Source organism: Chiloscyllium plagiosum, unplaced genomic scaffold (genome assembly GCF_037043375.1).
Source record: "Chiloscyllium plagiosum isolate Xiang-an unplaced genomic scaffold, Cpla_swu_hap1 HiC_scaffold_12, whole genome shotgun sequence".
NCBI lineage: Eukaryota > Metazoa > Chordata > Chondrichthyes > Orectolobiformes > Hemiscylliidae > Chiloscyllium > Chiloscyllium plagiosum.
In genome coordinates, this window is record NW_028270150.1 from 102459582 (window position 1) to 102747939 (window position 288358).

General features: G+C 48.6%; 3 protein-coding genes across 16 annotated transcripts in view; 1 reads left to right on the forward strand and 2 right to left on the reverse strand.

Annotated features, from left to right (window-relative positions):
* LOC122554895 (cullin-4A-like) overlaps nucleotides 1-9728 on the reverse strand; it is a 61021-nt gene extending 51293 nt beyond the window's left edge. For 2 of the 4 annotated variants that reach the window (XM_087993119.1, XM_087993118.1), the window contains exon 1: nucleotides 9121-9728. In XM_087993119.1, coding sequence (XP_087849245.1) covers nucleotides 9121-9589 — 469 coding nt within the window. In that variant the 5' untranslated portion in view covers nucleotides 9590-9728. The remainder of the gene's footprint in view (nucleotides 1-9120) is intronic. The other 2 variants (XM_043700271.2, XM_043700270.2) reach the window with 2 other exon arrangements.
* A 52-nt stretch (nucleotides 9729-9780) lies between these two features.
* On the forward strand, nucleotides 9781-78634 carry pcid2 (PCI domain containing 2). Of its 10 annotated transcripts, XM_087993124.1 has the most exons (17): nucleotides 9781-10042; nucleotides 10137-10258; nucleotides 12948-12982; nucleotides 29190-29291; nucleotides 33653-33742; nucleotides 34818-34891; nucleotides 38579-38644; nucleotides 42955-42996; nucleotides 58730-58784; nucleotides 59982-60085; nucleotides 61037-61112; nucleotides 71330-71471; nucleotides 71717-71859; nucleotides 72703-72776; nucleotides 76837-76962; nucleotides 77085-77208; nucleotides 78259-78634. In XM_087993124.1, exons 4-17 carry the CDS (start codon nucleotides 29256-29258, stop codon nucleotides 78346-78348), a joined length of 1242 nt encoding a protein of 413 aa, XP_087849250.1. In that variant the 5' UTR covers nucleotides 9781-10042; nucleotides 10137-10258; nucleotides 12948-12982; nucleotides 29190-29255; the 3' UTR covers nucleotides 78349-78634. The 10 variants fall into 10 exon arrangements, with proteins under 10 accessions (XP_087849250.1, XP_087849251.1, XP_043556213.1 ...); XM_087993125.1 differs by lacking the exon at nucleotides 29190-29291; XM_043700278.2 differs by lacking the exon at nucleotides 10137-10258.
* A 7909-nt stretch (nucleotides 78635-86543) lies between these two features.
* Nucleotides 86544-222308, reverse strand: LOC122546233 (coagulation factor X-like). Of its 2 annotated transcripts, none has more exons than XM_087993128.1 (9): nucleotides 222158-222308; nucleotides 221884-222047; nucleotides 134542-134566; nucleotides 129313-129429; nucleotides 127477-127590; nucleotides 123324-123452; nucleotides 114046-114155; nucleotides 109974-110088; nucleotides 86544-87211 (listed from the first exon to the last, which is right to left on the reverse strand). In XM_087993128.1, exons 1-9 carry the CDS (start codon nucleotides 222216-222218, stop codon nucleotides 86667-86669), a joined length of 1380 nt encoding a protein of 459 aa, XP_087849254.1. In that variant the 5' UTR covers nucleotides 222219-222308; the 3' UTR covers nucleotides 86544-86666. The 2 variants fall into 2 exon arrangements, with proteins under 2 accessions (XP_087849254.1, XP_087849253.1); XM_087993127.1 differs by having other exon boundaries at nucleotides 127477-127593.
* Nucleotides 222309-288358: the final 66050 nt, after the last annotated feature.

Below are 288358 nucleotides of genomic sequence, written 5' to 3' on the forward strand. Positions count from 1 at the left end.
GTTGGGAGAGCTATGTTTCAGGACACAGTCAGACCCCTTAGACTAACTAACTCCAATTCAGCCAGTGGTCAGGGATGAGAGGGTGTGATTGTGAGTGAGGCAGGGAGAGGAATCCAGGAGGAGGAGTTGCCAGAGCCATAACCCTTATTAAACAGGGTTGCTCCCTGTGTGAACAGGAATGGGGATTGCAGGGAGGATGAGTCGACCGACTGCAACACTATTGTGCAGGGAGGTGGGGAGGGTGGGAGAATGTCATTGTAATTGGGGACAGTACATTTAGAGACATCGACACTGTTCTCTGTGACCAGGATTGCGAGTCCCGAAGGTTGTGTTGCCCGCCTGGTGCTCGTGTTTGGGATATCTCATCTGGGGTGCAGAGGAACTTTGAGTGGGAAGGTAAAAATACAAAGGTCATCGTTCACGTAGGTACTAATGTAGATAAGACTCAGACAGAGGTTCTGCTAAGGAAGTACGAACAGTTAGGAGCTAAATTAAAAAGCAGAACTAAACAAGATAACAATCTATGTATCACTACCTGAGCCATGAGCTAATTGGCACAGGGTCAATATGATTAAGACGGCAAATGTATGGCTGAAAGATTAGTGTGGGAGAAATGGGTTAAAATTCATGGGACACTGGCACCAGTACTGGGAAAGAAGGGAACTGTTCCGACATGCTGGTCTTCATCTGAATCATGCTGGGACCAGAGTCCACGTGAATCACATAACTTGGGTCGTAGACAGGGCTTTAACCTAAACAGGGAGTGGGAGGAGGGGTCAGTTAGAGAGGAAATTAGAAAACTCACATTAAAGGAGGAGGTATGAATGCAGGTTAGTGATGTGGTGGATGGTTACCAGACAATAAAGGTGAGGGACAGAATAGACAAATATCTTTATGCATCATGGAACTTGGGAAAAAAAAGTAGGGAAATTTACCTGTGGAACAAATTTAAAAGTTCTGTATCAAAATAAAATGGATGAACTAATTGCGCAGTTAGATGTACAGGGGTACAATCTAGTTGGGATTAGGGAGAGTTGGCTGCACGCTGACCAAGGATGGGAACTGAATGTCTCAGGGTAGATTGTGTTGGGATATTTGGTTGGTATGGACGGGTTGGACCGAAGGATGTGTTTCCATGCTGTACATCTCTATGACAGGAAAAAAAGAAAAGGTGGTGGAGTAGCATTGCTGGTTAAAGACGAAACTAACACAATTGTGACAAAGAATATTACCGTTGAGCTGAGAAATACCAAGGGGCAAAAAGCATTCGTGGGCGTCACACATAGACGCCGAAACTGCAGTGATGTTGGAAATGGCATTGAACAGGAAATTAGAGAGGTGTCTGATAAGAGATTATTGATGATCACGAGTGTTTTTAATCTGCACATTGATTGGGCAAATCAAATTATCCATGCCATACAGGAGGAATTCCTGGAGTGTATACTGGATGGCTTTCTTGAACTATACATGGAGGAGCCAACTGGAAAGGGAATCATTGCCAATCTAGCTGTGCAAGACCCCGTAGAGCCACCATAATATGATAAGAATTTTTTTTTTAAATCAAGATAGAGTGAGATAGTTGATTCCGAGACTAGGATGCTGCATGTTAATAAAGGAAACTATGAGAATATGAGGTGCAAGTTGGCCTTGGTAGATTGGGGAGAGTTACTTAAAGGGATGACAATGGATAGGTAAAGACAAGCATTCAAGGAATGCATGGGGATACTGCCCGAAACATCGATTTTTCCTGCTCCTCAGATGCTGCCTGATCTGCTGTGCTTTTCCAGCACCGCTCTAATCTGATCGGCAACAAGTGTTTATTCCTGTTCAGCACAAAAGCAAAATGAGTAAGTGGGCCAATCCATGGATTACAAAGGAAGTTAGAGATAGTGCCTGTTCCAAGGAAGAAACATATAGATTGGCCAAGAAAAATAATAGCTGAGGATTTGGAGCCGTTTAGAATTCCAAGAAGGATGAAAGGATTAAGAAGGGAAAAATACAGTATGAAAGTAAGTTTCCAGGGAACTTACATTAAGACATCAAGAGTGTCTACAGGTACACAAAAAGAGAGAGATAAGTGAAGACAAATGTTGGTCCCCTCCAGACAGAAACAGGGAATGTATAATAGGGGACAAAGAAATAGCTGAGCAACTAAAGACATACTTTGATTCTGCCTTCACAAAAGAGAAATCAGATACCAGAAATGTTGGAGAATGCAGGATTTAGAGAGGGGGAAGAACTGAGGGAGATCAATATTAGTAAAGAAATGGTGCTGAGAAAATTGAGGGGATTGAAGGCAAATAAATCCCCAGGCCCTGATAATCTATATCCCATAGTACTTAAGGAAATGGCTCTAGAAACAGTGGATGGACTGATGGTCATCTTCGAGGATTCTGCAGACTCTGGAAGAGGCCCTGCAGATTGGACGGTAGCTTCAATGTCACTTCAATATTCAAAAAGGGAAATCAGGGAATTATAGACCAGTTAGCCTAACATCGGTACTGGGGACAATTCTCAAATCCATTATCAAGGACTTTATAGCAGGACATTGAGAAAGCAGTGGCAGAATCAGACAGAGGCAGTATGGATTTATGAAGGGGAAGTCATGTCTGACAAATCTGTTGGAATTCTATGAAGGTATAACTAGTAGAGTTGACAAGGGGGAGCCAGTTGATGTGATATATTTGGACTTTCAGCAAGCGTTTGACGAAGGCCCACATAAGAGATTGTTGTGCAAGATTAAAGCACATGGGATTGGGAAAGTGTACTCAGATGGATAGAAATCTGAATGGCAGCGAGGAAATAAAGAGTATGAATTAATGGGTCCTTTTCAAACTGGCAGACAGTAGGTGCCAGAGGGATCAGTGCTTGGACCCCAGCTATTTACAATACATATTAATGATTTGGATGAAGGAACATCTGAAAGTTTACAGATGATACCAAGTTGGGTGGGAAGGCGAACTGTGACAGGGATGTAGAGGTCCTTCAGCATGATCTGGACAGGATGGGTGAGTGGGCAAATCAATGGTGGTTGCAGTATAATTTGGATTAATGTAAGGTTATTCACTTCAAGGAGGCAGATTACTACCTGAATGGCTGTACATTGGAAGAGGGGAGTATGCAGTGGGGCCTGGGTGTCCAGCACCATCACTGAAGGTTGGTATGCAGGTGCAGCAGGTGGGAAAGAAGGCAAATGGTATGTTGGCCTTCATTGAGAGAGGTTTTGAGTACAGGAGCAGGGATGTGTTATTGCAGTTATGCACGGCCGTAGTGAGGCTACACCTAGAATATTGCGTGCAGTCTTGATCTCCTTTTCGGAGGAAGGATGCTCTTGCTCTTGAGGCTGATTCCAGATCAGTGGGATGAAGAATGAGAAGAGATTGACTAGGTTAGATTGTTTTCGCTGGAGTTCAGACGAGTGAGGGGGGTGGGATCTCAGAGACTTATAAAATTCTAACTGGTCTAGACAGGGTAGATGCAGGGAGGATGTTCCTGATATTGGATGTGTCCAGAACCAGGGATGACAGTCTGAGGGTTCGGTGGACCATTTAGGACAGAGATGAGGAAACATTTCTTCACCCAAAGAGTGGTGAGCCTGTGAAAGTCATTACCATAGGTAGTAGTTGATGCCAAAACATTGAGTGTATTCAAGAGGTGGATAGATCTAGCATTTGAGGAAAATGGGATCAAAGGTTATGCGGAGAAAACAGGATTAGGCTATTGAGTTGGACGATCAACCATGACTGTGATGAATGGCTTTCTCCTGCTGTTGTAGGCCAAAACAAAGGATATGGTGGAAAAGAGAATGTGGAAATGCAGAGTTTCCTGGGGAAGTGTAGAGGGGCTACTTCTGTAGATAAGTGGCTCAATACTAGCCATATTTAAAAATGCTAGCAAGGCCAAAAGTAAGGTGACCCACAAGGTATGCATCCCAAAGGTACTAAAGGAGGATGAGGTCAGGTCTCCCGTAGAATTTTCCCAAAGTCTTTGCAAACAGAACCTATTCCTAAGAATGGAAGGATTACTAACATTAAATCACTAATTTACAGTAGTAGCTACACTTCAAAGAGCACTTTCAGTGACTAGGAATCACTTTAGGATGTACTGATGTGGTGAAAAGCAAGGTAAATGCAAGTATTTTCATTCTTGGTCTGGATTAACATGGAGAGTATCTACAATAAATGGTGAAATGGGTACTTAGAAAGGAACGGACTAATGGGGAAAAGTCAATATGCATATGCATTCTTGCTTTAGTTAAGTTCATTTTTTAAACATTATTTTGTTATTTCCAGAAACTGTTAGCTCAGGTACAAAAATCTTGTAACACAATTGGGGGAAACAATAAAAAGAATGAAACTACTTGCATTTATTCAGGGCCGTTAAGAGAATAAAACATCTAGCAGTACTTCAGTGAAAGATTATCAAATCAAATTTGACAGCAAGCCGACGAAGAGATGCAGGGTAAATTGATAAAATTCTTGAGGTAGTCATAAACTTTAACAAATATCTTTGAAATGCAGAAGCAAGTAGAAACTGGCTATCCTGTCACATCTCCTTCTACTGATAGTGCAACCTCCCATACAGACACCACTTGACAGAGGTATGTGGGATGCAAGGGAGGAGATTACTGGGGACTCGACATGAATTTTCAAATCGTCTATAGACATAGGGGTGCCAGAAATCAGTGCATGTGGTACTTTCAAGAAGGATGGCAGGAATGAGTCAGGACTGAGGCAAACATCTGTGGTAGCTCCACATTGAGAGGCAAGGATTAATCAAGGACAGTCAACATGGCTTTGTCAAGAAGGCCTCATGTAAAACAGATGAGTGTAGTGTGGTTGATGTTGTTTTCATGGTCCTAATAGCAGCATGGTGGCTGGCACTACTGCCTCACAACACCAGGGATCGATTACAGTTTCCAGTGACTGTCTGTGCGAAGTTTGTGCATTCTCCCTGAGTCTTTGTGGGTTTCCTCTGGGTGTTACGATTTCAGGTTAGGTGAATTAGCCAAGGGATAGGATAGGGGTGGGACACTCCTGTGTCCACACTGCAGAGATTCAATGAAGTCTCACGTGGGCAGGTGAAGAAACTAAAAAGCCCGTGGGATCCAGGGCCAAGCGGATATGATCGGAGAAGCTCACAGGTGACACAAACATTGGTGGTTTGGGAAACAGCGGGGGGGGGGGGGGGGGGGGGGGGGGGAGAGAGAAGGGGTGGGGGGAGAGAAGGGGTGGGGGGAGAGAAGGGGTGGGGGTGGGGGGAGAGAAGGGGTGGGGGGGCGGAGGGGGGAGAGAGGGAGTCTCGGGGGGGGGAAGAGAGGGAGTCTCGGGGGGGGGGAAGAGAGGGAGTCTCGGGGGGGGGGGAAGAGAGGGAGTCTCGGGGGGGGAACAGAGGGAGTCTCGGGGGGGTGAAGAGAGGGAGTCTCGGGGGGGTGAAGAGAGGGAGTCTCGGGGGGGTGAAGAGAGGGAGTCTCGGGGGGGTGAAGAGAGGGAGTCTCGGGGGGGTGAAGAGAGGGAGTCTCGGGGGGGTGAAGAGAGGGAGTCTCGGGGGGGTGAAGAGAGGGAGTCTCGGGGGGGTGAAGAGAGGGAGTCTCGGGGGGTGAAGAGAGGGAGTCTCGGGGGGGTGAAGAGAGGGAGTCTCGGGGGGGTGAAGAGAGGGAGTCTCGGGGGGGTGAAGAGAGGGAGTCTCGGGGGGGTGAAGAGAGGGAGTCTCGGGGGGGTGAAGAGAGGGAGTCTCGGGGGGGTGAAGAGAGGGAGTCTCGGGGGGGTGAAGAGAGGGAGTCTCGGGGGGGTGAAGAGAGGGAGTCTCGGGGGGGTGAAGAGAGGGAGTCTCGGGGGGGTGAAGAGAGGGAGTCTCGGGGGGGTGAAGAGAGGGAGTCTCGGGGGGGTGAAGAGAGGGAGTCTCGGGGGGTGAAGAGAGGGAGTCTCGGGGGGGTGAAGAGAGGGAGTCTCGGGGGGGTGAAGAGAGGGAGTCTCGGGGGGGTGAAGAGAGGGAGTCTCGGGGGGGTGAAGAGAGGGAGTCTCGGGGGGGTGAAGAGAGGGAGTCTCGGGGGGGGGAAGAGAGGGAGTCTCGGGGGGGGGAAGAGAGGGAGTCTCGGGGGGGGGAAGAGAGGGAGTCTCGGGGGGGGGAAGAGAGGGAGTCTCGGGGGGGGGAAGAGAGGGAGTCTCGGGGGGGGGAAGAGAGGGAGTCTCGGGGGGGGGAAGAGAGGGAGTCTCGGGGGGGGAAGAGAGGGAGTCTCGGGGGGGGGAAGAGAGGGAGTCTCGGGGGGGGGAAGAGAGGGAGTCTCGGGGGGGGGAAGAGAGGGAGTCTCGGGGGGGGGAAGAGAGGGAGTCTCGGGGGGGGGAAGAGAGGGAGTCTCGGGGGGGGGGAAGAGAGGGAGTCTCGGGGGGGGGAAGAGAGGGAGTCTCGGGGGGGGGAAGAGAGGGAGTCTCGGGGGGGGAAGAGAGGGAGTCTCGGGGGGGGGAAGAGAGGGAGTCTCGGGGGGGGGAAGAGAGGGAGTCTCGGGGGGGGGAAGAGAGGGAGTCTCGGGGGGGGAAGAGAGGGAGTCTCGGGGGGGGGAAGAGAGGGAGTCTCGGGGGGGGGAAGAGAGGGAGTCTCGGGGGGGGAAGAGAGGGAGTCTCGGGGGGGGGAAGAGAGGGAGTCTCGGGGGGGGAAGAGAGGGAGTCTCGGGGGGGGAAGAGAGGGAGTCTCGGGGGGGAGAAGAGAGGGAGTCTCGGGGGGGGGAAGAGAGGGAGTCTCGGGGGGGGGAAGAGAGGGAGTCTCGGGGGGGGGAAGAGAGGGAGTCTCGGGGGGGGAAGAGAGGGAGTCTCGGGGGGGGAAGAGAGGGAGTCTCGGGGGGGGAAGAGAGGGAGTCTCGGGGGGGGAAGAGAGGGAGTCTCGGGGGGGGAAGAGAGGGAGTCTCGGGGGGGGAAGAGAGGGAGTCTCGGGGGGGGAAGAGAGGGAGTCTCGGGGGGGGAAGAGAGGGAGTCTCGGGGGGGGAAGAGAGGGAGTCTCGGGGGGGGAAGAGAGGGAGTCTCGGGGGGGGAAGAGAGGGAGTCTCGGGGGGGGGGAAGAGAGGGAGTCTCGGGGGGGGGGAAGAGAGGGAGTCTCGGGGGGGGGGGAAGAGAGGGAGTCTCGGGGGGGGGGAGAGAGGGAGTCTCGGGGGGGGGAGAGAGGGAGTCTCGGGGGGGGGGAGAGAGGGAGTCTCGGGGGGGGGAGAGAGGGAGTCTCGGGGGGGGCGGAGAGGGAGTCTCGGGGGGGGGGGAGAGAGGGAGTCTCGGGGGGGGGGGGGGGGAGAGTCTCGGGGGGGGAGAGGGAGTCTCGGGGGGGGGGAGAGAGGGAGTCTCGGGGGGGGCGGAGAGGGAGTCTCGGGGGGGGGGGAAGAGAGGGAGTCTCGGGGGGGGGGGAAGAGAGGGAGTCTCGGGGGGGGGGGAAGAGAGGGAGTCTCGGGGGGGGGGAAGAGAGGGAGTCTCGGGGGGGGGAGAGAGGGAGTCTCGGGGGGGGGAGAGAGGGAGTCTCGGGGGGGGGAGAGAGGGAGTCTCGGGGGGGGGGAGAGAGGGAGTCTCGGGGGGGGCGGAGAGGGAGTCTCGGGGGGGGGGAGAGAGGGAGTCTCGGGGGGGGGGGGGGAAGAGTCTCGGGGGGGGAGAGGGAGTCTCGGGGGGGGGGAGAGAGGGAGTCTCGGGGGGGGCGGAGAGGGAGTCTCGGGGGGGGGGGGGAGAGTCTCGGGGGGGGAGAGGGAGTCTCGGGGGGGGGGGAGAGGGAGTCTCGGGGGGGGGGGGAGAGTCTCGGGGGGGGAGAGGGAGTCTCGGGGGGGGGGGGAGAGGGAGTCTCGGGGGGGGGGGAGGGAGTCTCGGGGGGGGGGGAAGGGAGTCTCGGTGGGGGGAGGGAGTCTCGGGGGGGGGGGGGGGGGAGTGTCTCGGGGGGGGGGGAGAGGGAGTCTCGGGGGGGGGGGGGAGGGAGTCTCGGGGGGGGGAGGGAGTCTCGGGGGGGGGGGGGGAGAGGGAGTCTCGGGGGGGTGGGAGAGAGGGAGTCTCGGGGGGGGGGGAAGAGGGAGTCTCGGGGGGGGGAGAGAGGGAGTCTCGGGGGGGGGAGAGAGGGAGTCTCGGGGGGGGGAGAGAGGGAGTCTCGGGGGGGGGGAGAGAGGGAGTCTCGGGGGGGGGAGAGAGGGAGTCTCGGTGGGGGGGGGAGAGAGGGAGTCTCGGGGGGGGGGAGAGAGGGAGTCTCGGGGGGGGGAGAGAGGGAGTCTCGGGGGGGGGGAGAGAGGGAGTCTCGGGGGGGGGAGAGAGGGAGTCTCGGGGGGGGGGAGAGAGGGAGTCTCGGGGGGGGGGGAGAGAGGGAGTCTCGGGGGGGGGGAGAGAGGGAGTCTCGGGGGGGGGAGAGAGGGAGTCTCGGGGGGGGGGGAGAGAGGGAGTCTCGGGGGGGGGGGAGAGAGGGAGTCTCGGGGGGGGGGAGAGAGGGAGTCTCGGGGGGGGGAGAGAGGGAGTCTCGGGGGGGGGAGTCTCGGGGGGGGGGAGAGAGGGAGTCTCGGGGGGGGGAGAGAGGGAGTCTCGGGGGGGGGAGAGAGGGAGTCTCGGGGGGGGAGAGAGGGAGTCTCGGGGGGGGAGAGAGGGAGTCTCGGGGGGGGGAGAGAGGGAGTCTCGGGGGGGGGGAGAGAGGGAGTCTCGGGGGGGGGGAGAGGGAGTCTCGGGGGGGAGAGAGGGAGTCTCGGGGGGGGGGAGAGAGGGAGTCTCGGGGGGGGGAGAGAGGGAGTCTCGGGGGGGGCGGAGAGGGAGTCTCGGGGGGGGGGGGAGAGAGGGAGTCTCGGGGGGGGGGGGGGAAGAGTCTCGGGGGGGGAGAGGGAGTCTCGGGGGGGGGGAGAGAGGGAGTCTCGGGGGGGGCGGAGAGGGAGTCTCGGGGGGGGGGGGGGGAGAGTCTCGGGGGGGAGAGGGAGTCTCGGGGGGGGGGGAGAGGGAGTCTCGGGGGGGGGGGAGAGTCTCGGGGGGGGAGAGGGAGTCTCGGGGGGGGGGGGAGAGGGAGTCTCGGGGGGGGGGGGAGGGAGTCTCGGGGGGGGGGGGGGGGGGGAGTGTCTCGGGGGGGGGGGGGGGAGTGTCTCGGGGGGGGGGGTATGAGCTGGGGACCGTGTTGCCGGCGGCTCGCACCCACCTCGGAAGTTCTTGATCAGCAGTTTCCTGGAGGCGGCCGGCCTGCCCCCGGGGGTCGCCGCCCTGCTCACACCGTTGGGGTGCCCGAGCAGCGCCGGCGAGGAGTTGGCTTTGCGCGAGTGCGGCGGCCGCTGCTCGGCCATCGCGGGGCCCGCTCCGCCTCCGGCTCCGGCTCCGGCTCCGGCTCCCGGTCCGGGCTCGTCAGCCGCGGCCTCGGCCTCTCCGTCACCCTCTGCCGGGTTGGAGCAGCCCCGATACCGCCGCTTGGCGCCCAGCGGCTGAGGGGGCGAGGAGGAGGAGCGGCTCCCCGCCTGGGCCTGGGCCTGGGCCTGGGGCTGGGGCTGGGCCTCGGCTCTCCGCTGCCGCTTCCTCGCCTGTCCCCCGGGCTCACTCACATCGGCGGCCGGCCTCTCCTCCTCCTCCTCGGGGATGCAGGGAGGAGCCGGAGCCCCCGCCGCCGGCCGCTGCATCAGCCGGGGGAGGGGATCGGGATCGGGATCGGGAGGTGCCCCCTTCTCCGCCTGCAGGACCCGGGCCCGGTTCTGGCCTCGGGGCCTTCACACCGGGACAGTCAAAGGAGGACGGGGGGGGATAGACCGGAAACTGACACCTCTCACCCCCCCGTGACCCCTCACCCTGGAGACGGCCACTTCCGGCCTTCACACCGGGACAGTCAAAGGAGGAGGGGGGGGGATAGACCGGAAACTGACACCTCTCACCCCCCCGTAACCCCTCACCCTGGAGACGGCCACTTCCGGCCTTCACACCGGGACAGTCAAAGGAGGGGGGGGACAACGGGCCGACAGACCGGAAACTGACCCCTCTCACCCTCCCGTGACCCTTCACCCTGGAGACGGCCACTTCCGGTTATGCGCTGGAGAGGAAGGTATCACCTTCCCCTCCCTCCTGTTGCCAGCAGAACGGTAAGGGGCTTTAAATCAGGGCCAATAAAGGGAGGGAGGGAAAGTTTCAGGAGCGAAAAACCATCTGGGTGTTATATGTACATGTGTATTACAGGAGAGTGAAGATTAGAGAGTGGTGCAGGTCAGGCAGCATCCAGGGAACAGGAGAATCGACGTTTCGGGCATAAACCCTTCTTCAGGAATGAGGAAAGTTGGTCCAGCAGGCTAAGATAAAAGGTAGGGAGGAGGGACTTGGGGGAGGGGCGTCGGAAATGTGATAGGTGGAAAGGGGTCAAGGTGAGGGTGATAGGTCAGACTGGGGTGGGGGCGGAGAGGTCAGGAAGAAGATCTCAGGTGAGGAAGGCGGTGCTGAGTTCGATGGATTTGACTGAGACAAGGTGGGGGGAGGGGAAATGAGGAAACTGGTGAAATCAGAGTTCATCCCTTGTGGTTGGAGGGTTCCTAGGCGGAAGATGAGGAGTTCTTCCTCCAACCGTCGTGTTGTTGTGGTCTGGCGATGGAGGAGTCCAAAAACCTGCATATCCTTGGTGGAATGGGAGGGGGAGTTGAAGTGTTGAGCTACAGGGTGGTTGGGTTGGTTGGTCCGGGTGTCCCAGAGGTGTTCTCTGAAACGCTCTGCAAGTAGGCGGCCTGTCTCCCCAATATAGAGGAGGCCACATCGGGTGCAGAGGATGCAATAGATGATATGTGTGGAGGTGCAGGTGAATCTGTGGCGGATATGGAAGTTTCCTTTGGGGCCTTGGAGGGAAGTAAGGGGGGAGGTGTGAGCGCAAGTTTTGCATTTCTTGCGGTTGCAGGGGAAGGTGCCGGGAGTGGATGTTGGGTTGGTGGGGGTTGTGGACCTGACGAGGGAGTCACGGAAGGCGTGGTCTTTTCGGAACGCTGTCAGGGGAGGGGAGGGGGGGTCCGTTTGGAGGTGGAGGAAATGACGGCGGATGATACATTGTACATGGAGGTTGGTGGGGTGGTAGGTGAGGACCAGTGGGGTTCTGTCCTGGTGGCGGTTGGAGGAGCGAGAAGTGGAAGAGATGCGGTGGAGGGCATCGTTGACTACATCTGGCGGGAAATTGCGGTCCTTGAAGAAGGAGGCCATCTGGGTTGTACGGTTTTGGAACTGGTCCTTCTGGAAGCAGATGCGGCGGAGACGAAGGAATTGGGAATATGGGATGGCGTTTTTACAGGGGGCAGGGTAGGAGGAGGTGTAGTCCAGGTAGCTGTGGGAGTCGGTCGGTTTATAGTAAATGTCCGTGTTGATTCGGTCGCCCGAGATAGAAATGGAAAGGTCTAGGAAGGGGAGGGAGGAGTCTGAGACTGTCCAGGTGAATTTGAGGTCGGGGTGGAAGGTGTTGGTAAAGTGGATGAACTGTTCAACCTCATCGTGGGAGCACGAGGCAGCGCCGATACAGTCATCGATGTAGCAGAGGAAAAGGTGGGGGGTGGGGCCAGTGTAGCTGCGCAAGATGGACTGTTCCACATATCCTACGAAGAGGCAGGCATAGCTGGGGCAGTCACTGCAGCTGTTGGAATCTCCTGAAATCAAAAAACGCTGGAAGTCAATTGTGATTTCAGCTGTAAGTCATGAAGGGTTGAAGATGGGCGGAGAGAGCAGTAACTAGAGTATTTCCCGAGGAATAATGTTGAAGCAGTGGGTGAGAGGGAAGGTTGGTGGTTTGGCGGTGGGGAGAGGGGCCGTGCAGTATCAGCACAGACCGGGGCAATACGGTATCGTTTGGGATTATTTGCGAAGATATTGGGTTAGCTGTGTGCCAGTTTGATGTTTTATACCTCCACGGGAGTGCAGTCTGACACATGAAAGAAGGATTAGTGCGGGTGGGTGCCCTCAAATTTATTAATGGGGTTGTGGTTCTGTTCGCCGAGCTGGGAAATGGGAATTTGTGTTGCAGACGTTTCGTCCCCGGTTTAGGTGATATCCTCAGTGCTTATCCTGTGAAGCGCTTCTGTGATGTTTCCTCCTGCATTTATAGTGATCATACAGAACAGAACCACATCAACGAGCACCCAAGCTACAAATCTTCTCACAAACCTTATTAATGGGGTTCATGAAGGTGATGGTGAACTCGGAGAAGATGCTGGTTAGACCTCAGCTAGAGACTTGGGTGCAATTCTCCAGGAACAACATGAAGGCTGCAGAGAGAGTGCAGAATAAAGGCTATGCTGTACTTAATGGACTCGTAACCTGGGACATGTCCTGTCAGGAATGCTGTCTGTCCTTTTCTCTTCTGCCTCGACTGAATGTCTCTGTGCATGCATGCTCTTCATGCTCAGCAGATCACCCCTTTCCCGTCACCATCCTGGTTGCACAGACGTGTAACATGGATAGTTTGGAGAAGTCATGACTGCTCTCCTTGTAGAATGGAAAGTTGGACGGTGGTTTGGCAGAGATGTTCAAAATCATGAATGGTCTGGACATTGGAGATAAGGTGAAACTGCTCCTGTTGCCGGGAGGATGGCGATTCAGCCCCGAGAGGATTATATCATTTTGGAAAACAAAAATGCTTTGGGCTGAATGGCCTCTTTCTGTAATGTGACCTGTTCTATGATTCTTTAACCAGAAGTTCAGGCCAGGCTCAGTCAGGGACTCAGCTGAGTTCCAGCTCCCATTTCCACACAGGACCCCTTTCTCCAGATTGAAGGTAGTAACGCCCACCACTAGGTGTCCAAAACACCAGGAACTGATCTCCCCTGGTCACTGTGGTTTTTTTCTGTCGTTTGTCCTGTCCCACAGTTTACGGTTCCTTGAGGAACAATGTTGAAGCAGTTGATGAGAGGGAAAGATGGGGATGGTGGTGAAGGGTGGGTGCAGTATTGGAACAGCCTGAGGAAATACTGTATCATTTGCAATGGGTAAACTATTGTACCAGTGTGATGTTTTATCCCTCCACAGGAGCTGTCTGACTAATGAACGAAGGATTGGTGCAGGTGGGTAACAGCTTTTTTGGAAAGTTTATTTTTTAAGGGCTGTTTTGAAGAAATAGGCACAATAAAGGAAGGAACTCCAGAGTTTAGCAGATGTCCAGTAATAACTGAAGCACATAGCAGACACTCTTGGAAAAAAAAATATTGTGCACAACTGGTCGGGGTACCCACTGTCATTTTGAAATGCAAAGTTTTTTTTTATTCATCTGTGGGATGTGGGTGTTGTTGGCTGGCCAGTATTGATAGCCCATCCCTACCTGCTCTTGAGAAGGTGATGGTGAGCTGCCTTCTTGAATCACTGCAGTCCACTTGCTTTGGGTTGACCCACAATGCCGGTACAGAGGGAATTCCAGGATCTTGATCCACCGACTATGAAGGAACGGTAGTATATCTCTAAGTCCATGTGGTGTGTGGCTTGGAGGGGAACTTGCAGGTGGTGGTGTTCCCAAGTACCTACTGCCCTTATCCTTCTAGATGGAAGTGGTCGTGAGTTTGGAAGCTACTGTCTGAGGATCTTTGGTGAATTTCTGTAGGGCACCTTGTAGATGGTACACACTTCTGCTACTGAGTGCTGGTGGTGGAGGGATTGAATGTTTGTGGATGTGGTGCCAATCAAGTGGGTTGCTTTGTCCTGGATGGTGTCAAGCTGCTTGTGTTGTTGGAGCTGCATCCATCCAGGCAAGTGGGGAGTATTCCATCATACTCCTCTGCCTTGTGGATTGTGGATAGACTTTGTGGTGTCAGGTGAATTATTTGCTGCAGTCTCCCTCATCTCTGACCTGCTTTTGTAGCCACTGTGTTTATGGTGAGTCCAGTTGAGTTTCTGGTCAATGGTAATCCAAGGATGTTGACAGTGGGGGATTCAGTGATGGTAATATCGTTGAATGTCAAGGGGCAGTGGTTCAAGTGTCTCTTATTGTCTGGCATTTGTGTGGCGTGAATGTTACTTGCCACTTGTCGGCTCTAGCCTGGACATCGTCCAGATCTTGTTGCATTTGAGCTTCAGTATCTGAGGAATTGTGAATGGTGCTGAACATTGTGTAATCATTGGCGAACATCCCCACTTCTGACCTTATGACAGAGGGAAGGTCATTGAGGAAGCAGCTGAAGATGGTTGGGCCTTGGACACTACCCTGAGGGACTCCTGCAGAGATGTCCTGCAGCAGAGATGACTGACCCTCCACAACCACAACCATCTTCCTTTGTGCCTAGTATGACTCTAACCAGCGGAGTGTTTGCCCCCTCATATCCATTGATGCCAGTTTTGGCCGGTCTGCTTGATGTCAAACTCAGTCAAATGCTGCCTTGGTGTCAAGGGCTGTCACTCTCTCCTTCCCTCTAGAATTCAGCTCTTTTGTCCATGTTTGAACCAAGGCTGCAATGAGATCAGGAGCTGAGTGACCCTGGTGGAACCCAATCTGGGAATCACTGAGCAGGTTATTGCTGAGAAGATGCTGCTTGGTAGCACTGTTGATGACTCCTTCCATCACTCTACTGATGATGGAGAGTAGACTGACTGGGCAGTAATTGGCCGCATTGGATTTGTCCTGCATTTTATGTGCATGACATACCTGGGCAATTTTCCACATTGTCGGGTAGATGCCAGTGTTGTAACTGTACTGGAAGAGCTTGGCTAGGGGAGTGGCAAGTTCTGGAGCACAGGTCCTCAGTACTATTGCTGGAATGTTATCAGGGCCCATTGCCTTTGCAGTATCCAGTGCCTCCAGCTGTTTCTTGATATCACATGGAGTGAATCGAATCGGCCGGAGGCTGGTATCTGTGATGCTGGGGACCACTGGAGGAGCCCAAGATGATTATCGACATGGCACTTCTTACTGACGGTTGTTGCGAATGCATCAGCCTTATCTTTTGCCCTGATGTGCTAGGCTCCTCCATCATTGAGGATGGGCATATTTGTGCAGCTTCCTCCAGTGAGTTGTTTCCCCACCATTCATAACTGGATGTGGAAGGACTGCAGAGCTCAGATCTGACCTGTTGGTCGTGGGATCACTTAGCTCTATCACTTGCTGTTTATGCGGTTTGGCACACAAGTAGTCCTGTTTGGTAGATGACCCCTTGCTTCTTTACTCCGTGCCATCTACTTAAGCTCCACTGCCATATTCCCTTCCAACAGTAAATGCGAAGAGCTCATGGATTTCTTATGCACCGAGATTGCTTCACCTGCTTTTGCCTGTCCCTTCATTCCCAGCCGACTGACTGAACTTCATTTAAAGTGCCCATTACCTAATTCTGAACTTGCATCGTTCTCTAGTTTTTTTTGGGATGCCTCAGTGGTTAGCACAGCTGCCTCACAGCACCAGGGACCCAGTCTCAGGTGACTGTCTGTGTGGAGTTTGCACATTCTCCCCGTGTCTGCGTGGGTTTCCTCCAGGTGCTTCAAATTCCTCCCACAGTACAAAGATGTGCAGGTCAGGTGAATTGGCCATGTTAAATTGCCCGTAGTGTTTAGGGATGTGTGTGTTAGGTGTATTAGTCAAGGGTGAATGTGGAGTAATTGGGCAGGGGAATTAGTCTGGGCAGGTTACTCTTTGGAAGGTCCGTGTGGAATTGTTGGGCCAAAGAGCATGTTTCCACACTGTAGGGAGTTCTATGATCTTTGTTATTTCCTCTCATGCCCTCTCTAAGCTCACCTTGTCTATGAGACCCAGCTCCTGTGCTCTCCACTTATTTAATTTCTGAAAAGACTGTTCTCTCCGCAACTCCTTCATCAGGTCCACGCCCCCCCACCAACCCACCCTCCCTTCCGGACACCTTCCCCTGCCACCGCAGAAATTGCAAAACCTGCGCCCACACCTCCCCCCCTCACCTTCGTCCAAGGCCCCAGAGCAGCCTTCCACATCCATCAACGTTTCACCTGCACTTCCACACATGTCATTTACTGGATCCGTTCCTCCCGATGCAGTCTCCTCTACACTGGGGACACAGGGCGCCTACTTGCACAGCGCTTCAGAGAATATCTCCAAGACCCTGCAACAACCAACCCCACCACCCCGTGGTAAACACTTCACCTCACTCTCCCACTCTGCCAAGGACATGCAGGTCCTCAGCCTCCTCCATGGCCACTCCCTAACCTCCCGTCGCCTGGAGGAAGAACGCCTCATCTTCCACCTCGGGACCCTCTAACGCCGTGGCATCAGTGTGGATTTCACCAGTTTCCACATTTCCCCTCCCCCCACCTAATCCAAGTTAGAGTCATAGAGATGTACAGCATGGAAACAGACCCTTCGGTCCAACCCGTCCATGCCGACCAGATATCCCAACCCAATCTAGTCCCACCTGCCAGCACCCGGCCCATATCCCTCCAAATCCTTCCTATTCATATACCCATCCAAATGCATTTTAAATGTTGCAATTGTACCAGCCTCCACCACTTCCTCTGGCAGCTCATTTCATACACGAACCACCCTCTACGTGAAAAAGCTGCCCCTGAGGTCTCTTTTATATCTTTCCCCTCTCACCCTAAACCTATGCCCTCTAGTTCTGGACTCCCCGACCCCAGGGAAAAGACTTTGCCTATCCGTGCCCCTCATAATTTTGTAAATCTCTATAAGGTCACCCCTCAGCCTCCGACGCTCCAGGGAAAACAGCCCCAGCCTGTTCAGCCTCTCCCTTAGCTCAGATCCTCCAACCCTGGCAACATCCTTGTCAATCGATTCAGAACCCTTTCAAGTTTCACAACATCTTCCCAATAGGAAGGAGACCAGAATTGCATGCAATATTCCAACAGTGGCATAACCAATGTCCTGTACAGCCACAACATGACCTCCCAACTCCTGTACTCAATACTCTGATCAATAAAGGAAAGCACACCAAACGTCACCTTCACTAGCCTATCTACCTGCGACTCCACTTTCAAGGAGCTATGAACCTGCACTCCAAGGTCTCTTTGTTCAGCAACACTCCCTAGGACCTTACCATTAAGTGTATAAGTCCTGCTAAGATTTGCTTTCCCAAAATGCAGCACCTCGCATTTATCTGAATTAAACTCCATCTACCACTTCTCAGCCTATTGCCCATCTGGTCCAGATCCTGTTGTAATCTGAGGTAACCCTCTTCGCTGTCCACTACAGTTCCAATTTTGGTGTCATCTGCAAACTTACTAACTGTACCTCCTATACTTGCATCCCAATCATTTATGTATATGACAAAAAGCAGTGGACCCAGCACCGATCCTTGTGGCATTCCGCTGGTCATAGGCCTCCAGTCTGAAAAACAACCCTCCACCACCACCCTCTGTCTTCTACCTTTGAGCCAGTTCTGTATCCAAATGGCTAGTTCTCCTTGTATTCCATGAGATCTAACCTGCTAACCAGTCTCCCATGGGGAACCTTGTCGTAAGCCTTACTGAAATCCATATAGATCACATCTACTGCTCTGCCCTCATCAATCTTCTTTGTTACTTCTTCAAAAAACTCAATCAAGTTTGTGAGACATGATTTCCCACGCACAAAGCCATGTTGACTATCCCGAATCAGTCCTTGCCTTTCCTAATACATGTACATCCTGTCCCTCAGGATTCCCTCCAACAACTTGCCCACCACCGAGGTCAGGCTCACTGGTCTATAGTTTCTGGCTTATCTTTACCGCCCTTCTTAAACAGTGGCACCACGTTGGCCAAACTCCAGTCTTCCGACACCTCACCTGTGACTATCGATGATACAAATATCTCAGCAAGAGGCCCAGCAATCACTTCTCCAGCTTCCCACAGACTTCTCGGGTACACCTGATCAGGTCCTGGGGATTTATCCACTTTTAACCGTTTCAAGACATCCAGCACTTCCTCTTCTGTAATCTGGACATTTTGCAAGATGTCACCATCTATTTCCCTACAGTCTATATCTTCCATATCCTTTTCCACAGTAAATACTGATGTAAAATATTCATTCAGTATCTCCCCCATTTTCTGTGGCTCCACACAAAGTCTGCCTTGCTGATCTTTGAGGGGCCCTATTCTCTCCCTAGTTACCCTTTTGTCCTTAATATATTTGTAAAAACCCTTTGGATTCTCCTTAATTCTATTTGCCAAAGCTATCTCATGTCCCCATTTTGCCCTCCTAATTTCCCTCTTAAGTATACTCCTACTTCCTTTATACCCTTCTAAGGATTCACTCGATCTATCCTGTCTATACCTGACATATGCTGCCTTCTTTTTCTTAACCAAGCCCTCAATTTCTTTAGTCATCCAATATTCCCTATATCTACCAGCCTTCCCTTTCACCCTGACAGGAATATACCTTCTCCGGATTCTCATTTCTGAAGGCTTCCCATTTTCCAGCCGTCCCTTTACCTACGAACATCTGCCTCCAATCTGCTTTCAAAAGTTCTTGCCTAATAACGTCAAAATTGGCCTTTCTCCAATTTAGAACTTCAACTTTTAGATCTGGTCTATCCTTTTCCATCACTCTTTTAAAACCTTACAATTTGGCACGGCCCTCATGACCTGTCCTATCTGTCTGTCTTCCTTCCCACCTATCTGCTCCACACTCCTCTCCGACCCATCGCCATTGCCCCCACCTCCATCTCAACTACCTTCCCTCCAGCCCTATCCCCCCTCCCATTTATCCCACCACCCCCTCAGCTCTCAGCGTAATTCCTGATGCAGGGCTTTTGCCCAAAACATCGACCCTTTATTCCTCGGATGCTGCCTGACCTACTGTGCTTTTCCAGCACCACACTCTCGACTCTGATCTCCAGCAGCTGCAGTCCTCACTTCCGCCCAGCTCCTGTGCTGTAAACCCTATTCTCACTAATTCCCTTTCTCCCCATGTGTTAGCCAATAGAGTTATTAGTTCTTTCTCTCCAGGTATTGTTTCTCTCTCTTTTAAATGTGTCAGCATCACTCTCCTCAAAATTACAATCCTTTACTTGATTATCCTTGGAAATTACCGTATCTCTTCCAACCTCCCTTTCCTCTCCAAAGCTCTTGAACATGTTGACTCCCAAATCTGAGCTCACTAATGTGGCTTTGTGTCATCTTCTTTAGAGTGCATTGGCAATTGTCTTGGGTCATTTTGTTATGGCTCATCACCATTTTGTCAAGGGCAAATAGTGATATCAAAAAAGAATTAAAAAAATAACTTGTTTGCTAATAATAGTCGCTATCTTCATTGTGACTTGGACATGATGTTTGTTGTTTGTGTTGGTTTATGTGGGTACTGGTTTCTTATGATTGTAAGGTGCTTCACTAAACTCTGGTTTATTGTTGGAATACCATGGTAAAATAATTCTCAAAGAACAAAGAAAATTCCAACACAGGAACAGGCCCTTCAGCCCTACAAGCCTGCGCCAATCTAGATTCTCTATCTAAACCTGTCGTCCATGTTCTAATGGTCTGTATCCCTTTGCTCCCTGCCCACTCATATATCTGTCTAGATGCATCTCAAATGATGCTGTCATGCCTGCCTCTGCCACCTCCGCTGGCAATGCTTTCCAGGCACCCACTACTCTCTGTGTAACGAACTTTCCACATATATCTCCCTTAAACATTTCCCTTCTCACCTTGAACTTGTGATCCCTAGTAATTGAGTCCCCCACTCTTGGGGGGGGGGGGGGGGGGGGGGGGTGGGGAAGCTTCTTGCTATCTACGCTGTCTGTACCTCTCATGATTATGTAGACCTCAGTCAGTCCCCCATCAACCTCCGTTTTTCTAATGAAAATAATCCTAATCTACTCAACCTCTCTTCATAACTAGCACCCTCCTTATCAGGCCACATCCTGGTGAACCTCCTCTGCACTCTCTCCAAAGCATCCACATCCTTTTGGTAATGTGGTGACCAGAACTGTACGCAGTATTCCAAATGTGGCCCAACCAAAGTCTTATTCAACTGTCACATGACCTGCCAACTCTTGTACTCAATACTCTGTCTGATGAAGGAAAGCATGCCATGTGCCTCCTTGACCACTTTAATGATCTGCGTTGCCACCTTCAGGCTACAATGGATCTGAGCAACCAGATCTTTCTGCACATCAATTTTCCCCAGGGCTTTTCTATTTACTGCATAGTTCGCTCTTGAATTGGATCTTCCAAAATGCATCACCTCACATTTGCCTGGATTGAACTCCATCTGCCATTTCTCTGCCCAACTCTCCAATCTGTCTGTATTCTGCTGCATTCCTTGATAGTCCCCTTCATTATCTGTTACTCTAGCAAGTTTACAGATGACACTAAGATTGGTGATCAGACCACCTATACCTTTCTCCAAATCATTTATATATACTACAAACAACAAGGGTTCCCAGCATGTTTCCCTGTGGAACACCACTGGGCACAGGTCTCCATTTTGAGAAACTCCCTTTCACTACTCCTCTCTGTCTCCTGTTGCCCAGCCAGTTCTCTTTCCATCTAGCTCGTACACCCCGGACCCCATGTGACTTCACTTTCTCCATTGGCCTACCATGGGGAACCTTATCTAACACCTTACTGAGTCTATGTATATGACATCTACAGCCATTCCTTCATCAATCAACTTTGTCACCTCCTCAAAGAATTCTATTAGGTTTGTAAGACATGACGTTCCCTGCACAAAACAATGTTGCCTATCCCATTTCCTCCAAATGGGAATAGATCCTAGCCCTCAGTATCTTCTCTACCACTGACGTCAGGCTCAGTGGTCTATAATTACCTGGATTATCCCTGCTACCCTTCTTAAACAAGGGGACAACATTAGCCATTCTCCAGCCCTCCGGGACCTCACCCGTGTTCAAGGATGCTGCAAAGATATCTGTTAAAGCCCCAGCTGTTTCCTCTCTCACTTCCCTCGGTAATTTGTATATAGAAACTTTCTCATGCACTTTAACCACATTTGCATGCATTGAGAAATTTTAATCCTTATCTTGACTCTCATAACAGATTGCCAACTAAGTCGATAAGCTGAAAATAATATTGTCTAAGAGTTGGAAATCTATAGTCTTCTATTTTTACGAAAGTACAATGTAGGCCAAATGGTTACTTGTTTATTATCTTAAATTGAATCGAAGGTATTCCGAAGCAAACTGTAGGTTTTTAATCATAGCTGTTAAGCATCGACCCTTGATGCAGTAGCAGGCATGAAGCTCGTGCTCATCTTTGTATTTTCACCGAGTTATTTGAAACCGTTTGATGAAAGAGCTATGCTTACAATGCAGGACAGCACTGAACTCAAAAAGGATTACACACACCGAACATGAAATGTTATCATATTGTGACTGAGAACTTTGATCATTTCCAAAGCAATGTTGAATAAAATCAAATTTTCAGTTTGCCCGGAGTAGTTCCATGTTATGTTTCTGACTATGTTTGATAGTGCATGGTGATGCAGCTACTCAGTACAATTTGAAAAAAGAAAATGGAAATATGTTGAAGTAGTCATTTATTGAATCATCAAAATGTCAGAGAAGTAAAAGTCATATGACCCATTATCGTAGAGTCAGAGAGTCCTACAGCACGGAGACAGGCCTTTTGCCCAGACTGGTCCATACCACTCAAAATGTCCATCCATGTTAACCCCAATTCACTGCACTTGGTCCCATTTCCTTCAAATCCTTTCCTATCCATGTATTTGTCCAAATGCCTTTTAAATGTTGTTAATGTACCTGCCTCAACCACTTCTGCTGGCAGCTCATTCCATATGCATACCACCTTCAGGTTCCCTTTTTTATTTATTCCCCTCTAACTGATGCCCTCTAGTCCTCGAATCCCCAACCCTGGGGAAAAGACTGAGTGCATTCACCTTATCCATGCTTCTCATGATCTTATACACCTCTATACACTCCCCTCACACTTCTAAGACAGGAAAAAAGGTCTTAGCTTGTCCAACCTGTCCCTATAACTCATACCATTGAGTTCTGGCAACATCCTTGTAAATGTCTTCTGCAATCTTTCCAGTTTAATAACATCCAAGGTGACCAAAACTGAGCACAATACTCAGCAAATGCAGCCTCACCAACATTCTGTATGACTGTAACATAACTTCCCAACTTCTATACTCAATTCCCTGACTGATGAAGGCCAGTGTGCCAAAAGCCGCCTTCACTGCCCTGTCTACCTGGTGATGCTATTTTCAGAGAGCATAGAACATTACAGTGCAGTATACACCCGTCGGCCCTTGATGTTGTGCCAACCTTTGGAACCAATCTGAAGCCTATCTAACCTACGCTATTCCATTTTCATCCACATGTTTATCCAATGACCAGTTAAATACCCTTAAAGTTGGTGAGTCTACTACTGTTGCAGGTAGTGTGTTCCATGCCCCGACTACTCTGTGAGTAAAGAAACTACCCTGGTATCTGTCCTATATTTATCATCCCTCAATTTAAAGCTATGTCCCCTCATGCTAGCCATCACAATTCAAGGAAAAAGGCTCTCACTGTCCACCCTATTTTATCCTCTGATTATCTTATACATCTCAACTCACCTCTCAACCTTCTGTCTAATGAAAACAGCCTCAATTCCCTCAGTCTTTCCTCATATGACCTTCCCTCCCTACCAGGCAACATCCTAATAAATTGCCTCTGAGCTCTTTCCAAAGCTTCTACAGTCTTCCTATAATGCGGTGACCAGAACTATACTCAATACTCCCAAGTGCGGCTGCACCAGAGTTTTGTATAGCTGCAACATGACCTCGTGGCTCTGAAACTCGATCCCTCTATCAATAAAAGCTAACACGCCATATTCCTTCTTAACAACCCTATCAACCTGGGTGGCAATTTTCAGGTATCTATGTACATGGACATTGAGATCTCTCTGCTCATCTACACTACCAAATATCTTACCATTCCTGTTGCTCCTTCCAAAGTGAATCATCTCACACTTTTCCACATTAAACTCCATTTGCTACCTCTCAATCTAGCTCTGCAGCTTATCTATGACCCTCTGTAACCTGCAACATCCTTCAGTAATATCCACAATGATACCGACCTTAGTGTCATCTGCAAATTTACTAACCCATTTTTTTACGTCCTCAGCTAGGTCATTTATAAAAATAACAACCAGCAGTGACCCCAAAACAGATCCTTGTAGTACCCCACTAGTAAATTAACTCCAGGATGAATATTTCCTATCAACCACCACCACCCTCTGTCTTCTTTCAGTGAGCCAATTTCTGATCCAAACTGCTAAATCACCCTCAATCCCATGCCTCTGTATTTTGTGCAATAGCCTACCATGGGGAACCTTATCAAACACCTTACTGAAATCCATATACACCACATCAACCACTTTACCCTCATCCACCTGTTTGATCTCCTTCTCAAAGAACTCGATAAGGTTTGTGAAGCACAACCTACCCTTCACAAAACCATGTTGACTATCACCTCCTCCTTGTGAACCTCAGTCCTGTCTCGTCTAGTAGCCTGTTTCTCAGTATTCTCCTTGACCACATTGTATTTTTCCATGTGTGAATACTGACGAAAAATATTCATTTAGGACTTCCCCTACTCCTCTGACTCCACACACACCATCCCACTCCTGTCTTCGATTGGTCCTAACCTTCCTCTTGTCATTCTTTTATTCCTGATATCCGGAGAGCAAGCCATTGGGTTTTCCTTGATCCTATCCACCAATGATTTCTCATGTCCCCTGCTGGCTGTTCTTAGCCCTCTCTTTAGATCTTTCCTGGCTAACTTGTAACTCTCAAGTGCCCTAACTGAGCCTTCACATCTCATCCTAACATAAGCCACCTTCTTCCTCTTGACAAGAGATTCAACTTAGTTAGTAAACCATGGCTCCCTCATTCAGTCACTTCCTCCCTGCCTGACAGGTACATACTTATCAAGGACACGCAGTAGCTGTTCCTCGAATAAGCTCAGCATTTGAATTGTGCCCATCCCCTGCAGTTTCCTTCCCCATCCTATGCATCCTAAATCTTGCCTAATCGCATCATAATTGCCTTTCCCCCAGCTATAATCTTGCCCTGCAGTATATACCTTTCCTTCATTCCTGAAGAAGGGCTTATGCCCGAAACGTCGATTCTCCTGTTCCCTGGATGCTGCCTGACCTGCTGCGCTTTTCCAGCAACACATTTTCAGCTCCACATAGATTATGTCTACCTTCCTGGTCACTTCATCAAAGACCTCTAACGAATTAGTGAGGCATGATCTCCCATGCACAAAGCCATGCTGACTACTAGTCAAACCCTGTCTTTCCAAATGCATGTATATCTTATCCCTCACAATCTTATTAAGTAACTCACCCACCACAGATGTTAAGCTTACTGGTCTACAGTTTCCAGGCTTTTCTTTGCAGCCCTTCTTGAATAAGGGCACAACATTCGCCACCCTCCCAGTCTTCCGGCACCTCATCCATGGCTAAGGGTGATGCATAAATATCAGCCAGGGTCCCTGCAATTTCTTACCTAGCCTCTTGCAGTGTTCTTGGATATGTCTGTTCAGGACTAGGAGATTTATCCACCTTCATACATTCGGATACATCCAACACCACCTCTAATTTGGTATGGACTGTCCCCAAGATATCACCATTAACATCCCCAAGTGCCCAAGTGTTCATATCTTTCTCCATGGTAAACACAGTGGCGAAATATTCATTGAGAACCTTGCCCATCCCCTGTGGTTCTATGCATACATGTTCACTTAGTCCTTGAGGGGCCCTATTCTCTCTCTCTAGTTATTCTTTTTCCTTTAATATACTTAAAGTACCTCTTTGGATTCACGCTAACCTTCTCAGCCAAGGCTATTTCACCCTCCTGATTTCCTCCTTCAGTCAATCCTGTATTCCCTTATACCTCCAGGGATTCCCTTGATCCCAGCTGCCTGTACCTGAGCCATGCCCCCTCCTTTTTTCTGGTCACAGCCTCAATATCTCAATATTCAGGGTTCCCTATTCCTGCCATCCTCACTCTTCACCCTCACAGGAACATATAGACCTTGAACTCTAGCTATCTCACTTTTACAGGCCTCCCACTTGCCAGAGCTCCCTTTGCCTGCAAACCAACTACTCCAACCAACTCGTGCAAGCTCCAGTATAACTCCATCAAAATTGTGCTTTCTTAACTAGAGTCATCTGTCATTAATTTTGTTTTCCTGCTGTTCCTCTGATCTTTCCTCAGTCCTCAGCCAATGCCTTTGACAATGTTCTCAGTCTTGTCTCTGGACCCTTTTTGAGATGAGCATCTCCGCTGACATATGAACCTAGGTTTTATGCTCTAGTCCAAGCAATGGGATCTCGTTGACTCAGACAAAGAGTCATTACGATATACAGAGGAACCTTGATTATCCAAAGGACACTGGTGGGGAGTATTACATTCGGTTAATCGAATTCCGGCTTGCGATCTTGCCAGATAATCCGATTTTTGGATAATCAAATTCCAGATAATCGACGTTCCTCTGTAATTAAAAGACATTTTTATTTTCAGATTACTTAAGTTTTGATATATATTTCTCAACTTCCTTGTCATCTTAAAGTGAAGCAGTTTTTTAGAATTTTCTACCAGCTTCAACCTAAAGCTTTGTTCTCTTGCACAAAATCTTAACATTTCAATGCTTTGGAATTGAACTAGCTGGTTTTCACAGATGTCCCTAATGTTGGATGCTACCAAGCTGCCATTTTGTCAAGAATTCTTGCTCTGCCCTGCTCCCAGTCCTTGATACCTTGCCTGTCATCTAACTCGCTGAGGTGGAGAGGAGAGAGAGAAACGAGGCAGAAAGGGAGATGGGTTAAGGAAGGGGGCTAAGCATGGGCAGTAGTTAGAGTTTGGAATGCAGTGCCCGGAAATGTGCTGGAGGCAGATTCAATTGAGGCATTTAAGAGGGCATTGAATGGGTATTTGGATTGAAACAGTGTGTAATGAAGGGAAAAGACAGCAGTTTAGAACTGGGAAACTGAACAGATACAGGCACGTTGGACTGACTGGCCTGCTTCAGGACAGTAACAATGCTGAGAGAATGGGGCACAGAATAGGATAGTGAAGTGAGATGAGAATGGGAGAGGGAGGGGAGATCAAAATGGGGTGAAGAACTGGCTCAAATGCGGGAGAACAGGGCAGCAAAGGGAGAGGACAGTGGGACAGAGAGGGAATTGGGCTGGGAAGGAGCAGAGAATAGGGGGGGGGTGAGGACATGAAGATGCATGGAAATCTGGACTCAATTCAAAGAGAAACTGCTGATACTGTTGGACCAATTGAAAGTTTCAGCATAGATCTTTGGTTCCACAGTATATAAGTGGAGTCACGATGTTCAGTTCTGGAGCTTCTGCTGTTCACAATTTAAACTAATGATTTGGGCATTAGAATTAAAAGCACAATTTCTAAATATGCAGATGACACCAGAATGCAGAGGATAGATATCTATGCTGAGGAGAGTTACAGCAGGGCATCAATAAATTGGCAAAAAGGCAAATAATTGGCAAATAAAGTTCAATATGAATACTCGTGAGGTATTGCATTTTGGGAGAAAGATAATAAATTATTTGAAGGTTTAAGGAGAAATGTGGTTGAGGAACAGAGATCTGAGTGTCCAAATACATCAATTACTAAAAGTTATGCAGAGGGTTATAATGACAGTAAATTCTTATACCTGGTTTGCCCTTTTTAATATTTTTGAGAGACAGAATTGAAAAGTAGAGAAGTTTCATGTTAAACCTGCATTGAAATACTGTGTGAAGTTCTGGTAATCATAAGGTGTAAAGATCTTGAACAAGATACAGGTAAGATTGACTCAGATGATGCTAGGGCTGTGTGGGTTTACATATCAGGAAAGGATTGAGTTAGGTTTCTTTTACCTTGATTTTTAAAAAAAAGAATGGAGGCGCCTGTGCTGGACAAGTCACTTCATCGGACAAAAGAGCAGGAATGCTTGTGACTTCCTGGTGGACTACAACTTGGTGTTGTGTAATTTCTGACCTAAGCAAAGGACTGAGAGATGGCCTTTTTATCTCAGCATTGTTGCCTCAACTCTTTCTGATAATCTTCTGTCCAATTTTTGGACTTAGCAACAGTACGCCCTTTCTGCTGCTAACCTTCCTTTTTATCGTGGGCTGGGAACCATAGTGTGGCTGACCAAAAAACACTCACTCTTTTATCACCAGCCCATTGGTGTGTTGGAAGAATTTATAAGTGGATAATCAATCTGTTCGGTGATGATATGAAAGCACCTTCTTTGACTGTCAAATCCTAGAGTGGGGGCTTGAATCTGGAGCTCCTACCTCAGAGGCAGGGACACTAAACACTACAACACTGACCTCCTGCTGAGAGGAGACCTAATAGACCACTTCAAAGTTATGGAAGAATGGATACAGAGAGAATGTTTTCTCTTGTGGAAAACTCGAGGCCATCAAATAAAAAGAAGTCCGAGAAGTCAAACTGGGAATTTGGGGAAATTTCTTTACAAAAAGAATGGTGAGGACTTAGAAGTCGTTCCCATAAAGAATGGGTAAAGAGATTGGTATAGGTTCATTTAAGAGGCAAATGAGGGAGAAAGGAATAGAGGATTATGACGGTAGATTTAGGTGAAAGAAGATGGCGGGAGGTCCAACTGAAGTGTAATTGGTTGGCTGAATGGCCTGTTTCTGTGCGGTATGTCTTGACTTATTCAATATACAAAGTGAATTAAACCATGATATAGTTGAAGGCAGAACAGAATGGTAACTGTTGGTAGGATTGAAAGAAACTAAAGAATCAAAAGTGAAAAGATTTTTGTTTCCTGGATGTGGGATGTGTGGTCATTCAAGATCTGTAGCCCTGCAATTGGATTGAAAAGGAAATAGTGCTGGTACTTAGAGCATTCATGTTTGCCAAGGTAGAAATCGTGGAGCGCATGGATTTAATGATTCTATATGATGATTTATGAATATTCTGTATGAATACGATTATAATGGTACAGGCATAATGGAATTGTTGACTGTATGCACTTTCAGACTTGGCTCCGTGCATGTGCTGAGCTTAGAAGAAGAAGCAGATTCTAGGCTGTTTTATAGGGTTACAATTAGTACAATGTCTATACATCCCAATCATTCATTATATTGCCCCTTGGCTTGATAATTGTATCTGATCTACACTGGGCCAACCGAGTAGATTGCAAGTGGAGTGTGTCCTCATCTCTGATGCCCTGAATCTGACCTTCTGTTTGAATTTCTGAAACCATCAGATATTACTGCTGGACAGGGCAAAGCCCACAATGTTATCTCTGTTCTTCAGCCCTCTGCAGAATCAAGACTGGATCAGTGATGGAATGTGCTCAATCAGTGGGAAAACTTGCTGCATTCCCAATTGTACTGTGTTTTTTTGTTTATTTTTGATAGGAAATGAACACTTGAGAGGTATACATTCTGGCATTCGCAGTGTAATTGAAAACCCACCCAGTGAAGTACTGCAACAGGAAAAAGATATCTAACTTATAGCAGCATAATACATGAAGTGAGGAGGAATGGTAGGAGGACAGAATATAATATTAATGCATTTTTTTCTACCACTCTAATGGTACTCTGCTTATTTATATCTTTCCATCTGTGAGAGATGATGGGAATGCAGCCTCAAAGCGTTGAGGGCTGATGTGATCACAGACTGATGGATATACTTCTGATGGATGAACAAAGCGTTGCTGGAAAGTCAAGATCTCAAAAGTGTCACACTTGAGTTATCCCTTGTCGGGTTGTGCAGGTGATCTCCTTTGATGACTTGTCTGCTGAGCTGATGTCTGTGTCGGAGTTTCTGAAACCATTTGTTGTCATGGTGCCCATTTCCTGCCCACAGCTGACATCACCCTTCACATCGATCATTAGCTCGAGTTTCCTCCTTTTGATTGATTGACTGAAGGATTTCATGTCTCTTTTGACAGCATCCATAAACTTTGAGTGCCTTGCTGGTCTATTGGATAAGTTACTTCCCCATATAAGTGTACACCAGAACCTCTCTTGTCAGTGTCCTGATTAATGTTACTCTGAATAAGACAGAGTAAGATATATGCACATTTGTATAAGATAAACATATACAAATATGCTCAATGCTTTCACCCGTGATATCAATGGTCTTCCCATGGTTACACTGAGATTCAAACCGCCACACTCATTATCACATCAGTGGCTTTGAAGTGATCTCTATATGATAAATGGTACAAATATTTTCCATTGTTTATAAAAATATGAAGCATTCCTTAATTCTATAAATTTAACAAATGCTGTATCAGTTAAAGAAATGCAACACTCCCAGAATTGTAACTGCAGTCTGTTTTCATTATGTTCTTGTTCCCTACACCTCCTCAGATAATCTCAGGCTACTTTCCCTTGGAGCTGTCTGAACATTAACCATCGCACTCAGCACTACCAGATATGGCACACATCACGCTGAATCAGTATTTACAGCAGGTAATTCTACCATGGCAAAGAGAGATGCCACTAAATATAAAGATTTGAAATTTGACGTCACTGAGCAATACAGCCTCTTTATATTTTGGAAAATTACGAGTTGATACAAGTACTGTTAGCTAGCATTTGAACTAGTTCCATTAATAGTTTATGCTCCAAAAGACCATAAGATATAGGATCAGAATTAGACTATTCAGCCCATCTAATCTGCTCCACATTTAATCATGACTGGTGTGTTTCTCAAACCCATTCTCCTGCTTTCTCCCCGTAACTTTGATCCCCTTACTAATCAAGGGCCTATCCATCTCTAAAAAAATACAATGCTTTGGCCTCCACAGCCTTCTACAACCATGAGTTCCACAGATTAATCACTCTGCAGCTGAAGTGATTTCGCCTCATCTTAGTTCTAAAGTGTCATCCCTTCGCTCTGAGGATGTGCCCTCCTATCCTACTTTGTTCTGCTAGAGCAAACATCTTCTCCACGTCCACTCTGTCCAGGTTTCTCCCTATTCTATAAGTTTTGATGAGAATCCGCCCCCTCCCCCCCCGCATCCTTCTAAACTCCACTGAGTACGTACCCAGAGTCTTCAACTATTCCTCTTATGACACGGGTTTCATCCCCGGGATCATTCTTGTGAACCTCCTCTGAACCTTCTCATATTACAGAGGGACCTCGATTATCCGAAGGCCACAGGTGGGGAGTATTTTGTTCGGTTAATCAAATTCCAGATAATCGAATGCCAGATAACACAGTTTAGCCAAGCATCGGGACCTTGTGATCTTGCCGGATAATCCAGTATTCAGATAATCGAATGCTGGATAATCAAGGTTCCTCTGTATTTCAAATTCAGTGTGACCAGAGCCTTAAGTAGCTTCAACAGTACATCTCTGTTCTTGTATTCTATCTCTCTTGCAATGAGTGTTAGCATTTTATTTGCCTTCCTAACTTCCAATTGAACCTGCATGTTAACGTTAAGATAATCTTGAACTAGGACCCCTAAGTCCCTTTGAACTTAAGATTTCCAAAGCCTTTCCCATTTAGAATATGATCTACACCTCTAATCTTCCTACCAAAGTGCATAACCTCACACTTTCTCACATTGTATTCCATCTAGCATTTCTTTGCTTACTCTCTTAGCCTGTCCAAGTCCTTATGCAGCCTTTCTGCTTCCCCAACACTACCTGTCCTTCCACTTATCAGCTGCAAGTACATCACAGTCTCGTTCTTACTAATGGACTCTAAAATCTTCCCAATGATTGAGGTCAGGCTCACCAGTCAATAGCTTCCTGTCTTCTGCCTCCCTCCCTTCTTAAACAGGGATGTTACATTAGCCATTTTCCAGTCCTCTGGCACCGTCCCTGTCTTCAGTGATTCCTGAAAGATCACCACCAATACCTCCACAATCTCCTCAGCTATGTCCTTCAGAATTCTGGGGTGTAGTTCATTGGGACTGGGTAATTTATCCACCTTCAGACCTTTCAGCTCGCGCACCTTCAGCAACTTCTCCTTAGTGATGGTCACTGCATTCCTCTGCCCCTGACTGTCTTGAAGTTCTAGTATGCTGTTGGTGTCTTCCACTGTGAAAACTGATGCAGAGACCTTGTATGCACGTACTGATAGTTATAGAGATGTACAGCATGGAAATAGATCTTATGGTCCAACTTGTCCGTGCCAACCAGATATCCTAAATTAATCTAGTCCCATTTACCAGTGCATGGCCCATATCCCTCTAAACCCTTCTTTTTCATTTACCCATCCAGATGCCTGTTAAATGCTGTAATTGTATCAGCCTCCTTCACTTCTACTGGAAGCTCACTCTACTCGGTTGCTGAGGTTAGAGGTAGATCTTTGATTACTCTAGGTCAAGTCGGTATGAGGAACGACGAAGTGTTGGGTATTCTAAAAGGCATTAAGGTAGACAAGTCTCCAGGTCTGGATGGGATCTACCCCAGGTTACTGAGGGAAGCAAGAAAGGAAATAGCTGGGGCCTTAACAGACATCTTTGCAACATCCTTGAACATTGGTGAGGTCTTGGGAGGACTGGAGAATTGCTAATGTTGTCCCCTTGTTTAAGAAGGGTAGCAGGGATAATCCAGGTAATTATAGACTGGTGAGCCTGACGTCAGTGGGAGGGATGCTGTTGGAGAAGATTCTGAGGGATAGGATCTGTTCCCATTTGGAAGAAAACGGGCAGTATAGTTTTGTGCAGGGAAGGTCATGTCTTACAAACCTAATAGAATTCTTTGAGGAGGTGACATAGTTGATTGATGAAGGAGGGCTGTTGATGTCATAAACATGGACTCAGTAAGCTGTTTGATAAGGTTCCCCATGGTTGGCTGATGGAGAAGCTGAAGTCACATGGGGTCCAGGGTATACTAGCTAGATGGATAGAGAACTGTCTGGGCAACAGGAGACAGAGAGGAGTAGTGGAAGGGAGCTTCTCAAAATGGAGACCTGTGACCAGTGATGTTCCACAGGGATCTGTACTGGGACCCCTGTTGTTTGTGATATAAACAAATGATCTGGTGGAAGGTATAGGTGGTCTGATTAGCAAGTTTGCAGATGACACTAAGATTTTGGTGGAGTAGCAGATAGTGAAGGGGACTGTCAGCGAATACAGCAGAATATCGATAGATTGGAGAGTTGGGCGGAGAAATGGCAGATGGAGTTCAATCTGGGCAAATGTGAGGTGATGCATTTTGGAAGATCAAATTCAAGAGCGAACTATACAGTAAATGGAAAAGTCCTGGCGAATGACTCTAGCAGAAACTGACAAACAGAGGTTGAAAACTATATTTACATACCAGAACTGGCAGGTACAAAAAAATTGACAAACAGAGATCTAGGTGTTCAGGTCCATTGTTCCCTGTAGGTGGCAACGCAGGTCAGTAGAGTGATCAAGAAGGCATACGGCATGCTTTCCTTCATCGGACGGGGTATTGAGTACAAGAGTTGGCAGGTCATGTTACAGTTGTATAGGACTTTGGTTCGGTCACGTTTGGAATACTGTGTACAGTCCTACGTTACCAAAAGGATGTGGATGCTTTGGAGAGGATGCAGAGGAGGTTCACCAGGATGTTGCCTGGTATGGAGGGTGCTAGCTATGAAGAGAGGTTGAGTAGATTAGGATTATTTTCATTAGAAAAATGGAAGTTGTGGGGGGACCTGATTGAGGGCTACAAAATCACAAGAGGTCGAAACAGGATCGATAGCAAAAAGCTTTTTCTCCTGAGTGGGGACCCAATTACTACGGGTGGTGAGTTCAAAGTGAGAGGGGAATAGTTTAAGGGAGATATGCGTGGAAAGTTCTTCACACAGAGGGTAGTGGGTGCCTGGATCGTGTTGCCAGCGGAGGTGGCAGAGGCAGGAACAATAGCGTCATTTAAAATGTATCCAGACAGGTACATGAATGGGCAGGGAGCATAAGGATACAGATCTTTAGGAAATAGGCAGCAAGTTTAGGTAGGGGAAATGGATCAATGCAGGCTTGGAGGACCGAAGGGCCTGTTTCTCTGCTGTAATTTTTTTTGTTCTTTGTTCATTCATTCACCATCCTTTGTGTGAAAAAGTTGCCCGTTACATCCCTTTTAATTTTTTTCCCATCTCACCCTAAACCTATGCCCTCTAGTTCTGGACTCCCCCACCCCAGGGAAAAGACCTTGTCTATTTACCCTATCCATGCCCCTCATGATTTTATTAACCTCTAAAAGGCCTCCAATGGTCCAGGGAAAACAGTCCCAGCCTGTTCAGCCTCTCCCTATAGTTCAAAACCTCCAACCCTGGCAAAATTCTTGTAAATCTTTTCTGAACCCTTTCAAGTTTCACAACATCGTTCTTGTAGTAGGGAGACCAGAATTGTACACAATATTCCAAAAGTGGCTTAACCAATGTCCTGTATAGCTGCAACATGACTTCCCAACTTCTATACTCAATGCTCTGACCATTAAAGGAAAGCATACCAAGCACCTTCACTATCCTATCTACGTGCGACTCCACTTTCAAGGAGCTATGAACCTGCACTCCAAGGTCTCTTTGTTCAGCAACACTTCCCAGAGCCTTACCACGAAGTGTATAAATCCTGCCTGATTTGTTTTTCCAAAATGAAAAGCATCTCACATTTATCTAAATGAACTCCATCTGCCACTTCTCGGCACATTGGTCCATCTGGTCAAGATTCCGTTGTACTCTGAGGTAACTTTCGTTGTTCACTATACCTCCAATTTTGGTGTCACCTGCAAATTTACTTACTGTACTTCCTACGTTCACATCCAAATCTATTTACATGTTGGATGAGTTGTGGACAGTTCCTGTACTTAGGCGCCTATGCTAATCTATTAATATTTGCTTGTTGGTTTGTCAGGTCCTCGAGTTCATCGACAGTAGGGATGGTGATTCCTGTGCTGAGTTTTTGTCATTTAAACATCCTCATGTTGCAAACCGTAGATTACAGGTAAGATACTGTACTTCCTCTGTGAACACAGTTGTAGTGGAGCCAAGCTATTTGAGACAATTGTTGCAGCATATGACACATACTAAGCAGTCTGTAATAACATAATTAGTACTTGTGGATGCAATTGTTCACGAATGACATGGAAACCCTCAACCACACCTTTGTTCCTTTGAGACTAAACTATAGCAACACTTTTCCAATTAGACCCACATCACCCACCTTTAAATAATAATGTTTCAGAGACAGTGTTTTAGATCAGTGACTACTTGTGATTCCAACTACACAGCAATGTGGTTGACTCCTAATTACTTGCATGGGAGCAATTTGGGATTGCTAACAAATTCTGACCTTGCAGCAATGCTCACATCCTGTTGCCATATTCAACCAATCGGTGCTGCCTCTCTGCAAAGAACTTTCCCTGTATCCATCTAAAATTTTCTTTTAAATACATACTTTTCTTTCCTGTCTTCAAAGCAATTTTGCTCCCCCTTGTGTTTCAATGGAATACTTGATGGTGGACAGTCTGGCACCAGTTGTGGAGAGTGTAAGAGAGTGTACACTTCACCAACTGAAACATCACCTCCATTATCCAGAAATGCTGCCAGACCTACTGAGCCAATCTGACATCCAGAGTTTTTTGCTCCACAGGTAAACCTTTGTACTAATCTTCTATTTTCATTCTTCTTTTTGGGTAACGCCATTCCTGTCCGGGTACAGTACAGCAATAGGTTTTCTAATTCACCTCTTCAAAGCTCCTCAGTTTCAGATAGTCCCAGTGAATGACTTAACTTCCCCTGCTCTGCTGCACAGAGCCCCAGTTTCCCTGAACTCACTGCCTTCACCAAATCAGTAAAACATTCAATTTATCCTGTAGCAAGTTCTCATTAAGCATCTGTTAATCACATGAACAGTCTCAAAAATTGCGAACATGAACAGTCTACTACAAGGCAAAATTGTGTACAGTGCATTTAAATTGTTAGGTCCGCATAATTTTATCGGAGCATGAAGATCATTGCTTTGGTCCAAGGCTGGAAACATCACATCCAAATGATATGTGTTTTTGCTTTGAAACCAGTTAGCAAGTCCAGAGGAGAGATGCCAGCAGATCCTGGAACCCCCTTATGATGAAATGGTGGCGGCTCATTTACGGTAAAGGGAGTCTCCATATTTATTTGCTTTTATATTCCAGTCATTGAGTTACAACGGCTTGCAGTCAATTGCCATTTTGATTAAATTTTTATCTATGATATTTTAGTCGTCTGTGCACATTGTCCACTGAATCTCTATGGATCGCCATTGTTCCTAGTTTTTCACCATTTAATGAAACTCCGATTTATCTTTTTTTTTCCTGATCCAAATTGGATGACCCAATTTCATCCATTTTCTTGGCATTTTCAATTACTCCATAGTACTGAAAGCACACATAAAGTTATTTGGCCCAGCAGTGTTTTCCACATGAGTCTCCTTCACCTTTCTACATCAGCATATCCTATTCTTTTCCCTTGTCTGTGTTGTTCTAGATTCCACTTAAATGCTGCTTTGCAACTTATTTCAACCACTCTCTGATTGTGATTTCCATATTCCAACCTTCCTGGGGAAAGCAGTTTCTCTTGAATTCCCTATTAGATTTATGGCCCCATTTATGTTCTTTCCTGCATGTAGATCTCATCTCTAAAGTGTACCTGATCAGAAAGATCCACAAAGAACTCTCCTTCTCAACGTCTTCCCTCACCTGACGCATGGTAACTGTCAGAATAAACCAGCACCAGTCATCTCTCTGTCTCTCTCTTTCTCCCTCTCCCATCTCTTTCTCTCTCTGTGTTTTTCTTTCTCTCTCTTTTTTCCTTCTCCCTCTCTTTTCCTCTTTGTCTTTTTCTCTCTTTCTCACTTTCTGTCATTCTTTTGCTTTCTCTCGCTCTCCCTTATCCACTCTCTCTCTCTCTGTCTGTCTCTCTCTCCTCCCCTCTCTCTCTGTTTGTCTCCTCCCCCCTCTCTCTTTCTCCTCCCTCTCTCTCTGTCTGTCTCCTTCCCTCTCTCTCTCTCCCTCTCCCTCTCTCTGTTATGAGAGAACAATACTATGGTCTGGAAAGACTCTGGTGACTTTACTAAGTAAACCTCTATCAAATTACCTCCATATTCAGTTTTCTAGTGGAGTTTATAAATGGTTGTGAATTCATTTCCAGTTATTTAACATTGAGTGCATTTACATGTAGTTGACTCTGCACAATGTTACTTTATGTAATAAATTAATTTTCAAGCATTAATAAATTTGCTTCAATATCATTATTGCCACAATCAAATCACAGATTTTTTAAAATGTAAGAGCATTACGTTCTAGAATACGGCCTAAGTTCATGAGTTAGATGAATTACATGAGTTAGCTATGACCAGGTGAGGAAGAATGGAAAGGCTCTGCTTACCCCCCACTCCTCATCTATTTACATCAGACATTTTGAATTCACTGTGTACTGTCTATATGCCGAGATGTACAAAGAATAGGCCAAATGGGTTTTCCTTTGTTTATTAAGCGAAGGCTGCTTAGTTTTATTCTGCTGAAGTCCATCCAGGTAAAAATATTGCATGTGAAAATATATCCCACCTTCCACAAGCTGAGTACAAATACATATATTTGAATCAAACATGAAGTACGAATCACAGAGTTGAGGAAATTAACTTTTGCCAGGTTAGGGTTCAGTAAGAACTAAAAGACACTGGTTATAGCTTACTGTCTGGTCTGGCTGCAGCTACTGAAAGTCTTCGGTTCTCAGTTGGCAGCTTAAGTTAGTAGCTGATGCCTTCTTTTTCTTGTAATGTTGCTGTGAAGCTGGAGTCTTTTATCAAAGGCTGTCTGTCTCCTTGCAGGAATGTAGTCAAAATCAAACTCTGCAAGCAGGCTGCCATTTAGAAAGAGCGAGAGCAGCTCTCCCTCACTTCTGTGATATGTTCTGCCACTCCAAGAACATGTAAAGCGTGGTTGATGACATGCCTTTCTGCAGCCCCCCGCCCCAAGTGCCATTTGATGTTAATAAAAACCTATTGTATGTGTATCAGGAGGTAGCTTTGAGTACATAACTGCCAGGTCATCTTCAGAAAGTTAAGGTCTTTTGTCCAGTAAATTGTTTTTCCCCATGGTCAAACTCTGTAAATATCTTTGTTTTCAAAGAGGTAATTGTTTGCACCTCTGCTGGAGTTTATTGTTTTTTTGGTGGGATCTTCAAAACCCCATCCCAAACGGAGCGGAACACGAGCCACAGTAATACAAATTGTGCAGCCAGTTTTAGTGTCAATGTAAAAATCGAAAGAACTGCAGATGCTGTAAATTAGGATCACACACAGAAATTTCTGGAAAAGCTCAGCAGGTCTGGCAGCATCCTCCGAATCATTCTGAGGAAGGGTCACATGACCCAAAGTGTTAAATCTGAATTCTCTCCACACATGGTGCTGCACTTCTCCAGCAATTTCTGTTTTTGCTTTAGTCTCAGTGTCCTTGTTTCGGCTAAAACATATTTTTCTTAAAAACTCCAATGGCTGTATCCAGTTGATGAACATAAAAATTAATACTTGACAGGTGCTCACAGGCTTCACCAAAATCTCAATCTGAAAATGAGTGGATTTTTGGGTTGGATTGTGCTGGAGTAGAAACTCTTGCCCATTTCCTCAGCTTTTCAGTTTATGCCTCTAGAAAGGAACTCCCATGCTCTGATTTTATTGTTGCCCTAATAACCTGCTTCATCACTAATGATGAATGGAGTAACTGCACCCACGCCAATCCCTGTATCACATATGCTGACTTGTTTTCTAAGAAATATGTGGATTCAGCATTCCTCTTGCCAAAATATGCAATCTCATTTTTTTTATTGTCATCTATATGCATGTTCCAGATGTTCATTAATGTCTTCCTGTATGTTGTCACCGATCTCCCATCTAGTGGAGTTGGTTCTGCAGTTTTCAGTCTAAAGGGGTAATTGTGGGAGCTTTGTATGACTATGTCAAAGGAACGGCATTTTCGCCACCTGTTTTCCTCTCCTGGAGTGGAAACCAGTATATTGTGGGGATTTCTTTTGGTCTACTGTTTTATTGTTAACTTCAATTTTAGTGAAGTCCATCCCTTCATTAATTATTAGTTTCCTTGCAATGTCAAGTTTATTATTTCTTCTTTTTCTGTGAAGACTGACACAAGATAATTTGTCAATAATGTTTTATGCTATTTTCATTTTCAGTTATACTGCATCACATTGCACTGGCCTACCCTTTTTCTTCTCTTTCACCGTAAATACCTTTTTTTTTGGTAAATTTTGAATCCCTCACAAGTGCCTTTTTTAGTTCCTCACTGAAGTTAATCACATTTTTTTTGCCTTCCTTGCTGCTCCTTAAATTTCTCCCAGTCCCTGGCATCAGCTCTATCCTTTCCACTTTTTCATGCTCTCCTGTTTAGTTTTATAATGTCTCTCATCTCTTTTATTTAGTGAGCAGTACTGTTACCTTTTAAAAGGGTGAAAGGAATAGCTATACTGGGCTGATATCAATGCTAATTAATTTTGGATCTTTTCCACTGACAGCAATTTTGACCAATTTATGTTGTCAGCCTTCTCATCGTATTTCAAAACCTAGATAGTTAGTCACTGCATTATGTTTCTGCATTTTAAATTTAACGTTGAGTTCACTCGTAGGTAAATGAAAAATACTGCGAAATTATAAATGGACGAATACTGATGGTATGTAGAGGACAGAACAAATGAAAATGAAACCTACAAGGCAGAAATCAAACCTACGAGTTTTTGGGTACTACTTTAAAGTGTAATGAGTAATTTTGTTTATTGTTTCTCCATTTTACAGATGTGCCTATGCTGTTGCAAACCATGATTTTGTGGAAGCCTGCAAATATCAAACATTTGTGGTTCAATATCCTTTGTAAAGAACAGTGAGAAATTACAGATGTATTTTATAAATGTTTGAAGTTAGGTGTTTTACGCTTTTTTTTTCTCTACTTGTACTCCCTGTTTGAGCCTTGAGCCTGCATCTGGCTGAGTATCTTCACTATTGGATAAATAGACAAAGACTTTTCCCTGGGGTCGGGGAGTCCAGAACTAGAGGGCATCGGTTTAGGGTGAGAGGGGAAAGATATAAAAGAGACCTCAGGAGCAACTTTTTCAAACAGAGGGTGGTACGTGTATGGAATGAGCTGCCAGAGGAAGTGGTGGAGGCTGGTACAATTGCAACATTTAAGAGGCATTTGGATGGGTATATGAATAGGAAGGGTTTGGAGGGATATGGGCCGGGTGCTGGCAGATGGGACTAGATTGGGTTGGGCTATCTGGTCGGCATGGACAGGTTGGACCGAAGGGTCTGTTTCCATGCTGTACATCTCTATGACTCTATCTCTGATTTCATCCATTCAGACCCACTCCCTGCTCCCTTGAGCTCCATTCCCACAGAATCACCTCCCTGGGCCCCTTGCTAGCTGGCTTTCTGACAACTTTCTTTCTTCAAGTGTTGCCCCTCTTCAAAACCACCTTTGTTGAATCTTTCTCAAATAATAACTGTTGGTTGGATGCAGCCTTGCTAAGTACAACTCATCTCCAACTTCCCTTTCGTCTCAGGTGTTGGATGAACAAAACTTGCCTCCAATTGAAATTTGGAACAACTAAAACCATTGATTTTGATCCGTCCTAAAACCTATTATCTAGCTATCGGCTTTGTCCTTCTCCTTGGCAACTGAGGCCGAACCAAATTGTTTCACCTTGACGCGATATTTAACCCTGCAGTAAGGCTCTGACCGCACATTCTTCCATTTTGAAAGCTATTTATTTCAATTTCCAAAACATTGCTCAACTCGCCTGTGCCTGAGCTCATCTGCTGTTGAAAGCCTCCTCTTTGTGACCTCTAGAGTTGGCTATTCAATTATAGCCTTGGCCAGTTGTTCATTTTGATGTCATCTTTCCCTTTAAACTTGCCTATCCAAAATTCTAGTGCTCCAGCCTTAACTCTCATTTGACTTAACTTGGAAGATCCCTTTCTGTTACCACCCGTGGTATCTAGGCAAAAGTGAGGACTGCAGATGCTGGAAACCAGAGTTTAGATCAGAGTGGTGCTGGAAAAGCACAGCAGGTCAGGCAGCATCCAAGGAGCAGGAAAATCGGCATTTCGGGCAAAAGCCCTTCATCAGGAATACAGGCAGCCAGGGTGGAGAGATAAATGTGAGGGGGGGATCGGGATGGGACTGGACTGGACCCCTCCTCTACATTGGGGAGACTGGATACCTCCTCGCAGAGTGCTTCAGGGAACATCTCCGGGACACCCGCACCAATCAACCCCACCGACCCGTGGCCCAACATTTCAACTCCCCCTCCCACTCTGCCGAGGACATGGAGGTCCTGGGCCTCCTTCACCGCCGCTCCCTCACCACCAGACGCCTGGAGGAAGAACGCCTCATCTTCCGCCTTGGAACACTTTAACCCCAGGGCATCAATGTGGACTTCAACAGTTTCCTCATTCCCCCCCCCAACTCACCCCAGTTCCAACCTTTCAGCTCAGCACTGTCCCCATGACCTGTCCTACCTGCCAATTTTCCTTCCCACCGATCCGCTCCACCCGCCTCTCTGACCCATCACCTCCATCTCCACCCTCATCCACTCTGGAGGCTCCCTGCCTCTTTTCCTGATGAGGGACTTTTGCCTGAAACGTCAATTTTCCTGTTCCTCGGATGCTGCCTGACCTGCTGTGTTTTTCCAGAACCACTCTGATCTAAACCCATGGTTTCTAGTCAAGAAACATCATAATTTAAAATTGTTATCCTTTTTAAATTTTCAATCCATCCATTCCCTCTCAACTTCTTTTCAACTGCCTCAGCACTAAACCCAGAAAATTCCCTCCCTAAACCTTGTTTCCCCGCTATCCTCCTTTTCAGAAAACACTCCTTAAAACCTTCCTCATTGACCAACCTTTGTTCATTTGCTTTAATACAGTGGCTCAGTGGTTAGCACTGCTGCCTCACAGCTCCAGGGTCCCAGGTTCGATTCCAGCCTCGGGCAACTGTCTGTGTGGAGTTTGGACATTCTCCTTGTGTCTGCGTGAGTTTCCTCCGGGTGCTCCGGTTTCCTCCCACAGTCCAAAGATGTACAGGTCAGGTAAATTGCCCATTGTGTTAGGGGCATCAGTCAGAGGGATTGGGTGGATTACTCTTCAGAGGGTTGGTGTGGACTTGTTGGGCCGAAGGGCCTGTTTCTACACTGTAGTGAATCTAATCTAATCTCTCATTTGGCTTGGTGTCATACTTAATAATGTTCTCATGAAGAGTCTTTTATTATCCAAAATTTCTATATAATAATTATAAGTTTTAATTAGAATGTGGAAAGTTTATGTAGATTATTTCCACTATAAATTTGAACAAATAAATTTATAACTGAATTATGGTTGTGCAAAATGATCCATTATCTCTTACCATGTTGCTTACCTGGAGGTTGTGGTTAGTCTTGCCCACATAATGCTACTTCAGACGATTAGTATATAAAGCAAAAATCTGTATGTGGTGAATACTTAATTCCTGACTTCAGTCTGAAGTTTCCATTCCCTTTCACATCACAAATTTCTATTAATTTTTAAGAGTGCTTGATATTGAACCTGCACATTCGTATTTATAATACAATCTATAGTTGCTTGACCTGATGTGCCACAAGTTCCACTGGTAGCTATGAGTTTGCTGATTCTAAAATACATTTCTCCTATTTTGTTTGGCTGATTTAGCAGATCGAAGCGTTTAAACCCTGTTCACATGGTTTTTCACTTTGTAACAGGACTCAAGGAACCCCTCTGCCCCCTTGATTTTTGCTCCTACCACAATCCCAGTCCCCAGTTGCAGACTCTGCTTGCCTGAATCCCACTGCCAGGTAATTGTTGCTGACTGCCCAGTTTTGGGTCAGCCTGTGACAATTATCCACTTCGGTAGAATAGAGAAGAAAGATTGGAAATTTTGGTGTCCAAAAGAGCTTGGCTGTTCTTGTTTATAAGTCACTGAAAGCTGGCATGTAGGTACAGCAAGCAATTAGAAAGGCAAACAGGGGATTATGTTAAGGGGATTTAGATTAGATTAGATTCCCTACAGTATGGAAATAGGTCCTTCGGCCCAACAAGTCCACACCGACCCTCTGAAGAGTAACCCACCCAGACCCATTTCCCTCTGACTAATGCATCGAACACTTTGGGCAATTCAGTCTGGCCAATTCACCTGACCTGCACATCTTTGGATTGTGGGAGGAAAGCCACGTAGACACGGGGAGAATGTGCAGCCTTCACACAGGCAGAAGCCTGAGGTTGAATTCGAACGTGTGTCTCTGGCGCTATGAGGCAACAGTGCTAACCACTGAGCCACTGTGCTGTCCCTTAGCCACATACTGAATTTTTCAAAGTGGAAAAATGTTTACAAGCATGTATCCATGGGTGCTTTCAGATGCCACACTGAATAAAGAAGCCTCTTAGTTAAAAGAGGTGGAGACTTTTTCAATCAACTGTTGGTAAGTAAATAATGAAAAGTAAACAGCTGGTGAAACTGGAAAAGCCCAGCAGGTCAGACAGAATCCGAGGAGCAGGAAAGTCAATGCTTCAGGCCGAAACGCTCATCCTGCTGTGCGTTTCCAGCTTCACATCTATTGCCTCTGCCTTCCAGCATCTGTAGTCCTTACTGTCTCCATCGATTCCTTTGTTGGTATGCCTGCTGCTGCTAATTTATTTATTAAATCCCTGAGGTTTTCTCTCTTGCATTAGCTTATTTATCTTTTGTTGTACTTGCCGCACCCTGATTTTATTAGCTCACTGCTGCCTCCTTCATTTCATTTACAACTAGCCATCGATCTGTTGACTTTATTTAATTCATTTATGAATCGGGTACAATATTGATGTATTTGCTGCTGTCTGAATTGGTTGATTGCTGCTCATTAATTAATTTACTGATACATGGTTAGCTTTGTTGTAAACAGCTGATGAACAACAGGTTTTTTGGTACTTGGTCAGGCGACATATTGCTTGCATTTGTCAACTTCACTTGTCAGGCAACACTTCCTTGGCTGGTCACTGCTTTTCTAAAACTTCACTTCATCCAAGAATCTAATGCAATATCAGAGAAGGTGGATGCAAATTTAAGATAGGAATTAAAGTTTAATTATTTAATATTGAAGATAAGGAACAAAATGTAGATATTTTTTCCTTCACTGGTAAACATCATTCTTGAGGGCATTCCAAGCTCACAAGGAGGAGAATTGGTAAGTTCTAACTGCTCAATTAAGTACCAGTTCAAAATTTCTCCTTTAAGTCATGGTTTTAAATTGCTGTTTTCTGTGTCAGAATGTTTTAGACTCCGGTTTACAAGGGCACACTGTATTTTCTCCTCGGCCCACTGGGGTGCAAGGCGTTATCCTTGGTTCAGTGCTGTTATTTTCACTTTGGGTTAAGAGGTTGTGAGTTCAAGCCCCACTTCAGGGTTATATAGTCTGTTAACTCTGGGAGCGTGTACCTTTGGCACTGCTGAAAATGCTGCCTTTACTGGCATTTTAACTCTTACACCTGCCCCCTCCCCCCCACCCACCCTAGCCACAAAAATAAAAAAAAAATACATTTTCTGGTCATCTATCAGATTGCCATTCATGTGGACTTGTATACTAAATGACTGTCACACTTGCAAACAACTGTAGTGATTACACATTGACAGGATATGAATGTGAGGTGCTTTCAGATTTCTCAAGCATGTGAAATGCTCTATGTAAATGTAAGTTCATTTAGTTGTTTAGTTCTGAGTGACTTCAGATGAAACTGCTCTTTTGCTCTGTAAAATATGCATGCATTTCTGAACTTTGCACCAATGTTTTAAACTCATAATTTGGAAGAAAAGGAACTGATTTTGTAGTGATTGTATTTTCTTCTGACTGTTTATTAGAAATAGTGACATTAGACCTGCACAGGCAATTAAACCTAATTTCAGAAAGTTGCACAAATAAATTCTATGTGCTTTAATCGGTTGGCTAAATATGTCTGCCGTGATCAGGTTGCTCTTTTTTTCCCTGTTTTTGTTCTTTAATGAGATGTGGGCATTGCTGGCAAAGCCAATGTTTGTTGCCCATCCCTAACTGCCCTTGAATCGTTGGCATGCCAGGCTATTTCAGAGGGCATTTAAAAGTAAGTCCGTTTTCTAGAAAGTGGAGTTACTTGTAAGCCAGACGTAAAGAACATTAATGAACGCAATGGGTTTTTATGAGTTTTGCGGTGACCATTACTGTGACTGACTTTTTAATTTCGAATTTTATAATTGAATTTAAATTTCACTTGCTGTTGTGGTGCAATTTGACCATATGTCCTTAGAGTGTTAGCTTGAACCTCTGGATTACTAGTCCAGTGACTTTAGAGATTTCCAGATGAATGAATGTCCAAAATACAACTGCATACTTAGAAATGTGATCCCATATAAGGGTTTAATTTTAAAAACCTGACATATGACCATTTCCTGGTCTTATGAACCGTTGCTTTCCATTGTTCTGCATTGTATTCTGATTAACTCATAAATCAGCTTGTGAATGAACTCCAGAATGAAACCCAGGTATTGCCTGTACCATTGCACCACCATCTCCCATCGCCTAGTATGGCTATAAATGACAGCAGCCTTCAGTATGAACACAGGATTGGGAATAATTGGATAGCCCTTTCAAAAACCTGGAAAATGCAAAAATGGCGCCCTTCTGTGCTTCTATGCAGGATACATAGAACATAGAAGAATACAGCGCAGTACAGGCCCTTTGGCCCTCGATGTTGCGCCGATCCAAGCCCACCTAACCTACACTAGCCCACTATCCTCCATATGCCTATCCAATGCCTGTTTAAATGCCCATAAAGAGGGAGAGTCCACCACTGCTACTGGCAGGGCATTCCATGAACTCACGACTCGCTGAGTAAAGAATCTACCCCTAACATCTGTCCTATACCTACCCCCCCTTAATTTAAAGCTATGCCCCCTCGTAATAGCTGACTCCATACGTGGAAAAAGGTTCTCACGATCAACCCTATCTAAACCCCTAATCATCTTGTACACCTCTATCAAGTCACCCCTAAACCTTCTTTTCTCCAATGCAAACAGCCCCAAGTGCCTCAGCCTTTCCTCATACGATCTTCCTACCATACCAGGCAACATCCTGGTAAACCTCCTCTGCACCCGTTCCAGTGCCTCCACATCCTTCCTATAGTATGGCGACCAAAACTGCACACAATATCAAAGAATCACTTTGGGATTTCGTGGACAACACCCTCTCGGACTTAGGAGCAAGAGAAGTCCCTTTGACCCTTCAAACCCAATGCATCATTCGACAAGGTTCATGTGGTTATAATTTCAGCTCCACTTTCCTGTCTGCCCTAATAACTCCTGGGTCTATCAAAATCCTGTCGAAGTAAGCCCTCAAATAAATTCAATGAACAATTCTCCACTGGGGAAGAGAGTGCCACAATTTAATCATCTTCTCTTTCCCAATTTCCATCTTAAAAGGCACACTTCTGTGTCCATAGTATTAGTGTCCACCACACGGTGAAATATTGAATCCCCTTAGGATATTATATGTTTCAATAAGATCATCACCCATTCTTCTCAAGTTCATTGAATGTAGGCCTGACCTGTTTAATCTTTCTCCAAAAGATGGCCTTGTTCAAAAAGGGGAGTAGGGATAACCCTAGTAACTATAGGCCGGTGAGTCTCACTTCTGTTGTGGGCAAAGTCTTAGAGAGAATTGTAAGGGATAGGATTTATGCACATCTGGATAGGAATAATGTGATCAAGGATAGTCAGCATGGTTTTGTGAAGGGCAGGTCGTGCCTCACAAACCTTATTGAATTCTTTGAAAAGGTGACGAAGGAGGTTGATGAGGGGAAAGCGGTAGATGTGGTATATATGGATTTTAGTAAGGCGTTTGATAAGGTTCCCCATGGTAGGCTACTGCAGAAAATACGGAGATATGGCATTGAGGGTGAGTTGGAGGTTTGGATTAGGAATTGGCTGGATGGAAGAAGACAGAGGGTAGTAGTTGATGGCAAAGTTTCTTCATGGAGTGCCGTCACTAGCGGTGTTCCGCAAGGATCTGTTTTGGGACCATTGCTGTTTGTCATTTTTATAAATGACCTGGAAGAGGGGTTAGAAGGTTGGGTGAGCAAGTTTGCGGATGATACGAAAGTCGGTGGAGTTGTTGACAGTGAGGAAGGATGTGGCAGGTTACAGCAGGATATAGAGAAGCTGCAGAGCTGGGCAGAAAGGTGGCAAATGGAATTCAATGTAGCTAAGTGTGAGGTGATTCACTTTGGGAAGAATAACAAAAAGATGGGGTACTGGGCTAATGGTCGGATACTTGGTAGTGTGGATGAGCAGAGGGATCTTGGTGTCCATGTACACAGATCTCTGAAAGTTGCCACCCAGGTAAATAGTGCAGTGAGGAAGGCATATGGCGTACTGGCTTTTATTGGTAGAGGAATTGAGTTCCGGAGTCCTGAGGTCATGATGCAGTTGTATAAGACTCTGGTGCGGCCGCATCTGGAATATTGTGTGCAGTTTTGGTCGCCATACTATAGGAAGGATGTGGAGGCACTGGAACGGGTGCAGAGGAGGTTTACCAGGATGTTGCCTGGTATGGAAGGAAGATCGTATGAGGAAAGACTGAGACACTTGGGGCTGTTTTCATTAGAGAAAAGAAGGTTTAGGGGTGACTTGATTGAGGTGTACAAGATGATTAGGGGGTTAGATAGGGTTGACAGTGTGAACCTTTTCCCGCGTATGGAGTCGGGTATTACAAGGGGGCATAGCTTTAAATTAAGGGGGGGTAGATATAGGACTGAAGTTAGGGGTAGGTTCTTCACTCAGCGAGTCGTAAGTTCATGGAATGCCCTGCCAGTAGCAGTGGTGGACTCTCCCTCTTTATGGGCATTTAAGCGGGCATTGGATAGCTATATGGAGGATAGTGGGTTAGTATAGGTTAGGTGGGCTTGGATCGGCGCAACATCGAGGGCCAAAGGGCCTGTACTGCGCTGTATTCTTCTATGTTCTATGTTCTATGGCCCTCTCAAGCCAGGAGTGAGTAAAGCCAAGCTTCTCTGAACCGCTTCTAATGCGGTTATATCTATTTTTTTAATAAGGAGATAAAAACAGTACACCAGATTGTTAGTGTATTATAGATGTGGTCTCACCAAGGCCCTGTACAGCCACTGTAAAATTTCCCTGCTTTTATACTCCCTTCCCCATGTAATAAAGGCCTTCCTAATAATTTGCAGACACAGCAAATGTTTAATGATCCATGTGCTGAGACATCCAAAGCCCCCTGCATCCCATTGTTCTGCAGTCTCTTTCTATTTAATTTATATGCTGTTTTTCTATTCTTTCTGCCAGTGCGGACAAGTTCACATTTTCTCACATTATTCTGCAGCTGCCACATTTTTGCCCATTTACTTAACCTGTCTGTATCCGTTTTGTAGTCTCTTTACCCTACCTTGGTATCACTGACAGACTTAGCTACCGTACGTTTGTCCCTCTGAATTCAGTCATTGATATAGGTTGTAATTCATTGAAGCCCCAAGCACTGATCCCTATGACATTCCTCTACCACAGCTTGCCAACGTGAAGGAGATCCATATATCCAACTCATTGCTTCCTATTAGCTGACCAGTCATGTACAGTCACTGTACCACATGTTGTAATCTTTGTCAGGTACCTTCTGGAAATTCAAAGGCAGCATTTTCACATGTTCCCCTTTGATCCAGCTAGTCCCTCAAAAATCTTTAATAAATTGGTTAAATACCGTTCCCTTGCACAAAACTCTACCTTCTCCCCCTTTTCTTGGAGATGTTAATTGCTTCAGGTTCCTCCTCCCATTCACTGCATGATTTTCAAATACCTTTGGGAAGTTTTCAAAGTCTGCAGCAGTGAAGATTGAACAAATATTTTGTGACAATGCCTCTGTTTTCAATTATTAAATCCAGAGATTTGATGTTTAGTATTTATAGAGATGTATAGCAGAGAAACAGACCCTTCAGTCCATGCCAACCAGATATCCTAAATTAATCTTGTCCCATATGCCAGTATTTGGCCCAGATCCCTCGAAACCTTTCCTATTCATATACCCATCCAGATGTCTTTTAAATATTGTAATTGTACCATCCTCCACCACTTCCTCTGGCAGCTCATTCCATGCACACACCACCCTCTGCATGAGAAAGTTGCCCCTTAGGTCCTTTGAAATTTTTCCCCTCTCACCTTAAACCTATACCCTCTAGTTCTGGACTCTCTCACGCAGGGAAAAGATCTTGTCTATTTACTATATCCATGTCCCTCATGATTTTATAAACCTCTATAAGGTCACCCCTCAGCCTCCGATGCTCCAGGGAAAACAGCCCCAGCCTGTTCAGCCTCTCCCTATAGCTCAAATCCTCCAACCTTGGCAACATCCTTGTCAATCTTTTCTGAACCCTTTCAAGTTTCATAACATCTTTCTGATAGGAGGGAGACCAGAATTGCACCCAGTATTCCAAATGTGACCTGTACAGCTGCAACATAACATCCCAACTCCTATACGCAATGCTGTGACCAGTAAAGGAAAGCATATCAAGTGCCTCCTTCACTATTCTAGCTATGCACGATTCCACTTTCAAGTTCATATGGACCTGCACTGCAAAGTCTCTTTGTTCAGCAACATTCCCCAGGACCTTACCATTAAGTGCATAAGTCCTGCTACCTTTCCAAAATGCAGCACCTCACATTTATCTATATTAAACTTCATCTGCCACTCAGCCCATTGGCCCATCTGATCAAGATCCCATTGTTCTCTGAGGTAAAAGTCTTTGCTTTCCACTACACCTCCAACCTTGGTGTCATCTGCAAACTTAAGAACTACACCTTCTATGTTCACATCCGAATCAGTTATATAAATTACATAAAGAAGTGGACTCAGCACCGATCCTTGGTCACAGGCCTCCAGACTGAAAGGCAACCGTCCACCACCACCCTCTGTCTTCTACTTTTGAGCCAGTTCTCTATCCAAATGGCTCTATTCCATGAGACCTAACCTTGATAACCAGTCTACCATGAGGCACTTTGTTTGAACGCCTTACTGAAATCCATATAGATCACATCTACTGCTCTGCCCTCATCAGTCCTCTTCGTTACTACTTCAAAAAACTCAATCAAGTTTGTGAGACATGAGTTCCCATGCACAAAGCCATGCTGACTATCCTTAATCAGTCCTTACCTTGCCAAATACATGTAAGTCCTCAGATTGCCCTTTCAATAACTTGCCCACCGCTGATGTCAGGCTACAGTTCCCTGGCTTTTCCTTACCACCTTTTTAAAACAGTGGCACCACATTAGCCAACCTCCAGTCTTCCGGCACCTCACCTGTGGCTATTGATGATACAAATATCTCAGCAAGGGACCAAGCAATCACTTCCCTAGCTTCCCACCGAATTCTAGGGTACGCCCGATCAGGTCCTGAGAATTTATCCACCTTTATCTGTTTTAAGACATTCAGCTCCACCTCCTCTGCAATATGGCCATTTTTCAAGATTCTATATTTTCCATATCCTTCTCCACAGTGAACACTGATGCAAAATACTCATTTAGTGTCTTCCCCATCTCCTGCGGTTTCACACATACTGCTCATCTTTGAGGGGCGCAATTCTCTCCCTAGTTGCTCTTTTGTCCTTAATGTATTTATAGAATCCCTTTGGATTCTTCTGGACCCTATTTGGCAAAGGTATCTCATGTCCTCTTTTTCTTCTCTCCTGATTTTCCTCATAAGTATACTCCCAATGCCTTTATACTCTTTTAAGGATTCTAGATTAGAATTAGAATTCCTACAGAATTAGAATCAGAATCCCTACGGTGTGGAAACAGGCCATTTGGCCCATCAAGTCCACACCAACCCTCCAAAGGGTATCCCACCCAGACCCACTCCCCTACTCTATTACTATACATTTCCCCTGACTAATGCACCTAGCCTACACATCCCTGAACACTATGGCAAATTTACCATGGCCAATCCACCCGACCCTGCACACCTTTGGCCTTGGAAGGAAACTCATGAAGACATGGGGAGAATGTGCAAACGTCACACAGACGGTCGCCCGAGGCTAGAATCGAACCCGGGTCCCTACCACTGTGAGGCAGCAGTGCTGACCACTGAGCCACTGTGCCGCCCCTCACTTGATGTCTGCTGTCTATACTTGACATATGCTTCCTTCTTTTTCTTGACCAAAACCTCAATTTCTCTAGTCATCCAGCATTTCCTACACCTATCACCCTAACAGACTCCAGACTTGTGTTATCTCATTTTGAAGGCTTCCCATTTTCCAGTCATCCCTTTACCTGTAGACATCCACTCCCAATTAACCTTTGAAAGTTCCTGCCTAGTATTGTCAAAATTGGCCTTCCTCCAATTCAGAACTTTAACTTTTCGAACTTCTATTTTAAAACTAATAGAATATAGTCGCTAGCCCAAAGTGCACCCCCACTGACATCTCAGTCACTTTGCCCTACCTAATTTCCTAAGAGTAGCCCTATCACAACCACCCTATTATTCTGTCATATAACTGAGATCTTCTTATAAATTTGTTTCTCAGTTTCCCACTGACTATTGGGGGAGGGGGGGAGAGGTCTTTATACTGTCTAAATATAGCTGGTAATGTTTTATGCCTTATCAGAAATACCACTCCCTGTCTTCTCTTGCCCCCACCTTCCTATTCTTCCTTGGACATTTGTATCTTGGAACATTAAGCTGCCTGTCCATCCCTGAGCCCTGTTTCTGTAATTGCGATGATATCTCAGTCCCATGTTTTCAATCATGCCCTGAGTTAATCTGCCTTCCCTGTTAGTGCAGTTTAATTATCAGTCCTACCTTGTTCTCTGCTTTGTTCCTGCCTGCCCTGACTGTTTGACTTGCTCCTTTTACCAACTGTACCAGTCTCAGATTGATCTCTTTCCTCACTATTTCCTTCGGTCCCACGCCCTCACCTTACTAATTTAAATCTTCTCGAACAGTTCTAGCAAATCTCCCTGCCAATGCATTAGTCCCCTTCCAATTCAGGTACAATCCATCCTTCTTATACAAGTTCTTTCTACCCAAGAAGAGATTCCAATGATCCAAAAGTGTGAACCCTTCTGCCCTGCACCAGCTTCTCAGCCACATATTCATCTGGGGTCTAGATTAGAGTGGTGCTAGAAAAGCACAGCAAGTCAGGCAGCATCTGAGGAGCAGGAAAATCAACGTTTTGGGAAAATGCCCTTCATCAGGAACATATTCATCTGCTCTATCCGTCTATTCCTACCCTTACTAGCTTGTAGCACCAGGAGTAATCCAGCTATTACTCCCCACAGGACCTGCTTTTAAATTCCTGCCTAATTTTCTATTTTCTCCCTTCAGAATCTCATCTTTTTCTCGTCCTATATTGTTAGTTCCAATGTGCACAACAACCTCCTGCTCATCCCTCTCCCCTTTGAGAATGTTCTGCACTGTGTCTGAGATACTTTTCTGGTTTCTCGCTGCTAGCCACAGAAATGTCTGTGTCTCTGACTAGAGAATCCCCAATCACAATCGATCGCTTGGAACCTGATTACATTAGAGCCAGTCTCAGTACCGGAATCTTGGCTGTTCATGCTACATTTCCCTGAGAGTCCATTACCCCGTACATTCTCTAAAACAGCATACTTGTTTAAGATGAGGATAACCACAGGAGACTCCTGCACTACCCGTCTCCTTCTACCTTTACTGTAGTTAACTCATCTGTCTGATTATATCTGTGTGGTTTTTCTCCTTTCTGATAACTGCCATCCATCACACTCCCTAGCTCCTGTAAATTCCTTATTGCCTGTAACTGCCGCTCCAACTGATCCATGCGATCTGATAGGATTTGCAATCACTCTCACTCTCACACTCTCACACTCTCACACTCTCTCACTCTCTCACTCTCTCACTCTCTCACTCTCTCACTCTCTCACTCTCTCACTCACTCTCTCACTCTCTCACTCTCTCACTCTCTCACACTCTCACACTCTCACTCTCTCACTCTCTCACTCTCTCACTCTCTCACTCTCTCACACTCTCACACTCTCTCACTCTCTCACTCTCTCACTCTCTCACTCTCCCACTCTCCCACTCTCCCACTCTCCCACTCTCCCACTCTCCCACTCTCCCACTCTCCCACTCTCCCACTCTCCCACTCTCCCACTCTCCCACTCTCCCACCCTCCCACCCTCCCACCCTCACACCCTCACACCCTCACACCCTCACACCCTCACACCCTCACACCCTCACACCCTCACACCCTCACACCCTCACACCCTCACACCCTCACACCCTCACACCCTCACACCCTCACACCCTCACACCCTCACACCCTCACACCCTCTCACTCTCTCACTCTCTCACTCTCTCACTCTCTCACTCTCCCCCTCCCCCTAGGAGGTATAGTTAGTAAGTTTGCAGATGACACCAAAATTGGAGGTGTAGTGGACAATGAAGAAGGTTACCTCAGATTACAACAGGATCTTGATCAGATGGGCCAGTGGGCTGAGAAGTGGCAGATAGAGTTTAATTTAGATAAATATTGAGGTGCTGCATTTTGGAAAGGCAAATCAGAGTAGGATTTATACACTTAATGGTAAGGTCCTGGGGAGTATTGCTGAACAGATTAGATTCCCTACAGTATGGAAACAGGCCCTTCAGTCCAGCAAGTCCACAACGACCCTCCGAAGAGTAATCCACCCAGACCCATTCCCCTACCCTATATTTACCCCTGACTAATGCACCTTCTTTGAAAGTAGATTTGCAGGTAGATAGGATAGTGATGAAGGCATTTGGTATGCTTTCCTTTATTGGTCAGTGCATTGAGTATAGGAGTTGGGAAGTCATGTTGAGGCTGTACAGGACATTGGTTAGGCCACTTTTGGAATAGTGCATGTAATTCTGGTCTCCCTATTGGAAGGACGTTGTGAATCTTGAAAGGGTTCAGAAAAGATTTCCAAGGATATTGCCAGATTGGAGGATTTGAGCTATAGGGAGAGGCTGAACAGGCTGGGGCTGTTTTCCCTGGAGCATCAGAAGCTGAGGGTGATCTTATAGAGGTTTATAAAATCATGAGGGGCATGGATAGGATAAATAGACAAAGTCTTTTCCCTGGGGTAGGGGAGTCCAGAACTAGAGGGCATAGGTTTAGGATGAGAAGGGAAAGATATAAGAGACCTAAGGGGCAACTTTTTCACATAGACAGTGTTCATGTATGGAATGCGCTGCCAGAGGAAGTGGTGGAGGCTGGTACAATTTAAAAGGCATCTGGATGGGTATATGAATAGGAAGGGTTTGGAGGGGCATGGGCCAAGTGCTGGCAAATGGGGATAGATTAGGTTAGGATATCTGGTCAGCATGGACAAGTTGGACTGGATGGTCTGTTTCTCTGCTGTACTTCTCTATGACTCTTCTCCCTCCATCACATGTATGCACACAAACATGTAAGTCTTGGGGTGAATTTGCATTTGCAGAATTGTAACTGCAGACACATTGTACTTTGACTGCCTGCAGATTGTGTGCTTTTTGAACAATGTAGGCAATCAATCCATAAAACATTTTATAAATCCACTTTGGAAATAGAACTAGTCTGGCTCAAGATTGGAATACAGACAGACTCAAACCTCATACCTTTAATGCATTGTCTGAGCTGAGATGTCACGTTTTTTTTAATAAAACCTTAAGTTGTCTCGAATGTGACTGGAAAGAAGTTCTGGGGTTTACATATTAATGAACCGAATCTTGTAACCGATTCTAGAAGATGAAAGACTTAACAGCAATGTAGGATTTGTTCAATATATCATAGCAGTTGCATGACTCTGTGATCTTGTGTTATAAATTCTGTGTCTTTCGATCCTGCCCCACAGCTACCTGATGAAGAAGCAGCGCTGTGAAAGCTAGTGCTTCCAAATAAATCTGTTAGACTATAATCTGGTGTTATGTGTTTTTTTAAGTTGTCCACCCAGTCCAACACCAGCACCGCCACATCATAATCATTAATAACATGGAAATTCTCCCTAATCTCCCACATCCGACAGGCAGAGCGCATCATTCTACTAAAGGTTATCTTTGCTCCTTAACAATCTGCAGACCCAGAAAATAGCACTCACTGCATTAAAAACCATCGCTCCAGGCTTACTTAGTACCTACATTTTCTATTTTTTAAAATTTAATCAAGAGACAGATTTCAACAAAACAAATCAAAAAAGAACTTCTTACTCGCTAATGTAGAGTTACTGCAAGTTTACACTTAAAAGCTATGCACTTAGCTTCTCTCATGCTGTGGGCTGTCCCACACAGGTTCATCCGAGGTCAGCTGTGAATTTCACTGTTTGTTCATTTTTCTTAGACGCACTCCCATGTGCAGATTTACTTGAACTCATACACAAAGGCCAGTCGCTGTGCAGATTCACTGCTGTGTCAGACAGCAGTGTAGGTTTCTTTCTCTGATCATGTGGTCTTTCTTCCTCCTTTTTAAAGTGCCATTGCTTTGATCTTTTTTACCCAAAGTTTCAAAACAACGCAACAGCTTATAAAGCATAATTACAGTTCTTGAATTTGAGGAAATCACTTCCAACACCTACAGTACCTCAAACAAGGAGTGGCTCTTACAATCACAACTTTTTCCCATCCTCCAATCTGGCTCATAAATGTTTTCCACTATGACCCCATTTCAAGGCTTGACCCCCTGTGTATGGGTGAGGGGGGGCAAGTCCTATAAGGATTGGAGGTGGAGGGTCAGCTATTACTGTCTCCAACTGCCTCAAAATTCCAGCTCGTGACCCCACTTGGGATCCCAATCCTCACATTGGGAAATCCTGTTGTAGGGGATTCTCACTTGCTTTACTTTTCTTTCCCCATTTAAACACTTCTAGAAACTCTTCACTTCGCATTTGTGTGATGATACAGTGGCTTTAAGAGGTGCATTTTGTCCAGGTTTTATTTTGATGAAGATGGGTTGAGACAGAGGTGACGAGCAGACTGCTCAAAGTCAATAAACAGTTTGTGAGGCCTTGAGTTTTGTTTTCATGTTGGAGCAATAGGAATGGTCTGCGTGGGTGTGGTCAAGCTCCCACAGAACCAGGAATTTTTGTTTCAGCTTTCTGCAGTTGCTGGCTTCTGGAAGCTGGATGTGGAAGCACGTTCTCTTCTCTCTGTTACAGCTAAAATCTGGAGTTCTCCTCTTGCTGCTAGAATTGCCAGTGAGACAATCTATTTTACTGAATTTGCCTTTGCCAAAGGTGTGCTTATGGGGTGTTACTATATTGGAACAATTAATCAGTAGTTTATAGTTATATTATTTTGATAAACATTTCGGTAGAGTTACATTTAAACCAATTATTTTATTTTTATTTTTGTCTATATTTTAATGGTAGTGTAAAACTGGAGTGTATTTTGCTTAATGTCAGGTAGTTTGACCAATTGAATTGCATTTGGAACCCAAAGTCTTACACTTACTTTTAAAATAAGAAAAAGTTAAGGTCTTACATTCATTTGAGGGGGTTTGATCAGGCCCATAATACTTGGATAAATCTTTGCTGAGAGCTATTAAAAGTTTCCTTAAAAGTCTGCCGCTGAATCTCCATTTTCCTACCTTTTAACCTAATCATTTTTTTCTACTCAGTTCATATCCTATATTACCTCTATTCAGATTTAAAGCACTAATCTTAGATGCACATGTCTCCTTTTCAAACTGAACCTGAAATTCTGTTCTCTTATGATCATTGTCATTTATGGGCTTCTTGTCCCTCTGATCATTGCTAGGTCCTGAGTTGCCTGCTTCCTAGTATGTTCCAAGAACACACGCCTCAAAGAATTTACCCCAATACACTTTGCAAACACATTTTTCCAGACTTTGTTTTTTTGCAAATGTGATTCATCCAACCTACGTGTCAATTAACGTTACCCATGATTATTGTGGCACCTTCCTTACATCCGCCATTTTAATAGTTACAGTATAGTTGTTGGAAGTAAACTTATAGATTCTTCTCATGTATGATGCTCTACTCTTCCTCTTTCTTAGTCTACGTAAGTTGATTCTCCAGCTAAGGCTGTCTCTTGCTTCTGTTCTAATGAGATAATTGCTTAACAGAGCTACTCCACCACATTTCCCTAATTTCATATCTTTTCAAAATGTCAATGTCCCCCTTCAATATTCAGATCCCAAGCTTGGTCGACCTGCAACCATGTCTCAGCATTGGCTATCAGTTCGTAAATGTTTTCTCTGTCCTCATAGTTCATCTAGTTTATGAATGCTGTGCACTCACAGATGCAGAGACTCTAACTATAACTTTTTACCATTTTTGCTGTCTGTAGCCTTACCTACTAGTGCACTTTTAGATTTGTATTCTCTCTCCCTTCCTGTGCACTCTGCATATCATCACCCAGATTGGTTCCCAGATGTATTAGCTTGTTATCTAAGTTTATTTTACCACATTTCCTCTCACATGATACCTCACGCCACTAAAATTTAAGCATGTCTTAATCATCATGTTTAATGGGCTCAGCATGCTTTCACTGGAACTTGTTCCAATGATACAGCTTTCACTTTCTCTGGTATTGATATCAGTACTCAGGAACCAAAACGTCTGTCTCTGTTAGCAATCTTTGAGCCTCACTTTCATCTCTATGGTCTTATTTACTCTACACCTTATTTATGTTACTGTTTCCCTCATGGACCACAGGAACTGGATTGTGGATCTGGAATAAGAGTCATTAATCTTTGGAATTCTCTACCTGTCAGAGCAGTGGAGAATGGGTCAGTGAATTAACTCAAGGCTACAAATTAAACAAATTTTTGGTTGACAGAGGAGTCAAAGGTTATGAGAGACAGAAAGAAAAGTATAGTTTTAGGCACAGTTGGACCACAGAGTCATAGAGATGTGCAGCATGGAAACAGACCCTTTGGTCCAACTCGTCCATGCTGACCAGATATCTTAAATAAACTTAGTCCCATTTGCCAGCATTTGGCCATGTCCCTCTAAACCTGTCCTATTCATATACCCACCCAGATGCATTTTAAATGTTGTAATTGTACCAGCCTCCACCACGTCCTCTGGCAGCTCATTCCATGCAGGTACCACCCTCTATGTGAAAAAAGTTGCCCCTTAGGTCCCTTTTATATCTTTCCCCTCTCACCCTAAACCTATGCCCTCTATTTTGGACTCCCACCACCCCAGGGAAGAAACTTTGCCTATTTATCCTATCCATGCCCCTCATAATTTTGTAAATCTCTATAAGGTCACCACTCAGTCTCCAATGCTCCAGGGAAAACAGCCCCAGCCTATTCAACCTCTCCCTGTAGCTCAAATCCTTCAACCCTGGCAATATCCTTGTAAATCTTTTCTGAACCCTTTCAAGTTTCACAAGCTTTTCCTATAGCAGGGCAACCAGAATTACACACGGCATGATGTCCCAACTCCTGTACTCGATACATTGACCAATAAAGGCAAGCACACCAAACAACTTCTTTACTGCTTTTCTACCTGTGACTGCACTTTCAAGGAATTATGAACCTTCACTCCAAGGTCTCTTTGTTCAGTGACTCTCCCAGGCCCTTAGCATTAAGTGTATAAGTACTGCCCTGATTTGCCTTTCCAAAATGCAAAACCTCACATTTATCTAAATTAAACTCCATCTGCCACTCCTCAGCCCATTGGTCCATCTGATCAAAATCCCGTTGTCCTCTGAAGTAAACTTCTTTGTTGTCTACTTCAATTTTGGTGTCATCTGCAAACTTACTAACTAAACCTCTGATATTCATATCAAAATCATTGATATAAATTTCATAAAGAAGTTGCCCCAACACTAATCCTTGTGGCACACACTAGTCACAGGCCTCCAGTCTGAAAAGCAACCCTCCACCACCACCCTCTGTCTTCTACCTATGAACCAGTTCTGTCTCCCAAGTAGCTATAGATAGTTCTGTAATCTAACCTTACTAACCCCAGACTACCATGAGGAACCTTGCCGAATGCTTTACTGAAGATCAAATCCACCGCTCTGCCCTTATCAATCCTCTTTGTTACTTCTTCAAATAGCTCAATTAAGTTCGTGAGACACGATCTTCCACACACAAAGCCATGTTGACTATCCCTAATCACACCTTGCCTTTCCAAATACATGTAAATCCTGTCTCAGGATTCTCTGTAACAATTTGTCCACCATCGATGTCACTCTCACTGGTCTTTCATTCCCTGGCTTTTCCTTACTGCCTTTCTTAAGTAGTGGCACCATGTTAGCCAACCGCCACCTCGCCTGTGGCTATCGATGATACAAATATCTCAGCCCTGATGTTATTAAATGGTGGAGCTGGCCTTTTGTTCTTATTTCTGAATACTGAAAAATAAGCTAACCTTTCAGAAGAATAGGCAATTTTGCAGACAAATGGTCTGAGTAAGTGTGGGTAGACAAAATAAAAGTGCAAATTGTATCCAAGAAAAAGGATGATAAAATGGAAGAAATCAGAGAAAACCCAAGAGAAAGTCTGCAGATGTGGGTCTGTAACGTGATAGGCATGATGTTTGACAATGTGTTATGGGTTCATATGCCACTTGAACAGACTGACATGCCAGTGCAGTACTGAGAGAGTGCTGTCTGTCAGATGAAATGTTAAACTATGTTGAAGCACTTGGGGTCAGTGACTTGGTCTGCTATCTCAGGTGGACGTAAGAGATTCTGTAGCATTCTTTGGAAGAAGAGCCGTGGAGTTAACCTTGAAGTCCTGCCCTAACTATTTGTCACTCAATCAGATTTGCCAAAATAGATTTATCTGCTCTTTATTTCATTGCAGGTTGTGGGCATTGGCTGCTGTATTTCCCTACATTCCAATGTGATTACACCTCGAAAATATTTGATTGGCTGAGTACTGCCTTGGGTTGTGAATTATTTACCTTTTGATATACCTGTGGTTTGTCACTTCTAGGGCTCTACCGATAATGTATGCAGTAGCTCTGGACCTACGGATCTTTGCAAATAATGTGAGTACGAAATTGCATTAGTTGTGGGAATTTATTAAATTCATATTCCTTTGGAAGTTTTTATTACAGTCTTGCATTCTGCATCCTTCATGTGGTGCAGAGGTATGACAGGCTCTTGGGAAGGCACTTGATTAACGTGTGTGAAAATTTCATTGTGGTCTTAAGTGGGTACCCTTTAGTCGGATCATCAGCTTCTACCTCATATAAAGACTCAGAGTACTGTAAAAGCGCTCAGATCCTTGCATTGAGCACATTTTTAATTTAGTTTTTGATGGAAGTCTCCAGCCTCTCATAGAAGAAGGGCTTGTGCCCCGAAACGTCGATTCTCCTGTTCCCTGGATGCTGCCTGACCTGCGTTTTTCCAGCAACACATTTTCAGCTCTGATCTCCAGCATCTGCAGTCCTCACTTTCTCCTCCAGCCTCTCATAGGCATATGTTGAGTTAAGCAGTTGACCCAGTAACATTGAAGAGGTGGTAGTATAGCTCCAAGTCAGAATGGTGAGCACCTTGGGGAGGAAGTTTGAGGTCATAGTGTTCCCATCTATCTGCTGCCCTTCAAGGTAGCACAGGCCATGGGTTTGAGAGGTTGAGATGAAATTTGATAGTATTTAAAATAGGAGCACTCTGTCGCATAGACAAATTGTTCCCTTTGGTGGAAGCGACGAGACCAGAGGGCACAGATTTATGATAATTGACCAAAAGGAGCCACGTGACATGAGCAAAGACCTTTCCATTTAGTGATCAGAATACACTGCCTGAAAGTGTATTCCTAACCCCTAATCCTAGCCCTATCGCCTGAGAGTCTGGTGGAGGCAGGATCAGTTGGGGCTTTATAAAGGAAATTGGCCATTGCCTGAAAAGGAAACATTTTGTAACGCTATGGCAAAAAGGCAGTGGGGTGGCAGTAGGTGAATTGCTTTCTCAGAGGGCTCGAGTGTTAAAGCCTGTCATGCATTTGGAAAGTCATCGATGTTCACCCTGAATACAGTCATCCATCCTGGCTTATAAAGGCCTCTGTTGTGTAAACCAGGTTATGTGTACAAGAATTACTTAACAACACCTATCCAATAAGAAAGTATAACACTGCATTTGAGGCTACAGGTTTAGTGTGATGATGACCAGAAATATTTGATTGGAAGCTATCAAAATTTTATTTTTATCTGTGTTTTCCTCTGACAAATCTCGCTTCTGACCAGGCTGACCAACAACTAGGAAAGAAAGGAAAGGGCAAAGTGGGAGATATGCTGGAGAAAGCTGCAGAACTACTGATGAGTTGTTTCCGAGTCTGTGCCAGTGACAAGTAGGTATTTTAATCGCTCATTTTTGATTGATTATATTGATACTAAGTACTGACAAGGGTGCATGTGGAAAGGATGTTTTCAGTTGTGGGAGAATCTAGAATTAGCAGTAACTTTGCAAAAATAAAGGGTCGCTCATTAAAAAGATCAGTCATAGAGTCATAGAGATGTACAGCACAAAAACAGACCCGTCGGTCCAACCCGTCCATGCCGACCAGATATCCCAACCTAATCTAGTCCCACTTACCAGCACCCGGCCCATATCCCTCCAAACCCTTCCTATTCATATACCCATCCAAATGCCTCTTAAATGTTGCAATTGTACCAGCCTCCACCACTTCCTCTGGCAGCTCATTCCATACATGTACCACCCTCTGTGTGAAAAAGTTGTCCCTTAGGTCTCTTTTATATCTTTCCCCCCTCACCCTAAACCTATGCCCTCTAGTTCCGGACTGCCCGACCCCAGAGAAAAGACTTTGTCTATTTATCCTATCCTTGCCCCTCATAAATTTTGTAAACCTCTATGAGGTCACCCCTCAGCCTCCAACGCTCCAGGGAAAACAGCCCCAGCCTGTTTAGCTTCTCCCTATAGCTCAAATCAAATATTCTGTCGGATTGTGAATTTTTGGAACTCTCTTCATCAAATGAGAATGGAATCAGAGACTATAAGTAATTTTTTTATGGCAGAGGTGGATATACTGTTGGTAAACTAGTGGGTGAAAAGTTTTGGTGTTGAGGTCATAATAATACCAGCCATAATCAGACCAGCCATGATCTTATTAAATGGTATAATAGGGTCGAGATACTCCTAACTCATGTGTTCGTAGGTATGTAGTCATGTAACTCTTGTAATCCATTGCATTTTTTAGAAATTAAAGTAATTCAGTAAAGCTATAAAATTACCAATGATTTGAAGCAATTTTGCTGAATTTTATTATTGCTTCTGAAAATAGCCGCGCTGGAATCGATGACTCAAAGAAGTGGGGAATGCTATTTCTCATCAATCAGCTGTTCAAAATATATTTTAAGGTAAGAAAAGGACCTGGTATTTACAGCTGTATAAATGTGTAATCTGTACTCATTGGTATCTGCCCCGATACCAGTGCGGACTCTCAAAAGCTGAACAACCTAGCAAGGTGGAGGTCCTGCCTACCTAATGACAGGGCTGCTTCACTATTCCCTTGTTAACATTGATACTTTGGCAACTGGATGAGAAAGCCAGCAGTCAGGAGACTGCTAGGTTTGTGGGGAGTGGTCAGCCATTGGGGCTACAAGGAACGGTCCTACCAGTGGGAGGCTGAGATCTTTCTTGTGGGACCAGGACTGTGTTCTGCTCCTCTTGGCCCACAGGGAATGCTGGAAAATGTTCTCAGCGCATGAAGCCTCTAATTCTAAACTGCTAAGTTTCCAGACCTATGGGAAACCCATTTAACAGCAGTGAATTTTAAATCATGATGTTAATTACCCATTAGGAGCCTTATTTCAATATGGAGGGAGTGAGGACTGCAGAGGTGATAGAGATTCGAGGAATAGGGAAAGAGAACACTTAAATGCGTGGCTACAGGGATGGTGCAGGAGGGAGGGATTCCGGTTTTTGGATAACTGGGGTTCTTTCTGGGGACGGTGGGACCTCTATAAACAGGATGGTCTACACCTGAACCTGAGGGGCACCAGTATCCTTGGGGGGAGGTTTGCTAGTGCTCTTGGGGGGGGGTTTAAACTAACTCTGCAGGGGCATGGGAACCCAGATTGTAGCTTCAGGGTGCAGGGCCAGGAGTGTAGGGAGGTTAGGAACATGGCATCAATTTCCAAGGAGGGTGTCTGTAAACAGGAAAGTGGCTTGAAGTGTGTATACTTCAATGCAAGAAGTATACGAAATAAGGTAGGTGAACTTGCAGCGTGGGTTGGTACCTGGGACTTCGATGTTGTGGCTATTACGGAGACATGGCTAGAACAGGGACAGGATTGGCTGTTGCAGGTTCCAGGATTTAAATGTTTTAGTAGGGTCAGAGGTGGGGGTAAAAGAGGGGGAGGTGTGGCATTGCTTGTCAAAGATAGTATTACAGTGGTGGAAAGGACGATGGATGAAGACTTGCCATCTGAGGTAGTTTGGGCTGAGGTTCGGAACAGGAAAGGTGAGGTCACCCTGTTAGGAGTCTTTTACAGGCCTCCCAATAGTCCTAGAAACGTAGAAGAAAGGATAGGGAAGGTGATTCAGGAGATGAGTGACAGTAATAGGGTGGTGGTTATGGGGGACTTTAACTTTCCTGATATTGATTGGGAAAGCTATAGCTCAAGTTCGTTAGATGGGTCAGTGTTTGTTCAATGTGTGCAGGAGAGTTTCCTGACACAATATGTAGACAGGCCAACAAGAGGTGAGGCCATACTGGATTTGGTTCTGGGTAACGAACCAGGCCAGGTGTTAGAATTAGAGGTAGGTGAGCACTTTGGGGATAGTGACCATAATTCGGTGATTTTTACTCTCGTGGATGGAGAGGGATAAGTGTGTACTACAGGGCAAGAGTTATAGCTGGGGTCAGGGAAATTATGATGCGGTGAGGAATGACTTAGGATGTGTGGCCTGGAAAAGTAGACTCCAAGGCAAGAGTGTAAATGATATGTGGAGCTTGTTCAAGGAGCAACTATTGAGTGTCCTTGATAATTATGTACCTGTCAGGCAGGGAGGAAAGGGTCGTGCGAGGGAGCCGTGGTTTAATAAGGAATTGGAATCCCTTGTTAAATGGAAGAGGGCGGCCTATCTCAAGATGAGACGTGAAGGTTCAATTGGGGCGATTGAGAGTTATAGGGTAGCCAGGAAGGACCTGAAGAGAGAGTTAAGAGCAGCAAGGAGGGGACATGAAAGGTCCTTAGTCGGTAGGATTAGGGAAAACCCTAAGGCTTTCTATAGGTATGTTAGGAATAAAAGAATGACTAGGGTAGGAATAGGTCCAGTCAAGGATAGTAGTGGGAAGTTGCGTGTGGAGGCGGAAGAGATTGGGGAGACACTGAATGAATACTTTTCTTCAGTATTTACTCAGGAACAGGGCATTGTCGTCGATGTGAGTACTGAGTCACAAATAAGTAGAATGGATGGCTTTGAGGTATGTAGAGAAGAGGTGTTGGAAATCCTGGAAAAGGTGAAAATAGATAAGTCCCCTGGGCCTGATGGCATTTATCCTAGGATTCTCTGGGAAGCAAGGGAGGAGATTGCAGAGCCATTGGCCTTGATTTTTATGTCCTCTTTGTCTACTGGAGTAGTGCCAGAAGACTGGAGGATAGCAAATGTGGTTCCCTTGTTCAAAAAGGGGAGTACGGATAACCCTAGTAACTATAGGCCGGTGAGTCTCACTTCTGTTGTGGGCAAAGTCTTAGAGAGAATTGTAAGGGATAGGATTTATGCACATCTGGATAGGAATAATGTGATCAAGGATAGTCAGCATGGTTTTGTGAAGGGCAGGTCGTGCCTCACAAACCTTATTGAATTCTTTGAAAAGGTGACGAAGGAGGTTGATGAGGGGAAAGCGGTAGATGTGGTATATATGGATTTTAGTAAGGCGTTTGATAAGGTTCCCCATGGTAGGCTACTGCAGAAAATACGGAGATATGGCATTGAGGGTGAGTTGGAGGTTTGGATTAGGAATTGGCTGGATGGAAGAAGACAGAGGGTAGTAGTTGATGGCAAAGTTTCTTCATGGAGTGCCGTCACTAGCGGTGTTCCGCAAGGATCTGTTTTGGGACCATTGCTGTTTGTCATTTTTATAAATGACCTGGAAGAGGGGTTAGAAGGTTGGGTGAGCAAGTTTGCGGATGATACGAAAGTCGGAGGAGTTGTTGACAGTGAGGAAGGATGTGGCAGGTTACAGCAGGATATAGAGAAGCTGCAGAGCTGGGCAGAAAGGTGGCAAATGGAATTCAATGTAGCTAAATGTGAGGTGATTCACTTTGGGAAGAATAACAAAAAGATGGGGTACTGGGCTAATGGTCGGATACTTGGTAGTGTCCATGTACACAGATCTCTGAAAGTTGCCACCCAGGTAAATAGTGCGGTGAGGAAGGCATATGGCGTACTGGCTTTTATTGGTAGAGGAATTGAGTTCCGGAGTCCTGAGGTCATGATGCAGTTGTATAAAACTCTGGTGCGGCCGCATCTGGAATATTGTGTGCAGTTTTGGTCGCCATACTATAGGAAGGATGTGGAGGCACTGGAACGGGTGCAGAGGAGGTTTACCAGGATGTTGCCTGGTATGGAAGGAAGATCGTATGAGGATAGACTGAGACACTTGGGGCTGTTTTCATTAGAGAAAAGAAGGTTTAGGGGTGACTTGATTGAGGTGTACAAGATGATTAGGGGGTTAGATAGGGTTGACAGTGTGAACCTTTTCCCGCGTATGGAGTTGGGTATTACAAGGGGGCATAGCTTTAAATTAAGGGGGGGTAGATATAGGACTGAAGTTAGGGGTAGGTTCTTCACTCAGCGAGTCGTAAGTTCATGGAATGCCCTGCCAGCAGCAGTGGTGGACTCTCCCTCTTTATGGGCATTTAAGCGGGCATTGGATAGGTATATGGAGGATAGTGGGTTAGTATAGGTTAGATGGGCTTGGATCGGCGCAACATCGAGGGCCAAAGGGCCTGTACTGCGCTGTATTCTTCTATGTTCTATGTTCTATGCTGGAGATCAGGGTCCCTGTTAAAGGACTTATGCCCGAAATACCAATTCTCCTGCTCCAGGGATGCTGTCTGACCTGCTGTGCTTTTCCAGCACCATCCTCTCGACCCTCATTTCAATATGTTTGTCACAAATTAACTGTGAATAGTGCACTGATAATCATGCCCCACTACTTTACAAGTCATCACAAAATAGATAAATGCATAAAAATCATAATGAGGAAACCAAAATGATCAATGTGCCTGACTGGCTGCTATTCAAGACATAAGCATTTCATACCAGCTTTCTTCAGTAACAGCAGAAATAATTCTGTTTATTGTAACACACATAGGTTTAATAAGAGCAATGAAGAGAAAGGATTTCAAATTTATGCAACTTAAACTATATCCCTTCAAAATCCCAAATGCTTACACAGTCATAAGACAGACAAAAAAAAAAGTTTATACAGATGTTATGCATGGAAAAAACAATATTGACAGAGAAAACAAAATTCTGAAGCTCAAAAGTCCAGGCCATAAGGTGGAAAGTCCTTTTTGTCTGAGTAAATATGATGTTTGCAATGCTGACGTGTTATTTAAGGTATAGCGATGATTGTCATTAATTCAATAGTTTGAGGAGGCATTTAGGTCTCCCTTGAATGTAGTCTTTCTTTTTAAATTTTCTGGGGCTTTCTGACTTTCCTGGCATGAAGAGAAAGGGAGCGAATATACGAACTGGATATTTACACTGCCTCCTGCTCTTTGCACTTACTGTTTTTAAACCCTTTACAACTCAACCAATCAATGAGCCGTAGCCAAGCATAATTTTCTTAGTCAAAAGGTTCTACATTCAGTCTTGACTTGCCCCTTTTTTTGCTTCCAAATTGTGGCAGTTTATAGCGCAGCTCAATCATGTGTTGTTTTCATGTTACAAAACCTTCCTTTTTTAATTAAAGCAGACCAATTTGCAATTCGGTTTATATTCCAAAACAGTGAAAATGTGTGGTTTTTCACATCTTCGCTAAGCATTATCAGAGAAGACACTGGCCTAGTGGTATTATTGCTCGACTGATAATCCAGAGACCCAGGTTAATGCTGTGAATGTGGGTTTGAAGGCCACCGTGGTAGATGATGAAATTTCAATTCAATGAAAAGCTACAATAAAAACTGGCCTCGTGAAGATCATGTCACCACTGTCGATTGTCATAAAAACCCATCTGGTTCACTAATGTCCTTCAGTGAATGACCTCGAGGGCAGAACATGATCTATATGGACTTCAGTAAGGCATTCAACAAGGTTCCCCATGGGAGACTGATTAGCAAAGTTAGATCTCATGGAATACAGGGAGATCAGGGAGAACATTTGGATACAGAACTGGCTCAAAGGTAGAAGACAGAGGGTGGTGGTGGAGGGTTGTTTTTCAGACTGGAGGCCTGTGACCAATGGAGTGCCACAAGGGTCGGTGCTGGGTCCACTACTTTTCGTCATTTATATAAATGATTTGGATGTGAGCATAAGAGGTATAGTTAGTAAGTTTGCAGATGACACCAAAATTGGACATGTAGTGGACAGCGAAGAGGGTTACCTCAGATTACAACAGGATCTGGACCAGATGGGCCAATGGGCTGAGAGGTGGCAGATGGAGTTTAATTCAGATAAATGAGAGATGCTGCATTTTGGGAAAGCAAATCTTAGCAGGACTTATACACTTAATGGTAAGGTCCTAGGGAGTGTTGCTGAACAAAGAGACCTTGGAGTGCAGGTTCATAGCTCCTTGAAAGTGGAGTCGCAGGTAGATAGGATAGTGAAGAAGGCGTTTGGTGTGCTTCCCTTTATTGGTCAGAGTATTGAGTACAGGAGTTGGGAGGTCATGTTGTGGTTGTACAGCTCATTGGTTAGGCAACTGCTGGAATATTGCATGCAATTCTGGTCTCCTTCCTATTGGGAAGATGTTGTGAAACTTGAAAGGGTTCAGAAAAGATTTACAAGGATGTTGCCAGGGTTGGAGGATTTGAGCTATAGGGAGAGGCTGAACAGGCTGGGGCTGTTTTCCCTGGAGCGTCGGAGGCTGAGGGGTGACCTTATAGAGCTTTATAAAATCCTGAGGGGCATGGATAGGGTAAATAGACAAGTCTTTTCCCTGGGGTGGGGGAGTCCAGAACTAGAGGGCATAGGTTTAGGGTGAGAGGGGAAGGATATAAAAGGGATATAAGGGGCAACATTTTCATGTAGAGGGTGGTGCGTGCATGGAATGAGCTGCCAGAGGAAGTGGTGGAGGCTGGTACAATTGCAACGTTTAAGAGGCATTTGGATGGGAATGTGAATAGGAAGGGTTTGGAGGGATATGGGCCGGGTGCAGGCAGGTGGGACTAGATTGGGTTGGGATATCTGGTCGGCATGAACGAGTTGGACCGAAGGGTCTGTTTCCATGCTGTACATCTCTATGACTCTGCCATCCTTACTCAGTCTTGCCTATTTATCTGTAGCAATGAAGCAATGTAGTTATAACATAGAACATAGAACAATACAGCACAGAACAGCCCCTTCAGCCCACGATGTTGTTGGCTCTTAAGATAGGCAATAATTGTTCATCCTATGAATGAATATTTTTTTAAAAGATCCATCTCTTCAACAAGATGCTCTTAACACAGATGGGATTTATCCAAGGATTCTCTGGGAAGCAGGGAAGGGCATTGCAGAGCCTTTGACTTCGATCTTTTTGATGTAATTGTCTACAGGAGTAGTGCCAGAAGACTGCAGGATAGCAAATGTTGTTCCCTGTTCAAGAAGGGGAGTAGAGACAACTCCGGTAATTATAGACCAGTGTGCCTTACTTCGGTAGTGGGCAAAGAGTCGGAAAGAATTATAAGAGATAGGATTTATAATCATCTAGAAAGGAATAATTTAATTAGGGATTGTCAGCACCGTTTTGTGAAGGGTAGATTGTGCCTCACAAACCTTATTGAGTTCTTTGAGATGGGGACCAAACAGGTGGATGAAGGTAAAGCACTTGATGTGGTGTATGTGGACTTCAGTAAGGCGTTTGATAAAGTTTCCCACCGTAGGCAATTGCAGAAAATACGGAGGCATGGGGTTGAAGGTGATTTAGTGATTTGGATCAGAAATTGGCTAGCTGAAAGAAAACAGAGGGTGGTGGTTGATGGGAAATGTTCACCCTGGAGGTCAGTTACTAGTGGTGTACCGGAAGGATCTGTTTTGGGTCCACTGCTGTTTGTCATTTTTATAAATGACCTGGATGAGGGCATAGAAAGATGGGTTAGTAAATTTGTGGATGACACTATGGTCAGTGGAGACATGGATAGTGCTGAAAGATGTTGCACGTTATAAAGGGACATAGATAAGCTGAGAGGTGGCAAATGAAGTTTAATGTGGAAACGTGTAAGGTGATTCACTTTGGAAGGAGTTAAAAATCACACAACACCAGGTTGTAATCCAAGAGGTTTATTCGGCAGCACTAGCTTTTGGAGCGCTGCTCCTTCATCAGGTGGCTGTGGAGTATAAGATTGTAAGACACAGACTGACATGATATATTGAGAAAAACTGGATTGTTTATTCAGTCATTCATCTTTTAGAATGACCATGTTAATTTTTGTTCTTTCATAATCCCAGAATTTATTAAAGTTACATTCTCAATTTAGCTTTAACAATGGGTGCCATCTCAGCTCAGATACTGCATTGAAGATGTGAGGTTAAAGTCTGTCTGTGTCCGTGTCTCTGTCTGTCTGCTTCATTGGGACATACGCCTTCTTACAAACTCTATCTATTTTTTAAACACTGCAAAAATAAATGTGATGAATTAGATGTGCATTGCACAAATTTAAATTGTTGGTCCTCTCCCACCCTATGAGCGTGTCGGTTGAGTGTACCATCAAGGTTAGGGCTTCAGTCGGATCTGAATTATTTTCAGACCACACACACACACTAACTTCACATATTGTTTTCTGTTTTGTTTATCCCATATTGTTGGATAGTACATATTTAGCTAGCCTGCCTCCCAGATGCAGAGAGGTCCCGGTATGCTGTCACAATACTGGTTCTGTTACAAGGTTACTATGCCCTTGAGTTTTTTTCAGGGGGGGGAGTAATTGGCCAGGCTCCATTTAATTAGGGCCTTACTGTTGACCCTAACAGATGATACCTCCAGTTTAAGATTTTAATGTCATATAAAAAAAGACACAAGCTAGCTTTGTTTATGTTAAAGGTTTTTTCAGTTCCGATCTTTAGTTAGTTTAATTACAGCAGGGGATGTGTGAAAAGTTGCTGGATTTTTCTCTCGCCTTGCAAACTGCAAGCTTTTGTTTGATTTTACCTTTTGCGCTAAGGGATCTGTGTATTGGGATTGTTGCAAGAAGTTTTGGAACAGCATCATTAAGTTGTGTTTTGATAGGATAAGTTATCTGTTATTCTGTTTTCTGTTCTTTGTGTTTCATTCCGTAAGTTCGTAAATACATCTTGTTTGTTTAAAACTTGGCAGTCGACCCAGCTAATTTACTCCGTGAATATCCACTATACATCTAGCTAAACAAATAGCAAAGTTATTTGGGCTACCTGCTTAAAAAATGTTTTGAGGGGGTCTAGCTTAGTCCATAACAATATGATTTACAAAAGTTTGGAATGCAGGTATACCAAGTAATTAGAATCATAGAATCCCAGCAGTGTGGAAGCAGGCTATTCAGCCTATCGAGTCTGCACTGACCCTTCGAAGAACATCCAACCTACCCTATCCTATTCCTGTAACCCTGCATTTCCTATGGCTAACCCACTTGGCCTACAATCCTTGAACGCTGTGGCTAATTTAGTATGGCCAATCCACCTCACCTGCACATCTTTGGACTATGGGAGGAAACTGGAGCAAACCCACGCAGACACGGGGAGAATGTGCAAACTCCACACAGTTGCTCAAAGGTGGAATCAAAGCCGGGTCCCTAGAGCTTGAGACAACAGCGAGAACCACTGTGCCACTTTAGAAGATAGGAAAGCTAATAGAATGCTATCATTTATTGCCAGGGGAATTAAGTACATAAAGAGAGATGTTGTATTTCCGTTATACAGGGATGAGAGTATACATGGAGTACTGCACAGTATTACCCCCCTTATTAGTAAACTAAGGATGTACATGTCTTGGAAGCAGTTCAGCGAATGTTTACCAGACTAATAACTGGTATGGGCAGGTTGTCTTCTGAGGAATGTTTGAATAGGCTAAGTTTATGTCTGCTGAAGTTTTGAGTATCAGATGACATGGTTGAAAATTTATGAGATCATTAGTGATCTTGAGAGGGTAGAGGTTCAAAATAAATGTTTCCCCTTGGGGAGAATATACAAGTTACTGTTTAAAACTAAGGGGTTACACATTTAAGACGAAGGTGAGTATATTTTATCTCACAAGGGATCAGGAATCTTTGGAACTCTCTTCCTCAAAGCAGAGTATTTGAATCTTTTTTTAAGGAAGTCAGGGAGGTAAAACCAGGGATTTTATTGGGGTTAAGTGAGAAATGAAATAATCAGATCAGCCATGAGCTTATTGCTAAATGGCTGATTGAGGGGCTACGTGGTCGACTCCTCCTAGTCCTTCATTAGTTCACTCAGTCAAGTACTGTGCGGATGCATCTCATGGGTTAATCCACAACAAAAATCCATTCAATACCTCTTTTCTCTTCTCATTACTTGTACACATTGAACAGCATTTGTCACCGTCAGTCCTAGTTATCCAATGGATGAGTGACACAGTAAAAATGGTAACAGCCGCAAATGCACTATCTTCCCGTGATATTTTGTACCATTCATTTTGTAACCAGTATTTCATTGGTGATGAGACTGAGGCCATTGCTCTCAAGTGCCTGATCTGTGTTGATAGGAATGGGTTATGACGGTGTAGGTGTGTACTATACCTTTAAGAGAGAGTAGAAGCTGGCACAGACCTAGAGAGGCACAGGGTGTGCTGAAAGATTTAAAAATATAACGTTGGGTTGATACAAATAGCTGGCGCTATGCTGCCATGTTACAAAAACAAATTCAAATTCAGCCATTCAGTTTAAATTATGCCCAAGATATCAAAATCCAATCGAATTTGAATTTTACTGTTTTGGATGACATCAAACCAATGAAATGATTCAACGTAAGGCTGGCTGGATAACTCTCTGAAAGGTACCTGTCCATAAGAAATTTGTGTAGCAGAAGACTGAAGCCAACCTAGAGAGATCTACAGAGAAAGTTCAGCATCTGAAGACGATAGCTGCATTTGAAATTGCCGTAAATTTAAGAGGGAATTGTAGAGTGGTGGGGGAGGAAGTGGGGCGTTGATATAGCTTTAAGAGAAACGAGTTATAAATAGCTGCTGTTTGATGTTCTCTTTTGGGCTTAAAGAATAAAATTGTTAATTATTTCTTTAAATAGTGAGATCTGGGATAGTTCTTTGCCTGTCGAAATGTAACAGATTATGGCACGAGGTGAGCTTCTCTGTGTATTGGGTTTAAATTAGCAGAGGGGTTTATCCCGTGTTGTAACAAATGGTACTGGATTGTTTGATGTCCACTAGAAATTGATATTTAATAATATTTGGTATGCTGCCCATTTCCAACAGATCAATAAACTCCATCTATGTAAACCTTTAATCAGAGCCATTGACAGCTCCAGTTTAAAGGATGAATACAGCATGGCACAAAGGGTGACATACAAATACTACGTTGGGAGGAAAGCCATGTTTGACAGTGATTTTAAACAAGGTGAGGCACTCATTACCAGGTATGCTGCAGGCTTCTTATTATTGTACAGTGTCTGTTTTGTCCTGTTGCTGGCCTGTTCTAAGCAAAGTTACATTTAACTTACTCTGTACCAACTATCTAATTATCTATGTAATGTATGTGGAAAGGAAGGAGGTATAAAATATACAGCGGAAACTTTGTTTTTTAGTGGCTAAATAGGAGCAGAGATCAATTTTAAAATACAACATTTTTGATTTGTTTTGCAGCTGAAGAATACTTATCGTTTGCATTTCAGCATTGCCATAAGTCCAGCCAGAAGAACAAGCGGATGATTTTGATCTACCTGCTGCCTGTCAAGATGCTCCTTGTCAGTAACTCATGGAGTGGAATAATACTGACTGTAGTAACAGTAGGCATTCACATCTTGAGGGACAACTGCTGGAAAAAGCATTGATACTGAATGCTGAGATAAACGCAGCTTTTAACATTGAGATGCACTTTAGAGGCTTCAGCGTATAATGGACTGGCACCGAAGCAGTTGTGGGCGTGTTGGTGAAGCATGAGGAAAGTTTGGGCAGACTGGCGTTGTTTGACTTGATGGAAATTTATAAGATTCTCAGTTATTTAGTCAAGATGGATAGGGAAGTATGTTGCCTCTTGTGAGTGAACTGGGAGCACTGTTTTACAATTAGAGATTGCCCTATTAGAACAGTGATGAGGGGGAGAATATTATTTTTCTTCATGTCTTGCACAGCTTTGGAACTCTTCACCTCAGAAGGCAGTTGGAAGTAAGGCCACTGAATGTTTTTAAGGTGGGTTTTTAATGCATAGATTCGTGTTAGGTAAGGGAATCAAAGGTTTATTAGGAATAGCTGGGGACCTGGAATACAAAACACTAACAGATCATCCACGATCTCATTGAATGGCAGAGCGGATGCTGACTGGCCTCCTACTGACTTATATGTTTGTATAAGGTATTAAGCCAAGGCCCTGTCTGTCCTCTGAAATGCCAAGTTGAAAGAACTCAACAATATTTGACGGCAGTGATATAGGTCCAGTATGCTAGCTGATATTTATTCACCAATCTTTAGTTAACTCACATTATTTTACCATGCTGCTGTTTGTGGTAGTTTGCAATGCCTTTTGACTTCCGTGAATCCTAAGGTGACTTAACATGCCAATGTACTGAGTCAATCCTTCTTTCCTTCCCTTTTTTGATTTAATTTCTTTTAACAATCTGTTTGCTTTACAGGGCCACATGCCAACAATCCAGTTGTTACGAAAGTATGACCTTTTGCAGTTTTCTGATGTCACCAAGGCTGTTGGGTATGAACTTTATGGAGACAAAGGATTTTTTTCTTTTGTTTTACATACTTTTTAAATAACTTGAAATAAAACCTTGTAAATTACAAGGCCCTTAATATAATACCACCTGTTGCTGGAGGACAATGCCTTGAGTTGTGTAGTAATTCATCGGCAAATGGTGATTCTGCTCAGAATCTGCTGCCCTGAAGGTTGCCTGTCTCATCATTATTGAGTATTTGAATTATCCAGCCAAGGTGGGGTATGAATGCTATTATGAACATCAATGTTATTCAAATTTTGTGAGAAGATTTGTAGCTCGGGTGCTCGTTGTTGTGGTTCTGTTCGCCGAGCTGGAAGTTTTTGTTGCAAATGTTTCGTCCCCTGTCTAGGTGACATCCTCAGTGCTTGGGAGCCTCCTATGAAGTGCTTCTGTGGTGTTTCCTCCGGCATTTATAGTGGCCTGTCCCTGCCGCTTCCGGTTGTCAGTTTCAGCTGTCCGCTGTAGTGGCCGGTATATTGGGTCTAGGTCAATGTGTTTGTTGATGGAGTTTGTGGATGAGTGCCATTCTTCTAGGAATTCCCTGGCTGTTCTTTGTTTCGCTTGCCCTATAATGGTAGTGTTGTCCCAGTCAAAGTCATGTTGCTTGTCGTCTGCGTGTGTGGCTACTAGGGATAGCTGGTCGTGTCGTTTCGTGGCTAGTTGATGTTCGTGGATGCGGATCGTTAGCTGTCTTCCTGTTTGTCCTATATAGTGTATAGTTGTCCTATACATCTCTGAAATGACAGCCAGACTACTGCGACCACTAGGACTTATAACAGCACACAAACCAACAGCCACTCTCAGACAACAACTCACCAAAACGAAGGACCCGATACCCAGCATGAGCAAAATTAACGTAGTGTACAAAATCCCATGCAAGGACTGCACAAAACACTATATAGGACAAACAGGAAGACAGCTAACGATCCGCATCCACGAACATCAACTAGCCACGAAACGACACGACCAGCTATCCCTAGTAGCCACACACGCAGACGACAAGCAACATGACTTTGACTGGGACAACACTACCATTATAGGGCAAGCCAAACAAAGAACAGCCAGGGAATTCCTAGAAGCATGGCACTCATCCACAAACTCCATCAACAAACACATCGACCTGGACCCAATATACCGGCCACTACAGCGGACAGCTGAAACTGACAACCGGAAGCGGCAGGGACAGGCCACTATAAATGCCGGAGGAAACACCACAGAAGCGCTTCACAGGAGGCTCCCAAGCACTGAGGATGTCACCTAGACAGGGGACGAAACGTTTGCAACAAAAACTTCCAGCTCGGCGAACAGAACCACAGCATCAATGTTATTCTCACGACAGCTATAATCCAGTAATGGGAAGGAACTTCAAAGCTGGTGTAAAGGAGAGTAGTTTCGATCCTCTCCCCAATAGGTTGAACAACACAAGTACAAAGGCACAGAGATTATGTTACACTTATATGAATCTCCAGCCAGATTGCATTTAGAGTACTACATTCAGTTCTGAGCACTGTGTCTCAGGAAAGTTATGTTGGCCTTGGACAATGTACAGTGCAGATTGACCAGAATGGTACCTGGTTGAAAGTGTTAAATTATGAGGCCATATTGCATAGGTTATGTTTATGTTCTGTTGGTTAAAGGAGATTTAAAAAGTGAATCAATTGAGGTTGTTATGATAGAGGTTGGAGGGGTGCACCAAGTCCTTTCCCAATTCCGCTCCTCCACTGGTCATTACAAAGTTTTAATTTAGGGTCTGTTTCCGTGCTGTATATTTCTATGACTCTATAACCAGGATGTGATAGTTTGAGCACTTTGTCAGTCTTGGACTCTGTTAAGTTCAGTATTAGAAACAAGTCAACTAGGTTTCATATTTAACTCTTTAACTGAATCTGATAGTTTGGATTTTGGCAATATATATTGATATAATTAACCTTGTTAAAAAACACACACACACAACCATGAGGAAAAAGAAAGAAAAAGGAACACTGCAGAACGTTAACTTAAATGTCATTTGGCGAAAGTGTCTTTAAGTCCTGAATTATCTTGTATGGTGAGCTGTATCCAAAGCGATTCTGCACACCTAACCTTGTGGCACAGGGGTGTCACCATGGAACAGTTGTAACTGGTGAAATTCCCTTTGACTGAGATGGTAAGGTAGGTTCTAATTTCCACTTCAGGAACGCGGTCAGACTGGGGTTGCAAAGAAAGAGGGAGCGAGCGAAAACCTGTTGCTTTTGAGACAAGATTCCTAACAATCCTCTGCAGCTGGTTTCAAGATTAACCCTCTCCCACCACCAAGCTCTGTCATGTAACCTCTCTCCTCTGAAGGTCTTGTAGACTGGATGTCTGCATTTGAACCTCTGCTCCTTGCAGATATAGTATTGTTGCTGTTGTCCCTAGTGCATTTTCCTTTTGCTAAGTGTCATTCATTAGAAATTCAAGATATGTATGTTTTGCTATCTGCTGATCCAAATAGCTATGAAGTTGGTCCTAGACCTAATCTTTTCTTCCTTCATCTGGCCTGATTGTGTGGCCTTTCGCAGTAGATAGGTACATTGTAGTGGAACTGCCTTTTTTGTTGTCATCAGGATGCACCTTGCAGATAATGAGGATTTGTTGTGTTTGTTACAAATTAATATTTGGAGCACGCATTTTCCTAACAAGGTGTTTGAAATGGTTAAACAGTACAATAGGGAGAGAAAAAGAAACGATTTCCTCTGATGGCGAGCCCAGATCAAGGGTAGTGGTTGTGATGGTGTTGGGGGGGGTGGGGGGTGGGGGGGGAGCCATGCAGTTTTAAATTAGAATTAAGCAATTCAGAGTGATGTCAGGAAGCACTTCATTACACAAAAAGGGGGTGTGAATTTGGAGCTTGCCCCTCAAATGTTAGTCAAACAGAATGCTGTACAGGGAACAATGTAGCTGCAGTTACCAGGCAGCGGATTTTAGGCAATCTTCCCAACATTTATTCAGAATCAACTTTATACTTATTTAATATGCATGTCAGATTAGTAATCTGAAAAATCAGAGGCATAAAGGACTCGAGATATTGGTATAGCTTGAGATCATTTGCTGACAATGGAATCTTGATGTTATGAGGGGCGGCATGTAGATAAAAAGTAGGAGGTGTCGGGGCAGGGGGGCTTCCAGAGGGAATGCTGCAGGATTGGGAAGAGAAGCAATTTCTGTAGACTGTCTGGCTACAAATGAACAGACAGGACTGGAATCAGTTGAGAACAATTCCACCCAGCCGGCAAGGCAGGAGAGTCACTGAAAAAAATGTGGTGTGGTCAGGAGTATAAATATGGTGACTTGTAGTTGTTTTTTCCCAAGGCGGTGGATTTCAAGACTAGGGGCATATTTTAAAGTGAGAGGGGAAAAGTTTAAAAAAAATTGAGGACGATTGTTCTTACAAAATTGTGGAATGAACTTCCAAAGGATGTGGTGGATGGGGTACAGTTACTACATTTAAAGACATTTAGGTAAGTACATGAATAAGAAGTGTTTGGAGGAATATGTGCCAAGCAGGTGGGACTAGTTTAGTTTGGGATTATGGTCGGCGTTGACTGGTTGGACAGAAGGGTCTGTTTCCATGCTGCAAATCTCTTTGACTCTGTGTCAAAGCCTCCTCTGAGACAGATAAGGAAAGCTAATTTGCAATGGTCAGCTAACAAGGCTGTTGTTTGTGACTCTGAGAACTGTTTTCTCCCACCCTTCCTTTACAGTTAGAATGTTTTTAAATTGTTCATTAGCTCTCTGAAACACTGTCCATGACTTGCCATCCACAGCATTGCCTATTTATCTTTGCTGTTTCTCTCTTGTCCTCCCTCTGAAGTTCCTTGGGTGATTCTAGTGTCAGCGGTGCTATAAAACTATCAATTGATCAATTATCAAATTACCAACTGCATGTCTGAATTATGATTGCAGACATGCAGTGACCCAGCAATCAATTTAAGGCAGTAGTGGACTGGATTACTGACACGGGTGGATAAATGGGTCGGGTAAGGTCTTTTCAGCTCAGTTCTTGTCTTTTTTTTAAATTAGTGAAGGGAACCTTCTACTACTGAATGATGCTTTAGCAAAACATGAAGCCTTCTTCATTCGCTGTGGAATCTTCCTCATACTTGAGAAACTGAAAATCATCACGTATAGAAATCTTTTCAAGAAAGTGTAAGTCTCTTCCTTGTACAGCACTAGCACTTCATTTGCTGTCTGTGTATATGTTACGCAGATCTACAATGCAAATGCTGTTAATGTGCAGTTTTACTTTTTACCACACTGTATTTCTCTAGGTATTTGCTGCTCAGGACACACCAGCTGCCACTTGATGCTTTTCTGGTTGCTCTTAATTTCATGCAAGTTGAGGGTGTTGACATTGATGAAGTCCAGTGTATTTTGGCAAACCTCATCTACATGGTATGTTTTAAGTCATCTTGATACTTTGTTTGATCCCAATTTTCAATTTATGAGGGAAACATATGTTACAAAATGTCCAAACTATTATTGTTAGATTTGATAAAATGTACAAGAATGGTAGAACTATTTGGAAACCTCAGCAGAGGTATGATGGGTTAAATGGCCTCCTGGATTGCTGCAAGATTCTGTGATTCATAGATTCTTCATTGTAGCATATTTCATCCAAGCAATTTCAATATGCATATAGCTACCAGTTAATAAAAGAAAAAGAAGTTCATTCTTACACCCACCAGCTGCTTCATCATGGTTTTGGGGTCCATTGTTCAGTGACATGAGTTAACACACTGACCTGTTAATCACCACAGATTTCCTTCCCTAAAGATATTATATTTCCCTCCAAATCACACAGCACCCTGACTTGGTACTATAGTTCAAGTTCAACTGATAGTCCTCAGGGGAAGTCACTGCTTGGGTTTGTAATAGTAACACCAATCTGCTGACTCTCAACTGAGCATACAAGCCTTTCAGGCAACGCTGACACCAATTGTTAACGGCTTCAGATGAACATTGGTGTAGATGGTATAATGTCTGTGTCACTGGCTAATGCTTTGGAGACACAGGTTCTAATCTAACCAGAGTAGTTGTAATTAAAATTGTAAAAAAACTTGGAATTGAAAATTAGTCTAAGGGATGGTAGTCATGAAGCTATGATCGATTATTGTAAAAACACATCTGGTTCACTGATGTGCTCCTATTTCAACTACCTGACTTGTGAAGTATGCATAACTGATCGTGAGACCAATTGGATATTTGACCAAGATTTGTTGCTCGTCAACATTACAAAAACAGATTCTTTGGCTGCAGACATTGCTGTTTTGTGGGATCTTGCTGAGCACAAATTTGCTGCAGCATTTGTTTATGTTACATTTATATGTAAGGTTCAGCAAATATTTCATTAGTCAAGCATCTTGAAATTGCAAAAGGTGCAAACTAAATGCATGTTTTTTTTGCTAAATATTGCATATTTATGTGTGGTCTTTTTTAATATAGGGACACATCAAGGGTTATATCTCTCACCAGCATCAGAAGCTTGTTGTCAGTAAACAGAACCCTTTCCCACCGCTATCCTCTGTGGCTTAACAAATCAAGGTCGGAAGTTCATGTATTGCTCCCCACACTTATCCCGGGACATGCATGTAGTGTTGGTTGACGGCTTCATAACCAAGGATCATTCATCTAAAGCTAAGGATGATGTGACGTGCATCCCAGTGACTATTTCCTGTGATCGGTTTGAGGCACTTCCTCTGCCACTGTCCCATTTTGTATTTCCCATTAAAGATGTACATGTAATGCAAGGTATATTTTGTTTACTTAAACTTGTTAAATGACAGTGATGGAATAAACACAAACTATTCTTTTTATTGAAGTACACTGTTTATATCTCTTTTAGATTATACTGGCACCATATTGATCATTTGTACCACAACTGTACTCAAATACTTCAAAATGGCATGCACACACAACCAATGATTGAAATTTTGCTAAGTCACCTTTCCCTCAAATATCCCACCCCTCTCTGCACCAGAAGTAACATTCAAGATGCTTGAGAGTATCCAGGACCAAAGCAATCTGCTTCATCAGCACCTATTCCATCACCTGAAGCAATCACTCCCTTTACCACGAGCACACAGCGGCAAAAATCTGTACTTACTACCTGATGGATTCACCCAAATTGCCAAGCAGCCTTCAACAGCAGGAGGAGCAGGACCTCTACAATCTAGAAGAATAAAAGCAGCGAATACATGGGTACACCACTACCTAGAAGTTCCCCTCCAAATCACACAGCATGCTGACTTGGGAACTGTTCCTTCTATGTTACTGGGTCAGAAATCCCTAACACATCATGGAGTCCACTCATTCAAGAAAGCCGGACTGCCAGTTTCTTAAGGGCAGTAAGTATCGAGAGTTTTGCCAACTATCTACGAATGAATGAAAAAAATTTGTTCTGATGCAAGCTCGGCGGCCTGAAATTGGAACTTTGTACCCCTCTCCACAAAGAAGGGTCAGAAAAATGGGGTGAAAGGGTAGACCCACTTAAAGTAGTCTTTGGAAAAAAGGAGGTGGTGACAGGTGCAAATTGGAGGGAAAAAAAATGAAGCTTGCATGTTTAAAGCTGAAGCCACAGTGTTGCTATCAGGAAAAAAAAGAGGATGCTTTGGTTTGAAAGTGTCAGGAAGAAACCATCACCATCAGAGCATAGGCATATGATAGGGTCAGAAGTCACACAACACAGGTTATAGTCCAACAGGTTTATTTAAGATCATAAGCTTTCACCTGAGGAGGGGGCTGTGCTCCAAAAGCTTATAACCTGGTGTTGTGTGACTTCTGACCTTGTCCATTCCAGTCCCAACACTGGCACCTCTACATCATATGATAGGAGTTGGCTCTGAAAGGAATCTCTATAACCTCGGTGATCAGCCTACAATGCCATAAGTACATTGCCATTTAACAAGTCTAAGTAAACAGTTCACTTAAACGCCTGAAGTGAAGTTTAATGACCTCACTAGGACAGTGAAGGTAGCTTCACTGTTCTCTGGTGAGTGACAGCAAATATTACAGTAACACAAGCAACGAGCTAAACCCTACTCAAATATTCAAACAATCCCCTCTGGGGTCGTACCTGGTACACTGTAGCCTCATGTTTGTTCTCTCATCCTGTGATGCATTGAACTCTCACCACTTCATTCTTTGCTTCCTTGTGCCTATCAGTCTGTGACTCCTGACAAGGTTTTAGATTAGATTTGATTCTCTACAGTGTGGGGAGAGGCCCTTCGGCCCAACAAGTCCACACCGACTCTCCGAAGAGTAACCTACCCAGACCCATTTCCTTATGACTAATGCAGCTAATGCCATGGGGCAATTAGCATGGCCAATTCACCTCTTTGGACTGTGGGAGGAAACCCACGCAGATATAGGGAGAATGTGCAAACTCCACACTGACAGTCGCCCAAGGGTGGAATTGAGCCCGGGCCCCTGCCGTTGTGAGGCAGCAGTGCTAACCACTGAGCCTCCGTGCCACCTCAGTTGCAGTTGTGTCTGCAAAGTCTGGAGACTTACAGCCATAATGCTATGGATTCCTCCTGCACAGAAATTCAGCACATAATGCCAAATATTCACTCATTAAAGTTATTAAAAAGAGAAGTGACATCAGAAAGGAATTATGAGGAAAGGCTGAACAGTTTGGGCTTGTATCCTCTTTCGAAGAATGAATTGGTCTTATTGAAACATAAGACCCTGAGGGGACTTGACATAGATGATGCTGAGAGCATGTTTCCCCTTGTGGGAGGTAATAGAGAAAGGGGCTGCCCCATCTTTGCTGGGGTTGAGAAGAACGCTTTGCTGTAAGGGTTGTTGGTCTTTGAAACACTTCTCCCCTGAGAGTGGTGAAAGCTGGGCCATTGAATATGTTTAACGCAGAGGTCAATAGGTTCTTGACATAAGGGAGTCGAAGTGAATCAGGGATGGGCAGAACAGCGGTTTGAGACTGCGATCTTATTGGATAGCAGAGCAAGCTCGCTGGCCAAAGACCTATTCCGAGTTCCAATGCCTGCTGTACTATCAATTATTAAATTGCAGTAAGCAGTAGAAATCAATAGGGATCATTGAGTTGCCCTTGAATTCATGACAATATACTCTAATGTTTCCTCTAAGCTGGGGTCTATGCACGGCTTTCAGTGTGGCAGTTCGTGGGCATGCTGATATACACCAACTTCCAATGTTAATGTATAATTCTTCAAAATCTCCGTCAGCTGCCTCATGAGACATCTACAAACTAACCCTTACATATAACTTCGGATGTGATCGGTATTGTGCTGGCTACAGATAGTGCTGAGTTAGGGTCCACAGCTGGTGAGACATATACTTGTTGCAAAGACAGCAGCATTTCAGTGGGACCAGTTGAATCTGTTTGTCAATCACAGATTCCTCATGAAATAGGGAATCCAGCATCTTTCTGCATCAATTGAATCAGTTGTATTGATCACTGATAAGCAGAACTCCATTCACAGAACCTTGTGGTTTGTTGATGTTCATAAGGCTTATCCTTCTCCTCAGAACAACCTCCTCACCACATCCTGGAACTGCAACGCACTCTTGGCTCATTGCTGAAGTCTCGAACGAGAGAGTACTGGAACCACCTCTTGTCCTGCCTTCCGTTGATCCCAGGACTGAGCAAAGGGAGCCATCTCCAACCGAAGAGGCTCTAGTAGTTTTGAGCCACCGTGACATAGAAATGGTTGGATGGGATGGAGAAATGCTCACATTGTCACCAAAGGTGTTCACGGTGAAGAAACCATTAAGGCCTTTTGTAAACAATATAAAATTGCTGGATTTATTTGATGCAATCTCCATTGTTAACTATAGGATAGTGGGGAATGACACCATTAGCCTAATGCTTTTACATAGATCAGGACAGTTAGCTGCGTCCCTGGGTTATGATTTGAGGAAACATTTGCGTGTGTGAATGAGCACTCTCAGCTGTCTGATAGCCCTGCTCTTCTTGGTAGTGACAGGTCTGCATCTCTGGCAGTGTCAGGCCTTTTGCTCACACATGCCTTGCCACAGGCCATCAGCCAGTATAGGCTTAAACATTCAATGTTTTTTTCATTTGTTAATCTCTGCCAGCATTTGTTATGAAGCTCCAGAAACAAAGGTCAGGAAAGACAAAAATGTACTTGTAGAACTAGATGTAGGTTTGCTCGCTGAGCTGGAAGGTTCATTTCCAGACTTTTCATCACCCTTCTAGGTAACATCTTCAGTGGGCCTCAGGTGAAGCACTGCTCATAATTCCTGCTTTCTATTTATATATTTGGGTTTCTTTGGGTTGGTGACATCATTTCCTATTGTGATGTCATTTCCTATTGTGATGTCACTTCCTGTTCTTTTTTTCAGGGGGTGGTAGATGGGGTCTAACTCGATGTGTTTGTTGATAGAGTTCTTGAAGAATGGGTACCCTATGAACACAGTCCACTGATTTCTCACTAACAAACCCAAACAAGCAGACAAAACATGTCCAGAAACCCATCAAAGACATCTCGGAAATGACTGCCAGACTCTTCAGACCCCTTGGCATCATGGTAGCCCACAAACCCACCAACACACTAAAACAGCAGCTAATGAACTTGAAAGACCCTATACAGACATCATGCAAAACTAATGTTATTTACAAAGTACCGTGCAAGGACTGTAACAAACACTACACTGGACAAACAGGCAGAAAACTAGCCACCAGGATACATGAACATCAACTAGCCACAAAACGACATGACTCTCTCTCACTAGTATCCTTACATACAGATAAGGAAGGTCACCACTTCAATTGGGACAACACATCCATCTTAGGACAAGCCAAACAAAGACACACACGAGAATTCCTAGAAGCATGGCATTCCAACAAACACATTGAGTTAGACCCCATTTACCACCCACTGAGAGAAAGAACAGGAAGCAACATCACCATAGGAAATGATATCACAACAGGAAATGATGTCACCAACCCAAAGAAACCCAAACATATAAATAGAAAGTAGGAATTATGAGCAATGCTTCGCCTGAGGCCCACTGAAGATGTTACTCAGTAGGGTGACGAAATGTCTGGAAATGAACCTTCCAGCTCAGCGAGCAAACCACATCCAGAACCTCAACCTGAGCTACAAATCTTCTCAAAACTCGCTGTAATTGTAGAAATTCTGCTGGAAATCTGTCATCTTGCATGCAATTGTTTAAACACAACCATGTAGAACATAGAACAGTACAGGCCCTTCAGCCCTCAATGTTGTGCCACCCTGTCAAACCAATCTGAAGCCCATCTAACCTACACTATTCCATTCTCGTCCACATACCTATCCAATGGCCATTTAAATGTCTGTAAGGTTGATGAATGTACAACTGTTACAGGCAGTGCATTCCATGTCCCTACTACTCTCTGAGTAAAGAAACTATCTCTGACATCTGTCCTATATCTATCACCCTTCAATTTAAAGCTATGCATCCTTATGCAAGCCATCATGATCCTTGGAAAAAGGCTATCACTGTCCACTTGATTTAACCCTCTGATTGTCTTACATGTCTCAATTAAGTCACCTCTCAACCTTCTCTCTAACGAAAACAGCCTCAAGTCCCTCAGTCTTTCCTCGTAAGACCTTCCCTCCATTCCAGACAACATCCTGGTAAATCTCCTCTGAACCCTTTCCAAAGCTTCCACATCCTTCCTATAATGCGGTGACCTGAACACGCAATACTCCAAGTGTGGTCGCACTAGAGTTTTATACAGCTGCAGCATGACATCATGGTTCCGAAATGCAGTCCCTCCACTAATAAAAGCTAACACACCGTGTGCCTTCTTAACAGCCTGGGTGGCAACTTTGAGGATCTATGTACATGGACACCGAGATCCCAAGATCTCTCTGTTAACCCACACTACCAAGAATCATACCATTAGCACAGTACTCTGCATTCCTGTTGCTCCTTCCAAAGTGAATCACCTCACACTTTCCGCATTAAACTCTATTTGCCACCTCTCAGCCCAGCTCTGCAGCTTACCTATGTCCCTGTATAACCTACAACATCCTTCTGCACTATCCACAACTGTGCCGACCTTGGTGTCATCCGCAAATTTACTAACCCATCCTTCTACACCTTCATCCAGGTTGTTTATAAAAATGACAAATAGCAGTGGCCCCAAGACAGATCCTTGTGGTACACCATGAGTAACTGAACTTGGGGTGGCATGGTGGCTCAATGGTTAGCATTGCTGCCTCACAGCACCAGGGATCTAGGTTAGATTCCAACCTTGGGAGACTTTCTCCCTGTGTCTGCGTGGGTTTCCTCCGGGTGCTCCGGTTTCCTCCCACAGTCCAAAGATGTGCAGGTCAGGTGAATTGGCCATGCTAAATTGCCCATAGTGTTAGGTGGATGAGTCAGGGGTAAATGTAGGGAAATGAGTTTGGTTGGGTTACTTTTCAGAGGGTCGGTGTGGACTTGTTGGGTCAAAGAGCCAGTTTCCACACTGTAAGGAATCTAATCTAACTCCAGGATGAACATTTCCCATCAGCCACCACCCTCTGTCTTCTTTCAGTTCATCAATTTCTGATCGAAATCGCTCTCAATCCCATGCCTCTGTATTTTGTGCAGTGGCCTACCATGGGGAACCTTATCAAATGCCTTACTGAAATTCAAATACACCACATCAACCGCTTTACCCTCAACCACCTGTTTGGTCACCATCTCAAAGAACTCAATAAGGTTCTTGAGGGACGACCTACCCTTCACAAAACCGTGTTGACTATCCCTAATCATCTTATTCCTATCGAGATGATTATAAATCCTATCTCTTATAACCTTTTCCAACACTTTACCCACAACCGAAGTAAGGCTCACTGGTCTGTAATTACCAGGGTTGTCTCTACTCCCCTCCTTGAACAAGGGAACAACATTTGCTATCCTCCAGTCTTCTGGTACTATTCCTGTAGACAATGACGACATAAAGATCAAAGCCAAAGGCTCTGCAATCTCCTCCCTGGCTTCCCAGAGAATCCTAGGATAAACCCCATCTGGCCCAGGTTTAAATAGATATTTTCACACTTTCCTGAATTGCTAACACCTCCTTGTGAACCTCAATCCCTTGTATCTCTGTATTCTCCTCGACAACATTGTCTTTTTCCAGTGTGAATACTGACAAAAGGTATTCACTTAGCACGTTCCCCTATCTCCTCTGACTCCACGCACAACTTCCCACTACTGTCCTTGATAGGCCCTAACCTTACTCTAGTCATTCTTTTAATTCTTATATACCTGTATAAAGCTTTACTGTTTTCCATGATCCTATCCGCCAACAACTTCTCATGTACCCTGCTGGCTGTTCTTAGCTCTCTCTTTAGGTCTTTCCTGGCTAACTTGTAACCCTCAAGCCTTCATGTCTCATCCTAACATAAGCCTCCTTCTTCCTCTTGACAAGAGATTTAATTCTTTAGTAAACCACGGTTCCGTGTTCGATAACTTCCTCCCTGCCTGACAGGTACATACTTATCAAGGACATACAGTAGCTGTTCCTTGAATACGCTCCACATTTCAATTGTGCCCATCCCCTGGAGTTTCCTTCCTCATTCTATGCCTCTTAAATCTTGCCTGATCACATTATAATTGCCTTTCGCCCAGCTATAACTATTGCCCTGTGGTATATACCTAACCCTTTCCATCACTAAAGTAAACATAACCGAATTGTGGTCACTATCACCAAAGTTCTCACCTACCTCCAAATCTAACACCTGGCTGGGTTCATTCCCCAGTACCAAATCCAATATGGCGTCTCCCCTTGTTGACCTGTCTACATACTGTGTCAGAAACCCTCCTGCACATATTGGACAAAAACTGACCCATCTAAAGTACTTGAACTATAGTATTCTCAGGCAATATTTGGGAAGTTGAAGTTCCGCCATAACAACTACCCTGTCACTCTCGTTCCCATCGAGAATCATCTTTGCTTTCCTATCCACTATATCTCTGGAGCTATTCAGAGATCAATAGAAAACTCTTAACAGAGTGACCTCTCCCTTCCTGTTTCTAACCTCAGCCCAAACTATCTCAGTAGACAAGTCCTCAAATGTCCTTTCTGCCACTGTAATACTGTCCTTGACTAACAATGCCACACCTCCCCCTCTTTTACCATCTTCTCTGTTCTTACTGAAAGATCTGAACCCTGGAACCTGCAACAACCATTCCTGTCCCTGCTCTATCCATGTCTCCGAAATGGCCACAACATCGAAATCCCATGCTGCAAGTTCACCCACCTTATTCCAGATACTCCAGGCATTGAAACAGATACACTTCAAACCAACGTTTTGCTTGCCAGTGCCCACTTGTGACCCTGAAACCTTATTTCGGACCTCCCTACTCTCAACCTCCACTCGAACTACGAATTAGGATTCCATTCCCCTGCTGAATTAATTTAAACCCACCCAAAGAGCATTAGCAAATCCCCCCCACTCCTCCAAGGATGTGTGTGTGGGAGATTCAAATATTTTATCCATTATCATCACAATCACAATAGTCACTGTCCTAATTAATATTGTAATCGATATTCAACAGAATTACAAGCTTTACCACCAACATCATCCCCATCCCCTGCATCCGAGTGCTTCTATGCTACCAGCTCAGTATAGCAGTTTTCAATTACATCATCCCATATAGTTTCTGCCACGGTTAAGACCAGTTTCTGTCTACAGGGTAAGCAACCATTTTTTATTCTTGGAGTTTGAATTAGGGAACAGGAGTAGGACTTGAGTCAGTAATCGGTTTTTAATCATGACTATGCTTTCGGAATATCAACTCCATCGATAGGAGCATTAGTAACAAAAATACATCCTGAAGTTGCATTAACATCAGGTGCACAGCTAGAGTCCTCAGGACGATTGGGTCATTTTTGTTTTAATCCAGTTGATGTATCTTGATACCTTTGTATAAACAGGTATCAGATTGCAGTCATGGTCTCCCACTCCTAAACTCATGCCTGTCATATACCAGACGTCCCTATACTTTGTGACAAAGGGGCTTCCTCTGGTTAAGTAACACAGTGGGTCTGCCAGTTCTTCTAGACCTGCGCAAAACATTCGGTGTACAACAGGGAAGTGCTGCAAGCCCACGCATTTGGAATGTTTGATAAAAGGAACATACGGGACGCTGAAAAGAACAGGGTGGTCGATACGGCCCTGCCTCAGTTTCCATCCACTAATGGCCCCATATTCGGCGTTCATTAAAAAGAATTCAGCAAAGTCTGTTTCAGGAAGACAGATGGGAATGCTGAAGTTGTTAAACTCAATTGGTGTCTCTAACTTCAAGAGCGCAATGTCATTCTCAAAGGTAGCCTGGGAGTACCTTGAATGAATGTGTATTTGACTGACGTTATGGATTCGCTCATTGCCTTCATTCACCTCCAGGTTGTGCTCTCCTGCAAGAGAGAAAAAAAACTCCAAAGTAAATTTTCATCCTGCAGAAAAGTTCTCATAAAGTGGTATCTTCCTGAGACGTGATAAAACAAAAGTCATTCTGTTTACATAGAACCTTTCTCAACTGCCAGGTTTCCCAAAATATTTTACTCACCAATTTGTACATAACCAACTCCCACAAATGAAGTTAAACACCGCACAACACCAGGTTAAACATCACACAACACCAGGTTAAACATCACACAACACCAGGTTAAAAACCACACAACACCAGGTTAAACATCACACAACACCAGGTTAAACATCACACAACACCAGGTTAAACACCGCACAACACCAGGTTAAACATCACACAACACCAGGTTAAACATCACACAACACCAGGTTAAACATCACACAACACCAGGTTAAAAACCACACAACACCAGGTTAAACACCGCACAACACCAGGTTAAACATCACACAACACCAGGTTAAACACCGCACTACACCAGGTTAAACATCACACAACACCAGGTTAAACACCGCACAACACCAGGTTAAAAACCACACACCAGGTTAAACATCACACAACACCAGGTTAAACATCACACAACACCAGGTTAAACACCACACAACACCAGGTTAAACATCACACAACACCAGGTTAAACACCGCACAACACCAGGTTAAACATCACACAACACCAGGTTAAACACCGCACAACACCAGGTTAAAAACCACACACCAGGTTAAACACCACACAACACCAGGTTAAACATCACACAACACCAGGTTAAACATCACACAACACCAGGTTAAACACCGCACAACACCAGGTTAAACATCACACAACACCAGGTTAAACACCGCACAACACCAGGTTAAAAACCACACACCAGGTTAAACATCACACAACACCAGGTTCAACACCGCACAACACCAGGTTAAAAACCACACACCAGGTTAAACATCACACAACACCAGGTTAAACATCACACAACACCAGGTTAAACATCACACAACACCAGGTTCAACACCGCACAACACCAGGTTAAAAACCACACACCAGGTTAAACATCACACAACACCAGGTTAAAAACCACACAACACCAGGTTAAACACCGCACAACACCAGGTTAAACATCACACAACACCAGGTTAAACATCACACAACACCAGGTTAAACACCGCACTACACCAGGTTAAACATCACACAACACCAGGTTAAACACCGCACAACACCAGGTTAAAAACCACACACCAGGTTAAACATCACACAACACCAGGTTAAACATCACACAACACCAGGTTAAACACCACACAACACCAGGTTAAACATCACACAACACCAGGTTAAACACCGCACAACACTAGGTTAAACATCACACAACACCAGGTTAAACACCGCACAACACCAGGTTAAAAACCACACACCAGGTTAAACATCACACAACACCAGGTTAAACATCACACAACACCAGGTTCAACATCACACAACACCAGGTTAAACACCGCACAACACCAGGTTAAACATCACACAACACCAGGTTAAACACCGCACAACACCAGGTTAAAAACCACACACCAGGTTAAACATCACACAACACCAGGTTCAACATCACACAACACCAGGTTAAACATCACACAACACCAGGTTAAACATCACACAACACCAGGTTAAACATCACACAACACCAGGTTCAACATCACACAACACCAGGTTAAACACCGCACAACACCAGGTTCAACATCACACAACACCAGGTTCAACACCGCACAACACCAGGTTAAAAACCACACAACACCAGGTTAAAAACCACACAACACCAGGTTCAACATCACACAACACCAGGTTAAAAACCACACAACACCAGGTTAAACATCACACAACACCAGGTTAAACATCACACAACACCAGGTTCAACATCACACAACACCAGGTTAAACATCGCACAACACCAGGTTAAACATCACACAACACCAGGTTAAACACCACACAACACCAGGTTAAACACCGCACAACACCAGGTTAAACACCACACAACACCAGGTTAAACACCACACAACACCAGGTTAAACATCACACAACACCAGGTTAAACACCACACAACACCAGGTTAAACATCACACAACACCAGGTTCAACATCACACAACACCAGGTTAAACATCACACAACAGCAGGTTAAACATCGCACAACACCAGGTTAAACACCACACAACACCAGGTTCAACATCACACAACACCAGGTTAAACACCGCACAACACCAGGTTAAACATCACACAACACCAGGTTAAACATCGCACAACACCAGGTTAAACACCACACAACACCAGGTTCAACATCACACAACACCAGGTTAAACATCGCACAACACCAGGTTAAACACCACACAACACCAGGTTCAACACCACACAACACCAGGTTAAACACCACACAACACCAGGTTAAACACCACACAACACCAGGTTCAACACCACACAACACCAGGTTCAACATCACACAACACCAGGTTAAACATCACACAACAGCAGGTTAAACATCGCACAACACCAGGTTAAACACCACACAACACCAGGTTCAACATCACACAACACCAGGTTAAACACCGCACAACACCAGGTTAAACATCACACAACACCAGGTTAAACATCGCACAACACCAGGTTAAACACCACACAACACCAGGTTCAACATCACACAACACCAGGTTAAACATCACACAACACCAGGTTAAACATCACACAACACCAGGTTAAAAACCACACAACACCAGGTTAAACACCACACAACACCAGGTTCAACATCACACAACACCAGGTTAAAAACCACACAACACCAGGTTAAAAACCACACAACACCAGGTTAAAAACCACACAACACCAGGTTAAACATCACACAACACCAGGTTAAACATCACACAACACCGGGTTAAACATCACACAACACCAGGTTAAACATCACACAACACCAGGTTAAACATCACACAACACCGGGTTAAACATCACACAACACCAGGTTCAACACCGCACAACACCAGGTTAAACATCACACAACACCAGGTTAAAAACCACACAACACCAGGTTAAACATCACACAACACCAGGTTAAACACCGCACAACACCAGGTTAAACACCACACAACACCAGGTTCAACATCACACAACACCAGGTTAAAAACCACACAACACCAGGTTAAAAACCACACAACACCAGGTTAAACATCACACAACACCAGGTTAAACATCACACAACACCGGGTTAAACATCACACAACACCAGGTTAAACATCACACAACACCAGGTTAAACATCACACAACACCGGGTTAAACATCACACAACACCAGGTTCAACACCGCACAACACCAGGTTAAACATCACACAACACCAGGTTAAAAACCACACAACACCAGGTTAAACATCACACAACACCAGGTTCAACACCGCACAACACCAGGTTAAACACCGCACAACACCAGGTTAAACATCACACAACACCAGGTTCAACACCGCACAACACCAGGTTAAACACCGCACAACACCAGGTTAAACACCACACAACACCAGGTTAAACATCACACAACACCAGGTTAAACACCACACAACACCAGGTTAAACATCACACAACACCAGGTTAAACACCACACAACACCAGGTTAAACATCACACAACACCAGGTTAAACACCACACAACAGCAGGTTAAACATCACACAACACCAGGTTCAACATCACACAACACCAGGTTAAACATCGCACAACACCAGGTTAAACCCCACACAACAGCAGGTTAAACATCACACAACACCAGGTTAAACACCGCACAACACCAGGTTAAACACCACACAACACCAGGTTAAACATCACACAACACCAGGTTAAACATCACACAACACCAGGTTCAACACCGCACAACACCAGGTTAAACACCGCACAACACCAGGTTAAACACCACACAACACCAGGTTAAACACCACACAACACCAGGTTCAACACCGCACAACACCAGGTTAAACACCGCACAACACCAGGTTAAACATCACACAACACCAGGTAAAAAACCACACAACACCAGGTTAAACATCACACAACACCAGGTTCAACACCGCACAACACCAGGTTAAACATCGCACAACACCAGGTTAAACACCGCACAACACCAGGTTAAACACCGCACAACACCAGGTTAAACATCACACAACACCAGGTTAAACATCGCACAACACCAGGTTAAACACCACACAACACCAGGTTAAACATCACACAACACCAGGTTCAACACCGCACAACACCAGGTTAAACATCACACAACACCAGGTTAAACACCGCACAACACCAGGTTAAACACCGCACAACACCAGGTTAAACATCACACAACACCAGGTTAAAAACCACACAACACCAGGTTAAACATCACACAACACCAGGTTCAACACCGCACAACACCAGGTTAAACACCGCACAACACCAGGTTAAACATCACACAACACCAGGTTAAAAACCACACAACACCAGGTTAAACATCACACAACACCAGGTTAAACATCGCACAACACCAGGTTAAACACCACACAACACCAGGTTAAACATCGCACAACACCAGGTTAAACACCACACAACACCAGGTTAAAAACCACACAACACCAGGTTAAACATCACACAACACCAGGTTCAACACCGCACAACACCAGGTTAAACATCACACAACACCAGGTTAAACACCGCACAACACCAGGTTAAACACCGCACAACACCAGGTTAAACATCACACAACACCAGGTTAAAAACCACACAACACCAGGTTAAACATCACACAACACCAGGTTCAACACCACACAACACCAGGTTAAACATCACACAACACCAGGTTAAAAACCACACAACACCAGGTTAAACATCACACAACACCAGGTTCAACACCGCACAACACCAGGTTAAACATCACACAACACCAGGTTAAAAACCACACAACACCAGGTTAAACATCACACAACACCAGGTTCAACACCGCACAACACCAGGTTAAACATCACACAACACCAGGTTAAACACCGCACAACACCAGGTTAAACACCGCACAACACCAGGTTAAACATCACACAACACCAGGTTAAAAACCACACAACACCAGGTTAAACATCACACAACACCAGGTTAAACATCGCACAACACCAGGTTAAACACCACACAACACCAGGTTAAACATCACACAACACCAGGTTAAAAACCACACAACACCAGGTTAAACACCGCACAACACCAGGTTAAACACCACACAACACCAGGTTAAACATCACACAACACCGGGTTAAACATCACACAACACCAGGTTAAACATCGCACAACACCAGGTTAAACACCACACAACACCAGGTTAAACATCACACAACACCAGGTTAAACATCACACAACACCAGGTTAAACACCACACAACACCAGGTTCAACATCACACAACACCAGGTTAAACACCACACAACACCAGGTTAAACATCACACAACACCAGGTTAAACATCACACAACACCAGGTTAAACATCACACAACACCAGGTTCAACATCACACAACACCAGGTTAAACACCGCACAACACCAGGTTAAACATCACACAACACCGGGTTAAACATCACACAACACCAGGTTAAACATCACACAACACCAGGTTAAAAACCACACAACACCAGGTTCAACACCGCACAACACCAGGTTAAAAACCACACAACACCAGGTTAAACATCACACAACACCAGGTTAAACATCGCACAACACCAGGTTAAACACCACACAACACCAGGTTAAACATCACACAACACCAGGTTAAACACAACACAACACCAGGTTAAACATCACACAACACCAGGTTAAACATCACACAACACCAGGTTAAACACCACACAACACCAGGTTCAACACCACACAACACCAGGTTAAACATCACACAACACCAGGTTAAAAACCACACAACACCAGGTTAAACATCACACAACACCAGGTTAAAAACCACACAACACCAGGTTAAACATCACACAACACCAGGTTAAACATCACACAACACCAGGTTAAAAACCACACAACACCAGGTTAAACATCACACAACACCAGGTTAAACATCACACAACACCAGGTTAAACACCGCACAACACCAGGTTAAACATCACACAACACCAGGTTCAACATCACACAACACCAGGTTCAACACCACACAACACAAGGTTAAACATCACACAACACCAGGTTAAACATCACACAACACCAGGTTAAAAACCACACAACACCAGGTTAAACATCACACAACACCAGGTTCAACACCACACAACACCAGGTTAAACACCACACAACACCTGGTTAAAAACCACACAACACCAGGTTAAACATCACACAACACCAGGTTAAAAACCACACAACACCAGGTTAAACATCACACAACACCAGGTTAAACAACACACAACACCAGGTTCAACACCACACAACACCAGGTTAAACATCACACAACACCAGGTTAAACACCACACAACACCAGGTTAAACACCGCACAACACCAGGTTAAACATCACACAACACCAGGTTAAACATCGCACAACACCAGGTTAAAAACCACACAACACCAGGTTCAACACCACACAACACCAGGTTAAACATCGCACAACACCAGGTTCAACACCACACAACACCAGGTTAAACATCACACAACACCAGGTTAAACATCACACAACACCAGGTTAAGCACCACACAACACCAGGTTAAACATCACACAACACCAGGTTAAACACCACACAACAACAGGTTAAACATCACACAACACCAGGTTAAACACCACACAACAGCAGGTTAAACATCACACAACACCAGGTTCAACATCACACAACACCAGGTTAAACATCACACAACACCAGGTTAAACATCGCACAACACCAGGTTAAACATCACACAACACCAGGTTAAACACCACACAACAGCAGGTTAAACATCACACAACACCAGGTTAAACACCGCACAACACCAGGTTAAACACCACACAACACCAGGTTAAACATCACACAACACCAGGTTAAACATCACACAACACCAGGTTCAACACCGCACAACACCAGGTTAAACACCGCACAACACCAGGTTAAACATCACACAACACCAGGTTCAACACCGCACAACACCAGGTTAAACACCGCACAACACCAGGTTAAACACCGCACAACACCAGGTTAAACATCACACAACACCAGGTAAAAAACCACACAACACCAGGTTAAACATCACACAACACCAGGTTCAACACCGCACAACACCAGGTTAAACATCGCACAACACCAGGTTAAACACCGCACAACACCAGGTTAAACACCGCACAACACCAGGTTAAACATCACACAACACCAGGTTAAACATCGCACAACACCAGGTTAAACACCACACAACACCAGGTTAAACATCACACAACACCAGGTTCAACACCGCACAACACCAGGTTAAACATCACACAACACCAGGTTAAACACCGCACAACACCAGGTTAAACACCGCACAACACCAGGTTAAACATCACACAACACCAGGTTAAAAACCACACAACACCAGGTTAAACATCACACAACACCAGGTTAAACATCGCACAACACCAGGTTAAACACCACACAACACCAGGTTAAAAACCACACAACACCAGGTTAAACATCACACAACACCAGGTTCAACACCGCACAACACCAGGTTAAACACCGCACAACACCAGGTTAAACATCACACAACACCAGGTTAAACACCGCACAACACCAGGTTAAAAACCACACACCAGGTTAAACATCACACAACACCAGGTTCAACACCGCACAACACCAGGTTAAAAACCACACACCAGGTTAAACATCACACAACACCAGGTTAAACATCACACAACACCAGGTTAAACATCACACAACACCAGGTTCAACACCGCACAACACCAGGTTAAAAACCACACACCAGGTTAAACATCACACAACACCAGGTTAAAAACCACACAACACCAGGTTAAACACCGCACAACACCAGGTTAAACATCACACAACACCAGGTTAAACATCACACAACACCAGGTTAAACACCGCACTACACCAGGTTAAACATCACACAACACCAGGTTAAACACCGCACAACACCAGGTTAAAAACCACACACCAGGTTAAACATCACACAACACCAGGTTAAACATCACACAACACCAGGTTAAACACCACACAACACCAGGTTAAACATCACACAACACCAGGTTAAACACCGCACAACACCAGGTTAAAAACCACACACCAGGTTAAACATCACACAACACCAGGTTAAACATCACACAACACCAGGTTCAACATCACACAACACCAGGTTAAACACCGCACAACACCAGGTTAAACATCACACAACACCAGGTTAAACACCGCACAACACCAGGTTAAAAACCACACACCAGGTTCAACATCACACAACACCAGGTTCAACACCGCACAACACCAGGTTAAAAACCACACAACACCAGGTTAAAAACCACACAACACCAGGTTCAACATCACACAACACCAGGTTAAAAACCACACAACACCAGGTTCAACATCACACAACACCAGGTTAAACACCGCACAACACCAGGTTAAACATCACACAACACCAGGTTAAACACCGCACAACACCAGGTTAAAAACCACACACCAGGTTCAACATCACACAACACCAGGTTCAACACCGCACAACACCAGGTTAAAAACCACACAACACCAGGTTAAAAACCACACAACACCAGGTTCAACATCACACAACACCAGGTTAAAAACCACACAACACCAGGTTAAACATCACACAACACCAGGTTAAACATCACACAACACCAGGTTCAACATCACACAACACCAGGTTAAACATCGCACAACACCAGGTTAAACATCACACAACACCAGGTTAAACACCACACAACACCAGGTTAAACACCGCACAACACCAGGTTAAACACCACACAACACCAGGTTAAACACCACACACCAGGTTAAACATCGCACAACACCAGGTTAAAAACCACACAACACCAGGTTAAACATCACACAACACCAGGTTCAACATCACACAACACCAGGTTCAACATCACACAACACCAGGTTAAACATCACACAACACCAGGTTAAACACCACACAACACCAGGTTCAACACCACACAACACCAGGTTAAAAACCACACAACACCAGGTTAAACATCACACAACACCAGGTTCAACATCACACAACACCAGGTTAAACATCACACAACAGCAGGTTAAACATCGCACAACACCAGGTTAAACACCACACAACACCAGGTTCAACATCACACAACACCAGGTTAAACACCGCACAACACCAGGTTAAACATCACACAACACCAGGTTAAACATCGCACAACACCAGGTTAAACACCACACAACACCAGGTTCAACATCACACAACACCAGGTTAAACATCGCACAACACCAGGTTAAACACCACACAACACCAGGTTCAACACCACACAACACCAGGTTAAACACCACACAACACCAGGTTAAACACCACACAACACCAGGTTAAACACCACACAACACCAGGTTCAACACCACACAACACCAGGTTAAACATCGCACAACACCAGGTTCAACATCACACAACACCAGGTTAAACATCACACAACAGCAGGTTAAACATCGCACAACACCAGGTTAAACACCACTCAACACCAGGTTCAACATCACACAACACCAGGTTAAACACCGCACAACACCAGGTTAAACATCACACAACACCAGGTTAAACATCACACAACACCAGGTTAAACATCGCACAACACCAGGTTAAACACCACACAACACCAGGTTCAACATCACACAACACCAGGTTAAACATCACACAACACCAGGTTAAACATCACACAACACCAGGTTAAAAACCACACAACACCAGGTTAAACACCACACAACACCAGGTTCAACATCACACAACACCAGGTTAAAAACCACACAACACCAGGTTAAAAACCACACAACACCAGGTTCAACACCACACAACACCAGGTTAAAAACCACACAACACCAGGTTAAACATCACACAACACCAGGTTAAACATCACACAACACCGGGTTAAACATCACACAACACCAGGTTAAACATCACACAACACCAGGTTAAACATCACACAACACCGGGTTAAACATCACACAACACCAGGTTCAACACCGCACAACACCAGGTTAAACATCACACAACACCAGGTTAAAAACCACACAACACCAGGTTAAACATCACACAACACCAGGTTCAACGCCGCACAACACCAGGTTAAACACCGCACAACACCAGGTTAAACATCACACAACACCAGGTTCAACACCGCACAACACCAGGTTAAACACCGCACAACACCAGGTTAAACACCACACAACACCAGGTTAAACACCACACAACACCAGGTTAAACATCACACAACACCAGGTTAAACATCACACAACACCAGGTTAAACACCACACAACACCAGGTTAAACATCACACAACACCAGGTTAAACACCACACAACAGCAGGTTAAACATCACACAACACCAGGTTCAACATCACACAACACCAGGTTAAACATCACACAACACCAGGTTAAACATCGCACAACACCAGGTTAAACATCACACAACACCAGGTTAAACACCACACAACAGCAGGTTAAACATCACACAACACCAGGTTAAACACCGCACAACACCAGGTTAAACACCACACAACACCAGGTTAAACATCACACAACACCAGGTTAAACATCACACAACACCAGGTTCAACACCGCACAACACCAGGTTAAACACCGCACAACACCAGGTTAAACATCACACAACACCAGGTTCAACACCGCACAACACCAGGTTCAACACCGCACAACACCAGGTTAAACATCGCACAACACCAGGTTAAACACCGCACAACACCAGGTTAAACACCGCACAACACCAGGTTAAACATCACACAACACCAGGTTAAACATCGCACAACACCAGGTTAAACACCACACAACACCAGGTTAAACATCACACAACACCAGGTTCAACACCGCACAACACCAGGTTAAACATCACACAACACCAGGTTAAACACCGCACAACACCAGGTTAAACACCGCACAACACCAGGTTAAACATCACACAACACCAGGTTAAAAACCACACAACACCAGGTTAAACATCACACAACACCAGGTTCAACACCGCACAACACCAGGTTAAACACCGCACAACACCAGGTTAAACATCACACAACACCAGGTTAAAAACCACACAACACCAGGTTAAACATCACACAACACCAGGTTAAACATCGCACAACACCAGGTTAAACACCACACAACACCAGGTTAAACATCGCACAACACCAGGTTAAACACCACACAACACCAGGTTAAAAACCACACAACACCAGGTTAAACATCACACAACACCAGGTTCAACACCGCACAACACCAGGTTAAACATCACACAACACCAGGTTAAACACCGCACAACACCAGGTTAAACACCGCACAACACCAGGTTAAACATCACACAACACCAGGTTAAAAACCACACAACACCAGGTTAAACATCACACAACACCAGGTTCAACACCGCACAACACCAGGTTAAACACCGCACAACACCAGGTTAAACATCACACAACACCAGGTTAAAAACCACACAACACCAGGTTAAACATCACACAACACCAGGTTAAACATCGCACAACACCAGGTTAAACACCACACAACACCAGGTTAAACATCACACAACACCAGGTTAAAAACCACACAACACCAGGTTAAACACCGCACAACACCAGGTTAAACACCACACAACACCAGGTTAAACATCACACAACACCGGGTTAAACATCACACAACACCAGGTTAAACATCGCACAACACCAGGTTAAACACCACACAACACCAGGTTAAACATCACACAACACCAGGTTAAACACCACACAACACCAGGTTCAACATCACACAACACCAGGTTAAACACCACACAACACCAGGTTAAACATCACACAACACCAGGTTAAACATCACACAACACCAGGTTAAACATCACACAACACCAGGTTAAACACCGCACAACACCAGGTTAAACATCACACAACACCGGGTTAAACATCACACAACACCAGGTTAAAAACCACACAACACCAGGTTCAACACCGCACAACACCAGGTTAAAAACCACACAACACCAGGTTAAACATCACACAACACCAGGTTAAACATCACACAACACCAGGTTAAACATCGCACAACACCAGGTTAAACACCACACAACACCAGGTTCAACATCACACAACACCAGGTTCAACACCACACAACACCAGGTTAAAAACCACACAACACCAGGTTAAAAACCACACAACACCAGGTTCAACACCACACAACACCAGGTTAAAAACCACACAACACCAGGTTCAACACCACACAACACCAGGTTAAAAACCACACAACACCAGGTTCAACACCACACAACACCAGGTTAAACATCACACAACACCAGGTTAAACACAACACAACACCAGGTTAAACATCACACAACACCAGGTTAAACATCACACAACACCAGGTTAAACACCACACAACACCAGGTTCAACACCACACAACACCAGGTTAAACATCACACAACACCAGGTTAAAAACCACACAACACCAGGTTAAACATCACACAACACCAGGTTAAAAACCACACAACACCAGGTTAAACATCACACAACACCAGGTTAAACATCACACAACACCAGGTTAAAAACCACACAACACCAGGTTAAACATCACACAACACCAGGTTAAACATCACACAACACCAGGTTAAACACCGCACAACACCAGGTTAAACATCACACAACACCAGGTTCAACATCACACAACACCAGGTTCAACACCACACAACACAAGGTTAAACATCACACAACACCAGGTTAAACATCACACAACACCAGGTTAAAAACCACACAACACCAGGTTAAACATCACACAACACCAGGTTCAACACCACACAACACCAGGTTAAACACCACACAACACCTGGTTAAAAACCACACAACACCAGGTTAAACATCACACAACACCAGGTTAAAAACCACACAACACCAGGTTAAACATCACACAACACCAGGTTAAACAACACACAACACCAGGTTCAACACCACACAACACCAGGTTAAACATCACACAACACCAGGTTAAACACCACACAACACCAGGTTAAACACCGCACAACACCAGGTTAAACATCACACAACACCAGGTTAAACATCGCACAACACCAGGTTAAACACCACACAACACCAGGTTCAACACCACACAACACCAGGTTAAACATCGCACAACACCAGGTTCAACACCACACAACACCAGGTTAAACATCACACAACACCAGGTTAAACATCACACAACACCAGGTTAAGCACCACACAACACCAGGTTAAACATCACACAACACCAGGTTAAACACCACACAACAACAGGTTAAACATCACACAACACCAGGTTAAACACCACACAACAGCAGGTTAAACATCACACAACACCAGGTTCAACATCACACAACACCAGGTTAAACATCACACAACACCAGGTTAAACATCGCACAACACCAGGTTAAACATCACACAACACCAGGTTAAACACCACACAACAGCAGGTTAAACATCACACAACACCAGGTTAAACACCGCACAACACCAGGTTAAACACCACACAACACCAGGTTAAACATCACACAACACCAGGTTAAACATCACACAACACCAGGTTCAACACCGCACAACACCAGGTTAAACACCGCACAACACCAGGTTAAACATCACACAACACCAGGTAAAAAACCACACAACACCAGGTTAAACATCACACAACACCAGGTTCAACACCGCACAACACCAGGTTAAACATCGCACAACACCAGGTTAAACACCGCACAACACCAGGTTAAACACCGCACAACACCAGGTTAAACATCACACAACACCAGGTTAAACATCGCACAACACCAGGTTAAACACCACACAACACCAGGTTAAACATCACACAACACCAGGTTCAACACCGCACAACACCAGGTTAAACATCACACAACACCAGGTTAAACACCGCACAACACCAGGTTAAACACCGCACAACACCAGGTTAAACATCACACAACACCAGGTTAAAAACCACACAACACCAGGTTAAACATCGCACAACACCAGGTTAAACATCGCACAACACCAGGTTAAACACCACACAACACCAGGTTAAAAACCACACAACACCAGGTTAAACATCACACAACACCAGGTTCAACACCGCACAACACCAGGTTAAACACCGCACAACACCAGGTTAAACACCACACAACACCAGGTTAAACATCACACAACACCGGGTTAAACATCACACAACACCAGGTTAAACATCGCACAACACCAGGTTAAACACCACACAACACCAGGTTAAACATCACACAACACCAGGTTAAACACCACACAACACCAGGTTCAACACCGCACAACACCAGGTTAAACATCACACAACACCGGGTTAAACACCACACAACACCAGGTTAAACATCACACAACACCAGGTTAAAAACCACACAACACCAGGTTCAACACCGCACAACACCAGGTTAAAAACCACACAACACCAGGTTAAACATCACACAACACCAGGTTAAAAACCACACAACACCAGGTTAAAAACCACACAACACCAGGTTCAACACCACACAACACCAGGTTAAAAACCACACAACACCAGGTTCAACACCACACAACACCAGGTTAAAAACCACACAACACCAGGTTCAACACCACACAACACCAGGTTAAACATCACACAACACCAGGTTAAACACAACACAACACCAGGTTAAACATCACACAACACCAGGTTAAACATCACACAACACCAGGTTAAACACCACACAACACCAGGTTCAACACCACACAACACCAGGTTAAACATCACACAACACCAGGTTAAAAACCACACAACACCAGGTTAAACATCACACAACACCAGGTTAAAAACCACACAACACCAGGTTAAACATCACACAACACCAGGTTAAACATCACACAACACCAGGTTAAAAACCACACAACACCAGGTTAAACATCACACAACACCAGGTTAAACATCACACAACACCAGGTTAAACACCGCACAACACCAGGTTAAACACCACACAACACCAGGTTAAACATCACACAACACCAGGTTCAACATCACACAACACCAGGTTCAACACCACACAACACCAGGTTAAAAACCACACAACACCAGGTTAAACATCACACAACACCAGGTTCAACACCACACAACACCAGGTTAAACACCACACAACACCTGGTTAAAAACCACACAACACCAGGTTAAACATCACACAACACCAGGTTCAACACCACACAACACCAGGTTAAAAACCACACAACACCAGGTTAAACATCACACAACACCAGGTTAAAAACCACACAACACCAGGTTAAACATCACACAACACCAGGTTAAACAACACACAACACCAGGTTCAACACCACACAACACCAGGTTAAACATCACACAACACCAGGTTAAACACCACACAACACCAGGTTAAACACCGCACAACACCAGGTTAAACATCACACAACACCAGGTTAAACATCGCACAACACCAGGTTCAACACCACACAACACCAGGTTAAAAACCACACAACACCAGGTTAAACATCGCACAACACCAGGTTCAACACCACACAACACCAGGTTAAACATCGCACAACACCAGGTTCAACACCACACAACACCAGGTTAAACACCACACAACACCAGGTTAAAAACCACACAACACCAGGTTAAACATCACACAACACCAGGTTCAACATCACACAACACCAGGTTAAACATCACACAACACCAGGTTCAACACCACACAACACCAGGTTAAACATCACACAACACCAGGTTAAACATCGCACAACACCAGGTTCAACACCACACAACACCAGGTTAAACACCACACAACACCAGGTTAAAAACCACACAACACCAGGTTAAACATCACACAACACCAGGTTAAACATCACACAACACCAGGTTCAACACCACACAACACCAGGTTAAACATCACACAACACCAGGTTAAACATCGCACAACACCAGGTTAAACATCACACAACACCAGGTTAAACATCACACTACACCGGGTTAAACATCACACAACACCAGGTTAAAAACCACACAACACCAGGTTAAACACCGCACAACACCAGGTTAAACACCGCACAACACCAGGTTAAACACCACACAACAGCAGGTTAAACACCGCACAACACCAGGTTAAACACCGCACAACACCAGGTTAAACATCACACAACACCAGGTTAAACATCGCACAACACCAGGTTAAACATCACACTACACCGGGTTAAACATCACACTACACCGGGTTAAACATCACACAACACCAGGTTAAACATCGCACAACACCAGGTTAAACATCACACAACACCAGGTTAAACATCACACTACACCGGGTTAAACATCACACAACACCAGGTTAAAAACCACACAACACCAGGTTAAACATCACACAACACCAGGTTAAACACCGCACAACACCAGGTTAAACACCACACAACACCAGGTTAAACATCACACAACACCAGGTTAAACATCGCACAACACCAGGTTAAACACCGCACAACACCAGGTTAAACATCCCACAACACCAGGTTAAACACCGCACAACACCAGGTTAAACATCGCACAACACCAGGTTAAACACCGCACAACACCAGGTTAAACATCACACAACACCAGGTTAAACATCGCACAACAGCAGGTTAAACATCACACAACACCAGGTTAAACACCGCACAACACCAGGTTAAAAACCACACAACACCAGGTTAAACATCACACAACACCAGGTTAAACACCACACAACACCAGGTTAAACGTCGCACAACACCAGGTTAAACACCGCACAACACCAGGTTAAACATCACACAACACCAGGTTAAACATCGCACAACAGCAGGTTAAACATCACACAACACCAGGTTAAACACCGCACAACACCAGGTTAAAAACCACACAACACCAGGTTAAACATCACACAACACCAGGTTAAACACCACACAACACCAGGTTAAACATCGCACAACACCAGGTTAAACATCACACAACACCAGGTTAAACACCACACAACACCAGGTTAAACATCACACAACACCAGGTTAAAAACCACACAACACCAGGTTAAACATCACACAACACCAGGTTAAACATCACACAACACCAGGTTAAACATCGCACAACACCAGGTTAAACATCACACAACACCAGGTTAAACATCACACAACACCAGGTTAAACATCGCACAACACCAGGTTAAACATCACACAACACCAGGTTAAACATCACACTACACCGGGTTAAACATCACACAACACCAGGTTAAACATCGCACAACACCAGGTTAAACATCGCACAACAGCAGGTTAAACATCACACAACACCAGGTTAAACATCGCACAACACCAGGTTAAAAACCACACAACACCAGGTTAAACATCACACAACACCAGGTTAAACATCGCACAACACCAGGTTAAACACCGCAGAACACCAGGTTAAACATCACACAACACCAGGTTAAACATCGCACAACACCAGGTTAAACATCACACTACACAGGGTTAAACATCACACAACACCAGGTTAAACATCGCACAACACCAGGTTAAACATCACACAACACCAGGTTAAACATCGCACAACAGCAGGTTAAACATCACACAACACCAGGTTAAACATCGCACAACACCAGGTTAAAAACCACACAACACCAGGTTAAACATCACACAACACCAGGTTAAACATCGCACAACACCAGGTTAAACACCGCACAACACCAGGTTAAACATCACACAACACCAGGTTAAACATCGCACAACAGCAGGTTAAACATCACACAACACCAGGTTAAACATCGCACAACACCAGGTTAAAAACCACACAACACCAGGTTAAACATCACACAACACCAGGTTAAACATCACACAACACCAGGTTAAAAACCACACAACACCAGGTTAAACATCGCACAACACCAGGTTAAAAACCACACAACACCAGGTTAAACATCACACAACACCAGGTTAAACATCGCACAACACCAGGTTAAACACCGCACAACAGCAGGTTAAACATCGCACAACACCAGGTTAAACACCACACAACACCAGGTTAAACATCACACAACACCAGGTTAAACACCGCACAACACCAGGTTAAACATCGCACAACAGCAGGTTAAACATCGCACAACACCAGGTTAAACACCACACAACACCAGGTTAAACATCACACAACACCAGGTTAAACATCACACAACACCAGGTTAAAAACCACACAACACCAGGTTAAACATCACACAACACCAGGTTAAACATCGCACAACACCAGGTTAAACACCGCACAACACCAGGTTAAACATCACACAACACCAGGTTAAACATCGCACAACACCAGGTTAAACATCACACTACACCGGGTTAAACATCACACAACACCAGGTTAAACATCGCACAACACCAGGTTAAACATCACACAACACCAGGTTAAACATCGCACAACAGCAGGTTAAACATCACACAACACCAGGTTAAACATCGCACAACACCAGGTTAAAAACCACACAACACCAGGTTAAACATCACACAACACCAGGTTAAACATCGCACAACACCAGGTTAAACACCGCACAACACCAGGTTAAACATCACACAACACCAGGTTAAACATCGCACAACAGCAGGTTAAACATCACACAACACCAGGTTAAACATCGCACAACACCAGGTTAAAAACCACACAACACCAGGTTAAACATCACACAACACCAGGTTAAAAACCACACAACACCAGGTTAAACATCGCACAACACCAGGTTAAAAACCACACAACACCAGGTTAAACATCACACAACACCAGGTTAAACATCGCACAACACCAGGTTAAACACCACACAACACCAGGTTAAACATCACACAACACCAGGTTAAACATCACACAACACCAGGTTAAACACCGCACAACACCAGGTTAAACATCGCACAACAGCAGGTTAAACATCGCACAACACCAGGTTAAACACCACACAACACCAGGTTAAACATCACACAACACCAGGTTAAACATCACACAACACCAGGTTAAAAACCACACAACACCAGGTTAAACATCACACAACACCAGGTTAAACATCGCACAACAGCAGGTTAAACATCACACAACACCAGGTTAAACATCGCACAACACCAGGTTAAAAACCACACAACACCAGGTTAAACATCACACAACACCAGGTTAAACATCGCACAACACCAGGTTAAACATCGCACAACAGCAGGTTAAACATCGCACAACACCAGGTTAAACACCACACAACACCAGGTTAAACATCACACAACACCAGGTTAAACATCGCACAACACCAGGTTAAACATCACACAACACCAGGTTAAACATCACACAACACCGGGTTAAACATCACACAACACCAGGTTAAACACCACACAACACCAGGTTAAACATCGCACAACACCAGGTTAAAAACCACACAACACCAGGTTAAACACCACACAACACCAGGTTAAACATCACACAACACCGGGTTAAACATCACACAACACCAGGTTAAACACCACACAACACCAGGTTAAACATCACACAACACCGGGTTAAACATCACACAACACCAGGTTAAACACCACACAACACCGGGTTAAACACCACACAACACCAGGTTAAACATCACACAACACCGGGTTAAACATCACACAACACCGGGTTAAACATCACACAACACCTGGTTAAACACCACACAACACCAGGTTAAACACCACACAACACCGGGTTAAACATCACACAACACCAGGTTAAACACCACACAACACCAGGTTAAACACCACACAACACCAGGTTAAACATCACACAACACCGGGTTAAACATCACACAACACCAGGTTAAAAACCACACAACACCAGGTTAAACACCACACAACACCAGGTTAAACATCACACAACACCAGGTTAAACATCACACAACACCGGGTTAAACATCACACAACACCAGGTTAAACATCACACAACACCAGGTTAAAAACCACACAACACCAGGTTAAACATCACACAACACCAGGTTAAAAACCACACAACACCAGGTTAAACACCGCACAACACCAGGTTAAACATCACACAACACCGGGTTAAACATCACACTACACCAGGTTAAACATCACACTACACCAGGTTAAACACCGCACAACACCAGGTTAAACATCACACAACACCAGGTTAAAAACCACAAAACACCAGGTTAAACATCACACAACACCAGGTTAAAAACCACACAACACCAGGTTAAACATCACACAACACCAGGTTAAAAACCACACAACACCAGGTTAAACATCACACAACACCGGGTTAAACATCACACAACACCAGGTTAAACATCACACAACACCGGGTTAAACATCACACAACACCAGGTTAAACACCACACAACACCAGGTTAAACATCACACAACACCAGGTTAAACATCACACAACACCGGGTTAAACATCACACAACACCAGGTTAAACACCACACAACACCAGGTTAAACATCACACAACACCAGGTTAAAAACCACACAACACCAGGTTAAACATCACACAACACCGGGTTAAACATCACACAACACCAGGTTAAACATCACACAACACCAGGTTAAAAACCACACAACACCAGGTTAAACATCACACAACACCAGGTTAAACACCACACAACACCAGGTTAAACATCACACAACACCAGGTTAAACATCACACAACACCAGGTTAAACACCGCACAACACCAGGTTAAACATCACACAACACCGGGTTAAACATCACACAACACCAGGTTAAACACCACACAACACCAGGTTAAACATCACACAACACCAGGTTAAAAACCACACAACACCAGGTTAAACATCACACAACACCAGGTTAAACATCACACAACACCAGGTTAAACACCACACAACAGCAGGTTAAACATCACACAACACCAGGTTAAACATCACACAACACCAGGTTAAACACCACACAACACCAGGTTAAACATCACACAACACCAGGTTAAAAACCACACAACACCAGGTGATAGTCCAACAGGTTTAATTGGAAGCACTAGCTTTCGGAGCGTCGCTCCTTCATCAGGTGGTTGTGGAGGACACAATTGTAAGACACAGAATTTATAGCAAAAGTTTACAGAATTTGCTATCAATTCTGTGTCTTACAGTCATGTACTCCATACCTGGTGTTGTGTGATTTTTAACTTTGTATACCCCAGTCCAACACTGGCATGTTCAAATCATGCCCACAAATGGGGTGGCACAGTGGCTCAGTGGTTGGCACTGCTGCCTCACAGCACCAGGGTCCCAGGTTCAATTCGGGCAACTATCTGGGTGGAGTTTCCTCCGGGTGCTCCGGTTTCCTCCCACAGTCCAAAAATGTGCAGGTTAGGTGAATCGGCCACGCTAAATTGCCCGTAGTGTTAGGTGAAGGGCTAAATGTAGGGGAATGGGCCTGGGTGGGTTGCTCTTCGGAGGGTCGGTGTGGACTTGTTGGGCCGAAGGGCCTGTTTCCACACTGTCAGTAAGCTAATCTAAATGAAAGGATGACACCTGACTGGATAAACTGCTTGAAGTGGCGGTGTTTGAGAGAGTAATACAGTTTTGGACAGGACACTGGGAGAGTACTCCCTCCTGGAGAGGGAGACTAAACCAGGGTTGGGGAGCAGGAAATAGCTATCATTTTAAAACCTGCAGCAGAATGTTTGAATGTGTACTATATTGATAAATATTACAACAGTAAAATCAAAATAGAATTTACTGCATGATCTGTCACCATGTGACCAAAGGGCTGCAGTCTCATTAGAGAGAAACAACTGGCAGTGATTTAACCTGAGGGTCACCACGCCTCTAGCAAGGGGAGAAGTTGAGAAGGCAAGACCCTCATGGTAAGCTCAGTCAGTGATGGGAATTGAACACACAGTCAGCATCATAGTGCAGCACCAGCCAACCATCCAAGCTAAACTGATTCCAATTTACAGCATTCAAACAGGCTATTTGAGCCAGTTGGTGTACACAGATAATTATTTTCTGTAGAGGTGTCCCCCCCCCTCCCACCACACAAACCTTGACCTAATCTAATTCAGCTGGCACCATACAAAGTAATTTGCCTCACTTTGTAATCTATGGTATTTGGACACAAACTACCAGTTCTGGCTGACTTTCACTAACTCTACTGCTTAAGACATGTGCTGAAAAATGTGTTGCTGGAAAAGCGCAGCAGATCAGGCAGCATCCAAGGAACAGGAGAATTGACGTGTTGGGCATAAGCCCTTCTTCAGGACCGTCTTATGCCCGAAACGTCGATTCTCCTGCTCCTTGAATGCTGCCTGACCTGCTGCGCTTTTCCAGCAACACATTTTTCAGCTCTGATCTCCAGCATCCGCAGTCCTCACTTTCTCCTACTTAAGACATGCGTTGTTAATGGTTCAGTAGCTGACCAAGTCACACCAATTAGGCTCACAAACAACCAACAGTCAAAGGCAAAAGAGACATGATGCCAAATCTCAGGCAGTCCTCGACGGAGGAAAGGCGGAGAAAATAAAACAAAGCCTCGGTAACACATCATCAAATTCAATTTGGTATCGAAAAGGCAGAAACTAAAAATTGACAGAACTCACCCACCACAGCTGTGAAGGAATGCAACTGCTTTACACAGTCAGCTGAGGTTAGCACAAAATCCTCATTCAGAATGGCACCTGCACAGAATGTTTTGTTGTTATGGTTTAACAGCACCTAGGGCAGAAACATATAAGCCATCTTATCCCAGAAATACTGCAAGCTCAAATTTGTGAAGACTTGAGTTTCTGGTTGCAGTCTGGAATGTCAACCAGCATTAAGACAACTTAGCCATCCACCTTATCCACCACTGCATTGGAATATCGTTGCCTAGGCTATCCTAGGGAATGGGGAGCGGGCGAATGCATGGGAATGATGGCCAATACAATTCATCTGAGCTTCTGTTCTAGGCATTTTTCTATTTTCTTAATAAGATTGGCATGGTGGCTCAGTGGTTGGCACTGCTGCCTCACAGCACCAGGGACCCAGGTTCAATTCCTGCCTCGGGCAACTGTCAGTGTGGAGTTTGCGCATTTTCCCTGTATCTGCATGGGTTTCCTCCAGGTTCTCCGGTTTCCTCCCACAGTCCAAAGATGGGCAGGTCAGGTGAATTGGCCATGCTAAATTGCCTGTAGTACTAGGTGCATTAGTCAGGGGTAAATGTAGGGTAGGGGAATGGGTGGGTTGCTCTTCGGAGGGTCAGGTGTGGACTTGTCGGACCGAAGGGCCTGTTGCCGCGCTGTACTCATTCTAATCTAATCTGTATAAAGCAGGTGACAGTCCTTGGAGCAAGTCCTGTTTGAAGCCTTGGTTAATGTCGCTGCATTTTTAATACTGTTATATTCAAGTTGGCAAGGGGAGCTCAGACAAGCTGCCTTCAAACCGTGTCTTCACATCAATACCCCAAATATTCCTTGATCTGCCATGAGACAGAACAGGATGACAAGAGGATCCCACCAGCCAGACTGCACTGAAGTAAGAAAGTTACTCTCCCATCAGAACTTGTAATCACCACCCCACCTTGGAACAGGTAACTGAACAGTATGTCAGGTTTGCTCCAGTGAAACAGGATTTTCTGGTTTGATTCAGTCTCAGAATTTTCGATATACATGTGGATGAATGTTTGAAGCTCCCTGTAAGGCTCACCTGATATTTAGGTCAGGTGCTGAGAACAGGTAGCTCAGAAAGCCCACAGTGTTTGCTGAGTATGATGGGTTTGATCAGACCATTAGTCTATCCTTACTTCCATAATGTACTGTTCGATAGTTCACACAGCTAAAGACCATTTGTGTTTTCACAGGGTCATGGAGGTTTGAGCTATAAGGAAAGGCTGGGTGGACTGGGGAGTTTTTCACTGGAGTGTAGGAGGTTGAAAGGTGACCATAGAGGTTTATAAAATCATTGAGGCGGCGGGGGGGGGGGGGGGGGCATGGATAGGATTAGTTGCAGGTGTCTTCTCCCTCGGTTGGGGGATTTCTACATGAGGAGACACATTTTTAAGGTGAGAGGAGGGAGCTTTAAAACAAAAGTGAGGGACAAATGTTTACACAGGGGGTGGTTTGCATGTTGAATGAACTGCTGAAGTGGGTGAATGAGGCACAATTACAATGTTTAAAAGACACATATCAGTAGGTGAATAGGAAAGGTTTGGAGGGATATGGGCAAGGAGCAGGTTTAGTTTGGGAACAAGGGCGGCATAGACTGTTTGGAATGAAGGGTCTGTGTCTGTGCTACTTGACTATCTCTGGTACAGATAAAGCCCCTTCAGCTGGTAGTGCCTGTGCAATCTAGCACAGGCTGTTTTCTAGCACTTGGCCATAGCTGTGTATGCCTTCACCTCCCCCCCCCCACAACTGATAGCCTGAGGGGAGTGGTGAACCAAAGGGGTGTCCAGTAGAGCGCTTCAAATTATAAAGGAAGTGGACTCCACTGGGACAGTGCACTTACTGAGATGAGGCTAATTTCAACTTTGTCATTTGGGAACTAGATAATAAATTGGGTTAGGAATAGGTCATTTGAGCCTTCACTTCCACTGTGCCAGCTGCCTTGAGGCTGATGACCCCATCCGTAAGACACTGGGAGACAGTGAGGGCTGCAGATGGTGGAGGTCAGGGTCGAGAGTGTGGCGCTGGGAAAGCACGGCAGGTCAGGCAGCATCCGAGGAGCAGGAGAATCGACGTTTCGGGCATAAGCCCCTTATCAGGAATGAAGGGCTTAGATCCATAAGGTACTCCACTAATTAATTTGCCAAGTTGAAAATGGCCCATTACTTTCTAACATTATTAACATTAGTTCATGTTAGTCAGTCTGTCAATGCTATTATAACATCCATGTTCTCAACCTTTATGTAGCACTTTTGTCAAACACTGCTTCTATTTCAGCCAGCCAGATGATTTTGTAGACCCTCAGTTTTCCCGTGAGAGATGCTTTGTTAACTAGCTTCCAGTCCCCTTCCTTTCTTAAATAGAAGTGTAACATTTGCAGTTTTCCAGTTTGCTGGGACCATCTAGAAGCTGGGGAATTTAGGAAGCTGATGTTCTCCCTGTGCCAACGTCTGTTTCTTCCAGATGCTCTTGTCTCCTCCTACAGTGGTTAGCACCTGCTGCCTCACAGCACCAAGGCCTTGCGTGACTGTCTCCACCCTCAGGTGACTGTCTGTGTGGTGTTTGTACGTTCTCCCTGTGTCTGCGTGGGTTTCCTCTGGGTGCTCTGGTTTCCTCCCACAATCCAAAGATGTGCAGGGTTGGTGAATTGGCCATGCTAAATTGCCCACAGCGTTCAGGGATGTGTAGGTTAGGTGAATTATTCAGGGGTAAATGTAGAGTAATAGGGGAATGGATCTGGATGGTTTACTCTTAGGAGGGTCGGTGTGGACTTGTTGGACGGAGGGCCTGTTTCCATACTGTCGGGATTCTATGAGCCCAAGCAGGTTAGGTGGATTGGCCATGTTAAGTTGCCCATTGTGTCTGGGGGTGTGCAGGCTAGATGTATTAGCCATGGGAAATGCAGGGTTACAGCGATAGGTAGGTGGCTGGATCTGTTTGGGTGACAGTTCAGAGGGTCGATGTGGAGTCAGGCTGAATACCCTGCTTCCATACTGTCAGGATTCTATAATTCTATAACCAGTACATCCACTATCTTTGCAGCCACTTCTAAGAGTCATTTGCAGGCCACTGGAATCTGGGGACTTGTAAGTCTTTAGACCCTTTGTCTTTCTTAGTATCCTTCCTGTAAGGAGTTTAAGTTGATACCTTTTACTTCTTCATTTTCTTGTTTTTTTTTACTATTCCTGGGCTGCCTTCTGTGCTTTCTGATGTAAAGGCATAAACAAAATCCAAAGTTTGATGAACAACTCTGAATGTCCATATTTTTCATGATTACTCTTGTAGCCTCATCTGCTAAAGACCAGATGTCTATTTTAATCACGCCCTCATAAATATCTGTAGAAGCTTTTACCATCTGCTTTTATATTTATTGTTAACTTACACTCAATCTAATTTCTCCATTTTTTAAAAGCCATTCTTTGTCGGGTTTCTAAAATTCCTAAGCTACTATTAATCTTTGCAGCATTCTTTAAGTTTAATGCCACCCTAACTTTCTTAGTTAACTATGAATGTTGTAACCTTCTGTGTAATATATCTTTGTCAAAAGTTAATAAATACCTCCTTAAATGTCTGTATTGTTTACTAATTGTCATAATCTTTTAACCTATTTTCAAGTTCACTATAATCAATTCTACCTTGAAGTTGCATGTAGCTAAATTTAATATTTCCAACTATAGAGAGGCATTGGAGAAGGAAAATAGCAAGAGGAGCAACTCTGTAAGTGTGATGATAAGTTGGAAAATATGCCTGGATTCCAACAATGACTTGGTTCTGTTGATTTTTCAGCTTTGTCGTGTGGGGTTCAGTCACTGAAGAAAACAGTTGGGGCAAGGGGAGGGTTGGAATGGATCCACTGTCTACACACCCCACTGCACCAAGTGCAAGAAGACCAGGCGCTATCCCAAGGCAAAATGTAGATGGTTCAGGAACAGGTGTCTGCCCTGCCGCAAGGAGGATAAAAGGGTGCAGGAGCGAGAACACAGCTTGGACTGACAGTACCACAGTGTCTTATTGTGCCTTACGTACTCACCTGCCAAGGGTATTCGCCTCTCCTACTCTGGCCATCATCAATCACCCTGAGGCTCCAATCTGTGGCTTCAGTCGATGAAGTGACCATCACTTTTCCGCACGGATAAGGCACTGTGAAATGCAAAAGAGTCAGTGCTCTGGTTAGAATTGTGGCAATGGCTCTAATGTCCCATTTCACCTCCGCCAGAAGCAGCATGACTTTGTAGAGGAGTTTGACCCTTCTCTGTTTCCCTTCTCCCTTACAACCTTCATGTCTCCCCCATCTCCCTTGCCACTTCCTTTGCAGCCTAAGTCGCCACCTCTCCCACCTGCCTTGATAGCTCTCTGCCCCTCCAATATCCCTTGAAACCTCCAATCTCCCATGACCCTTGGATCAGATAGATGGATGGTTGTCTTGTCGAAAAGGCAACTCCCACCGCCCCCTCCTTAGCGAGAAAGCTGGTATCAACCGTGGCCAATTGGCATTGGCTCCCAGACCTCAGTCCCCTTCCACCCTAGGGCCCCCCTGCAATCAATGGACTAATCAGCAGGCACTGAAGGGGCAAACACCGTGCAATTAGAGGAACATGGTCACCCTTTGTGAGTACATTTTCCCAGGTATTTTGGGGACTTCTGGGAGCCATGGGGATAGACAAGGAGAATGAGACTGACTGGATGGCCTTACGGGGAGCTGTAACAGTCTCGGTGGGCTAATTGATCTCCATTTGCATTGTTATGACTGAACTAAGGATCTGTCTCCTGCAGGGAGCACACGATGGTGTATGGGCCCTTTTAAATGTGGTCTTTTTTAATTTTAATTTAAGATTTGTGAATTCACTGAGGATGAGAAATGATGGGTTGTCTGCAGGCCAGACCCTGGTATTGTACACCTATAATAGGTACAGAGAATCTGAACTAAATTGAATTGAATTTATTGACACATGTAAAGCTTTGTCTTGCGAGCAATACAGGCAGATCACAGAGTTAAGTCGCATAGATAATAAATAATAGGTAAACAGCGGCAAAAACCAAAACACAGGTACAGGCGAATGCTAAGAGTTTGTGTGTCCATTCAGTGTATCGGAGGAGCTTCAAACCTGTGAGTTTAGATAAAACATCGTTATTAGCACTTTTTAAAAGTATGCTATTAAGTTTAAAGAGTATAGAATGATTGCAAGAAATAGGAAACTTAGATCTGCATGCAGGAGCTCGCAATGAGTTGACCTGATCTGGCGCCATCTTGAAAATTCAATCTGGTACCCTGCTGCTTCTACATGAGCTGGATTTGCTGCAGTTTAGGTCTATATGGAATTGGCTGATGGTTTTAAGTGGGATGGAAACTTTGGAGTGGGATATGTCCTTTGCATAATTTGATGGTCACAGTTTGTCCTCACAGAAGCCATCCAGAGAGGAAAGCAAGGTTAGATGTTAGACTGGACACATGAAATGGTGTGGAGGAGCCAGTGTTGGACAAAGTTAGAAATCACACAACACCAGGTTATAGTCCAACAGGTTTATTTGGAAGCACCAGCTTTTGGAGTTTTTCCCTTCATCAGGTAGCTATGGAGCAGGACCATAAGATACGGAATTTATAACAACAGATTATAGTGTCATGCAACTGAAATGATATATTGAACACACCTAAATGGCTGTTAAGTCTTTCATCTTTTAGAATGGGTTGCACGGTTCAGTTCATTAATATGTAAAACACAGAGCTTCTTTTAAGTCACATTCTTGAGAATAACTTAAGGTTTTTTAAAGGAAGGTGACATCTCAACTCAGACAATACATTAAAGGTGTAAGGTTAGAGTCTGTATGTATCCCAATCTTGAGTCAGACTGGTTCTATTTCCAAAGTGGATATATAAAATGTTACATGGATTGCCAGCCTGCAATGACTGCCTGCAGGTTGTGCATTTTTTGAGTAAAATAGAATGCATCTGCAAATGTATTTCTGCAAATACAAGTTCACCCCCATTGACTTATGTGTTTGTGCATGTGCAGCAGAGACAGAGTGTGTGTATACGTTTGAGTGTGTGAGTGTGAGCGCATGTGAGAGTGTGTTTGCACATGTACATGCTTGGTAAAGTGTGTGTGACAGTGTGATGAAGTATAAGCTTGTGAGAGGGTGTGTGTGTGTGTGTCTGTCTGTCTCTGTGTGTGTGTCTGTGTGTGTGTCTGTCTGTCTGTCTCTGTGTGTGTGTGTGTCTGTCTGTGTGTGTGTGTGTATGTAGAATGCAATGGTGATCACCTGTAATGTGACATGAACCCAAGGTCCCGGTTGAGGCCATCCTCATGGGTACTGAACTTGACTATCAGCCTCTGCTCGGCTATTTTGCATTATTACCTGTCCCTAAGTCCGTCTTGGAGGATGGTCACTCAAAGATCCGAGGCCGAATGTTCCAGACCGCTGAAGTGTTCCCTGAATGGGAGGGAGCACCCCTGGCTGGTGATTGTTGTGCGGTGTCCATTCATCCGTAGCTTTTGCCTCTGCTCAGCCTCGCCAATGTACCATACCTCGGGGCATCCTTGCCCCTAGCGTATGAGATAGACAACATTGGCCAAGTCACATGTGTACCTGCTGCGTACATGATGGATGTGTCCCCATGAGTAATGGCAGTATCCATGATGACACTCTGACACAACTTGCAGCGTCTGCCGTGACAGGGTTGTACAGTGTTGTGGTCAATGTTGCCCTGGAGGCTGGGCAGTCTGCTGTGAACAATAGTCTGTTTAGAAGCAAGAAGTGGAGGCATAGGGAAGGTCTTGGTGAGGTGCTCATCCTCATCGCTAATGTGTTGCAGGCTGCAAAGAACGTGGCGTAGTTTTTCAGCTGCCGGGGAGTACTGGACAACGAAGGGTACCCTATCGGTTGCTTCCTGTGCCTGTTTCCTGAGGACGTCATTACGGTTTCTCACTGTGGCATGTCAGAACTGGCAGTTGATTAGTTGAGCATCGTACCCCGTTCTTGTGAGGGCATCCTTGAGCATCTTCAGGTGTCCATCACATTCCTCCTCATCTGAACAGATCCTGTGTAACATTGTGAGGTTACCCATGGGTTTGCAGTAGAGTGAGGTATTGAGGTGCTCGTTCTTGATGGAGATGCATGGTGGGATGAAGCTTGGTGACATCACTGTGTAGCTGTTTCAGTGACTCCTCACCACGGGTCCAGAGGAGTCAATGGGGTCCAAAATGGACCCTGCTGGTCTTGCGGCAGACAATCAGGAATTCATCAGATGAATGAGACTCCGGGAATTCTTCCAAGACGTCAGCAGTGATCCCAATGAGGCAACCGAGGAACCGGAACAATCATCAGAGAGATTCATAGAGGAGCGACCAAAGAAGGAGTCGATTTGGACCCCTCCAGATGGCCACTGCCCTGGGCTTGTCATGTGTACTCAAACCCTCAGGAAATGTGGGAATGCCAGGTTCATCAGCCGTACCCACAAGGTAGAGCGAAACATCAAGGAGAAAGTAAGGTCTGCAGATGCTGGAGATCAAAGTTGAAACTTTATTGCTGGAACAGCACAGCAGGTCAGGCAGCATCCAGGGAACAGGAGATTCGACGCTTCGGGCACAGGCCCTTCTTCAGGAAGAAGGGCCTGTGCCCGAAGCGTCGAATCTCCTGTTCCCTGGATGCTGCCTGACCTGCTGTGCTGTTCCAGCAATAAAGTTTCAAGAGCGAAACATCACCCGATCACAACGCAACACCATCCAGGCTCTCAAAACCAATCGCAACATTGTCATCAAACCAGCAGATAAAGGAGGCGCCATCGTCATTCAGAATAGAACAGATTACTGTAAGGAGGTGTATCGACAACTGAACAACCAGGAACACTACAGGCAACTACCGGCCGATCTGGCCAAAGAGCACACCGATTAACTAAACAGCTTGATCAAGACCTTTGATCCAGTCAGGCAGAGGTAACTACACACTCTCATCCAGCATAATGTCCCATGTAGGGAACTTCTACTGCCTTCCAAAGATACACAAAGCCAATACACCTGGACGTACCATCGTATCAGGCAATGGGACCTTGTGTGAAAACCTCTCTGGCTATGTCGAAGGCATCTTGAAACCCATTGTACAGGGGATCACCAGCTTCTGTTGCAACACTACGGATTTTTTACAGAAACTCAGCACCCACAGATCAATCAAACCAGAAACATTCCTCATCACAATGGACCTTTCCGCACTCTACACCAGCATCCCCCACAAGGATGGCATCGCGGCAACAGCCTCAGTACTCAACACCAACAACTGCCAGTCTCCAAACACCATCCTACAACTCTCCACTTTATCCTCAATCACCTTTGACAACCAGTTCTTCATCCAGATACATGGGTCAGCCATGGGGACCACATTTGCACCCCAATATGCCAACATCTTCGTGCACAAGTTCGAACAAGACTTCTTTGCTGCATAGGACCTCCAACCAGCACTACACCAGATATATTGACCACATTTTCTTCCTCTGGACCCATGGTGAGGAGTCACTGAAATAACTTCACAGTGATATCAGGAAAAGCACAGCAGGTCAGGCAGCATCCGAGGAGCAGGAGAATCAACGTTTCGGGCATAAGCCCTTCATCAGGAAACCCTTCATCTTCAGAAGGGCTTATGCCTGAAACATCGATTCTCCTGCTCCTCGGATGCTGCCTGACCTGCTGCGCTTTTCCAGCACCACACTCTCGACTCTGATCTCCAGCATCTGCAGTCCTCACTTTCTCCACAGTGATATCAACAAGTTTCATCCCAGCATTAGACTTACCATTAACTACTGTTTAGTATCTGTCTCATTCTTGGACACACGCATCTCCATCAAGGATGGGCACCTCAGTACCTCACTCTACCACAAGCCCCTGGATAACCTCACGATGCTACACTTCTCTAGCTTCCACCTGAAACATATTAAAACAGCCACCCCCTAAGAAACAATCCCTACACACACACAGGATCTGTTCAGATGGGGAGGAACGTGTCAGACACCTGAAGGTGCTCAAGGATACCCTCATAAGAATGATGCTCAACTCATCGATCACCAGTTCCGATGTGCCACAGTGTGTGAGAAACTGTAATGATCACCCACACCCATGCACACACCCTCTCACAGGCTTATACCCCATCATACTCACAAATTTTACCAAGTTTGTACACACACAAACACACATTCTGTCATGTGCACTCACACACTCTGTCTCTGCTGCACACACACATAAGTCAATGGGGGTGAACTTGTATTTGCAGAAATACATTTGCAGATGCATTCTATTTTACTCAAAAAATGCACAATCTGCAGGCAGTCATTGCAGGCTGGCAATCCATGTAACATTTTATATATCCACTTTGGAAATAGAACCAGCCTGACTCAAGATTGGGATACAGACAGACTCTAACCCTCCACCTTTAATGCAATGTCTGAGCTGAGATGTCACTTTTTTATATAAAACCTTAAGTTATCTCACGAAAGTGACTTAAAAGAGATTTACACATGAATGAAGTGAAAGCTGCCACCCGTTCTAAAAGACTTAACAATAATTAAGGTTTGTTCAATATATGATTTCAGTTGCATGACACTGTAATCTTTTGCTATAAAGTCTTTACAGTGACCTGATGAACGAGCAATGCTCTGAAAGCTAGTGCTTCCAAATAAAGCTGTTGGACTATAACCTGGTGTTGTGTGATGAAGTGGAGCAGGATCAGTCTTTTCAGCTGGCCTTTCATTGACACAAAATCAAAATGGCACGAGGACCGCACCGTTTGGCTTTTGAATTAGTCGCAATTCAGCTGTGATCAGGTGCCCCAGGGTTTATTATATCAGGACTGTTATGAGTTGCTTCAGGAGAGAGGAAAGAAAAAGGAGGATGTAATTGTACCAAGTTCTGAGTGAGATAGGATAGATAGGGAGGAATGTTTCCCCTTCATGAAGAGATCAGTACCAGGGTGCACTGCTTTTATGCTTTTGATTCCTGAAGAAGGGCTCTTGCCCGAAACGTCGATTCTCCTGCTCCTTGGATGCTGCCTGACCTGCTGCGCTTTTCCAGCAACACATTTTCAGCTCTGATCCTCCAGCATCTGCAGTCCTCACTTTCTCCTGCACTGCTTTTGTGTCAGGATCGGGAGGTGTGGGGTGGGTGAGGGGGTTGGTGGGGGGGGATTAGTGGTGGTGGTGGTGGTGGTGACTATCTGGAACATATTGCCTAAAATGGAGGGAGAGGCAGAAGCCTGAAAAAGTATTTCAATGAAAACTTGAAACAGAATAGCATGCAAGGCTATGGACCGAGTGTTGGGAAATGGGATTACTATAGTCAGCTGCTTGATGACCAAAGCCCATGAATCTGGATTAGTGGTGCTGGAAGAGCACAGCAATTCAGGCAGCATCTGAGGAGCAGTAAAATCGACGTTTCGGGCAAAAGCCCTTCATTAGGAATAAAGGCAGAGAGCCTGAAGCGTGGAGAGATAAGCTAGAGGAGGGTGGGGGTGGGGAGAAAGTAGCATACAGTACAATAGGTGAGTGGGGGAGGGGATGAAGGTGATAGGTCAGGGAGGAGAGGGTGGAGTGGATAGGTGGAAAAGGAGATAGGCAGGTAGGACAAGTCCGGACAAGTCATGGGGACAGTGCTGAGCTGGAAGTTTGGAACTAGGGTGAGGTGGGGGAAGGGGAAATGAGGAAACTGTTGAAGTCCACATTGATGCCCTGGGGTTGAAGTGTTTTTTTTTATTAGATTACATTACAATATGGAAACAGGCCCTTCGGCCCAACAAGTCCACACCGACCCACCGAAGCGCAACCCACCCATACCCCTACATTTACCCCTTATCTAACACTACGGACAATTTAGCATGGCCAATTCACCTGACCTGCACATCTTTGGACTGTGGGAGGAAACCGGAGCACCCGGAGGAAACCCACACAGACACGGGGAGAATGTGCAAACTCCACACAGTCAGTCACCTGAGTCGGGAATTGAACCTGGGTCTCTGGCGCTGTGAGGCAGCAGTGCTAACCACTGTGCCACCGTGCCGCCCTGTTCCGAGGCGGAAGATGAGGCGTTCTTCCTCCAGGCGTCTGGTGGTGAGGGAGCGGCGGTGAAGGAGGCCCAGGACCTCCATATCCTCGGCAGAGTGGGAGGGGGAGTTGAAATGTTGGGCCACGGGGCGGTGTGGTTGATTGTTGCGGGTGTCCCGGAGATGTTCCCTAAAGCGCTCTGCTAGGAGGCGCCCAGTCTCCCCAATGTAGAGACGACCGCATCTGGAGCAACGGATACAATAAATGATATTGGTGGATGTGCAGGTAAAACTTTGATGGATGTAGAAGGCTTCTTTAGGGCTTGGATAGAGGTGAGGGAGGAGGTGTGGGCACAGGTTTTACAGTTCCTGCGGTGGCAGGGGAAAGTGCCAGGATGGGAGGGTGAGTTGTAGGGGCCGTGGACCTGACCAGGTAGTCACGGAGGGAACGGTCTTTGTGGAAGGTATCATTTATTGTATCCATTGCTCCCGATGCGGTCTCCTCTACATTGGGGAGACTGGACGCCTCCTAGCAGAGCGCTTTAGGGAACATCTCCGGGACACCCGCACCAATCAACCACACCGCCCCGTGGCCCAACATTTCAACTCCCCCTCCCACTCTGCCGAGGACATGGAGGTCCTGGGCCTCCTTCACCGCCGCTCCCTCACCACCAGACGCCTGGAGGAAGAACGCCTCATCTTCCGCCTTGGAACACTTCAACCCCAGGGCATCAATGTGGACTTCAACAGTTTCCTCATTTCCCCTTCCCCCACCTCACCCTAGTTCCAAACTTCCAGCTCCACACTGTCCCCTTGACCTGTCCGGACTTGTCCGACCAGCCTATCTCCTTTTCCACCTATCCACTCCACCCTCTCCTCCCTGACCTATCACCTTCATCCCCTCCCCCACTCACCTGTTGTACTCTATGCTACTTTCTCCCCACCCCCACCCTCCTCTCGCTTATCTCTCCACGCTCCAGGCTCACGGCCTTTATTCCTGATGAAGGGCTTTTGCCCGAAACATCGATTTTACTGCTCCTCAGATGCTGCCTGAACTGCTGTGCTCTTCCAGTAATTCAGAATCTGGTTTCCAGCATCTGCAGTCATTGTTTTTACCTCAAAGCCTATGAATGCCTATGTACCACAGAAGGACATAGAGTTATAGAGGTCTCCAGCACACAAACATCCTGACTGTGCCATCCAGTTTTCACACTTACATTAGTCCCATTTGCCTGAGTTTGGTCAATAATCCCTCTATACCTATCCTTCAACATCTTATCTGGGCTGACACCAATTGTTAAAGTTAACATGAGAGTGTAACTTTTAAAAAAAAAGTTTTGTGACTTACATATGAAAGAAGTGAAACTATCATGGTCATTCTAACAGATGAGAGACTTAACAAACAATCAAGGTTTTTTTCAATGTATAATTTCAGTTACATCACACTGTAAACTTTTGCTATAAACTCTGTGTCTTACAATCGTATACTCCACAACCACCTGATGAAGGAGCAATGCTCTGAAAGCTAGTGCTTCCAATTAAACCTGTTGGACTATAACCTCCGGGTGCTCCGGTTTCCTCCCACAGTCCAAAAGATGTGCAGGTCAGGTGAATTGGCCATGCTAAATTGCCCGTAGTGTTAGGTAAGGGGTAAATGTAGGGGTATGGGTGGGTTGCGCTTCGGCGGGGCGGTGTGGACTTGTTGGGCCGAAGGGCCTGTTTCCACACTGTAAGTAATCTAATCTAATAACCTGGTGTTGTGTGATTTTTAACTTTGTACACCCCAGTCCAACACCAGCATCTCCAAATCATACCCCATCCATGTACTTGTCCAGATGTTTCTTAAATGTTGAAACTGTACTTACATCCACCACTCCCTCCAGCAGCCTGTGTGAAAGGGTTGTGCCCCTGGACCTTTTCGTATCTCTCCCTTCTCGCCTTAAACCTATGCTGTCTAGTTGTAGACTCCCCGACCCTGGGGATAAGTTGTTGGCTAGCTCCCTAATCTGTGCCTCTCATGAGTTTATAAACCTCTATAAGGTCAGGTTCCCACGCTCCAGAGGAAAAACAAAGCCCTGGCATATCGAACCTCTCCTTGTAACTCGGCTGTATTGCTGTGTGATGTGTTGTTACACTGAGTCTGAGATGGGTAGCAGATTATCTCATTACAGCTACAAAGTAGAGCTAAACCCCAACCCCCTTCCAGTTCTGCAAGTCCGCACCCGGGGACAGGTCTAAGGTCATTTATGGAATCAAATGAAATGCAGGACATGACTAATCTTGAATCCGTACCTTCAGGAATACAGCTCTTTTCATCATCTCCAAGTTTATATCCTTGAGCACAGTGACAGACAATAATGCCATCATGTAGCTTGCAGAAGTGATCACAGGTTTGTCCATGTGATGAACAGTCAATGGGGCCTGAAATTCAGAGAGTTATTCAGATCCATTAATTTACAATGCAGCTGGTTCGATTTCTGAATTGAAAGCTATGTATAATTATTTGAAATAGAGTCATAGAGATGTGCAGCATGGAAACAGACCCTTCTGTCCAACCCATCCATGCTGACCAGATATCCCAACCCAATCTAGTCCCACCTGCCAGCAACCAGCCCATATCCCTCCAAACCCTTCCTATTCATATACCCATCCAAATGCCTCTTAAATGTTGCAATTGTACCAGTCTCCACCACTTCCTCTGGCAGCTCGTTCCATACACGCACCACCCTTTGTGTGAAAAAGTTGTCCCTTAGGTCTCTTTTATATCTTTCCCCTCTCACCCTAAACCTATGCCCTCTAGTTCTGGACTCCCCCACCCCAGGGAAATTTACCTATTTACCTTATCCATGCCCCTCATAATTTTGTAAACGTCTATAAGGTCACCCCTCAGCCTCCGACGCTCCAGGGAAAACAGCCCCAGCCTGTTCAGCCTCTCCCTATAGCTCAAATCCTCCAACCCTGGCAACATCCTTGTAAATCTTTTCTGAACCTTTTCAAGTTTCACAACATCTTACCAATAGGAAGGAGACCAGAATTACACGCAATATTCCAACAGTGGCCTAACCAATGACCTGTACAGCTGCAACATGACCTGCCAACTCCTGTACTCAATACTCTGACCAATAAAGGAAAGCATACCAAACGCCTTCTTCACTATCCTATCTACCTGTGACTCCCACTTTCAAGGAGCTATGAACCTGCACTCCAAGGTCTCTTTGTTCAGCAACACTCCCCAGGACCTTACCATTAAGTGTATAAGTCCTGCAAAGATTTGCTTTCCCAAAATGCAGCACCTCACATTTATCTGAATTAAACTCCATCTGCCACTTCTCAGCCCATTGGCCCATCTGGTCCAGATCCTGTTGTAATCTGAGGTAACCCTCTTCGCTACAAAGATCAAAGTTGTGGGAAGTCCCTAACTGTGCCCTCAGATTCTTCATGACCTGCCACTGCCTCAAATACAGGGCTGCCTTGTAATACCCATCTACAGGAAGCTCCAAGGTACAACTCTCTCCCCTGATCTATCTTATCAAAAAATCTACCAGTGCCACAGCACCAAGTAAAGCAAAGAGTTGACCATCAAAGATATAATCGGTAGGAGAAATGTGTATCATCTCTTTAGTTACTGGTTTCTCCATGCTGCTTTGTCAAGTGTTTGATCACTTTTAGATGAACCTAATTTCTAGCTTGACGGGAGGTGATTGCCTTGTGGTATCATTGCTGGACTTTAATCCAGATGGTGGAATTTGAATTCAATAAAAATCTGGAATTAAGAGTCTAATGATGACCATGAAGCCATCAGAAAAACCGAAATGGTTCACTAATGCCCCTTTTAGGGAAGGACATGGCTGTCTTTTACAGGGTCAGGCTGACATGTCACTCCAAACCCACAGCAATGTGATTGACCCCTAACTGCCCTCTGGGCAATTAGGGATGGACAATAAATACAGGCCCAGCCAGTGACATCCGCATCCTGTGAATGAGTTTTAAAAAAGATAATTACTCCATTCTGGACAATAAGCCGGGAAGCTACAAGCCAGTCAGCTCAGGGAAGTTATGAGAATCCATTAGCAGGGATAAACAAAACTTCCACTTGGAAATCCATGGATTAATGGAGCGCCAACATGGATTTAAATGCAAATCATATCCAACTGACTCACTTGAATTCTCTGAGCCCACAGAAATTGTAGATCTAGATGGTGTATATACTGTCTGGACTTTGAGAAGGACCTTATTTAGAATATGAAAGCCCAGTAGTGGTATGGAATCAAAATTGGCTCAGTGACAGGAAGCAGGGAGGTTTTTTTCACTCTGAGAGATGTTCCCAGAAATCAAATATGGATCCATTATTAATTTCAATAATTATAGATGAACGAGACCCAGGTACAGAAAGCAGAAAATCCTTAGTTTTTCATAAACCTTGTGCTAGTTTTGGGATGAAGCTTTGACTGAATCTTTCGCACAATTAATCGAATTTAAATATCAGAAATGCTAATAGATAGTCTGGGACAGGCATTCTCTGCTGAATTCATCACCACAGCCAGCAATGGCTATCAGTGTCGTTAATCGTGATCCCTCAGATTAGATTCCCTACAGTGTGGAAATAGGCCATTTGGCCCAACAAGTCCAACTGACCCCGTGAAGAGTAACCCAGCCAGACCCATTCCCCAACTCTATCTTTACACCTGACTAATGCACCATGGGTAATTTAGAATGGCCAATTCACCTGACCTGCACATCCTCAGACTGTGGGAAGAAACCGGAGCATCCGGAGGAAACCCACGCAGACCCGGGGAGAATGGTGGATGTGGATGTAGGTTTGCTTGCTGAGCTTGAAGGTTCATGTTCAGGCGTTTTGTCATCATCATCTTCAGTGAGCCGAACATATAAATACAAAGCAGGAATCGTCAGCAGTGCTTTGTCCGGAGGCTCACTGAAGATGTCACCGAGTAGGGTGACGAAACGTCTGAAGATGAACCTCCCAGCTCAGCGAGCAAACCTACATCCAGAATCTCAACCTGAGCTACAAATCTTCTCAAAACTCGCTAACGCGGAGAATGTGCAAACTCCACACAGACAGTCGCCCCAGGCTGGAATCGAACTCAAGTCTCTGGCACTGTGAGGCAGCAGTGCTAACCACTGAGCCATTGAACCACCATGCCACCCATAAAGCAGCTCAGGGATTTCAACCCCTTGACAGTATCACTTGTATCAAAATTAACCCCTTAATTTTTATTTCATATTTAATCTCAAAAACAAGTATAGGTGATGCTTTGTTATTGCGAGTGTGTTTTATGACCCGAGCCACACACACAGGATTCGGTCTCTCTGTGTGATATTATGGAAGTGTTGGAGATGAAGGTTTCAAACATGTAAGTCCTTAACAGTGACATGCATGTCAGTGACCTGCATTTTGGACCAGCCTGTGAACCAGCTGGAGGAGACTCATGGTCCACCAAGGGTCCACAGTCCGCATGTTAAGAACCAGTTAGGGTGGCACAGTGGCTCATTGGGATGGCATGGTGGTTAGCACTGCCATCACACAGCACCAGGGACCCGGGTTCAATTCTAGCCTTGGGTGTCTGTCTGTGTGGAATTTGCACATCCTCCCCATGTCTGCGTGCGTTTCTTCTGGTTTCTTCCCACAGGCCAAAGGATATGCAGGTTAGGTGGATTAGCCATGTTAAATTGCCCATAACGTCCATGGGATGTGCAGGCTAGGTGGGTTAGCCATGAGAAATGCAGAGATGGGGTGGGTCTGGGAGGGATGCTCTTTGAAGGGTTGGCGCGGACTTGATGGGTCGAATGGCCTGCTTCCATGCTGTGGTGATTCTACGATTTTCATTGATTTAGAGGGGAGATATAGAGAAATTTTACCTGGATTGTTCAGATCTACCTGAAAAGGTGCTGGAAGTTGATTCCATCAATGAATTTCAAAGATATCAGGATGAGTGATTGAGAATAAGGAGGTTATGGCAGGGCCCCCCAGAACCAGTGATCAGCAGCTAACAGAGCAAAGAGGCAGGTTCTGAAGTTAAATTGCACCTCACGCTGTTGGCATCAATCTGATCCACGTGATGGTAGAGACTCCAATTTTTTCCATCACACAGCTCACCAACATTACTGATCGGTTTTTACGGTGAATGCCCATCATTTTTACCATCAACACCCCCTTCCCATTATCACTACCAAAGCTCAACAGTGTTTGTTGCTCCCTATGACTATGGGTAGACACTTTTGTCATATTTCTTATAATTCCAGAATTTCATCTTCATTTGCCTTCGATTCCTCAATCTTCTATCTGTTCGCGATCACTGCTGTAAGAAGAAGTTAGTCATTGCCTTGTGTATTTCAGAACTTCTCTGTCTCCACACTTGGATATGAGATGGTCAAGCCCATTAGATAGTTAAATCTGGCAAGGCTTCGAGAATTGGAGGTACTTTACCAGATTCACAATTGAGACCATGATAACCGGTTTCACAGAAGCACTTGTAATGTGTGGCACTGTTCTGGCACCATCCTCCATTCTGGCATGGTTTTGATGCACAGTTGTCGTTTTCTGCTAAGATAAAGTTATTTTGTAATTGATCGAGGAAATTGCAACTCAAAATAGCGACACAAGAACTTGCAATGTGTAATGGAATTAGACTTTTTCACAAATACTAAGTTTTCTTTCTCAGTATTTCAGTGTGATGTTCCCCCTCCAACACCCATACCAGCCTGGCTTGGAAATATATCGTTGCTCCCACTCTGTTGTCTCGACATTATCTGGGAACTCACTCTTTAATGGCATTGTGTGTGTGTGTGTCCAGACACCCACAGTTCAATAAGGCAGCTTACACCTTTTCAAAGGTGATTGGTAATGGGCAATAAATGCTGGCCTCACCAGTGATGCCGTATCCCATGAAAGAAAAATTTAAAAAGGCAATGATGCTTGCAATAATAAGTAGCCAGTGGAAATTGAATCCACAATCTACAACACTAGTTGCAAGACTGTTCATGTTGAGTCAGAGACATAGTTGCTTTATCATGCACCATGATCCAAACACAGTAAAATGTTGCTGCTTTCACTTTCCTCAATTTGCTTATCCACATACGTGATCTCCCATGTTTGGTCAACCCATGTTTAACAAGTAAAACCAGCAAAACTAAAAATGCACTGTGCCAGACACAGCGACATCTGGTGGCGTGGGAGTACACTGCAACTCTACATCTTTTTGAAAAGGAAGGTAGTCTCTCCAGACACATGATGTGGAGGAGCTGGTGTTGGGCTGGGGTGGACAAAGTTAGAAATCACACAACACCGGGTTATCGTCCAACAGTTTAATTGGAAGTGCAAGCTTTCTGAATGCTGCTCCTTCGTCATGTGTCCTATGATCCTGCCCCCCCTGATGAAAGAGCAGCACTCTAAAACTTTGTACTTCCAAATAAACCTGTTTCGGACTAGAACCTGGTGTTGTGTGATTTTTAACTTTCTCCCGACACAGACATATGTAGTAGTCTGAGAACACACTTCAGTGTTGCTTCTTTTGTATCCTGCAGGCACAGCAAAATCTAATTGTGTGAGACAACACTGCATCATCTCTGCTTGCTTCATGATGGGGAGATAGTCCTCCAGCCAGACATATTGAGTGGTGTGGGAATGCACTGTAGACCTGCATCCATTATAACTGGGAGATAGTCTTTCAGATGCACAGTTATCTAGTGGTATGAGAACACTGCACCTCTGCATCTTTTTGAAGATGGAGATATCTCGTACTGTGGGAATATGCTGCATCCTTTATGCATTGGAGATAGTCCTCCAGATACAGACTGGCTTAACCTGATGGAATCAAATGAAATATTCAGTGATGCGGGCTTCACACGCATGTTTGACAGCATTTACAATGGACTGCAGTCAATTGGATTCATGACCTGATCTGGTTCGTCCTTGGACCTGGATAAGCTTGACATTGTTGCTGTAAGGGTCAGTGCGACAACATGGTTGTCTGGGAGTCAGTGTACGCAAGCGGCGAGAAGAGGCCTAGTTACTGCCAGCTAGGGAAAATGGACAGGGAAACAAATAGGGAAAGCGCATGACAGGTGATCAGCCACCATATTTTCAAAAGAAACTGGATTGACAACTAATTCAGAGGAGCACCTCACCACCCCCTCCCCCAAAGATTTGGTGGCCGACCTATTTCAATGACTCTTTCAAAAACTCCGTTAAATTAACCTTCCTCAACAGTTAGTGTAAACATCAGTCATTCCACTCCAGTAATTACAGACTGATAGCCTTTACCAATCTCGCAGCTCCTGCCTTCATAGCCTGTCCGACAGGTACAGTTGTAATCACTGATGTTCCTGTGACAGGTCCCACCGTTCAGGCAAGGGGTCGAAGCACATGCATCTTTCAGAGCTGAAACAAGATAGACCATTTAGACAAAAAGGATGATAAAAAAATTGCTAGTGTCGTCAAATTAACAAACGATCAAAAATTGCCGTCCATCCAATCGCAATAAATAAAACACGGCAATTGGCCATTCAGCCCACCCAATCCCTGTCACCATTCAGTTCCACAAGAGGAAAGAGTTTTCATGATATTTACCCATCCCTCTCCTTCTACTATTCTTTCCAAGAAAACATTTAAAATAAGCCAGCCTAATCAGGTATATGTCCAGGGTCGGTTGGACTTGAAACGCGACCTAGTGGCTCAGAGGTAGGGACACTACTCTGCGTCATATGAGTCCTAGCCTAGTCTTTAATGTTGACAGTTTCTGGCTCAGTTGTTAACCCGAGAGGACCACAGTCTCTCAGCTTTCTGTACGATGCAAATACTAAAAGGGCAAGGCAAGTTGACATGTCAGTGAAGTATGCAGGAAGTGAGGGCTGCAGATGCTGAGTCGAACAGTGTGGTGCTGGAAAAGCACAGCAGGTCAGGCAGCATCCGAGGAGCAGGAGAATCGATGTTTTGAGCATAAGCCCTTCATCAGGAATGCTGGGATGTCTCTGGGAGCCAGTGTGGTTGACTGGCTGATGCACTTTGGGAAATCAGCGTAGAACATTGAGCAGCAATGGCCTGGTGGTATTATCGCTGGATTGCTAATCTTGACACCGAGGTAAATTCTGGGGACCGAGGTTTGAAACCTACCTTGGCAGGTAGTGGAATTTTAATTCAATAAATATCTGGAATTGAGAGTCTAATGACTGAAACCATTATTGGAAAAACCCATCTGCTTCACTAATGTCTTTGAGGAAAGGAACCTGCCATCCTTTCCTGGTCTGGCCTACATGTGGCTCCAGACCCACAGCAATATGGCAGACTCTTAACTGCCTTCTGGGAAATTAAGAATGGTCAATAAATGCTGGCCAATCCAGCAACACCCTCATTCCATGAATGAAGAAAAAGGAAAGTGTTGAAGTTTCTGAGGTGGAATTTTTCTAATCACCAGCACTTGCAGCAACAGAGATTTGGAGACAGAAGGACTGTAGTGGCAGCTGTCAAACCATAACTGGACACAGTCTTCTCAACCTTTTCCCAAATTGCTGCTGTAATGCTGCTAGACTATCTCACTGGGCACGTGCCCCCTGTAAGCTGATGAGTCGTGTAGGGGTCCTGCTCACCTCTGGGAAAACAGGAATAATGTGGAAAAGTGGGACCTGGTTTTGCAGGGTGTGGACCATCAACACAGAAATTACCCCTGGTCAAAACATGTGGAGGAAGGAACACTTCCGAGAGATGGCCTAGTGCTTTAGATCCTGCCAGCTTTCCAAATCCTTCATGGTGACAAAGTGCTGGGAGGATCGAAACCTCTGGGCCTGTGCCCCAGCAATTATCCATGCAGGATTATTGAATGCACTGACCCAACATTTCTCCATTCCATCTTTTAAATAATGCCTCATTGTACTGGTGTCAGAGCGATTTTAATCCTATGTACATAGCAGCTGTGTCGACTGAGAATGTAAAAAGTGCACAGATCTTTGTGACAGGGAACTGGCAGATTCAACACCAAAACAAATCCCACAATGTGGCACCAGAGCTCTTCCTCCTAATAAAGGGCGGCACGGTGGTTAGCACTGCTGCCTCACAGCGCCAGAGACCCGGGTTCAATTCCCGACTCAGGCGACTGACTGTGTGGAGTTTACACATTCTCCCCGTGTCTGTGTGGGTTCCCTCCGGGTGCTCCGGTTTCCTACCACAGTCCAAAAATGTGCAGGTCATGTGAATTGGCCATGCTAAATTGCCCGGAGTGTTAGGTGAAGGGGTGAAATGTAGGGGAATGGGTCTGGGTGGGTTGCTCTTCAAAGGGTCGGTGTGGACTTGTTGGGCCGAAGGGCCTGTTTCCACTCTCTAAGTAATCTAATCTAAATAGTTGGCCCAAGTGAGCAGCCAGATGGTCAGAGAACTTGGTGGTATTTGGAGTTCATTTTTGGACTCTCGATAGCCCAAAGAAATGGCAGAACTCTTGGCGAGTGTACAGTATGCTATTTGGGCGATATCTTGTGTGGGGGAATCACACTTACAGAACATGAATCGCTAAAGTAGAGGGACACAGAGCAGCTGGTCCAATGTTACAGAACCAATGGATGCCTAGTTGCCTCTGAGTTGCGAGGGTGAAGGACAACATTGAACAAGTGGCAAAACCTCTGGAAAGGGAGAGAACACAGCCGAAGCTCATGGTCCACCTTTGAATTCATAACCGAGGTAGAGGTACGTTTAAGGATTTGTAGGGCAGGAATTCCCAGACTGAGGGTTGGGATCCCAAACGGGGACATGAGCTGAAATAGTGTGGTCAGAGGCAGCAATGGCCTACCCTCCTCCCTTTTCTGTCATGTATGATTCCCACAACAGCCTGTTCTCACTCCAACAGGACAGAGTTATCGATTGATTAATTGTTGTCTGTTATTTGCCACTTTATAAATCAAAGAGAGTAGCTGGGAAACAGCAATTACAACGTCGTTGTTGGAGGGCTAGACATAGATAATGGAGTTAAAGGCTAGTAAGGCATTGGGGGATTAGTTTGGGATTGATACAGGATTGTGGGAAGCGACTGAGGCATGGGAATTAGTTTGGGATTGATACAGGGCTATGGGTTGTGAGTGAGGCAGTGGGATTAATTTGGGATTGATACAGGGCTATGGGTTGTGAGTGAGGCAGTGGGATTAGTTTGGGATTGATACAGGACTCTTATGAGACAGTGGTACAGTCTGATTCTTTTGGGATTGATACAGGGCTATGGGAAGAGAGTGAGACAGTGGGATTAGTTTGAAATTGATACAAGGCCATGGTGAGGGGGTGGGGCAGTGGGATTAGTTTGAGGCTTGAGACAATGATTGAGGATTGGACAGGTAATGAGGCATTGGGATAAGTTTGGTATTGATACAGGATTACGGGGAGCGAGGATGGTACTGGGATTAGTTTGGGATTGGTGCAATAGTATGGGGAAAGAGTGGGGCAGTGGGATTACTTTGGGATTGTTGTAAGGCTATGAGTAGAAAGTGAGGGAATGGAGGTGTGCTTTGAGTTCCCCACAAGAGAGTTAGAACCAACATGATGAGCCATTAACCTCTTTCTGTGCTGCAAATGCCTCGAAATCTTGAGTTGCTCAAATTGTAGGCAGTTGCCTTAACCCAATCACCATTTGACTTTAAAAGGTAATTAAGCGAGATTGGGGATAGCAATTTTCTGTTTTAAGGTTCTGTCAAAAGTGATCAGTCTGTTTTGAAAGCACATGTTTTTGCAGCTGCTGGAGGGTGTTACAGTTTGGATTGGGATTATAGGTGGGTTAGGGCAGCCCTCCCCAAACCATTTCCATTGTGAACAGATTGTTGTGACTTCCGAACTGAGTGGGTACAGGTGGGGAGCGTGGTGGGGAGGTGGGAGACCAGAATGTCGAGATACAAATGTCGAATGTTTACAGCATGAGACAGGCCCATCAGCCCAATGTGTCCATGCCAGTCATCAAGCGTCTTGCTGACCGAATCACGTTTTCCAGCATGTGTGACCTGGCGTGGAGGAGCAGGAAGAGGAAGAGGGGTCAACGTGGGAATGGCGAGGGGGCTTTGGAGAGCTGTGAGAGTAGTAGTGACCAGGGTGAGGGGGTTGGGGATGCAGAGAGGGAGCTGTTCAAGACAGGTCATTTTAAATAAAATGCACCCAGTTTTCCACTAAGAATTGGCCCTCACAGATTGGCCAGTTGGGTCATGGTCAGTATAAGATAAACACAGGAATCTAAAGGAAACTTGTTTGGAACTCTACGCCAGTCATTGTCTGAGACCTTGCTCCATGAAAGTTCGCAACCGCAGGGGAGAGTGTCACAACGCAGAGTATGGAGCTCTCAACGAAGGATTGGAGGTGGGACTAGGTGTTGCTGTGGAGTTATGGGTGTCTTGGTCAGTGTCAGAAACTGCTATGGCTAACTCTACATTTGGTCGCATTGTCTTTTTGCATAGTGGCCTGGTTTATATTGGCTGCATTTGCATTAGTAACCTCAATTGCAGTCAGTGTGAACAGAGGACCCAGCCTTGGATTTGAGGCAAACAAGTGGCTAACACTGGAGAGGAGTTCTGTTGGAGCTGTAACCTCACCAGCGGTGTGTCAGAAATCCTGAGAGAGTAGGCACCTCGTGAATCTGTGCCCCCACAGCATTAATCTGGTTTATAGTCCAGCAATAATGCCACTATACTGCCATATGTTTCCACCATCAACTTCAGGCAGTGCACTTCAGCTCTTAACAATATATTCTTCTCATTTCAACTCTGGTACATTTTCCAATAGGGCAGCACAGAAGCTCAGTGGTCAGCACTGCTGCCTCACAGCACCAGCGACCTGGGCTTGATTCCACCCTCAGGCGACTGTCTGTGCAGAGTTTGCACATTCTCCCCGTGTCTGTGTGGGTTCCCTCCAGGTGCGCCGGTTTCCTCCCCCAGTTCAAAGGTGTGTAGTTTACCTGGACTGGCCATGCTAAATTCCTGATGAAGGGCTCCTGCCTGAAACGTCGATTCTCCTGCTCCTCGGATGCTGCCTGACCTGCTGTGCTTTTCCAGCACCACTCTAATCTTAACTCTGATCTCCAACATCTGCAGTCCTCACTTTCGCCTGGCCATGCTTAATTGCCCATAGTGTCCAGGGATATGCAGGGCTGGGTGGATTTGCCAAGGGAAATACAAGGTGTCAAGGATAGGGTATGGGAATGGATCTGGGTGGATGGGTGTGATTTGATGGGCTGATACTGTCGGGATTGGATGATGGTCCAATCCCTGTGCCCTCTGGTTAGCAAACCTGCTGCCTGCGGAACCGGGGTGTCTCTACGTAAATGCGATCAAGGTCCTTGATCATTTTTAACATCTTCATCGAATCTCCTTTTAACCTTCTCAGTTTTATGGAGATCATGACCTGTTCACTCATCACTCCTCAAAGCTAAGACCCTTTCATTTCCAGGTACCATTCCGGTTAAATTCTTCTGCAGTCTGTCCACCTACGATTGTCAATACTTCAGGGGAAATCTCACCAAGTACTAAAGTGACTCACCAGCATAAGTCCTCACGAATTCCCACTAGAGAAAGAAAACAAAACGTTACAATATGTAAAGAAACAATGTCTTAGTGACTCGTTTTGCGACAAGCATCAAACATTCTATGATCTGGATTTTTTTAATATATAGGGACCAGACAGGGTCGACTGTATTCAGCAGTAAAGACAAAAATAAAACTATCGTGGATGCTGGAAATCTGAAATGAAAATAGAAACTGGAGAAAATATTCAGCAGGTCAGTTCACATCAGTGGAGAGAGAGAAACACAGTTAACAACTTCAGGTCTGTGCTCTGTCACCTGAGGTTCTGAAGGTTGGTCATTTCACTGAAATATTTACGTTGCTTGACCAACAAAAGGTCCATCGTCGCTTGGAGGTTCCAGACATGCCTCAGAATCAGAGGGCTGTGTGAGGCTCACTTCTATCTTGAGAGAAGGCTGTGTGGGGTTCACTTCTATCTTTATAGAGGGCTGTGTGGGGCTCACTTCTATCTTTATAGAGGGCTGTGTGGGGTTCACTTCTATCTTTATAGAGGGCTATGTGGGGTTCACTTCTATCTTTATAGAGGGCTGTGTGGGGTTCACTTCTATCTTTATAGAGGGCTGTGTGGGGTTCACTTCTGTCTTTATAGGGGGCTTTGTGGGGTTCACTTCTATCTTTAGAGAGGGCTGTGTGGGGTTCACTTCTGTCTTTATAGGGGGCTGTGTGGGATTCACTTCTATCTTTATAGAGGGCTGTGTGGGGTTCACTTCTGTCTTTACAGAGGGCTGTGAGGGATTCACTTCTGTCTTTATAGAGGGCTGTGTGGGGTTCACTTCTGTCTTTATAGAGGGCTGTGTGGGGATCACTTCTGTCTTTATAGAAGGCTTTGTGGGGTTCACTTCTATCTTTATAGGGGGCTGTGTGGGGATCACTTCTACCTTTATAGAGGGCTTTGTGAGGATCACTTCAGTCTTTATAGAGGGCTGTGTGGGGTTCACTTCAGTATTTATAGGAGGCTGTGTGGGATTCACTTCTATCTTTATAGGGGGCTGTGTGGGGATCACTTCTATCTTTATAGAGGGCTTTGTGAGGATCACTTCAGTCTTTATAGAGGGCTGTGTGGGGTTCACTTCAGTATTTATAGGGGGCTGTGTGGCATTCACTTCTATCTTTAGAGAGGGCTGTGTGGGGTTCACTTCTATCTTTATAGAGGGCTGTGTGGGGTTCACTTCTATCTTTATAGGGGGCTGTGTGGGGTTCACTTCTATCTTTATAGAGGGCTGTGTGGGGTTCACTTCTGTCTTTATAGAGGGCTGTGTGGGGTTCACTTCTATCTTTATAGAGGGCTTTGTGGGGTTCACTTCTATATTTATAGAGGGCTGCGTGGGGTTCACTTCTGACTTTATAGAGGGCTGTGTGGGGTTCACTTCTATCTTTATAGAGGGCTGTGTGGGGTTCACTTCTATCTTTATAGGGGGCTGTGTGGGGTTCACTTCTATCTTTTTGGAGGGCTGTGTGGGGTTCACTTCTGTCTTTATAGAGGGCTGTGTGGGGTTCACTTCTATCTTTATGGAGGGCTTTGTGGGGTTCACTTCGATCTTTATAGAGGGCTGTGTGGGGTTCACTTCTGACTTTATAGAGGGCTGTGTGGGGTTCACTTCTATCTTTATAGGGGGCTGTGTGGGGTTCACTTCAGTCTTTATAGGGGGCTTTGTGGGGATCACTTCTGTCTTTATAGGGGGCTATGTGGGAACCACTTCTATCTTTATAGAGGGCTGTGTGGGGACCACTTCTATCTTTATAGGGGGCTGTGTGGGGTTCACTTCTGTCTTAAAAGAGGGCTGTGTGGGGTTCACTTCTGACTTTATAGAGGGCTGTGTGGGGTTCACTTCTATCTTTATAGAAGGCTGTGTGGGGACCACTTCTATCTTTATAGAGGGCTGTGTGGGGAACACTTCTGTCTTTATAGAGGGCTGTGTGGGGTTCACTTCAGTCTTTATAGGGGGCTGTGTGGGATTCACTTCTGTCTTTATAGAGGGCTGTGTGGGGATCACTTCTATCTTTATAGAGGGCAGTGTGGGTTCACTTCAGTCTTTATAGAGGGCTGTGTGGGGTTCACTTCTGTCTTTATAGAGGGCTGTGTGGGATTCACTTCTGTCTTTATAGAGGGCTGTGTGGGGTTCACTTCTGTCTTTATAGAGGGCAGTGTGGGGTTCACTTCTATCTTTATAGAGGGCTTTGTGGGGTTCACTTCTGTCTTTATAGAGGGATTTGTGGGGTTCACTTCTATCGTTATAGAGGGCTGTGTGGGAATCACTTCTGTCTTTATAGAGGGCTGTGTGGGGTTCACTTCTATCTTTATAGAGGGCTGTGTGGGGATCACTTCTGTCTTTATAGGGGGTTGTGTGGGGTTCGCTTCTGTCTTTATAGAGGGCTGTGTGGGGTTCACTTCTATCTTTATAGAGGGCTGTGTGGGGTTCGCTTCGATCTTTATAGGGGGCTGTGTGGGAATCACTTCTATCTTTATAGAGGGCTTTGTGGGGATCACTTCAGTCTTTATAGAGGGCTGTGTGGGGTTCACTTCAGTCTTTATAGGGGGCTGTGTGGGATTCACTTCTATCTTTAGAGAGGGCTGTGTGGGGTTCACTTCTATCTTTATAGGGGGCTGTGTAGGGACGACTTCTATCTTTATAGGTGGCTGTGTGGGGACCACTTCTATCTTTACAGAGGGCTATGTGGGGAACACTTCTGTCTTTATAGGGGGCTGTGTGGGGTTCACTTCAGTCTTTATACAGGGCTGTGTGGGGTTCACTTCTATCTTTATAGAGGGCTTTGTGGGGATCACTTCAGTCTTTATAGAGGGCAGTGTGGGGTTCACTTCTGTCTTTATAGAGGGCTGTGTGGGGTTCACTTCTATCTTTATAGAGGGCAGTGTGGGGTTCACTTCTGTCTTTATAGAGGGCTGTGTGGGGTTCACTTCCATCTTTATAGAGGGCTGTGTGGGGTTCACTTCTATCTTTATAGAGGGTTGCGTGGGGTTCACTTCTGACTTCATAGAGGGCTGTGTGGGGTTCACTTCTATCTTTATAGAGGGCTGTGTGGGGTTCACTTGTATCTTTATAGGGGGCTGTGTGGGGACCACTTCTATCTTTATAGGGGGCTGTGTGGGAACCACTTCTATCTTTATAGAGGGCTGTGTGGGGTTCACTTGTATCTTTATAGGGGGCTGTGTGGGGACCACTTCTATCTTTATAGGGGGCTGTGTGGGGACCACTTCTATCTTTACAGAGGGCTATGTGGGGAACACTTCTGTCTTTATAGGGGGCTGTGTGGGGTTCACTTCAGTCTTTATACAGGGCTGTGTGGGGTTCACTTCTATCTTTATAGAGGGCTTTGTGGGGATCACTTCAGTCTTTATACAGGGCTGTGTGGGGTTCACTTCTGTCTTTATAGAGGGCTGTGTGGGGACCACTTCTATCTTTATAGAGGGCAGTGTGAGGTTCACTTCTATCTTTATAGAGGGCTGAGTGGGGTACACTTCAGTCTTTATAGAGGGCTTTGTGGGGATCACTTCTATCTTTATAGGGGTCTGTGTTGGGTTCACTTCTATCTTTATAGAGGGCTGTGTGGGATTCACTTCAGTCTTTATAGGGGGCAGTGTGGGGTTCACTTCTGTCTTTATAGAGGGCTGTGTGGGGTTCACTTCAGTCTTTATAGAGGGCTGTGTGGGGTTCACTTCTGACTTTATAGGGAGCTGTGTGGGGACCACTTCTATCTTTATAGGGGGCTGTGTGGGGTTCACTTCTGTCTTTATAGAGGGCTTTGTGGGGATCACTTCTATCTTTATAGAGGGCTGTGTGGGGTTCACTTCAGTCTTTATAGAGGGCTGTGTGGGGTTCACTTCTGACTTTATAGAGGGCTGTGTGGGGACCACTTCTATCTTTATAGACGGCTGTGTGGGGTTCACTTCTGTCTTTACAGAGGGCTTTGTGGGGTTCACTTCAGTCTTTATAGAGGGCTGTGTGGGGTTCACTTCAGTCTTTATAGAGGGCTTTGTGGGGTTCACTTCTGTCTTTATAGAGGGCTTTGTGGGGATCACTTCTATCTTAATCGAGGGCAGTGTGGAGTTAACTTCTATCTTTATAGAGAGCTGTGTGGGGTTCAATTCTATCTTTATAGAGGGCTGTGTGGGGTTCACTTCTGTCTTTATAGAGGGCAGTGTGGGGTTCACTTCTATTTTAATAGAGGGCTGTGTGGGGTTCACTTCTATCTTTATAGAGGGCTATGTGGGGTTCACTTCTGTCTTTATAGAAGGCTGTGTGGGGTTCACTTCTATCTTTATAGGTGGCTGTGTGGGGTTCACTTCTGACTTTATAGGGAGCTGTGTGGGTTCACTTCTGACTTTATAGAGGGCTTTGTGGGGTTCACTTCTATCTTTATAGAGGGCTGTGTGGGGTTCACTTCTCTCTTTATAGAGGGCTGTGTGGGGATCATTTCTATCTTTATAGAGGGCTGTGTGGGGCTCACTTCTATCTTTATAGAGGGCTGTGTGGGGATCACTTATATCTTTATAGAGGGCTGTGTGGGGTGACTTTTATCTTTATAGAGGGCTGTGTGGGGTTCACTTCTATCTTTATAGGGGGCTGTGTGGTGTTCACTTCTATCTTTATAGAGGGCTGTGTGGGGTTCACTTCTATCTTTATGGAGGGCTGTGTGGGGTTCACTTCTATCTTTATAGAGGGCTTTGTGGGGATCACTTCTATCTTTAGAGAGGGCTGTGTGGGGTTCACTTCTATCTTTATAGAGGGCTGTGTGGGGATCACTTCTATCTTTATAGAGGGCTGTGTGGGGTTCACTTCTATCTTTATAGGGGGCTTTTTGGGGATCACATCTATCTTTATAGAGGGCGGTGTGGGGTTCACTTTTATCTTTATAGAGGGCTGTGTGGGGACCACTTCTATCTTTATAGAGGGCTGTGTGGGGATCACTTATATCTTTATAGAGGGCTGTGTGGGGTTCACTTTTATCTTTATAGAGGGCTGTGTGGGGTTCACTTGTATCTTTATAGGGGGCTGTGTGGGGTTCACTTCTATCTTTATAGAGGGCTGTGTGGGGTTCACTTCTGTCTTTATCGGGGGCTGTGTGGGATTCACTTCTGTCTTGATAGAGGGCTGTGTGGGGTTCACTTCAGTCTTTATAGATGGCTGTGTGGGGATCACTTCTGTCTTTATAGAGGGCAGTGTGGGGTTCACTTCTGTCTTTATAGAGGGCTGTGTGGGGTTCACTTCTGTCTTTATAGAGGGCTGTGTGGGGTTCACTTCTATCTTTATAGAGGGCTTTGTGGGGTTCACTTCTGTCTTTATAGAGGGCTGTGTGGGGTTCACTTCTATCTTTATAGAGGGCTGTGTAGGGACGACTTCTATCTTTATAGGTGGCTGTGTGGGGACCACTTCTATCTTTACAGAGGGCTATGTGGGGAACACTTCTGTCTTTATAGGGGGCTGTGTGGGGTTCACTTCAGTCTTTATACAGGGCTGTGTGGGGTTCACTTCTATCTTTATAGAGGGCTCTGTGGGGATCACTTCAGTCTTTATAGAGGGCAGTGTGGGGTTCACTTCTGTCTTTATAGAGGGCTGTGTGGGGTTCACTTCTATCTTTATAGAGGGCAGTGTGGGGTTCACTTCTGTCTTTATAGAGGGCTGTGTGGGGTTCACTTCCATCTTTATAGAGGGCTGTGTGGTGTTCACTTCTATCTTTATAGAGGTTTGCGTGGGGTTCACTTCTGACTTCATAGAGGGCTGTGTGGGGTTCACTTCTATCTTTATAGAGGGCTGTGTGGGGTTCACTTGTATCTTTATAGGGGGCTGTGTGGGGACCACTTCTATCTTTATAGGGGGCTGTGTGGGAACCACTTCTATCTTTATAGAGGGCTGTGTGTGGTTCACTTGTATCTTTATAGGGGGCTGTGTGGGGACCACTTCTATCTTTATAGGGGGCTGTGTGGGGACCACTTCTATCTTTACAGAGGGCTATGTGGGGAACACTTCTGTCTTTATAGGGGGCTGTGTGGGGTTCACTTCAGTCTTTATACAGGGCTGTGTGGGGTTCACTTCTATCTTTATAGAGGGCTTTGTGGGGATCACTTCAGTCTTTATACAGGGCTGTGTGGGGTTCACTTCTGTCTTTATAGAGGGCTGTGTGGGGACCACTTCTATCTTTATAGAGGGCAGTGTGAGGTTCACTTCTATCTTTATAGAGGGCTGAGTGGGGTACACTTCAGTCTTTATAGAGGGCTTTGTGGGGATCACTTCTATCTTTATAGGGGTCTGTGTTGGGTTCACTTCTATCTTTATAGAGGGCTGTGTGGGATTCACTTCAGTCTTTATAGGGGCAGTGTGGGGTTCACTTCTGTCTTTATAGAGGGCTGTGTGGGGTTCACTTCAGTCTTTATAGAGGGCTGTGTGGGGTTCACTTCTGACTTTATAGGGAGCTGTGTGGGGTTCACTTCTATCTTTATAGAGGGCTGTGTGGGGATCACTTATATCTTTATAGAGGGCTGTGTGGGGTGACTTTTATCTTTATAGAGGGCTGTGTGGGGTTCACTTCTATCTTTATAGGGGGCTGTGTGGTGTTCACTTCTATCTTTATAGAGGGCTGTGTGGGGTTCACTTCTATCTTTATGGAGGGCTGTGTGGGGTTCACTTCTATCTTTATAGAGGGCTTTGTGGGGATCACTTCTATCTTTAGAGAGGGCTGTGTGGGGTTCACTTCTATCTTTATAGAGGGCTGTGTGGGGATCACTTCTATCTTTAGAGAGGGCTGTGTGGGGTTCACTTCTATCTTTATAGAGGGCTTTGTGAGGATCACTTCAGTCTTTATAGAGGGCTGTGTGGGGTTCACTACTGTCTTTATAGAGGGCTTTGTGAGGATCACTTCAGTCTTTATACAGGGCTGTGTGGGGTTCACTTCAGTCTTTATAGAGGGCTTTGTGGGGTTCACTTATGTCTTTATAGAGGGCTTTGTGGGGATCACTTCTATCTTTATAGAGGGCAGTGTGGGGTTCACTTCTATCTTTATAGAGGGCTGTGTGGGGTTCACTTCTGTCTTTATAGAGGGCAGTGTGGGGTTCAGTTCTATTTTTATAGAGGGCTGTGTGGGGTTCACTTCTATCTTTAGAGAGGGCTATGTGGGGTTCACTTCTGTCTTTATAGAAGGCTGTGTGGGGTTCACTTCTATCTTTATAGGGGGCTGTGTGGGGTTCACTTCTGACTTTATAGAGGGCTGTGTGGGGTTCACTTCTATCTTTATAGGGTGCTGTGTGGGTTCACTTCTGACTTTATAGAGGGCTATGTGGGGTTCACTGCTGTCTTTATAGAAGGCTGTGTGGGGTTCACTTCTATCTTTATAGAGGGCTCTGTGGGCTTCATTTCTATTTTATCGAGGGCTGTGTGGGGTTCACTTCTATCTTTATAGAGGGCTGTGTGGGATTCACTTCAGTCTTTATAGAGGGCAGTTGGGGTTCACTTCTATCTTTATAGAGGGCAGTGTGGGATTCACTTCTGTCTTTATAGAGGGCTGTGTGGGGATCACTTCTATCTTTATAGGGGGCTGTGTGTGGTTCACTTCTGACTTTATAGAGGGCTGTGTGGGGTTCACTTGTATCTTTATAGAGGGCTGTGTGGGATTCACTTCTGTCTTTATAGAGGGCTGTGTGGGGTTCACTTCTATCTTTATAGAGCGCTGTGTGGGGATCACTTCTATCTTTATAGAGGTCTTTGTGGGGATCACTTCTATCTTTATAGGGGGCTGTGTGGGGATCACTTCTATCTTTATAGAGGGCAGTGTGGGGTTCACTTCTATCTTTATAGGGGGCTGTGTGGGGATCACTTCTATTTTTATAGAGTGCTGTGTGGGGATCACTTCTATCTTTTTGGGGGCTGTGTGGGGTTCACTTCTATCTTTATAGAGGGCTGTGTGGGGATCACTTCTATCTTTATAGAGGGCTTTGTGGGGATCACTTCTATCTTTATAGAGGGCTGTGTGGGAATCACTTCTATCTTTATAGGGGGCTGTGTGGGGTTCACTTCTATCTTTATAGAGTGCTGTGTGGGGTTCACTTCTATCTTTATAGAGGGCTTTGTGGGGTTCACTTCTATCTTTATAGAGGGCTTTGTGGGGATCACTTCTATCTTTATAGAGGGCTGTGTGGGAATCACTTCTATCTTTATAGAGGGCTGTGTGGGGATCACTTCTGTCTTTATAGAGGGCTGTGTGGGGTTCACTTCTATCTTTATAGAGGGCTGTGTGGGGTTCACTTCTATCTTTATAGGGGGCTTTGTGGGGATCACTTCTGTCTTTATAGAGGGCTGTGTGGGGTTCACTTCTATCTTTATAGAGGGCTGTGTGGGGTTCACTTCTATCTTTATAGAGGGCTTTGTGGGGTTCACTTCGATCTTTATAGAGTGCTTTGTGGGGATCACTTCTATCTTTATAGAGGGCTGTGTGGGAATCACTTCTATCTTTATAGAGGGCTTTGTGGGGATCACTTCTGTCTTTATAGAGGGCTGTGTGGGGTTCACTTCTATCTTTATAGAGGGCTGTGTGGGGTTCACTTCTATCTTTATAGGGGGCTTTGTGGGGATCACTTCTGTCTTTATAGAGGGCTGTGTGGGGTTCACTTCTATCTTTATAGAGGGCTGTGTGGGGTTCACTTCTATCTTTATAGAGGGCTTTGTGGGGTTCACTTCTATCTTTATGGAGGGCTTTGTGGGGATCACTTCTATCTTTATAGGGGGCTGTGTGGGGTTCACTTCTGTCTTTATAGAGGGCTGTGTGGGATTCACTTCAGTCTTTATAGAGGGCAGTTGGGGTTCACTTCTATCTTTATAGAGGGTAGTGTGGGATTCACTTCTGTCTTTATAGAGGGCTGTGTGGGGATCACTTCTATCTTTATAGGGGGCTGTGTGTGTTCACTTCTGTCTTTATAGAGGGCTGTGTGGGGTTCACTTGTATCTTTATAGAGGGCTGTGTGGGATTCACTTCTGTCTTTATAGAGGGCTGTGTGGGGTTCACTTCTATCTTTATAGAGCGCTGTGTGGGGATCACTTCTATCTTTATAGAGGTGTTTGTGGGGATCACTTCTATCTTTATAGGGGGCTGTGTGGGGATCACTTCTATCTTTATAGAGGGCAGTGTGGGGTTCACTTCTATCTTTATAGGGGGCTGTGTGGGGATCACTTCTATTTTTATAGAGGGCTGTGTGGGGTTCACTTCTATCTTTATAGAGGGCTGTGTGGGGATCACTTCTATCTTTATAGAGGGCTGTGTGGGGATCACTTCTATCTTTATAGAGGGCTGTGTGGGAATCACTTCTATCTTTATAGAGGGCTGTGTGGGGATCACTTCTGTCTTTATAGAGGGCTGTGTGGGGTTCACTTCTATCTTTATAGAGGGCTTTGTGGGGATCACTTCTATCTTTATAGAGGGCTGTGTGGGGATCACTTCTATCTTTATAGAGGGCTGTGTGGGAATCACTTCTATCTTTATAGAGGGCTGTGTGGGGATCACTTCTGTCTTTATAGAGGGCTGTGTGGGGTTCACTTCTATCTTTATAGAGGGCTGTGTGGGGTTCACTTCTATCTTTATAGGGGGCTTTGTCGGGATCACTTCTGTCTTTATAGAGGGCTGTGTGTGGTTCACTTCTATCTTTATAGAGGGCTGTGTGGGGTTCACTTCTATCTTTATAGAGGGCTTTGTGGGGTTCACTTCTATCTTTATAGAGTGCTTTGTGGGGATCACTTCTATCTTTATAGGGGGCTGTGTGGGGATCACTTCTACCTTTATAGAGGGCTTTGTGAGGATCACTTCAGTCTTTATAGAGGGCTGTGTGGGGTTCACTTCAGTATTTATAGGAGGCTGTGTGGGATTCACTTCTATCTTTATAGGGGGCTGTGTGGGGATCACTTCTATCTTTATAGAGGGCTTTGTGAGGATCACTTCAGTCTTTATAGAGGGCTGTGTGGGGTTCACTTCAGTATTTATAGGGGGCTGTGTGGCATTCACTTCTATCTTTAGAGAGGGCTGTGTGGGGTTCACTTCTATCTTTATAGAGGGCTGTGTGGGGTTCACTTCTATCTTTATAGGGGGCTGTGTGGGGTTCACTTCAGTCTTTATAGAGGGCTGTGTGGGGCTCACTTCTGACTTTATAGGGAGCTGTGTGGGGACCACTTCTATCTTTATAGGGGGCTGTGTGGGGTTCACTTCTGTCTTTATAGAGGGCTTTGTGGGGATCACTTCTATCTTTATAGAGGGCTGTGTGGGGTTCACTTCAGTCTTTATAGAGGGCTGTGTGGGGTTCACTTCTGACTTTATAGAGGGCTGTGTGGGGACCACTTCTATCTTTATAGACGGCTGTGTGGGGTTCACTTCTGTCTTTACAGAGGGCTTTGTGGGGTTCACTTCAGTCTTTATAGAGGGCTGTGTGGGGTTCACTTCAGTCTTTATAGAGGGCTTTGTGGGGTTCACTTCTGTCTTTATAGAGGGCTTTGTGGGGATCACTTCTATCTTAATCGAGGGCAGTGTGGAGTTAACTTCTATCTTTATAGAGAGCTGTGTGGGGTTCAATTCTATCTTTATAGAGGGCTGTGTGGGGTTCACTTCTGTCTTTATAGAGGGCAGTGTGGGGTTCACTTCTATTTTAATAGAGGGCTGTGTGGGGTTCACTTCTATCTTTATAGAGGGCTATGTGGGGTTCACTTCTGTCTTTATAGAAGGCTGTGTGGGGTTCACTTCTATCTTTATAGGTGGCTGTGTGGGGTTCACTTCTGACTTTATAGGGAGCTGTGTGGGTTCACTTCTGACTTTATAGAGGGCTTTGTGGAGTTCACTTCTATCTTTATAGAGGGCTGTGTGGGGTTCACTTCTCTCTTTATAGAGGGCTGTGTGGGGATCATTTCTATCTTTATAGAGGGCTGTGTGGGGCTCACTTCTATCTTTATAGAGGGCTGTGTGGGGATCACTTATATCTTTATAGAGGGCTGTGTGGGGTGACTTTTATCTTTATAGAGGGCTGTGTGGGGTTCACTTCTATCTTTATAGGGGGCTGTGTGGTGTTCACTTCTATCTTTATAGAGGGCTGTGTGGGGTTCACTTCTATCTTTATGGAGGGCTGTGTGGGGTTCACTTCTATCTTTATAGAGGGCTTTGTGGGGATCACTTCTATCTTTAGAGAGGGCTGTGTGGGGTTCACTTCTATCTTTATAGAGGGCTGTGTGGGGTTCACTTCTATCTTTATAGGGGGCTTTTTGGGGATCACTTCTATCTTTATAGAGGGCGGTGTGGGGTTCACTTCTATCTTTATAGAGGGCTGTGTGGGGATCACTTCTATCTTTATAGAGGGCTGTGTGGGGATCACTTATATCTTTATAGAGGGCTGTGTGGGGTTCACTTTTATCTTTATAGGGGGCTGTGTGGTGTTCACTTCTATCTTTATAGAGGGCTGTGTGGGGTTCACTTCTATCTTTATGGAGGGCTGTGTGGGGTTCACTTCTATCTTTATAGAGGGCTTTGTGGGGATCACTTCTATCTTTAGAGAGGGCTGTGTGGGGTTCACTTCTATCTTTATAGAGGGCTGTGTGGGGTTCACTTCTATCTTTATAGGGGGCTTTTTGGGGATCACTTCTATCTTTATAGAGGGCGGTGTGGGGTTCACTTCTATCTTTATAGAGGGCTGTGTGGGGATCACTTCTATCTTTATAGAGGGCTGTGTGGGGATCACTTATATCTTTATAGAGGGCTGTGTGGGGTTCACTTTTATCTTTATAGAGGGCTGTGTGGGGTTCACTTGTATCTTTATAGGGGGCTGTGTGGGGTTCACTTCTATCTTTATAGAGGGCTGTGTGGGGTTCACTTCTGTCTTTATCGGGGGCTGTGTGGGATTCACTTCTGTCTTGATAGAGGGCTGTGTGGGGTTCACTTCAGTCTTTATAGATGGCTGTGTGGGGATCACTTCAGTCTTTATAGAGGGGTGTGTGGGGTTCACTTCTGTCTTTATAGAGGGCTGTGTGGGGTTCACTTCTATCTTTATAGAGGGCTTTGTGGGGTTCACTTCTGTCTTTATAGAGGGCTGTGTGGGGTTCACTTCTATCTTTATAGAGGGCTGTGTAGGGACGACTTCTATCTTTATAGGTGGCTGTGTGGGGACCACTTCTATCTTTACAGAGGGCTATGTGGGGAACACTTCTGTCTTTATAGGGGGCTGTGTGGGGTTCACTTCAGTCTTTATACAGGGCTGTGTGGGGTTCACTTCTATCTTTATAGAGGGCTCTGTGGGGATCACTTCAGTCTTTATAGAGGGCAGTGTGGGGTTCACTTCTGTCTTTATAGAGGGCTGTGTGGGGTTCACTTCTATCTTTATAGAGGGCAGTGTGGGGTTCACTTCTGTCTTTATAGAGGGCTGTGTGGGGTTCACTTCCATCTTTATAGAGGGCTGTGTGGTGTTCACTTCTATCTTTATAGAGGGTTGCGTGGGGTTCACTTCTGACTTCATAGAGGGCTGTGTGGGGTTCACTTCTATCTTTATAGAGGGCTGTGTGGGGTTCACTTGTATCTTTATAGGGGGCTGTGTGGGGACCACTTCTATCTTTATAGGGGGCTGTGTGGGAACCACTTCTATCTTTATAGAGGGCTGTGTGTGGTTCACTTGTATCTTTATAGGGGGCTGTGTGGGGACCACTTCTATCTTTATAGGGGGCTGTGTGGGGACCACTTCTATCTTTACAGAGGGCTATGTGGGGAACACTTCTGTCTTTATAGGGGGCTGTGTGGGTTTCACTTCAGTCTTTATACAGGGCTGTGTGGGGATCACTTCTATCTTTATAGAGGGCTTTGTGGGGATCACTTCAGTCTTTATACAGGGCTGTGTGGGGTTCACTTCTGTCTTTATAGAGGGCTGTGTGGGGACCACTTCTATCTTTATAGAGGGCAGTGTGAGGTTCACTTCTATCTTTATAGAGGGCTGAGTGGGGTACACTTCAGTCTTTATAGAGGGCTTTGTGGGGATCACTTCTATCTTTATAGGGGTCTGTGTTGGGTTCACTTCTATCTTTATAGAGGGCTGTGTGGGATTCACTTCAGTCTTTATAGGGGCAGTGTGGGGTTCACTTCTGTCTTTATAGAGGGCTGTGTGGGGTTCACTTCAGTCTTTATAGAGGGCTGTGTGGGGTTCACTTCTGACTTTATAGGGAGCTGTGTGGGGTTCACTTCTATCTTTATAGAGGGCTGTGTGGGGATCACTTATATCTTTATAGAGGGCTGTGTGGGGTGACTTTTATCTTTATAGAGGGCTGTGTGGGGTTCACTTCTATCTTTATAGGGGGCTGTGTGGTGTTCACTTCTATCTTTATAGAGGGCTGTGTGGGGTTCACTTCTATCTTTATGGAGGGCTGTGTGGGGTTCACTTCTATCTTTATAGAGGGCTTTGTGGGGATCACTTCTATCTTTAGAGAGGGCTGTGTGGGGTTCACTTCTATCTTTATAGAGGGCTGTGTGGGGATCACTTCTATCTTTAGAGAGGGCTGTGTGGGGTTCACTTCTATCTTTATAGAGGGCTTTGTGAGGATCACTTCAGTCTTTATAGAGGGCTGTGTGGGGTTCACTACTGTCTTTATAGAGGGCTTTGTGAGGATCACTTCAGTCTTTATACAGGGCTGTGTGGGGTTCACTTCAGTCTTTATAGAGGGCTTTGTGGGGTTCACTTCTGTCTTTATAGAGGGCTTTGTGGGGATCACTTCTATCTTTATAGAGGGCAGTGTGGGGTTCACTTCTATCTTTATAGAGGGCTGTGTGGGGTTCACTTCTGTCTTTATAGAGGGCAGTGTGGGGTTCAGTTCTATTTTTATAGAGGGCTGTGTGGGGTTCACTTCTATCTTTAGAGAGGGCTATGTGGGGTTCACTTCTGTCTTTATAGAAGGCTGTGTGGGGTTCACTTCTATCTTTATAGGGGGCTGTGTGGGGTTCACTTCTGACTTTATAGAGGGCTGTGTGGGGTTCACTTCTATCTTTATAGGGTGCTGTGTGGGTTCACTTCTGACTTTATAGAGGGCTATGTGGGGTTCACTGCTGTCTTTATAGAAGGCTGTGTGGGGTTCACTTCTATCTTTATAGAGGGCTCTGTGGGCTTCATTTCTATTTTATCGAGGGCTGTGTGGGGTTCACTTCTATCTTTATAGAGGGCTGTGTGGGATTCACTTCAGTCTTTATAGAGGGCAGTTGGGGTTCACTTCTATCTTTATAGAGGGCAGTGTGGGATTCACTTCTGTCTTTATAGAGGGCTGTGTGGGGATCACTTCTATCTTTATATGGGGCTGTGTGTGGTTCACTTCTGACTTTATAGAGGGCTGTGTGGGGTTCACTTGTATCTTTATAGAGGGCTGTGTGGGATTCACTTCTGTCTTTATAGAGGGCTGTGTGGGGTTCACTTCTATCTTTATAGAGCGCTGTGTGGGGATCACTTCTATCTTTATAGAGGTCTTTGTGGGGATCACTTCTATCTTTATAGGGGGCTGTGTGGGGATCACTTCTATCTTTATAGAGGGCAGTGTGGGGTTCACTTCTATCTTTATAGGGGGCTGTGTGGGGATCACTTCTATTTTTATAGAGTGCTGTGTGGGGATCACTTCTATCTTTTTGGGGGCTGTGTGGGGTTCACTTCTATCTTTATAGAGGGCTGTGTGGGGTTCACTTCTATCTTTATAGAGGGCTTTGTGGGGATCACTTCTATCTTTATAGAGGGCTGTGTGGGAATCACTTCTATCTTTATAGGGGGCTGTGTGGGGTTCACTTCTATCTTTATAGAGTGCTGTGTGGGGTTCACTTCTATCTTTATAGAGGGCTTTGTGGGGTTCACTTCTATCTTTATAGAGGGCTTTGTGGGGATCACTTCTATCTTTATAGAGGGCTGTGTGGGAATCACTTCTATCTTTATAGAGGGCTGTGTGGGGATCACTTCTGTCTTTATAGAGGGCTGTGTGGGGTTCACTTCTATCTTTATAGAGGGCTGTGTGGGGTTCACTTCTATCTTTATAGGGGGCTTTGTGGGGATCACTTCTGTCTTTATAGAGGGCTGTGTGGGGTTCACTTCTATCTTTATAGAGGGCTGTGTGGGGTTCACTTCTATCTTTATAGAGGGCTTTGTGGGGTTCACTTCGATCTTTATAGAGTGCTTTGTGGGGATCACTTCTATCTTTATAGAGGGCTGTGTGGGAATCACTTCTATCTTTATAGAGGGCTTTGTGGGGATCACTTCTGTCTTTATAGAGGGCTGTGTGGGGTTCACTTCTATCTTTATAGAGGGCTGTGTGGGGTTCACTTCTATCTTTATAGGGGGCTTTGTGGGGATCACTTCTGTCTTTATAGAGGGCTGTGTGGGGTTCACTTCTATCTTTATAGAGGGCTGTGTGGGGTTCACTTCTATCTTTATAGAGGGCTTTGTGGGGTTCACTTCTATCTTTATGGAGGGCTTTGTGGGGATCACTTCTATCTTTATAGGGGGCTGTGTGGGGTTCACTTCTGTCTTTATAGAGGGCTGTGTGGGATTCACTTCAGTCTTTATAGAGGGCAGTTGGGGTTCACTTCTATCTTTATAGAGGGTAGTGTGGGATTCACTTCTGTCTTTATAGAGGGCTGTGTGGGGATCACTTCTATCTTTATAGGGGGCTGTGTGTGTTCACTTCTGTCTTTATAGAGGGCTGTGTGGGGTTCACTTGTATCTTTATAGAGGGCTGTGTGGGATTCACTTCTGTCTTTATAGAGGGCTGTGTGGGGTTCACTTCTATCTTTATAGAGCGCTGTGTGGGGATCACTTCTATCTTTATAGAGGTGTTTGTGGGGATCACTTCTATCTTTATAGGGGGCTGTGTGGGGATCACTTCTATCTTTATAGAGGGCAGTGTGGGGTTCACTTCTATCTTTATAGGGGGCTGTGTGGGGATCACTTCTATTTTTATAGAGGGCTGTGTGGGGTTCACTTCTATCTTTATAGAGGGCTGTGTGGGGATCACTTCTATCTTTATAGAGGGCTGTGTGGGGATCACTTCTATCTTTATAGAGGGCTGTGTGGGAATCACTTCTATCTTTATAGAGGGCTGTGTGGGGATCACTTCTGTCTTTATAGAGGGCTGTGTGGGGTTCACTTCTATCTTTATAGAGGGCTTTGTGGGGATCACTTCTATCTTTATAGAGGGCTGTGTGGGGATCACTTCTATCTTTATAGAGGGCTGTGTGGGAATCACTTCTATCTTTATAGAGGGCTGTGTGGGGATCACTTCTGTCTTTATAGAGGGCTGTGTGGGGTTCACTTCTATCTTTATAGAGGGCTGTGTGGGGTTCACTTCTATCTTTATAGGGGGCTTTGTCGGGATCACTTCTGTCTTTATAGAGGGCTGTGTGTGGTTCACTTCTATCTTTATAGAGGGCTGTGTGGGGTTCACTTCTATCTTTATAGAGGGCTTTGTGGGGTTCACTTCTATCTTTATAGAGTGCTTTGTGGGGATCACTTCTATCTTTATAGAGGGCTGTGTGGGAATCACTTCTATCTTTATAGAGGGCTTTGTGGGGATCACTTCTGTCTTTATAGAGGGCTGTGTGGGGTTCACTTCTATCTTTATAGAGGGCTGTGTGGGGTTCACTTCTATCTTTATAGGGGGCTTTGTGGGGATCACTTCTGTCTTTATAGAGGGCTGCGTGGGGTTCACTTCTATCTTTATAGAGGGCTGTGTGGGGTTCACTTCTATCTTTATAGAGGGCTTTGTGGGGTTCACTTCTATCTTTATGGAGGGCTTTGTGGGGATCACTTCTATCTTTATAGGGGGCTGTGTGGGGTACACTTCAGTCTTTATAGAGGGCTTTGTGGGGATCACTTCTATCTTTATAGGGGTCTGTGTTGGGTTCACTTCTATCTTTATAGAGGGCTGTGTGGGATTCACTTCAGTCTTTATAGGGGCAGTGTGGGGTTCACTTCTGTCTTTATAGAGGGCTGTGTGGGGTTCACTTCAGTCTTTATAGAGGGCTGTGTGGGGTTCACTTCTGACTTTATAGGGAGCTGTGTGGGGTTCACTTCTATCTTTATAGAGGGCTGTGTGGGGATCACTTATATCTTTATAGAGGGCTGTGTGGGGTGACTTTTATCTTTATAGAGGGCTGTGTGGGGTTCACTTCTATCTTTATAGGGGGCTGTGTGGTGTTCACTTCTATCTTTATAGAGGGCTGTGTGGGGTTCACTTCTATCTTTATGGAGGGCTGTGTGGGGTTCACTTCTATCTTTATAGAGGGCTTTGTGGGGATCACTTCTATCTTTAGAGAGGGCTGTGTGGGGTTCACTTCTATCTTTATAGAGGGCTGTGTGGGGATCACTTCTATCTTTAGAGAGGGCTGTGTGGGGTTCACTTCTATCTTTATAGAGGGCTTTGTGAGGATCACTTCAGTCTTTATAGAGGGCTGTGTGGGGTTCACTACTGTCTTTATAGAGGGCTTTGTGAGGATCACTTCAGTCTTTATACAGGGCTGTGTGGGGTTCACTTCAGTCTTTATAGAGGGCTTTGTGGGGTTCACTTCTGTCTTTATAGAGGGCTTTGTGGGGATCACTTCTATCTTTATAGAGGGCAGTGTGGGGTTCACTTCTATCTTTATAGAGGGCTGTGTGGGGTTCACTTCTGTCTTTATAGAGGGCAGTGTGGGGTTCAGTTCTATTTTTATAGAGGGCTGTGTGGGGTTCACTTCTATCTTTAGAGAGGGCTATGTGGGGTTCACTTCTGTCTTTATAGAAGGCTGTGTGGGGTTCACTTCTATCTTTATAGGGGGCTGTGTGGGGTTCACTTCTGACTTTATAGAGGGCTGTGTGGGGTTCACTTCTATCTTTATAGGGTGCTGTGTGGGTTCACTTCTGACTTTATAGAGGGCTATGTGGGGTTCACTGCTGTCTTTATAGAAGGCTGTGTGGGGTTCACTTCTATCTTTATAGAGGGCTCTGTGGGCTTCATTTCTATTTTATCGAGGGCTGTGTGGGGTTCACTTCTATCTTTATAGAGGGCTGTGTGGGATTCACTTCAGTCTTTATAGAGGGCAGTTGGGGTTCACTTCTATCTTTATCGAGGGCAGTGTGGGATTCACTTCTGTCTTTATAGAGGGCTGTGTGGGGATCACTTCTATCTTTATAGGGGGCTGTGTGTGGTTCACTTCTGACTTTATAGAGGGCTGTGTGGGGTTCACTTGTATCTTTATAGAGGGCTGTGTGGGATTCACTTCTGTCTTTATAGAGGGCTGTGTGGGGTTCACTTCTATCTTTATAGAGCGCTGTGTGGGGATCACTTCTATCTTTATAGAGGTCTTTGTGGGGATCACTTCTATCTTTATAGGGGGCTGTGTGGGGATCACTTCTATCTTTATAGAGGGCAGTGTGGGGTTCACTTCTATCTTTATAGGGGGCTGTGTGGGGATCACTTCTATTTTTATAGAGTGCTGTGTGGGGATCACTTCTATCTTTTTGGGGGCTGTGTGGGGTTCACTTCTATCTTTATAGAGGGCTGTGTGGGGTTCACTTCTATCTTTATAGAGGGCTTTGTGGGGATCACTTCTATCTTTATAGAGGGCTGTGTGGGAATCACTTCTATCTTTATAGGGGGCTGTGTGGGGTTCACTTCTATCTTTATAGAGTGCTGTGTGGGGTTCACTTCTATCTTTATAGAGGGCTTTGTGGGGTTCACTTCTATCTTTATAGAGGGCTTTGTGGGGATCACTTCTATCTTTATAGAGGGCTGTGTGGGAATCACTTCTATCTTTATAGAGGGCTGTGTGGGGATCACTTCTGTCTTTATAGAGGGCTGTGTGGGGTTCACTTCTATCTTTATAGAGGGCTGTGTGGGGTTCACTTCTATCTTTATAGGGGGCTTTGTGGGGATCACTTCTGTCTTTATAGAGGGCTGTGTGGGGTTCACTTCTATCTTTATAGAGGGCTGTGTGGGGTTCACTTCTATCTTTATAGAGGGCTTTGTGGGGTTCACTTCGATCTTTATAGAGTGCTTTGTGGGGATCACTTCTATCTTTATAGAGGGCTGTGTGGGAATCACTTCTATCTTTATAGAGGGCTTTGTGGGGATCACTTCTGTCTTTATAGAGGGCTGTGTGGGGTTCACTTCTATCTTTATAGAGGGCTGTGTGGGGTTCACTTCTATCTTTATAGGGGGCTTTGTGGGGATCACTTCTGTCTTTATAGAGGGCTGTGTGGGGTTCACTTCTATCTTTATAGAGGGCTGTGTGGGGTTCACTTCTATCTTTATAGAGGGCTTTGTGGGGTTCACTTCTATCTTTATGGAGGGCTTTGTGGGGATCACTTCTATCTTTATAGGGGGCTGTGTGGGGTTCACTTCTGTCTTTATAGAGGGCTGTGTGGGATTCACTTCAGTCTTTATAGAGGGCAGTTGGGGTTCACTTCTATCTTTATAGAGGGTAGTGTGGGATTCACTTCTGTCTTTATAGAGGGCTGTGTGGGGATCACTTCTATCTTTATAGGGGGCTGTGTGTGTTCACTTCTGTCTTTATAGAGGGCTGTGTGGGGTTCACTTGTATCTTTATAGAGGGCTGTGTGGGATTCACTTCTGTCTTTATAGAGGGCTGTGTGGGGTTCACTTCTATCTTTATAGAGGTGTTTGTGGGGATCACTTCTATCTTTATAGGGGGCTGTGTGGGGATCACTTCTATCTTTATAGAGGGCAGTGTGGGGTTCACTTCTATCTTTATAGGGGGCTGTGTGGGGATCACTTCTATTTTTATAGAGGGCTGTGTGGGGTTCACTTCTATCTTTATAGAGGGCTGTGTGGGGATCACTTCTATCTTTATAGAGGGCTGTGTGGGGATCACTTCTATCTTTATAGAGGGCTGTGTGGGAATCACTTCTATCTTTATAGAGGGCTGTGTGGGGATCACTTCTGTCTTTATAGAGGGCTGTGTGGGGTTCACTTCTATCTTTATAGAGGGCTTTGTGGGGATCACTTCTATCTTTATAGAGGGCTGTGTGGGGATCACTTCTATCTTTATAGAGGGCTGTGTGGGAATCACTTCTATCTTTATAGAGGGCTGTGTGGGGATCACTTCTGTCTTTATAGAGGGCTGTGTGGGGTTCACTTCTATCTTTATAGAGGGCTGTGTGGGGTTCACTTCTATCTTTATAGGGGGCTTTGTCGGGATCACTTCTGTCTTTATAGAGGGCTGTGTGTGGTTCACTTCTATCTTTATAGAGGGCTGTGTGGGGTTCACTTCTATCTTTATAGAGGGCTTTGTGGGGTTCACTTCTATCTTTATAGAGTGCTTTGTGGGGATCACTTCTATCTTTATAGAGGGCTGTGTGGGAATCACTTCTATCTTTATAGAGGGCTTTGTGGGGATCACTTCTGTCTTTATAGAGGGCTGTGTGGGGTTCACTTCTATCTTTATAGAGGGCTGTGTGGGGTTCACTTCTATCTTTATAGGGGGCTTTGTGGGGATCACTTCTGTCTTTATAGAGGGCTGCGTGGGGTTCACTTCTATCTTTATAGAGGGCTGTGTGGGGTTCACTTCTATCTTTATAGAGGGCTTTGTGGGGTTCACTTCTATCTTTATGGAGGGCTTTGTTGGGATCACTTCTATCTTTATAGGGGGCTGTGTGGTGATCACTTCCATCTTTATAGGGGGCTTTGTGGGGATCACTTCTATCTTTATAGAGGGCTTTGTGGGGATCACTTCTATCTTTATAGGAGGCTGTGTGGGGTTCACTTCTGTCTTTATCGAGGGCTGTGTGGGGTTCACTTCTATCTTTATAGAGGGCTTTGTGGGGATCACTTCTATCTTTATAGAGGGCAGTGTGGGGTTCACTTCAGTCTTTATAGAGGGCAGTGTGGGGTTCTCTTCAGTCTTTATAGAGGGCTGTGTGGGGTTCACTTCAGTCTTCATAGAGGGCTGTGTGGGGATCACTTCTATCTTTATAGGGGGCTTTGTGGGGATCACTTCTATCTTTATAGAGGGCTTTGTGGGGGTCACTTCTATCTTTATAGGGGGCTGTGTGGGGATCACTTCTATCTTTATAGAGGGCTGTGTGGGGTTCACTTCTATCTTTATAGGGGGCTGTGTGGGGATCACTTCTATTTTTATAGAGGGCAGTGTGGGGTTCACTTCTATCTTTATAGGGGGCTGTATGGGGATCACTTCTATTTTTATAGAGGGCTGTGTGGGGATCACTTCTATCTTTATAGGGGGCTGTGTGGGGTTCACTTCTATCTTTATAGAGGGCTGTGTGGGGTTCACTTCTATCTTTATAGAGGGCTTTGTGGGGATCACTTCTATCTTTATAGAGGGCTGTGTGGGAATCACTTCTATCTTTATAGGGGGCTGTGTGGGGTTCACTTCTATCTTTATAGAGGGCTGTGTGGGGTTCACTTCTATCTTTATAGAGGGCTTTGTGGGGTTCACTTCTATCTTTATAGAGGGCTGTGTGGGGATCACTTCTGTCTTTATAGAGGGCTGTGTGGGGTTCACTTCTATCTTTATAGAGGGCTGTGTGGGGTTCACTTCTATCTTTATAGGGGGCTTTGTGGGGATCACTTCTGTCTTTATAGAGGGCTGTGTGGGGTTCACTTCTATCTTTATAGAGGGCTGTGTGGGGTTCACTTCTATCTTTATAGAGGGCTTTGTGGGGTTCACTTCGATCTTTATAGAGTGCTTTGTGGGGATCACTTCTATCTTTATAGAGGGCTGTGTGGGAATCACTTCTATCTTTATAGAGGGCTTTGTGGGGATCACTTCTGTCTTTATAGAGGGCTGTGTGGGGTTCACTTCTATCTTTATAGAGGGCTGTGTGGGGTTCACTTCTATCTTTATAGGGGGCTTTGTGGGGATCACTTCTGTCTTTATAGAGGGCTGTGTGGGGTTCACTTCTATCTTTATAGAGGGCTGTGTGGGGTTCACTTCTATCTTTATAGAGGGCTTTGTGGGGTTCACTTCTATCTTTATGGAGGGCTTTGTGGGGATCACTTCTATCTTTATAGGGGGCTGTGTGGGGTTCACTTCTGTCTTTATAGAGGGCTGTGTGGGATTCACTTCAGTCTTTATAGAGGGCAGTTGGGGTTCACTTCTATCTTTATAGAGGGTAGTGTGGGATTCACTTCTGTCTTTATAGAGGGCTGTGTGGGGATCACTTCTATCTTTATAGGGGGCTGTGTGTGTTCACTTCTGTCTTTATAGAGGGCTGTGTGGGGTTCACTTGTATCTTTATAGAGGGCTGTGTGGGATTCACTTCTGTCTTTATAGAGGGCTGTGTGGGGTTCACTTCTATCTTTATAGAGCGCTGTGTGGGGATCACTTCTATCTTTATAGAGGTGTTTGTGGGGATCACTTCTATCTTTATAGGGGGCTGTGTGGGGATCACTTCTATCTTTATAGAGGGCAGTGTGGGGTTCACTTCTATCTTTATAGGGGGCTGTGTGGGGATCACTTCTATTTTTATAGAGGGCTGTGTGGGGTTCACTTCTATCTTTATAGAGGGCTGTGTGGGGATCACTTCTATCTTTATAGAGGGCTGTGTGGGGATCACTTCTATCTTTATAGAGGGCTGTGTGGGAATCACTTCTATCTTTATAGAGGGCTGTGTGGGGATCACTTCTGTCTTTATAGAGGGCTGTGTGGGGTTCACTTCTATCTTTATAGAGGGCTTTGTGGGGATCACTTCTATCTTTATAGAGGGCTGTGTGGGGATCACTTCTATCTTTATAGAGGGCTGTGTGGGAATCACTTCTATCTTTATAGAGGGCTGTGTGGGGATCACTTCTGTCTTTATAGAGGGCTGTGTGGGGTTCACTTCTATCTTTATAGAGGGCTGTGTGGGGTTCACTTCTATCTTTATAGGGGGCTTTGTCGGGATCACTTCTGTCTTTATAGAGGGCTGTGTGTGGTTCACTTCTATCTTTATAGAGGGCTGTGTGGGGTTCACTTCTATCTTTATAGAGGGCTTTGTGGGGTTCACTTCTATCTTTATAGAGTGCTTTGTGGGGATCACTTCTATCTTTATAGAGGGCTGTGTGGGAATCACTTCTATCTTTATAGAGGGCTTTGTGGGGATCACTTCTGTCTTTATAGAGGGCTGTGTGGGGTTCACTTCTATCTTTATAGAGGGCTGTGTGGGGTTCACTTCTATCTTTATAGGGGGCTTTGTGGGGATCACTTCTGTCTTTATAGAGGGCTGCGTGGGGTTCACTTCTATCTTTATAGAGGGCTGTGTGGGGTTCACTTCTATCTTTATAGAGGGCTTTGTGGGGTTCACTTCTATCTTTATGGAGGGCTTTGTGGGGATCACTTCTATCTTTATAGGGGGCTGTGTGGTGATCACTTCCATCTTTATAGGGGGCTTTGTGGGGATCACTTCTATCTTTATAGAGGGCTTTGTGGGGATCACTTCTATCTTTATAGGAGGCTGTGTGGGGTTCACTTCTGTCTTTATCGAGGGCTGTGTGGGGTTCACTTCTATCTTTATAGAGGGCTTTGTGGGGATCACTTCTATCTTTATAGAGGGCAGTGTGGGGTTCACTTCAGTCTTTATAGAGGGCAGTGTGGGGTTCTCTTCAGTCTTTATAGAGGGCTGTGTGGGGTTCACTTCAGTCTTCATAGAGGGCTGTGTGGGGATCACTTCTATCTTTATAGGGGGCTTTGTGGGGATCACTTCTATCTTTATAGAGGGCTTTGTGGGGGTCACTTCTATCTTTATAGGGGGCTGTGTGGGGATCACTTCTATCTTTATAGAGGGCTGTGTGGGGTTCACTTCTATCTTTATAGGGGGCTGTGTGGGGATCACTTCTATTTTTATAGAGGGCAGTGTGGGGTTCACTTCTATCTTTATAGGGGGCTGTATGGGGATCACTTCTATATTTATAGAGGGCTGTGTGGGGATCACTTCTATCTTTATAGGGGGCTGTGTGGGGTTCACTTCTATCTTTATAGAGGGCTGTGTGGGGTTCACTTCTATCTTTATAGAGGGCTTTGTGGGGATCACTTCTATCTTTATAGAGGGCTGTGTGGGAATCACTTCTATCTTTATAGGGGGCTGTGTGGGGTTCACTTCTATCTTTATAGAGGGCTGTGTGGGGTTCACTTCTATCTTTATAGAGGGCTTTGTGGGGTTCACTTCTATCTTTATAGAGGGCTTTGTGGGGATCACTTCTATCTTTATAGAGGGCTGTGTGGGAATCACTTCTATCTTTATAGGGGGCTGTGTGGGGTTCACTTCTATCTTTATAGAGGGCTGTGTGGGGTTCACTTCTATCTTTATAGAGGGCTGTGTGGGGTTCACTTCAGTCTTTATAGGGGGCTGTGTTGGGTTCACTTTTAACTTTATAGGGGGCTTTGTGGGGATCACTTCTATCTTTATAGAGGGCTGTGTGGGGTTCACTTCAGTCATTAAAGCGGGCTGTGTGGGATTCACTTCCATCTTTATAGAGGGCTTTGTGGGGATCACTTCTATCTTTATAGAGGGCTGTGTGGGGTTCACTTCAGTCTTTGTAGAGGGCTGTGTGGGATTCACTTCTATCTTTATAGAGGGCTGTGTGGGGTTCACTTCTATCTTTATAGGGGGCTGTGTGGGGTTCACTTCTATCTTTATGGAGGGCTTTGTGGGGATCACTTCTATCTTTATAGAGGGCTGTGTGGGGATCACTTCTATCTTTATAGAGGGCTGTGTGGGGTTCACTTCAGTCTTTATAGAGGGCTGTGTGGGGTTCACTTCTATCTTTATAGGGGGCTGTGTGGGATTCACTTCAGTCTTTATAGAGGGCTGTGTGGGGTTCACTTCAGTCTTCATAGAGGGCTGTGTGGGGTTCACTTCTATCTTTATAGGGGGCTGTGTGGGGTTCACTTCAGTCTTTATAGAGGGCTTTGTGGGGATCACTTCTGTCTTTATAGAGGGCTGTGTGGGGTGCACTTCTATCTTTATAGAGGGCTGTGTGGGATTCACTTCTGTCTTTATAGAGAGATGTGTGGGGTTCACTTCTATCTTTAGAGAGGGCTGTGTGGGGATCACTTCTATCTTTATAGGGGGCTGTGGGGGTTCACTTCTATCTTTATAGGGGGCTGTGTGGGGTTCACTTCTGTCTTTATAGAGGGCTATGTGGGGTTCACTTCTGTCTTTATAGAGGGCTGTGTGGGGTTCACTTCTATCTTTATAGAGGGCTCTGTGGGCTTCATTTCTATTTTATCGAGGGCTGTGTGGGGTTCACTTCTATCTTTATAGAGGGCTGTGTGGGATTCACTTCAGTCTTTATAGAGGGCAGTTGGGGTTCACTTCTATCTTTATAGAGGGCTGTGTGGGATTCACTTCTGTCTTTATAGAGGGCTGTGTGGGGATCACTTCTATCTTTATAGGGGGCTGTGTGTGGTTCACTTCTGACTTTATAGAGGGCTGTGTGGGGTTCACTTGTATCTTTATAGAGGGCTGTGTGGGATTCACGTCTGTCTTTATAGAGGGCTGTGTGGGGTTCACTTCTATCTTTATAGAGCGCTGTGTGGGCATCACTTCTATCTTTATAGAGGTCTTTGTGGGGATCACTTCTATCTTTATAGGGGGCTGTGTGGGGATCACTTCTATCTTTATAGAGGGCAGTGTGGGGTTCACTTCTATCTTTATAGGGGGCTGTGTGGGGATCACTTCTATTTTTATAGAGGGCGGTGTGGGGTTCACTTCTATCTTTATAGAGGGCTGTGTGGGGTTCACTTCTATCTTTATAGAGGGCTTTGTGGGGATCACTTCTATCTTTATAGAGGGCTGTGTGGGAATCACTTCTATCTTTATAGGGGGCTGTGTGGGGTTCACTTCTATCTTTATAGAGGGCTGTGTGGGGTTCACTTCTATCTTTATAGAGGGCTTTGTGGGGTTCACTTCTATCTTTATCGAGGGCTTTGTGGGGATCACTTCTATCTTTATAGAGGGCTGTGTGGGAATCACTTCTATCTTTATAGAGGGCTGTGTGGGGAACACTTCTGTCTTTATAGAGGGCTGTGTGGGGTTCACTTCTATCTTTATAGAGGGCAGTGTGGGGTTCACTTCTATCTTTATAGGGGGCTGTGTGGGGATCACTTCTATTTTTATAGAGGGCGGTGTGGGGTTCACTTCTATCTTTATAGAGGGCTGTGTGGGGTTCACTTCTATCTTTATAGAGGGCTTTGTGGGGATCACTTCTATCTTTATAGAGGGCTTTTTGGGGATCACTTCTATCTTTATAGAGGGCTGTGTGGGGTTCACTTCTAACTTTATAGGGGGCTTTGTGGGGATCACTTCTATCTTTATAGAGGGCTGTGTGGAGATCACTTCTATCTTTATAGAGGGCTTTGTGGGGATCACTTCTATCTTTTTCGGGGGCTTTGTGGGGATCACGTCTATCTTGAAAGTGGGCTGTGTGGGGATCACTTCTATCTTTATAGAGGGTTGTGTGGGGATCACTTCAGTCTTTATAGAGGGCTGTGTGGGGTTCACTTCAGTCTTTATAGAGGGCTTTGTGGGGATCACTTCTGTCTTTATAGAGGGCTGTGTGGGGTTCACTTCTATCTTTATAGAGGGCTGTGTGGGGTTCACTTCTATCTTTATAGGGGGCTGTGTGGGGTTCACTTCTATCTTTATAGAGGGCTGTGTGGGGTTCACTTCTATCTTTATAGAGGGCTTTGTGGGGTTCACTTCTATCTTTATAGAGGGCTTTGTGGGGATCACTTCTATCTTTATAGAGGGCTGTGTGGGAATCACTTCTATCTTTATAGAGGGCTGTGTGGGGTTCACATCTGTCTTTATAGAGGGCAGTGTGGGGTTCACTTCTATCTTTATAGAGGGCTGTGTGGGGTTCACTTCTATCTTATAGAGGGCTGTGTGGGGTTCACTTCTATCTTTATGGAGGGCTGTGCTAGGTTCACTTCTGTCTTTATAGAGGGCAGTGTGGGGTTCACTTCTATTTTTAGAGAGGGCTGTGTGGGGTTCACTTCTGACTTGATAGAGGGCTGTGTGGGGTTCACTTCTGTCTTTATAGAGGGCAGTGTGGGGTTCACTTCTATTTTTAGAGAGGGCTGTGTGGGGTTCACTTCTGACTTGATAGGGGGCTGTGTGGGGTTCACTTCTGTCTTTATAGAGGGCAGTGTGGGGTTCACTTCTGTCTTTATAGAGGGCAGTGTGGGGTTCACTTCTATTTTTAGAGAGGGCTGTGTGGGGTTCACTTCTGACTTGATAGGGGGCTGTGTGGGGTTCACTTCTGTCTTTATAGTGGGCTGAGTGGGATTCACTTCTGTCTTTATAGAGGGCTTTGTGGGGATCACTTCTGTCTTTATAGAGGGCTGTGTGGGGTTCACTTCTATCTTTATAGGGGGCTGTGTGGGGTTCACTTCTATCTTTATAGAGGGCTGTGTGGGGTTCACTTCTATCATGAAAGGGGGCTGTGTGGGGATCACTTCTATCTTTATAGAGGGCTGTGTGGGGTTCACTTCTATCTTTATAGAGGGCTGTGTGGGCTTCACTTCAGTCTTTATAGGGGGCTGTGTTGGGTTCACTTTTAACTTTATAGGGGGCTTTGTGGGGATCACTTCTATCTTTATAGAGGGCTGTGTGGGGTTCACTTCAGTCATTAAAGCGGGCTGTGTGGGATTCACTTCCATCTTTATAGAGGGCTTTGTGGGGATCACTTCTATCTTTATAGAGGGCTGTGTGGGGTTCACTTCAGTCTTTGTAGAGGGCTGTGTGGGATTCACTTCTATCTTTATAGAGGGCTGTGTGGGGTTCACTTCTACCTTTATAGGGGGCTGTGTGGGGTTCACTTCTATCTTTATGGAGGGCTTTGTGGGGATCACTTCTATCTTTATAGAGGGCTGTGTGGGGATCACTTCTATCTTTATAGAGGGCTGTGTGGGGTTCACTTCAGTCTTTATAGAGGGCTGTGTGGGGTTCACTTCTATCTTTATAGGGGGCTGTGTGGAGTTCACTTCTATCTTTATAGGGGGCTGTGTTGGGTTCACTTTTAACTTTATAGGGGGCTTTGTGGGGATCACTTCTATCTTAAAAGAGGGCTGTGTGGGGTTCACTTCAGTCATTAAAGCGGGCTGTGTGGGATTCACTTCCATCTTTATAGAGGGCTTTGTGGGGATCACTTCTATCTTTATAGAGGGCTGTGTGGGGTTCACTTCAGTCTTTGTAGAGGGCTGTGTGGGATTCACTTCTATCTTTATAGAGGGCTGTGTGGGGTTCACTTCTACCTTTATAGGGGGCTGTGTGGGGTTCACTTCTATCTTTATGGAGGGCTTTGTGGGGATCACTTCTATCTTTATAGAGGGCTGTGTGGGGATCACTTCTATCTTTATAGAGGGCTGTGTGGGGTTCACTTCAGTCTTTATAGAGGGCTGTGTGGGGTTCACTTCTATCTTTATAGGGGGCTGTGTGGGATTCACTTCAGTCTTCATAGAGGGCTGTGTGGGGTTCACTTCTATCTTTATAGGGGGCTGTGTGGGGTTCACTTCAGTCTTTATAGAGGGCTTTGTGGGGATCACTTCTGTCTTTATAGAGGGCTGTGTGGGGTGCACTTCTATCTTTATAGAGGGCTGTGTGGGATTCACTTCTGTCTTTATAGAGAGATGTGTGGGCTTCACTTCTATCTTTAGAGAGGGCTGTGTGGGGATCACTTCTATCTTTATAGGGGGCTGTGGGGGTTCACTTCTATCTTTATAGGGGGCTGTGTGGGGTTCACTTCTGTCTTTATAGAGGGCTATGTGGGGTTCACTTCTGTCTTTATAGAAGGCTGTGTGGGGTTCACTTCTATCTTTATAGAGGGCTCTGTGGGCTTCATTTCTATTTTATCGAGGGCTGTGTGGGGTTCACTTCTATCTTTATAGAGGGCTGTGTGGGATTCACTTCAGTCTTTATAGAGGGCAGTTGGGGTTCACTTCTATCTTTATAGAGGGCAGTGTGGGATTCACTTCTGTCTTTATAGAGGGCTGTGTGGGGTTCACTTCTATCTTTATATGGGGCTGTGTGTGGTTCACTTCTGACTTTATAGAGGGCTGTGTGGGGTTCACTTGTATCTTTATAGAGGGCTGTGTGGGATTCACTTCTGTCTTTATAGAGGGCTGTGTGGGGTTCACTTCTATCTTTATAGAGGTCTTTGTGGGGATCACTTCTATCTTTATAGGGGGCTGTGTGGGGATCACTTCTATCTTTATAGAGGGCAGTGTGGGGTTCACTTCTATCTTTATAGGGGGCTGTGTGGGGATCACTTCTATTTTTATAGAGGGCGGTGTGGGGTTCACTTCTATCTTTATAGAGGGCTGTGTGGGGTTCACTTCTATCTTTATAGAGGGCTTTGTGGGGATCACTTCTATCTTTATAGAGGGCTGTGTGGGAATCACTTCTATCTTTATAGGGGGCTGTGTGGGGTTCACTTCTATCTTTATAGAGGGCTGTGTGGGGTTCACTTCTATCTTTATAGAGGGCTTTGTGGGGTTCACTTCTATCTTTATAGAGGGCTTTGTGGGGATCACTTCTATCTTTATAGAGGGCTGTGTGGGAATCACTTCTATCTTTATAGAGGGCTGTGTGGGGATCACTTCTGTCTTTATAGAGGGCTGTGTGGGGTTCACTTCTATCTTTATAGAGGGCTGTGTGGGGTTCACTTCTATCTTTATAGGGGGCTTTGTGGGGATCACTTCTGTCTTTATAGAGGGCTGTGTGGGGTTCACTTCTATCTTTATAGAGGGCTGTGTGGGGTTCACTTCTATCTTTATAGGGGGCTGTGTGGGGTTCACTTCTATCTTTATAGAGGGCTGTGTGGGGTTCACTTCTATCTTTATAGAGGGCTTTGTGGGGTTCACTTCTATCTTTATAGAGGGCTTTGTGGGGATCACTTCTATCTTTATAGAGGGCTGTGTGGGAATCACTTCTATCTTTATAGAGGGCTGTGTGGGGTTCACATCTGTCTTTATAGAGGGCAGTGTGGGGTTCACTTCTATCTTTATAGAGGGCTGTGTGGGGTTCACTTCTATCTTATAGAGGGCTGTGTGGGGTTCACTTCTATCTTTATGGAGGGCTGTGTGGGGTTCACTTCTGTCTTTATAGAGGGCAGTGTGGGGTTCACTTCTATTTTTAGAGAGGGCTGTGTGGGGTTCACTTCTGACTTGATAGAGGGCTGTGTGGGGTTCACTTCTGTCTTTATAGAGGGCAGTGTGGGGTTCACTTCTATTTTTAGAGAGGGCTGTGTGGGGTTCACTTCTGACTTGATAGGTGGCTGTGTGGGGTTCACTTCTGTCTTTATAGAGGGCAGTGTGGGGTTCACTTCTGTCTTTATAGAGGGCAGTGTGGGGTTCACTTCTATTTTTAGAGAGGGCTGTGTGGGGTTCACTTCTGACTTGATAGGGGGCTGTGTGGGGTTCACTTCTGTCTTTATAGTGGGCTGAGTGGGATTCACTTCTGTCTTTATAGAGGGCTTTGTGGGGATCACTTCTGTCTTTATAGAGGGCTGTGTGGGGTTCACTTCTATCTTTATAGGGGGCTGTGTGGGGTTCACTTCTATCTTTATAGAGGGCTGTGTGGGGTTCACTTCTATCATGAAAGGGGGCTGTGTGGGGATCACTTCTATCTTTATAGAGGGCTGTGTGGGGTTCACTTCTATCTTTATAGAGGGCTGTGTGGGGTTCACTTCAGTCTTTATAGGGGGCTGTGTTGGGTTCACTTTTAACTTTATAGGGGGCTTTGTGGGGATCACTTCTATCTTTATAGAGGGCTGTGTGGGGTTCACTTCAGTCATTAAAGCGGGCTGTGTGGGATTCACTTCTATCTTTATAGAGGGCTTTGTGGGGATCACTTCTATCTTTATAGAGGGCTGTGTGGGGTTCACTTCTATCTTTATAGGGGGCTGTGTGGGGTTCACTTCTATCTTTATGGAGGGCTTTGTGGGGATCACTTCTATCTTTATAGAGGGCTGTGTGGGGATCACTTCTATCTTTATAGAGGGCTGTGTGGGGTTCACTTCAGTCTTTATAGAGGGCTGTGTGGGGTTCACTTCTATCTTTATAGGGGGCTGTGTGGGATTCACTTCAGTCTTTATAGAGGGCTGTGTGGGGTTCACTTCAGTCTTCATAGAGGGCTGTGTGGGGTTCACTTCTATCTTTATAGGGGGCTGTGTGGGGTTCACTTCAGTCTTTATAGATGGCTTTGTGGGGATCACTTCTGTCTTTATAGAGGGCTGTGTGGGGTGCACTTCTATCTTTATAGAGGGCTGTGTGGGATTCACTTCTGTCTTTATAGAGAGATGTGTGGGGTTCACTTCTATCTTTAGAGAGGGCTGTGTGGGGATCACTTCTATCTTTATAGGGGGCTGTGGGGGTTCACTTCTATCTTTATAGGGGGCTGTGTGGGGTTCACTTCTGTCTTTATAGAGGGCTATGTGGGGTTCACTTCTGTCTTTATAGAAGGCTGTGTGGGGTTCACTTCTATCTTTATAGAGGGCTCTGTGGGCTTCATTTCTATTTTATCGAGGGCTGTGTGGGGTTCACTTCTATCTTTATAGAGGGCTGTGTGGGATTCACTTCAGTCTTTATAGAGGGCAGTTGGGGTTCACTTCTATCTTTATAGAGGGCAGTGTGGGATTCACTTCTGTCTTTATAGAGGGCTGTGTGGGGATCACTTCTATCTTTATAGGGGGCTGTGTGTGGTTCACTTCTGACTTTATAGAGGGCTGTGTGGGGTTCACTTGTATCTTTATAGAGGGCTGTGTGGGATTCACTTCTGTCTTTATAGAGGGCTGTGTGGGGTTCACTTCTATCTTTATAGAGCGCTGTGTGGGGATCACTTCTATCTTTATAGAGGTCTTTGTGGGGATCACTTCTATCTTTATAGGGGGCTGTGTGGGGATCACTTCTATCTTTATAGAGGGCAGTGTGCGGTTCACTTCTATCTTTATAGGGGGCTGTGTGGGGATCACTTCTATTTTTATAGAGGGCTGTGTGGGGATCACTTCTATCTTTATAGAGGGCTTTGTGGGGATCACTTCTATCTTTATAGGGGGCTGTGTGGGGATCACTTCTATCTTTCTCGAGGGCTTTGTGGGGATCACTTCTATCTTTATAGAGGGCTGTGTGGGAATCACTTCTATCTTTATAGGGGGCTGTGTGGGGTTCACTTCTATCTTTATAGAGGGCTGTGTGGGGTTCACTTCTATCTTTATAGAGGGCTTTGTGGGGATCACTTCTATCTTAATAGAGGGCTGTGTGGGAATCACTTCTATCTTTATAGAGGGCTGTGTGGGGATCACTTCTGTCTTTATAGAGGGCTGTGTGGGGTTCACTTCTATCTTTATAGAGGGCTGTGTGGGGTTCACTTCTATCTTTATAGGGGGCTTTGTGGGGATCACTTCTGTCTTTATAGAGGGCTGTGTGGGGTTCACTTCTATCTTTATAGAGGGCTGTGTGGGGTTCACTTCTATCTTTATAGAGGGCTTTGTGGGGTTCACTTCTATCTTTATAGAGTGCTTTGTGGGGATCACTTCTATCTTTATAGAGGGCTTTGTGGGGATCACTTCTGTCTTTATAGAGGGCTGTGTGGGGTTCACTTCTATCTTTATAGAGGGCTGTGTGGGGTTCACTTCTATCTTTATAGGGGTCTTTGTGGGGATCACTTCTGTCTTTATAGAGGGCTGTGTGGGCTTCACTTCTATCTTTATAGAGGGCTGTGTGGGGTTCACTTCTATCTTTATAGAGGGCTTTGTGGGGTTCACTTATATCTTTATGGAGGGCTTTGTGGGGATCACTTCTATCTTTATAGGGGGCTGTGTGGGAATCACTTCTATCTTTATAGATGGCTGTGTGGGGATCACTTCCATCTTTATAGGGGGCTTTGTGGGGATCACTTCTATCTTTATAGAGGGCTTTGTGGGGATCACTTCTATCTTTATAGGAGGCTGTGTGGGGTTCACTTCTGTCTTTATCGAGGGCTGTGTGGGGTTCACTTATATCTTTATAGAGGGCTTTGTGGGGATCACTTCTATCTTTATAGAGGGCAGTGTGGGGTTCACTTCAGTCTTTATAGAGGGCAGTGTGGGGTTCACTTCAGTCTTTATAGAGGGCAGTGTGGGGTTCTCTTCAGTCTTTATAGAGGGCTGTGTGGGGTTCACTTCAGTCTTCATAGAGGGCTGTGTGGGGATCACTTCTATCTTTATAGGGGGCTTTGTGGGGAACACTTCTATCTTTAGATGGGCTTTGTGGGGATCACGTCTATCCTTATAGGGCCTGTGTGGGGTTCACTTCTATCTTTATAGAGGGCTGTCTGGGGTTCACTTCTGTCTTTATAGACGGCTGTGTGGGGATCACTTCTGTCTTTATAGCGGGCCTGTGGGGTCCTCTTCTATCTTTATAGAGGGCTTTGTGGGGATTTCTTCTAACTTTATAGAGGGCTGTGTGGGGTTCACTTCTGTCTTTACAGAGGGCTGTGTGGGGTTCACTTCTGTCTTTATAGAGGGCTCTGTGGGGTCCACTTCTATCTTTATAGAGGGCTTTGTGGGGATCACTTCTATCTTTATAGGGGGCTGTGTGGGGTTCACTTCTATCTTTATAGCGGGCTGTCTGGGGTTCACTTCTGTCTTTATAGAGGGCTGTGTGGGGTTCACTTCTGTCTTTATAGAGGGCTCTGTGGGGTCCACTTCTATCTTTATAGAGGGCTTTGTGGGGATCACTTCTATCTTTATAGGGGGCTGTGTGGGGTTCACTTCTATCTTTATAGAGGGCTGTCTGGGGTTCACTTCTGTCTTTATAGAGGGCTGTGTGGGGTTCACTTCTGTCTTTATAGAGGGCTCTGTGGGGTCCACTTCTATCTTTATAGAGGCCTGTGTGGGGATGACTTCTGTCTTTATAGAGGGCTGTGTGGGGTTCACTTCTGTCTTTATAGAGGGCTGTGTTGGGATCACTTCAGTCTTTATAGAGGGCTTTGTGGGGTTCACTTCTATCTTTATAGAGGGCTGTGTGGGGTTCACTTCTGTCTTTATAGAGGGCTTTGTGGAGTTCACTTCTATCTTTATAGAGGGCTGTGTGGGGATCACTTCTATCTTTATAGAGGGCTGTGTGGGGATCACTTCTGTCTTTATAGGGGTCTGTGTGGGGTTCACTTCAGTCTTTATAGAGGGCTGTGTGGGGAGCACTTCTATCTTTATAGAGGGCTTTGTGGGGATCACTTCTGTCTTTATAGGGGGCTGTGAGGGGATCACTTCTATCTTTATAGAGGGCAGTGTGGGGATCACTTCTATGTTTATAGAGGGCTGTGTGGGGTTCACTTCTATCTCTATAGGGGGCTTTGTGGGGATCACTTCTATCTTTATAGAGGGCAGTGTGGGGATCACTTCTATCTTTATAGAGGGCTGTGTGGGGTTCACTTCTATCTTTATAGGGGGCTGTGTGGGGATCACTTCTACATTTATCGAGGGCTTTGTGGGGATCACTTCTGTCTTTATAGGGGGCTGTGTGGGGTTTACTTCTATTTTTGTAGGGGGCTTTTTGGGGATCACTTCTATCTTTATAGAGGGCTGTGTGGGGATCACTTCTATCTTTATAGAGGGCTTTGTGGGGATCACTTCTATCTTTATAGAGGGCTGTGTGGGGTTCACTTCTATCTGTATAGAGGGCTGTGTGGGGATCACTTCTATCTTTATAGGGGGCTGTGTGGGGTTCACTTATGTATTTATAGAGGGCTGTGTGGTGATCACTTCTATCTTTATAGGGGGCTTTGTGGGGTTCACTTCTATACTTATAGGGGGCTTTGTGGGGATCACTTCTATCTTTATAGGGGGCTGTGTGGGGTTCACCTCTGTCTTTATAGAGGGCTGTGTGGGGATCACTTCTATCTTCATAGGGGGCTTTGTGGGGATCACTGCTATCTTTATAGGGGGCTATGTGGGGTTCACTTCTGTCTTTATAGAGGGCTGTGTGGGGATCACTTCTATCTTTATAGGGGGCTGTGTGGGGTTCACTTCTGTCTTTATAGAGGGCTGTGTGGGAATCACTTCTATCTTTATAGGGGGCTTTGTGGGGTTCACTTCTATCTTTATAGGGGGCTGTGTGGGGTTCACTTCTGTCTTTATAGAGCGATGTGTGGGGTTCACTTCTGTCGTTATAGAGGGCAGTGTGGGGTTCACTTCAGTCTTTATAGAGGGCTGTGTGGGGTTCACTTCTATCTTTATAGAGGGCTTTGTGGGGTTCTCTTCAGTCTTTATAGAGGGCTGTGTGGGGTTCACTTCAGTCTTCATAGAGGGCTGTGTGGGGATCACTTCTATCTTTATAGGGGGCTTTGTGGGGATCACTTCTATCTTTATAGAGGGCTTTGTGGGGATCACTTCTATCTTTATAGGGGGCTGTGTGGGGTTCACTTCTATCTTTATAGAGGGCTGTCTGGGGTTCATTTCTGTCTTTATAGAGGGCTGTGTGGGGATCGCTTCTGTCTTTATAGCGGGTCTGTGGGGTCCACTTCTATCTTTATAGAGGTCTTTGTGGGGATCACTTCTATCTTTATAGAGGGCTGTGTGGGGTTCACTTCTGTCTTTATAGAGGGCTGTGTGGGGTTCACATCTGTCTTAATAGAGGGCTGTGTGGGGATCGCTTCTGTCTTTATAGCGGGTCTGTGGGGTCCACTTCTATCTTTATAGAGGTCTTTGTGGGGATCACTTCTATCTTTATAGAGGGCTGTGTGGGGTCCACTTCTATCTTTATAGAGGGCTGTGTGGGGTTCACTTCTATCTTTATAGAGGGCTCTGTGGGGTCCACTTCTATCTTTATAGGGGGCTGTGTGGGGTTCACTTCTATCTTTATAGAGGGCTGTGTGGGGTTCACGTCTGTCTTTATAGAGGGCTGTGTGGGGTACACTTCTGTCTTTATAGAGGGCTCTGTGGGGTCCACTTCTATCTTTATAGGGGGCTGTGTGGGGTTCACTTCTATCTTTATAGAGGGCTGTGTGGGGTTCACTTCTATCTTTATAGAGGGCTGTGTGGGGATCACTTCTATCTTTATAGAGGGCAGTGTGGGGATCACTTCTATGTTTATAGAGGGCAGTGTGGGGTTCACTTCTGTCTTTATAGGGGGCTGTGTGGGGATCACTTCTATCTTTATAGAGGGCTGTGTGGGGTTCACTTCTATCTTTATAGAGGGCTGTGTGGGGTTCACGTCTGTCTTTATAGAGGGCTGTGTGGGGTTCACTTCTGTCTTTATAGAGGGCTCTGTGGGGTCCACTTCTATCTTTATAGGGGGCTGTGTGGGGTTCACTTCTATCTTTATAGAGGGCTGTGTGGGGTTCACTTCTATCTTTATAGAGGGCTGTGTGGGGATCACTTCTATCTTTATAGAGGGCAGTGTGGGGATCACTTCTATGTTTATAGAGGGCAGTGTGGGGTTCACTTCTGTCTTTATAGAGGGCTGTGTGGGGATCACTTCTATCTCAATAGGGGGCTGTGTGGGGATCACTTCTATCTTTATAGAGGGCAATGTGGGGATCACTTCTATCTTTATAGAGGGCTGTGTGGGGTTTACTTCTGTCTTTATAGGGGGCTGTGTGGGGATCACTTCTACATTTTTAGAGAGCTTTGTGGGGATCATTTCTGTCTTTATAGGGGGCTGTGTGGGGTTCACTTCAGTCATTAAAGCGGGCTGTGTGGGATTCACTTCCATCTTTATAGAGGGCTTTGTGGGGATCACTTCTATCTTTATAGAGGGCTGTGTGGGGTTCACTTCAGTCTTTGTAGAGGGCTGTGTGGGATTCACTTCTATCTTTATAGAGGGCTGTGTGGGGTTCACTTCTACCTTTATAGGGGGCTGTGTGGGGTTCACTTCTATCTTTATGGAGGGCTTTGTGGGGATCACTTCTATCTTTATAGAGGGCTGTGTGGGGATCACTTCTATCTTTATAGAGGGCTGTGTGGGGTTCACTTCAGTCTTTATAGAGGGCTGTGTGGGGTTCACTTCTATCTTTATAGGGGGCTGTGTGGGGTTCACTTCTATCTTTATAGGGGGCTGTGTTGGGTTCACTTTTAACTTTATAGGGGGCTTTGTGGGGATCACTTCTATCTTAAAAGAGGGCTGTGTGGGGTTCACTTCAGTCATTAAAGCGGGCTGTGTGGGATTCACTTCCATCTTTATAGAGGGCTTTGTGGGGATCACTTCTATCTTTATAGAGGGCTGTGTGGGGTTCACTTCAGTCTTTGTAGAGGGCTGTGTGGGATTCACTTCTATCTTTATAGAGGGCTGTGTGGGGTTCACTTCTACCTTTATAGGGGGCTGTGTGGGGTTCACTTCTATCTTTATGGAGGGCTTTGTGGGGATCACTTCTATCTTTATAGAGGGCTGTGTGGGGATCACTTCTATCTTTATAGAGGGCTGTGTGGGGTTCACTTCAGTCTTTATAGAGGGCTGTGTGGGGTTCACTTCTATCTTTATAGGGGGCTGTGTGGGATTCACTTCAGTCTTCATAGAGGGCTGTGTGGGGTTCACTTCTATCTTTATAGGGGGCTGTGTGGGGTTCACTTCAGTCTTTATAGAGGGCTTTGTGGGGATCACTTCTGTCTTTATAGAGGGCTGTGTGGGGTGCACTTCTATCTTTATAGAGGGCTGTGTGGGATTCACTTCTGTCTTTATAGAGAGATGTGTGGGCTTCACTTCTATCTTTAGAGAGGGCTGTGTGGGGATCACTTCTATCTTTATAGGGGGCTGTGGGGGTTCACTTCTATCTTTATAGGGGGCTGTGTGGGGTTCACTTCTGTCTTTATAGAGGGCTATGTGGGGTTCACTTCTGTCTTTATAGAAGGCTGTGTGGGGTTCACTTCTATCTTTATAGAGGGCTCTGTGGGCTTCATTTCTATTTTATCGAGGGCTGTGTGGGGTTCACTTCTATCTTTATAGAGGGCTGTGTGGGATTCACTTCAGTCTTTATAGAGGGCAGTTGGGGTTCACTTCTATCTTTATAGAGGGCAGTGTGGGATTCACTTCTGTCTTTATAGAGGGCTGTGTGGGGTTCACTTCTATCTTTATATGGGGCTGTGTGTGGTTCACTTCTGACTTTATAGAGGGCTGTGTGGGGTTCACTTGTATCTTTATAGAGGGCTGTGTGGGATTCACTTCTGTCTTTATAGAGGGCTGTGTGGGGTTCACTTCTATCTTTATAGAGGTCTTTGTGGGGATCACTTCTATCTTTATAGGGGGCTGTGTGGGGATCACTTCTATCTTTATAGAGGGCAGTGTGGGGTTCACTTCTATCTTTATAGGGGGCTGTGTGGGGATCACTTCTATTTTTATAGAGGGCGGTGTGGGGTTCACTTCTATCTTTATAGAGGGCTGTGTGGGGTTCACTTCTATCTTTATAGAGGGCTTTGTGGGGATCACTTCTATCTTTATAGAGGGCTGTGTGGGAATCACTTCTATCTTTATAGGGGGCTGTGTGGGGTTCACTTCTATCTTTATAGAGGGCTGTGTGGGGTTCACTTCTATCTTTATAGAGGGCTTTGTGGGGTTCACTTCTATCTTTATAGAGGGCTTTGTGGGGATCACTTCTATCTTTATAGAGGGCTGTGTGGGAATCACTTCTATCTTTATAGAGGGCTGTGTGGGGATCACTTCTGTCTTTATAGAGGGCTGTGTGGGGTTCACTTCTATCTTTATAGAGGGCTGTGTGGGGTTCACTTCTATCTTTATAGGGGGCTTTGTGGGGATCACTTCTGTCTTTATAGAGGGCTGTGTGGGGTTCACTTCTATCTTTATAGAGGGCTGTGTGGGGTTCACTTCTATCTTTATAGAGGGCTGTGTGGGGTTCACTTCTATCTTTATAGAGGGCTGTGTGGGGTTCACTTCTATCTTTATAGAGGGCTTTGTGGGGTTCACTTCTATCTTTATAGAGGGCTTTGTGGGGATCACTTCTATCTTTATAGAGGGCTGTGTGGGAATCACTTCTATCTTTATAGAGGGCTGTGTGGGGTTCACATCTGTCTTTATAGAGGGCAGTGTGGGGTTCACTTCTATCTTTATAGAGGGCTGTGTGGGGTTCACTTCTATCTTATAGAGGGCTGTGTGGGGTTCACTTCTATCTTTATGGAGGGCTGTGTGGGGTTCACTTCTGTCTTTATAGAGGGCAGTGTGGGGTTCACTTCTATTTTTAGAGAGGGCTGTGTGGGGTTCACTTCTGACTTGATAGAGGGCTGTGTGGGGTTCACTTCTGTCTTTATAGAGGGCAGTGTGGGGTTCACTTCTATTTTTAGAGAGGGCTGTGTGGGGTTCACTTCTGACTTGATAGGTGGCTGTGTGGGGTTCACTTCTGTCTTTATAGAGGGCAGTGTGGGGTTCACTTCTGTCTTTATAGAGGGCAGTGTGGGGTTCACTTCTATTTTTAGAGAGGGCTGTGTGGGGTTCACTTCTGACTTGATAGGGGGCTGTGTGGGGTTCACTTCTGTCTTTATAGTGGGCTGAGTGGGATTCACTTCTGTCTTTATAGAGGGCTTTGTGGGGATCACTTCTGTCTTTATAGAGGGCTGTGTGGGGTTCACTTCTATCTTTATAGGGGGCTGTGTGGGGTTCACTTCTATCTTTATAGAGGGCTGTGTGGGGTTCACTTCTATCATGAAAGGGGGCTGTGTGGGGATCACTTCTATCTTTATAGAGGGCTGTGTGGGGTTCACTTCTATCTTTATAGAGGGCTGTGTGGGGTTCACTTCAGTCTTTATAGGGGGCTGTGTTGGGTTCACTTTTAACTTTATAGGGGGCTTTGTGGGGATCACTTCTATCTTTATAGAGGGCTGTGTGGGGTTCACTTCAGTCATTAAAGAGGGCTGTGTGGGATTCACTTCTATCTTTATAGAGGGCTTTGTGGGGATCACTTCTATCTTTATAGAGGGCTGTGTGGGGTTCACTTCTATCTTTATAGGGGGCTGTGTGGGGTTCACTTCTATCTTTATGGAGGGCTTTGTGGGGATCACTTCTATCTTTATAGAGGGCTGTGTGGGGATCACTTCTATCTTTATAGAGGGCTGTGTGGGGTTCACTTCAGTCTTTATAGAGGGCTGTGTGGGGTTCACTTCTATCTTTATAGGGGGCTGTGTGGGATTCACTTCAGTCTTTATAGAGGGCTGTGTGGGGTTCACTTCAGTCTTCATAGAGGGCTGTGTGGGGTTCACTTCTATCTTTATAGGGGGCTGTGTGGGGTTCACTTCAGTCTTTATAGATGGCTTTGTGGGGATCACTTCTGTCTTTATAGAGGGCTGTGTGGGGTGCACTTCTATCTTTATAGAGGGCTGTGTGGGATTCACTTCTGTCTTTATAGAGAGATGTGTGGGGTTCACTTCTATCTTTAGAGAGGGCTGTGTGGGGATCACTTCTATCTTTATAGGGGGCTGTGGGGGTTCACTTCTATCTTTATAGGGGGCTGTGTGGGGTTCACTTCTGTCTTTATAGAGGGCTATGTGGGGTTCACTTCTGTCTTTATAGAAGGCTGTGTGGGGTTCACTTCTATCTTTATAGAGGGCTCTGTGGGCTTCATTTCTATTTTATCGAGGGCTGTGTGGGGTTCACTTCTATCTTTATAGAGGGCTGTGTGGGATTCACTTCAGTCTTTATAGAGGGCAGTTGGGGTTCACTTCTATCTTTATAGAGGGCAGTGTGGGATTCACTTCTGTCTTTATAGAGGGCTGTGTGGGGATCACTTCTATCTTTATAGGGGGCTGTGTGTGGTTCACTTCTGACTTTATAGAGGGCTGTGTGGGGTTCACTTGTATCTTTATAGAGGGCTGTGTGGGATTCACTTCTGTCTTTATAGAGGGCTGTGTGGGGTTCACTTCTATCTTTATAGAGCGCTGTGTGGGGATCACTTCTATCTTTATAGAGGTCTTTGTGGGGATCACTTCTATCTTTATAGGGGGCTGTGTGGGGATCACTTCTATCTTTATAGAGGGCAGTGTGCGGTTCACTTCTATCTTTATAGGGGGCTGTGTGGGGATCACTTCTATTTTTATAGAGGGCTGTGTGGGGATCACTTCTATCTTTATAGAGGGCTTTGTGGGGATCACTTCTATCTTTATAGGGGGCTGTGTGGGGATCACTTCTATCTTTCTCGAGGGCTTTGTGGGGATCACTTCTATCTTTATAGAGGGCTGTGTGGGAATCACTTCTATCTTTATAGGGGGCTGTGTGGGGTTCACTTCTATCTTTATAGAGGGCTGTGTGGGGTTCACTTCTATCTTTATAGAGGGCTTTGTGGGGATCACTTCTATCTTAATAGAGGGCTGTGTGGGAATCACTTCTATCTTTATAGAGGGCTGTGTGGGGATCACTTCTGTCTTTATAGAGGGCTGTGTGGGGTTCACTTCTATCTTTATAGAGGGCTGTGTGGGGTTCACTTCTATCTTTATAGGGGGCTTTGTGGGGATCACTTCTGTCTTTATAGAGGGCTGTGTGGGGTTCACTTCTATCTTTATAGAGGGCTGTGTGGGGTTCACTTCTATCTTTATAGAGGGCTTTGTGGGGTTCACTTCTATCTTTATAGAGTGCTTTGTGGGGATCACTTCTATCTTTATAGAGGGCTTTGTGGGGATCACTTCTGTCTTTATAGAGGGCTGTGTGGGGTTCACTTCTATCTTTATAGAGGGCTGTGTGGGGTTCACTTCTATCTTTATAGGGGTCTTTGTGGGGATCACTTCTGTCTTTATAGAGGGCTGTGTGGGCTTCACTTCTATCTTTATAGAGGGCTGTGTGGGGTTCACTTCTATCTTTATAGAGGGCTTTGTGGGGTTCACTTCTATCTTTATGGAGGGCTTTGTGGGGATCACTTCTATCTTTATAGGGGGCTGTGTGGGAATCACTTCTATCTTTATAGATGGCTGTGTGGGGATCACTTCCATCTTTATAGGGGGCTTTGTGGGGATCACTTCTATCTTTATAGAGGGCTTTGTGGGGATCACTTCTATCTTTATAGGAGGCTGTGTGGGGTTCACTTCTGTCTTTATCGAGGGCTGTGTGGGGTTCACTTATATCTTTATAGAGGGCTTTGTGGGGATCACTTCTATCTTTATAGAGGGCAGTGTGGGGTTCACTTCAGTCTTTATAGAGGGCAGTGTGGGGTTCACTTCAGTCTTTATAGAGGGCAGTGTGGGGTTCTCTTCAGTCTTTATAGAGGGCTGTGTGGGGTTCACTTCAGTCTTCATAGAGGGCTGTGTGGGGATCACTTCTATCTTTATAGGGGGCTTTGTGGGGAACACTTCTATCTTTAGATGGGCTTTGTGGGGATCACGTCTATCCTTATAGGGCCTGTGTGGGGTTCACTTCTATCTTTATAGAGGGCTGTCTGGGGTTCACTTCTGTCTTTATAGACGGCTGTGTGGGGATCACTTCTGTCTTTATAGCGGGCCTGTGGGGTCCTCTTCTATCTTTATAGAGGGCTTTGTGGGGATTTCTTCTAACTTTATAGAGGGCTGTGTGGGGTTCACTTCTGTCTTTACAGAGGGCTGTGTGGGGTTCACTTCTGTCTTTATAGAGGGCTCTGTGGGGTCCACTTCTATCTTTATAGAGGGCTTTGTGGGGATCACTTCTATCTTTATAGGGGGCTGTGTGGGGTTCACTTCTATCTTTATAGCGGGCTGTCTGGGGTTCACTTCTGTCTTTATAGAGGGCTGTGTGGGGTTCACTTCTGTCTTTATAGAGGGCTCTGTGGGGTCCACTTCTATCTTTATAGAGGGCTTTGTGGGGATCACTTCTATCTTTATAGGGGGCTGTGTGGGGTTCACTTCTATCTTTATAGAGGGCTGTCTGGGGTTCACTTCTGTCTTTATAGAGGGCTGTGTGGGGTTCACTTCTGTCTTTATAGAGGGCTCTGTGGGGTCCACTTCTATCTTTATAGAGGCCTGTGTGGGGATGACTTCTGTCTTTATAGAGGGCTGTGTGGGGTTCACTTCTGTCTTTATAGAGGGCTGTGTTGGGATCACTTCAGTCTTTATAGAGGGCTTTGTGGGGTTCACTTCTATCTTTATAGAGGGCTGTGTGGGGTTCACTTCTGTCTTTATAGAGGGCTTTGTGGAGTTCACTTCTATCTTTATAGAGGGCTGTGTGGGGATCACTTCTATCTTTATAGAGGGCTGTGTGGGGATCACTTCTGTCTTTATAGGGGTCTGTGTGGGGTTCACTTCAGTCTTTATAGAGGGCTGTGTGGGGAGCACTTCTATCTTTATAGAGGGCTTTGTGGGGATCACTTCTGTCTTTATAGGGGGCTGTGAGGGGATCACTTCTATCTTTATAGAGGGCAGTGTGGGGATCACTTCTATTTTTATAGAGGGCTGTGTGGGGTTCACTTCTATCTCTATAGGGGGCTTTGTGGGGATCACTTCTATCTTTATAGAGGGCAGTGTGGGGATCACTTCTATCTTTATAGAGGGCTGTGTGGGGTTCACTTCTATCTTTATAGGGGGCTGTGTGGGGATCACTTCTACATTTATCGAGGGCTTTGTGGGGATCACTTCTGTCTTTATAGGGGGCTGTGTGGGGTTTACTTCTATTTTTGTAGGGGGCTTTTTGGGGATCACTTCTATCTTTATAGAGGGCTGTGTGGGGATCACTTCTATCTTTATAGAGGGCTTTGTGGGGATCACTTCTATCTTTATAGAGGGCTGTGTGGGGTTCACTTCTATCTGTATAGAGGGCTGTGTGGGGATCACTTCTATCTTTATAGGGGGCTGTGTGGGGTTCACTTATGTATTTATAGAGGGCTGTGTGGTGATCACTTCTATCTTTATAGGGGGCTTTGTGGGGTTCACTTCTATACTTATAGGGGGCTTTGTGGGGATCACTTCTATCTTTATAGGGGGCTGTGTGGGGTTCACCTCTGTCTTTATAGAGGGCTGTGTGGGGATCACTTCTATCTTCATAGGGGGCTTTGTGGGGATCACTGCTATCTTTATAGGGGGCTATGTGGGGTTCACTTCTGTCTTTATAGAGGGCTGTGTGGGGATCACTTCTATCTTTATAGGGGGCTGTGTGGGGTTCACTTCTGTCTTTATAGAGGGCTGTGTGGGAATCACTTCTATCTTTATAGGGGGCTTTGTGGGGTTCACTTCTATCTTTATAGGGGGCTGTGTGGGGTTCACTTCTGTCTTTATAGAGCGATGTGTGGGGTTCACTTCTGTCGTTATAGAGGGCAGTGTGGGGTTCACTTCAGTCTTTATAGAGGGCTGTGTGGGGTTCACTTCTATCTTTATAGAGGGCTTTGTGGGGTTCTCTTCAGTCTTTATAGAGGGCTGTGTGGGGTTCACTTCAGTCTTCATAGAGGGCTGTGTGGGGATCACTTCTATCTTTATAGGGGGCTTTGTGGGGATCACTTCTATCTTTATAGAGGGCTTTGTGGGGATCACTTCTATCTTTATAGGGGGCTGTGTGGGGTTCACTTCTATCTTTATAGAGGGCTGTCTGGGGTTCATTTCTGTCTTTATAGAGGGCTGTGTGGGGATCGCTTCTGTCTTTATAGCGGGTCTGTGGGGTCCACTTCTATCTTTATAGAGGTCTTTGTGGGGATCACTTCTATCTTTATAGAGGGCTGTGTGGGGTTCACTTCTGTCTTTATAGAGGGCTGTGTGGGGTTCACATCTGTCTTAATAGAGGGCTGTGTGGGGATCGCTTCTGTCTTTATAGCGGGTCTGTGGGGTCCACTTCTATCTTTATAGAGGTCTTTGTGGGGATCACTTCTATCTTTATAGAGGGCTGTGTGGGGTCCACTTCTATCTTTATAGAGGGCTGTGTGGGGTTCACTTCTATCTTTATAGAGGGCTCTGTGGGGTCCACTTCTATCTTTATAGGGGGCTGTGTGGGGTTCACTTCTATCTTTATAGAGGGCTGTGTGGGGTTCACGTCTGTCTTTATAGAGGGCTGTGTGGGGTACACTTCTGTCTTTATAGAGGGCTCTGTGGGGTCCACTTCTATCTTTATAGGGGGCTGTGTGGGGTTCACTTCTATCTTTATAGAGGGCTGTGTGGGGTTCACTTCTATCTTTATAGAGGGCTGTGTGGGGATCACTTCTATCTTTATAGAGGGCAGTGTGGGGATCACTTCTATGTTTATAGAGGGCAGTGTGGGGTTCACTTCTGTCTTTATAGGGGGCTGTGTGGGGATCACTTCTATCTTTATAGAGGGCTGTGTGGGGTTCACTTCTATCTTTATAGAGGGCTGTGTGGGGTTCACGTCTGTCTTTATAGAGGGCTGTGTGGGGTTCACTTCTGTCTTTATAGAGGGCTCTGTGGGGTCCACTTCTATCTTTATAGGGGGCTGTGTGGGGTTCACTTCTATCTTTATAGAGGGCTGTGTGGGGTTCACTTCTATCTTTATAGAGGGCTGTGTGGGGATCACTTCTATCTTTATAGAGGGCAGTGTGGGGATCACTTCTATGTTTATAGAGGGCAGTGTGGGGTTCACTTCTGTCTTTATAGAGGGCTGTGTGGGGATCACTTCTATCTCAATAGGGGGCTGTGTGGGGATCACTTCTATCTTTATAGAGGGCAATGTGGGGATCACTTCTATCTTTATAGAGGGCTGTGTGGGGTTTACTTCTGTCTTTATAGGGGGCTGTGTGGGGATCACTTCTACATTTTTAGAGAGCTTTGTGGGGATCATTTCTGTCTTTATAGGGGGCTGTGTGGGGTTCACTTCTATCTTTATAGGGGGCTTTTTGGGGATCACTTCTATCTTTATAGAGGGCTGTGTGGGGATCACTTCTATCTTTATAGAGGGCTTTGTGAGGATCACTTCTATCTTTATAGAGGGCTGTGTGGGGATCACTTCTATCTTTATAGAGGGCTGTGTGGGGTTCACTTCTATCTTTATAGAGGGCTGTGTGGGGATCACTTCTATCTTTATAGGGGGCTGTGTGGAGTTCACTTCTGTCTTTTTTGAGGACTGTGTGTTGATCACTTCTCTCTTTATAGGGGGCTTTGTGGGGTTCACTTCTATACTTATAGGGGGCTTTGTGGGGATCACTTCTATCTTTATAGGGGGCTGTGTGGGGTTCACTTCTGTCTTTATAGAGGGCTGTGTGGGGATCACTTCTATCTTTATAGGGGGCTGTGTGGGGTTCACTTCTGTCTTTATAGAGGGCTGTGTGGGACTCACTTCTATCTTTATAGGGGGCTTTGTGGGGTTCACTTCTATCTTTATAGGGGGCTGTGTGGGGTTCACTTCTGTCTTTATAGAGCGATGTGTGGGGATCACTTCTATCTTTATAGGGGGCTTTGTGGGGTTCACTTCTGTCTTTATAGAGGGCTGTGTGGGGATCACTTCTATCTTTATAGAGGGATGTGTGGGGTTCACTTCTGTCTTTATAGAGGGCTGTGTGGGGTTCACTTCTATCTTTATAGAAGGCTGTGTGGGGATCACTTCTATCTTTACAGAGGGCTTTGTGGGGATCACTTCTATCTTTATAGAGGGCTGTGTGGGGATCACTTCTATCTTTATAGAGGGCAGTGTGGGGTTCACTTCTATCTTTATTGGAGGCTGTGTGGGGATCACTTCTATTTTTATAGAGGGCTATGTGGGGATCACTTCTGTCTTTATAAGGGGCTTTGAGGGGTTCACTTCTGTCTTTATAGGGGGCTGTGTGGGTCTCACTTCTATCTTTATAGAGGGCTGTGTGGGGTTCACTTCTATCTTTATAGAGGGCTTTGTGGGGTTCACTTCTATCTTTATAGGGGGCAGTGTGGGAATCACTTCTATCTTTATAGAGGGCTGTGTGGGGATCACTTCCATCTTTATAGGGGGCTTTGTGGGGATCACTTCTACCTTTCGAGGGGGCTGTGTGGGGATCACTCCTATCTTTATAGGGGGCTGTGTGGGGTTCACTTCTGTCTTTATAGAGGGCTTTGTGGGGATCACTTCTATCTTTATAGAGGGCAGTGTGGGGTTCACTTCAGTCTTTATAGAGGGCAGTGTGGGGTTCACTTCAGTTTTTATAGAGGGCAGTGTGGGGTTCACTTCTGTCTTTATAGAGGGCTGTGTGGGGTTCACTTCTATCTTTATAGAGGGCTTTGTGGGGTTCTCTTCTATCTTTATAGAGGGCTTTGTGGGGTTCACTTCTATCTTTATAGAGGGCTGTATGGGGTTCACTTCTGTCTTTATAGAGGGCTCTGTGGGGTCCACTTCTATCTTTATAGAGGGCTTTGTGGGGAAAACTTCTATCTTTATAGGGGGCTGTGTGGGGTTCACTTCTATCTTTATAGAGGGCTGTGTGGGGATGACTTCTGTCTTTATAGAGGGCTGTGTGGGGTTCACTTCTGTCTTTATAGAGTGCTGTGTGGGGATCACTTCTGTGTTTATAGAGGGCTTTGTGGGGTTCACTTCTATCTTTATAGAGGGCTGTGTGGGGTTCACTTCTGTCTTTATAGAGGGCTTTGTGGAGTTCACTTCTATCTTTATAGAGAGCTGTGTGGGGATCACTTCTATCTTTATAGAGTGCTGTGTGGGGATCACTTCTGTCTTTATAGGGGGCTGTGTGGGGTTCACTTCAGTCTTTATAGAGGGCTGTGTGGGGATCACTTCTATCTTTATAGAGGGCTTTGTGGGGATCACTTCTGTCTTTATAGGGGGCTGTGTGGGGATCACTTCTATCTTTATCGAGGGCAGTGTGGGGATCACTTCTATCTCTATAGGGGGCTTTGTGGGGATCACTTCTGTCTTTATCGGGGGCTGTGTGGGGATCACTTCTATCTTTATAGAGGGCTGTGTGGGGTTCACTTCTATCTCTATAGGGGGCTTTGTGGGAATCACTTCTATCTTTATAGGGGCTTTTTGAGGATCACTTCTATCTTTATAGAGGGCTGTGTGGGGATCACTTCTATCTTTATAGAGGGCTTTGTGGGGATCACTTCTATCTTTATAGAGGGCTGTGTGGGGATCACTTCTATCTTTATAGAGGGCTTTGTGGGAATCACTTCTATCTTTATAGAGGGCTTTGTGGGGATCACTTCTATCTTTATAGAGGGCTGTGTGGGGATCACTTCTATCTTTATAGAGGGCTGTGTGGGGTTCACTTCTATCTTTATAGAGGGCTTTTTGGGGATCACTTCTATCTTTATAGAGGGCTGTGTGGGGTTCACTTCTAACTTTATAGGGGGCTTTGTGGGGATCACTTCTATCTTTATAGAGGGCTGTGTGGAGATCACTTCTATCTTTATAGAGGGCTTTGTGGGGATCACTTCTATCTTTTTCGGTGGCTTTGTGGGGATCACTTCTATCTTGAAAGTGGGCTGTGTGGGGATCACTTCTATCTTTATAGAGGGTTGTGTGGGGATCACTTCAGTCTTTATAGAGGGCTGTGTGGGGTTCACTTCAGTCTTTATAGAGGGCTGTGTGATGTTCACTTCAGTCTTCATAGAGGGCTGTGTGGGGAACACTTCTATCTTTATAGGGGGCTTTGTGGGGATCACTTCTATCTTTATAGAGGGCTGTGTGGGGATCCCTTCCATCTTTATAGGGGGCTGTGTGGGGATCACTTCGATCTTTTTAGAGGGCAGTGTGGGGTTCACTTCATTGTGTGGGGATCACTTCTATCTTTATAGAGGGCTGTGTGGGGATCACTTCTATCTTTATAGAGGGCAGTGTGGGGTTCACTTCAGTCTTTATAGAGGGCTGTGTGGGGATCACTTCTATCTTTTTAGGGGGCTGTGTGGGGTTCACTTCTGTCTTTATAGAGGGCTGTGTGGGGATCACTTCTATCTTTATAGGGGGCTGTGTGGGGTTCACTTCTGTCTTTATAGTGGGTTGTGTGGGAATCACTTCTATCTTTATAGGGCGCTTTGTGGGGTTCACTTCTATCTTTATAGGGGGCTGTGTGGGGATCACTTCTATCTTTATAGGGGGCTTTGTGGGGTTCACTTCTGTCTTTAAAGAGGGCTGTGTGGGGATCACTTCTATCTTTATAGGGGGCTTTGTGGGGTTCACTTCTATCTTTATAGAGGGCTTTGTGGGGTTCACTTCTATCTTTATAGAGGGCTGTGTGGGGTTCACTTCTGTCTTTATAGAGGGCTGTGTGGGGTTCACTTCTACCTTTATAGAGGGCTGTGTGGGGATCACTTCTATCTGTATAGACGGCTTTGTGGGGATCACTTCTATCTTTATAGAGGGCTGTGTGGGGATCACTTCTATCTGTATAGAGGGCTTTGTGGGGATCACTTCTATCTTTATAGAGGGCAGTGTGGGGTTCACTTCTATCTTTATAGGGGATGTGTGGGGATCACTTCTATCTTTATAGAGGGCTGTGTGGTGATCACTTCTATCTGTATAGGGGGCTTTGTGGGGATCACTTCTGTCTTTATAGAGGGCTGTGTGGGGTTCACTTCTATCTTTATAGGGGGCTGTGTGGGGTTCACTTCTATCTTTATAGAGGGCTTTGTGAGGTTCACTTCTATCTTTATAGGGGGCTGTGTGGGAATCACTTCTATCTTTATAGAGGGCTGTGTGGGGATCACTTCCATCTTTATAGGGGGCTTTGTGGGGATCACTTCTATCTTTATAGGGGGCTGTGTGGGGATCACTTCTATCTTTGTAGGGAGCTGTGTGGGGTTCACTTCTGTCTTTATAGAGGGCTGTGTGGGGATCACTTCTATCTTTATAGAGGGCAGTGTGGGGTTCACTTCAGTCTTGAAATAGGGCAGTGTGGGGTTCACTTCAGTTTTTATAGGGGGCAGTGTGGGGTGCACTTCTGTCTTTATACAGGGCTGTGTGGGGTTCACTTCAGTCTTTATAGAGGGCAGTACGGGGTTCACTTCTGTCTTTCTCGAGGGCTCTGTGGGGTCCACTTCTATCTTTAAAGAGGGCTGTGTGGGGATCACTTCTGTCTTTGTAGAGGGATGTGTGGGGATCACTTCTGTCTTTATAGAGGGCTTTGTGGAGTTCACTTCTATTTTATAGAGGGCTGTGTGGGGATCACTTCTATCTTTATAGAGGGCTGTGTGGGGATCACTTCTGTCTTTATATGGGGCTGTGTGGGGATCACATCTGTCTTTATAGAGGGCTCTGTGGGGTCCACTTCTATCTTTATAGAGGTCTTTGTGGGGATCACTTCTATCTTTATAGAGGGCTGTGTGGGGTTCACTTCTGTCTTTATAGAGGGCTGTGTGGGGTTCACATCTGTCTTTATAGAGGGCTCTGTGGGGTCCACTTCTATCTTTATAGAGGGCTTTGTGGGGATCACTTCTATCTTTATAGGGGGCTGTGTGGGGTTCACTTCTGTCTTTATAGAGGGCTGTGTGGGGTTCACATCTGTCTTTATAGAGGGCTCTGTAGGGTCCACTTCTATCTTTATAGAGGTCTTTGTGGGGATCACTTCTATCTTTATAGAGGGCTGTGTGGGGTTCACTTCTGTCTTTATAGAGGGCTGTGTGGGGTTCACATCTGTCTTTATAGAGGGCTCTGTGTGGTCCACTTCTATCTTTATAGAGGGCTTTGTGGGGATCACTTCTATCTTTATAGGGGGCTTCGTGGGGTTCACTTCTGTCTTTATAGAGGGCTGTGTGGGGTTCACATCTGTCTTTATAGAGGGCTCTGTGGGGTCCACTTCTATCTTTATAGAGGGCTTTGTGGGGATCACTTCTATCTTTATAGGGGGCTGTGTGGGGTTTACTTCTATCTTTATAGAGGGCTGTGTGGGGTTCACTTCTGTCTTTATAGAGGGCTGTGTGGGGTTCACTTCTGTCTTTATAGAGGGCTGTGTGGGGTTCACTTCTATCTTTATAGAGGGCTGTGTGGGGTTCACTTCTATCTTTATAGAGGGCTGTGTGGGGATGACTTCTGTCTTTATAGAGGGCTGTGTGGGGTTCACTTCTGTCTTTACAGAGGGCTGTGTGGGTATCACTTCAGTCTTTATAGAGGGCTTTGTGGGGTTCACTTCTATCTTTATAGAGGGCTGTGTGGGGTTCACTTCTGTCTTTATAGAGGGCTTTGTGGAGTTCACTTCTATCTTTCTCGAGGGCTGTGTGGGGATCACTTCTATCTTTATAGAGGGCTGTGTGGGGATCACTTCTGTCTTTATAGGGGGCTGTGTGGGGATCACTTCTATCTTTATAGAGGGCAGTGTGGGGATCACTTCTATGTTTCTAGAGGGCTGTGTGGGGATCACTTCTATCTTTATAGGGGGCTGTGTGGGGTTCACTTCTGTCTTTATAGAGCGATGTGTGGGGATCACTTCTATCTTTATAGGGGGCTTTGTGGGGTTCACTTCTGTCTTTATAGAGGGCTGTGTGGGGATCACTTCTATCTTTATAGAGGGATGTGTGGGGTTCACTTCTGTCTTTATAGAGGGCTGTGTGGGGTTCACTTCTATCTTTATAGAAGGCTGTGTGGGGATCACTTCTATCTTTATAGAGGGCTTTGTGGGGATCACTTCTATCTTTATAGAGGGCTGTGTGGGGATCACTTCTATCCTTATCGAGGGCAGTGTGGGGTTCACTTCTATCTTTATTGGAGGCTGTGTGGGGATCACTTCTATTTTTATAGAGGGCTATGTGGGGATCACTTCTATCTTTATAAGGGGCTTTGAGGGGTTCACTTCTGTCTTTATAGGGGGCTGTGTTGGTCTCACTTCTATCTTTATAGAGGGCTGTGTGGGGTTCACTTCTATCTTTATAGAGGGCTTTGTGGGGTCCACTTCTCTCTTTATAGGGGGCAGTGTGGGAATCACTTCTATCTTTATAGAGGGCTGTGTGGGGATCACTTCCATCTTTATAGGGGGCTTTGTGGGGATCACTTCTATCTTTCGAGGGGGCTGTGTGGGGATCACTTCTATCTTTATAGAGGGCTGTGTGGGGATCACTTCTATCTTTATAGAGGGCAGTGTGGGGTTCACTTCAGTCTTTATAGAGGGCTGTGTGGGGATCACTTCTATCTTTATAGGGGGCTGTGTGGGGTTCACTTCTGTCTTTATAGAGGGCTGTGTGGGGATCACTTCTATCTTTATAGGGGGCTGTGTGGGGTTCACTTCTGTCTTTATAGTGGGTTGTGTGGGAATCACTTCTATCTTTATAGGGGGCTTTGTGGGGTTCACTTCTATCTTTATAGGGGGCTGTGTGGGGATCACTTCTATCTTTATAGGGGGCTTTGTGGGGTTCACTTCTGTCTTTAAAGAGGGCTGTGTGGGGATCACTTCTATCTTTATAGGGGGCTTTGTGGGGTTCACTTCTATCTTTATAGAGGGCTTTGTGGGGTTCACTTCTATCTTTATAGAGGGCTGTGTGGGGTTCACTTCTGTCTTTATAGAGGGCTGTGTGGGGTTCACTTCTACCTTTATAGAGGGCTGTGTGGGGATCACTTCTATCTGTATAGACGGCTTTGTGGGGATCACTTCTATCTTTATAGAGGGCTGTGTGGGGATCACTTCTATCTGTATAGAGGGCTTTGTGGGGATCACTTCTATCTTTTTCGAGGGCAGTGTGGGGTTCACTTCTATCTTTATAGGGGATGTGTGGGGATCACTTCTATCTTTATAGAGGGCTGTGTGGTGATCACTTCTATCTGTATAGGGGGCTTTGTGGGGATCACTTCTGTCTTTATAGAGGGCTGTGTGGGGTTCACTTCTATCTTTATAGGGGGCTGTGTGGGGTTCACTTCTATCTTTATAGAGGGCTTTGTGAGGTTCACTTCTATCTTTATAGGGGGCTGTGTGGGAATCACTTCTATCTTTATAGAGGGCTGTGTGGGGATCACTTCCATCTTTATAGGGGGCTTTGTGGGGATCACTTCTATCTTTATAGGGGGCTGTGTGGGGATCACTTCTATCTTTGTAGGGAGCTGTGTGGGGTTCACTTCTGTCTTTATAGAGGGCTGTGTGGGGATCACTTCTATCTTTATAGAGGGCAGTGTGGGGTTCACTTCAGTCTTGAAAGAGGGCAGTGTGGGGTTCACTTCAGTTTTTATAGGGGGCAGTGTGGGGTGCACTTCTGTCTTTATACAGGGCTGTGTGGGGTTCACTTCAGTCTTTATAGAGGGCAGTACGGGGTTCACTTCTGTCTTTCTCGAGGGCTCTGTGGGGTCCACTTCTATCTTTATAGAGGGCTGTGTGGGGATCACTTCTGTCTTTGTAGAGGGATGTGTGGGGATCACTTCTGTCTTTATAGAGGGCTTTGTGGAGTTCACTTCTATTTTATAGAGGGCTGTGTGGGGATCACTTCTATCTTTATAGAGGGCTGTGTGGGGATCACTTCTGTCTTTATATGGGGCTGTGTGGGGATCACATCTGTCTTTATAGAGGGCTCTGTGGGGTCCACTTCTATCTTTATAGAGGTCTTTGTGGGGATCACTTCTATCTTTATAGAGGGCTGTGTGGGGTTCACTTCTGTCTTTATAGAGGGCTGTGTGGGGTTCACATCTGTCTTTATAGAGGGCTCTGTGGGGTCCACTTCTATCTTTATAGAGGGCTTTGTGGGGATCACTTCTATCTTTATAGGGGGCTGTGTGGGGTTCACTTCTGTCTTTATAGAGGGCTGTGTGGGGTTCACATCTGTCTTTATAGAGGGCTCTGTAGGGTCCACTTCTATCTTTATAGAGGTCTTTGTGGGGATCACTTCTATCTTTATAGAGGGCTGTGTGGGGTTCACTTCTGTCTTTATAGAGGGCTGTGTGGGGTTCACATCTGTCTTTATAGAGGGCTCTGTGTGGTCCACTTCTATCTTTTCGAGGGCTTTGTGGGGATCACTTCTATCTTTATAGGGGGCTTTGTGGGGTTCACTTCTGTCTTTATAGAAGGCTGTGTGGGGTTCACATCTGTCTTTATAGAGGGCTCTGTGGGGTCCACTTCTATCTTTATAGAGGGCTTTGTGGGGATCACTTCTATCTTTATAGGGGGCTGTGTGGGGTTTACTTCTATCTTTATAGAGGGCTGTCTGGGGTTCACTTCTGTCTTTATAGAGGGCTGTGTGGGGTTCACTTCTGTCTTTATAGAGGGCTGTGTGGGGTTCACTTCTATCTTTATAGAGGGCTGTGTGGGGTTCACTTCTATCTTTATAGAGGGCTGTGTGGGGATGACTTCTGTCTTTATAGAGGGCTGTGTGGGGTTCACTTCTGTCTTTACAGAGGGCTGTGTGGGGATCACTTCAGTCTTTATAGAGGGCTTTGTGGGGTTCACTTCTATCTTTATAGAGGGCTGTGTGGGGTTCACTTCTGTCTTTATAGAGGGCTTTGTGGAGTTCACTTCTATCTTTCTCGAGGGCTGTGTGGGGATCACTTCTATCTTTATAGAGGGCTGTGTGGGGATCACTTCTGTCTTTATAGGGGGCTGTGTGGGGATCACTTCTATCTTTATAGAGGGCAGTGTGGGGATCACTTCTATGTTTATAGAGGGCTGTGTGGCGATCACTTCTATCTTTATAGGGGGCTGTGTGGGGTTCACTTCTGTCTTTATAGAGGACTGTGTGTTGATCACTTCTCTCTTTATAGGGGGCTTTGTGGGGTTCACTTCTATACTTATAGGGGGCTTTGTGGGGATCACTTCTATCTTTATAGGGGGCTGTGTGGGGTTCACTTCTGTCTTTATAGAGGGCTGTGTGGGGATCACTTCTATCTTTATAGGGGGCTGTGTGGGGTTCACTTCTGTCTTTATAGAGGGCTGTGTGGGAATCACTTCTATCTTTATAGGGGGCTTTGTGGGGTTCACTTCTATCTTTATAGGGGGCTGTGTGGGGTTCACTTCTGTCTTTATAGAGCGATGTGTGGGGATCACTTCTATCTTTATAGGGGGCTTTGTGGGGTTCACTTCTGTCTTTATAGAGGGCTGTGTGGGGATCACTTCTATCTTTATAGAGGGATGTGTGGGGTTCACTTCTGTCTTTATAGAGGGCTGTGTGGGGTTCACTTCTATCTTTATAGAAGGCTGTGTGGGGATCACTTCTATCTTTATAGAGGGCTTTGTGGGGATCACTTCTATCTTTATAGAGGGCTGTGTGGGGATCACTTCTATCCTTATCGAGGGCAGTGTGGGGTTCACTTCTATCTTTATTGGAGGCTGTGTGGGGATCACTTCTATTTTTATAGAGGGCTATGTGGGGATCACTTCTATCTTTATAAGGGGCTTTGAGGGGTTCACTTCTGTCTTTATAGGGGGCTGTGTGGGTCTCACTTCTATCTTTATAGAGGGCTGTGTGGGGTTCACTTCTATCTTTATAGAGGGCTTTGTGGGGTCCACTTCTCTCTTTATAGGGGGCAGTGTGGGAATCACTTCTATCTTTATAGAGGGCTGTGTGGGGATCACTTCCATCTTTATAGGGGGCTTTGTGGGGATCACTTCTATCTTTCGAGGGGGCTGTGTGGGGATCACTTCTATCTTCATAGGGGGCTGTGTGGGGTTCACTTCTATCTTTATAGAGGGCTTTGTGGGGTTCACTTCTATCTTTATAGGGGGCTGTGTGGGAATCACTTCTAACTTTTTAGAGGGCTGTGTGGGGATCACTTCCATCTTTATAGGGGGCTTTGTGGGGATCACTTCTATCTTTATAGGGGGCTGTGTGGGGATCACTTCTATCTTTATAGGGGGCTGTGTGGGGTTCACTTCTGTCTTTATAGAGGGCTGTGTGGGGTTCACTTCCATCTTGTTAGAGGGCTTTGTGGGGATCACTTCTATCTTTATAGAGGGCAGTGTGGGGTTCACTTCAGTTTTTATAGGGGGCAGTGTGGGGTGCACTTCTGTCTTTATACAGGGCTGTGTGGGGTTCACTTCAGTCTTTATAGAGGGCAGTACGGGGTTCACTTCTGTCTTTCTCGAGGGCTCTGTGGGGTCCACTTCTATCTTTATAGAGGGCTGTGTGGGGATCACTTCTATCTTTATAGGGGGCTGTGTGGGGTTCACTTCTATCTTTATAGAGGGCTGTGTAGGGTTCACTTCTATCTTTATAGAGGGCTGTGTGGGGATGACTTCTGTCTTTATAGAGGGCTGTGTGGGGTTCACTTCTGTCTTTATAGAGGGCTGTGTGGGGATCACTTCTGTCTTTATAGAGGGCTTTGTGGAGTTCACTTCTATCTTTATAGAGGGCTGTGTGGGGATCACTTCTATCTTTATAGAGGGCTGTATGGGGATCACTTCTGTCTTTATATGGGGCTGTGTGGGGATCACATCTGTCTTTATAGAGGGCTCTGTGGGGTCCACTTCTATCTTTATAGAGGTCTTTGTGGGGATCACTTCTATCTTTATAGAGGGCTGTGTGGGGTTCACTTCTGTCTTTATAGAGGGCTGTGTGGGGTTCACATCTGTCTTTATAGAGGGCTCTGTGGGGTCCACTTCTGTCTTTATAGAGGGCTTTGTGGGGATCACTTCTATCTTTATAGGGGGCTGTGTGGGGTTCACTTCTGTCTTTATAGAGGGCTGTGTGGGGTTCACATCTGTCTTTATAGAGTGCTCTGTAGGGTCCACTTCTATCTTTATAGAGGTCTTTGTGGGGATCACTTCTATCTTTATAGAGGGCTGTGTGGGGTTCACTTCTGTCTTTATAGAGGGCTGTGTGGGGTTCACATCTGTCTTTATAGAGGGCTCTGTGGGGTCCACTTCTATCTTTATAGAGGGCTTTGTGGGGATCACTTCTATCTTTATAGGGGGCTGTGTGGGGTTCACTTCTGTCTTTATAGAGGGCTGTGTGGGGTTCACATCTGTCTTTATAGAGGGCTCTGTGGGGTCCACTTCTATCTTTATAGAGGGATTTGTGGGGATCACTTCTATCTTTATAGGGGGCTGTGTGGGGTTCACTTCTGTCTTTATAGAGGGCTGTGTGGGGTTCACTTCTGTCTTTATAGAGGGCTCTGTGGGGTCCACTTCTATCTTTATAGAGGGCTGTGTGGGGATGACTTCTGTCTTTATAGAGGGCTGTGTGGGGTTCACTTCTGTCTTTATAGAGGGCTGTGTGGGGATCACTTCAGTCTTTATAGAGGGCTTTGTGGGGTTCACTTCAGTCTTTATAGAGGGCTTTGTGGGGATCACTTCCATCTTTATAGGGGGCTGTGTGGGGTTCACATCTATCTTTATAGAGGGCTGTGTGGGGATCACTTCTGTCTTTATAGAGGGCTGTGTGGGGATCACTTCTGTCTTTATAGAGGGCTGTGTGGGGTTCACTTCTGTCTGTATAGAGGGCTTTGTGGAGTTCACTTCTATCTTTTTCGAGGGCTGTGTGGGGATCACTTCTATCTTTATACAGGGCTGTGTGGGGATCACTTCTGTCTTTATAGGGTGCTGTGTGGGGATCACTTCTATGATTATAGAGGGCTGTGTGGGGTTCACTTCTATCTCTATAGGGGCTGTGTGGGGATCACTTCTATCTTTATAGAGGGCAGTGTGGGGATCCCTTCTATCTTTATAGAGGGCTGTGTGGGGTTCACTTCTGTCTTTATAGGGGGCTGTGTGGGGATCACTTCTCCATTTTTAGAGGTCTTTGTGGGGATCATTTCTGTCTTTATAGGGGGCTGTGTGGGGTTCACTTCTATCTTTAAAGGGGGCTTTTTGGGGATCACTTCTATCTTTATAGAGGGCTGTGTGGGGATCACTTCTATCTTTATAGAGGGCTTTGTGGGGATCACTTCTATCTTTATAGAGTGCTGTGTGGGGATCACTTCTATCTTTATAGAGGGCTGTGTGGGGATCACTTCTATCTTTATAGGGGGCTGTGTGGGGTTCACTTCTGTCTTTATAGAGGACTGTGTGTTGATCACTTCTCTCTTTATAGGGGGCTTTGTGGGGTTCACTTCTATACTTATAGGGGGCTTTGTGGGGATCACATCTATCTTTATAGGGGGCTGTGTGGGGTTCACTTCTGTCTTTATAGAGGGCTGTGTGGGGATCACTTCTATCTTTCTCGGGGGCTGTGTGGGGTTCACTTCTGTCTTTATAGAGGGCTGTGTGTGAATCACTTCTATCTTTATAGGGGGCTTTGTGGGGTTCACTTCTATCTTTATAGGGGGCTGTGTGGGGTTCACTTCTGTCTTTATAGAGCGATGTGTGGGGATCACTTCTATCTTTATAGGGGGCTTTGTGGGGTTCACTTCTGTCTTTATAGAGGGCTGTGTGGGGATCACTTCTATCTTTATAGAGGGATGTGTGGGGTTCACTTCTGTCTTTATAGAGGGCTGTGTGGGGTTCACTTCTATCTTTATAGAAGGCTGTGTGGGGATCACTTCTATCTTTATAGAGGGCTTTGTGGGGATCACTTCTATCTTTATAGAGGGCTGTGTGGGGATCACTTCTATCTTTATAGAGGGCAGTGTGGGGTTCACTTCTATCTTTATTGGAGGCTGTGTGGGGATCACTTCTATTTTTATAGAGGGCTATGTGGGGATCACTTCTATCTTTAAAAGGGGCTTTGAGGGGTTCACTTCTGTCTTTATAGGGGGCTGTGTGGGTCTCACTTCTATCTTTATAGAGGGCTGTGTGGGGTTCACTTCTATCTTTATAGAGGGCTTTGTGGGGTTCACTTCTCTCTTTATAGGGGGCAGTGTGGGAATCACTTCTATCTTTATAGAGGGCTGTGTGGGGATCACTTCCATCTTTATAGGGGGCTTTGTGGGGATCACTTCTATCTTTCGAGGGGGATGTGTGGGGATCACTTCTATCTTTATAGGGGGCTGTGTGGGGTTCACTTCTGTCTTTATTGAGGGCTGTGTGGGGTTCACTTCTATCTTTATAGAGGGCTTTGTGGGGATCACTTCTATCTTTATAGAGGGCAGTGTGGGGTTCACTTCAGTCTTTATAGAGGGCAGTGTGGGGTTCACTTCAGTCTTTATAGTGGGCAGTGTGGGGTTCACTTCTGTCTTTATAGAGCGCTGTGTGGGGTTCACTTCTATCTTTATAGAGGGCTTTGTGGGGTTCTCTTCTATCTTTATAGAGGGCTTTGTGGGGTTCACTTCTCTCTTTATAGGGGGCAGTGTGGGAATCACTTCTATCTTTATAGAGGGCTGTGTGGGGATCACTTCTATCTTTATAGAGGGCTGTGTGGGGATCACTTCTGTCTTTATAGAGGGCTCTGTGGGGTCCACTTCTATCTTTATAGAGGGCTTTGTGGGGAAAACTTCTCTCTTTATAGGGGGCTGTGTGGGGTTCACTTCTATCTTTATAGAGGGCTGTGTGGGGATGACTTCTGTCTTTATAGAGGGCTGTGTGGGGTTCACTTCTGTCTTTATAGAGTGCTGTGTGGGGATCAATTCTGTCTTTATAGAGGGCTTTGTGGGGTTCACTTCTGTCTTTATAGAGGGCTTTGTGGAGTCCACTTCTATCTTTATAGAGGGCTGTGTGGGGATCACTTCTATCTTTATAGAGTGCTGTGTGGGGATCACTTCTGTCTTTATAGGGGGCTGTGTGGGGTTCACTTCAGTCTTTATAGAGGGCTGTGTGGGGATCACTTCTATCTTTATAGAGGGCTGTGTGGGGTTCACTTCTATCTTTATAGAGGGCTGTGTGGGGATCACTTCTAACTTTATAGGGGGCTGTGTGGGGTTCACTTCTGTCTTTATAGAGGACTGTGTGTTGATCACTTCTCTCTTTATAGGGGGCTTTGTGGGGTTCACTTCTATACTTATAGGGGGCTTTGTGGGGATCACTTCTATCTTTATAGGGGGCTGTGTGGGGTTCACTTCTGTCTTTATAGAGTGCTGTGTGGGGATCACTTCTATCTTTATAGGGGGCTGTGTGGGGTTCACTTCTGTCTTTATAGAGGGCTGTGTGGGAATCACTTCTATCTTTATAGGGGGCTTTGTGGGGTTCACTTCTATCTTTAAAGGGGGCTGTGTGGGGTTCACTTCTGTCTTTATAGAGCGATGTGTGGGGATCACTTCTATCTTTATAGGGGGCTTTGTGGGGTTCACTTCTGTCTTTATAGAGGGCTTTGTGGGGATCACTTCCATCTTTATAGGGGGCTGTGTGGGGTTCACATCTATCTTTATAGAGGGCTGTGTGGGGATCACTTCTGTCTTTATAGAGGGCTGTGTGGGGATCACTTCTGTCTTTATAGAGGGCTGTGTGGGGTTCACTTATGTCTTTATAGAGGGCTTTGTGGAGTTCACTTCTATCTTTATAGAGGGCTGTGTGGGGATCACTTCTATCTTTATACAGGGCTGTGTGGGGATCACTTCTGTCTTTATAGGGTGCTGTGTGGGGATCACTTCTATCTTTATAGAGGGCTGTGTGGGGTTCACTTCTATCTCTATAGGGGGCTGTGTGGGGATCACTTCTATCTTTATAGAGGGCAGTGTGGGGATCACTTCTATCTTTATAGAGGGCTGTGTGGGGTTCACTTCTGTCTTTATAGGGGGCTGTGTGGGGATCACTTCTATCTTTAATGGGGGCTTTTTGGGGATCACTTCTATCTTTATAGAGGGCTGTGTGGGGATCACTTCTATCTTTATAGAGGGCTTTGTGGGGATCACTTCTATCTTTATAGAGGGCTGTGTGGGGATCACTTCTATCTTTATAGAGGGCTGTGTGGGGATCACTTCTATCTTTATAGGGGGCTGTGTGGGGTTCACTTCTGTCTTTATAGAGGACTGTGTGTTGATCACTTCTCTCTTTATAGGGGGCTTTGTGGGGTTCACTTCTATACTTATAGGGGGCTTTGTGGGGATCACATCTATCTTTATAGGGGGCTGTGTGGGGTTCACTTCTCTCTTTATAGGGGGCAGTGTGGGAATCACTTCTATCTTTATAGAGGGCTGTGTGGGGATCACTTCTATCTTTATAGAGGGCTGTGTGGGGATCACTTCTGTCTTTATAGAGGGCTCTGTGGGGTCCACTTCTATCTTTATAGGGGGCTGTGTGGGGTTCACCTCTGTCTTTACAGAGCGATGTGTGGGGATCACTTCTATCTTTATAGGGGGCTTTGTGGGGTTCACTTCTGTCTTTATAGAGGGCTGTGTGGGGATCACTTCTATCTTTATAGAGGGATGTGTGGGGTTCACTTCGTCTTTATAGAGGGCTGTGTGGGGTTCACTTCTATCTTTATAGAAGGCTGTGTGGGGATCACTTCTATCTTTATAGAGGGCTTTGTGGGGATCACTTCTATCTTTATAGAGGGCTGTGTGGGGATCACTTCTATCTTTATAGAGGGCAGTGTGGGGTTCACTTCTATCTTTATTGGAGGTGTGTGGGGATCACTTCTATTTTTATAGAGGGCTATGTGGGGATCACTTCTATCTTTATAAGGGGCTTTGAGGGGTTCACTTCTGTCTTTATAGGGGGCTGTGTGGGTCTCACTTCTATCTTTATAGAGGGCTGTGTGGGGTTCACTTCTATCTTTATAGAGGGCTTTGTGGGGTTCACTTCTCTCTTTATAGGGGGCAGTGTGGGAATCACTTCTATCTTTATAGAGGGCTGTGTGGGGATCACTTCCATCTTTATAGGGGGCTTTGTGGGGATCACTTCTATCTTTCGAGGGGGATGTGTGGGGATCACTTCTATCTTTATAGGGGGCTGTGTGGGGTTCACTTCTGTCTTTATTGAGGGCTGTGTGGGGTTCACTTCTATCTTTATAGAGGGCTTTGTGGGGATCACTTCTATCTTTATAGAGGGCAGTGTGGGGTTCACTTCAGTCTTTATAGAGGGCAGTGTGGGGTTCACTTCAGTCTTTATAGAGGGCAGTGTGGGGTTCACTTCTGTCTTTATAGAGGGCTGTGTGGGGTCACTTCTATCTTTATAGAGGGCTTTGTGGGGTTCTCTTCTATCTTTATAGAGGGCTTTGTGGGGTTCACTTCTGTCTTTATAGAGGGCTCTGTGGGGTCCACTTCTATCTTTCTAGAGGGCTTTGTGGGGAAAACTTCTCTCTTTATAGGGGGCTGTGTGGGGTTCACTTCTATCTTTATAGAGGGCTGTGTGGGGATGACTTCTGTCTTTATTGAGGGCTGTGTGGGGTTCACTTCTGTCTTTATAGAGTGCTGTGTGGGGATCAATTCTGTCTTTATAGAGGGCTTTGTGGGGTTCACTTCTATCTTTATAGAGGGCTGTGTGGGGTTCACTTCTGTCTTTATAGAGGGCTTTGTGGAGTTCACTTCTATCTTTATAGAGGGCTGTGTGGGGATCACTTCTATCTTTATAGAGTGCTGTGTGGGGATCACTTCTGTCTTTATAGGGGGCTGTGTGGGGTTCACTTCAGTCTTTATAGAGGGCTGTGTGGGGATCACTTCTATCTTTATAGAGGGCTGTGTGGGGTTCACTTCTATCTTTATAGAGGGCTGTGTGGGGATCACTTCTAACTTTATAGGGGGCTGTGTGGGGTTCACTTCTGTCTTGATAGAGGACTGTGTGTTGATCACTTCTCTCTTTATAGGGGGCTTTGTGGGGTTCACTTCTATACTTATAGGGGGCTTTGTGGGGATCACTTCTATCTTTATAGGGGGCTGTGTGGGGTTCACTTCTGTCTTTATAGAGGGCTGTGTGGGGATCACTTCTATCTTTATAGGGGGCTGTGCGGGGTTCACTTCTGTCTTTATAGAGGGCTGTGTGGGAATCACTTCTATCTTTATAGGGGGCTTTGTGGGGTTCACTTCTATCTTTATAGGGGGCTGTGTGGGGTTCACTTCTGTCTTTATAGAGCGATGTGTGGGGATCACTTCTATCTTTATAGAGGGCTGTGTGGGGATCACTTCTGTCTTTATAGAGGGCTGTGTGGGGATCACTTCTATCTTTATAGGGGGCTGTGTGGGGTTCACTTCTGTCTTTATAGAGCGATGTGTGGGGATCACTTCTATCTTTATAGGGGGCTTTGTGGGGTTCACTTCTATCTTTAAAGGGGGCTGTGTGGGGTTCACTTCTGTCTTTATAGAGCGATGTGTGGGGATCACTTCTATCTTTATAGGGGGCTTTGTGGGGTTCACTTCTGTCTTTATAGAGGGCTTTGTGGGGATCACTTCCATCTTTATAGGGGGCTGTGTGGGGTTCACATCTATCTTTATAGAGGGCTGTGTGGGGATCACTTCTGTCTTTATAGAGGGCTGTGTGGGGATCACTTCTGTCTTTATAGAGGGCTGTGTGGGGTTCACTTCTGTCTTTATAGAGGGCTTTGTGGAGTTCACTTCTATCTTTATAGAGGGCTGTGTGGGGATCACTTCTATCTTTATACAGGGCTGTGTGGGGATCACTTCTGTCTTTATAGGGTGCTGTGTGGGGATCACTTCTATCTTTATAGAGGGCTGTGTGGGGTTCACTTCTATCTCTATAGGGGGCTGTGTGGGGATCACTTCTATCTTTATAGAGGGCAGTGTGGGGATCACTTCTATCTTTATAGAGGGCTGTGTGGGGTTCACTTCTGTCTTTATAGGGGGCTGTGTGGGGATCACTTCTATCTTTAAAGGGGGCTTTTTGGGGATCACTTCTATCTTTATAGAGGGCTGTGTGGGGATCACTTCTATCTTTATAGAGGGCTTTGTGGGGATCACTTCTATCTTTATAGAGGGCTGTGTGGGGATCACTTCTATCTTTATAGAGGGCTGTGTGGGGATCACTTCTATCTTTATAGGGGGCTGTGTGGGGTTCACTTCTGTCTTTATAGAGGACTGTGTGTTGATCACTTCTCTCTTTATAGGGGGCTTTGTGGGGTTCACTTCTATACTTATAGGGGGCTTTGTGGGGATCACATCTATCTTTATAGGGGGCTGTGTGGGGTTCACTTCTGTCTTTATAGAGGGCTGTGTGGGGATCACTTCTATCTTTATAGGGGGCTGTGTGGGGTTCACTTCTGTCTTTATAGAGGGCTGTGTGGGAATCACTTCTATCTTTATAGGGGGCTTTGTGGGGTTCACTTCTATCTTTATAGGGGGCTGTGTGGGGTTCACTTCTGTCTTTACAGAGCGATGTGTGGGGATCACTTCTATCTTTATAGGGGGCTTTGTGGGGTTCACTTCTGTCTTTATAGAGGGCTGTGTGGGGATCACTTCTATCTTTATAGAGGGATGTGTGGGGTTCACTTCTGTCTTTATAGAGGGCTGTGTGGGGTTCACTTCTATCTTTATAGAAGGCTGTGTGGGGATCACTTCTATCTTTATAGAGGGCTTTGTGGGGATCACTTCTATCTTTATAGAGGGCTGTGTGGGGATCACTTCTATCTTTATAGAGGGCAGTGTGGGGTTCACTTCTATCTTTATTGGAGGTGTGTGGGGATCACTTCTATTTTTATAGAGGGCTATGTGGGGATCACTTCTATCTTTATAAGGGGCTTTGAGGGGTTCACTTCTGTCTTTATAGGGGGCTGTGTGGGTCTCACTTCTATCTTTATAGAGGGCTGTGTGGGGTTCACTTCTATCTTTATAGAGGGCTTTGTGGGGTTCACTTCTCTCTTTATAGGGGGCAGTGTGGGAATCACTTCTATCTTTATAGAGGGCTGTGTGGGGATCACTTCCATCTTTATAGGGGGCTTTGTGGGGATCACTTCTATCTTTCGAGGGGGATGTGTGGGGATCACTTCTATCTTTATAGGGGGCTGTGTGGGGTTCACTTCTGTCTTTATTGAGGGCTGTGTGGGGTTCACTTCTATCTTTATAGAGGGCTTTGTGGGGATCACTTCTATCTTTATAGAGGGCAGTGTGGGGTTCACTTCAGTCTTTATAGAGGGCAGTGTGGGGTTCACTTCAGTCTTTATAGAGGGCAGTGTGGGGTTCACTTCTGTCTTTATAGAGGGCTGTGTGGGGATCACTTCTATCTTTATAGAGGGCTTTGTGGGGTTCTCTTCTATCTTTATAGAGGGCTTTGTGGGGTTCACTTCTATCTTTATAGAGGGCTGTATGGGGTTCACTTCTGTCTTTATAGAGGGCTCTGTGGGGTCCACTTCTATCTTTCTAGAGGGCTTTGTGGGGAAAACTTCTCTCTTTATAGGGGGCTGTGTGGGGTTCACTTCTATCTTTATAGAGGGCTGTGTGGGGATGACTTCTGTCTTTATTGAGGGCTGTGTGGGGTTCACTTCTGTCTTTATAGAGTGCTGTGTGGGGATCAATTCTGTCTTTATAGAGGGCTTTGTGGGGTTCACTTCTATCTTTATAGAGGGCTGTGTGGGGTTCACTTCTGTCTTTATAGAGGGCTTTGTGGAGTTCACTTCTATCTTTATAGAGGGCTGTGTGGGGATCACTTCTATCTTTATAGAGTGCTGTGTGGGGATCACTTCTGTCTTTATAGGGGGCTGTGTGGGGTTCACTTCAGTCTTTATAGAGGGCTGTGTGGGGATCACTTCTATCTTTATAGAGGGCTGTGTGGGGTTCACTTCTATCTTTATAGAGGGCTGTGTGGGGATCACTTCTAACTTTATAGGGGGCTGTGTGGGGTTCACTTCTGTCTTGATAGAGGACTGTGTGTTGATCACTTCTCTCTTTATAGGGGGCTTTGTGGGGTTCACTTCTATACTTATAGGGGGCTTTGTGGGGATCACTTCTATCTTTATAGGGGGCTGTGTGGGGTTCACTTCTGTCTTTATAGAGGGCTGTGTGGGGATCACTTCTATCTTTATAGGGGGCTGTGTGGGGTTCACTTCTGTCTTTATAGAGGGCTGTGTGGGAATCACTTCTATCTTTATAGGGGGCTTTGTGGGGTTCACTTCTATCTTTATAGGGGGCTGTGTGGGGTTCACTTCTGTCTTTATAGAGCGATGTGTGGGGATCACTTCTATCTTTATAGAGGGCTGTGTGGGGATCACTTCTGTCTTTATAGAGGGCTGTGTGGGGATCACTTCTATCTTTATAGGGGGCTGTGTGGGGTTCACTTCTGTCTTTATAGAGCGATGTGTGGGGATCACTTCTATCTTTATAGGGGGCTTTGTGGGGTTCACTTCTATCTTTAAAGGGGGCTGTGTGGGGTTCACTTCTGTCTTTATAGAGCGATGTGTGGGGATCACTTCTATCTTTATAGGGGGCTTTGTGGGGTTCACTTCTGTCTTTATAGAGGGCTTTGTGGGGATCACTTCCATCTTTATAGGGGGCTGTGTGGGGTTCACATCTATCTTTATAGAGGGCTGTGTGGGGATCACTTCTGTCTTTATAGAGGGCTGTGTGGGGATCACTTCTGTCTTTATAGAGGGCTGTGTGGGGTTCACTTCTGTCTTTATAGAGGGCTTTGTGGAGTTCACTTCTATCTTTATAGAGGGCTGTGTGGGGATCACTTCTATCTTTATACAGGGCTGTGTGGGGATCACTTCTGTCTTTATAGGGTGCTGTGTGGGGATCACTTCTATCTTTATAGAGGGCTGTGTGGGGTTCACTTCTATCTCTATAGGGGGCTGTGTGGGGATCACTTCTATCTTTATAGAGGGCAGTGTGGGGATCACTTCTATCTTTATAGAGGGCTGTGTGGGGTTCACTTCTGTCTTTATAGGGGGCTGTGTGGGGATCACTTCTATCTTTAAAGGGGGCTTTTTGGGGATCACTTCTATCTTTATAGAGGGCTGTGTGGGGATCACTTCTATCTTTATAGAGGGCTTTGTGGGGATCACTTCTATCTTTATAGAGGGCTGTGTGGGGATCACTTCTATCTTTATAGAGGGCTGTGTGGGGATCACTTCTATCTTTATAGGGGGCTGTGTGGGGTTCACTTCTGTCTTTATAGAGGACTGTGTGTTGATCACTTCTCTCTTTATAGGGGGCTTTGTGGGGTTCACTTCTATACTTATAGGGGGCTTTGTGGGGATCACATCTATCTTTATAGGGGGCTGTGTGGGGTTCACTTCTGTCTTTATAGAGGGCTGTGTGGGGATCACTTCTATCTTTATAGGGGGCTGTGTGGGGTTCACTTCTGTCTTTATAGAGGGCTGTGTGGGGATCAATTCTGTCTTTATAGAGGGCTTTGTGGGGTTCACTTCTATCTTTATAGAGGGCTGTGTGGGGTTCACTTCTGTCTTTATAGAGGGCTTTGTGGAGTTCACTTCTATCTTTATAGAGGGCTGTGTGGGGATCACTTCTATCTTTATAGAGTGCTGTGTGGGGATCACTTCTGTCTTTATAGGGGGCTGTGTGGGGTTCACTTCAGTCTTTATAGAGGGCTGTGTGGGGATCACTTCTATCTTTATAGAGGGCTGTGTGGGGTTCACTTCTATCTTTATAGAGGGCTGTGTGGGGATCACTTCTAACTTTATAGGGGGCTGTGTGGGGTTCACTTCTGTCTTGATAGAGGACTGTGTGTTGATCACTTCTCTCTTTATAGGGGGCTTTGTGGGGTTCACTTCTATACTTATAGGGGGCTTTGTGGGGATCACTTCTATCTTTATAGGGGGCTGTGTGGGGTTCACTTCTGTCTTTATAGAGGGCTGTGTGGGGATCACTTCTATCTTTATAGGGGGCTGTGTGGGGTTCACTTCTGTCTTTATAGAGGGCTGTGTGGGAATCACTTCTAACTTTATAGGGGGCTTTGTGGGGTTCACTTCTATCTTTATAGGGGGCTGTGTGGGGTTCACTTCTGTCTTTATAGAGCGATGTGTGGGGATCACTTCTATCTTTATAGAGGGCTGTGTGGGGATCACTTCTATCTTTGTAGTGGGATGTGTGGGGTTCACTTCTGTCTTTATAGAGGGCTGTGTGGGGTTCACTTCTATCTTTATAGAGGGCTGTGTGGGGATCACTTCTATCTTTATAGAGGGCAGTGTGGGGTTCACTTCTATCTTTATTGGAGGCTGTGTGGGGATCACTTCTATTTTTATAGAGGGCTATGTGGGGATCACTTCTATCTTTATAAGGGGCTTTGAGGGGTTCACTTCTGTCTTTATAGGGGGCTGTGTGGGTCTCACTTCTATCTTTATAGAGGGCTGTGTGGGGTTCACTTCTATCTTTATAGAGGGCTTTGTGGGGTTCACTTCTCTCTTTATAGGGGGCAGTGTGGGAATCACTTCTATCTTTATAGAGGGCTGTGTGGGGATCACTTCCATCTTTATAGGGGGCTTTGTGGGGATCACTTCTATCTTTCGAGGGGGCTGTGTGGGGATCACTTCTATCTTTATAGGGGGCTGTGTGGGGTTCACTTCTGTCTTTATTGAGGGCTGTGTGGGGTTCACTTCTATCTTTATAGAGGGCTTTGTGGGGATCACTTCTATCTTTATAGAGGGCAGTGTGGGGTTCACTTCAGTCTTTATAGAGGGCAGTGTGGGGTTCACTTCAGTCTTTATAGAGGGCAGTGTGGGGTTCACTTCTGTCTTTATAGAGGGCTGTGTGGGGTTCAGTTCTATCTTTATAGAGGGCTTTGTGGGGTTCTCTTCTATCTTTATAGAGGGCTTTGTGGGGTTCACTTCTATCTTTATAGAGGGCTGTATGGGGTTCACTTCTGTCTTTATAGAGGGCTCTGTGGGGTCCACCTCTATCTTTATAGAGGGCTTTGTGGGGAAAACTTCTATCTTTATAGGGGGCTGTGTGGGGTTCACTTCTATCTTTATAGAGGGCTGTGTGGGGATGACTTCTGTCTTTATAGAGGGCTGTGTGGGGTTCACTTCTGTCTTTATAGAGTGCTGTGTGGGGATCACTTCTGTCTTTATTGAGGGCTTTGTGGGGATCACTTCTGTCTTTATAGAGGGCTTTGTGGGGTTCACTTCTATCTTTATAGAGGGCTGTGTGGGGTTCACTTCTGTCTTTATAGAGGGCTTTGTGGAGTTCACTTCTATCTTTATAGAGGGCTGTGTGGGGATCACTTCTATCTTTATAGAGTGCTGTGTGGGGATCACTTCTGTCTTTATAGGGGGCTGTGTGGGGTTCACTTCAGTCTTTATAGAGGGCTGTGTGGGGATCACTTCTATCTTTATAGAGGGCTTTGTGAGGATCACTTCTGTCTTTATAGGGGGCTGTGTGGGGATCACTTCTATCTTTATAGAGGGCAGTGTGCGGATCACTTCTATCTTTATAGAGGGCTGTGTGGGGTTCACTTCTATCTCTATAGGGGGCTTTGTGGGAATCACTTCTATCTTAATAGAGGGCAGTGTGGGGATCACTTCTATCTTTATAGAGGGCTGTGTGGGGATCACTTCTGTCTTTATAGGGGGCTGTGTGGGGTTCACTTCTATCTTTATAGGGGCTTTTTGAGGATCACTTCTATCTTTATAGAGGGCTGTGTGGGGATCACTTCTATCTTTATAGAGGGCTGTGTGGGGATCACTTCTATCTTTATAGAGGGCTGTGTGGGGATCACTTCTGTCTTTATAGGGGGCTGTGTGGGGATCACTTCTATCTTTATGGAGGGCTGTGTGGGGATCACTTCTATCTTTATAGAGGGCTTTGTGGGGATCACTTCTATCTTTATAGAGGGCTGTGTGGGGATCACTTCTATCTTTATAGAGGGCTGTGTGGGGTTCACTTCTATCTTTATAGAGGGCTTTTTGGGGATCACTTCTGTCTTTATAGAGGGCTGTGTGGGGTTCACTTCTAACTTTATAGGGGGCTTTGTGGGGATCACTTCTATCTTTATAGAGGGCTGTGTGGAGATCACTTCTATCTTTATAGAGGGCTTTGTGGGGATCACTTCTATCTTTTTCGGGGGCTTTGTGGGGATCACGTCTATCTTGAAAGTGGGCTGTGTGGGGATCACTTCTATCTTTATAGAGGGTTGTGTGGGGATCACTTCAGTCTTTATAGAGGGCTGTGTGGGGTTCACTTCAGTCTTTATAGAGGGCTGTGTGATGTTCACTTCAGTCTTCATAGAGGGCTGTGTGGGGAACACTTCTATCTTTATAGGGGGCTTTGTGGGGATCGCTTCTATCTTTATAGAGGGCTGTGTGGGGATCACTTCTATCTTTATAGGGGGCTGTGTGGGGATCACTTCGATCTTTTTAGAGGGCAGTGTGGGGTTCACTTCATTCTTTATCGAGGGCTGTGTGGGGATCACTTCTATCTTTATAGAGGGCTGTGTGGGGATCACTTCTATCTTTATAGAGGGCAGTGTGGGGTTCACTTCTATCTTTATAGAGGGCTGTGTGGGGATCACTTCTATCTTTATAGGGGGCTGTGTGGGGTTCACTTCAGCCTTTATAGAGGCCTGTGTGGGGATCACTTCTATCTTTATAGGGGTCTGTGTGGGGTTCACTTCTGTCTTTATAGTGGGTTGTGTGGGAATCACTTCTATCTTTATAGGGGGCTTTGTGGGGTTCACTTCTATCTTTATAGGGGGCTGTGTGGGGATCACTTCTATCTTTATAGGGGGCTTTGTGGGGTTCACTTCTGTCTTTATAGAGGGCTGTGTGGGGATCACTTCTATCTTTATAGGGGGCTTTGTGGGGTTCACTTCTATTTTTATAGAGGGCTTTGTGGGGTTCACTTCTATCTTTATAGAGGGCTGTGTGGGGTTCACTTCTGTCTTTATAGAGGGCTGTGTGGGGTTCACTTCTACCTTTATAGAGGGCTGTGTGGGGATCACTTCTATCTGTATAGAGGGCTTTGTGGGGATCACTTCTATCTTTATAGAGGGCAGTGTGGGGTTCACTTCTATCTTTATAGGGGGCTGTGTGGGGTTCACTTCTATCTTTATAGAGGGCTGTGTGGTGATCACTTCTATCTGTATAGGGGGCTTTGTGGGGATCACTTCTGTCTTTATAGAGGGCTGTGTGGGGTTCACTTCTATCTTTATCGGGAGCTGTGTGGGGTTCACTTCTATCTTTATAGAGGGCTTTGTGGGGTTCACTTCTATCTTTATAGGGGGCTGTGTGGGAATCACTTCTATCTTTATAGAGGGCTGTGTGGGGATCACTTCCATCTTTATAGGGGGCTGTGTGGGGATCACTTCTATCTTTATAGGGGGCTGTGTGGGGTTCACTTCTGTCTTTATAGAGGGCTGTGTGGGGTTCACTTCTATCTTTATAGAGGGCAGTGTGGGGTTCACTTCAGTCTTGAAAGAGGGCAGTGTGGGGTTCACTTCAGTCTTTATAGTGGGCAGTGTGGGGTTCACTTCAGTCTTTATAGAGGGCAGTGTGGGGTTCACTTCTGTCTTTATAGAGGGCTGTGTGGGGTTCACTTCTATCTTTATAGAGGGCTGTGTGGGGATCACTTCTATCTTTATAGAGTGCTGTGTGGGGATCACTTCTGTCTTTATAGGGGGCTGTGTGGGGTTCACTTCAGTCTTTATAGAGGGCTGTGTGGGGATCACTTCTATCTTTATAGAGGGCTGTGTGGGGTTCACTTCTATCTTTATAGAGGGCTGTGTGGGGATCACTTCTAACTTTATAGGGGGCTGTGTGGGGTTCACTTCTGTCTTGATAGAGGACTGTGTGTTGATCACTTCTCTCTTTATAGGGGGCTTTGTGGGGTTCACTTCTATACTTATAGGGGGCTTTGTGGGGATCACTTCTATCTTTATAGGGGGCTGTGTGGGGTTCACTTCTGTCTTTATAGAGGGCTGTGTGGGGATCACTTCTATCTTTATAGGGGGCTGTGTGGGGTTCACTTCTGTCTTTATAGAGGGCTGTGTGGGAATCACTTCTATCTTTATAGGGGGCTTTGTGGGGTTCACTTCTATCTTTATAGGGGGCTGTGTGGGGTTCACTTCTGTCTTTATAGAGCGATGTGTGGGGATCACTTCTATCTTTATAGAGGGCTGTGTGGGGATCACTTCTGTCTTTATAGAGGGCTGTGTGGGGATCACTTCTATCTTTATAGGGGGCTGTGTGGGGTTCACTTCTGTCTTTATAGAGCGATGTGTGGGGATCACTTCTATCTTTATAGGGGGCTTTGTGGGGTTCACTTCTATCTTTAAAGGGGGCTGTGTGGGGTTCACTTCTGTCTTTATAGAGCGATGTGTGGGGATCACTTCTATCTTTATAGGGGGCTTTGTGGGGTTCACTTCTGTCTTTATAGAGGGCTTTGTGGGGATCACTTCCATCTTTATAGGGGGCTGTGTGGGGTTCACATCTATCTTTATAGAGGGCTGTGTGGGGATCACTTCTGTCTTTATAGAGGGCTGTGTGGGGATCACTTCTGTCTTTATAGAGGGCTGTGTGGGGTTCACTTCTGTCTTTATAGAGGGCTTTGTGGAGTTCACTTCTATCTTTATAGAGGGCTGTGTGGGGATCACTTCTATCTTTATACAGGGCTGTGTGGGGATCACTTCTGTCTTTATAGGGTGCTGTGTGGGGATCACTTCTATCTTTATAGAGGGCTGTGTGGGGTTCACTTCTATCTCTATAGGGGGCTGTGTGGGGATCACTTCTATCTTTATAGAGGGCAGTGTGGGGATCACTTCTATCTTTATAGAGGGCTGTGTGGGGTTCACTTCTGTCTTTATAGGGGGCTGTGTGGGGATCACTTCTATCTTTAAAGGGGGCTTTTTGGGGATCACTTCTATCTTTATAGAGGGCTGTGTGGGGATCACTTCTATCTTTATAGAGGGCTTTGTGGGGATCACTTCTATCTTTATAGAGGGCTGTGTGGGGATCACTTCTATCTTTATAGAGGGCTGTGTGGGGATCACTTCTATCTTTATAGGGGGCTGTGTGGGGTTCACTTCTGTCTTTATAGAGGACTGTGTGTTGATCACTTCTCTCTTTATAGGGGGCTTTGTGGGGTTCACTTCTATACTTATAGGGGGCTTTGTGGGGATCACATCTATCTTTATAGGGGGCTGTGTGGGGTTCACTTCTGTCTTTATAGAGGGCTGTGTGGGGATCACTTCTATCTTTATAGGGGGCTGTGTGGGGTTCACTTCTGTCTTTATAGAGGGCTGTGTGGGGATCAATTCTGTCTTTATAGAGGGCTTTGTGGGGTTCACTTCTATCTTTATAGAGGGCTGTGTGGGGTTCACTTCTGTCTTTATAGAGGGCTTTGTGGAGTTCACTTCTATCTTTATAGAGGGCTGTGTGGGGATCACTTCTATCTTTATAGAGTGCTGTGTGGGGATCACTTCTGTCTTTATAGGGGGCTGTGTGGGGTTCACTTCAGTCTTTATAGAGGGCTGTGTGGGGATCACTTCTATCTTTATAGAGGGCTGTGTGGGGTTCACTTCTATCTTTATAGAGGGCTGTGTGGGGATCACTTCTAACTTTATAGGGGGCTGTGTGGGGTTCACTTCTGTCTTGATAGAGGACTGTGTGTTGATCACTTCTCTCTTTATAGGGGGCTTTGTGGGGTTCACTTCTATACTTATAGGGGGCTTTGTGGGGATCACTTCTATCTTTATAGGGGGCTGTGTGGGGTTCACTTCTGTCTTTATAGAGGGCTGTGTGGGGATCACTTCTATCTTTATAGGGGGCTGTGTGGGGTTCACTTCTGTCTTTATAGAGGGCTGTGTGGGAATCACTTCTATCTTTATAGGGGGCTTTGTGGGGTTCACTTCTATCTTTATAGGGGGCTGTGTGGGGTTCACTTCTGTCTTTATAGAGCGATGTGTGGGGATCACTTCTATCTTTATAGAGGGCTGTGTGGGGATCACTTCTATCTTTGTAGTGGGATGTGTGGGGTTCACTTCTGTCTTTATAGAGGGCTGTGTGGGGTTCACTTCTATCTTTATAGAGGGCTGTGTGGGGATCACTTCTATCTTTATAGAGGGCAGTGTGGGGTTCACTTCTATCTTTATTGGAGGCTGTGTGGGGATCACTTCTATTTTTATAGAGGGCTATGTGGGGATCACTTCTATCTTTATAAGGGGCTTTGAGGGGTTCACTTCTGTCTTTATAGGGGGCTGTGTGGGTCTCACTTCTATCTTTATAGAGGGCTGTGTGGGGTTCACTTCTATCTTTATAGAGGGCTTTGTGGGGTTCACTTCTCTCTTTATAGGGGGCAGTGTGGGAATCACTTCTATCTTTATAGAGGGCTGTGTGGGGATCACTTCCATCTTTATAGGGGGCTTTGTGGGGATCACTTCTATCTTTCGAGGGGGCTGTGTGGGGATCACTTCTATCTTTATAGGGGGCTGTGTGGGGTTCACTTCTGTCTTTATTGAGGGCTGTGTGGGGTTCACTTCTATCTTTATAGAGGGCTTTGTGGGGATCACTTCTATCTTTATAGAGGGCAGTGTGGGGTTCACTTCAGTCTTTATAGAGGGCAGTGTGGGGTTCACTTCAGTCTTTATAGAGGGCAGTGTGGGGTTCACTTCTGTCTTTATAGAGGGCTGTGTGGGGTTCAGTTCTATCTTTATAGAGGGCTTTGTGGGGTTCTCTTCTATCTTTATAGAGGGCTTTGTGGGGTTCACTTCTATCTTTATAGAGGGCTGTATGGGGTTCACTTCTGTCTTTATAGAGGGCTCTGTGGGGTCCACCTCTATCTTTATAGAGGGCTTTGTGGGGAAAACTTCTATCTTTATAGGGGGCTGTGTGGGGTTCACTTCTATCTTTATAGAGGGCTGTGTGGGGATGACTTCTGTCTTTATAGAGGGCTGTGTGGGGTTCACTTCTGTCTTTATAGAGTGCTGTGTGGGGATCACTTCTGTCTTTATTGAGGGCTTTGTGGGGATCACTTCTGTCTTTATAGAGGGCTTTGTGGGGTTCACTTCTATCTTTATAGAGGGCTGTGTGGGGTTCACTTCTGTCTTTATAGAGGGCTTTGTGGAGTTCACTTCTATCTTTATAGAGGGCTGTGTGGGGATCACTTCTATCTTTATAGAGTGCTGTGTGGGGATCACTTCTGTCTTTATAGGGGGCTGTGTGGGGTTCACTTCAGTCTTTATAGAGGGCTGTGTGGGGATCACTTCTATCTTTATAGAGGGCTTTGTGAGGATCACTTCTGTCTTTATAGGGGGCTGTGTGGGGATCACTTCTATCTTTATAGAGGGCAGTGTGCGGATCACTTCTATCTTTATAGAGGGCTGTGTGGGGTTCACTTCTATCTCTATAGGGGGCTTTGTGGGAATCACTTCTATCTTAATAGAGGGCAGTGTGGGGATCACTTCTATCTTTATAGAGGGCTGTGTGGGGATCACTTCTGTCTTTATAGGGGGCTGTGTGGGGTTCACTTCTATCTTTATAGGGGCTTTTTGAGGATCACTTCTATCTTTATAGAGGGCTGTGTGGGGATCACTTCTATCTTTATGGAGGGCTGTGTGGGGATCACTTCTATCTTTATAGAGGGCTTTGTGGGGATCACTTCTATCTTTATAGAGGGCTGTGTGGGGATCACTTCTATCTTTATAGAGGGCTGTGTGGGGTTCACTTCTATCTTTATAGAGGGCTTTTTGGGGATCACTTCTGTCTTTATAGAGGGCTGTGTGGGGTTCACTTCTAACTTTATAGGGGGCTTTGTGGGGATCACTTCTATCTTTATAGAGGGCTGTGTGGAGATCACTTCTATCTTTATAGAGGGCTTTGTGGGGATCACTTCTATCTTTTTCGGGGGCTTTGTGGGGATCACGTCTATCTTGAAAGTGGGCTGTGTGGGGATCACTTCTATCTTTATAGAGGGTTGTGTGGGGATCACTTCAGTCTTTATAGAGGGCTGTGTGGGGTTCACTTCAGTCTTTATAGAGGGCTGTGTGATGTTCACTTCAGTCTTCATAGAGGGCTGTGTGGGGAACACTTCTATCTTTATAGGGGGCTTTGTGGGGATCGCTTCTATCTTTATAGAGGGCTGTGTGGGGATCACTTCTATCTTTATAGGGGGCTGTGTGGGGATCACTTCGATCTTTTTAGAGGGCAGTGTGGGGTTCACTTCATTCTTTATCGAGGGCTGTGTGGGGATCACTTCTATCTTTATAGAGGGCTGTGTGGGGATCACTTCTATCTTTATAGAGGGCAGTGTGGGGTTCACTTCTATCTTTATAGAGGGCTGTGTGGGGATCACTTCTATCTTTATAGGGGGCTGTGTGGGGTTCACTTCAGCCTTTATAGAGGCCTGTGTGGGGATCACTTCTATCTTTATAGGGGTCTGTGTGGGGTTCACTTCTGTCTTTATAGTGGGTTGTGTGGGAATCACTTCTATCTTTATAGGGGGCTTTGTGGGGTTCACTTCTATCTTTATAGGGGGCTGTGTGGGGATCACTTCTATCTTTATAGGGGGCTTTGTGGGGTTCACTTCTATCTTTATAGGGGGCTGTGTGGGGATCACTTCTATCTTTATAGGGGGCTTTGTGGGGTTCACTTCTGTCTTTATAGAGGGCTGTGTGGGGATCACTTCTATCTTTATAGGGGGCTTTGTGGGGTTCACTTCTATTTTTATAGAGGGCTTTGTGGGGTTCACTTCTATCTTTATAGAGGGCTGTGTGGGGTTCACTTCTGTCTTTATAGAGGGCTGTGTGGGGTTCACTTCTACCTTTATAGAGGGCTGTGTGGGGATCACTTCTATCTGTATAGAGGGCTTTGTGGGGATCACTTCTATCTTTATAGAGGGCAGTGTGGGGTTCACTTCTATCTTTATAGGGGGCTGTGTGGGGTTCACTTCTATCTTTATAGAGGGCTGTGTGGTGATCACTTCTATCTGTATAGGGGGCTTTGTGGGGATCACTTCTGTCTTTATAGAGGGCTGTGTGGGGTTCACTTCTATCTTTATCGGGAGCTGTGTGGGGTTCACTTCTATCTTTATAGAGGGCTTTGTGGGGTTCACTTCTATCTTTATAGGGGGCTGTGTGGGAATCACTTCTATCTTTATAGAGGGCTGTGTGGGGATCACTTCCATCTTTATAGGGGGCTGTGTGGGGATCACTTCTATCTTTATAGGGGGCTGTGTGGGGTTCACTTCTGTCTTTATAGAGGGCTGTGTGGGGTTCACTTCTATCTTTATAGAGGGCAGTGTGGGGTTCACTTCAGTCTTGAAAGAGGGCAGTGTGGGGTTCACTTCAGTCTTTATAGTGGGCAGTGTGGGGTTCACTTCAGTCTTTATAGAGGGCAGTGTGGGGTTCACTTCTGTCTTTATAGAGGGCTGTGTGGGGTTCACTTCTATCTTTATAGAGGGCTTTGTGGGGTTCTCTTCTATCTTTATAGAGGGCTTTGTGGGGTTCACTTCTATCTTTATAGAGGGCTGTATGGGGTTCACTTCTGTCTTTATAGAGGGCTCTGTGGGGTCCACCTCTATCTTTATAGAGGGCTTTGTGGGGAAAACTTCTATCTTTATAGGGGGCTGTGTGGGGTTCACTTCTATCTTTATAGAGGGCTGTGTGGGGATGACTTCTGTCTTTATAGAGGGCTGTGTGGGGTTCACTTCTGTCTTTATAGAGTGCTGTGTGCGGATCACTTCTGTCTTTATTGAGGGCTTTGTGGGGATCACTTCTGTCTTTATAGAGGGCTTTGTGGGGTTCACTTCTATCTTTATAGAGGGCTGTGTGGGGTTCACTTCTGTCTTTATAGAGGGCTTTGTGGAGTTCACTTCTATCTTTATAGAGGGCTGTGTGGGGATCACTTCTATCTTTATAGAGTGCTGTGTGGGGATCACTTCTGTCTTTATAGGGGGCTGTGTGGGGTTCACTTCAGTCTTTATAGAGGGCTGTGTGGGGATCACTTCTATCTTTATAGAGGGCTTTGTGAGGATCACTTCTGTCTTTATAGGGGGCTGTGTGGGGATCACTTCTATCTTTATAGAGGGCAGTGTGCGGATCACTTCTATCTTTATAGAGGGCTGTGTGGGGTTCACTTCTATCTCTATAGGGGGCTTTGTGGGAATCACTTCTATCTTAATAGAGGGCAGTGTGGGGATCACTTCTATCTTTATAGAGGGCTGTGTGGGGATCACTTCTGTCTTTATAGGGGGCTGTGTGGGGTTCACTTCTATCTTTATAGGGGCTTTTTGAGGATCACTTCTATCTTTATAGAGGGCTGTGTGGGGATCACTTCTATCTTTATAGAGGGCTGTGTGGGGATCACTTCTATCTTTATAGAGGGCTTTGTGGGGATCACTTCTATCTTTATAGAGGGCTGTGTGGGGATCACTTCTATCTTTATAGAGGGCTGTGTGGGGTTCACTTCTATCTTTATAGAGGGCTTTTTGGGGATCACTTCTGTCTTTTTCGAGGGCTGTGTGGGGTTCACTTCTAACTTTATAGGGGGCTTTGTGGGGATCACTTCTATCTTTATAGAGGGCTGTGTGGAGATCACTTCTATCTTTATAGAGGGCTTTGTGGGGATCACTTCTATCTTTTTCGGGGGCTTTGTGGGGATCACGTCTATCTTGAAAGTGGGCTGTGTGGGGATCACTTCTATCTTTATAGAGGGTTGTGTGGGGATCACTTCAGTCTTTATAGAGGGCTGTGTGGGGTTCACTTCAGTCTTTATAGAGGGCTGTGTGATGTTCACTTCAGTCTTCATAGAGGGCTGTGTGGGGAACACTTCTATCTTTATAGGGGGCTTTGTGGGGATCGCTTCTATCTTTATAGAGGGCTGTGTGGGGATCACTTCTATCTTTATAGGGGGCTGTGTGGGGATCACTTCGATCTTTTTAGAGGGCAGTGTGGGGTTCACTTCATTCTTTATCGAGGGCTGTGTGGGGATCACTTCTATCTTTATAGAGGGCTGTGTGGGGATCACTTCTATCTTTATAGAGGGCAGTGTGGGGTTCACTTCAGTCTTTATAGAGGGCTGTGTGGGGATCACTTCTATCTTTATAGGGGGCTGTGTGGGGTTCACTTCAGCCTTTATAGAGGCCTGTGTGGGGATCACTTCTATCTTTATAGGGGTCTGTGTGGGGTTCACTTCTGTCTTTATAGTGGGTTGTGTGGGAATCACTTCTATCTTTATAGGGGGCTTTGTGGGGTTCACTTCTATCTTTATAGGGGGCTGTGTGGGGATCACTTCTATCTTTATAGGGGGCTTTGTGGGGTTCACTTCTGTCTTTATAGAGGGCTGTGTGGGGATCACTTCTATCTTTATAGGGGGCTTTGTGGGGTTCACTTCTATCTTTATAGAGAGCTTTGTGGGGTTCACTTCTATCTTTATAGAGGGCTGTGTGGGGTTCACTTCTGTCTTTATAGAGGGCTGTGTGGGGTTCACTTCTACCTTTATAGAAGGCTGTGTGGGGATCACTTCTATCTGTATAGAGGGCTTTGTGGGGATCACTTCTATCTTTATAGAGGGCAGTGTGGGGTTCACTTCTATCTTTATAGGGGGCTGTGTGGGGTTCACTTCTATCTTTATAGAGGGCTGTGTGGTGATCACTTCTATCTGTATAGGGGGCTTTGTGGGGATCACTTCTGTCTTTATAGAGGGCTGTGTGGGGTTCACTTCTATCTTTATCGGGAGCTGTGTGGGGTTCACTTCTATCTTTATAGAGGGCTTTGTGGGGTTCACTTCTATCTTTATAGGGGGCTGTGTGGGAATCACTTCTATCTTTATAGAGGGCTGTGTGGGGATCACTTCCATCTTTATAGGGGGCTGTGTGGGGATCACTTCTATCTTTATAGGGGGCTGTGTGGGGTTCACTTCTGTCTTTATAGAGGGCTGTGTGGGATTCACTTCTATCTTTATAGAGGGCAGTGTGGGGTTCACTTCAGTCTTGAAAGAGGGCAGTGTGGGGTTCACTTCAGTTTTTATAGAGGGCAGTGTGGGGTGCACTTCTGTCTTTATACAGGGCTGTGTGGGGTTCACTTCAGTCTTTATAGAGGGCAGTACGGGGTTCACTTCTGTCTTTCTCGAGGGCTCTGTGGGGTCCACTTCTATCTTTATAGAGGGCTTTGTGGGGATCACTTCTATCTTTATAGGGGGCTGTATGGGGTTCACTTCTATCTTTATAGAGGGCTGTGTGGGGTTCACTTCTATCTTTATGGAGGGCTGTGTGGGGATGACTTCTGTCTTTATAGAGGTCTGTGTGGGGTTCACTTCTGTCTTTATAGAGGGCTGTGTGGGGATCACTTCTGTCTTTATAGAGGGCTTTGTGGGGTTCACTTCTATCTTTATAGAGGGCTGTGTGGGGTTCACTTCTGTCTTTATAGAGGGCTTTGTGGAGTTCACTTCTATCTTTATAGAGGGCTGTGTGGGGATCTCTTCTAACTTTATAGAGGGCTGTGTGGGGATCACTTCTGTCTTTATATGGGGCAGTGTGGGGTTCACTTCAGTATTTATAGAGGGCTGTGTGGGGTTCACTTCAGTCTTTATAGAGGGCTGTGTGGGGTTCACTTCAGTCTTCATAGAGGGCTGTGTGGGGATCACTTCTATCTTTATAGGGGGCTTTGTGGGGATCACTTCTATCTTTATAGAGGGCTGTGTGGGGATCACTTCTATCTTTATAGGGGGCTGTGTGGGGATCACTTCGATCTTTATAGAGGGCAGTGTGGGGTTCACTTCAGTCTTTATCGAGGGCAGTGTGGGGCTCACCTCTATCTTTATAGAGGGCTGTGTGGGGTTCACTTCTGTCTTTATAGGGGTCTGTGTGGGGATCACTTCTAACTTTATAGAGGGCTTTGTGGGGATCACTTCTGTCTTTATAGGGGGCTGTGTGGGGTTCACTTCTGTCTTTATAGGGGGCTTTTTGGGGATCACTTCGATCTTTATAGAGGGCTGTGTGGGGACCACTTCTATCTTTATAGAGGGCTGTGTGGGGTTCACTTCTATCTTTATAGGGGGCTTTGTGGGATTCACTTCTATCTTTATAGAGGGCTGTGTGAGGGTCACTTCTATCTTTATAGAGGGCTGTGTGTGGTTCACTTCTGACTTTATAGAGGGCTGTGTGGGATTCACTTCTATCTTTATAGAGGGCTGTGTTGTGATCACTTCTGTCTTTATAGGGGGCTGTGTGGGGTTCACTTCTATCTTTATAGAGGGCAGTGTGGGGTTCACTTCTATCTTTATAGAGGGCTGTGTGGGGTTCACTTCTGACTTTATAGAGGGCTGTGTGGGATGCACTTCTATCTTTATAGAGGGCTGTGTGGGGATCACTTCTCTCTTTATAGGGGGCTGTGTGGGGTTCACTTCTGTCTTTATCGAGGGCAGTGTGGGGTTCACTTCTATCTTTATAGAGGGCTGTGTCGGGTTCACTTCTATGTTTGGAGAGGGCTGTGTGGGGTTCACTTCAGTCTTTATAGAGGGCTGTGTGGGGTTCACTTCTGACTTTATAGAGGGCTGTGTGGGATTCACTTCTATCTTTATAGAGTGCTGTGTGGGGTTTACGTCTATCTTTATAGGGGGCTGTGTGGGGTTCACTTCTGTCTTTATAGAGGGCTGTGTTAAGTTCAGTTCTATTTTTATAGAGGGCAGTGTGGGGTTCACTTCTATCTTTAGAGAGGGCTGTGTGGGGTTCACGTCTGACTTTATAGAGTGCTGTTTGGGGTTCAGTTCTGTCTTTATAGAGGGCTGTGTGGGGTTCACTTCTATCTTTATAGGGGGCTGTGTGGGGTTCTCTTCTGTCTTTATAGAGGGCAGTGTGGGGTTCACTTCTATCTTTAGAGAGGGCTGTGTGGTGTTCACTTCTATCTTTATAGAGGGCTATGTGGGGTTCACTTCTGTCTTTATAGAAGGCAGTGTGGGATTCACTTCTATCTTTATAGAGGTCATTGTGGGGTTCACTTCTATCTTTAGAGAGGGCTGTGTGGGGTTCACTTCTGTCTTTATAGAGGGCAGTGTGGGGTTCACTTCTATCTTTATAGAGGGCTGTGTGGGGTTCACTTCTATCTTTATAGACGGCTGTGTGGGGTTCACTTCTGACTTTGTAGAGGGCCGTGTGGGGTTCACTTCTGTCTTTATAGAGGGCAGTGTGGGATTAACTTCTGTCTTTATAGAGGGCTGTGTGGGGTTCACTTCTGTCTTTATAGAGGGCTGTGTGGGGATCACTTCAGTCTTTATAGAGGGCAGTGTGGGGTTCACTTCTGTCTTTATAGAGGGCTGTTTGGGGATCACTTCAGTCTTTATAGAGGGCTGTGTGGGGTTCACTTCTATCGTTATAGAGGGCTGTGTGGGGTTCACTTCTATCTTTATAGGGGCTGTGTGGGGTTCACTTCTATCTTTATGGAGGGCTGTGTGGTATTCCCTTCTATCTTTATAGAGGGCTGTGTGGGGTTCACTCCTATCTTTATAGGGGGCTGTGTGGGGTTCACTTCTATCTTTATAGGGGGCTGTGTGGGGTTCACTTCTATCTTTATAGAGGGCTGTGTGGGGTTCACTCCTATCTTTATAGGGGGCTGTGTGGGGTTCACTTCTATCTTTATAGATGTTTGAGCATTAAGTCTAGGCTGAGACTCCCAGTGAGTCGTGCACTGCCCGAGGTGCTGTGTTCTTGACGAGATTTTGACTCAAGGTCTCTCCCTCTCAGCTAGACAGATAAAGATCTCGTAATGAAGAGCGGGGGCAGAATGGGGATGGGATCTTCCCCGTGGTATATGTCTGAATTCACATCATAACCAGCTTCACTACAGCCATTGTGTGCTCACTTCCCTCCTTGCTGTTTGCAGGAGCTTGTTGCATTCTCTTTCAAAGGAATGAGTTGGAAATGAAACATTTTGAACATCTAGTAGATGTGGGCCATGCAATCTTGCCCTTTACCTTTGTAAAACCTTCCTGCTTTCAGCTCTCTCCCTCTCTCTCTCCCTCTCTCTCTCTCTGTCTCTCTCTCTCTCTCTCTGATTTCTGGTTCATGTCCACACTGCCTGCCTCCATTTACCTTGCAGCTCTCTCGGGTTCACTTTCATCCTTCCTGCCTGTGAAATGTTTGCCAAGAAGACTGCAGATGGCTCTGATGGTGCCCTCTGGATCGAGTCACTATAAAAAGGTGCAGCCTCTTCCTGGGTGACTGCACCAGGAGGGCCAGTCATTGGGCCAGTCAAATCTGAGCCGAGATTGCAATGAGGGTCAGTGCCACTGGCCCCTACAAAAAAGGGATGGCAAGCAGTGAGGGTTCAGAGATCCTCATCCCATTTTAAGGATGAGGCTGTCTAGCTGATGAAGACCAGCCCCATTCCTGTCACCATAGCGATCACTAATGGGCAGCAGCCAAGTGCACTGCTGTTCTCAGACGTCCATGAAGGCAAACACCTGCCTGTACAGAGGCTTGTCTGCATCTTCACTGAGCAATCAGTTCTTTTCTCTGGTGTAGGCAAAAGAACCAGCCAGCTCTCCACTCAGCGACAGAGACTGCAGTCTCACCTCCTCTGTGAACCTTCAGAAGAGACACTGGCAAGGCATCCTCTATACCTTCCATCAACTCCGGGACTTAGTGGGCACCCTGGGGTGGTGAGGGGGCACAATCTGGAGAGCATATGGGTAGGTAGGATGAGGAAGGAATGCCCAGTTCTGTGGCACCCAGAGGATTGCCAGGGGCCAGGTACCCCCTGGAAGAATACATGCCCCTGTACTCAGAATCATAGAGACCTACAGTATAGAAACAGGCCCTTCGGCCAACCATGTCTATGCTGACCAAACTACACTGATCCCATTGACCTGTACTTGGTCCTGACCTGTTAATCTGATGAAATTCTGATGCATTCTGATGAAAAGGTATCCTCGCTGTTAACTACTAGTTGGAATTTTCCTTGACAAATTTTAATGTGAAAATGCAGCAACAGCTCTGAGGAGGTCAATAGTGGTGAGTATTTTTGCAAGGTTATTAATGGAACAAAGCAGCGCTTAGAGCTCACGGGATGCGGGCGCTGCTGGTAAGGTGGGCTTTTGTTGCACATCTATAATTAACCTCAGCGCCCAGCAGTTAAGGGTCACCTGTGGTTCTGGAATCAGACTGTAGACTGGAGTTAGTCATAGGTAACATGGTCAAGCTACAGGGACAGACAGGGGAACATCAGGCTGCAGGGTCACAGGTTCTCTGTACACTGTAAGGGAAGATGGGGCAGTCTGGATATGGCCTTACAATAAAATGAAATTTACTGCAAGAAGTGTCAATACATTTGGTCAGGTATAATTACTGGAACTTTAGGAAGCTTGTACATATACAGCTACTCCCTCGGGTCTTATTTGACTCCATGGACCAGGTCAACAGGATGTTCAGTGGCAACTGGTTATGCATTCGGAGCTGTCCTCCATCAGTATTGCTGTGGGTGATTAGCATTAATGACAATGGGCATCGGGGGCGGGGGAAGGGATTGAGGCTTGACCTCACTCCAGGTGACCCTCCGCCTCAAGGTGACAGCGTGGTGTTAAGAGGCAGCCAAAGGGAGCAGGACTGACTGATAGGGACCCGAGGCACTTCCTTCCAGAACATGCCAGAGGCATCCTGTCCCAATTCCTCACCCAGTGACCCCCCCCCTCCATGTGCTCTTATTTGTGCGGGAGATTCTAAGCAGGCTGGAAACATCCAGGCCCATAGCTTCCCAAGGTTCACCCACCAAAGTTTTCCAAATCACTTGGGCGTACCGACTCAACAAACTCCCCCCCCCACCCCAGCTGCAGAATTCAAACCTACAGCAAGATAGAGTGCGAAGGAGAGGGAAGAGACAAAAAGATTTGTCACATCAGTGGTTCGGGTGTTCAACTGGTGCTTTTGAGGATATTTATTCACTTGCACTGATTGACCTTCTGTTGTGGGCCTTATTATTATTAGGGACTGGAGAAAGTTCTCCAAAGTGAAAGCGATTCTCCCACTAGCAGGGTTGGGTGGTAGTTCAATCATCACATCTTAGTCCCTGTACTTTCAGCAGAGAAGTGAGTGATTCATGATCATATCATCTGTCAGGGAGCCACACTCCTGTAAGTTGGGGGATTGGAGTCAAGGTGCGACAGTTGAATCTTGGCAACACTAATGATTAGGAATATCGATGTTTTGGGCAAAAGCCCATCATCAGGAATGAGGCTGGGAGCCTTGGGGGTGAAGAGGTAAGTGGGAAGGAGGTGGGGGGTAATGGTAGCTGAAGGTGCAATAGGTGGATGGAGGTGGGGGGTAATGGTAATAGATCGGAGAGGAGGTTGGAGTGAATAGGTGGGAAGGTTCTGGGCCTCTTCCATCTCCACTCCCTCACTACCCACCGCCTGGAGGAAGAACACCTCATCTTCCGCTTCGGAACACTTCAACCACAGGGCATCAATGTGGACTTCACCAGTTTCCTCATTTCCCCTCCACCCACCCCCCCCCCACCTCACCCCAGTTCCAACCTTCCAGCTCAGCACCGTCCCCATGATCTGTCCTATCTGCCAATCTTCCTTCCCACCGATCCGGTCCACCCTCCTCTCTGACCTATCACCTTCACCCCGACCTCCATCCACCTATTGCACTCTCAGCTACCTTCTCCCCAGCCCCAAACCCTTCCCATTTATCTCTCAGCCCCTAAGGCACCCAGCCACATTCCTGATGAAGGGTTTTTGCTCGAAACATCGATTCTCCTGCCTGACCTGCTGTACTTTTCCAGCACTACTCTAATCCTGACTATAATCTCCAGCATCTGCAGTACCCACTTTCACCCAACACCAATGATTAGATAGGAGCCAGGCCTGGGTTGTCAGTTGGTGGTCCCCACACCCACACCTTATGGGAGTGATGGTGGAAACTGCCTTGTGAAAACTCTGTCGTGTGCCTGGGACTTGATTTCATTTGGGGCTGTGAGGTGGACAATGGGCAGCTCATTTGTCAATTTGCCATTACTGAGGTGTCAGATGGGGGGAGTCCTACCACATTTTGTAGCCTATAGTAATAGAAGCATTGTCAGTGACAATGCTCAGGCATTGAGAGAGTATAGGTGAAAGTGAGGACTGCAGATGCTGGAGATCAGAGTGGGGAATGTGGTCAGGCAGCATCCGAGGAGCCGGAGAATTGATGTTTCAGGCAAAAGCCCTTCATCGGGAGAGTTTGTTGTGGTCCAATTGCATTTTACAGTATTGCAGGGAAAATGAAGGTGTAAGTAGCAGTCTCAGGATTTGGGGAAACTCAGTAAAATACCTATATATTTATACACACACACACACGTAGACTCATACACACACACACACAGAGTCATTCACATTCATACCCAGACCTTGCACGTGCACGCGTGCACACACACTCACATAGACACACAAAGACCCATGTGCGTAAATGATAACGTGAAAATACATATATACAAAATATTCAGATATACAAATATGCCAACTCCCGTACACATAATGCAATTATATAGACGAATGCTTTTTCAGAGGGACACCTACATATATACAAACACATGCAGATATACAGGTTCGGAAATGAACAGCAACATCAATTTGCATATGCACAATCTCAAACTCATATGTACCCATACAGACTCAGATATACATATAAACATATAGAGACAAATACATACAGACACAAATTTAGATTCACACGGAAGACCTCATATAGAAACATAAACTCACATCTACATGTACATAAAGTCACATATACAGGCACACACACATTGATATATTCACACATACTGACTCACACATACACGTACAGATAGGCAAATATACAAAAGAGGAAAATACACTGAGTCAGACTCACATTTATACACATTGCAAGCACAAACTGACACTCATATACAAATATACACCCAAATCGCAATCCTGTCATTTAGGCAGCATTTGTAAGTAGAGGGGAGGTAGTATTTCTGAGTAATTGTCAGGAAATGATCATCAGACATGGAAAGGAAAATTATACCATTTGTACAATGGGCTCCACCACGTCTCCCTCAATGGTGACCTAACCCTCCAGGGATGATGGTCTTTGTACCCTCTCTCAGGCACCTTACTGCAGGGGACTATCTACTGCACAGCGACAGTGGAGAAAAGATTACTATAGTTCACAGTGAGGTGGGAAATTTCAGCCACAAAGAGTGACAAGAGTTACTGATTTGGAGATGCCGGTGTTGGACTGGGGCATACAAAGTTAAAAATCACACAACACCAGGTTATAGTCCAACAGGTTTAATTGGAAGCACACTAGCTTTCGGAGCGACGATGAAGGAGCGTCGCTCCGAAAGCTAGTGTGCTTCCAATTAAGCCTGTTGGACTATAACCTGGTGCTGTGTGAGAGTTACTGAGGCTCTATTCAGCAAAGAATGGGTTAAGTGGAGACATGATGTTCGTGATCAGAATAGGTCAGCTCAATGAATATCAACCATAGTAGCTCAGAACTAACAAGAGAATGAATCACAAAAGAGGAGCGTTAAGGGGCATCAAATAACTGTCTAGCATTCTCATGGAGCCAATTATCATAGTGGGCAGAATGATCTTCTGCATTATAACGTTCAACAATTCAAAATGACCACAACAATGATTGGATTTTACACTTTTCCGAAGAGACATTGCAAAACAGCTGAAACCAGCTAACGGGAAGCATAAATAAAATTAATGAGGAACCTAATTCTAGTCAGATAGATTAAAACTTAAGATGTCAAAGGTAGGTTCAAGTTATTCTTGGTAGATAAAAGTGTGGGGTCTACTGTCAATTGAATTGTAAATGTAAATATGGGTTTAAGTTGGAATTGCAGGAAGATTTAAGCAGCAATCCTAAAAGTGATCAAAATGTAAAATTTCCTCGCTCCCCAATGTTAGTTGGTTGATGAGGTGAGGGGCCCTTCCATCTCACTGAGCATTGACTGTCAGCTGGGGATGGTGGTGTGACTCACCGCCCTGTCCATATTTTCAAACGCTTCTCTGGCCTCCTCCAGGTTGCAGTATTCCTCAAAGCACTCTCGCTCCAGGTTGCCAGGCCTCAGCTCTTCCAGCAGGAAGTTGGCCCGTTTCTGTCTGCGCATCAGCAGGGCTCGCGCGGCTCGGCTGGGGAGGAAGACTGAGAGGGAGCTTTAAGTTACCACTGACAGCCAGCATCAGGATCAACAAATTAACAAATTGAAAAGTGGCCGCATTGTAAACAGGCTGTGCGCTCTCTGCAGAACAAACCTTGTTGATAGGCTTCAGTGGGAAACAGTGACAGAAGGACAAGTCCCAGAATCCAAGCCATTGTGAATCAAATGTCTGCGTAAATCCAGTGGCCTCAGTCTCTCTCCTAAAGTTGGACGATATGCAGCAAGGCTTAAAGTCCAATCTCTGATCATACTGGAACTTGTTTGTTTGTGTGGTCAGTCATCTGGTCCAGTTGATACGTGTGGAGCGCACAATCGCCTCTTTAGTTTGGGTAATTTTTGGAAAAAGAACAGTAAGCCAGGAACTATCAAGAAATGGGGAATTGTCACTTTGGGGGAAATTCCCCTCCCCAAGATCCACGAGTTCTTCAGAATTCCTATCATAAGTACCTCAGAGCAGGCTGAACTGTTCCCTGACTTCTAAGCTGAACACATTTTCAGCAAATCTGTCCAAAATGTGACTTAAGAATTTCTTTTTCCATTTCTGGGATATGCCGGTCACAATCTCGGCTCAGGATTTCGCGACCCTCCCGAATTCACAAAATCCAAGATTTGTTCCGGTGGACAAGGAGGCCATTCAACCCATCATGTCCGCACCACCTCATCAAAAGAACATCATTGCCAAGTGCCAATCGCCTGAAATGGATGTTGTCTTTATCCAAATAATCATCCAGTGCCCCTCTTGAATGTCTCAATCGAACCTGATTCCGTGTCCTCGCCCCCTACCACACACGCCCAGGCCTTGTTACCAGACCTTGCCCACCATTACAAACTAACCATAAGACATAAGAGAGGAAGTAAGGCCATTCGGCCCATCGAGGCCACTCCGCCATGTAATCATGGCTGATGGGCATTTCAACTCCACTTACCCCCACTCTCCCCGTAGCCCTTAATTCCTTGTGACATCAAGAATTTATCAATCTCTGCCTTGAAGACATTTAAAATCCCAGCCTCCACTACGCTAGTGGGCGGCATGGTGGCACAGTGGTTAGCACTGCTGCCTCACAGCGCCAGAGACCCGGGTTCAATTCCTGCCTCAGGCGACTGACTGTGTGGAGTTTGCACGTTCTCCCCGTGTCTGCGTGGGTTTCCTCCGGGTGCTCCGGTTTCCTCCCACAGTCCAAAGATGTGCAGGTCAGGTGAATTGGCCATGCTAAATTGCCCGTAGTGTTAGGTAAGGGGTAAATGTAGGGGTATGGGTGGGTTGCGCTTCGGCGGGTCGGTGTGGACTTGTTGGGCTGAAGGGCCTGTTTCCACACTGTAAGTAATCTAATCTAATCTAATTACGCTCCGTGGCAATGAATTCCACAGGCCCACCACTCTCTGGCTGAAGAAATGTCTCCTCATTTCCATTCTAAATTGACCCCCCCTCTAATTCTAAGACCACCCCCATGGGTCCTAGTCTCCTCACCTAATGGAAACAACTTCCCACGTCCACCCTTTCTAAGCCCTGCATTATCTTGTAAGTTTCTATTAGATCTCCCCATAACCTTCTAAAGTCTAATAAATACAATCCCAGTTCATTGTATGTTAGGCCGACCATTCCATAGACACGTTCCAGTGCCAGTATGTCCTTCCTGAGGTGTGGAGCCCAAACTTGAACACAGTATTCTAAATGGGGCCTAACCAGACCTTTATAAAGTCTCAGAAGCACATCGCTGCTTTTGTATTTCAACCTACTGTTAGTCACTAATAATCTCCATTAATAGCTAATCACTGTCCTAGCCAGATGGTATCCTCTCCTTTATCTGTCCAACTGTTCTCTCTCTATGGGCACTATCCCTACCCACTGTTTACTCCTTATCTACCCCCCCCCACTCCATCTTCTGAAATAAACTGACATTTTCCAAGTGACCATCAGTTCTGAAGAAGGGTCACCGGGCTCGAAGCGTTAACTTTGATTTCTTTCCACGGATGCTGCCAGAACTGCTGAGCTTTTCCAGCAACTTCTGCTTTTGTTGCAGTGCTGTTGTCCCTTTATGCCCAAGGCAGAGTACGGTCCCTGAACCAGAGTTTATTCTGGTCTAACTGCTTTTCTTCCTGTGTTTCTCCTTTCTTGGTTTCAGGTTTTGGTTTTTTTTTTCTCGACTTACTTTTGGAAGGAGGCTGAATTTTGTAGGCAGCAGCAGCAGCAGCTGAGGGGCCAGCGCAGGGAGTTGAGGAGGTTGGAGTGCCCTGGCAGAACTCTAGTGATCGGTAACACCGTGGAAGCGGCTGGGGGTCTGGAGCTGCATCAGGGTGGGACTCAGGCAGATTGCGGCGAGGTGGCTAGTGAGTCCGGATGGTGATCAGCAATGAGACATCAGCACAGAGGTGAAGGACATTGAGCCCCAGGGCGGGGAGGGAGAGATCGAGCCCAGAGCTGGGGACAGTTCAAGGCCATTGTAGGGGAGAGGTTGAACCTAGAGAGGGGCAGAGATCATGCCCAGTGTGGAGAGAGCGATCAAGCACAGACCAGAGAGAGAGATTGAGCCCAGTGTGGGGGAGAGATTTAGCCCGGTGCAGGGGGAGAGAGATTGAGACCGGTGAGGGAGGAGAGATTGAGCCCAGTAGTGATGGGGGGGGGGAGGAGATATTGAGCCCCAGTGCAGGGGGAGAGATTGAGCCCAGTGTTGGGGGAGAGATTGAGCCCAATGTGGGGGGACAGGTTGAGCACAGTGTCGGGGAGCGAGATTGAATCCAGTGTGGGGGAGAGATTGAGCCAGAAGTCGGGGGAGAGATGGAGCCCAGTGTGGGGGGAGGGATTGAGCCCAGTGTGGGGGGAGAGATTGAGTCCAGTGAGGGGGAGAGATTGAGTCCAGTGTGGGGGGAGAGATTGAGCCCAGTGTGGGGGGAGAGATTGAGTCCAGTGTGGGGGGAGAGATTGAGTCCAGTGTGGGGGGAGAGATTGAGTCCAGTGTGGGGGGAGAGATTGAGTCCAGTGTGGGGGGAGAGATTGAGCCCAGTGCAGGGGAGGGATTGAGCCCAGTGTGGAGGAGAGAGATTGACCCCAGTGAGGGGGAGAGATTGAGTCCAGTGTGGGGGGAGAGATTGAGTCCAGTGTGGGGGGAGAGATTGAGCCCAGTGCAGGGGGAGAGAGATTGGGCCCAGTGTAGGGGGAGAGATTGAGCCCAGTGCAGGGGGAGAGATTGAGCCCAGTGTAGGGGGAGAGATTGAGCCCAGTGCAGGGGGAGAGAGATTGGGCCCAGTGTGGGGGGGAGAGATTGTGCCCAGCGTGGGGGAGGGATTGGGCTCAGTGTGGGGGAGAGATTGAGCCCAGTGTGGGGGGAGACACTGAGCCCAGTGCAGGGGGGAGAGATTGAGCCCAGTGTGGGGGGAGACACTGAGCCCAGTGCAGGGGGAAGAGATTGAGCCCAGTGCAGGGGGAGAGAAAGATTGAGCCCAGTGTGGGGGGGGAGATATTGTGCCCAGCGAGGGGAGAGATTGGGCTCAGTGTGGGGGAGAGATTGAGCCCAGTGTGGAGGGGGGAGAAAGATTGAGCCCAGTGTGGGGGGGAGAGATTGTGTCCAGTGAGGGGGGAGAGATTGAGCCCCGTGCGTGGGGAGAGATTGACCCCAGTGTGGGGGGAGAGATTGAGCACACTGCAGGGGGAGAGATTAAGCGCAGTGCTGGGGGAGAGAGATTGACCCCAGTGTGGGGGGGAGAGATTGAGTCCAGTGTGAGGGGAGAGATTGAGCCCAGTGCGAGGGAGAGATTGGGCTCAGTGTGGGGGGAGAGATTGAGCCCATGCAGGGGGAGAGATTGAGCACAGTGTGGGGGGGGAGAGATTGAGCCCAGTGTCGGGTGTGTGATTAAGCCCAGTGAGGGGTGAGAGATTGAGCACAGTGCAGGGGGAGAGAGATGGAGCCCCATGTGGGGGGAGAGATTGAGCCCAGTGTGGGGAGAGAGATGGAGCCCCATGTGGGGGGCGAGATTGAGCACAGTGCAGGGGGAGAGATTGAGCCCTGTGTGGGGGGAGAGATTGAGCTCAGTGTGGGGGAGAGATGGAGCCCAGTGCGTGGGGAGAGATTGAGCCCCATGCGTGGGGAGAGATTGAGCCCCGTGCGTGTGGGGAGATTAAGCCAAGTGTGGGGGGGAGAGATTGACCCCAGTGTGGGGGGAGAGATTGAGCACACTGCAGGGGGAGAGATTAAGTGCAGTGCTGGAGGAGAGAGGTTGAGACCAGTGTGGGGGGAGAGATTGGGCCCAGTGTGGGGAGAGAGATTGAGCCCAGTGTGGGGGGAGAGATTGAGCCCAGTGTGGGGGGAGAGATTGAGCCCAGTGCAGGGGGAGAGAGATTGGGTCCACTATCGGGGGGAGAGATTGAGCCCAGTGTGGAGGGAGAGATTGAGACCAGTGTGGGGGGAGAGAGAGATTGAGCCCAGTACGGGGGGAGAGAGATTGGGCCCAGTGTGAGGGGAGAGAGTAATTGGGCTCAGTGTGGGGGGAGAGATTGAACCCAGTGTGGGGGGGGAGAGATTGAGCACAGTGCAGGGGGAGAGATTGAGCCCAGTGTTGGGGTAGAGATGGAGCCCAGTGCGTGGGGAGAGATTGAGCCCCATGCGTGTGGAGAGATTGACCCCAGTGTGGGGGGAGAGATTGAGCACACTGCAGGGGGAGAGATTAAGTGCAGTGCTGGGGGAGAGAGTTGAGACCAGTGTGGGGGGAGAGATTGAGCCCAGTGTGGGGGTCAGATTGAGCCCAGTGCAGGGGGAGAGAGATTGGGCCCAGTATGGGGGGAGAGAGAGATTGGGCTCAGTGTGGAGGGAGAGATTGAGCCCAGAGTGGGGGGAGAGAGAGATTGAGCCCAGTACGGGGGGAGAGAGATTGGGCCCAGTGTGAGGGGAGAGAGAGATTGGGCTCAGTGTGGGGGGAGAGATTGAACCCAGTGTGGAGGAAGAGATTGAGCCCAGTGTGGGGGGAGAGAAAGATGCCCAGTGTGGGTGGAGAGATTGAGCCCAGTGTGGGGGGGAGAGATTGAGCCCAGTGTGGGGGGGAGAGATTGAGCCCAGTGTGGGGGAGAGATTGAGCCCAGTGTGGGGGAAGAGAGAGATTGAGTCCAGTACGGGAGGAGAGAGATTGGGCCCAGTGTGGGGGGAGAGAGAGATTGAGCCCAGTGTGGGGGGAGAGATTGAGCCCTGTGTCGGGGAGAGATTGAGCCCAGTGTGGGGTGAGAGATTGAGCCCAGTGTGGGGAGAGATTGAGCCCAGTGTGGGGGTGGAGGGAGAGATTGAGCCCTGTGTGGGGTGAGAGATTGAGCCAGTTTGGGGGGGAGGGAGAGATTGAGCCCTGTGTGGGGTGAGAGATTGGGCCCAGTGTGGGGGGAGAGAAAGATGCCCAGTGTGGGGGGTGAGATTGAGCCCAGTGTGTGGGGGGAGAGATTGAGCCCGGTGTGGGGGGTGTGATTGAGCCCAGTGCAGGGGGAGAGATTAAGCCCAGTATGGGGTGAGAGATTGAGCCCAGTGTGGGGGGGGGGAGATTGAGCCCAATGTGGGGGGAGAGATTGAGCCCAGTGTGGGGGAGAGATTGAGCCCAGTGTGGGGTGAGAGATTGAGCCCTGTGTGGGGGGAGAGATTGAGCCCAGTTGGGGGGAGAGATTGAGCCCAGTGTGGGTGGGAGAGAGATGGAGCCCCGTGTGGGGGGAGAGATTGAGCCCCGTGCGTGGGGAGAGATTGAGGCAAATGTGGGGGGGAGAGATTGACCCCAGTGTGGGGGGAGAGATTGAGCACACTGCAGGGGGAGAGATTAAGTGCAGTGCTGGGAGAGAGAGGTTGAGACCAGTGTCGGGGGAGAGATGAGTCCAGTTTGGAGAGACATTGAGCCCAGTGTGGGGAGAGCTTAAGCCCAGTGTGGGGGGAAAGTTTGAGCCCAGTGCAGGAGGTGAGATTGAGCCCAGCATCAGGGGAGAGATTGAGGCCAGTTCAGGGGGAGAGATTAGGCCCAGTGCAGGGGGGAGAGATTGAGCCCAGTGCAGGGGGTGAGATTGAGCACAATGTGGGTGGAGAGATTGAGCCCCGTGCAGGGGGGGAGATTGAGCCCAGTGTGGATAGAGAGATTGAGCCCATTATGGGGTAGAGATTGAGCCCAGTGCAGGGGGAGAGATTGAGCCCAGAGTGGGGGGAGAGATTGAGCCCATTATGGGGTAGAGATTGAGCCCAGTGCAGGGGGAGAAATTTAGCCCAATGCAGGGGGAATGATTGAGACTAGTGTGGGGGCGATATTGAGTCCAGTGCAGGGGGGGAGATCGAGCCCAGAGTGGGGGGAGAGATTGAGACCATTATGGGGTAGAGATTGAGCCCAGTGCAGGGGGAGAGATCGAGCCCAGAGTGGGGGGAGAGATTGAGCCCATTATGGGGTAGAGATTGAGCCCAGTGCGGTGGGGACGGGGCAAGAGATTGACCCCAGTGTGGGGGGAGAGATTGATACCAGTATCAGGGGAGCAATTGAGTCCAGTTTGAAGACACATTGAACCCAATGTGGGGAGAGATTGAGCCCAGTGCACAGAGAGAATTTGAGCCCAGTGCAAGGGGAATGATTGAGCCCAGTGCAGGGGGAGAGAATTGGGCCCAGTGTGGGGGGAGAGAGAGATTGAGCCCAGTGCAAGGGGAATGATTGAGACCAGTGCTGGGGGAGAGATTGAGCCCAGTGTGGGGAGAGATTGAGCCCAGTGCAGGGGGAGAGAATTGGGCCCAGTGTGGGGGGAGAGAGAGATTGAGCCCAGTGCAGGGGGCAAAAGATTGAGCCCAGTGCGCAGGGGGAGAGAAAGATTGAGACCAGTGTGGGTGGGAGAGATTGTGCCCAGTGTGAAGGGAGAGATTGAGCCCAGTGTGGGGTGAGAGATTGACCCCAGTGTGTGGGGGAGAGAGAGATTGAGCCCAGTGCAGGGGGCAAAAGATTGAGCCCAGTGCGCAGGGGGAGAGAAAGATTGAGACCAGTGTGGGTGGGAGAGATTGTGCCCAGTGTGAAGGGAGAGATTGAGCACAGTGTGGGGTGAGAGATTGACCCCAGTGTGTGGGGGAGAGAATGAGCCCAGTGCATGGGGACAGATTGAGCCCAATGCACGGGGAGAGATGGAGTCCAGTGGAGGGGAAATGATTGAGACCAGTGCAGGGGGAGAGATTGAGTCCAGTGTGGGGGTGAGATTGAGCCCAGTGTGGGGGGAGTGATTGAGTCCAGCGGGAGAGATTTATCCCAGTGTGGGGGAGAGATTGAGCCCAGTGTGGGGGGAGAGAATGAGCCTAGTGCAGGGGGAGTGATTGAGTCCAGTGTGGGGGTGAGATTGAGCCCAGTGTGGGGGGAGTGATTGAGCCCAGCGGGAGAGATTTATCCCAGTGTGGGGGAGAGATTGAGCCCAGCGGGAGAGATTTATCCCAGTGTGGGGGAGAGATTGAGCCCAGTGTGGGGGGTGAGATTGAGCCCAGTGCATGGGGACAGATTGAGCCCAGTGTGGGGGAAGAGATTGAGTCCAGTGTGGGGAGAGATTGAGCACAGTGCAGGGGGTGAGTATGAGCCCAGTGCATGGGGACAGATTGAGTCCAGTGCACGGGGAGAGATGGAGTCCAGTGGAGGGGAAATGATTGAGACCAGTGCAGGGGGAGAGATTGAGTCTAGTGTGGGGGTGAGATTGAGCCCAGTGTGGGGGGAGTGATTGAGCCAAGTGTGTGGGGAGAGAATGAGCCTAGTGCAGGGGATGAGATTGAGCCCAGTGCATGGGGACAGATTGAGCCCAGTGCAGGGGGGAGAGATTGAGCCCAGTGCAGGGGGAGTGATTGAGCCCAGTGTGGGGGGAGTGATTGAGTCCAGTGTGGGGGAGAGATTCAAGCCCAGTGTGGGGGAGAGATTGAGCCCAGAGTGGGGGGAGAGATTGAGCCCATTATGGGGTAGAGATTGAGCCCAGTGCAGGGGGAGAAATTTAGCCCAATGCAGGGGGAATGATTGAGACTAGTGTGGGGGCGATATTGAGTCCAGTGCAGGGGGGGAGATCGAGCCCAGAGTGGGGGGAGAGATTGAGACCATTATGGGGTAGAGATTGAGCCCAGTGCAGGGGGAGAGATCGAGCCCAGAGTGGGGGGAGAGATTGAGCCCATTATGGGGTAGAGATTGAGCCCAGTGCGGTGGGGACGGGGCAAGAGATTGACCCCAGTGTGGGGGGAGAGATTGATACCAGTATCAGGGGAGCAATTGAGTCCAGTTTGAAGACACATTGAACCCAATGTGGGGAGAGATTGAGCCCAGTGCACAGAGAGAATTTGAGCCCAGTGCAAGGGGAATGATTGAGACCAGTGCTGGGGGAGAGATTGAGCCCAGTGTGGGGAGAGATTGAGCCCAGTGCAGGGGGAGAGAATTGGGCCCAGTGTGGGGGGAGAGAGAGATTGAGCCCAGTGCAGGGGGCAAAAGATTGAGCCCAGTGCGCAGGGGGAGAGAAAGATTGAGACCAGTGTGGGTGGGAGAGATTGTGCCCAGTGTGAAGGGAGAGATTGAGCCCAGTGTGGGGTGAGAGATTGACCCCAGTGTGTGGGGGAGAGAGAGATTGAGCCCAGTGCAGGGGGCAAAAGATTGAGCCCAGTGCGCAGGGGGAGAGAAAGATTGAGACCAGTGTGGGTGGGAGAGATTGTGCCCAGTGTGAAGGGAGAGATTGAGCACAGTGTGGGGTGAGAGATTGACCCCAGTGTGTGGGGGAGAGAATGAGCCCAGTGCATGGGGACAGATTGAGCCCAATGCACGGGGAGAGATGGAGTCCAGTGGAGGGGAAATGATTGAGACCAGTGCAGGGGGAGAGATTGAGTCCAGTGTGGGGGTGAGATTGAGCCCAGTGTGGGGGGAGTGATTGAGTCCAGCGGGAGAGATTTATCCCAGTGTGGGGGAGAGATTGAGCCCAGTGTGGGGGGAGAGAATGAGCCTAGTGCAGGGGGAGTGATTGAGTCCAGTGTGGGGGTGAGATTGAGCCCAGTGTGGGGGGAGTGATTGAGCCCAGCGGGAGAGATTTATCCCAGTGTGGGGGAGAGATTGAGCCCAGCGGGAGAGATTTATCCCAGTGTGGGGGAGAGATTGAGCCCAGTGTGGGGGGTGAGATTGAGCCCAGTGCATGGGGACAGATTGAGCCCAGTGTGGGGGAAGAGATTGAGTCCAGTGTGGGGAGAGATTGAGCACAGTGCAGGGGGTGAGTATGAGCCCAGTGCATGGGGACAGATTGAGTCCAGTGCACGGGGAGAGATGGAGTCCAGTGGAGGGGAAATGATTGAGACCAGTGCAGGGGGAGAGATTGAGTCTAGTGTGGGGGTGAGATTGAGCCCAGTGTGGGGGGAGTGATTGAGCCCAGTGTGTGGGGAGAGAATGAGCCTAGTGCAGGGGATGAGATTGAGCCCAGTGCATGGGGACAGATTGAGCCCAGTGCAGGGGGGAGAGATTGAGCCCAGTGCAGGGGGAGTGATTGAGCCCAGTGTGGGGGGAGTGATTGAGTCCAGTGTGGGGGTGAGATTGAGCCCAGTGTGGGGGGAGTGATTGAGCCCAGTGTGGGGGGTAGAGATTGAGCCCAGTGTGGGGGGAGTGATTGAGCCCAGCGGGAGAGATTTATCCCAGTGTGGGGGAGAGATTCAAGCCCAGTGTGGGGGGAGAGAATGAGCCCAGTGCAGGGGGTGAGGTTGAGCCCAGTGCGTGGGAAGAGATTGAGTCCAGTGTGGGGGGAGAGACTGAGCACATTGTGGCGTAGAGATTGTGCCCAATGTCGGGGGAGATATTGAGCCCAGTGTGGGTGGGAGAGAGATGGAGCCCCGTGTGGGGGGAGAGATTGAGCCCCGTGCGTGGGGAGAGATTGAGGCAAATGTGGGGGGGAGAGATTGACCCCAGTGTGGGGGGAGAGATTGAGCACACTGCAGGGGGAGAGATTAAGTGCAGTGCTGGGAGAGAGAGGTTGAGACCAGTGTCGGGGGAGTGATTGAGTCCAGTGTGGGGGTGAGATTGAGCCCAGTGTGGGGGGAGTGATTGAGCCCAGTGTGGGGGAGAGATTGAGTCCAGTGTGGGGGTGAGATTGAGCCCAGTGTGGGGGGAGTGATTGAGCCTAGTGCATGGGGACAGATTGAGTCCAGTGCAGGCGGGAGAGATTTATCCCAGTGTGGGGGAGAGATTGAGCCCAGTGCAGGGGGAGTGATTGAGCCCAGTGTGGGGGAGAGATTGAGCCCAGTGCAGGGGGAGAGATTAGACCCACTGCAGGGTGTGTGATTGAGGCCAGTGCATGGGGAGAGATTGAGTCCAGTTCGTGGAGAGATTGAGCACAGTGTGGGGGAGAGAGATTGAGCCCAGTGCACGGGGAGAGATTGAGCCCAGTGCATGGGGAGAGATTGAGCCCAGTGGGGGGGGAAATTCAGCCCAGTGTAGGGGGAGCGATTGAGTCCAGTGCACGGGGAGAGATTGAGCCCATTGCAGGGGGACAGATTGAGCCCAGTGCAGGGGGAAAGATTGAGCCCAGTGCAGGGGGAGAGATTGAGTCCAGAGTGGGGGAGAAATTATGCCCAGTGTGGGGTGACACATTGAGCCCAGTGTGTGGGGGACAGAACGAGCCCAGTGCACGGGGAGAGATTGACCGGGGCAGGGGGAGAGATTGAGTCCAGTGCATGGGGAGAGATTGATTCCAGTGAGGAGGGAGAGATTGAGCCCAGTGCATGGGGACAGATTGAGCCCAGTGCATGGGGACAGATTGAGCCCAGTGCATGGGGACAGATTGAGCCCAGTGCAGGGGGAGAGATTGAGCCCAGTGCAGGGGGAGAGATTGAGCCCAGTGTGGGGGGAGAGATTGACACCAGTGCACGGGGTGAGATTGAGCCCAGTGCAGGGCATGTGATTGAGCCCAGTGCATGGGGAGAGATTGAGTCCAGTTTGTGGAGAGATTGAGCACAGTGTGGGGGAGAGAGATTGAGCCCAGTGCATGGGGAGAGATTGAGCCCAGTGTGGGGGAGAAATTGAGCCCAGTGCAGGGGGAATGATTGAGACCAGTGCTAGGGGAGAGATTGAGTCCAGTGGAGGGGAAATGATTGAGACCAGTGCAGGAGGAGAGATTGAGTCCAGTGCATGGCTACAGATTGAGCCCAGTGTGGGGGAGAGATTGAGCCCAGTGTGGGGGGAGAGAATGAGCCCAGTGTGGGGGAGAGATTGAGCCCAGTGTGGGGGGAGAGAATGAGCCCAGTGCAGGGGGTGAGATTGAGCCCAGTGCATGGGTACAGATTGAGCCCAGTGCAGGGGGGAGAGATTGAGCCCAGTGCAGGGGGAGTGATTGAGCCCAGTGTGGGGGAGAGATTGAGCCGAGTGCAGGGGGAGAGATTAGGCCCACTGCAGGGTGTGTGATTGAGGCCAGTGCATGTGGAGAGATTGAGTCCAGTTCGTGGAGAGATTGAGCACAGTGTGGGGGAGAGAGATTGAGCCCAGTGCACGGGGAGAGATTGAGCCAGGTGTATGGGGAGAGATTGAGTCCAGTGTGGGGGGAATGATTGAGTCCAGTGTGGGGGGAGTGATTGAGCCCAGTAGTGGGGCAGAGTATGAGCCCAGTGCAGGGGGTGAGATTGAGCCCAGCGTCGGGGGAGAGATTGAGTCCAGTGCACGGGGAGAAATTGAGCCCAGTGCAGGGGGAATGATTGAGACCAGTGCTAGGGGAGAGATTGAGTCCAGAGTGGGGGAGAAATTGAGCCCAGTGTGGGGGGAGTGATTGAGCCCAGTGCAGGGGGAGTGATTGAGCCCAGCGTGCGGGAGAGATTGAGCCGAGTGCAGGGGAGAGATTGAGTCCAGTGTGGGGGTGAGATTGTGGCCAGTGTGGGGGGAGAGATTGAGTCCAGTGCACGGGGAGAAATTGAGCCCAGTTTGTGGAGTGATTGAGCCCAGTGGTGGGGCAGAGAATGAGCCCAGTGCAGGGGGTGAGATTGAGCCCAGCGTCGGGGGAGAGATTGAGTCCAGTGCACGGGGAGAAATTGAGCCCAGTGCAGGAGGAATGATTGAGACCAGTGCTAGGGGAGAGATTGAGTCCAGAGTGGGGGAGAAATTGAGCCCTGTGTGGGGTGAGAGATTGAGGCCAATGCATGGGGAGAGATTAAGTCCAGTGCATGGGGACAGATTGAGCCCAGTGCAGGGGGAGAGATTGAGCCCAGTGCAGGGGGAATGATTGAGACCAGTGCTAGGGGAGAGATTGAGTCCAGAGTGGGGGAGAAATTGAGCCCTGTGTGGGGTGAGAGATTGAGGCCAATGCATGGGGAGAGATTAAGTCCAGTGCATGGGGACAGATTGAGCCCAGTGCAGGGGGAGAGATTGAGCCCAGTGCAGGGGGAATGATTGAGACCAGTGCTAGGGGAGAGATTGAGTCCAGAGTGGGGGAGAAATTGAGCCCTGTGTGGGGTGAGAGATTGAGGCCAATGCATGGGGAGAGATTAAGTCCAGTGCATGGGGACAGATTGAGCCCAGTGCAGGGGGAGAGATTGAGCCCAGTGCAGGGGGAGAGATTGAGCCCAGTTTGTGGAGAGATTGAGCACAATGTGAGGGAGAGAGATTGAGCCCAGTGCACGGGGAAAGATTGAGCCCAGCGTCGGGGGAGAGATTGAGTCCAGTGCACGGGGAGAAATTGAGCCCAGTGCAGGGGGAATGATTGAGACCAGAGTGGGGGAGAAATTGAGCCCAGTGTGTGGGGGAGAGATTGAGCACAGTGTGGGGGAGAGATTGAGCCCAGTGTGGGGGAGAGATTGAGCCCAGTGTGTGGGGGAGAGATTGAGCCCAGTGTGGGGGAGAGATTGAGCCCAGTGTGGGGGAGAGATTGAGCCCAGTGTGTGGGGGAGAGATTGAGCCCAGTGTGTGGGGGAGAGATTGAGCCCAGTGTGGGGGAGAGATTGAGCCCAGTGTGTGGGGGAGAGATTGAGTCCAGAGTGGGGGAGAAACTGAGCCCAGTGTGTGGGGGAGAGATTGAGCCCAGTGTGGGGGAGACATTGAGCCTAGTGTGTGGGGGAGAGATTGAGCCCAGTGCACGGGGAGAGATTGACCGGGGCAGGGGGAGAGATTGAGTCCAGTGCACGGGGAGAGATTGATTCCAGTGAGGAGGGAGCGATTGAGCCCAGTGTGCGGGAGAGATTGAGGCCAGTGCAGGGGGAGAGATTGAGCCCAGTGTGGGGGGAGAGATTGACACCAGTGCACGGGGTGAGATTGAGCCCAGTGCAGGGCATGTGATTGAGCCCAGTGCATGGGGAGAGATTGAGTCCAGTTTGTGGAGAGATTGAGCACAGTGTGGGGGAGAGAGATTGAGCCCAGCGTCGGGGGAATGATTGAGACCAGTGCTAGGGGAGAGATTGAGTCCAGAGTGGGTGAGAAATTGAGCCCAGTGTGGGGTGAGAGATTGAGGCCAATGCATGGGGAGAGATTGAACCCAGTGTGGAGGAGAGATTGAGCACAGTGTGGGGGAGTGATTGAGCCCAGTGTCGGGGGAGAGAATGAGCCCAGTGCATGGGGACAGATTGTGCCCAGTGCAGGGGGGAGAGTTTGAGCCCAGTGCAGGGGGAGTGATTGAGTCCAGTGTGGAGGTGAGATTGAGCCCAGTGCAGGGGGGAGTGATTGAGCCCAGTGTGGGGTGAGAGAATGAGCCCAGTGCAGGGGTGAGATTGAGCCCAGTGCATGGGTACAGATTGAGCCCAGTGCATGGGGAGAGATTGAGTCCAGTGCACGGGGAGAGATGAAGTCCAGTGGAGGGGAAATGATTGAGACCAGTGCAGGGGGAGAGATTGAGTCCAGTGTGGGGGTGAGATTGAGCCCAGTGTGGGGGGAGTGATTGAGTCCAGTGTGGAGGTGAGATTGAGCCCAGTGCATGGGGACAGATTGTGCCCAGTGCAGGGGGGAGAGTTTGAGCCCAGTGCAGGGGGAGTGATTGAGTCCAGTGTGGAGGTGAGATTGAGCCCAGTGTGGGGGGAGTGATTGAGCCCAGTGTGGGGTGAGAGAATGAGCCCAGTGCAGGGGTGAGATTGAGCCCAGTGCATGTGTACAGATTGAGCCCAGTGCAGGGGGGAGTGATTGAGCCCAGTGTGCGGGAGAGATTGAGCCGAGTGCAGGGGAGAGATTAGGCCCACTGCAGGGTGTGTGATTGAGGCCAGTGCATGTGGAGAGATTGAGTCCAGTTCGTGGAGAGATTGAGCACAGTGTGGGGGAGAGAGATTGAGCCCAGTGCACGGGGAGAGATTGAGTCCAGTGTGGGGGGAGTGATTGAGCCCAGTGGTGGGGCAGAGAATGAGCCCAGTGCAGGGGGTGAGATTGAGCCCAGCGTCGGGGGAGAGATTGAGTCCAGTGCACGGGGAGAAATTGAGCCCAGTGCAGGGGGAATGATTGAGACCAGTGCTAGGGGAGAGGTTGAGTCCAGAGTGGGGGAGAAATTGAGCCCAGTGTGGGGTGAGAGATTGAGGCCAATGCATGGGGAGAGATTGACCGGGGCATGGGGAGAGATTGAGTCCAGTGCATGGGGACAGATTGAGCCCAGTGCAGGGGGAGAGATTGAGCCCAGTGCAGGGGGAGAGATTGAGCCCAGTTTGTGGAGAGATTGAGCACAATGTGAGGGAGAGAGATTGAGCCCAGTGCACGGGGAAAGATTGAGCCCAGCGTCGGGGGAGAGATTGAGTCCAGTGCACGGGGAGAAATTGAGCCCAGTGCAGGGGGAATGATTGAGACCAGTGTTAGGGGAGAGATTGAGTCCAGAGTGGGGGAGAAATTGAGCCCAGTGTGTGGGGGAGAGATTGAGCCCAGTGTGGGGGAGAGATTGAGCCCAGTGTGTGGGGGAGAGATTGAGCCCAGTGTGGGGGAGAGATTGAGCCCAGTGTGGGGGAGAGATTGAGTCCAGTGTGTGGGGGAGAGATTGAGCCCAGTGTGTGGGGGAGAGATTGAGCCCAGTGTGGGGGAGAGATTGAGCCCAGTGTGTGGGGGAGAGATTGAGTCCAGAGTGGGGGAGAAATTGAGCCCAGTGTGTGGGGGAGAGATTGAGCCCACTGTGGGGGAGAGATTGAGCCCAGTGTGTGGGGGAGAGATTGAGCCCAGTGTGGGGTGAGAGATTGAGCCCAGTGTGTGGGGGAGAGATTGAGCCCAGTGTGGGGAAAGAGATTGAGGCCAATGCATGGGGAGAGATTGAGCCTAGTGTGCGGGAGAGATTGTGCCCAGTGTGGAGGAGGGATTGAGCACAGTGTGGGGGAGAGATTGTGCCCAGTGTCGGGGGAGAGATTGAGCCCAGTGCATGGGGAAAGATTGAGTCAAGTGTTGGGGAGAGATTGTGCCCAGTGTGGGGGAGAGATTCAGCCCAGTGCACAGAGTGAGAATTGAGCCCAGTGTGGGGGAGAGATTAAGCCCAGTGCAGGGGGAGATATTGATCCCAGTGTTGGGGAGAGATTGAGCCCAGTGTGAGGGAGCGATTGACCCCAGTGTGGGGGGAGAGATTGAGATCAGTGTCGGGGGAGAGATTGAGTACAGTTTGGAGAGATATTGAGCCCAGTGTGGGGGAGAGAATAAGCAAAGTGTGGGGGGAAAGATTGAGCCCAGTGCAGGAGGAGATTTTTGAACCCAGTGTGGTGAGAGTTTGAGACCAGTGTAGGGGAGAGGTTGCGCCCAGCGTGGGGGGTAAGATTGAGGCCAGTGCAGTGGGGAGAGATTGAGCACAGCGCAGGGTGAGAGATTGAGTCCAGTGCACGGGGAGAGATTGAGCCCAGTGTGGGTGGTGAGATTGAGTCCAGTGCAGGGGGAGGGATTGAGCCCAGTGTGGGGGGTGAGATTGAGTCCAGTGCAGGGGGAATGATTGAGACCAGTGTGGGGGTGAGATTGAGTCCAGTGTGGGGGGCGAGATTGAGCCCAGTGTGGGGAGAGATTGAGCCCAGTGTGAGGGAACGATTGAGCCCAGTGTGGGGGAGAGATTGAGCCCATTGCAGGGTGAGAGATTGAGCCCAGTGTGGGGGGAGAGATTCAGTCCAGTGTGGGGAGAGATTGAGTCCAGTGTGGGGACAGATTGAGCCCAGTGTGGGGGGAGAGATTCAGTCCAGTGTGGGGAGAGATTGAGTCCAGTGTGGGGACAGATTGAGCCCAGTGTGGGGGGAGAGATTGAGCCCAGTGTGGGGGGAGATTGAACCCAGTGTGTGGGAAGAAATTGAGTCCAGTGTGGGTAGAGATTGAGCACAGTGTGGGGGGAGAGATTGAGCCCAGTGTGGGGGGAGATTGAACCCAGTGTGTGGGAAGAAATTGAGTCCATTGTGGCGTAGAGATTGAGCACAGTGTTGGGGGAAAGATTTAACCCAGTGCAGGGGGTGAGATTGAGCCCTGTATTGGGGAGAGAGATTGAGACAAATGAGGGGAGAGAGATTGAGCCAAGTGCAAGGGGAGAGAGATTGGGCCCAGTGTGGGGGGGAGAGATTGTGCCCAGTGTGGGGGGGAGAGAAAGATTGAGCCCAGTGTGGGGGGGAGAGATTGTGCCCAGTGTGGGGGGGAGAGATTGAGCCCAGTGTGGGGGGGAGAGAAAGATTGAGCCCAGTGCAAGGGGGCAAGAGATTGAGCCCAGTGTTGGGGGGAGAGATTGTGCCCAGTGTGGGGGGGGAGAGATTGAGCCCAGTGTGGGGGGGGATTGAGTCCAGTATGTGGGGAGATTGAGCCCAGTGTGGGGGGGGATTGAGTCCAGTATGTGGGGAGATTGAGCCCAGTATAGGGGAAGATTGAGCCCGGTGTGGGAGGAGAGAGATTGAGCCCAGTGCGGGGATAGAGATTGAGTCCAGTTTGGTGAGACATTGAGCCCAGTGTGGGGAGAGCTTAAGCCCAGTGTGGGGGGAAGTTTGAGCCCAGTGCAGGAGGTGAAATTGAGCCCAGCGTCAGGGGAGAGATTGAGCCCAGTTCAGGGGGAGAGATTAAGTCCAATGCAAGGGGGGGGATATAGCCCAGTGTGGGGGAGAGATCGGGCTCAGTGTGGGGGAGAGATTGAACCCAGTGTGGGGCGAGTTTGAGACCAGTGTAGGGGAGAGGTTGCGCCCAGCGTGGGGGTGAGATTGAGGCCAGTGCAAGGGGGAGAGATTGAGTCCAGTGCACGGGGAGAGTTTGAGTCCAGTGCACGGGGAGAGATTGAGCCCAATGTGAGCGGAGAGATTGAACCCCGTGCAGGGGGTGAGATTGAGTCCAGTTCACGGGGAGGGATTGAGCCCAGTGCAGGGGGAATGATTGAGACCAGTGCTGGGGGAGAGATTGAGTCCAGTGTGGGGACGAGATTGAGCCTAGTGTGGGGGAGAGATTGAGCCCAGTGCAGGGTGAGAGATTGAGCCCAGTGTGGGGATAGATTGAGCCCAGTGTGGCGTAGAGATTGTGCCCAGTGTCGGGGGAGATATTGAGCCCAGTGTCGGGGAGAGAGATTGAGCCCAGTGTTGGGGAGAGAGATTGAGCCCAGTGCAGGGGGAGAGAGATTGAGCCCAGTGTCGGGAGGAGAGATTGAGCCCCGTACATGGGGAGAGATTGAACCAAGTGTGGGGGGGAAGAGATTGACCCCAGTGTGGGGGGAGAGATTGACCACACTGCAGGGGGAGAGATTAAGCGCAGTGCTGGGGGAGAGAGGTTGAGACCAGCGTGGGGAGAGAGATTGACCCCAGTGTGGGGGGAACAGATTGAGCCAAGTGCAGGGGGAGAGAGATTAGGCCCAGTGTGGGGGGAGAGATTGTGCCCAGTGTGGGGAGAGAGATTGGGTTCAGTGTGGGGGCAGAGATTGAACCCAGTGTGGGGGAGAGATTGAGCCCAGTATGGGGGGAGATTGAGCCCAGTGCAGGGGGGGAGAGATTGAGCCCAGTGTGGGGGGAGAGATTGAGCCCAGTGTGGGGGGAGAGATTGAGCCCAGTGCAGGGGGGGAAAGATTGAGCCCAGTGCAGGGGGGGAGAGATTGAGCCCAGTGTGGGGGGAGAGATTGGGCTCAGTGTGGGGGCAGAGATTGAACCCAGTATGGGGGAGAGAGATTGAGCTCAGTGTGGGGGGGATTGAGCCCAGTATGTGGGGAGATTGAGCCCAGTGTAGGGGGAGATTGAGCCCAGTGTGGGGGGAGAGATTGGGCTCAGTGTGGGGGCAGAGATTGAGCCCGGTGTGGGGGGAGAGAGATTGAGCTCAGTGTGGGGGGGATTGAGCCCAGTATGTGGGGAGATTGAGCCCAGTGTAGGGGGAGATTGAGCCCAGTATGGGGGAAGATAGAGCCCGGTGTAGGGGGAGATTGAGCCCGGTGTGGGGGGAGAGAGATTGAGCCCAGTGTGGGGGGGATTGAGCCCAGTATGTGGGGAGATTGAGCCCAGTGTAGGGGGAGATTGAGCCCAGTATGGGGGAAGATAGAGCCCGGTGTAGGGGGAGATTGAGCCCGGTGTGGGGGGAGAGAGATTGAGCCCAGTGCGGGAATAGATATTGAGACCAGTGCAGGTGGAGAGATTAAGCGCAGTGCTGGGGGAGAGAGGTTGAGACCAGTGTGGGGAGAGAGATTGAGCCCAGTGCAGGGGGCGAGAGATTGAGCCCAGTGCGGGGGGAGAGAAAGATTGAGCCCAGTTTGGGGGGGAGAGATTGTGCCTAGCGTGGGGGAGAGATTGAGCCCAGTGTGGGGGAGAGATTGAGCCCAGTGCGGGGGGAGAGATTGAGCCCGTGCGGGGGGAGAGATTGAGTCCAGTGTGGGGGAGAGATTGAGTCCAGTGTGGGGTGAGAGATTGAGCCCAGTGCAGGGGGGGAGAGTTTGAGCCCAGTGTGGGGGGTGTGATTGAGCCCAGTGCAGGGGAAGAAATTAAGCCCAGTAGGGGGGAGAGAGATTGAGCCCAGTGTGGGGGGGAATTGAGCCCAGTATGTGGGGAGATTGAGCCCAGTGTAGCGGGAGATTGAGCCCAGTATGGGGGAAGATAGAGCACGGTGTGGGGGGAGAGAGATTGAGCCCAGTGCAGGGATAGATATTGAGACCAGTGTCGGGGGAGCGATTGATTCCAGTTTGGAGAGACTTAGATTAGATTACATTACAGTGTAGAAACAGGCCCTTCGGCCCAACAAGTCCACACCGACCCGCCGAAGCGAAACCCACCCATACCCCTACATTTACCCCTTACCTAACACTACGGGCAATTTAGCATGGCCAATTCACCTGACCCTGCACATCTTTTGGACTGTGGGAGGAAACCGGAGCACCCGGAGGAAACCCACGCAGACACGGGGAGAATGTGCAAACTCCACACAGTCAGTCGCCTGAGGCGGGAATTGAACCCGGGTCTCTGGCGCTGTGAGGCAGCAGTGCTAACCACTGTGCCACCGTGCCGCCCACATTGAGCCCAGTGTGGGGAGAGCTTAAGCCCAGTGTGGGGGGGCAGTTTGAGCCCAGTGCAGGAGGTGAGATTGAGCCCAGCGTCAGGGGAGAGATTGAGCCCAGTTCAGGGGGAGAGATTAAGTCCAGTGCACGGGGAGACATTGAGCCCAGTGTGGGGGAGAGATTGGGCTCAGTGCAGGGGGCGAGATTGAGTCCAGTGCACGGGGAGAGATTGGGCTCAGTGTGGGGGAGAGATTGAACCCAGTGTGCGGGGAGAGATTGAGCCCAGTGCAGGTGGAGAGATTAAGCGCAGTGCTGGGGGAGAGAGGTTGAGACCAGTGTGGGGAGAGAGATTGAGCCCAGTGCGGGGGGAGAGAAGGATTGAGCGAAGTTTGGGGGGGAGAGATTGTGCCCAGCGTGGGGGAGAGATTGAGCCCAGCGTGGGGGAGAGATTGAGCCCAGTGCGGGCGGAGAGATTGAGCCCGTGCGGGGGGAGAGATTGAGTCCAGTGTGGGGGAGAGATTGAGCCCCGTGCGGGGGGAGAGATTGAGCCCGTGCGGGGTGAGAGATTGAGTCCAGTGTGGGGGAGAGATTGAGCCCGTGCGGGGGGAGAGATTGAGCCCAGTGCGGGGGTAGAGATTGAGCCCAGTGCGGGGGGAAAGAAAGATTGAGCCCAGTGTGGGGGGGAGAGATTGTGCCCAGCGTGGGGAAGAGATTGGGCTCAGTGTGGGGGAGAGATTGAACCCAGTACGGGGGGGGAGATTGAGCCCAGTGCATGGGAAGAGATTGAGCCCAGTGTGGGGGAGAGCAATTGGGCCCAGTGTGGGGGGAGAGAAAGATTGAGCACAGTGTTGGAGGTAGAGATTGTGCCCAGTGTGGGGGAGAGATTGAGCCCTGTGTCGGGGAGAGATTGAGCCCAGTGTGGGGGGAGAGATTGAGCCCAGTGTGGGGGGAGAGATTGAGCCCGGTGTGGGGGAGAGATTGAGCACAGTGTTGAGGGAGAGATTGTGCCCAGTGTGGGGGGAGAGATTGAGCCCAGTGTGGGGGAGAGATTGAGCCCGGTGTCGGGGAGAGATTGAGCCCTGTGTCGGGGAGAGATTGAGCCCAGTGTGGGAGGAGAGATTGAGCCCAGTGTGGGGGGAGAGATTGTGCCCAGTGTGGGGGAGAGATTGAGCCCAGTGTGGGGGAGAGATTGAGCCCAGTGTCGGGGAGAGATTGAGCACAATGTGGGGGGAGAGATTGAGCCCAGTGTGGGGGGAGAGATTGAGCCCGGTGTGGGGGAGAGATTGAGTCCGGTGTCGGGGAGAGATTGAGCACAGTGTGGGGGGAGAGATTGAGCCCGGTGTGGGGGAGAGATTGAGCCCGGTGTGGGGGAGAGATTGAGCCCGGTGTCGGGGAGAGATTGAGCACAGTGTGGGGGGAGAGATTGAGCCCGGTGTGGGGGAGAGATTGAGTCCGGTGTGGGGGAGAGATTGAGCCCAGTGTGGGGGAGAGATTGAGCCCGGTGTGGGGGAGAGATTGAGCCCGGTGTCGGGGAGAGATTGAGCACAGTGTGGGGGGAGAGATTGAGCCCGGTGTGGGGGAGAGATTGAGTCCGGTGTGGGGGAGAGATTGAGCCCAGTGTGGGGGGAGAGATTGAGCCCGGTGTGGGGGAGAGATTGAGTCCGGTGTGGGGGAGAGATTGAGCCCAGTGTGGGGGAGAGATTGAGCCCAGTGTGGGGGAGAGATTGAGCCCAGTGTGGGGAGAGATTGAGCCCAGTGTGGGGGAGAGATTGAGCCCAGTGTGGGGAGAGATTGAGCCCAGTGTGGGGGAGAGATTGAGCCCAGTGTGGGGAGAGATTGAGCCCAGTGTGGGGGAGAGATTGAGCCCAGTGTGGGGGGAGAGATTGAGCCCAGTGTGGGGGAGAGATTGAGCCCAGTGTGGGGAGAGATTGAGCCAAGTGTGGGGGAGAGGTTGAGCACACTGCAGGGGGAGAGATTAAGCGCAGTGCAGGGGGAGAGATTGAGCCCAGTGTGGGGGAGAGAGATGGAGCCCAGTGCGTGGGGAGAGATTGAGCCCAATGTGGGGGAGTGAGATTGAATCCAGTGTGGGGAGAGATGGAGTGCAGTGCGTGGGGAGAGATTGAGCCCCGTGCGTGGGGAGAGATTGAGCTAAGTGTGGGGGGGAGAGATTGAGCCGAGTGTGGGGGGAGAGATTAAGCGCAGTGCTGGGGGAGAGAAGTTGAGACCAGTGTGGGGAGAGAGATTGGGCCCAGTGCGGGGGAGAGATTGAGCCCAGTGCAGGGAGAGAGATTGGGCCCAGTACAGGGGGAGAGAATTGGGCTCAGTGTGGGGGGAGAGAAAGATTGAGCCCAGTGTGGGGGGGAGAGATTGTGCCCAGTGTGGGGGAGAGAGGTTGAGACCAGTGTGGGGGGAGAGATTGGGCCCAGTGCGGGGGAGAGATTGAGCCCAGTGCGGGGAGAGAGATTGGGCCCAGTACAGGGGGAGAGAATTGGGCCCAGTGTGGGGGGAGAGAAAGATTGAGCCCAGTGTGGGGGGGGAGAGATTGTGCCCAGTGTGGGGGAGAGATTGGGCTCAGTGTGGGGGAGAGAGAGGTTGAACCCAGTGTGGGGGGAGAGATTGAGCCCATTGTGGGGGGGAGGGAGAGATTGAGCCCATTGTGGGGAGAGATTGAGCCAAGTGTGGGGGGGGGAGAGATTAAGCCCAGTGTGGGGGGAGAGGTTGAGCACACTGCAGGGGGAGAGATTAAGCGCAGTGCAGGGGGAGAGATTGAGCCCAGTGTGGGGGAGAGAGATGGAGCCCCGTGTGGGGGGAGAGATTGAACCCAGTGTGGGGGAGAGATTGAGCCCAGTGTGGGGAGAGATTGAGCCCAGTGTGGGGGAGAGATTGAGCCCAGTGTGGGGGGAGAGATTGAGCCCAGTGTGGGGGAGAGATTGAGCCCAGTGTGGGGAGAGATTGAGCCAAGTGTGGGGGAGAGGTTGAGCACACTGCAGGGGGAGAGATTAAGCGCAGTGCAGGGGGAGAGATTGAGCCCAGTGTGGGGGAGAGAGATGGAGCCCAGTGCGTGGGGAGAGATTGAGCCCAATGTGGGGGAGTGAGATTGAATCCAGTGTGGGGAGAGATGGAGTGCAGTGCGTGGGGAGAGATTGAGCCCCGTGCGTGGGGAGAGATTGAGCTAAGTGTGGGGGGGAGAGATTGAGCCGAGTGTGGGGGGAGAGATTAAGCGCAGTGCTGGGGGAGAGAAGTTGAGACCAGTGTGGGGAGAGAGATTGGGCCCAGTGCGGGGGAGAGATTGAGCCCAGTGCAGGGAGAGAGATTGGGCCCAGTACAGGGGGAGAGAATTGGGCTCAGTGTGGGGGGAGAGAAAGATTGAGCCCAGTGTGGGGGGGAGAGATTGTGCCCAGTGTGGGGGAGAGAGGTTGAGACCAGTGTGGGGGGAGAGATTGGGCCCAGTGCGGGGGAGAGATTGAGCCCAGTGCGGGGAGAGAGATTGGGCCCAGTACAGGGGGAGAGAATTGGGCCCAGTGTGGGGGGAGAGAAAGATTGAGCCCAGTGTGGGGGGGGAGAGATTGTGCCCAGTGTGGGGGAGAGATTGGGCTCAGTGTGGGGGAGAGAGAGGTTGAACCCAGTGTGGGGGGAGAGATTGAGCCCATTGTGGGGGGGAGGGAGAGATTGAGCCCATTGTGGGGAGAGATTGAGCCAAGTGTGGGGGGGGGAGAGATTAAGCCCAGTGTGGGGGGAGAGGTTGAGCACACTGCAGGGGGAGAGATTAAGCGCAGTGCAGGGGGAGAGATTGAGCCCAGTGTGGGGGAGAGAGATGGAGCCCCGTGTGGGGGGAGAGATTGAGACCAGTGTGGGGGGAGAGATTGAGCCCAGTGTGGGGGAGAGAGATTGAGCCCAGTGTGGGGGAGAGATGGAGTGCAGTGCGTGGGGAGAGATTGAGCCCCGTGCGTGGGGAGAGATTGAGCTAAGTGTGGGGGGGAGAGATTGAGCCGAGTGTGGGGGGAGAGATTAAGCGCAGTGTGGGGGAGAGAGGTTGAGACCAGTGTGGGGAGAGAGATTGGGCCCAGTGCGGGGGGAGAGATTGAGCCCAGTGCGGGGAGAGAGATTGGGCCCAGTGCAGGGGGAGAGAATTGGGCTCAGTGTGGGGGGAGAGAAAGATTGAGCCCAGTGTGGAGGGGAGAGATTGTGCCCAGTGTGGGGGAGAGAGATTGAGACCAGTGTGGGGAGAGAGATTGGGCCCAGTGCGGGGGAGAGATTGAGCCCAGTGCGGGGAGAGTGATTGGGCCCAGTACAGGGGGAGAGAATTGGGCCCAGTGTGGGGGGAGAGAAAGATTGAGCCCAGTGTGGGGGGGGGAGAGATTGTGCCCAGTGTGGGGGAGAGATTGGGTTCAGTGTGGGGGAGAGAGAGGTTGAACCCAATGTGGGGGGAGAGATTGAGCCCATTGTGGGGGGGAGGGAGAGATTGAGCCCATTGTGGGGGGAGAGATTGAGCCCGGTGTGGGGGAGAGAGATTGAGCACACTGCAGGGGGACAGATTAAGCGCAATGCTGGGAGAGAGAGGTTGAGACCAGTGTGGGGGAGAGAGATTGACCCCAGTGTGGGGGTGGAGAGATGGAGCCAAGTGTGGAAGGACAGATTGAGCCCAGTGCAGGGGGAGAGCGATTGGGCCCAGTGTGGGGGGTAGAGATTGTGCCCAGTGTGGGGGAGAGAATGGGCTCAGTGTGGGGGAGAGATTGAACCCAGTGTTGGGGGAGAGATTGAGTCCAGTGCAGGGGGGAGAGATTGAGCCCAGTGCAGGGGGGAGAGATTGAGCCCAGTATGGGGGGGAGAGATTGAGCCAAGCGTAGGGGAGAGATTGAGCCCAGTGTGGGCGGAGAGATTGAGCCCAGTGTGCGGGGGCGGGAGAGATTGAGCCCTGTGTGCGGTGTGTGATTGAGCCCAGTGGAGGAAGAGAGATTGAGCCCAGTGCGGGGGGAGAGATTGAGACCAGTATGGGGGGGAGAGATTGAGCCAAGCGTAGGGGAGAGATTGAGCCCAGTGTGGGCGGAGAGATTGAGCCCAGTGTGGGGGGAGAGATTGAAAGCAGTGTGGGGGGAGGGAGAGATTGAACCCTGTGTGGGGTGTGTGATTGAGCCCAGTGTGGGGGGAGAGATTGAGCCCAGTGTGGGGTGGAGATTGAGCCAAGCGTAGGGGAGAGATTGAGCCCAGTGTGGGCGGAGAGATTGAGCCCAGTGTGGGGGGAGAGATTGAGCCAAGCGTAGGGGAGAGATTGAGCCCAGTGTGGGCGGAGAGATTGAGCCCAGTGTGGGGGGAGAGATTGAAAGCAGTGTGGGGGGAGGGAGAGATTGAACCCTGTGTGGGGTGTGTGATTGAGCCCAGTGTGGGGGGAGAGATTGAGCCCAGTGTGGGGTGGAGATTGAGCCCGCTGTGGGGGAGAGATTGAGCCCAGTGTGGGGGGAGAGATTGAGCCCGGTGTCGGGGAGAGATTGAGCCCAGTGTGGGGGAGAGATTGAGCCCAGTGGGGGGGGAGAGATTGAGCCCAGTGTGGGGGAGAGATTGAGCCCGGTGTGGGGGGAGAGATTGAGCCCAGTGTCAGGGAGAGATTGAGCCCAGTGGGGGGGGAGAGATTGAGCCCAGAGTGGGGGAGAGATTGAGCCCAGTGTGGGGAGAGATTGAGCCCGGTGTCGGGGAGAGATTGAGCCCAGTGTGGGGGAGAGATTGAGCCCAGTGGGGGGGGAGAGATTGAGCCCAGTGTGGGGGAGAGATTGAGCCCGGTGTGGGGGAGAGATTAAGCCCAGTGTGGGGGAGAGATTAAGCCCAGTGTGGGGGGAGAGATTGAGCCCAGTGTGGGGGGGAGAGATTCAGCCCAGTGTGGGGGAGAGATTGAGCCCAGTGTGGGGGGAGAGATTGAGCCCGGTGTGGGGGAGAGATTGAGCCCAGTGTGGGGGGAGAGATTGAGCCCAGTGTGGGGGGGAGAGATTGAGCCCAGTGCGGGCGGAGAGATTGAGCCCAGTGGGGGGAGAGATTGAGCCAAGCGTAGGGGAGAGATTGAGCCCAGTGTGGGGGGAGAGATTGAGCCCGGTGTCGGGGAGAGATTGAGCCCAGTGTGGGGGAGAGATTGAGCCCAGTGGTGGGGGAGAGATTGAGCCCAGTGTGGGGGAGAGATTGAGCCGTGTGTCAGGGAGAGATTGAGCCCAGTGGGGGGGGAGAGATTGAGCCCAGTGTGGGGGGAGAGATTGAGCCCGGTGTCGGGGAGAGATTGAGCCCAGTGTGGGGGAGAGATTGAGCCCAGTGGGGGGGGAGAGATTGAGCCCAGTGTGGGGGAGAGATTGAGCCCGGTGTGGGGGGAGAGATTGAGCCCAGTGTCAGGGAGAGATTGAGCCCAGTGGGGGGGGAGAGATTGAGCCCAGTGTGGGGGAGAGAGTGAGCCCAGTGTGTGGGGAGAGATTGAGCCCGGTGTGGGGGAGAGATTAAGCCCAGTGTGGGGGGAGAGATTGAGCCCGGTGTGGGGGAGAGATTGAGCCCAGTGTGGGGGGAGAGATTGAGCCCGGTGTGGGGGAGAGATTAAGCCCAGTGTGGGGGGAGAGATTGAGCCCAGTGTCGGGGAGAGATTGAGCCCAGTGGGGGGGGAGAGATTGAGCCCAGTGTGGGGGAGAGATTGAGCCCAGTGTGGGGGGAGAGATTGAGCCCAGTGCAGGGGGAGAGAATTGGGCTCAGTGTGGGGGGAGAGAAAGATTGAGCCCAGTGTGGGGGGGAGAGATTGAGCCCAGTGTGGGCGGAGAGATTGAGCCCAGTGTGGGGGGAGAGATTGAGCCCAGTGTCAGGGAGAGATTGAGCCCAGTGGGGGGGGAGAGATTGAGCCCAGTGTGGGGGAGAGATTGAGCCCAGTGTGGGGGAGAGATTGGGTTCAGTGTGGGGGAGAGAGAGGTTGAACCCAGTGTGGGGGGAGAGATTGAGCCCATTGTGGGGGGGAGGGAGAGATTGAGCCCATTGTGGGGGGAGAGATTGAGCCCGGTGTGGGGGAGAGAGATTGAGCACACTGCAGGGGGACAGATTAAGCGCAATGCTGGGAGAGAGAGGTTGAGACCAGTGTGGGGGAGAGAGATTGACCCCAGTGTGGGGGTGGAGAGATGGAGCCAAGTGTGGAAGGACAGATTGAGCCCAGTGCAGGGGGAGAGCGATTGGGCCCAGTGTGGGGGGTAGAGATTGTGCCCAGTGTGGGGGAGAGATTGTGCTCAGTGTGGGGGAGAGATTGAGCCCAGTGTGGGGGAGAGAATGGGCTCAGTGTGGGGGAGAGATTGAACCCAGTGTTGGGGGAGAGATTGAGTCCAGTGCAGGGGGGAGAGATTGAGCCCAGTGCAGGGGGGAGAGATTGAGCCCAGTATGGGGGGGAGAGATTGAGCCAAGCGTAGGAGAGAGATTGAGCCCAGTGTGGGCGGAGAGATTGAGCCCAGTGCGGGGGGAGAGATTGAGCCCAGTGCAGGGGGGAGAGATTGAGCCCAGTATGGGGGGGAGAGATTGAGCCAAGCGTAGGGGAGAGATTGAGCCCAGTGTGGGCGGAGAGATTGAGCCCAGTGTGCGGGGGCGGGAGAGATTGAGCCCTGTGTGCGGTGTGTGATTGAGCCCAGTGGAGGAAGAGAGATTGAGCCCAGTGCGGGGGGAGAGATTGAGACCAGTGTGGGGAGAGATTGAGCCCAGTATGGGGGGGAGAGATTGAGCCAAGCGTAGGGGAGAGATTGAGCCCAGTGTGGGCGGAGAGATTGAGCCCAGTGTGGGGGGAGAGATTGAAAGCAGTGTGGGGGGAGGGAGAGATTGAACCCTGTGTGGGGGAGAGATTAAGCCCAGTGTGGGGGGAGAGATTGAGCCCAGTGGGGGGGGAGAGATTGAGCCCAGTGGGGGGGGAGAGATTGAGCCCAGTGTGGGGGAGAGATTGAGCCCGGTGTGGGGGGAGAGATTGAGCCCAGTGTCAGGGAGAGATTGAGCCCAATGTGGGGGGAGAGATTGAGCCCGGTGTCGGGGAGAGATTGAGCCCAGTGTGGGGGAGAGATTGAGCCCAGTGGGGGGGGAGAGATTGAGCCCAGTGTGGGGGAGAGATTGAGCCCGGTGTGGGGGGAGAGATTGAGCCCAGTGTCAGGGAGAGATTGAGCCCAGTGGGGGGGAGAGATTGAGCCCAGTGTGGGGGAGAGATTGAGCCCAGTGTGGGGGGAGAGATTGAGCCCGGTGTGGGGGAGAGATTAAGCCCAGTGTGGGGGGAGAGATTGAGCCCGGTGTGGGGGAGAGATTGAGCCCAGTGTGGGGGGAGAGATTGAGCCCGGTGTGGGGGAGAGATTAAGCCCAGTGTGGGGGGAGAGATTGAGCCCGGTGTCGGGGAGAGATTGAGCCCAGTGGGGGGGGAGAGATTGAGCCCAGTGTGGGGGAGAGATTGAGCCCAGTGTGCGGAGAGAGATTGAGCCCAGTGCAGGGGGAGAGAATTGGGCTCAGTGTGGGGGGAGAGAAAGATTGAGCCCAGTGTGGGGGGGAGAGATTGAGCCCAGTGTGGGCGGAGAGATTGAGCCCAGTGTGGGGGTGAGATTGAAAGCAGTGTGGGGGGAGGGAGAGATTGAACCCTGTGTGGGGTGTGTGATTGAGCCCAGTGTGGGGGGAGAGATTGAGCCCAGTGTGGGGTGGAGATTGAGCCCGCTGTGGGGGAGAGATTGAGCCCAGTGTGGGGGGAGAGATTGAGCCCGGTGTCGGGGAGAGATTGAGCCCAGTGTGGGGGAGAGATTGAGCCCAGTGGCGGGGGAGAGATTGAGCCCAGTGTGGGGGAGAGATTGAGCCCGGTGTGGGGGGAGAGATTGAGCCCAGTGTCAGGGAGAGATTGAGCCCAGTGGGGGGGGAGAGATTGAGCCCAGTGTGGGGGAGAGATTGAGCCCAGTGTGGGGGGAGAGATTGAGCCCGGTGTGGGGGAGAGATTAAGCCCAGTGTGGGGGGAGAGATTGAGCCCGGTGTCGGGGAGAGATTGAGCCCAGTGGGGGTGGAGAGATTGAGCCCAGTGTGGCGGAGAGATTGAGCCCAGTGTGCGGAGAGAGATTGAGCCCAGTGCAGGGGGAGAGAATTGGGCTCAGTGTGGGGGGAGAGAAAGATTGAGCCCAGTGTGGGGGGGAGAGATTGTGCCCTTTTTGGGGAAGAGATTGATCCCAGTGCAGGGGGAGAGATTGAGTCCAGTGACAGGGGAGAGATTGAGTTCAGTGTGGAGAGAGATTGTGCCCAGTGTGGGGAGAGAGATTGAGCCCAATGTGGGGGGAGAGATTGAGCCCTGTGTGGGGTAGAGATTGAGTCTAGTGTGGGGAGAGATTGAGCCCAGTTTGAGGGAATGATTGAACCCATTTCAGGGGGGAGAGATCGAGCCCAGTTTGGACGGAGAGATTGAGCCCAGTGCAGGGGGAGAGATTGAGCCCATTGCAGGGGGAGAGACTGAGCCCAGTGTAGGGGGAGATATTGAGCCCAGTGTGGGGGAGAGATTGAGCCCAGTGTGGGGGGTGAGTTTGAGCCCAGTGCAAGGGGTGAGATTGAGCCCAGTGTAGGGGAAGATATTGAGCCCAGTGTTGGGGGAGAGATTGAACCCTTGTGGAGGATGAGATTGAGCCCAGTGTGGGAGAGAGATTGAGCCCAGTGTGGGGGGAGAGATTGAGCCCAGCGTGGGGGAGAGATTGAGCCCAGCGCTGGGGGAGATTGAGCCCAGTGTGGGGGCAGAGATTGATCCCAGCGCAGGGGGAGATTGAGCCCAGTGTGGAGGGCGAGATTGAGTCCAGCGTGGGGGGTGAGATTGAGTCCAGCATGGGGGGTGAGATTGAGTCCAGTGTGGGGAGAGAGATTGAGCCCAGTGCAGCGGGAGAGATTGAGCCCAGTGTAGCGGGAGAGATTGAGCCCAGTGTGGGGGAGAGATTGACCCCAGTTCAGGGGGAGAGATTGAGCCCAGTGTGGGGTGGAGATTGAGCCCAGTGTGGGGGGAGAGATTGAGCCCGGTGTCGGGAAGAGATTGAGCACAGTGCAGGGGGAGAGATTGAGCCCAGTGTGGGGAGAGATTGAGCCAAGTGTGGGGGGGGGAGAGATTAAGCCCAGTGTGGGGGGAGAGGTTGAGCACACTGCAGGGGGAGAGATTAAGCGCAGTGCAGGGGGAGAGATTGAGCCCAGTGTGGGGGAGAGAGATGGAGCCCCGTGTGGGGGGAGAGATTGAGACCAGTGTGGGGGGAGAGATTGAGCCCAGTGTGGGGGAGAGAGATTGAGCCCAGTGTGGGGGAGAGATGGAGTGCAGTGCGTGGGGAGAGATTGAGCCCCGTGCGTGGGGAGAGATTGAGCTAAGTGTGGGGGGGAGAGATTGAGCCGAGTGTGGGGGGAGAGATTAAGCGCAGTGTGGGGGAGAGAGGTTGAGACCAGTGTGGGGAGAGAGATTGGGCCCAGTGCGGGGGGAGAGATTGAGCCCAGTGCGGGGAGAGAGATTGGGCCCAGTGCAGGGGGAGAGAATTGGGCTCAGTGTGGGGGGAGAGAAAGATTGAGCCCAGTGTGGAGGGGAGAGATTGTGCCCAGTGTGGGGGAGAGAGATTGAGACCAGTGCAGGGGGAGAGAATTGGGCTCAGTGTGGGGGGAGAGAAAGATTGAGCCCAGTGTGGAGGGGAGAGATTGTGCCCAGTGTGGGGGAGAGAGATTGAGACCAGTGTGGGGAGAGAGATTGGGCCCAGTGCGGGGGAGAGATTGAGCCCAGTGCGGGGAGAGTGATTGGGCCCAGTACAGGGGGAGAGAATTGGGCCCAGTGTGGGGGGAGAGAAAGATTGAGCCCAGTGTGGGGGGGGGAGAGATTGTGCCCAGTGTGGGGGAGAGATTGGGTTCAGTGTGGGGGAGAGAGAGGTTGAACACAATGTGGGGGGAGAGATTGAGCCCATTGTGGGGGGGAGGGAGAGATTGAGCCCATTGTGGGGGGAGAGATTGAGCCCGGTGTGGGGGAGAGAGATTGAGCACACTGCAGGGGGACAGATTAAGCGCAATGCTGGGAGAGAGAGGTTGAGACCAGTGTGGGGGAGAGAGATTGACCCCAGTGTGGGGGTGGAGAGATGGAGCCAAGTGTGGAAGGACAGATTGAGCCCAGTGCAGGGGGAGAGCGATTGGGCCCAGTGTGGGGGGTAGAGATTGTGCCCAGTGTGGGGGAGAGAATGGGCTCAGTGTGGGGGAGAGATTGAACCCAGTGTTGGGGGAGAGATTGAGTCCAGTGCAGGGGGGAGAGATTGAGCCCAGTGCAGGGGGGAGAGATTGAGCCCAGTATGGGGGGGAGAGATTGAGCCAAGCGTAGGGGAGAGATTGAGCCCAGTGTGGGCGGAGAGATTGAGCCCAGTGTGCGGGGGCGGGAGAGATTGAGCCCTGTGTGCGGTGTGTGATTGAGCCCAGTGGAGGAAGAGAGATTGAGCCCAGTGCGGGGGGAGAGATTGAGCCCAGTGTGGGCGGAGAGATTGAGCCCAGTGTGCGGGGGCGGGAGAGATTGAGCCCTGTGTGCGGTGTGTGATTGAGCCCAGTGGAGGAAGAGAGATTGAGCCCAGTGCGGGGGGAGAGATTGAGACCAGTGTGGGGAGAGATTGAGCCCAGTATGGGGGGGAGAGATTGAGCCAAGCGTAGGGGAGAGATTGAGCCCAGTGTGGGGGGAGAGATTGAAAGCAGTGTGGGGGGAGGGAGAGATTGAACCCTGTGTGGGGTGTGTGATTGAGCCCAGTGTGGGGGGAGAGATTGAGCCCAGTGTGGGGGAGAGATTGAGCCCAGTGTGCGGAGAGAGATTGAGCCCAGTGTGGGGGGAGAGATTGAGCCCGGTGTCGGGGAGAGATTGAGCCCAGTGTGGGGGAGAGATTGAGCCCAGTGGCGGGGGAGAGATTGAGCCCAGTGTGGGGGAGAGATTGAGCCCGGTGTGGGGGGAGAGATTGAGCCCAGTGTCAGGGAGAGATTGAGCCCAGTGGGGGGGGAGAGATTGAGCCCAGTGTGGGGGAGAGATTGAGCCCAGTGTGGGGGGAGAGATTGAGCCCGGTGTCGGGGAGAGATTGAGCCCAGTGTGGGGGAGAGATTGAGCCCAGTGGGGGGGGAGAGATTGAGCCCAGTGTGGGGGAGAGATTGAGCCCGGTGTGGGGGGAGAGATTGAGCCCAGTGTCAGGGAGAGATTGAGCCCAGTGGGGGGGGAGAGATTGAGCCCAGTGTGGGGGAGAGATTGAGCCCGGTGTGGGGGAGAGATTAAGCCCAGTGTGGGGGGAGAGATTGAGCCCGGTGTGGGGGAGAGATTGAGCCCAGTGTGGGGGGAGAGATTGAGCCCGGTGTGGGGGAGAGATTAAGCCCAGTGTGGGGGGAGAGATTGAGCCCGGTGTCGGGGAGAGATTGAGCCCAGTGGGGGGGGAGAGATTGAGCCCAGTGTGGGGGAGAGATTGAGCCCAGTGTGCGGAGAGAGATTGAGCCCAGTGCAGGGGGAGAGAATTGGGCTCAGTGTGGGGGGAGAGAAAGATTGAGCCCAGTGTGGGGGGGAGAGATTGTGCCCTTTTTGGGGAAGAGATTGATCCCAGTGCAGGGGGAGAGATTGAGTCCAGTGACAGGGGAGAGATTGAGTTCAGTGTGGAGAGAGATTGTGCCCAGTGTGGGGAGAGAGATTGAGCCCAATGTGGGGGGAGAGATTGAGCCCTGTGTGGGGTAGAGATTGAGTCTAGTGTGGGGAGAGATTGAGCCCAGTTTGAGGGAATGATTGAACCCATTTCAGGGGGGAGAGATCGAGCCCAGTTTGGACGGAGAGATTGAGCCCAGTGCAGGGGGAGAGATTGAGCCCATTGCAGGGGGAGAGACTGAGCCCAGTGTAGGGGGAGATATTGAGCCCAGTGTGGGGGAGAGATTGAGCCCAGTGTGGGGGGTGAGTTTGAGCCCAGTGCAAGGGGTGAGATTGAGCCCAGTGTAGGGGAAGATATTGAGCCCAGTGTTGGGGGAGAGATTGAACCCTTGTGGAGGATGAGATTGAGCCCAGTGTGGGAGAGAGATTGAGCCCAGCGTGGGGGAGAGATTGAGCCCAGCGCTGGGGGAGATTGAGCCCAGTGTGGGGGCAGAGATTGATCCCAGCGCAGGGGGAGATTGAGCCCAGTGTGGAGGGCGAGATTGAGTCCAGCGTGGGGGGTGAGATTGAGTCCAGCATGGGGGGTGAGATTGAGTCCAGTGTGGGGAGAGAGATTGAGCCCAGTGCAGCGGGAGAGATTGAGCCCAGTGTAGCGGGAGAGATTGAGCCCAGTGTGGGGGAGAGATTGACCCCAGTTCAGGGGGAGAGATTGAGCCCAGTGTGGGGTGGAGATTGAGCCCAGTGTGGGGGGAGAGATTGAGCCCGGTGTCGGGAAGAGATTGAGCACAGTGCAGGGGGAGAGATTGAGCCCAGTGTGGGGAGAGATTGAGCCAAGTGTGGGGGGGGGAGAGATTAAGCCCAGTGTGGGGGGAGAGGTTGAGCACACTGCAGGGGGAGAGATTAAGCGCAGTGCAGGGGGAGAGATTGAGCCCAGTGTGGGGGAGAGAGATGGAGCCCCGTGTGGGGGGAGAGATTGAGACCAGTGTGGGGGGAGAGATTGAGCCCAGTGTGGGGGAGAGAGATTGAGCCCAGTGTGGGGGAGAGATGGAGTGCAGTGCGTGGGGAGAGATTGAGCCCCGTGCGTGGGGAGAGATTGAGCTAAGTGTGGGGGGGAGAGATTGAGCCGAGTGTGGGGGGAGAGATTAAGCGCAGTGTGGGGGAGAGAGGTTGAGACCAGTGTGGGGAGAGAGATTGGGCCCAGTGCGGGGGGAGAGATTGAGCCCAGTGCGGGGAGAGAGATTGGGCCCAGTGCAGGGGGAGAGAATTGGGCTCAGTGTGGGGGGAGAGAAAGATTGAGCCCAGTCTGGAGGGGAGAGATTGTGCCCAGTGTGGGGGAGAGAGATTGAGACCAGTGCAGGGGGAGAGAATTGGGCTCAGTGTGGGGGGAGAGAAAGATTGAGCCCAGTGTGGAGGGGAGAGATTGTGCCCAGTGTGGGGGAGAGAGATTGAGACCAGTGTGGGGAGAGAGATTGGGCCCAGTGCGGGGGAGAGATTGAGCCCAGTGCGGGGAGAGTGATTGGGCCCAGTACAGGGGGAGAGAATTGGGCCCAGTGTGGGGGGAGAGAAAGATTGAGCCCAGTGTGGGGGGGGGGAGAGATTGTGCCCAGTGTGGGGGAGAGATTGGGTTCAGTGTGGGGGAGAGAGAGGTTGAACCCAATGTGGGGGGAGAGATTGAGCCCATTGTGGGGGGGAGGGAGAGATTGAGCCCATTGTGGGGGGAGAGATTGAGCCCGGTGTGGGGGAGAGAGATTGAGCACACTGCAGGGGGACAGATTAAGCGCAATGCTGGGAGAGAGAGGTTGAGACCAGTGTGGGGGAGAGAGATTGACCCCAGTGTGGGGGTGGAGAGATGGAGCCAAGTGTGGAAGGACAGATTGAGCCCAGTGCAGGGGGAGAGCGATTGGGCCCAGTGTGGGGGGTAGAGATTGTGCCCAGTGTGGGGGAGAGAATGGGCTCAGTGTGGGGGAGAGATTGAACCCAGTGTTGGGGGAGAGATTGAGTCCAGTGCAGGGGGGAGAGATTGAGCCCAGTGCAGGGGGGAGAGATTGAGCCCAGTATGGGGGGGAGAGATTGAGCCAAGCGTAGGGGAGAGATTGAGCCCAGTGTGGGCGGAGAGATTGAGCCCAGTGTGCGGGGGCGGGAGAGATTGAGCCCTGTGTGCGGTGTGTGATTGAGCCCAGTGGAGGAAGAGAGATTGAGCCCAGTGCGGGGGGAGAGATTGAGACCAGTGTGGGGAGAGATTGAGCCCAGTATGGGGGGGAGAGATTGAGCCAAGCGTAGGGGAGAGATTGAGCCCAGTGTGGGCGGAGAGATTGAGCCCAGTGTGGGGGGAGAGATTGAAAGCAGTGTGGGGGGAGGGAGAGATTGAACCCTGTGTGGGGTGTGTGATTGAGCCCAGTGTGGGGGGAGAGATTGAGCCCAGTGGGGGGGTGGAGATTGAGCCCGCTGTGGGGGAGAGATTGAGCCCAGTGTGGGGGGAGAGATTGAGCCCGGTGTCGGGGAGAGATTGAGCCCAGTGTGGGGGAGAGATTGAGCCCAGTGGCGGGGGAGAGATTGAGCCCAGTGTGGGGGAGAGATTGAGCCCGGTGTGGGGGGAGAGATTGAGCCCAGTGTCAGGGAGAGATTGAGCCCAGTGGGGGGGGAGAGATTGAGCCCAGTGTGGGGGAGAGATTGAGCCCAGTGTGGGGGGAGAGATTGAGCCCGGTGTCGGGGAGAGATTGAGCCCAGTGTGGGGGAGAGATTGAGCCCAGTGGGGGGGGAGAGATTGAGCCCAGTGTGGGGGAGAGATTGAGCCCGGTGTGGGGGGAGAGATTGAGCCCAGTGTCAGGGAGAGATTGAGCCCAGTGGGGGGGGAGAGATTGAGCCCAGTGTGGGGGAGAGATTGAGCCCAGTGTGGGGGGAGAGATTGAGCCCGGTGTCGGGGAGAGATTGAGCCCAGTGTGGGGGAGAGATTGAGCCCAGTGGCGGGGGAGAGATTGAGCCCAGTGTGGGGGAGAGATTGAGCCCGGTGTGGGGGGAGAGATTGAGCCCAGTGTCAGGGAGAGATTGAGCCCAGTGGGGGGGGAGAGATTGAGCCCAGTGTGGGGGAGAGATTGAGCCCAGTGTGGGGGGAGAGATTGAGCCCGGTGTTGGGGAGAGATTGAGCCCAGTGTGGGGGAGAGATTGAGCCCAGTGGGGGGGGAGAGATTGAGCCCAGTGTGGGGGAGAGATTGAGCCCGGTGTGGGGGGAGAGATTGAGCCCAGTGTCAGGGAGAGATTGAGCCCAGTGGGGGGGGAGAGATTGAGCCCAGTGTGGGGGAGAGATTGAGCCCGGTGTGGGGGAGAGATTAAGCCCAGTGTGGGGGGAGAGATTTAGCCCGGTGTGGGGGAGAGATTGAGCCCAGTGTGGGGGGAGAGATTGAGCCCGGTGTGGGGGAGAGATTAAGCCCAGTGTGGGGGGAGAGATTGAGCCCGGTGTCGGGGAGAGATTGAGCCCAGTGGGGGGGGAGAGATTGAGCCCAGTGTGGGGGAGAGATTGAGCCCATTGTGCGGAGAGAGATTGAGCCCAGTGCAGGGGGAGAGAATTGGGCTCAGTGTGGGGGGAGAGAAAGATTGAGCCCAGTGTGGGGGGGAGAGATTGTGCCCTTTTTGGGGAAGAGATTGATCCCAGTGCAGGGGGAGAGATTGAGTCCAGTGACAGGGGAGAGATTGAGTTCAGTGTGGAGAGAGATTGTGCCCAGTGTGGGGAGAGAGATTGAGCCCAATGTGGGGGGAGAGATTGAGCCCTGTGTGGGGTAGAGATTGAGTCTAGTGTGGGGAGAGATTGAGCCCAGTTTGAGGGAATGATTGAACCCATTTCAGGGGGGAGAGATCGAGCCCAGTTTGGACGGAGAGATTGAGCCCAGTGCAGGGGGAGAGATTGAGCCCATTGCAGGGGGAGAGACTGAGCCCAGTGTAGGGGGAGATATTGAGCCCAGTGTGGGGGAGAGATTGAGCCCAGTGTGGGGGGTGAGTTTGAGCCCAGTGCAAGGGGTGAGATTGAGCCCAGTGTAGGGGAAGATATTGAGCCCAGTGTTGGGGGAGAGATTGAACCCTTGTGGAGGATGAGATTGAGCCCAGTGTGGGAGAGAGATTGAGCCCAGCGTGGGGGAGAGATTGAGCCCAGCGCTGGGGGAGATTGAGCCCAGTGTGGGGGCAGAGATTGATCCCAGCGCAGGGGGAGATTGAGCCCAGTGTGGAGGGCGAGATTGAGTCCAGCGTGGGGGGTGAGATTGAGTCCAGCATGGGGGGTGAGATTGAGTCCAGTGTGGGGAGAGAGATTGAGCCCAGTGCAGCGGGAGAGATTGAGCCCAGTGTAGCGGGAGAGATTGAGCCCAGTGTGGGGGAGAGATTGACCCCAGTTCAGGGGGAGAGATTGAGCCCAGTGTGGGGTGGAGATTGAGCCCAGTGTGGGGGGAGAGATTGAGCCCGGTGTCGGGAAGAGATTGAGCCCAGTGTGGGGAGAGATTGAGCCAAGTGTGGGGGGGGGAGAGATTAAGCCCAGTGTGGGGGGAGAGGTTGAGCACACTGCAGGGGGAGAGATTAAGCGCAGTGCAGGGGGAGAGATTGAGCCCAGTGTGGGGGAGAGAGATGGAGCCCCGTGTGGGGGGAGAGATTGAGACCAGTGTGGGGGGAGAGATTGAGCCCAGTGTGGGGGAGAGAGATTGAGCCCAGTGTAGGGGAGAGATGGAGTGCAGTGCGTGGGGAGAGATTGAGCCCCGTGCGTGGGGAGAGATTGAGCTAAGTGTGGGGGGGAGAGATTGAGCCGAGTGTGGGGGGAGAGATTAAGCGCAGTGTGGGGGAGAGAGGTTGAGACCAGTGTGGGGAGAGAGATTGGGCCCAGTGCGGGGGGAGAGATTGAGCCCAGTGCGGGGAGAGAGATTGGGCCCAGTGCAGGGGGAGAGAATTGGGCTCAGTGTGGGGGGAGAGAAAGATTGAGCCCAGTGTGGAGGGGAGAGATTGTGCCCAGTGTGGGGGAGAGAGATTGAGACCAGTGCAGGGGGAGAGAATTGGGCTCAGTGTGGGGGGAGAGAAAGATTGAGCCCAGTGTGGAGGGGAGAGATTGTGCCCAGTGTGGGGGAGAGAGATTGAGACCAGTGTGGGGAGAGAGATTGGGCCCAGTGCGGGGGAGAGATTGAGCCCAGTGCGGGGAGAGTGATTGGGCCCAGTACAGGGGGAGAGAATTGGGCCCAGTGTGGGGGGAGAGAAAGATTGAGCCCAGTGTGGGGGGGGGAGAGATTGTGCCCAGTGTGGGGGAGAGATTGGGTTCAGTGTGGGGGAGAGAGAGGTTGAACCCAATGTGGGGGGAGAGATTGAGCCCATTGTGGGGGGGAGGGAGAGATTGAGCCCATTGTGGGGGGAGAGATTGAGCCCGGTGTGGGGGAGAGAGATTGAGCACACTGCAGGGGGACAGATTAAGCGCAATGCTGGGAGAGAGAGGTTGAGACCAGTGTGGGGGAGAGAGATTGACCCCAGTGTGGGGGTGGAGAGATGGAGCCAAGTGTGGAAGGACAGATTGAGCCCAGTGCAGGGGGAGAGCGATTGGGCCCAGTGTGGGGGGTAGAGATTGTGCCCAGTGTGGGGGAGAGATTGTGCTCAGTGTGGGGGAGAGATTGAGCCCAGTGTGGGGGAGAGAATGGGCTCAGTGTGGGGGAGAGATTGAACCCAGTGTTGGGGGAGAGATTGAGTCCAGTGCAGGGGGGAGAGATTGAGCCCAGTGCAGGGGGGAGAGATTGAGCCCAGTATGGGGGGGAGAGATTGAGCCAAGCGTAGGGGAGAGATTGAGCCCAGTGTGGGCGGAGAGATTGAGCCCAGTGTGCGGGGGCGGGAGAGATTGAGCCCTGTGTGCGGTGTGTGATTGAGCCCAGTGGAGGAAGAGAGATTGAGCCCAGTGCGGGGGGAGAGATTGAGACCAGTGTGGGGAGAGATTGAGCCCAGTATGGGGGGGAGAGATTGAGCCAAGCGTAGGGGAGAGATTGAGCCCAGTGTGGGCGGAGAGATTGAGCCCAGTGTGGGGGGAGAGATTGAAATCAGTGTGGGGGGAGGGAGAGATTGAACCCTGTGTGGGGGAGAGATTAAGCCCAGTGTGGGGGGAGAGATTGAGCCCAGTGGGGGGGGAGAGATTGAGCCCAGTGGGGGGGGAGAGATTGAGCCCAGTGTGGGGGAGAGATTGAGCCCGGTGTGGGGGGAGAGATTGAGCCCAGTGTCAGGGAGAGATTGAGCCCAGTGTGGGGGGAGCGATTGAGCCCGGTGTCGGGGAGAGATTGAGCCCAGTGTGGGGGAGAGATTGAGCCCAGTGGGGGGGGAGAGATTGAGCCCAGTGTGGGGGAGAGATTGAGCCCGGTGTGGGGGGAGAGATTGAGCCCAGTGTCAGGGAGAGATTGAGCCCAGTGGGGGGGAGAGATTGAGCCCGGTGTGGGGGGAGAGATTGAGCCCGGTGTGGGGGAGAGATTGAGCCCAGTGTGGGGGGAGAGATTGAGCCCGGTGTGGGGGAGAGATTAAGCCCAGTGTGGGGGGAGAGATTGAGCCCGGTGTCGGGGAGAGATTGAGCCCAGTGGCGGGGGAGAGATTGAGCCCAGTGTGGGGGAGAGATTGAGCCCGGTGTGGGGGGAGAGATTGAGCCCAGTGTCAGGGAGAGATTGAGCCCAGTGGGGGGGGAGAGATTGAGCACAGTGTGGGGGAGAGATTGAGCCCAGTGTGGGGGGAGAGATTGAGCCCGGTGTCGGGGAGAGATTGAGCCCAGTGTGGGGGAGAGATTGAGCCCAGTGGGGGGGGAGAGATTGAGCCCAGTGTGGGGGAGAGATTGAGCCCGGTGTGGGGGGAGAGATTGAGCCCAGTGTCAGGGAGAGATTGAGCCCAGTGGGGGGGGAGAGATTGAGCCCAGTGTGGGGGAGAGATTGAGCCCAGTGTGGGGGGAGAGATTGAGCCCGGTGTCGGGGAGAGATTGAGCCCAGTGTGGGGGAGAGATTGAGCCCAGTGGGGGGGGAGAGATTGAGCCCAGTGTGGGGGAGAGATTGAGCCCGGTGTGGGGGGAGAGATTGAGCCCAGTGTCAGGGAGAGATTGAGCCCAGTGGGGGGGGAGAGATTGAGCCCAGTGTGGGGGAGAGATTGAGCCCGGTGTGGGGGAGAGATTAAGCCCAGTGTGGGGGGAGAGATTGAGCCCGGTGTGGGGGAGAGATTGAGCCCAGTGTGGGGGGAGAGATTGAGCCCGGTGTGGGGGAGAGATTAAGCCCAGTGTGGGGGGAGAGATTGAGCCCGGTGTCGGGGAGAGATTGAGCCCAGTGGGGGGGGAGAGATTGAGCCCAGTGTGGGGGAGAGATTGAGCCCAGTGTGCGGAGAGAGATTGAGCCCAGTGCAGGGGGAGAGAATTGGGCTCAGTGTGGGGGGAGAGAAAGATTGAGCCCAGTGTGGGGGGGAGAGATTGTGCCCTTTTTGGGGAAGAGATTGATCCCAGTGCAGGGGGAGTGATTGAGTCCAGTGACAGGGGAGAGATTGAGTTCAGTGTGGAGAGAGATTGTGCCCAGTGTGGGGAGAGAGATTGAGCCCAATGTGGGGGGAGAGATTGAGCCCTGTGTGGGGTAGAGATTGAGTCTAGTGTGGGGAGAGATTGAGCCCAGTTTGAGGGAATGATTGAACCCATTTCAGGGGGGAGAGATCGAGCCCAGTTTGGACGGAGAGATTGAGCCCAGTGCAGGGGGAGAGATTGAGCCCATTGCAGGGGGAGAGACTGAGCCCAGTGTAGGGGGAGATATTGAGCCCAGTGTGGGGGAGAGATTGAGCCCAGTGTGGGGGGTGAGTTTGAGCCCAGTGCAAGGGGTGAGATTGAGCCCAGTGTAGGGGAAGATATTGAGCCCAGTGTTGGGGGAGAGATTGAACCCTTGTGGAGGATGAGATTGAGCCCAGTGTGGGAGAGAGATTGAGCCCAGCGTGGGGGAGAGATTGAGCCCAGCGCTGGGGGAGATTGAGCCCAGTGTGGGGGCAGAGATTGATCCCAGCGCAGGGGGAGATTGAGCCCAGTGTGGAGGGCGAGATTGAGTCCAGCGTGGGGGGTGAGATTGAGTCCAGCATGGGGGGTGAGATTGAGTCCAGTGTGGGGAGAGAGATTGAGCCCAGTGCAGCGGGAGAGATTGAGCCCAGTGTAGCGGGAGAGATTGAGCCCAGTGTGGGGGAGAGATTGACCCCAGTTCAGGGGGAGAGATTGAGCCCAGTGTGGGGGGAGAGATTGAGCCCGGTGTCGGGAAGAGATTGAGCCCAGTGTGGGGAGAGATTGAGCCAAGTGTGGGGGGGGGAGAGATTAAGCCCAGTGTGGGGGGAGAGGTTGAGCACACTGCAGGGGGAGAGATTAAGCGCAGTGCAGGGGGAGAGATTGAGCCCAGTGTGGGGGAGAGAGATGGAGCCCCGTGTGGGGGGAGAGATTGAGACCAGTGTGGGGGGAGAGATTGAGCCCAGTGTGGGGGAGAGAGATTGAGCCCAGTGTAGGGGAGAGATGGAGTGCAGTGCGTGGGGAGAGATTGAGCCCCGTGCGTGGGGAGAGATTGAGCTAAGTGTGGGGGGGAGAGATTGAGCCGAGTGTGGGGGGAGAGATTAAGCGCAGTGTGGGGGAGAGAGGTTGAGACCAGTGTGGGGAGAGAGATTGGGCCCAGTGCGGGGGGAGAGATTGAGCCCAGTGCGGGGAGAGAGATTGGGCCCAGTGCAGGGGGAGAGAATTGGGCTCAGTGTGGGGGGAGAGAAAGATTGAGCCCAGTGTGGAGGGGAGAGATTGTGCCCAGTGTGGGGGAGAGAGATTGAGACCAGTGCAGGGGGAGAGAATTGGGCTCAGTGTGGGGGGAGAGAAAGATTGAGCCCAGTGTGGAGGGGAGAGATTGTGCCCAGTGTGGGGGAGAGAGATTGAGACCAGTGTGGGGAGAGAGATTGGGCCCAGTGCGGGGGAGAGATTGAGCCCAGTGCTGGGAGAGTGATTGGGCCCAGTACAGGGGGAGAGAATTGGGCCCAGTGTGGGGGGAGAGAAAGATTGAGCCCAGTGTGGGGGGGGGAGAGATTGTGCCCAGTGTGGGGGAGAGATTGGGTTCAGTGTGGGGGAGAGAGAGGTTGAACCCAATGTGGGGGGAGAGATTGAGCCCATTGTGGGGGGGAGGGAGAGATTGAGCCCATTGTGGGGGGAGAGATTGAGCCCGGTGTGGGGGAGAGAGATTGAGCACACTGCAGGGGGACAGATTAAGCGCAATGCTGGGAGAGAGAGGTTGAGACCAGTGTGGGGGAGAGAGATTGACCCCAGTGTGGGGGTGGAGAGATGGAGCCAAGTGTGGAAGGACAGATTGAGCCCAGTGCAGGGGGAGAGCGATTGGGCCCAGTGTGGGGGGTAGAGATTGTGCCCAGTGTGGGGGAGAGATTGTGCTCAGTGTGGGGGAGAGATTGAGCCCAGTGTGGGGGAGAGAATGGGCTCAGTGTGGGGGAGAGATTGAACCCAGTGTTGGGGGAGAGATTGAGTCCAGTGCAGGGGGGAGAGATTGAGCCCAGTGCAGGGGGGAGAGATTGAGCCCAGTATGGGGGGAAGAGATTGAGCCAAGCGTAGGGGAGAGATTGAGCCCAGTGTGGGCGGAGAGATTGAGCCCAGTGTGCGGGGGCGGGAGAGATTGAGCCCTGTGTGCGGTGTGTGATTGAGCCCAGTGGAGGAAGAGAGATTGAGCCCAGTGCGGGGGGAGAGATTGAGACCAGTGTGGGCGAGATTGAGCCCAGTATGGGGGGGAGAGATTGAGCCAAGCGTAGGGGAGAGATTGAGCCCAGTGTGGGCGGAGAGATTGAGCCCAGTGTGGGGGGAGAGATTGAAATCAGTGTGGGGGGAGGGAGAGATTGAACCCTGTGTGGGGGAGAGATTAAGCCCAGTGTGGGGGGAGAGATTGAGCCCAGTGGGGGGGGAGAGATTGAGCCCAGTGGGGGGGGAGAGATTGAGCCCAGTGTGGGGGAGAGATTGAGCCCAGTGTGGGGGGAGAGATTGAGCCCAGTGTCAGGGAGAGATTGAGCCCAGTGTGGGGGGAGCGATTGAGCCCGGTGTCGGGGAGAGATTGAGCCCAGTGTGGGGGAGAGATTGAGCCCAGTGGGGGGGGAGAGATTGAGCCCAGTGTGGGGGAGAGATTGAGCCCGGTGTGGGGGGAGAGATTGAGCCCAGTGTCAGGGAGAGATTGAGCCCAGTGGGGGGGAGAGATTGAGCCCGGTGTGGGGGGAGAGATTGAGCCCGGTGTGGGGGAGAGATTGAGCCCAGTGTGGGGGGAGAGATTGAGCCCGGTGTGGGGGAGAGATTAAGCCCAGTGTGGGGGGAGAGATTGAGCCCGGTGTCGGGGAGAGATTGAGCCCAGTGGGGGGGGAGAGATTGAGCCCAGTGTGGGGGAGAGATTGAGCCCAGTGTGCGGAGAGAGATTGAGCCCAGTGCAGGGGGAGAGAATTGGGCTCAGTGTGGGGGGAGAGAAAGATTGAGCCCAGTGTGGGGGGGAGAGATTGAGCCCAGTGTGGGCGGAGAGATTGAGCCCAGTGTGGGGGAGAGATTGAGCCCAGTGTGGGGGGAGAGATTGAGCCCAGTGTCGGGGAGAGATTGAGCCCAGTGTGGGGAGAGAGATTGAGCCCAGTGTGGGGTGGAGATTGAGCCCAGTGTCAGGGAGAGATTGAGCCCAGTGGGGGGGGAGAGATTGAGCCCAGTGTGGGGGAGAGATTGAGCCCAGTGTGCGGAGAGAGATTGAGCCCAGTGTGGGGGAGAGATTGAGCCCGGTGTGGGGGGAGAGATTGAGCCCAGTGTCAGGGAGAGATTGAGCCCAGTGGGGGGGGAGAGATTGAGCCCAGTGTGGGGGAGAGATTGAGCCCAGTGTGCGGAGAGAGATTGAGCCCAGTGCAGGGGGAGAGAATTGGGCTCAGTGTGGGGGGAGAGAAAGATTGAGCCCAGTGTGGGGGGGAGAGATTGTGCCCTTTTTGGGGAAGAGATTGATCCCAGTGCAGGGGGAGAGATTGAGTCCAGTGACAGGGGAGAGATTGAGTTCAGTGTGGAGAGAGATTGTGCCCAGTGTGGGGAGAGAGATTGAGCCCAATGTGGGGGGAGAGATTGAGCCCTGTGTGGGGTAGAGATTGAGTCTAGTGTGGGGAGAGATTGAGCCCAGTTTGAGGGAATGATTGAACCCATTTCAGGGGGGAGAGATCGAGCCCAGTTTGGACGGAGAGATTGAGCCCAGTGCAGGGGGAGAGATTGAGCCCATTGCAGGGGGAGAGACTGAGCCCAGTGTAGGGGGAGATATTGAGCCCAGTGTGGGGGAGAGATTGAGCCCAGTGTGGGGGGTGAGTTTGAGCCCAGTGCAAGGGGTGAGATTGAGCCCAGTGTAGGGGAAGATATTGAGCCCAGTGTTGGGGGAGAGATTGAACCCTTGTGGAGGATGAGATTGAGCCCAGTGTGGGAGAGAGATTGAGCCCAGTGTGGGGGGAGAGATTGAGCCCAGCGTGGGGGAGAGATTGAGCCCAGTGTGGGGGGAGAGATTGAGCCCAGCGTGGGGGAGAGATTGAGCCCAGCGCTGGGGGAGATTGAGCCCAGTGTGGGGGCAGAGATTGATCCCAGCGCAGGGGGAGATTGAGCCCAGTGTGGAGGGCGAGATTGAGTCCAGCGTGGGGGGTGAGATTGAGTCCAGCATGGGGGGTGAGATTGAGTCCAGTGTGGGGAGAGAGATTGAGCCCAGTGCAGCGGGAGAGATTGAGCCCAGTGTAGCGGGAGAGATTGAGCCCAGTGTGGGGGAGAGATTGACCCCAGTTCAGGGGGAGAGATTGAGCCCAGTGTGGGGTGGAGATTGAGCCCAGTGTGGGGGGAGAGATTGAGCCCGGTGTCGGGAAGAGATTGAGCACAGTGCAGGGGGAGAGATTGAGCCCAGTGTGGGGAGAGATTGAGCCAAGTGTGGGGGGGGGAGAGATTAAGCCCAGTGTGGGGGGAGAGGTTGAGCACACTGCAGGGGGAGAGATTAAGCGCAGTGCAGGGGGAGAGATTGAGCCCAGTGTGGGGGAGAGAGATGGAGCCCCGTGTGGGGGGAGAGATTGAGACCAGTGTGGGGGGAGAGATTGAGCCCAGTGTGGGGGAGAGAGATTGAGCCCAGTGTGGGGGAGAGATGGAGTGCAGTGCGTGGGGAGAGATTGAGCCCCGTGCGTGGGGAGAGATTGAGCTAAGTGTGGGGGGGAGAGATTGAGCCGAGTGTGGGGGGAGAGATTAAGCGCAGTGTGGGGGAGAGAGGTTGAGACCAGTGTGGGGAGAGAGATTGGGCCCAGTGCGGGGGGAGAGATTGAGCCCAGTGCGGGGAGAGAGATTGGGCCCAGTGCAGGGGGAGAGAATTGGGCTCAGTGTGGGGGGAGAGAAAGATTGAGCCCAGTGTGGAGGGGAGAGATTGTGCCCAGTGTGGGGGAGAGAGATTGAGACCAGTGCAGGGGGAGAGAATTGGGCTCAGTGTGGGGGGAGAGAAAGATTGAGCCCAGTGTGGAGGGGAGAGATTGTGCCCAGTGTGGGGGAGAGAGATTGAGACCAGTGTGGGGAGAGAGATTGGGCCCAGTGCGGGGGAGAGATTGAGCCCAGTGCGGGGAGAGTGATTGGGCCCAGTACAGGGGGAGAGAATTGGGCCCAGTGTGGGGGGAGAGAAAGATTGAGCCCAGTGTGGGGGGGGGAGAGATTGTGCCCAGTGTGGGGGAGAGATTGGGTTCAGTGTGGGGGAGAGAGAGGTTGAACACAATGTGGGGGGAGAGATTGAGCCCATTGTGGGGGGGAGGGAGAGATTGAGCCCATTGTGGGGGGAGAGATTGAGCCCGGTGTGGGGGAGAGAGATTGAGCCCAGTGCGGGGAGAGAGATTGGGCCCAGTGCAGGGGGAGAGAATTGGGCTCAGTGTGGGGGGAGAGAAAGATTGAGCCCAGTGTGGAGGGGAGAGATTGTGCCCAGTGTGGGGGAGAGAGATTGAGACCAGTGTGGGGAGAGAGATTGGGCCCAGTGCGGGGGAGAGATTGAGCCCAGTGCGGGGAGAGTGATTGGGCCCAGTACAGGGGGAGAGAATTGGGCCCAGTGTGGGGGGAGAGAAAGATTGAGCCCAGTGTGGGGGGGGGAGAGATTGTGCCCAGTGTGGGGGAGAGATTGGGTTCAGTGTGGGGGAGAGAGAGGTTGAACCCAATGTGGGGGGAGAGATTGAGCCCATTGTGGGGGGGAGGGAGAGATTGAGCCCATTGTGGGGGGAGAGATTGAGCCCGGTGTGGGGGAGAGAGATTGAGCACACTGCAGGGGGACAGATTAAGCGCAATGCTGGGAGAGAGAGGTTGAGACCAGTGTGGGGGAGAGAGATTGACCCCAGTGTGGGGGTGGAGAGATGGAGCCAAGTGTGGAAGGACAGATTGAGCCCAGTGCAGGGGGAGAGCGATTGGGCCCAGTGTGGGGGGTAGAGATTGTGCCCAGTGTGGGGGAGAGAATGGGCTCAGTGTGGGGGAGAGATTGAACCCAGTGTTGGGGGAGAGATTGAGTCCAGTGCAGGGGGGAGAGATTGAGCCCAGTGCAGGGGGGAGAGATTGAGCCCAGTATGGGGGGGAGAGATTGAGCCAAGCGTAGGGGAGAGATTGAGCCCAGTGTGGGCGGAGAGATTGAGCCCAGTGTGCGGGGGCGGGAGAGATTGAGCCCTGTGTGCGGTGTGTGATTGAGCCCAGTGGAGGAAGAGAGATTGAGCCCAGTGCGGGGGGAGAGATTGAGACCAGTGTGGGGAGAGATTGAGCCCAGTATGGGGGGGAGAGATTGAGCCAAGCGTAGGGGAGAGATTGAGCCCAGTGTGGGCGGAGAGATTGAGCCCAGTGTGGGGGGAGAGATTGAAAGCAGTGTGGGGGGAGGGAGAGATTGAACCCTGTGTGGGGTGTGTGATTGAGCCCAGTGTGGGGGGAGAGATTGAGCCCAGTGTGGGGTGGAGATTGAGCCCGCTGTGGGGGAGAGATTGAGCCCAGTGTGGGGGGAGAGATTGAGCCCGGTGTCGGGGAGAGATTGAGCCCAGTGTGGGGGAGAGATTGAGCCCAGTGGGGGGGGAGAGATTGAGCCCAGTGTGGGGGAGAGATTGAGCCCGGTGTGGGAGGAGAGATTGAGCCCAGTGTCAGGGAGAGATTGAGCCCAGTGGGGGGGGAGAGATTGAGCCCAGTGTGGGGGAGAGATTGAGCCCAGTGTGGGGAGAGATTGAGCCCGGTGTCGGGGAGAGATTGAGCCCAGTGTGGGGGAGAGATTGAGCCCAGTGGGGGGGGAGAGATTGAGCCCAGTGTGGGGGAGAGATTGAGCCCGATGTGGGGGGAGAGATTCAGCCCAGTGCACAGAGTGAGATTGAGCCCAGTGGGGGGGGAGAGATTGAGCCCAGTGTGGGGGGAGAGATTGAGCCCAGTGTGGGGGGAGAGATTGAGCCCAGTGTGGGGGAGAGATTGAGCCCAGTGTGGGGGGAGAGATTGAGCCCGGTGTGGGGGAGAGATTAAGCCCAGTGTGGGGGGAGAGATTGAGCCCAGTGTGGGGGGGAGAGATTGAGCCCAGTGTGGGCGGAGAGATTGAGCCCAGTGGGGGGAGAGATTGAGCCAAGCGTAGGGGAGAGATTGAGCCCAGTGTGGGGGGAGAGATTGAGCCCGGTGTCGGGGAGAGATTGAGCCCAGTGGTGGGGGAGAGATTGAGCCCAGTGTAGGGGAGAGATTGAGCCGTGTGTCAGGGAGAGTTTGAGCCCGGTGTGGGGGAGAGATTAAGCCCAGTGTGGGGGGAGAGATTGAGCCCGGTGTGGGGGGAGAGATTGAGCCCGGTGTCGGGGAGAGATTGAGCCCAGTGTGGGGGAGAGATTGAGCCCAGTGGGGGGGGAGAGATTGAGCCCAGTGTGGGGGAGAGATTGAGCCCGGTGTGGGGGGAGAGATTGAGCCCAGTGTCAGGGAGAGATTGAGCCCAGTGGGGGGGGGAGAGATTGAGCCCAGTGTGGGGGAGAGAGTGAGCCCAGTGTGTGGGGAGAGATTGACCCGGTGTGGGGGAGAGATTAAGCCCAGTGTGGGGGGAGAGATTGAGCCCGGTGTGGGGGAGAGATTGAGCCCAGTGTGGGGGGAGAGATTGAGCCCGGTGTGGGGGAGAGATTAAGCCCAGTGTGGGGGGAGAGATTGAGCCCAGTGTCGGGGAGAGATTGAGCCCAGTGGGGGGGGAGAGATTGAGCCCAGTGTGGGGGAGAGATTGAGCCCAGTGTGGGGGGAGTGATTGAGCCCAGTGCAGGGGGAGAGAATTGGGCTCAGTGTGGGGGGAGAGAAAGATTGAGCCCAGTGTGGGGGGGAGAGATTGAGCCCAGTGTGGGCGGAGAGATTGAGCCCAGTGTGGGGGGAGAGATTGAGCCCAGTGTCAGGGAGAGATTGAGCCCAGTGGGGGGGGAGAGATTGAGCCCAGTGTGGGGGAGAGATTGAGCCCAGTGTGGGGGAGAGATTGGGTTCAGTGTGGGGGAGAGAGAGGTTGAACCCAGTGTGGGGGGAGAGATTGAGCCCATTGTGGGGGGGAGGGAGAGATTGAGCCCATTGTGGGGGGAGAGATTGAGCCCGGTGTGGGGGAGAGAGATTGAGCACACTGCAGGGGGACAGATTAAGCGCAATGCTGGGAGAGAGAGGTTGAGACCAGTGTGGGGGAGAGAGATTGACCCCAGTGTGGGGGTGGAGAGATGGAGCCAAGTGTGGAAGGACAGATTGAGCCCAGTGCAGGGGGAGAGCGATTGGGTCCAGTGTGGGGGGTAGAGATTGTGCCCAGTGTGGGGGAGAGATTGTGCTCAGTGTGGGGGAGAGATTGAGCCCAGTGTGGGGGAGAGAATGGGCTCAGTGTGGGGGAGAGATTGAACCCAGTGTTGGGGGAGAGATTGAGTCCAGTGCAGGGGGGAGAGATTGAGCCCAGTGCAGGGGGGAGAGATTGAGCCCAGTATGGGGGGGAGAGATTGAGCCCAGTGTGGGGGAGAGATTGAGCCCAGTGTGGGCGGAGAGATTGAGCCCAGTGTGCGGGGGCGGGAGAGATTGAGCCCTGTGTGCGGTGTGTGATTGAGCCCAGTGGAGGAAGAGAGATTGAGCCCAGTGCGGGGGGAGAGATTGAGACCAGTGTGGGGAGAGATTGAGCCCAGTATGGGGGGGAGAGATTGAGCCAAGCGTAGGGGAGAGATTGAGCCCAGTGTGGGCGGAGAGATTGAGCCTAGTGTGGGGGGAGAGATTGAAAGCAGTGTGGGGGGAGGGAGAGATTGAACCCTGTGTGGGGGAGAGATTAAGCCCAGTGTGGGGGGAGAGATTGAGCCCAGTGGGGGGGGAGAGATTGAGCCCAGTGTGGGGGAGAGATTGAGCCCAGTGTGGGGGAGAGATTGAGCCCAGTGTGGGGGAGAGATGGAGCCCAGTGCGGGGGGAGAGATTGAGACCAGTGTGGGGAGAGATTGAGCCCAGTATGGGGGGGAGTGATTGAGCCAAGCGTAGGGGAGAGATTGAGCCCAGTGTGGGCGGAGAGATTGAGCCCAGTGTGGGGGGAGAGATTGAAAGCAGTGTGGGAGAGGGAGAGATTGAACCCTGTGTGGGGGAGAGATTAAGCCCAGTGTGGGGGGAGAGATTGAGCCCAGTGGGGGGGGAGAGATTGAGCCCAGTGGGGGGGGAGAGATTGAGCCCAGTGTGGGGGAGAGATTGAGCCCGGTGTGGGGGGAGAGATTGAGCCCAGTGTCAGGGAGAGATTGAGCCCAGTGTGGGGGGAGAGATTGAGCCCGGTGTCGGGGAGAGATTGAGCCCAGTGTGGGGGAGAGATTGAGCCCAGTGGGGGGGGAGAGATTGAGCCCAGTGTGGCGAGAGATTGAGCCCGGTGTGGGGGGAGAGATTGAGCCCAGTGTCAGGGAGAGATTGAGCCCAGTGGGGGGGAGAGATTGAGCCCAGTGTGGGGGAGAGATTGAGCCCAGTGTGGGGGGAGAGATTGAGCCCGGTGTTGGGGAGAGATTAAGCCCAGTGTGGGGGGAGAGATTGAGCCCGGTGTGGGGGAGAGATTGAGCCCAGTGTGGGGGGAGAGATTGAGCCCGGTGTGGGGGAGAGATTGAGCCCAGTGTGGGGGAGAGATTGAGCCCAGTGGGGGGGGAGAGATTGAGCCCAGTGTAGGGGAGAGATTAAGCCCAGTGTGGGGGGAGAGATTGAGCCCGGTGTGGGGGAGAGATTGAGCCCAGTGTGGGGGGAGAGATTGAGCCCGGTGTGGGGGAGAGATTAAGCCCAGTGTGGGGGGAGAGATTGAGCCCGGTGTCGGGGAGAGATTGAGCCCAGTGTGGGGGGGAGAGATTGAGCCCAGTGTGGGGGAGAGATTGAGCCCAGTGTGGGGGGAGAGATTGAGCCCGGTGTCGGGGAGAGATTGAGCCCAGTGTGGGGGAGAGATTGAGCCCAGTGTGGGGGAGAGATTGAGCCCAGTGTGCGGAGAGAGATTGAGCCCAGTGCAGGGGGAGAGAATTGGGCTCAGTGTGGGGGGAGAGAAAGATTGAGCCCAGTGTGGGGGGGAGAGATTGTGCCCTTTTTGGGGAAGAGATTGATCCCAGTGCAGGGGGAGAGATTGAGTCCAGTGACAGGGGAGAGATTGAGTTCAGTGTGGAGAGAGATTGTGCCCAGTGTGGGGAGAGAGATTGAGCCCAATGTGGGGGGAGAGATTGAGCCCTGTGTGGGGTAGAGATTGAGTCTAGTGTGGGGAGAGATTGAGCCCAGTTTGAGGGAATGATTGAACCCATTTCAGGGGGGAGAGATCGAGCCCAGTTTGGACGGAGAGATTGAGCCCAGTGCAGGGGGAGAGATTGAGCCCATTGCAGGGGGAGAGACTGAGCCCAGTGTAGGGGGAGATATTGAGCCCAGTGTGGGGGAGAGATTGAGCCCAGTGTGGGGGGTGAGTTTGAGCCCAGTGCAAGGGGTGAGATTGAGCCCAGTGTAGGGGAAGATATTGAGCCCAGTGTTGGGGGAGAGATTGAACCCTTGTGGAGGATGAGATTGAGCCCAGTGTGGGAGAGAGATTGAGCCCAGTGTGGGGGGAGAGATTGAGCCCGGTGTGGGGGAGAGATTAAGCCCAGTGTGGGGGGAGAGATTGAGCCCGGTGTGGGGGAGAGATTGAGCCCAGTGTGGGGGGAGAGATTGAGCCCAGTGTGGGGGAGAGATTGACCCCAGTTCAGGGGGAGAGATTGATCCCAGTGTGGGGGGTGAGATTGAGCCCAGTGTGAGGGAGAGATTGAGCCCAACGTGGGGGGTGAGATTGAGTCCAACGTGGGGAGTGAGATTGAGTCCAATGTGGGGGAGAGATTGAGCCCAGTGTGGGGGAGAGATTGACCCAGTGTGGTGAGAGAGATTGAGCCCAGTTCAGGGGGAGAGATTGAGCCCAGTGTGGGGGAGGGATTAAGACCAGCGTGGGGGGTGAGATTGAGTCCAGTGTGGGGAGAGTTTGAGCCCAGTGTGGGGAGAGATTGAGTCCAGTGCAGGGGGTGAGATTGAGTCTGGTGTGGGGAGAGTTTGAGTACCAGTGTGGGGAGAGATTGAGTCCAGTGTGGGGAGAGATTGAGCCCAGTGTGGGGTGAGAGATTGAGCCCAGTGAAGGGGAGAGATTGAGCCCAGTGTTGGGGGGAGAGATTGAGCCCAGTGTTGGGGGAGAGATTGCGCCCAGTGAGCGGAGAGATATTCAGCCCAGTGTTGGGGGGAGAGATTGAACCCAGTGTGGGGGATGAGATGGAGCCCAGTGCAGGGGGAGAGATTGAGCCCAGTGTTGGGGGAGAGATTGAGCCCAGTGTGGGGTGAGAGATTGAGTCCAGTGACAGGGGAGAGATTGAGTTCAGTGTGGAGAGAGATTGTGCCCAGTGTGGGGAGAGAGATTGTGCCCAATGTGGGGGGAGAGATTGAGCCCTGTGTGGGGTAGAGATTGAGTCTAGTGTGGGGAGAGATTGAGCCCATTTTGAGGGAATGATTGAACCCATTTCAGGGGGGAGAGATCGAGCCCAGTTTGGACGGAGAGATTGAGCCCAGTGCGCGGGAGAGATTGAGCCCATTGCAGGGGGAGGGACTGAGCCCAGTGTAGGGGGAGATATTGAGCCCAGTGTGGGGGTAGAGATTGAGCCCAGCGTGGGGTGTGAGATTGAGCCCAGTGTGGGGGGAGAGATTGAGCCCAGTGTGGGGGTAGAGATTGAGCCCAGCGTGGGGGTAGAGATTGAGCCCAGCGTGGGGTGTGAGATTGAGCCCAGTGCAGCGGGAGAGATTGAGCCCAGTGTGGGGGAGAGATTGAGCCCAGCGCAGGGGGAGATTGAGCCCAGTGTGGGGGGAGAGATTGAGCCCAGTGTGGGGGGAGAGATTGAGCCCAACGTGGGGGGTGAGATTGAGTCCAGCGTGGGGGGTGAGTTTGAGCCCAGTATGGGAGGAGAGATTGAGCCCAGTGCACGGGGAGACATTGAGCCCAGTGCAGGAGGAGCGATTGAGCCCAGCGCACATGGAGAGAATGAGCCCAGTGCAGGGGGAGAGATTGAGTCCAGTGCATGGGGAGAGATTGGGCCCAGTGTGGGGGAGAGATTGAGCCCAGTGCAGGGGGAGCGATTGAGCCCAGTGCACGTTGAGAGAATGAGCCCAGTGTGGGGGGAGATATTGAGCCCAGTGTGGGGGAGAGATTGAGCCCAGTGTGGGGGGAGAGATTGAGCCCAATGTGGGGGAGAGATTGACCCCAGTGTGGGGGGAGAGATTGAGACCAGAGTCGGGGGAGGGATAGTGTCCAGTTTGGAGAGACATTGAGCCCAGTGTGGGGAGAGTTTAAGCCCAGTGTGGGAGGAAAGATTGAGCCCAATGCAGGGGGAGAGATTGAACCCAGTGTTGGGGGGAGAGATTGAGCCCAACGTGGGAGGTGAGATTGAGCCCATCGTCAGGGGGCGAGATTGAGTCCAGTGCACAGAGAGAGATTGAGCCCAGTGTGGGTGGAGAGATTGTGTCCAGTGCACGGGGAGAAATTGAGCACAGTACAGGGGGAATGATTGAGACCAGTGCTGGGGGAGAGAATGAGCCCAGTGTGGGGGAGAGAATGAGCCCAGTGTGGGGGGAGAGAATGAGACCAGAACACGGGGAGAAATTGACCCCAGTTCAGGGGGAGAGATTGAGTCCAGTGCACGGGGAGAGATTGATCCCAGTGTGGGGGCGGGTAGAGATATTCAGTCCAGTGTGGGGAGAGATTGAGCCCAGTGTGGGGGAAGAGATTGAGTCCACTGTCGGGGAGAGAGATTGAGCACAGTTTTGGGGGAAAGATTTAGCCTAGTGCAGGGGGAGAGATTGAGCCCAGTGTTGGGAGTGAGATTGAGCCCTGTGTCGGGGAGACAGATTGAGACCAAAGTGGGGGGAGAGATTGAGCCCAGTGTGGGAAAAAGTGAGCCCAGTGTTGGGAGAAATTGAGCCCAGTGTGGGGGTCAGATTGAGCCCAGTGCAGGGGGTGAGATTGAGCCCTGTGTCGGGGAGAGAGATTGAGCCCAATGTGGGGGGAGAGATTGAGGCCAGTGTGGGGGGAGAGAATGATCCCAGTGTGGGAGGGAGAGACTGAGCCTCGTGCAGGTGGAGAGATTGAGCCCAATGTGGTGAGAGCGATTAACCCCATAGTGGGGGGTGAGATTGAGCCCAATGTGGGGGGTGAGATTGAGCCCAGTATAAGGGAGAGATTGACCCCAGTGTGGGGGGAGAGGATGAGCTCAGTGCGGGGGGAGAAATTGACTCCAGTGTGGGGGGAGAGATTGAGACCAGAGTCGGGGAATGGATTGAGTCTAGTTTGGAGAGACATTGAGCCCAGTGTGGGGAGAGTTTAAGCCCAGTGTGGGGGGGGGGGGAAAAATTGAACCCCAGTGCAGGGGGAGAGATTGTACCCAGTGTGGGGAGAGTTTGAGTCCAGTGTGGGGGAGAGACCGAGCCCAGGGTTGAGGGGAGAGATTGAGCCAAGTGCACGGGGAGAGATTGAGTCCAGTTCACGGGGAGAAATTGAGCAAGTGCAGGTGGAATGATTGAAGCTAGTGCTGGGGGAGAGATTGAGTCCAGTGTGGGTGCAAGATTAAGCCCAGTGTGGGGGAGAGAATGTGCCCAGTGTGGGGGGAGAGATTGAGACCAGAACACGGGGAGAAATTGACCCCAGTTCAGGGGGAGAGATTGAGTCCAGTGCACGGGGAGAGATTGATCCCAGTGTGGGGGGAGACATTCAGTCCAGTGTGGGGAGAGATTGTGCCCAGTGTGGAGGAAGAGATTGAGTTCAGTGCAGGGGTAGAGATTGTGCCCAGTGTGGGGAGAGATATTGAGCCCACTGTCGGGGAGAGAGATTGAGCCCAGTTTGGGGGAAAGATTTAGCCCAATGTGGGGGTCAGATTGAGCCCCGTGTTGGGGGTGAGATAGGGCCCTGTGTCGGGGAGAGAGATTGAGACCAAAGTGGGGAAATAGATTGAGTCCAGTGCAGGTGTAGGGATTGTGCCTAGTGTGGGGAGAGATATTGAGCCCAGTGTGGGGGCATAATTGATCCCAGTGTGGGGAGAGAGATTGAGCCCACTGTCGGGGAGAGAGATTGAGCACAGTTTTGAGGGAATGATTTAGCCTAGTGCAGGGGGTGAAATTGAGCCCAGTGTGCGGGAGAGATTGAGCCCAATGTGGGGGTCAGATTGAGCCCAGTGTTCGGGGTGAGATAGGGCCCGGTGTCAGGGAGAGAGATTGAGCCAATGTTGGGGGAGGGATTGAGCCCAGTGTGGGAAAAAGTGAGCCCAGTTTGGGGGAGAGATTGAGCCCAGAACACGGGGAGAAATTGACCCCAGTTCAGGGGGAGAGATTGATCCCAGTGTGGGAGGAGAGATTCAGTCCAGTTTGGGGAGAGATTGAGTCCAGTGTGGAGAGAGAGATTGAGTCCAGTGCAGGGGTAGAGATTGTGCCCAGAGTGGGGTGAAATATTGAGCCCAGTGTGGAGGCACAATTGATCCCAGTGTGGGGAGAGAGATTGAGCCAACTGTCGGGGAGAAAGATTGAGCGCAATTTTGGGGGAAAGATTTAGCCTAATGCAGGGGGAGAGATTGAGCCCAGTGTGGGGAGAGATTGAGCCCAGTGTGGGGGGAGAGATTGAGTCCAGTGTGGGGAGAGTTTGAGCCCAGTGTAGGGAGAGATTGAGTCCAGTGCAGGGGGTGAGATTGAGTCTGGTGTGGGGAGAGTTTGAGCCCAGTGTGGGGTGAGAGATTGAGCCCAGTGTTGGGGGGAGAGATTGAGCCCAGTGTGGGGAGAGATTGAGCCCAGTGAGGGGGAAGAGATTGCGCCCAGTGTGGGGGAGAGATTGAGCCCAGTGTTGGGGGGAGAGATTGAGCCCAGTGTGGGGAGAGATTGAGCCCAGTGTGAGGAGAGATATTCAGCCCAGTGTTGGGGGGGAGATTGAACCCAGTGTGGGGGGTGAGATGGAGCCCAGTGCAGGGGGAGAGATTGAGCCCAGTGTTGGGGGAGATATTGAGCTGAGTGTTGGGGGGGTGAGTTAACCCAGTGTGGTTGGTGAGATGGAGCCCAGTGCAGGGGGAGAGATTGAGCCCAGTGTTGGGGGAGAGATTGAGCCCTTTTTGGGGAAGAGATTAATCCCAGTGTGGGGTGAGAGATTGAGTCCAGTGACAGGGGAGAGATTGAGTTCAGTGTGGAGAGAGATTGTGCCCAGTGTGGGGGGAGAGATTGAGCCCTGTGTGGGGTAGAGATTGAGTCTAGTGTGGGGAGAGATTGAGCCCAGTTTGAGGGAATGATTGAACCCATTTCAGGGGGGAGAGATCGAGCCCAGTTTGGACGGAGAGATTGAGCCCAGTGCAGGGGGAGAGATTGAGCCCATTGCAGGGGGAGAGACTGAGCCCAGTGTAGGGGGAGATATTGAGCCCAGTGTGGGGGAGAGATTGAGCCCAGTGTGGGGGGTGAGTTTGAGCCCAGTGCAAGGGGTGAGATTGAGCCCAGTGTGGGGGGAGATATTGAGCCCATTGCAGGGGGAGAGACTGAGCCCAGTGTAGGGGAAGATATTGAGCCCAGTGTTGGGGGAGAGATTGAACCCTTGTGGAGGATGAGATTGAGCCCAGTGTGGGAGAGAGATTGAGCCCAGTGTGGGGGGAGAGATTGAGCCCAGCGTGGGGGAGAGATTGAGCCCAGCGCTGGGGGAGATTGAGCCCAGTGTGGGGGCAGAGATTGAGCCCAGCGCAGGGGGAGATTGAGCCCAGTATGGAGGGTGAGATTGAGTCCAGCGTGGGGGGTGAGATTGAGTCCAGCGTGGGGGGTGAGATTGAGTCCAGTGTGGGGAGAGAGATTGAGCCCAGTGCAGCGGGAGAGATTGAGCCCAGTGTGGGGGAGAGATTGAGCCCAGCGCAGGGGGAGATTGAGCCCAGTGTGGGGGGTGAGATTGAGCCCAATGTGGGGGCAGAGATTGAGCCCAACGTGGGGGGTGAGATTGAGTCCAACGTGGGGAGTGAGATTGAGTCCAGTGTGGGGGAGAGATTGAGCCCAGTGTGGGGGAGAGGTTGAGCACACTGCAGGGGGAGAGATTGAGCGCAGTGCAGGGGGAGAGATTGAGCCCAGTGTGGGGGAGGGATTAAGACCAGCGTGGGGGGTGAGATTGAGTCCAGTGTGGGGAGAGTTTGAGCCCAGTGTGGGGAGAGATTGAGTCCAGTGCAGGGGGTGAGATTGAGTCTGGTGTGGGGAGAGATTGAGTCCAGTGTGGGGAGAGATTGAGCCCAGTGTGGGGTGAGAGATTGAGCCCAGTGAAGGGGACAGATTGAGCCCAGTGTTGGGGGGAGAGATTGAGCCCAGTGTTGGGGGGAGAGATTGAGCCCAGTGTTGGGGGAGAGATTGCGCCCAGTGAGCGGAGAGATATTCAGCCCAGTGTTGGGGGGAGAGATTGAACCCAGTGTGGGGGGGTGAGATGGAGCCCAGTGCAGGGGGAGAGATTGAGCCCAGTGTTGGGGGAGAGATTGAGCTGAGTGTTGGGTGGGAGATTTAACCCAGTGTGGTTGGTGAGATGGAGCCCAGTGCAGGGGGAGAGATTGAGCCCTTTTTGGGGGAGAGATTGAGCCCAGTGTGGGGTGAGAGATTGAGTCCAGTGACAGGGGAGAGATTGAGTTCAGTGTGGAGAGAGATTGTGCCCAGTGTGGGGGGAGAGATTGAGCCCTGTGTGGGGTAGAGATTGAGTCTGGTGTGGGGAGAGATTGAGCCCAGTTTGAGGGAATGATTGAACCCATTTTATGGGGGAGAGATCGAGCCCAGTTTGGACAGAGAGATTGAGCCCAGTGCGCGGGAGAGATTGAGCCCATTGCAGGGGGAGAGACTGAGCCCAGTGTAGGGGGAGATATTGAGCCCAGTGTGGGGAGAGATTGAGCCCAGTGTGGGGGTAGAGATTGAGCCCAGCGTGGGGTGTGAGATTGAGCCCAGTGTGGGGGGAGAGATTGAGCCCAGTGTGGGGGGAGAGATTGAGCCCAACGTGGGGGGTGAGATTGAGTCCAGCGTGGGGGTTGCGTTTGAGCCCAGTATGGGAGGAGAGATTGAGCCCAGTGCACGGGGAGACATTGAGCCCAGTGCAGGGGGAGCGATTGAGCCCAGCGCACATGGAGAGAATGAGCCCAGTGCAGGGGGAGAGATTGAGTCCAGTGCATGGGGAGAGATTGGGCCCAGTGTGGGGGAGAGATTGAGCCCAGTGCAGGGGGAGCGATTGAGCCCAGTGCACGTTGAGAGAATGAGCCCAGTGCAGGGGGAGAGATTGAGTCCAGTGCAGGGGGAGAGATTGGGCCCAGTGTGGGGGAGAGATTGAGCCCAGTGTGGGGCGAGATATTGAGCCCAGTGTGGGGGAGAGATTGAGCCCAGTGTGGGCTAGAGATTGAGCCCAGCGTGGGGGGTGAGTTTGAGCCCAGTGTGGGGGGAGAGATTGAACCCAGTGTGGGGGCGAGATTGAGCCCAGTGTGAGGGAGAGATTGAGCCGAGAGTTCGGGGAGAGATTGAACCCAGTGTGGGGGTGAGATGGAGCCCAGTGCAAGGGGAAAAATTGTGCCCAGTATGGGGAGAGATTGTGCCCAGCGTGGGGGGTGAAATTGAGCCCAGTGTGGGGGCAGAGATTGAGCCAAGCGCAGGGGGAGATTGAGCCCGGTGTGGGGGCAGAGATTGAGCCCTGCGCAGGGGGAGATTGAGTCCAGTGTGGGGGGTGAGATTGAGTCCAGCGTGGGGGGTGAGATTGAGCCCAGTGTGGGGGAGAGATTGAGCCCAGCGCAGGGGGAGATTGAGCCCAGTGTGGGGGGAGAGATTGAGCCCAGTGTGGGGGGAGAGATTGAGCCCAACGTGGGGGGTGAGATTGAGTCCAGCGTGGGGGGTGAGATTGAGTCCAGTGTGGGGGAGAGATTGAGCCCAGTGTGGGGGAGAGATTGAGCCCAGTGTGGTGGAGAGATTAAGACCAGCGTGGGGGGTGAGATTGAGCACAGCGTGGGGGTTGAGATTGTGCCCAGCGTGAGGGAGAGATTGAGCCCAGTGCACGGGGAGACATTGAGCCCAGTGCAGGGGGTGCGATTGAACCCAGCGCACGTGGAGAGATTGAGTCCAGTGCACGGGGAGAGATTGGGCCATTGTGGGGGAGAGATTGAGCACAGTGTGGGGGGAGATATTGAGCCCAGTGTAGGTGGAGAGATTGAGCCCAGCGTGGGGGGAGAGATTGAACCCAGCGTGGGGGGTGAGGTTGAGACCAGTGTGAGGGAGAGATTGAGCCCAGTGTTCGGGGAGACATTGAGCCCAGTGCAGGGGGAGAGATTGAGTCTAGTGCAGGGGGAGAGATTGGGCCCATTGTGGGGGAGAGACTGAGCCCAGTGTGCGGTGAGATATTCAGCCCAGTGTTGGGGGAGAGATTGAGCCCAGTGTTCGGGAGAGTTTGGGCCCAGTGTGCGGAGAGATACTGAGCATAGCGTGGGGGGAGAGATTGAACCCAGTGTGGGGGGTGAGATTGAGCCCAGTGTGATGGAAAGATTGAGCCGAGAGTTGGGGGAGAGATTGAGCCCTGTGTGGGGGTAGAGATTGAGTCTAGTGTGGGGAGTGATTGAGCCCAGTGTGGGGGAGAGATTAAGCCGAGTGTGGGGGTGAGATTGAGCCCAGTGTTGGGGGGAGAGATTGAGCCCAGTGTGGGGAGAGATTGAGCTGAGTGTGGGGGAGAGATTGAGCCCAGTGTGCGGAGAGATATTCAGCCCAGTGTTGGGGGGGGGAGATTGAACCCAGTGTGGGGGGTGAGATGGAGCCCAGTGCAGGGGGAGAGATTGAGCCCAGTGTTGGGGGAGATATTGAGCTGAGTGTTGGGGGGGAGATTTAACCCAGTGTGGGGGGTGAAATGGAGCCCAGTGCAGGGGGAGAGATTGAGCCCAGTGTTGGGGGAGAGATTGAGCCCTTTTTGGGGGAGAGATTGAGCCCAGTGTGGAGAGAGATTGTGCCCAGTGTGGGGAGAGAGATTAAGCCCAATTTGGGGGGAGAGGTTGAGCCCTGTGTGGGGTAGAGATTGAGTCTGGTGTGTGGAGAGATTGAGCCCAGTTTGAGGGAATGATTGAACCCATTTCATGGGGGAGAGATCGAGCCCAGTTTGGACAGAGAGATTGAGCCCAGTGCGCGGGAGAGATTGAGCCCATTGCAGGGGGAGAGACTGAGCCCAGTGTAGGGGGAGATATTGAGCCCAGTGTGGGGAGAGATTGAGCCCAGTGTGGGGGTAGAGATTGAGTCCAGTATGGGAGGAGAGATTGAGCCCAGTGCAGGGGGAGCGATTGAGCCCAGCGCACGTGGAGAGAATGAGCCCAGTGTGGGGGAGAGATTGAGCCCAGTGTGGGGGTAGAGATTGAGCCCAGCGTGGGGGGTGAGTTTGAGGCCAGTGTGGGGGGAGAGATTGAACCCAGTGTGGGGGTGAGCCCAGTTCTCGGGTAGCGATTGAGCCCAGTGCACGTGGAGAGATTGTGCCCAGTGCAGGGGAAGAGATTGAGACAAGTGCAGGGGGAGAGATTGAGCCCAGTGTTGGGGAGAGATTTAGCCGAGTGTTGGGGGAGAGATTGTGGCCAGTGTGTGTGGAGACATTGAGCCCAGAGTGTGTGGAGACATTGAGCCCAGTGCAGGGGGAGCGATTGAGCCCAACACACGTGGAGAGAATGAGCCCAGTGCAGGGGGAGAGATTGAGTCCAGTGCACGGGGAGAGATTGGGCCCAGTGTGGGGGAGAGATTGAGCCGAGAGTTGGGGGAGAGATTGAACCCAGTGTGGGGGTGAGATGGAGGCCAGCGTGGGGGGTGAGATTGTGCCCAGTGTGGGGGAGAGATTGGGCCCAGTGTGGGGGAGAGATTGAGCACAGTGTGGGGGGAGATGTTGAGCCGAGAGTTGGGGGAGAGATTGAACCCAGTGTGGGGGTGAGATGGAGCCCAGTGCAGGGGGAGAGATTGTGCCCAGCGTGGGGGGTGAAATTGAGCCCAATGTACGGGGAGACATTGAGCCAAGTGCAGGGGGAGCGATTGAGCCCAGCGCACCTGGAGAGATTGAGTCCAGTCAAGGGGGAGAAATTGAGTTCAGTGCACGGGGAGAGATTGGGCCCAGTGTGGGGGAGAGATTGAGCACAGTATGGGGGGAGATATTGAGCCCAGTGTGGGGGAGAGTTTGAGCCCAGCATGGGAGGTGAGATTGAGCCCAGTGTGGGGGGTGAGATTGAGCCCAGTGTGAAGGAGAGATTGAGCCGAGTGGACGGGGAGAGATTGAGCCCAGTGGACGGGGAGGGATTGAGCCCAGTTCTGGGGTAGCGATTGAGCCCAGTGCACGTGGAGAGATTGAGCCCAGTGCAGGGGAAGAGATTGAGACAAGTGCAGGGGGAGAGATTGAGCCCAGTGTTGGGGAGAGATTTAGCCGAGTGTTGGGGGAGAGATTGAGGCCAGTGTGGGGGGAGAAATTGAGCCCAGAGTGTGGGGGGAGAGATTGTGCCCTGTGTGGGGTAGAGATTGAGTCTGGTGTGTGGAGAGATTGAGCCCAGTTTGAGGGAATGATTGAACCCATTTTATGGGGGAGAGATTGAGCCCAGTTTGGACAGAGAGATTGAGCCCAGTGCGCGGGAGAGATTGAGCCCATTGCAGGGGGAGAGACTGAGCCCAGTGTAGGGGGAGATATTGAGCCCAGTGTGGGGAGAGATTGAGCCCAGTGTGGGGGTAGAGATTGAGCCCAGCGTGGGGTGTGAGATTGAGCCCAGTGTGGGGGTAGAGATTGAGTCCAGCGTGGGGGGTGAGTTTGAGTCCAGTATGGGAGGAGAGATTGAGCCCAGTGCAGGGGGAGAGACTGAGCCCAGTGTAGGGGGAGATATTGAGCCCAGTGTGGGGAGAGATTGAGCCCAGTGTGGGGGTAGAGATTGAGCCCAGCGTGGGGTGTGAGATTGAGCCCAGTGTGGGGGTAGAGATTGAGTCCAGCGTGGGGGGTGAGTTTGAGTCCAGTATGGGAGGAGAGATTGAGCCCAGTGCATGGGGAGACATTGAGCCCAGTGCAGGGGGAGCGATTGAGCCCAGCGCACGTGGAGAGAATGAGCCCAGTGCAGGGGGAGAGATTGAGTCCAGTGCATAGGGAGAGATTGGGCCCAGTGTGGGGGAGAGATTGAGCCCAGTGTGGGGGTAGAGATTGAGCCCAGCGTGGGGGGTGAGTTTGAGCCCAGTGTGGGGGGAGAGATTGAACTCAGTGTGGGGGTGAGATTGAGCCCAGTGTGAGGGAGAGATTGAGCCGAGAGTTGGGGGAGAGATTGAACCCAGTGTGGGGGTGAGATGGAGCCCAGTGCAGGGAGAGAGATTGTGCCCAGTATGGGGAGAGATTGTGCCCAGCATGGGGGGTGAAATTGAGCCCAATGCACGGGGAGACATTGAGCCAAGTGCAGGGGGAGCGATTGAGCCCAGCGCACATGGAGAGATTGAGTCCAGTCAAGGGGGAGAAATTGAGTTCAGTGCACGGGGAGAGATTGGGCCCAGTGTGGGGGAGAGATTGGGCCCAGTGTGGGGGGAGATATTGAGTCCAGTGTGGGGGAGAGATTGAGCCCAGTGTAGGGGGAGAGATTGAGCCCAGCATGGGGGGTGAGATTGAGCCCAGTGTGGGGGGTGAGATTGAGCCCAGTGTGAAGGAGAGATTGAGCCGAGTGGACGGGGAGAGATTGAGCCGAGTGGACGGGGAGAGATTGAGCCCAGTGTGGTGGAGAGATAGAGCCCAGTGTGGTGGAGAGATTGAGCCCAGTGTAGGGGGTGAGATTGAGCCCAGTGTAGGGGGTGAGATTGAGCCCAGTGTGGTGGAGAGATAGAGCCCAGTGTGGGGGAGAGATTGAGCCCAGTGTAGGGGGTGAGATTGAGCCCAGTGTGGTGGAGAGATTGAGCCCAGTGTAGGGGGAGAGATTGAACCCAGTGTTGGGGAGAGATTGAGCCGAGTGGACGGGGAGAGATTGAGCCCAGTTCTGGGGTAGCGATTGAGCCCAGTGCACGTGGAGAGATTGAGCACTATGCAGGGGAAGAGATTGAGATAAGTGCAGGGGGAGAGATTGGGCCCAGTGTTGGGGAGAGATTTAGCCGAGTGTTGGGGGAGAGATTGAGGCCAGTGTGGGGGGAGAGATTGAGGCCAGTGTGGGGGGAGAGATTGAGGCCAGTGTGGGGGGAGAGATTGAGCCCAGAGTGTGGGGAGAGATTGAGCGCAGTGTGGGGGCAGAGATTGAGCCCAGTGTGGGGGGAGAGATTGAGCCCAGTGTTGGGGGAGAGATTGAGGCCAGTGTGGGGGGAGAGATTGAGCCCAGAGTGTGGGGAGAGATTGAGCGCAGTGTGGGGGCTGAGATTGAGCCCAGTGTGTGGGGAGAGATTGAGCCCAGTGTGGTGGCAGAGATTGAGCACAGTGTGGGGGAGAGATTGAGCCCAGTGTGGGGAGAGATTGAGCCCAGTGTGGGGAGAGATTGAGCTGAGTGTGGGGGAGAGATTGAGCCCAGTGTGCGGAGAGATATTCAGCCCAGTGTTGGGGGGGGGAGATTGAACCCAGTGTGGGGGGTGAGATGGAGCCCAGTGCAGGGGGAGAGATTGAGCCCAGTGTTGGGGGAGATATTGAGCTGAGTGTTGGGGGGGAGATTTAACCCAGTGTGGGGGGTGAAATGGAGCCCAGTGCAGGGGGAGAGATTGAGCCCAGTGTTGGGGGAGAGATTGAGCCCTTTTTGGGGGAGAGATTGAGCCCAGTGTGGAGAGAGATTGTGCCCAGTGTGGGGAGAGAGATTAAGCCCAATTTGGGGGGAGAGGTTGAGCCCTGTGTGGGGTAGAGATTGAGTCTGGTGTGTGGAGAGATTGAGCCCAGTTTGAGGGAATGATTGAACCCATTTCATGGGGGAGAGATCGAGCCCAGTTTGGACAGAGAGATTGAGCCCAGTGCGCGGGAGAGATTGAGCCCATTGCAGGGGGAGAGACTGAGCCCAGTGTAGGGGGAGATATTGAGCCCAGTGTGGGGAGAGATTGAGCCCAGTGTGGGGGTAGAGATTGAGTCCAGTATGGGAGGAGAGATTGAGCCCAGTGCAGGGGGAGCGATTGAGCCCAGCGCACGTGGAGAGAATGAGCCCAGTGTGGGGGAGAGATTGAGCCCAGTGTGGGGGTAGAGATTGAGCCCAGCGTGGGGGGTGAGTTTGAGGCCAGTGTGGGGGGAGAGATTGAACCCAGTGTGGGGGTGAGCCCAGTTCTCGGGTAGCGATTGAGCCCAGTGCACGTGGAGAGATTGTGCCCAGTGCAGGGGAAGAGATTGAGACAAGTGCAGGGGGAGAGATTGAGCCCAGTGTTGGGGAGAGATTTAGCCGAGTGTTGGGGGAGAGATTGTGACCAGTGTGTGTGGAGACATTGAGCCCAGAGTGTGTGGAGACATTGAGCCCAGTGCAGGGGGAGCGATTGAGCCCAACACACGTGGAGAGAATGAGCCCAGTGCAGGGGGAGAGATTGAGTCCAGTGCACGGGGAGAGATTGGGCCCAGTGTGGGGGAGAGATTGAGCCGAGAGTTGGGGGAGAGATTGAACCCAGTGTGGGGGTGAGATGGAGGCCAGCGTGGGGGGTGAGATTGTGCCCAGTGTGGGGGAGAGATTGGGCCCAGTGTGGGGGAGAGATTGAGCACAGTGTGGGGGGAGATGTTGAGCCGAGAGTTGGGGGAGAGATTGAACCCAGTGTGGGGGTGAGATGGAGCCCAGTGCAGGGGGAGAGATTGTGCCCAGCGTGGGGGGTGAAATTGAGCCCAATGTACGGGGAGACATTGAGCCAAGTGCAGGGGGAGCGATTGAGCCCAGCGCACCTGGAGAGATTGAGTCCAGTCAAGGGGGAGAAATTGAGTTCAGTGCACGGGGAGAGATTGGGCCCAGTGTGGGGGAGAGATTGAGCACAGTATGGGGGGAGATATTGAGCCCAGTGTGGGGGAGAGTTTGAGCCCAGCATGGGAGGTGAGATTGAGCCCAGTGTGGGGGGTGAGATTGAGCCCAGTGTGAAGGAGAGATTGAGCCGAGTGGACGGGGAGAGATTGAGCCCAGTGGACGGGGAGGGATTGAGCCCAGTTCTGGGGTAGCGATTGAGCCCAGTGCACGTGGAGAGATTGAGCCCAGTGCAGGGGAAGAGATTGAGACAAGTGCAGGGGGAGAGATTGAGCCCAGTGTTGGGGAGAGATTTAGCCGAGTGTTGGGGGAGAGATTGAGGCCAGTGTGGGGGGAGAAATTGAGCCCAGAGTGTGGGGGGAGAGATTGTGCCCTGTGTGGGGTAGAGATTGAGTCTGGTGTGTGGAGAGATTGAGCCCAGTTTGAGGGAATGATTGAACCCATTTTATGGGGGAGAGATTGAGCCCAGTTTGGACAGAGAGATTGAGCCCAGTGCGCGGGAGAGATTGAGCCCATTGCAGGGGGAGAGACTGAGCCCAGTGTAGGGGGAGATATTGAGCCCAGTGTGGGGAGAGATTGAGCCCAGTGTGGGGGTAGAGATTGAGCCCAGCGTGGGGTGTGAGATTGAGCCCAGTGTGGGGGTAGAGATTGAGTCCAGCGTGGGGGGTGAGTTTGAGTCCAGTATGGGAGGAGAGATTGAGCCCAGTGCACGGGGAGACATTGAGCCCAGTGCAGGGGGAGCGATTGAGCCCAGCGCACGTGGAGAGAATGAGCCCAGTGCAGGGGGAGAGATTGAGTCCAGTGCATAGGGAGAGATTGGGCCCAGTGTGGGGGAGAGATTGAGCCCAGTGTGGGGGTAGAGATTGAGCCCAGCGTGGGGGGTGAGTTTGAGCCCAGTGTGGGGGGAGAGATTGAACTCAGTGTGGGGGTGAGATTGAGCCCAGTGTGAGGGAGAGATTGAGCCGAGAGTTGGGGGAGAGATTGAACCCAGTGTGGGGGTGAGATGGAGCCCAGTGCAGGGAGAGAGATTGTGCCCAGTATGGGGAGAGATTGTGCCCAGCATGGGGGGTGAAATTGAGCCCAATGCACGGGGAGACATTGAGCCAAGTGCAGGGGGAGCGATTGAGCCCAGCGCACATGGAGAGATTGAGTCCAGTCAAGGGGGAGAAATTGAGTTCAGTGCACGGGGAGAGATTGGGCCCAGTGTGGGGGAGAGATTGGGCCCAGTGTGGGGGGAGATATTGAGTCCAGTGTGGGGGAGAGATTGAGCCCAGTGTAGGGGGAGAGATTGAGCCCAGCATGGGGGGTGAGATTGAGCCCAGTGTGGGGGGTGAGATTGAGCCCAGTGTGAAGGAGAGATTGAGCCGAGTGGACGGGGAGAGATTGAGCCGAGTGGACGGGGAGAGATTGAGCCCAGTGTGGGGGGTGAGATTGAGCCCAGTGTAGGGGGTGAGATTGAGCCCAGTGTGGTGGAGAGATAGAGCCCAGTGTGGTGGAGAGATTGAGCCCAGTGTAGGGGGTGAGATTGAGCCCAGTGTGGTGGAGAGATTGAGCCCAGTGTAGGGGGAGAGATAGAGCCCAGTGTTGGGGAGAGATTGAGCCGAGTGGACGGGGAGAGATTGAGCCCAGTTCTGGGGTAGCGATTGAGCCCAGTGCACGTGGAGAGATTGAGCACTATGCAGGGGAAGAGATTGAGATAAGTGCAGGGGGAGAGATTGGGCCCAGTGTTGGGGAGAGATTTAGCCGAGTGTTGGGGGAGAGATTGAGGCCAGTGTGGGGGGAGAGATTGAGGCCAGTGTGGGGGGAGAGATTGAGGCCAGTGTGGGGGGAGAGATTGAGCCCAGAGTGTGGGGAGAGATTGAGCGCAGTGTGGGGGCAGAGATTGAGCCCAGTGTGGGGGGAGAGATTGAGCCCAGTGTTGGGGGAGAGATTGAGGCCAGTGTGGGGGGAGAGATTGAGCCCAGAGTGTGGGGAGAGATTGAGCGCAGTGTGGGGGCTGAGATTGAGCCCAGTGTGTGGGGAGAGATTGAGCCCAGTGTGGTGGCAGAGATTGAGCACAGTGTGGGGGAGAGATTGAGCCCAGTGTGGGGAGAGATTGAGCCCAGTGTGGGGAGAGAGATTGAGTCCAGTGTGGGGGAGAGATTGAGCCCAGTGTGGGGAGAGAGATTGAGCCCAGTGTGGGGGAGAGATTGAGCCCAGTGTGGGGGAGAGATTGAGCCCAGTGTGCGGAGAGAGATTGAGCCCAGTGTGGGGGAGAGATTGAGCCCAGTGTGGGGAGAGATTGAGCCCAGTGTGCGGAGAGAGATTGAGCCCAGTGTGGGGAGAGATTGAGCCCAGTGTGGGGAGAGATTGAGCCCAGTGTGGGGGAGAGATTGAGCCCAGTGTGGGGGGAGAGATTCAGCCCAGTGCAGGGGGAGTGATTGAGTCCAGTGTGGGGGTGAGATTGAGCCCAGTGTGGGGGGAGTGATTGAGCCCAGTGTGTGGGGAGATATTGAGCCCAGTGTGGGGGGTGAGTTTGAGCCCAGTGTGGGGGAGAGATTGAGGCCAGTGTGGGAGGAGAGATTGAGCCCAGTGCAGCGGGAGAGATTGAGCCCAGCGCAGGGGGAGATTGAGCCCAGTGTGGGGGGAGAGATTGAGCCCAGCGCAGGGGGAGATTGAGCCCAGTGTGGAGGGTGAGATTGATTCCACCGTGGGGGGTGAGATTGAGTGCCGCGTGGGGGGTAGATTGAGCCCAGTGCAGCGGGAGAGATTGAGCCCAGTGTGGGGGAGAGATTGAGCCCAGTGTGGTGGAGAGATTGAGCCCAGCGCAGGGGGAGATTGAGCCCAGTGTGGGGGAGAGATTGAGCCCAGCGCAGGGGGAGATTGAGCCCAGTGTGGGGGCAGAGATTGAGCCCAGCGCAGGGGGAGATTGAGCCCAGTGTGGGGGGTGAGATTGTGCCCAGTGTGGGGCGTGAGATTGAGTCCAGCGTGGGGGGTGAGATTGA

Excerpts from the sequence above, each read along its gene's own strand:
- pcid2 (XM_043700285.2), top strand. The coding sequence starts at position 9,989 with ATGCGCTGGAGAGGAAGGTATCACCTTCCCCTCCCTCCTGTTGCCAGC. Across the intron at positions 42,997-58,729 it reads GCTCACAAGGAGGAGAATTG|GGCTCTACCGATAATGTATG; the intron begins GTAAGTTCTAAC and ends TGTCACTTCTAG. Across the intron at positions 72,777-76,836 it reads GATGTCACCAAGGCTGTTGG|TGAAGGGAACCTTCTACTAC; the intron begins GTATGAACTTTA and ends TTTTTAAATTAG.
- LOC122546233 (XM_087993127.1), bottom strand. The coding sequence starts at position 222,218 with ATGGCTTGGATTCTGGGACTTGTCCTTCTGTCACTGTTTCCCACTGAA. Across the intron at positions 114,156-123,323 it reads AAAGAGCTGTATTCCTGAAG|TGCCTTATCCGTGCGGAAAA; the intron begins GTACGGATTCAA and ends TGCATTTCACAG. Across the intron at positions 110,089-114,045 it reads GAGGCGAATACCCTTGGCAG|GTGCTGTTAAACCATAACAA; the intron begins GTGAGTACGTAA and ends TTTCTGCCCTAG.